This window comes from Onychostruthus taczanowskii, unplaced genomic scaffold (genome assembly GCF_017590055.1).
Source record: "Onychostruthus taczanowskii isolate IOZ18803 unplaced genomic scaffold, ASM1759005v1 scaffold76, whole genome shotgun sequence".
Lineage (NCBI taxonomy): Eukaryota > Metazoa > Chordata > Aves > Passeriformes > Passeridae > Onychostruthus > Onychostruthus taczanowskii.
In genome coordinates this window covers 1,792,037-2,080,394 of record NW_024505450.1, presented here as the reverse complement: position 1 = coordinate 2,080,394, position 288,358 = coordinate 1,792,037, and the positions used below count along the sequence as shown (strand labels likewise).

The 288,358-nt window shown below is 39.1% G+C and overlaps 1 protein-coding gene across 1 annotated transcript; it reads left to right on the top strand.

Annotated features, from left to right (window-relative positions):
• Positions 1-61,817: 61,817 nt before the first annotated feature.
• SPON1 (spondin 1) lies at positions 61,818-246,895 on the top strand. The gene is made up of 16 exons (XM_041423291.1): positions 61,818-62,105; positions 68,624-68,730; positions 96,019-96,152; positions 116,919-116,992; positions 117,639-117,761; positions 122,203-122,351; positions 214,770-214,834; positions 233,859-234,060; positions 235,259-235,399; positions 235,727-235,802; positions 236,212-236,394; positions 237,766-237,936; positions 238,984-239,151; positions 240,395-240,559; positions 241,809-242,072; positions 243,221-246,895. Exons 1-16 carry the CDS (start codon positions 61,883-61,885, stop codon positions 243,382-243,384), a joined length of 2,409 nt encoding a protein of 802 aa, XP_041279225.1. The 5' UTR covers positions 61,818-61,882; the 3' UTR covers positions 243,385-246,895.
• Positions 246,896-288,358: the final 41,463 nt, after the last annotated feature.

The following is a 288,358-nucleotide window of genomic DNA, read 5'->3' as shown; positions in this document are numbered from 1 at the left end:
AAAGGAAATTGTGCTCTTTTGTCACTGACTAGAGTTGGATGAGATATACAGATATTTAAACCTAGCTTCATCAAGGTTGATACAAATTTGTACTGAAACTGACTTGCTGGTATAAAAAAACACTGAAATCAGTGTTTCTCAAAGAAATTTAAGTCACTGGTAATGATTTTAAAAAACAAAGCAAAACAACTCTACATTGGAAAATGAGTAATTTTTAGCCAAGTGTGTTTTTTCAAATGTTTATAAAAGAAGGTTGTGTGAAGAAATTCCTATTTTTTGTGTTTCCTGGGTGGCTGGTGCAGCTGTGCATGAATGAAAGTTACTTCAAACCACTTCAACTAAGGAAAAGAAAGGCAGCAGTGTCTAAGTGGTGTAAAGCTCTGTGCTACTCTGAAAGCTATCTGTTAGGATATATGATGCTGCATGTTAGGTTGTACACTGGTGAAATTACTTTTTTATCTCTGTGCCTGTATCTTAGGGCTTTTTCAAAGACTTTTGACCAGTTTGTGATTTTTCCTCTTAAATAGCTATGGAATGACTGACCAAAAACTGCTGACGTCGCTGAAAAAACTTATTTAAATTTGTGCTCAAGTGAGCCAGGTCTTGTAAAATCTTGAGTTGAAGCTGATGTCATGGAGCTCAGAGATATTAAATAGTTCACAGAAAACTTTTCAAACTTCTTGCTTTTTAGAACTGTAATCTAGATACTAAACTCTTTTAAAAATAGGCTTTTTTATCCTTTTCCTCAAGGGCCCTTCATTGTGAAGTGTGCTCCACTGACTGATTTTAACACATTGAGGTATGAGAACCAATTCATTTTATCTCCGAAAGGTAATGATTACAAAAATAAAAGGAAAAAAAAAAAAAAAAGAGAAAATTATACCAGCTGCAATCACAACTCAAAAAGCAAAAAACCCTAATAGCAATCACATTAATCAAGATCTTAAGGAGAGAATATGATTGTCCCAAGAACTGCTTATAACTGGTATAAAATGTGGAAATATTTATCTAGTCTTTAGGTTTGCTTGTGTGTTGCCCTCAGTAGAACATTGTGTAAAATCTGTGGGCTTTTTAGATGTTTTATTAGTTCCTTTGTTGTGGGAGCAGCTCGGGAAAGCAGTGCCACTTGTGCCTCTCCCACAGCTGCATGAATGTCCCTCTCAGTAACACCTGCAGCAGCTCTGGCACCCAGACGTGTGTGTGACAACAACAAACAGGTGAGCCCCAAGTACTCCAGAGCAGCACTCTGCATTTGGGATGTCAGTGAGGAATGCTGGTTGCAGTTCTCCATGTTTGAATGGCTGCAGAAGTGTGATTTGCCCTTTCAAAAACAGCTGGGTGGGATTAGATACTTTGCTTATTGTCTAAGTGCTAAAGTTTTTTTGTAAACTCTTGTGACCCATCTTAAAATAAGAAAATTCCTGTAGAAGGAAAGTATGGTAATGTTTTCTGGAAAGGCAGATTTTACCAGGTTTTCTTCAGCTTTTGGTAGCTCTGACTGAGACTCTGCTGCTTTTTTAACCTATATGAACCTAGATGGCCAGGAAATAAGAATTCTTTAAAGATACTGGGTTAAATAGATCTTGCCTCTTGGATGCAAAATGGAACAAGGACGTGCTGTTTGTCTACCATGGTAACTCTTGGAACTGAAGCCTTGGCTTAACTTGTGTTATTTCACAGTTGGGTGGAAGAATGCATTAAGAAAGATTCAAAACAGGATTTGAAGCACTGTGGTGCTTCCAGGGTAGCACAGGTCTAGAGGACTGTGTGGGACACCAGTAAAAAAACCACTCTTGTCAAACTTGACTGTTTCCAGATTCTTAGCCATTATTGGTGGTGTTCAGCTCATGGTGGCTGTGTGTGTTTGTGCAACCAACGGCTTTGCACCAAAGCCAGCTCTGACTGAAGCAATAACTGGGTGGGGATTCACCCTGCTCTGCTGTTAGCAGTTCTAAACTATAATATAGATTTGGTCTGGGAACCTATAAGCTGCTGTAAAGCAAGGATAGGAGTGGATTGGAATGACAAGGTAGAAGATGTATCCTGCAAGGGATAGATAGCCATTATAAATCAGTTAATACTGGAAAAATCACAGTAGATGTTGTCTGAACTCTGCTTTGTTAAAATAAATGGAAATTTTGTGATCAGATCCAATGAAGAAAAAGAATAAACACTCCTGAAAGCCCTGTCCCTTGATGCCAGTTCCTTATCTACTTGGTATTGTTTAAATCTGTTGATGCACTTATGAATTGCCTCAGGAGCTGGCTCTTCTGTTTTAATCCAATACACAGTTGGACTGATGTTTTCAAAGCAGATCATTGATTAAAACTGATGAGAAAAAGGGTTTCTAAATTATCTGCATGTTTTGAAAATTTTAGCCTTTGGGGGTTAATGTGCAGCCTTTAATCTGTCCTTAATCAAGTAGAATTCTCACAGGGACTTTTGTTTGAGTGAAACTACATAGTTTGATCTTTTGGCAAGAAAGTTTTGCAGGAAACTGGTTGCTGTAAGAAGAATTTGTGGAAGAAAACTTCTAAAGTACATGAGAATGATATCTTTTCCCAATTATAAGTAGCTAAATTCCTTTTGCTGATTGTGGTGGTGGGGTTTTGGTAAGCAGGAATATACTAGCAGACAATCTGAAATGCAAACAAAATGGAAATAATTGCTTCACTTGACATTCTATGTGTTTCTAGATTACACTTTTTGTTTCACAAAAAAAAAATTATTTTGTATGTCATTATAATTCTAATTTTCAGTGACTGCTTCTTACAAAATAGAGACAATGTTTGCAGGGTGGTGAACATAACTGTGTGTGTTCTGCTTCTGCTTCTGAAGAGGCATTCTCACAAACATGAGTGCTGTGATCTCCTGTCTAAGCACCATCAGTAGTGATGTATTCATCTGAATCTAAACTCCAAAATTCTATGTGTCTATATATTTTTGCAAAGATATTTGTGACTCAAAGCAAAATGCAATTCTACTGTTAAGAAAATCCAATTTACAGGCTTGAAAGAAAGTGATGTTTTGCACTTTCTTTTTGGCAGTTCAAATGATCCCTTATTTATTTTGAAGTGAGGCATAGCTACTCTTCAGATTTATGTTATGCAAAACAGTAAGAAAATTACATATATCAAGGAAAAATAACCCAAGATGTTCTGCTGTGATTTAAATTCTGAAAGACAAGAATTTCCAATTTTTTTCTTTTTTTCAGTAAAATAGTGGTGATGGGGGCAACATCCCACCCTTGAAGTCTGGAGAAAGTGTATAGGGACACTGTCTTACATAATGCAATGTTTCATTTAAAGTAGCAGTAAAAATTAGCAGCTGCATTTAAAGTAACCTAAATCTTTTGTTATTTAAAGCACATGGAAATTGCAATCCTGTAAATTCCAATACCAAAAAATTCCAGCGATGCCCTTCTTTCCTTACAGCTCCTGTGCACCAGTTGGGTTTTTTTTTGTTTTTTTTTTTTTGCATCAATACTTCTGGAGCCAGGCTCTAATTTTGCAAAAGCTTTGAACTGTAGTTAACCTCATTTCTCTTATAGAAATGATTCTCAGTAAAAGATACTTCTGAGAAGTGTCCACTGCCCTTTTGGATTCCTTCACGACGCTGAATGAGGAAAATCTCAGAAAAGAAGTAAAAGAAGAGTGGAAAACACTTGATTAGACAATGAAGTCTGTGCATGTGTTGCTCCCTTACAAAACTGTCTTTCCTAACACCAGCATATCTTTTATTTCTGTAAGAGTTCCTTGGTTTGGTGGTGATTTATTTGGGGAACTACCCAAACAGATGTCTGGTGGGAAAGGGAAGAACCAGGTGGCATTTTTCATGAGATAGTTTTAAATTTTTCCTGCTGACAACAGTGGCAAAGGTCTGTATCACACTTAAAATTTCCAGGGTTCTCCTGACCTGTGGCATGATCCTGTCATACTTCTTGCTGTGCCTTAGCTGGCAAATCAATGATAAAATCCTGCCACAGGATGGGGGCTAGATTCAGTAGAATTCATCTCCGTTTTTCCCAAGCACCGAAGTTGAGTCTTGATCAAGAGGTATTGAGGAAATTCATGCATTATTTATGTCTGTCTGTGTGGAGAATGATTTTCACAATGTATTTGTGTACAGGAGTCAAAATGATTAATAGAAACAGAGCAGTCACTTTATAAGGAAGAGACAAGGCTGGGGGAAAAGGTAACTAGGAGATAATAAGGCTGAAAGTTGATACGATCAGTGTTCACAAAATCATGAAGGTCATGGGTAAAATGAATACAGAGTTGTTATTTCCGTGTCCTGCAATGTTTGAGCTGCAGTGTATTGATGGAACTATTAGGAGTTTGGTTTAAATCTTAGGAGAAAGCATTCAAAATTCTGAGATTTATTGCCAAAGGAGGATGAGGAGGCAGATTTGAATCCATGGCCAACAAGTCCATGCAAAGACACCAAGGGAATAGGCAGGGGTGTATTTCCAATATCTTTCACCTGATAAGTTGCCAGTGAAACATCCCAACAGGGATATCCTTGTGTTCCTGCATTTTTAATCTTCTGTATATTAAAAACTGTACCTGTATCCTAGGATTTGAAAGGAGATTTTCATTTCAGCTGGATTAACACTTCATTATTGCATGAGTAGAATAATAGGAAAGACTTTCAAGAGGGGTGGTTTCAATCTGAAATGTGCAGCAGAAATCCACCATTCAATAATCCTTCAGCATGTTGTATGTGGATCAATTCTGAGGTAAATTTTTGCTGAATCTAAATATGACAGTGTGTTGGCATGGTAATCCTACCGTCTTGCTACTTTACTCTTGCTCTCCCCAAAACAGGGCACTTGAAATACAAAGTACGTTGCAGCTGAGCTAGATGGGGTGTTTTGGTGGCTGGAGCAGGGGGTATTATTGTGGAACAGACATTTTTGCATAATCAAACAGGAGCTGGTGTGTGTCTGGCAGCAGAACAATCGTGGAGGAGACACCTCAGTGTCAACGTGAGCTTGTAACAAACACCTGCCTCTGTGGGACAACGGGCTGTTGTGTGACTGTAACAGAGAATTTTGGGGTTCTCACGTGCCAAGAGCCACTTCATACAAAAGGTTAATGTCTTACTGATGTCTCATAAAGGACATTTGTCTCTGGATCCCCTGAAATGGTGACAGCTCTGAAACAAGTGTCCTGGAGGGGGCTCTCAAGATATCAGAGATTAGATTCTCAAAAATGCTGTATGTTTTAATACTTATAGTTATTGTCTGATTTTATACATAGCCTACTTAGAGTTTGACAGGTCTTATCAAAGTTTCTGTGGTGTTTTCTTCTCTAACTTTAACCTTCCTTCCATAAAAGTGAGGGGCTGTCCAGTCTTGGAAAACTTCAAGTGAACCTGATCAGCTTGTCATACTCCTCTGCTTTTCTTTGCTGTGCTGTACTTTTATCTATCCCTAAGGCATCTTAATTTACAACTCCTTTTTTACTAGGCTATTAAAGAGATTTTGTGCAGTGACTTTGGTTTATTATCTGATGCTCTGAAACACTGGGTTAGATAGAACAGCACTGCATCAACTGAAAATGGATGTGAGGCAGGGTTTTTTGGGTTGTTTGTTTTAGGTTTGGTTTTTGGTGGTTTTTTTTCTGATTTGCAATCTGTCTGATAAATCAAGCAGTTGTTTTTTGTGACCTTGTCACATGGTAAAATGCGGATGAGGGGGAAACTGCAGCTTCCTGGGATTTACTGTATGTCACAGAGTTGGGTTTTCTTGTTGTTTCCTTTTATAACAAAAGAGGTGGCCCTCTGCCATTAAAAAGTGTATTAAGGATCAAAAATTCATGATGAAAGAAAAAGGTGATTGAATTGCTGTTGCAAATATTTTTTAATTAAATTGTTAGACTTTCAATAATGTGAGTAACAGAGATGATCCCTTGTTGTGGGAGATTTTAATGAACTTTATTTATGGAATGCATGAACAGCCTAAAGTTTTTTTTTCCTTTATCCACCATTTTCTCATTGGGCATAAGACTCCTGTTTCTCCAGTGGTGATCAGCTGCAGCTGGAATATTTTTCAGCCCTGACAGAAAGATTTCTGACCTTGAATCAGTGATTCTGGCTGCAAGTAAAACCTGAATGGATTGCTTAGACCAGAGAACAATTGACAGCTGTAGCACAAATCTGAGTCTGCTGAATGTTGAGACCTCAGGCTGCAAAAGGCAGACAGTCCATCTGAAGTTTCATATTTTTTTCTGGCAAAGGATTTCTGAGAATGAAGTGGGAAGTTTTTTAGAAAACACATTAAGAGGAACTAAATTCTGTAATGAAGTAATGGATAGGGTAATAAGGGGATAAATTTTTGGGTATTTGATTTCTTATAGGAAAAGTTCTGGTTTCTAACAAAGAATTTTGTAATAGTCAGAAACATAAGAGAATGCTTGAGCTCTCTCACAAAGCAGAGAAAGGGCATAAAATACTGTCCTGTCCACACTGGCAAAGATATCTATATGTCTTCTTAGAAGCATCCAAGAGTTTAAGAGTAAAAGAAGAAATGTTTAAGGCAAGAAAATCCACAATTGTGGCTGAAGATCTGTTCTTACAGCCCTGCATTGTTGAAGTCTTTAATGACATGGAATGAGGGTGTAATTTCTCTGACTATTCTGTAGCACATCTGCTAATAGCATTTTTTAATTTTCTGTAATTGCAGTCTGTTTTTTCAGCTGATACATGGCCCAGCTAAATAAGGGAGCTTGAATAGGTGGGTCACCATAAAAGAGGAGTAGTTAATGTGGAGTAGTTAATGTGTAAGTATGGAGAACTTTCTGACCTGTGGTAGCATGAGCATTGGACAGTGCTGGGTCCATCTTCCAGAGGCCATTCCTGAGCGACAAAGAAAACTTGTTTATTTAAAAGGAACGTGTTGTAAATGTCACTCATTTCTTAAATGAAAAAAAAAAAAAAAGTTGTTGACAACTTGGATTCTTCTGTGTTACAGTTATTTCCCACCAAGAAATGATGTTTCAAATAACCTGGTACTTCAGGCTAGAGTGCCTTGTAAAAGCAGAAATATTGCCTGTGGCTGCATTATGATGTTGAAAATTGTGTGGTTCTGTGACTGCCAGTCCCATTAGAGGCTCTGTAGAGATCAATAATTGTTATGAAAAATCATGTTTTTGTGCTGCAGAACAGATGCTTTATAGACAATTAAAAAATAAAAATGCCACACTTTTTCTAAATCAGAAAGATTTATAACAATAAATGTTTTTTGTTTTATACATTTGAATTAAATAATTCATTTACTTATGTTGAGATCTAAGTAGTCAAGTATTAACTGTGCTCTCTAGCCAATGTTCTTTTTTGTTCTTTGCACCTTTCATATTATTGGATTGAAGCATTCTGCTGACCAATGGCCTGCCAGCAAGGCTTTGTGTCAAAATTCCATTTGTGTTTTAAGGTAATCATTGCCTGGGAGGGATTTGTGACTGAAGGAGTCAGTGGGACTTCCTTTGTTTCATGTCCTGCTCTGCATGGACTAACAGGAGTATGAAAGGATTAAGCATGGCTCCAGTGGCAGGTGATTCCAGGACTTAGGTTGGGATTTCTTGCTTCAGCATTAATTTGGCATTTTATTAAATTGTGATTCATTCCAGCTGCTCAGAGTCACTGGAACCAGGAGGATGGCTGGGCCTGGGCTCTCATGGGAGTGCTGTGCTCAGCCCTTAGCCGAGAGCTCAGTAAAGCTTTAGTGATTACATGTACGTCAAAGATATTTTCAAGAGGATTAGGAGCACCTCTGTGGCTTCATGGGGAAAATGTGGATCTGAATCTGCCAGAGGCTTTTCCAAAGGAAGATGTAGGACCTCCTTCCTCGAGACACTCAAAATTCACAGAACCACAGGATAGTTGGGGTTGGAAGGGACCTCTAGTCTGACCCAAAATTTAGTGAGACAAGACTGTAATAAGCAAGCTGACTCATCCTTCATGTTATCCTTAACTTATTGTTGAAGTTATCCCTGCTCTGAGGAGGAGATAACAATAAGCAAAAGCATAAATTCTGCCAAGAATTTGTAATTTCACAATAATTTCAAAAATCTCATAAACATCTGTGAGGTTTCTGTTTGCTGCTTCTTGAGAATTCCCTCCATAGGAACAAAAATCCTTCCAGCCCCTGTGTTTGCAGTCTGAATGTTATTTTGCTGTTCCTGGGGGCAAGTACCAAAGTACTTTTGTGTATCCTAAATGCTTGAACATATGACTTTTAGAAGAGCAAACAATATTTATGTCCTTTCCTGACGTTTCAGAGGAATAGCTTGTATGATTAAAGAGAAATTCTGTAGCATGTGGACCTATTTTCAAAATTAAACAGATTTATGAATAAAAAGAAGAGTTTGGACACAGAAAAAATAAAGCCCTGAAGCAAAGCAATCCATTATGGAATCCTTCAGTAAAAATATTCCTTTGATGTTAATTTTTATGGAAATATTGGTTAAAGTTGCATGTACTTTCCAGAGAGGTAGGATATGATTTTATGCTAGTTGTTAAACAGATCATTAATATTCAGTGCCAGAGTCATTATTTTCCAGCAAGTAATGTAATTCCAAGCTGTCCAGAGAGAAGGAGATAGTCTGTGGTGCACATGCTGAGAAATGTGTGTATTTGTCAAGGTATTGGGTGTTCCTGGGCACTGGAAATCCGTCATCCTGAGAATGTTCTATTCTAGTGCATTTTAATGAGCACTGCTGAAGCTCTGAATGGTCTGTCAGCACTTTTATTAGGCATCTTATTATTAGGGAGTTCATAGCTTGGCTGTAAAGCCCTTGCTGCAGGCTAAAAGTAGTTAAATAATACTGTCAGAGTGCTGTTTTGTGCCAAATTTAATCCAGATAGCTTTAGGCATTTTTCCATGTTCATATCAGAAGGCAATATTCCAGTTCTGATTGAAATCTTTTGAAGGAGGGTGAGGCAAAATACAAATGGCCTAGACCTGCAGCTTCACTCATAGGAGGCAGTAAGACAGCCTAGTGCAGCAGAATGTATTTTTCATGGAATAACCATACACAGGGACTGCAGCAGTGGGACCCAGTGCTTCAGGCTGAATGATAAAGTCCTTATTGAAACAGAATCCTGGTTTGCCTGGGTAGGGTCTTCAGAACTGGAGTACCCTGAGGCAGTCTGTGAAAGCTCTAAAATGACTCCCTCTGACAGAAATAGATGACATTGTTTCAAATGAAAACTATTAGTCTGAGATGCTGTTGAAACGGCCTGTTACTTTTTTCCTGAGTAGTACCCAGAGAACAGCTCAGCAGAGTAGGGAGCTTGCAGGACTCTGCTTTCCCTTTGTTCATGGAACAAATGCTCTCATTTTGTGCACCAGCAATCACAGTTTGCTGGGGCTGTTTTGCCAAGTCAAAGCAAAGGATTGTCAGGAGGAGGTGACAAAAAGTACTGCGTCATTTTATTTTCACTTCAAGACCTTGGACATGGAAATTATTCCTCTTAAACTAAACAAAGATTGTTGTCAGAGAAGTTGCATAAGCCTGCTGCTAAAGAATCTAAGCTTAACAGATAAAAAAAAAAAGATAAAATATAATAAGTTCTGTGAAAACATACTGCATGCTTGTTTTATTTCAGTACAACATGAGGGGACAGATTGCCACATGGACTACATGTTACTTCAGTAATTCTCGCAAAGTCTTTCATCAGCTGACAGTCACAGGCAAGTTCCTGAGGGTGAAAAAATTTCCCCATGTTCTTGTCAGCGGTGCTATGTCTGGAGAAACTTTTCAGAGCTGATTGGCAGTGCCTTCCTCCCTAACCAGCCTGCTGTGGAAATGTCTGGTTGGTTAAAAAAGCTCTGTCATGTAGCAATATCACCCTGGCCACGAGTTCCAGTCTGTGCAGGCTCCTGGGTGTCAATGGACACAGCTGTGGAGCAAGTTGAAATAGAAATTGGTAGAGGTGGACAGATTTTATTAACATGTTGGTGGGTGTTTGGGTTTCTGTGGGTTTGGTTTTTTTGTGGTGTTGGGTTTTTTTTGGTTTTTTTTTCCCCAATAATATTTGGTCCCTGAAAGCATGGAATTCAAGGAAGGAAATCAGGACCAAAGGAGTTCTTTGTACACCTCTTCAATTTGCCTTTCATCGTTCTTGCTTCACCTGTGTCCCACCAAAGGCAGCTGCCAGTTCCAAGGCAAACCATCACCTGGTAAATAGTTTCAGGTAGCTTCTTTGAGAATCCAGCTGCAGTGGAACATGAATTATATAGAAATCCAACTTATGCAATTTTCGGCCAAAAGCTAATTGGTAAGTTTTTGCAGGTTAAAGAATTGTTTTTAAAATTAGCAGTGAGTGAATATTAAAAGTGAAACCCAAGCACCTCTGAACACAGTCAGAAATCTAATTCTGAAAATGTGGATGTGATTAATTGCATCAGGCTACTAAGTATTACAGCTGTGCTAAATGTTGGACAATGTGAGAATATCAACCTCTTCAGTTCTTCCACTTTATTACAGTGGAGAGTCCTCTCTGTGGTAGCTTTCAATTTGAACCACAGGTTATTCCTGTTGTTAAGTTTTCATCAAACCTATGGAAAAAGGAAAGAGATAAAGGGTTCTAAAAGGTTATTTAGTAGACTTTCTTCTCAATAAAAACTAGGTGGATGATGTTCAAAATCTCTCAGATTTTGAGAACACTTTCGAAGTAAAGGAACTGTCAGTTGCAATTTAAAATATACCCTTTCTCCCCTCCTTTCCTAAAGAAACTTGTTTTTCCAACATCCAAGGCAGCTGCACTTGCCTTCAAGTGTTTGCTTCAGTATATTCCTACACAGAAAATCTAATATGTGGTTGCTGAACTGCATGGTTTACAAGAGCTCATCTACAATGTGGAGAGTTTTTCACTCTATTGATTTGTGGAAACAGGACTGGGTTTTTTGTCCTTCAGTATTTAATTTCTTTTTCGTACTCTTTTCATGAAGGGTTATTTTTGCCATGCATAAAGTAGGTTGCTTTCTTCTGTACATGTTTACGGTTTCAATTAAATATCCAACAGAACAAATAAAAAGGTAGGAGCGGTATAGATACTTCAGGTGCAGACAGCTAGAGCTAACAGGATGTGATTCAGTCTACAGCATCAATCTCTGTTCTATACCTAGAAAACATTTTTTCAAACTTGAGGAAATACTGTTCTTTTTGAGCCTTTTCAATGCTTTCGTGTCTGTGAAGGAAACTGGTCAACAGTTTTGGAAACGGAAGGGCTGGTGGAGGGATACTGGCATAAAGGGTGGTCATGTTTTCTGTGCTTCCTTAGGCAATCAAGCTCCAAACGAGCAGGGGGATCTGTACTTACACTGAGTTTGATTATATATTTCAAAGCCCAACTTTGTGTGGAAGCTTTGATGAATTTTTAAACAGACTCATAGAAATTCCGGAAAAACATTTGTACTGCCTGTTACTTCAAAAAAGTAGTACTCAATTAAGGTACTTTTTCTTCAGTTAGTCATTTTTGCTTGGTTTTTTTTTTGTAAATCCAAATGATAACTTCTCATAATTACATCCTTGTTTCAGATTTGATGATTGAGCATAAGGAAATTAAAGTAAAGGTTTAAAGAATATGTATATTCATAGAATATGTATATAAAGTCCACTGGGATAAAAGAAATATGGCTGTAGTCTTAAATAAATTATTGAGGCACAGGATGAACACCTTATTTACATCACTGCAGATCCTTATCAAGTCTATCTCACTTTTATGAATGTGCAGAAACAAATTCTGTGCCTGAGAGACATTCTCCAGGTGGGGTGATGTGAGGACAGAAGGAAAAAACAACATTCTCTTGGATATATACTCTAGTGGCTGCTAAGGACTAGTCAGAGGAAATCAGGAAGAAAATTGATGAGATTACAAAAAGAAAATAAATATTCCAAAGAGAGGTTTTTTTAAAGTGCTGGTGTGACAATTAAAAAGGGAAAGAAGAGAGTGATTGACGAGCTATACACAGGTTTTCCTACTTTCAGGTAATGACAATCCTGCCAGCATCTGCACAGCCTGTTTGAAAGGGTCTAATATCCACTTGGACTTCTGAACTTGTCGTATTTATTGTTAGCTTATATCTTACCTTTAACATCTGTAACTTTTCCAGTAGTCTGAAATATGTCAAACTATTGTTATATAAGCCCTGTAAGCAGTGCTGATTATACAGTGCCTCTTTTTCTAGCTCAGAAGCAGAAAGAACCATTAGGTTTATCCAACGTGACTTTTTACATCTCACAGTCCATTACATTTCATCTGAATACCCTGTTTTACAGATGAAGACTGCAGTAAACAAGTAAATTAAGCCAATTAATCTGGGAGATATTACTTTGTGCAACACACTGAGTAGCAGGGATCAAGATGCATTTGCTGTCAAGTATCTGCAGCAGCCAAAAAAATGGAGTGAGATATGCCTAGGTGGTGTCAATTGCTGTTTGATAGATAATTCTGTTGCACCGCAGCTTCCCCTTAGTCTAGGATCTCTATTAAAGAAGCTACCTGACAGCTGGAGATGTTCTTATTTTTTTGTTTTCAACTAGGATTTCTTGAAACAATAATGGATGTCTCCAAAGGCGAGAGTAGTGATAATTCTTTGGATCTTTTTACTGGTCTTATGGTTTGGAGTCTGTGCTTGCCCCTTCCATTTGTAAATCAAGAATTTTAAAAATTTATTTTAAGTGGTTCTTTACCATTTTATTGTAAATCTCTTCTTCCTTTGGTCTTTAAAACAACTGCAATTGGTCTTTTACTTGGATTCACTTGAGTCAGATGGTGTTACAGCATTTAGCTGCATTCTCTTTTTCTCAACTTCTTGTTCTTTCAGCTTCCCAGACAACCCTCAAGGACCTGTCCTATGGTAAGGGATTTTCTGAGCTTCGTTTTGAGATATTAGTCTTAGAGGAAAAAGGCAAACTCCCCAAAAGAAAGAAAGAAAAAAAAAAGCTAAAAGTGAATGCAAAATGCATCCCAAACCCTTCCAAAGTGGTTGCAGGCACTATCAGCTGTAGTGTCAATGCCAGTGCAGGATGTGGCTATCCAGTGTAACCACAAGGAGGATCATCAGGAGAAAGGAAACATGCCCTCAAGCTGCAGGTTCACATTTGCATCTTTCACATTTGCTCAATCTGCATTTGATTTGCTGGCAATAAGGCAGATCCTTAGTTCTGTCTTTAAAATTTCATTGGTTGTTCTTCCTAAAGGTGAAATAGAAATTACAACATGCTTGTTGTTTATGAGCAGAAGAATTGCTTTTAGCAGAGGCAAGGAAACTGAGAGAAAACAGGAAATGTCAAATAATTGGGTTTATGAGAAATCTTACTTTCTATTTCTGCTGTTTTGCAAATGCTGATAGCTTGAGATGGTCTAATTCACAGGTAACTTGAGATGGTTAATTCAAAGGTTACACCACCCTCACACCTCCACAAGCTCTTGGATCTAGGGAGAAAGGGAATGTTGTGATAATGCAATCCATCTCTGTGGCTTTGCATACTTCATATTTCAGGAACTAGCTAAGTAGGGTGAACAGTGGTAACCTTAGTAAATAGAAGGTCTTGAGCCATTTCCCTGTACAAGAACAGCCATTTATTTATTTGACCATATTTTTCCCACTGGATCACAGCTTGTGGCACACTGAGTGAAATTTGGGAATGTGAAACTTTCTTAAACTATCTTAGGTTCATGACTTTAAATTTTCAAGACTTTAAAGTACTTTTGACAACTGGCAGATAGCTCTACAATTTACCAGAAAAAGACCATCACACTATGAGAAAACATTTAAGTGCATATTTCTTCATGCTAAAAATAAATCCAATTATCATTCTTTGTATCACAGCAGGCACTTTACAGAAAACTAATTTGTGAAAACAGAGAAAAGTATGTCCACCATGGAATATATTTTAAAAATCAATATGGCAAGTAGATGTGTATAACTTCACTGCATCTATTCTCTTTTGCTGTATGTTTTTATGTCCCCATTCTGTCAGTCTGCAGTTTTAAACAAACAGTTCCAAATGCTACTGATATTTTTGCTTAAAAGACAGAATCTGTAACCCTTCAGAGATTATATTAATAGCTGCAGCACTTTGCTGTACGTGATATTTCAGCATTTTCCTTACATGCACAATCTAGGAGCACTAAATCTGTAATCACTAACCTTTCTTTTCTTACTAAAAAGCACTCTTAAATTAAATGATGCATTATTAATAAGCATTCTTGAAAATGGAACCTAGGAAAGTTAATGCACTTTATATTCTATTACAAAGAATGAACTGCACTGAATTTCTCTGTCCACCTGTTCTGACACTACAGTGCTTCCCTGTTTATTGTTCACATGATTGATTATTGTAGCTTAATTTTTTGCTGTCTTATGGTTTATGCCTTTTTAAAAATATGCATATAGGAAAAGGAATTCAGGGCCAGGCTGGATGGAGCCCTGAGCAACCTGGTTTATTTTTATTTCATAAACATATCCAGTAGGTATCTTTAGTTTTCAATTAATACACTAAAACATAATAATCAAGTAAGATTATCATATCCAAAGACACTTTTCCAATCCTCTTTATTTTTGGGGGTGGGGAGTGTATTTTGAGGAAGGAGTGTTATGTAAACTTTCCACGTACTTCAGTATTACCTGGATCATTTAATGCCACTGCTGGAGCTTTGTGGTGCCAAGCCAGAGGGAACTTTGCATATTTTAAATAATTTTCTCAAAGTTTGGACACAAGTGATTTATCATCTAATCAGTTCCTTAATATGGCACTGATTGAGGGAATGTGGAAATCTGTTATGAGTTTTGCATCTACATTCTTCTTCTGATGTTATGAAAGCATTGGCATGCATGATTTTAGGTTAGTTTCTTTTCAGAGAGGAATAATGTTTCTCTAGTGAGCTGGTAATGAAAGGAGAACTGCTTGGAACATTTGCAATTTATGCAACCTCATGGGAATGTATTTTGTATTTTGTAGACCTATCTGGGCAAATAAAGTAATTGCTCACCAAGGCAAATGGCTCCTGAATTCCACAGCTCTCAGAAGCTACCAGTTTTTCATCTCAGATGGGTAACTGTCCTGAGTTTTGAAAAGTTTGCTTACCTGGACTTTAACTTACGTGTTCAGCTCTCACTTTGCAGAATATATATTGTGTAATATATACTATAGCTTGCATCTTGTGGGCTCATTCAGTGGCCATTGCACACAAAGAGGAGATCCAAGATATGGTAAGATAAAGTCAATTTATCTTGTAAATGAAGCACACTGATGCTTTTGGGGAGATAGAGGCATGAAGCATTTTAAAAATGTCTTAAAAAAGAAAACAGAAAATGAAAATGTTCTTTGAAAGGCTTTTGTTTTGTTAAAGAACACAAAGCTTGTGTTTGAAAAATCCACATATGCTTGGACAGCATTGAGATTGTCCTTGTGCCTGGATTTTTTGAAATGGTACCAAAGGAAATGTTACATAGCTAAAGTATCATAAAAATATTTTTTGTTTAACGATTCAGTGGAAACGTAAGATACGTTGCTGTACTCCTTGAGTCTTTTCTCTAATATAAAATTCTGAATCCACATTATACAGATTATCTTCCAGAAGCATTTATAAACAGAGCAGTGCTTGGTGGTAGAATGGATGATGTGGTGATTCAAGCTTCTCTTTAGAGCTGTGGCTGGAGGTAGTGGAAAATCCAGGTGTGCTAACAGTGCCAGAAAAGGTGGAGCAGATTTGCTGGAAGTTTTGTAGGCACTCCAAAACCCCTGCTGTATTCTAGGCACTGCCTTTGTTGATTGCTGAGTGGTGAGTCTGATTTGGAGGCATTACTTCCATAGGTCACTAAATAACTCCATTTCTTGGGCGAAGCTGTTAGGAATCTGCCTCTCTACTGAGGTTTATATTTTAAATTAGTTAACTTACTGGTGCCTGGGATGATGCATTTCTGCCTCCTGATTTCTAAATAAGCCTTTTCACATGCTTGTGTAATGTCTAGCAGCAGTAGCAGGTATTATCCATAAGCAAACACCAAGGAACAGACTGGTGCATTTGTATTAGGTTTTAGTTTGAGAATTTTTCTTCCGCTGTCACATCAGGAACTCTGGACCTGAAGAGAAATTTTTCTGTTTTGACCAAAAGACTGGTTTTTTTCAACCAAATAAGCAAATCTTGGCACACCTTCAGCCATTCATTTTTTAGGGCAGAATTTCAGATCAAAACAATGCACTTGTCATGCCACTTTCCCTGACCCCACAAAAGTTACAGTAGGCTGGGGGCTAATGCTCATATTCCCCAAGAGTTGGATATTCCAGTAAAAAAAGCTGGCCTCTTCCTATTCTAAACACAAATTTAAGTCCTTAAACCTCCATTTCCTGAGTACTCTAAACAAAATTATCTCCGTTTTGAGAATATAAGTGGGCATAGGCTTAACAGCTTTTAAAAGTCTCAACTTGGCTTTACTGTAACATCTGAGATGTTTGCATAAGGCAGGAAAACTGTTTATCTTTCCATCTCATCATGACTACCCCTGTATTATATCCAGCAGCATTTTGCTCTAGATGTCCAGCTGTGCAAATTTGTTGCCTGAAAGAGAAAACTTCATGTTTAATGATTCCACATTGAGCTTTTGGAAAGTAAATGATGTGATTGTTGTAGCACTAATCTTTTCAACTTATGTCAGTCGATTTCTTTGATTAAATGACAAAGAATTTTCTTTTGTACAAAGCTATACATAGAGCTTCCACTTTCTACTTCCACGCTATCTTTTGGAACCTTTTGGTGCAATAATTAAAGACCTGTTTTGGAGTGTTTTTGATGCCTTTTGACACCTTTCTCCTATTTCCTGTGGCTGTGCTATGCATTGCAATCTGTTAAGGATAAATACTTAGCTACAATAATAGTGGATTTTATATACATTATTCTGTAGGTGGTATAAAATATGTAAGCAATTTAAGGAAATCTTGAGGGGCAGTACCATTTAAAATTCCATGAAATGCGTCGCTCAAGTCAAAATTAAGTCCCTTTCATTTGCCATTCTAAAGAAAAAGTAAAAGAGTTGTCAGGCAAGATTTCCCAACTTAAAAAGCTCAGCAGAAATGGAAAGCGAGAAGTGAAAAGGGAGCAAACATCTTGGGAGACGTTGTCCAAACAGTGGGTGATTGGTGCCTCTCAGGGAGGAGTCTAAATACCACAGAATATTTGGGGTTGAAAAGGACCTCTAAAGACCATCTAGTCCAGCCCCCACTCCTCCTTTATCTCTTGGCTGTTTTCAGCTTTACTGCCTGAAGGTAAGAAGAACAAACAAATAAACCAAAGCATCAAAACCCAACAGTGATGTTTTTCTCTTTTATACAGGGAAAAAACAAGGCCTTCTGTGCATAGAAAATGGTCAGGAATATAGAGCACTAGCCATGTACCCATGACAAAATTCAATGCTCTGCTATATCCTCCTCAGAGAGAAGAAATATGCAGGGTGGACGGCTGCACACTCCTAGCTGTGTTTTGCACACAGGGTCTCTATTTTTATGGTGTTTGTATTTGGGCCTGTAAGAGGAGCGCGCGGTGCAAGGACAATGCCAGAGGCAAAGGAGAAGAGGAAGATGTGTGGTTGCAAGCAAACAACTCTATGCTTATTCCTTTCTTGACTTTATCTTAACAGAAGCCTAGTAAGTTCTAAATAACAACACAGTGACTATTTTTATCAATATGGAGAGTATAGCAATCAATATAGATTTTTGACGAGAATCACTGTAGAAACTATTTATAAGAATCAATACAGAGACGGTTTCTACCAATCAATACAGAGAATATAGGAATCAATACATACTATTTGTAAGAAAGAATAGAGAGACTACTGCAAACAATCAGTACAGACTATAAAATACTATACAGAGTATTTCTTATAATCAATACACAGACTATTTCTAGCAACCAATACAGAGTATTTCTAATGATCAAAACAAAGAATATAGGAATAGATATATGTTATTTAGAAGAATCATTACAGAAAGCATTGATCAGAATCCATACCGAGGCTATTTGGAAAGATCAAGAGTAAAAAAACCAATACAGAATATTTATAAAAGTCAATACAGATTATTTGTAAGGAACAACATAGAGACTATTTAATCAATACAGAGACTGCTTCTCAAACATCACTATGGACACCATAACAACAAGTACAGAGTAACTAATATGGAGACTATTTCTAACAATCACTAGGTATTAAACCTAAAAATCTATTCAGAGTCTAACAATCTATACAAAAAGGAAATATTTAACTTAGTAAAGCACACAGTCTTAGTTAGTGTAACTAAGTGATTTGAAGGGGAATCAGAGCAGACTACTTGCAGCTCCCCAAAGATATCCTGGAGTTCTGCCCATGGAGAAGGAAATGGCCCTGAGCAGCACGAAGGGCTTGGTCAGGAAGGCCAGTTCTTTCCAGGCTTTGCCCAGCAGCCCTGGGCTGGGGTGTCCCTGTCCTGAGGGCTCTGCTGTGGCTCCCTGCCAGTGCTGCCCACAGAGCACGAGCAGGGCAGGGATGGCCAAGCCGAGCACAGTGCCCGTGTGCCGCTGAATCTTCCTGTGCTGGTGCAGTGCAGGCTGGGCCAGAGCCTCCTGGGTGGCTTCCAGGGCTGCCATTTTCATATCCACTCGCAGCTGGTGATGCCAAAGTCTCACCTCACACACCTTCATCCTCTCCAGGGTTTCTTCCCTGCCCTCAGGAGCAATTTAGTTTTTTCCGAGGGCCTCAGCGGCTGTTGGCGCCCACCAAGGCCATCAGCACCAGGCACATCTGCAGGATTCCTGCGCCCGTGGCTGATCCTTCCTTGACAGAGAGAGAAAGGAGGGAAGAGCCAAGATTCAGACTGTGTTCCCTCAGGAAGAGAAAGGAAAGAGGCTCCTCCCCACTGGAAGGAAAGCTCTGGCATCCTTGCTAGCCCTGCAGAAAGGCTGGAGGCCAGAAGTGCTCCTCAGAGCATGCCTGGTGGTGCAAATTCCAAAAGCAGCTGCCCAAAGAGGCTCCATGAGCACGAGGTGAGGAGGAAGGGGAGGAAGATGCGAGACACAGGGACACAAACCCTGAAAAGCCAGGTTTGAGGAGAGAGCAGCTCAGCATGGAGGATAAGAGGAGAAAGCAAGCCCAGTCCCCCAAGAAGGGGGAGCGAAGATGCGAGACACAGGGACACAAACCCTGAAAAGCCAGGTTTGAGGAGAGAGCAAGCCCAGTCCCCCAAGCAGGGGGAGCAGAGGAAGGGCCACCCAAGCTGGCTGCAGGCAGGCAATGGCGACCTTGCCCAGATGTTCCCAGATGGGGAGAGGACCAAGAAGGGGGAGCAGAGGAAGGGCCCCCCAAGCTGGCTGCAGGCAGACAATGGAGACCTTGCCCAGATGCTCCCAGATGGGCTGGGGAGAGAGAATCCAGGGCCCAGCATTCCAGCTGCTCCCAGCACTTGTGACCCTGCCACTGTCTTGAGGCAAGGCCTGATGGAATCCTGCTCGGTGTGGGCTGAGCCAGAGCTGGCACTGGCTCCTTGAAGGGCTGGGTGTGAGGTCAAGGTCCCCTTGCCCTCCCAACACCCTTCCCTTGGCATGTTCTTGTTCCTGGTTTATTTGCATTAAAACCCTACAGACTTCCTTATGTTTAACACCTGCATTGGCAGAGAGATGGCCTCCCCTCCTCACCTCTGTGTAGCTAAGGTGAGCAAAATGTGAGAACAGTTTCTCTCTCTGCTGTGAAATAAAACAGGAAAGTGTGCAACCCAAATGAGCCGCTCCTCATCCTGCCCTGTCTGGGCTGTGGAGAGGCAGGCGAGGGGAAACTCCCCTGTGGGATCAGGGTGAGTAGTGCCTCCCTCCCACTGGCCTTTGCAGGCACATCTTAATATCTCAAGTTCCATTGCTTTGTATGGTGGTTCCACCCCAATCCAGCCCTCCTTCACCATATTTGTATATTCCCTGGAATGTTCTCCCCTCCCCTGACCCCCACTGATCCCAGTTTCCCGCAGTGTTCCACCCCTGCTGCCCCAGTGGTTCCCCAGCTTGGCTGCCCCTCCTCTGCACCACTTCCACCTGTTCCCGTTGTCCTTGTCCCTCAGACCTCCCCTTTTCCCCACAGAAAACCCTCTGGCCTCAAAGCTCATCTTTGTCCCTGCCCCCAAAGTTCATCTTTGTCCCTGGACCCCCTTAGAGGATCAATGAACTTTCCAATTTTTTCAGCAGTTGAGAGTGAATTAGAATAGCAAGAAGGAAATTACCTCTGCTCTTCAGCCTTGTCTCCAGTCTGTGTTTGTAATGATTGCTGTAGATTTCAAGAATGCAAGTTTTTTATTAATCACTGTTCTTTAACTGACTTACATTCAGAGATTAACGCAGTGACATTTGTTTTTCGCTGTTTGATACTTGACTGTTATCAATTATCTAATTAAATCTTCTGTATTTGTTCTTTGTGTTGCATTAGAGGAACTCATTCATTTGTGGTTTTTTGTTTGGTTTTGTTTGTTTATCAAATTGTAATAAAACTCTACAGACACATGGCACTGCAGCATTTTAGCAAGTTACATCCCCTGATATATATAGAAATTGTGTAATAATTACATTGTAGCAAAAAAGAAATGCAGAATTAAGAGTTGAATAAGGTAGGCACTCAAAATTTAGAAATACAGATTTGCTAATGATGGAAAGCCTCAACTGAAATTTCGGACAGGTTCTCTGGAAATGAGATCTAGCTTTAATTTTTTGAAGGAACCACTGTCAAATTTTCAATTTTAGGAACAAAATTTGTGATTTTATTCTGATGGTTTTTGTGGGAAAAAATTCTTACTGCAAATGTTTTATTTATTTAAAAATATTATTTATCATCAGAGGCTTTTTTTTTTTTTCTGGATCCTAAAATGTAGCATGGAAAACACATAGATATTTTTAAGGCAGTAATTAATCATACAATTGATATCAGGACCTGTCTAACATTTGTTCTCTTATTCTCTCCCTTCCAATAGCTGCTGCCCAAGCTCCATCTCAGGTGATGGAAACAACCATCATCAATGAGCTCTCCGTCACTAGGCTTAGTCCACATCCATTTCTTTAAACATTTAAAATATTTTTTTCTTTATTTTCTTGTGTATTTCATGTCTTTTTACTCCCACATCATTGCCTTAATGATTTTTTTTTAATTTCTGGGTGACTGTTAGGAATTGTCTGCCATTAGACAACATCACACTTTCAGTATTTAAAAACCACAAAAAACTTCTGATGTAAGTATTGTGAACTATTAATTAAAAATAAATCTATAGGTTGCTCATATTATTACTTTGTAATAAATGAAGTTGCTCGTTCCTTATGAAAGGAACAGCCAGGTAAATTCATTGTATTGCCTTACTCAAAGGCTACCGAACGCTAAAATTGGCCAAAAAAATTTTGGAAGCTGTGTACTAGGTTAATTTGTGTCAAAGCATGACAACTGAGACACATCATCTTGTAGGAGGTCTAGCACATCTTCTTTTGGAAATTTATGGATCCTGTGGAGGTGTTTTTGAGATTGGAATGAGGGAAGAAACAGGCGTAAAAATAAAACATTTTTAGCAGTTCCCAGTATATTGCTCTTGTCACTACTTGTTTTATTTATGAGCCTATTGGACCCAAATACATACCCACTCTTACCTGTGACAAACTGACAAGTGGGATATAAAAATGAAAAGTTTTTTCCCTTAGCTGGTGGCTAAGGAATCATTGATCTTCCCTAAACTAACATTAATCTTGGAAAGGCAGCAGGAGGCTTATAGGTCTTCCATGGAGTTTCAAAGTGGTAAATTGGAAAACAAACGAAAAAAGCTCTTTTGACCATATTCCTTATTGTTGGGAATATTTTATGAAACTGTGATTGCCAGCTGGTCATAACTTATAGTTCATTAAAGTTTTAGGCTTGGATCATAACTATACGCTCTTTAAAATAATTAACTTAGGCAGTGCTCTGCAACAGAATTGATTAGAAAACTAAACTTCCTTTGCTGCCTGTGTCATTAATAGAAACTCTCAGGTGATGAACTCTTAGACAATCCTCTGAAATGTTCCATCTAACAATCATTAGTGAGAAATTCCAAAATAGCAACAGACAGGATCTTATTTTCTTGGCAGATCAGGTAATTTAAAAGACCACTAATGTATATGGAGGCAATTATTTTCAGCTTCATGAAATCAAAATATCAGGGCTTGGGAGCATGATATGCAGACATTTGGGGGTGTAGGTTGTGTGTTTTGATTGTCATGTCATCTAAATTCTTCTTCTCTATTTCCCATCCTCAGTTCTGCAGGAAAATTTTATGTAACCTCTGATGGCTTTTTTGTTGATATGAAGAAGGACCTGAATTGGTAAAACTGAATTTGGATTCCAGCTAGGACACACAGTCTTTTTGAAGAAACTGTTAGTATTTTAAATTTTATAAAATGAGTTTGTACATGGTTGATACGTCCTTATTACACAGTAAACATGTGGACTTTGCTTTTAGCTCAAAACTCCCCTGGAACCTGGCAGCAGCAAATACAAGAATTTTGTATCTTCTTGCCTCTACAATAAAAACAAGCGCCCTCTCCCAGCCCCCCAGTCTATCACATTGCCATAAACAGACTTTGCAGTTTAGCAACTTTCTTTCTCTCTGATTAGTAAAATGTGTAGGAAGAAACAACTTGTTCTTGTGCAACTTGAGAACAATTTCTAAACTCTTATTTTTCTCTGACAGATCAATTAAATGTGTTTCTGCCATTTATCTGCTGTTTTCTGTCCACTAATGCTTGGGCTAGCTCATGCCTGTGCATGTAGAAGGGGTTATTCACCACATATCTGTTCTCTTCCATCTTTCTGGAGGTGTTCACTGGCCACCTCACAGGCTGTCATCATTACTACAACACATGGACAGCTCCTGAGGAAAATCCGGACATGCTAGCTGTGTGTCAGAAGAGTGGAAAACAGCTGACAGTGAATAAAATGTCTTTATGTCCATCCTTGGCCTTGCTTTTTGGAAATATGTCCATTTGGTTGTAGCTTCACCTCCATTACTGAATTCTTGCTGATCTTTAAAAAATATCCTTTTTTTTATATACTTTCAGGTTCTGAAATTCGCCATTAACGAAGACTTGGCTATTTTTGAGTACAGTTCAGATTGGGATTTGGCTTTCTTTGTGTGGCAGGCTCTGATTCAGATGGAGGGGGTGTCTCAGCCTGAAGCTGTGCTACATCGAGGTTCTGTGCTTGTTGATCCAAGGGAAACAAAGCCTGAACCATTCCTGAGTTTAGCTTTGCAAATGGAATCAAGCAGTTTTTGGAGAAGTTCAAGTTCCCCAGTTTACCCTGTTTTAGGCAGACACAGAACCCCACTGCTCTCTACAAATACATGAAGGGAGGTTGTGGCAAGGTGAAGCCTGGCCACCTCTCCTGGGTAGCGAAAAACTGGACAGGAGGAAATGGCTTCAGGCTGTGCCAGGGAAGGCTAAAATTGAGGGTTGGGAAAAATTTCCCCACTGAAAAAGTGGTCAGGCATTGGAATGGGCTGCGCAGGGAGGTGGAGGAGCCACTGTCCCTGGAGGGGTTTGTGACACATGTAGGTGTGACACCCGGGGACGTGGTTTCCTGGGATTTGGCAGTCCTGGCTTAATGAGTGGATTCAATGATGTTAGAGGAGTTTTCCAACCTATTTTTTCACATTTGAATTTTCCATTTTCCTTTTATACCAGGCTATTCTGGTGATTAAATCATACACTATGATGAGTTCAAACTAAGAATTTAAATGTTTTCAATGTTTGCATGATTATACAGCCAATTATAGATAAAACAATGCATATAATGTACGCTGTAAGGTACCAAGTCATCTAATCCTAATTATGAATGTAGTATATTTAGCCATATAGTAATGATATGATTGGATAAAGTTTATAATTACAGCATGCTTTTCCATGATGAACAGAAGCTCCAATATAACTCTGGAAATGTGCATACTCTTAGTTTCCATTGTTCATACATGAACAAAATATTTTATTGCCAGGGGAATTAAATTCTTTTGACTTACTAATTTGGAGGGAAATTTTGAGAGTTGATAGGATTTTCTTTCAATTATGAAGCACATATAATATTCCAAATGTGAACTGTGACTTCTATAGGGAAAGAAAGATGAAGAGATCAGTTTTGTACAGCTGGAAATTTACTTGGTACTAAAACTTAATGGATGAAGACACTTCTAACAGTATGATTTCACATCTTTTATTCATGTACAATTTTACCAAAGTATTCCCATCAGCCTGCTATTTTCATTTCCCATATATTTACATATACTTTCTCAAATAATGTAAAAATCTGTGGAAAAAAAAAGATTGCTAATTTTTTTTTTTTTTTGAGAGCAAGAAAATCAAAGCGAAAGAAAAGAGTGTCAGAAGTTATGCTCTGGCATAAAATATCGAGGAAATTTCTGGTATAAAATATCAAAGAAATTAAAAGCTGGGCAGGCTGCTAGGTTTTGACTGTATCTTTTATGTCTTTGTATTTCAGGTCACTCATCTTTGAGCACCTTTGATTCTCAGTGAGTTAAGAGCAGAACCTCGCTCCATACACCTCATTATGGGCACCTAGATTCCTATTTCTAAATATTTGAATATTTTGCACTCCTGGGACTATCTGCTAATGAATAGACTGTACAACAAGAGCAAACCAGCACCTCATGGCAACTCATTGGTCAAAGGAAAAGAATCGATTACATATTCTGTGCTGGGAAAGTCCCTTCATGGTGTTCTTTTGAAAGGGAGGAGGAGGCAAAGTTAATTCACTGAATAATATGTTGCAAGTGTGAGAAAACAGAAATAATAATTTTAAAAAAACCCAAATTTCATTCATGTGGTGGTCACTTTGAGGGCCTGAGAGGAGAGGGCAAAGCTTCACAGCAGATATTTGTCCTTGTGCAGAGACACAAACACACCTGGCAGAGAAAAACAATAACAGTGAGTGATCTTTGCCTTGGGGCACACAAGTACCTGCATGTCCATCACCTAGTGACTTCTGGTGGGGCAAGACGAGGCCAGGGGCTCAGAAAGAGCCCAGTAGATGGTTTTCTTCTCAGAAATAAAATACTTCTTTCTGCAGTCTGCCATGGACATCCGAAGAACATCCTAAGAATCCTTCACTGCCTGAAGAAGAAGGAGGTGTGCATTTCTGAGGTGCTAAATGAATGTTGGACCAGGGTTATTTTGAGTTCTATAAATAACTGGTGAAAGGCACAGGTGTTGGAGAGGAAGTTTGGTGTAATTAACAGATCAGCAAATGCCTGTATTCAAAAAGGAAGGGTGTTCTGTGGGAAAGGTTTGTTTTTTACAACCATTTTTACAACCATTTTTATACCCTGGGAAGGAGGTGGAGATGGGTGGAACAAGGTGCTTATGTATTAAAATAGGCCTGCAGTCCCATAGTGATCCCTTTGGTCCAGATTTTCTCAGCAAAAATAAGTGGAGAAAAGGAGGAAGCAGCTCAGTGTGCAAATATGAAATAAACCTGTGTCAGACATCCTTTCCAGTGACAATCATGAGTGGAACATGTATGGCATGATGATCCTTTCTTACTTCTAGCTTTTAGTTCGAGTACTTCTGGTGCACCACTTTTGACTTTTTGAAGAACAACAAAAAAATCTGATTGTTGATGAGCTGGACTTAGAGAAAGGTTAGTGTGTTACAGTGTTATACACTTTGAAATTGTTCAGTTATATATAAACCACACAACATAATAAGTGTGAGTGTTCATGCCACATGTCAATTCTCACTTCCCAGGCAGTGGCTGGAATTTTATATGAGTACAACTGGTTATTTTGAAATAATAATTGTCTATTTTGGAATATTGTGAAAAAGATTTTTGAGGGGAAAAAAAAGCACTCTTTAGTAGGTGAATTGCAAAACTTTTCCAGCTCCACCTGTGTTTCTTGGATGTTTTGGAAACATTTCTAATGATAAGAGGAATATTTGAGGGGTAGAATGTGTTGGAGTTCACCAATTGTATGTCAGTGTCATGGGCCCAAAACCTTACTTCCGGGTCAAACCATGACAGTCAGTGAGAACCAGAGAAGACAGAACAGGCCCCTAAGGTGACATTGGGTGAATCTGGAAGACAAAAGAGTTTGGCTGCCTCACTGTGTGATTGTTCTGTTCTCGTCATAGATGAGTTTCTAAAGTAACCTTGAGCTTATTGATGTTCTTTAAATGGTCCAGGTCATTAGAGCTCAACTGGTAGTCCCACTGTTGTTTGCATCAAGATCATTGTCTTGCTTTTATAAATAGAATTTTTTAAAGATAGATTTTAAGGCATTTATTTGTGGCCCTTTTTTTTACATGATCATTTTCCAGGCATGCTACTTACAAATTGGTACAAAGGTAGGTCAGATTTCGGCCTAACTAAACATGAGAGATTCTTTTACCAAGAATTTAAAAAGAAAAACGTCTTTTTAAATTGTAGAAAAACATTCCTGACATGATGTCATAATTTAAAAGAAAATGAGAAATTAATACTAATCATTACAATGTTCCATTCTGTGGGATTTCTAATTGCAAAAGTTTATGTTAAACATTTCCAAGAAATTCATGGAATGAACTGCCCTAGTTTGACTTGGCTTTCTGTAATATTTTTGCAGGAGATTTACACAGTAATCAAATCCAGATCTACTTTGTCTCAGGGAAAACAGCGATTTCTCTTCTAAACAATGCTAATAATTTTGAGATATTGTTTTCATAGCTGTAATATCATCTGAACCATGGGCCAGGCATTGTGCCATGTGCTGGACAGGCAGAACAAAGCTTTTACTCCAAACACAGAGAGCCTGAGGGTGGGTGGAGGAGAAATCCATATCAGCAGGTGTGTGTTGTGGTTTAACCCCAGCCACAGCCCAGCCCCGTGGAGCCACTGGCTCACCACCCCCCCCCCCCCCCCCCCAACCTGGGGAGAAAACTGGGAGGCTAAAAGCTACAGAACTTGTGGGTTGAGATAAGGACAGATTAACAGGGAAAGCAAAAGCCATGCACACAGAAGGAAAGGAAAAAAATTGAATTAATTCCCTGCTTCCCACGGGCAGGCAGGAGCTCAGCCTTCTCCAGGAGAGCAGGGCCCCATCACAGGGAACGGTGACTTGGGAAGGACAAACACCACCACCCCAAATGTTCCCCTTTTCCCCCTTCTTCCCCCCACTTTCCATGACACCGCATGGTCTGGAATGTCCCTTTGGTCAGTGGGGTCACCTGTCCTGGCTGTGTCCCCTGCCCCCTCCCAGGCACCCCCAGCTCCCTCAGCAGCAGAGCTCACAAAAAGCAGAGAAGCCTTGGCTCTGTGCAACAACAGCAACAAAAACATACATTATCAACCTTGTGTTCAGCACAAATCCAAACACAGCCCCACAGCAGCCACTGCAAAGAAAATTAACTCCACCCCAGCCCAAACCAGCACAGCCCAATACCACTAAACCAGTGCAGGAATTAGAGGAGAGCAGATGAGAGACCTTTCTGTGTTGTGTGGTAGAAGGAAAAGGTGGGAGATGGGAAAGAAGTTGAGCAGAAGCAAAGGAAACAGGACATTTAATCACTTCTTGTTTTGAAGAAACATGCAAAATTCTGTTTGAGAAGTGGAAGGTGCATTTGAAGAGGTGGTTTTGGAAGAGACTTTATGTATGTGGAGTCTGATTAAACCAGGTGAAGCAGAATGACTCAATTCAAGGAGCTGAGGGACGACCACACAGCCAACATTTGGTAGAGGCAGAGATGCTGAACCTTGATAAGTACAGGTTGTGATAACCTGGACTTGCTCTCTCCAGGGTCTTCTGGCTTCCTGCTAGCTTGAAGTATAAATTTTATGAACCACCACAATCTGCCCAGCTCATGGAATTCCTTCCTGTAAAGAGGAAGAATGATGGAGAGAGCTGAGTATGTAGTCACTGACAGCAATACACAAGAATAAGAGAATAAGAGCTACAGAGTTTCAGAAAATGTAGGACAAGTGGAAGAGGAATTAGAAACTGAAAATGACATCAGATTGTATAGAGAGCTACAGTCTGACCCCCTGGCATGAATCAAGAGGAAATTGCTGCAAATTATGAATTAAATGAGATAATAATGCCTGTCAACTAATGAACTTCATAAAGGTGGCTAAATTTATTTTAGAAATAGTTTTTAAAGTAGGTTATCAGATCTGAAATGTGCAGCTTTGTTTATTCACTTATTTTACACAGCTATTTTCCAGAAACCCCAGGTGTGAATTCCTTTTCTTGCTCTTTTTTTTCCCTTTTGGTTACAGAGCTGATTACAAAGGCTTTTGAAAAGTTTGCTTCCTCAACAAAATATTTCAAGTTCATTTCAATCCTTTTGAATACAAGATTAATTGTTTTCCTGCAGTAAGACATTATGTTGACTGTAATTGAATTCTTATAGCTTACTGCATGGCTTGCTTGTGAATGTTTACAAGTAACCAATTTTTCCTTCTACAAATTCATGCATAATAAAGAAGTTGTGATTTCTTTGGGTTTCTAGAGATGGAAATTTGCCCGTTTGCATGAACTGGGACCAAGATGCTCTGCAGCCTAAGAGCACAATCAGCAGTTATTGTGGGGAGTTCTCAGTGACTGAGTGTTTGAATTCAGCTGGCCAAGTGGGCACACACTGTACAGGGTTTGAAGCAGAAAGTTTTCAGAGTATTAATTTCTGTTTTTCCCTATGCTGACTTCCCAGTTCCATTCATGTGTCATGTGAGTTATACTGTTACTCATCCTTTCAGTAGGAAAATCGAGCTACTCTTACAAAGTCCAAAGACCACCCAGTCCAGCCCTCACTTCTCCTTTCTCTCTTGGCTGTTCTCAGCCTTACTGCCCCAAGGTAAGGAAAACAAACAAATACCAAAGCATCAGACCCCAATGATGGTATTTCTCTTTTTATCTTGGGGAAAAAGGGTTCCAGTACACCCTTTATCTTGGGAAAAAAGGGTTCCTGTACACTTATCCATGGATAATGGCCAGGAATATAAATAGGAATAAAATTCCAGGAATATAATTCCAGGAATATAATTCCATACTAGGGTGAAATACTCAAATAAAATGGCCTGAAGACATGGAGCTGCTCTGCTACATCCTTCCCAGAGAGCAGAAGTTTGCAGGGGTATTTTTGAAGGACAGAATGAGCCCTTTAAACTCCTGCTGGAAGACTCCTCAAGAAGGCTTTTCTTTATAACTGCAGATCCCTTTTGATTAATCTCCTTGTCTTGCACATGGCTTAATACTGCTTCCATAAGGATCTACTCCATAATCTTCACAGAAGTGAGGTCTAGATTTCCCCAGGTGTTTCTTTCTTCCCTTGGTAAAAACAGGATTTTCTGTCCTGTCTTGCCTGATCTCTTATGCATCAGGATGGAGAGTCCTTGTGCTCCTAAGAAAATTGATTCAAAAATGTGTCCAGCTCTGGTCAGCTCTGCTGGCTCTAAGGAGAGTTTCCCAGGAGATCTCATCCATTCATTCTTTGAACAACTACAAGTTCACTCTTCCAAAATTCAGGATCCTGACTTTGCTCTTTGCCAGACACGTGTTCCTTGAGATCAGGAACTCAGCCAGGGCATGGTCACAGTGCCCAGATTGCCTCCCGTCCTAATTCTAATTCTAATCCTAACTCTGATAAGCCTGTCCATACTGCTGGGCACCACATCCAGCCATGCTGCTACTCCATTTGGTTTGTCTCATACCTGAAAGGCTGTCTTATTCTCCTGGACAGCATTTATTTCTTTTCCAGGAGATATCTGTGTGGTTGAAATGCCACATCAGGATGAGAGCTTGGGAATGTGACACTTTCTGTGGCTGAAGCAAGACCTCATTGCCAGCTTGCCCTGATCCAGGTGTGCTGTGCCTGATCCTTCATTTTCACCCACAGGCTCTCAGCCTGTGTGTGGCTGCTCTTCCCAATCTATCCGTTCCTTAACACCACCTGCAACACCTCCACCCCTCCTTCCCAGCCTCTCCTAAAAACAGCAGGTTCAGAAGCAGAGTGTCATTTCAGCAGTTTCCAAAACAAGATTATGTAAACACACGGTGATGGGTTCACACCAGGCGACAGATAATTCAGTGGTTTTTTTCCCCTTGATCATATGCATTGTCTAAATATGAACTCCAGATTTGTTGTGGGCTGATGTGTTCTTGATAAACAAATATTGGCATTTAATGAGCAAGCATGGGTGTAGAATACCACAGGAGAAACAACACGTGAGTATCAAAATGTTTCTAATGGACAGTGAAGCCTTTGCACATAGATATAGTATCCTACACAAAGAGTCTCTGTAGGTAGCAGGATAAGTTTCTTTGCTGGTCTAACAGTTTCTCCTCCTCAGGGATACCTCTTTTACCTTGTAAAAGAATCTTTGAAATGTTTGCATCAACCTATTTTCATATCCCTTGTCAGTTTTAGATGGTTCTTTTCAGTTTAGTTAAATGAATTTCACTTTTGACATATACTCTGAAGTGTAGTTCTACTCCATAAAAATGACACTATTGAGTCCTATATTTACTTTACTTCAGCAACTAAATGTCAAGTATATTTACTGTTGAAAGTGTTGCTTGATAAATCCCATATCTGAAAACTCAGGCTAGATTGAAGTGCTGCACAGTTTTTGTTCTTTTTTTTTATCTACTTTCACTGATGCTGGAAAAGTTCTGCAAGAGAAATTGTGCTGCTGGGCTTGCAGAAGTACAGCTGGCCAGAACTCATAGGGTAACTGTTCTGCTGATGCCCAAGAAGGCAAATAAATCTATTTTCTTGTCCTTGTCTGGGAAAACACATAACATAACATAACATAACATAACATAACAACGTAACATAACGTAACATATCATAACATAACATTACATAACATAACATGAAATTAACACAATGTAATATTAACATAACATAACATTAACATAACATAACAACATAACATAATAAAACATAATATAGCATAGCATAGCATAACATAACATAACCATAACATAACATAACAACATAACATAATCATAATACAACGATTGCTAATAACATTGTCCTTGTCTGGGAAAACACATAACATAACCATAATATAGCATAGCATAGCATAACATAACATAACCATAACATAACATAACATAAACATAACATAATAACATAACATAACATAACATGACATAACATAAACATACCATAACATAACACAACATTAACATAACATAACATAACATAACACAATGGGTGCTGAGGCTGCTGGCCACAATTTGCTGCTGATGTTTGTGTTGCCTTGATTAAAGAATGAGACTAGTTACAATAATCAGTCACCTTTGCAGAAATTATATGTTCAAAGAAACATTTCTAAGCATGCTGCATCTGCTAATAATTAAACCAAAATATTTTCCTTAGTGGTTATTATAATGTGTTGTAATAAGAGCAGATGTTTTTTAATGAACATACTGTCTTTTAACGGGCTGGAAAAAAAAAAAAAAGCCATGCAAGAATTATTGGTACTTGATAGTTTTTTAAAAGGCTATCCTCATTGGGATTTTATAGCACACTTCCTACCGGCATGGATGATTTTTGTCTGAGTGAGCTGCACTGTTCATGGTTTCCCAAATTTCACTTAATTTCTCATAAACAAAGTGACTTTTTTAAGAATCTGAAATTTAGCCATTCCAGATCATTTCTCTTCCTATGTTTTAAAAGTCTGTGTCATCATAGAGCAGCTGCTATCTTGCTGGTGTCAATCTGAATTTTAGAGGGTATGACATTTTAATGCCTTAGTCTTCATCTGTCAGATTATTTTGGTTCTTTGTACAATGAAATATTCCTTTAAAATAATTCACTTTGTTAGGGACAATCTGTCTGGGAATGACTGGCTTTAAAAAAAATTGGCTCTTACCTAAGGAATAGCATATCTGAAAGCTGGAAATGTTTATCTGAAAGTAGGTAAACAAAGCTGCATGATGAAGTTTTAAATTAGCAACTTAATCTAAGAAGCTGATCTTGCTGCTTTTCTGGCAAAACTGTGTCCTGTGGCTTCCCCAAAAAATGCATTTCAGTGCATGGCTGATGAACATGCAGGAGTGGAATTTACTTTATCTCATAAACTTTCTGATTTCAGTGCTCCTCAAGTTAGGCTGACTGTGGAGGGAGCGATCCTGGTGTCTCCAAAACCTAGAAGTTGATGTATGTTTTTCCACATATCTGGAAGTTGTGCTGAAAGACAGGTTGAGTGTATCAGAAGGTGAACCTTGTAGATAAAAACAGGCTGTTTAGGTGAAGGTCTGCTTTGACCAAATAATCAGAAATATGGGAATGTGTCTGAGGGTTTGGTGGTTTTTAATTTGCTTTGATTATTCAAGTAAAATATTATGTATGGGTATTGATCTCTGTGTGATCCCTCGTGCAACTGGTTATTTGATATTTTGTATATTTATCCTTCTTGGGGTGCAAGGAAGAGATGGAAAATGTGTTCAGCAACTTGTGAAGTTCAATATAATTTCTGGTCCCATATCCCATATCCCCTTACCAAAAATCCTGAGAGAACAATTCATGTTCTGGCCAGGTAATATAACAAGCTATTCAAACAGAGGGTAGCAACTGACTGTGAGCAATCCTGGGTGGATTTTATCATTTAAGTGAAATGTTCACCCATAAATGGTGCTGGATTGTTGTATATATTTATTTCAAAATATCTAGAGTGATGTAACACTTGATGCTGTGAAGGAAGGCACCTACAGTGCTTGGCAGTGTATTCCCTCATTTTTGCTTCTGTATTCATTGGCTTTTTTTGTGTTGCATGTGGAAAATGGGCCTTGAAGGGAAGAGGGTTGGGATGGAAAATGTCACTCAATGACACAGGAAATACCAAGTGGTAGCCAGACAGACATGAAACACTTAATTCCTGTCTTAGGAATTGTTAGATAAGATTTATACAACCTATAAAAAAATGAGACTTTTTGTGTTAGGAGTGGATACTGTTTGCCACAGGACTGGAGGGATCACCAAGGTCACTGGGGAGAGGAGAGAGGGCTTTTCAGAACAGAGCATTCCCCTCAGTGGCTGAGGTTTCAGCTGCTATTTCCCACACAACTGCTGCCCCATTTTATTTTTTTTCCCCACCATTCAGTCTCAACTGATTGATTTCAGCCAAACTGAGAAAGACGCTGCTGTTGAAAATACTCAGAGAGAGGCAGCAAAATCCTCACAGCAGCTGATTTCTGTTGGACACTGATTCTTGTACTTGTGGGGGCTGAGTTCTGCCAGCACAGAAATGTGTCCTGAAAAGCCAGAATTTTGTGTAGTTTATGATCCTGGTCTTGACTTTTTTAGGTAGGAGTTTCTCTTCTTGCTTCTGTTGGTAGTTATGAATAAAGAATTGGTATTTTCCTACAGGTATGTAATAAAATATACAAGAAATGCTCTGCAGTGTGCCCAGTCAATGTTTTTGCAGAGGCTAGAGCCTTTGGCATTTTGCAGCTTTGCATGTCAGTTCATTAGAGATTAGAGCTCATTAGCACTTTTCACTTACTTAAAGCATGAAGGGGCATGAAAATGGAAATGCAGAGCAGACTGCGGATTGTTGTCATAATTCTTTTATCAGTGGGAGCCCTTTCTCCCAGATTCTCTGCTGTTCACAGTGAAACAGAAGTGGTTTCTCTCCTGTACAAGCTGCAAATTTCCTTCTGAATAAACATTTTGAAGATTTTATTTGACTGGTGTGTCTTCCTTTAGCTCTTCAGCATCATCAGCTGCTTCTCTGTTTACAATATTTTTGGCTACACTTCGGGTTTGAACCAGAATATCCATGTTTGGATATTCTGGTGTATATGGAGACTTTCCACAACGGTAACTTTTTCTCTGTATTTAGTACTTGGAAATCTTAAAGATTTTTCTGTTAGAACAGACTGTGAACAACCACAGGAGCCCATTCTCCAGTTGCCCTATATTTGTTCCTGTGCATACCTGGTTGGAAGGAGCCCTTGACAAAGCTACTCTACACAATCACTGTGTCATCAGTAAGCATTTGAGTTTTGGTTCTCTGCTTCCTTTTGGATGGTCCATCCAAAGAAATCTTTCTCTCAGTCTGCTCTATGTAAACAATCTGGTTTTTTCTCTGAATTATTTGGAATATTTTAAAGTGCCTACTGGAAAACTTTGTTCCATTTATAGGCAGTACTTACAAACCCAAAGGTTTTCCCTGAGATTTCTCACTGAGGGAAAACATGGACACAAGGCTTCATTACAAAATGAATGCATTTTTATTCAATGTAAACAGGCTCAGACTTAGAAGCCAGAATGAGGTTGCCCTATAATTGGAGCATGTGAAATTAATAAAATTGTCTTTAACTTTTTTCTTTCATGCCTTTCTCCATTTCTAATTTTCTGTCTGTTGCTGAAATACAGAGATTAAACTGTATACCCCATGTGAAAAATTATCTGATTTTCATGCAGGAATATTTTTAGGTAAACATTGGTGTAACTTCAGTGGGAAAGTTCCTCACAAATATGGCAAATGGAAGCAAACTTTTTTCTCTCATTCTTAAAATTAAATCAGCTTTAAGCTGATACTCAGCTTTTTTTTTCCTAAAGTCAATTTTCTCGATGTTGCTTTTTACTTACAGAATTTACAGAACTTACAGAACTTACAGAACTGCTTATTAAGGTTAAGAAGGCAAATCCTGCTATAATTTTAATTACTTCATATTGCAGGTCCTTCCCAGGAAACTTTACTGCAGTGAGTTGTGCTACATAGGATGTTAAACTACAGTTGGCACAGAAGAAAATAATGACCATTACACCACCCATGGTTTTAATGCCACCTAATAAATGACATTATGGGTCTCACAGAGTTTAGGAGGAGAGCAGCCAGTTGTTTTACAGCACCAAATCCTGATCCTGTTAAAACCACTGGGAGTCTTGCATGGGTCTGGTTCATTCCAAAATCTGAATTGTGAGATTTGGTAACTGTTCAACTACAGAACAATAGCAGAAGTATTTTCAGAGTGAACAAAATATCAAACAAAGCCCAAAACTATAAAATAATAACCCAATACCCAATAAAACACTCCCCTCCAAAAAAAAAAAATCACCCCCAAAAAGTCCTTCAGTCCTTCAAAGGCTTTTTAACAGATCAATGATCTTTATTTAAGGCAGAAAACAGAGCTACCTGTCTTCTCCTGCAAGCAAGGTGGGGATAACTTCATACAGCTGAAATACAGGTTCACCTAGGAAGGGGAGGAAAAGGTGCCATAAAAATTCTTTATGGCCTACACAGGTGAAGATCAAAGGCCCTGCCTTAACAAAAGCTTGAAATAAACACAAATTTCAACATATGAGCAGTTCTGAAAGTTAATAAATGGCAAATATTTATTTATGGTTGCATGCATAATGTAGCAAATTACTGTTCCCAATGCAAATATTTCTTGCAAAAAATCACTTAATATCTCATTTTCCCCTCTGATTTTATGTGTTTCTTATTATTTTACTCTTGTAAATTTGCAGTAGATTTAACTGAGCTCTCCTGCTTCAGTATCAGTAGACTGGCATCACTTGGAAAAGCTTCAAAAGCAAATTCTCAATTATTCTGAATGTGAATGTCCCCCATGTGATTTGGAAAACTAATTACATCGAAGTTTGTAAGGAAAAAAAAAATCTATTAATGATTTGAAACTTAGCAGAACTTTTCCACTGTGATGAACAACAGGAGTTATTTGGTTTTTTAATGTAGTAATTAATAGTGTCTATGAAATGTTCTTCTAACTCCAGATCAATATGCAAAAGTGCAGCATCAGGTCTTGTGTTATGAATTTACCCAAACACAAAATATTTTACAAGGGTTCAAATGTTTAATGAAGCTTTGTTTTTCTTTTTTCACAGCTGAGAGAGCTCTGCAGAAATATTTCTACAGTTCCCAAGGTTTCTAAGACTCCTCTAGTTTCTTAGGAAATTTAAGTCTTGAAGATTTCTAAACTTAAATTTCCAAGTTTTCTTTAGTCTTTTTGGGGACTCTTGCATAATATTATGTTATAGGATTTCTAGCAATTATAAACAAATGTAAAAATTGGAATTTTTGGGGGGCGATGTTTTTTGTTTTTTAAATTTTACCAAACTTATCACTGCAGTCATGATATTTCTTGCAGTGTTGGGAGGTGGAAAAGAGTTACTGGTATTGCTATGTTTTTTGCAATTTCTTTCTCTTTTAAGGCTGGAGTTTTCATAAACAGAAAAAAAATAATACTGGTTTCTGTGGAGTAAAAAGTAGAAAGAATCTTTCAGTGAGAAGTAAATTGCAGCCCATTAGAAGGATGAGATTCTATTTTATGCAGTTGTCAGAGACTGATGGTGAAATTTTTAGGGATATGGGAAAAAATAGTGAAGCCTGTATTAATTAATTTGGAGTAATTTAATGATAATTTGGAGTAATTTAATGATAATACAAGTTATGTTTGCTGTAGAATATGTAAACAGAATTTTGCTTTGGAAAAATGTTAGATATAACTTGATGATAGTAATTTAATTTTCAGAAAGTCCAATAAATATTATTTTTTTAAAATAAATTATTTCAGCAATTGTTTATAGTTTTGTTTACAGGCAAAAGCTGTTAAGTCTTTCACATGCATGGCATACAAGTATGGAAATTTATGATATTAATCCCTTTTGAAGAAGGAAGTGGTTTTAGTTCTTCTTGATTACCGTTTCCTAATTTTGTGGTTCTCCCTTTTTTTTTTTTTTTTTCTTTGCTGACTTATTTTTGTACAAAGATTATCTAAATTGGAGAAAAATACAAGAATTTGGGGCATTGTATCCATGGTGGTTATGAAAGTTTGAGCAGGCAACATGAGCTAAATATGCCTGGTTTATCTCTTTTATGTTTTAACATGAATTTTACATGTTGGCCTTGTAGATTGAATAATTCAGAAGCAGATATGGAAGTTTCTAGTATTGGCTATTTCAACTGTCAATAAAGTGCTAAATATTTTTTCTATTTAGGTGAGTACAAAGAGCAAAACCAGGAAAAATGGGTGTTAATTTTTAAATGAATAATTTTGTCTAGTATAATTTCTGTTTCATATGAATAGTTGAATAACTTGGGTTGTTTGAGCTGAAGTGCTTCAAAAAATGAATGTGAAACGTAACTGTGGTCTGAGAAGATACATAAAATTTCGGAAAGGAAGAAAAGAAGAAAAGAACTGGTTTGGATCTGCAGTACTTTTTCTGCATCATCTTATTTACAGCTGGCATCAGCCTCTCCAGAAAGGTAAATCCCCCGAGTGGAGGCTGTGATTAGTGATAAGCAAATGCCAGCAGGTGTTATGAACTCTATTATGAGTTGCTTCAACTCCTGAACCCTTTCCCAGCCTTCTGAGGCTTTTATCAAGCTGACAGGTTGCCTGAAAATTAGGAAATTTAGGAGGGCTTTTAATAGATGCTGGGCTAAAAAGAAGAAAAGGCTTCCAACAATGGTAACAAGGATGTATATGAGCATTTGTGGAGCAGCCTTGGCTAAAAACCATTTTGGGAAAGGGCATTGAAATGTAATAAAAAATGGGCAGTTCCCTTTCATGAGCACTTTTTCAATTTTTAACCACTGGAATAGGAAAAAAACTGAAGGCTTCACAGCACTTCTAGAAATGCCAGATTTTCCTGTTCTTTTTAAAAGATCTTATTTCTGCCTCTTCAATGTAAGAAAATACTGGAAATTGCATTCTTTCCCTTGAAAGACCTTTCTTGGAGAAGAATATGCTTTAAAGTCGTCATTTTTGGTAGTTATATTTGGTTTTTTAGAAAGGAAAACTATGATTTTTCACTTGTGCTGAGTGAATAGCACAAGAAAATAGCATACCCTTCTATAATGACCTTTCTTTTGCAATTTCCCTTTCTAGGCTGCATAGCTTTCTGACCCGTTGTGTTTCTAGACCAGACTGTTCTGTGTAAACTTTAATAAGAGATGTTTAGGTCTAGAGTTGATGTTTCCTTCTTAAAGAATAACTGAATAAAGCAAGGGAATGGCTCCAACATCATTTCTATGATCACATTTTAGTGCAAGCTTAAGCTATGCTGGTCAACTGCAACATTTTTTTTAATGACCAAGTGACTTTAATTTGGGTTGGCTTTTATTATCATTGTTAATGTCATAAGGCTGTGTGAGTGAAGTTGTACTGCTTTAAAGCTGATTTTAAAAAATAATAAAGTCTCTTCTGTTTCACAGAAAATGTGTTGCTCAGAGTAAATTATCTGAATGAACTCATATTAACAAAATGAGAATCAAATCAGCTCATTTGCTAAGCATCTCTAGGGAATAAACTAATTTTTGAGCTTTTAGGCCATGTAGACTTTTTCATGACTTTTTATTTTTTGGTACACACTACTACTTTCAAGTTTCAGTTTTAGCTGTCAGGATCAAAACAAGGTGAAAGTCTTTAGGATTTTGCTTCTATTTCAATTGGAAAGACCAAGGAATCTCTTGGATCCTGTTCGTGTCACAATCTAAGACCTTTTGTGCAAAACTTGTGAAGGATCTGAAGTGGTGTGTAGTGTTTCCATGTCTAGAATATCCAGTCTAAATTCACAAATGAATAAAAAAATAATCAATATAATGAAAACTGTCTCGTGTACCTTGTATTTCTCCCTGCGTGGCTCAAGGCCACCAGACCAGTCCTGACATTTACTGGTGAAACTTGCAGGGTTTTTCACTCCAGGTTGTTCCTGTGCTCTGTTCTGTCTGCAGGTCAGAAATGTGGCAATGGATTAAATGATCTTAGGTCATGCTAGGATTTTTCAACGCCATTCATACTTCTTCTTTAGCAATTAATCTTCTGACAATAGTCAAGCCAAGCAAGTAACATGGGCTTGGGTAGTCCATGGATATACTTGGATTAGCAGGAATTCAAAATTCTATAAAGGTAATTAACTGCATCCCACTAAGGATTTAATTGTGGTTCATCCTTTTAGACATGTTCATATTCTTGAACATTTTTGCTAATCTTGCTCATACCACCTAAAATTTATCTGAAGCCTAAGTGTCTTTTTGAGGTGGAAGCCAAGAATTTCTTAGCAACACAGAAGAACAGGAATAGTCTTGAGGGTGGAAAAGGAAAGGCTGGGTTTGGAAGTGGGATGGGATGGGATGGGATGGGAGCAGGTAGGAAGCTGATGACCTGCACAGGGTTGGGGCAGCGCTTCAGGACCTCTGGTTTTACCAGTTATGCAAAACTGGTTTTACAAGTTACTGGTGCTGCAGAGACAGTCTGGTTTGGTTCAGTTTCCTTCAGGAATTTCTCCTTTAATGGATAAATTAATGAAACTCAGGGATTGGTGGTAAAAAATTCTGATTGCTACAAACCTTGCCCGTCAATGGAGGAGAAGCTCGCCTCTCTTCACAATTAGGGAATTCATTGTTTCTGTACGCAAAGTCCCTTGAGGTTTGGAAACACCATGGCATCGTCAAGTATCGTCAACACCTTACATTCCCAAAGGCAGAAAACCAGGATCTGAGTGTTTCTTCCCCTCTTATCAGTGTCACTGCTTTTTATGAAGGGATGGGACTATTTTTGGGCTAAGAACAATTCATTGCTCAGATAAACACCAGTCTCAGAGGCTGTGAGATTTTAGAGGAGCAAGCAGTCGGCCATTGCTCAAGAGTAGTCACAAGTTCTTTGTTACAAGGCAATACAGAACCTTTTAACCCAATGGGCAAAATACGCAGGGTGTATTTTGCTTTTCTAACCTATCACCTTTACTTAATTCGGCTGCACTGTGGATACTTTTGCCCAATGGGCTTCTGTCTCATGTGCACACAGACACTTCTATGAAAACTTCTAAACTCTTAGTTTATTCTATACAACCACACCCCTACATCATAAACCCTTCACCATCCTATCAGTGCAGTTCCTTACTTACTTACTTAAGGCATATTCTTTCTTACAACTGTAGAAACATAACCTCATGATTTTTATGATTTTTCTGCTTAATGTCTGTGTATTTTATTTTAACATCAATCCAAACTTCTCCCAAGGCTGCAAATCAAACTGAAACTTCCGTGTCTGTGGAAGTTTTTTTTTTTTTGATTCCCCCCCCCCCTTTTTTTTTTTTTTTTTTTTTCCCAATTCCCCAACGAACGGGCTTTGTGTCCGGGTTTGTAGGAGCTGCGCTGCTGCAGGGGGGCAGTTTGTCGGTCTGTCTGTCGGTCTGTCTGTCCGTCCGTCCGTCTGTCCGTCCATCTGTCCGTCCGTCCGTCTGTCCGATCCCGGCTGTTCCCAGCTGCTGGAATGAAGGAGCGCTGGGAACGAGCAGCGCCACCTGCTGGCCAAACCCCGCCACTGCCGGCCTGGCCGCGCCTGGCCTTTCCCCAAATTCATCCCCAAATTCATCCCCAAATTCCCCGCTTGGTCAGCTGAGGGAAAACCGGCAAGAACAGCTCTGCCTCCTAAACATGCTTAATTAAGAAATGTTAATGAATATTTCTTCGTTTTTGTTTTCTCTTGGTTTGCTGCAGGTTTGAAAGCTGGCCTTGCGCCTCGCCGCCGGCGCCGTTGGTGGTGGGGGCTTGCGGAGCTGCTGGGGGATGTTTTGTGGAGCTGGGGACTGAGGGGGAGGAAACTGCTGTCGTGTGGGACATAAATGCATGTAAGGATGGCAGAAACCTTACCCTCCAGATCCTCAAAGGTATTCCTTTGCCTAATTAATATATTGGAAATAGATAACTTTGGGGAATTGGCCTCTGACTTTCATGGAGAGCTATGGCAATAAGGAGAAGAAGGTGAAAGTCTTTAAGATTTTGTTTCTCTTTCAATTGGAAAGACCAAGGAATCTCTTGGGTCCTCTTCTTGTCACAATCTAAGGCCTTTTGTAGGAGAAGAGACCTTTTTGAAGGAGAAGAGATTTGGATAAATGCTATCCATTCCCAGCCTCTTGGGATTACTCAACAAAACTGAGATGTCTGATCTGTGAGAATAGGTGGTCTGCTTTGGAAAGCCTTATTCTTTTGTGTGTGGACAACCACAAATTGAATCTTGTTAAAAAAAAAAAACAAACCTGAACTTATATAACTCATAAAAACATTAAATCATGTATGTTTGAGAGAAATAAATAATACATTTTTTTGGAGATGTGAAAATTTTGACTAAGTCTCCCAAATTAATTATATTTAGTCATGACCTCTAATTCTGGTTGTTTTTTTAAATCCAGATACCTGCCCTGAGAAATGTGTCAGAAGAATTAAGTGATATTTTAAAAACATGCCCAGATCTGGAGGCAAAGGATGAAAATGGCAATCAAACTGTTTGAAAACAAGATGAATTTTAATATCTTCCAGTTTTAATCTTGGTATGATGGACTTATTCAAATAATGCCATTTCCACATACTGCACCTGAACCGGAATTCAGCTTTCATTACTTTATGGGCAGATTTGTTGAAATAGTTCCCACTGAGCTGCTTATTTATCTGATTTCCTGGGTACAATGTGTTAAGACATCAAAGAGGGGAAAATTCCAAGAGCAAGTGACTGATTCCTGGTTGCTACGTCACTGAAATATTTTTAGTGTAGCAGATTCCTTTCATTTTTGTGTAGTAGACTTATCTCTGTTAAGCAGAATGCTGGAGCTTCTGGAGGCTGTCAGGTTCTGGCACAGAATTCTTTAGCCAGAAATAAAACTTGTTTTGGAAGCATAGAATCCCTCAAGCGTTGGTGGCCTTCATCCCTATCACCAGATTTGGGGCTGGTAGAAGTATCCCTCTTCACACCATAAGTGCTATCTTAAAATCTGAGAATCCTTTTCATGTTCTGTCAGGCCCTAAGTGATAAAAGAGAGATTAGAGAGACTTGGTGAGTCTCTAGAGAGCAAGTTCTTTTTTTTTTTTTTTCTTTTTTTTCTTTTTTTTTTTTTTCCTAAGCTCATTCTAAACTTTCAAAAAGAAAAATATTAAAACTGAAGTCTGAAATCAGGTGAAGATCAGGTTGAAGGAAGTCAGGTCAAATAATGGTAAATAAAACTATGGGGCTAAGGAAAAAAACAGTAACAGGTTGTTATTTGTGACCTGTCTAAATATCTTTGTGCTGTGATTGAAATAGAAATTTGCAAATATTATCAAATGTTCTGTCAGGTGTGTGTGTGCATGACTTGCTGGTATTGCCTAAATGTTGTTGTCTCCATACTTTGATATCTTTCAATCCCAGCTCCTCAATTCACAATAATTTTTCTAGTTCAATCTTAAGGAAGTGTGAAATTTGGCATCAGAATTTAGGGCAGAATTTATTCCTGTCCTAAATGTCTGCATCAGAATGTCTAGATTTTCAGTAATCCCTGGAGGATCTGTAATTATTCCTGAGGAAGCCTTAATGATGGAGATCATCTTCTCCCTGTGGGACAAGGGTACAGAACTCTGTTGGTGCTTCACAAACCTCCTGGAAACTTCAGGTACTAAGACTAATTGTTGTTAAAATGCCTTTCCTGACATTCACCTAAAAATGCAGATTTCCTGCTGCATCCCACTCCACAGAATTAGCTAAGACTGCCTTGTGTTAATTGAGGCCTGCATGTTAATTGAGGTCTATCTGATTTTGTAGGGTCTGAGTGGTTTTTTTTCATTAGAAGTTATTTTGGAGAGTTTGGTTTTGTTCAGCTGGCTTATAAATGCAATTAGAATTAGCATATATCCCTAAAGCTGTAATATTTCTTCAGGGAATTAAATTTTCAAGTAAATAGAAATGCTTTGATTGTGTTCAATATTTGCACATTTAAATCTGAGCTTGGCTTTTCATCTTGGGAATCTAAACAAAGCCCAGCATTTTTATGCTTTAGGAACATTTGTGCTCTAGAGCTGTACTCGGTCTCTAGAATAAGTTATTTGCAAACCCAAATACTGGAAGTTGAAATCCAAACATTTTCCTTGGTTTTTCTTTGCTCCTTATGCTTTCCTCTGAAAGTGCTAAATAGATTCAGACGTTTCTCAGGCTGCAGCCTAGTCTTTGTTGAAAGCTTTGGGGGATTTAACACACTTTTCAACAGACCAGCCTCCAGCTTTTGGTATGTAAATAAGCTGCTGCTTAGCTCTTGTGTTTCATAGTTTTGATATAACAATTAAGGAAAAATTACTTAATCAGCTCCTGAGTAAATGCCCTTTTCTAGGAACTGGGAAAGTCAAAGAAGTTAAATTCTAAGCCAGTAGGCAATTTGTGCTAAATCCTGAATCAAAAAACCACTGGAGGAGTTTGGGTCCCTCCTTGTTCCCTGATCAAAGGAAGAATAGTCAGAAGTTAAATGTAATTAGAAGAGTATTTGTTCCTTGTTCTTTCAGGATTACTGTGACAAGCAAAATAGAAGTAGTATGGTTGATAACATTGAATATTGAATTCTTTGAGTAATAACTCTCCCAAAACAATTTCCCTAAGAATTTTCTCAAAAAGTGACACAACATTTTAGTAGTCAATCCAGGACTGACCTGGATTTATTTCAATTTGTTTAAATACATCACACCTACCTCCTTTTTAGAGATAATCATGGGAAATGCAGTAGACTTAGAAAGACTTTACTGCTTTTTCTTGGATTGAACTAAACCCCTTGTTCTGCCATTTTCTGATTGATGTGCTGTAAAACATAAATCCTTGATCACTAGAAGTGATTATCAGGTAGAAGATTTGCTATCCATAAGAAATTACATTATTCATGTGACAAAATTAATCATTGCTAAGTACTGTGACAATACAGCAATGAAGGTCACTGTGAAGATGCTTTTAACAGTTCAGTGAGGAAAAATTTCTCGAGGTGCATGAGCTAAACATATAATTTAACATAAAATTAAAACACTTGTGTTTTTACCGTTATTCCTTTCCTGACAGTTGGTCACGTTCTGTGGTTCAGTCTGGCAATAGATTTATCTGAAAGAAACCTACAGAAATTAGTCTTTTCCCAGTGCAGGATGCCATTTCTGCAGCTTGAGCCATGTGGTCCTTGGCTCTAGGAACAGGGCTCTGCTTTTCTTGGGATCAAAGAATCCCAATCCACCATGTCAAAAACTCTGGGCAGTGGCTATTCTTGGAATGGAGTCACGTTGCATTTATGCCTAAATATTTTGGGCAAATCACGTCAGCAACAAGAAAAAATAAAGAGGATAAATGAAGTATCAACAAAATATGACTTAGTGGGAAAAATTTATTAAACATGTTTTATAGACAGAATTATTCAGTTATGTTTTTCAGCTTTTTACAAGGTCTTTTAAGGATAAACTCTAATTAAGAAAGGACACTTTTTTTTTTTTTTTTGGTTGTTTTTGGTTTTTTTTTTTTTGGTTTGGATTCAGATGTTTATTAGTTCTTATTTATGTTATAGTCTTACAAACTGTGAGTTCTACAGTACTTTGACAGACTAAGAATGGAGTTGTATCTCTTTTTACAAGGTCTTTTAAGGATAAACTCTAATTAAGAAATGACACCTAAATTACTTTTATTTTTAACCTAACAACTATTCGTGGCCCACAATGCAGACTTTTTTATCTAATTACACAATACTACTTAAACTCACGAAGAGGAAGGTGAAGAAGGATTAGCTTCCACCTTATAACTTCTATCTTGTTTTATTAATATTATTATATTCTAAAACCTTAAACTCTAAGTTTTCTACTGTGTGATATTACACACTTCTATTCAAAATCCACACCCACAATCCCAGTTCTATGATTTAATTTTGGAAGCCTTCTCCACAGCCTCAGGTCAGTGCAGTGTTCTCTTGGGGGTCAGTGCCTGCCAGCACAGAAAGTCTGAAATTCACAGCAAGCAGTGTTGCAACACAAATCCACACAAGTGGTGTGGCTAATTTTACAGGCTGCAGGGCGAGATGAGCCAGAGAATTGCTCTTTATTGCATCTCACTTCTCTCCCTTGGCATCCCTCCATTATCTTGTGTATCTACTTATTGCATTTTATATTCAGAATCTGAATGAGCCAAATAAAGCTCTTCTCCAGCATCTCCCTCTGAGCCCAGACACCTGAAACACCATGCTGCAAGCAGCACTTCACTGAGCACGCTTCTGTGATGGACAAATCAGTGTGCAGGGAGTCCTTGTTCTCCCTGTCGTGAGAAACAGAACCAGACCGAAGAGAAAACACCATGGTGACAATCTGTCACTTGAGTCTTGTTTGCCTTTGAGTTAAATGTTCATGCATGTGGCTCATACTCATGGTTGAAATGAGTGATTGTTGTCAAGGTATTTTTGAGGAGCAGGAAAACATAAATTATGTTGTTTGTGTAACATCACAAACCTACAAATTCTGGCATTGAGAACAAACGTAATTAAAAATAACAATAGAAGTGCAAAAAAAAAAAAAAAAGGAATTATTACTGTTATAACAGCTCATTTATTTGAAATTAGGCCCACAGTCTTTTGTGGAAATACTGACTTCTGAGGCAAATATATAATAAAATTGTCATAAAGTATTTCTAAACACTGTAAATTGGCTTCTTCATAGTATCTCGTCCTGCTGTTGAAAGAACTGAAACTCAAAGTCAGCCCAAGTGACATGTCCATGCTTAAACTGATACATTGGAAAAAAACTAATACTGTGTCCTGAGCAGGGGCTCAAAATTCCTTTCTATAGCCTAAGGTTTATACAGGAACTATGGGCTCTATCTTGGCAAAATTAATAATTTAGGCAATATGGAAGACCTTCATCTGAAAGGACCAAAGATTAGAGAGAAAGTTTGTTCTAGTTCCTAGAAATTAAAGCACAGCCTCAAACAAATCTTGTGTTTCTCATGCTAAGCACAAACTCCATCAGAGTGAAATAAAATCCCACTTTGCACATGACCTGGCTTGCCCCAGCACTGCTTTGAGCTGAGAAAATAAATTTGGGCTTGCCCAAAAAGAGATCACAGACTGAAGCTTACTGTGTCTTATTAAGGGATTCTCTGGAACGAGGTGAATTCTGGAACTGAAATGCAATTTCCAAACGATGTTTTGTGATCCCCATTTTTTCCTTGCTGTGTGTGTTTGTGTGTGTGACAAATAATCACATTTTATAAAGTGACTGTTTGACCCAGTCACTGAGGGTCCAAAGCTCAGTGAAGACTGGGGGAAGTTAGCATAAAGTTTTATCACTGCTCTAAATGTTGTTACTTCCAGCATCTTCCAGCTTTGCCTGGGAATTAAATGTTGGAGGATTTCTAAAAAAAATAAGAAAGGGACACAAAGCAAAATGCACAGATCTTGCAGAAGTGCATTTATGGAGCACATCCTTATTCACAAAGGTGAATATATTCTTCCACTTCAAAAACAATTTGTATTAGAAGGCAAAAAGCTGGTGGAGACCATTTTTAACCACATTCACGACCTTTTGTAAAACTGATGTGTATTAAAGATTCATGAGAGTTAAAAAAACACCAACACCCCCCTCAGACAGGCCCTGTGGTATCCACCGAGTGATGCTGCTTTTAATTCCCCCTCCTCGGACTGGTTTGTTTTAATTATGATATATTCCTGTCCATGCACCACCCAGCTAGGAGGCTGTTGCCATATGCACTTAACAGCACTAAACAGAAATATATTCTGGTGCAACTGAGATATTCCTGGTATCTAGTAACTGTGCAAAGCATGTGGCACACAAACTCCAAGCGGCTTGGGAGACAAGTGCCAGCCTTTTTGATTAGGAGCTCTCCTGCATGAATTCCTTCTGGAATTGCCCTGTTTTAAGAATCTGTTGTGATATTAAGGTTGTTTATTATTCTGTGTTGTTTGTCATAACTAGACATCTTTTCAGCATCTGGTGGGTGGGTGGCATTGACTGAGGATTTTGAGACTCTCTGTAATTCTGGCACCAAAGTTACCCTGTGGATTTAGCACTGTTTGTATAGGAGTCTGAAGTGACAGAACCCATAAATAATGTACAAAGCTGTACATGACAACAGAAGGACACGAAGTTATGCCTCCTGTTAGTATTTAAAAAAATAAATGAGAAAGAGACATCTGAAAAAGTGCAATTGTGAAATTAGAGATTGGCTCACAGATGCATGTGCATTTCTGCTTAGCTATGACCTAAGGTACACCTACCAAAGGGTGTAATTTGATATTTTTATTTAAAAATATGATGATAGAAGGTAGATTTTTAAAAGAACAGGTAAGATCCCTCTTAATCTGATGACAATATTCCCCTTTGGACTGGAAATGTTTCAGCTTTCTCTGATTAATCAGTCACTGCTGATGAACTTGTCAGACCATTTAAACATATCTTGACAAATTTCTCTTGCAGGTGCCATGCAAATCATGACTCTAACTTTGACTTACACTTCCCAAACCCTGCTGCCTCTGGCTGAAGTGGTGGACAGCTCTGGGCTCAAGTGTTTTCCAAGTCTTAGCTAGGCATGAAGGAGGCTTAAAACGCTGAGGAAATCCCATTTTTAGCATCGCTATGCACAACACTTTTATTCTGCCGTTTGGTATAAATCGTTTGATTGGTTTCTTGCACATACTTTTGGAATGAAAATATCCGATCCTTTCCAAAATTCTGTTGCCTCACTGTTTCTACAACATTCAGTGTTGTTTTCTGCCTTCACTAGACATTCAGTGTGCACTTCAAGTTCTCTTTGCAACAAGACTAATGTTTTAAGAACAAACTTATATAGTGGAGCATTTGCCTGCCATTACAACCCAAAATACAGCTTTTTTCATTTGGCAGGACATATGTTCTGGGGGAGGGACAATGGTGAAGACCTACAGAAATCTAAACATCTAAACAAGAAGTGAAACAAAGCAGCACAATTCATTAGTGGAAAACCACTTGAGGCACCAGTTAGTCTAATTCTCTACTGCTGCAGACAATTATAATCCCAGAGGAAGATTTCCCTGGCAGCATTTCAGGGGAAGGCTTATATTTTCATTATGAGGGAGTACTCTTGAAAAATATCCTTAATTAGGTCAGGACTGACTGAGGTTTCTTTAGCACAAGCTACAAGTGTCATCTTTTTTTTTTTATCTTTGCTGTTGTCAATCTGTTTGTTGAAATCTGTTACACAAAAATCAGAAGAAAGAAAATTATATGCAAAGAGTGATGATTTGGCCACTGCTCTGTTGCTCCACCATCTCTACTGAGGCACAGTCATTTTGTGACCTTCAATTCTCACCTTTTCTGAAAAATATTATTTTCCTTAGCTTTGGGAACAGTCAGTAGTGAGAGATGTCTTGATACCTTTTGTAGCTCAAAAATATGCAATTCTGCAACAGCTGAATCATCAGAACCTCTTAAAAAGTGAAGATAGGATTTTTACTGGGCTTATTTTACCACCTGAGCCTTATGCCTCCACAGACCCAGGCTCCTAAACGCAGTTCCTAAAAACATCCCCAGGTGTGTTTGGTTTGGTGTGGATTCACTGCCTTTGTGAAATGCTAACCAGTTTTCAGGGGGAGTTTACCCTCCTTCCATTTCCAGGGAAGCCTTCTGACCAAGCACAAAAACACATGAAAAAGCCTTAAAATCAGTCTGTCAGTTACAAGAATGGAATGAGATTCCTCATATTCATATGAAGATGGTTTGGCCAGAATCTTGGAATAATTTCTGGTTGCTCCACATCCCAGAACGGGATATACTCCAGCCACTCTTTCTTCATCATTTTCAGATTATTGCATATTATTAATCTGTTCTTTCTCTGAGAGGCTCTAAGACCACAATGACCTAAAAATTATCACAAAGTAACTTTGACACAAATCCTTCCTCTTTTCTGAGAATCTTTTACCTTCACACCTCTAATCACTGAAGCTGGATCTTGTAAAAACCCTGTCTTCCTTTATTCCACATCTGACTCACCCAAAAGACCACCAGAGACACTCAGGTACTGAAAATGAGTCCTGCAACTAAATATTCAGGGCTGCTATATTTTTTATTTGTTTTACTCCTATTGCCATTGGTTCCTCCAGTCTACACTGAACTTTGTTTGGCTTTGACAATCACTTTGTAGATCAGTTATAAATAAGGTTCATCAAGTTCTTATTCTGGGTTTGCCAGCTTCACTTGAGACTTTGAGAACCACACAGTACAATAAAGTGCTGCTTAAAAAACTTATTTCCCCAACTTGTAAGGGTTTCTAGTTTTTTTTTTTTTCCAGAGTGGTGTTTTTGGCTTTTGAATCTTTAAATGGTTTATGTGCACCTGCAGTGGTACCACCTTTTATTATTTAGTGTGCTATTTGTGGTAAAATCAAAGTGTGACATTTATTTCTGTCTTTGAAAAAAGATTGAAATGATGAAACAAACATTCAGACTGTTTCTAAATGCTAAATTTTCTTGGTAATAAGATGAATGTTTAGGCATTAATGACCAGTTCCTGCAATGTCCTGCACTTGCTGTAGTAAATGCTGATGCCTTTACAAAGGGAAGGTAAATGATGTTGTGTATTTTCACAAAGTGGTTGAGACTTTGTGTGTGAAAGAGTGCATAGTTTAGCAGCTGTGTCAGGTTGCACAAAGAAAACACTGAAGAAATGAGATTATAAAAAAAATGCAACACAGCTAGGTTCTTAATTCCCTCAGGAGATCCTGCAGCTTTAGGTCTATGCAGGTTTAGGTGCTCAAGTTTTATCTTAATACCTTTCATGACCAGGCTACTGTTGCTCTCCAAGTATCATTTGTAAATGGGCGTCAAAAAATTGTTACTCTTCTAATAATTCATTTAAAAAGTATTTTTAAACACCAGTTCACTTATGGCCACTAACTCCAGGTACACAGGGGGGTATTATTGACTCTTAGCTTAAAGTTCCTTATTTTTGATTGCATATTCCTCTAGAAATCGTGGAGTGCTGGGTTTTCTCTGTTTCTGGAAAATCCTACTCATATTTATCTTTTCCTCAGTATGTTTCAACAGTTGTAATTCAAGCCTATTTTGTGTTTCCTATGAGGCCTCACACACTGCATAAATTAAATTGTGAGGACCTGCATGTGACCATAAATTCTTGCAATCAGGAGAGCAAAGGAATACTCTAAGAATTTGCCACTCAGGCAGTAATTTTAAGTCTAATTTTCTCACAGAAAAGCATTTATGAGTGACCCATTTTGTCTCCAGCTGTTCCTCATGTTGCAAGGTGCTTTTCTTATATAAATTTTTCTAAATATTCCACAGTAATTTTTAAAAAATGTCCTATTTCATCAAGTATAATTTGGTTTTTTCCTGTGTGTGAGATATTCCTGCTTCAATAACTTGTTGTTCTTTTAGAGATATCTTCCCTGTTTCAGTGGGAGAGCTTGGAAGATACAGGAATTTTGTTGTACGTTCAGTTGGAGTGGAACAGGGCCAGACCAGGAAATCACAGGTTCTTTTTTTAATCTTTTCACTTCCCACCAGGTATTAAGATGTCCAAATGAAGGCACTGAATTTGCACAGTATGTGTGGCTCTGACCTTTCATCTGAAACTTGAGGGGAGCAGGACTGAGTGTCTAGGGAGAGCTCAGTCAGGCAGCATTTTGACCCAAAAAAGCTCTCCCTGCATTTTCAGGGTGTGGGACAGTTTTTGCTTCAGAGTTTGTGAGTGGCCTCCCTGTATGGTGATTTGTCCTTTAATAAAATGTCCGGGTCAAGAAGATAGCTTATTTCATTATTTTTCTCTCAATTTCAGTAATCTCAGGCTTTGGCTTGTTAAAAAAGGATATGGTTTCCATAGTTACAAGTTCAAATCACCTTTGATGCCATTACCTTTGTGCACGTGTCTTACAAAAGTATCTTGCTATGTTTTCAGACAGCTTCAATTTTCAAATAATTTCTGAGGACAAGCTAAAATGTATTTCCTTTTCTAAATGTTTTTTAGTCTTCAAAAACTCTTATCTAGAACTTGTAGGGAACAGAGTACCTGTATTTTTTCCCCTTATCAAACAGTGGAAAATAAAAATGCCCTGCTAGGCTGGGATTTAGTTAGTGACAAACCAAGAGAGGTGCTTCTGTGCATGTTATTGTAAACCTTAACACTGCTAAATAATCTGTTGAAAGTTTTATAGCCTGAGCAGTGCATTCTTTGCTCTGAGGTTTCATAGGATTGCTCCTGTGATCCAATCAATAGCCAATAGTTGTTGTTATGATTCATTTTTCATAAATGGCTCTCCTGTGGAACTGAGCGAGCAGTAACATGATCTATATCTCTGAGTGAAAGAACATAAAGACCTTCTTTTGATAAAATACCAAAAATTTCAATTTATAACTTCTGGATTGCTGTCTCAAGTCATTTGTGGTGTCCATTTTAATAATGGATCTAATGAGTGGACACAAAAGTAGGAAATATTTCTATATATATTTATGTATAGTTATGTACCTCTTAGAGAACTAACCAAACTTTTCTGTGTGAAAATAATTTTTTTTCACACATTTTACTAATGAAATCATTTAACTGTCAAGGAGGGGAGAAGGACACACCAACCCAACTGTAAATCTATTTCATCCCTGTGACAAAATCATAGTTTGTTAACCTTAAAGGCAGCTCAGGATTTTCAAGGTCTTCATTCGAATAGTTTGGGCAGCTGCCATGTTATGAGGATTATTTTTGCACAAATTTACTTAAATGGTAATTTTTAATCAGATTTCTGACAATTATAAGGACTTTTGAAGAGCAGTTTCTACAATAGTTGTTTTAGGCCCATTTCCCTTAAGTTTGTTCTGACCAAAATAATAAAATGAGCAAATTGAACCTCTGTCATTTTTTAGTCTGCAGTAATTTTAACTGCAGTAATTTTTTCTTTTTTTTTTTTTTTTGTAATTTTAACTGTTCTTATTAATATAATTTTCTAATTTTAACTGCAGTAATTATTAATAATTTAAAATTAACTATTAGCAATTAATTCTTTCAAATTAACTATTAGCAATAACTTAATAATAATTATACATTATTATATAATGTACACCTATAAAATATTCTTATATTACATAATGACCAATTATTTATTATTGACAATTATTACTTGTACATTTATTAATTTACAATTAATTTAATTTATTTATTAATTTTAATGTGGTTATTAATGTAATTTTAAAATTTTAACTGCAGTCATGCTGAAGACATCCAGGTGAATCTGTAAATTGTTTTTTTTGGTAGAGAGAAGTCTGTTTCATACTGGAAATTTTCAAAATGCTGCAATGCACCAATGTCATGCCATTTTTAATGGTTTGTTCTGCAGATCTCTGTAAAAATTGATGAGGTATAAAATAATAAATAATATCATTATTATTTTTGACTGCTAATGCTTTCAAAGGTTATGTCACAGTAGTCTCACAGAGAACACTTTCCTTGTAACTGCCAAGTATATTTGATAAGAAATGCAGTTGATCTGCTTTGGATCAAAAATGGCCCAAGAAAAAATCATTCAGTTGGAAAACTTCTGCCCCACTGTTACCCCACTGAAAGTGGTAACATTGAATGGAAGACAAGCTGAAGGTGAGGCTGGATTTAAAACGGAACAGAATTTGTACTGTTAAACACTATTTTGTCAGTGTGTTATGAATTTTTTGTGGAGACAGCTGGGCTTAGCTCAATTAGAGCGTGGTGCCAATAGCATCATGGTCAAGGTTTTGATCCCTGTATGGACCAATCCCTTCAGATTTGGACTCAATGATCCTTGTGATCCTTCCCAGTTCAGAATATTCTGTGATCTATAGGTCCATGTGCATCCATGCACACCTTTTTATCTTATTTTCATCTTATTTTCTATATACAGAATGCAATTACTACTGACTGTGTTTATGGAAATGCTATGTACTATATTAGAATAAGATATGATCAATGTTTAAATATTTCTTCTCATGCATAACGAAGTTTCCATACAGCACAAGTTTTTGACAGCCAGTAATGGACATTTGTTCATTTTTTTAAAATACATTTACATTGAATCAGCTGAAAAAAAAAATACTTTTGACTGTTGAGCTTGTTCTCAGTTCCACAATGCAATTTCTTCATATCTTTACATTTGAGAGTAAAGGACTACTTATTTCTCATAGACCCTTTCATCATAACCTTCTTCTGGAATTGTTTTACTGTAAGAAAACCTTGACTTTAACAAAAAAAAAAGAAAAAAAAATTAAAAGGTAGTTCTACTTGTTCTTAAGAGAGAATACAATGCTTATGAATTATATTAATTGACATTATTTGAGAGATTAGAAGTGAAATGAATCAGACTATTTTGAAAGAGAGATTAGAAGGGAAATGATACAACAATTTGAAAGATAAGAAGCAAATTGAGCTTATTTTACTAATAGCAGAAATTTTTAGTTTTCTGCATAAAAAAGAAAAGGTATTGGTATAAAACTTGGTTTTATGGACATGGTATTTTACACTTGACTTTCTTATGTGACAGTGCAAAATAATGAAAAATTTGAATGACTGAAGGGGACTGATGAAATGTGATATTATGTTATACTTTGGGCAGGAGAAGGCAGGTCACTTGGTAGTTTGAGAAATCCATGCCCTGTCATTGCTTCTGTGATTTAATTTTAAAAAGGGGAAAAAAAGCGACAGATATGTTTTGTAAATGTGTTGGATTCTAGACTTGTTTTGTACAGTGGGGTTAGAGCAGCACACATAATTCTGTGTCCACAATTTCCTTGATAGTTCTTCTGGTTCATCCAGAACCATTCTAAGTGAATTTCTGTCACGTTTCAACCCAAAATCTGGATGGAGCCTGGCAGACTTCATCTGTTCAGGGAAAAACATGACCTGGGAAACAGATACTGAAAGAAAAAAAAAAAGAAAAAATAGAAGTAATTTGGTGACAACTTGCCATTCCTGGCTGTGCTTGTGGTTACTGGTGGATTGTGTGACACCCCCTCCCAGTGAACATCTGGGGAGGTCCAGCAAGGACACCACTCCCAGCTGCCATTCCCAAGCATTTCCCAGCAAAGTGCAGCCCTGTCTCTCTGTTTGTACCACTAAGGAAAACTTGGGAAGTACTTTCCAAAGCTGAGCTTGCAAACTGAACTATAGCAGAATTTGGGACACCAAGACCCAGGGGCTTGCTGGAGACGTTGTTTTGTGGCATTCTCCAGGATTTCTCTCCCACACAAAGTTCCCTGTATTCTGCAGGCTATGAAATATCTCCCTTTCACCAGCTCGTCACTCCCTGGCACCTCCCTCCTTCATCCCCTTCAGCATCCTCTTTGCTTCATGGGTACCAATCACCTCACTCCTCAGAGATCTTCTGATGAATGTGTGGCCAGCTAAACTCTGAGAAATGGTTGTGAACGTGCACTTAGCTTTGTCAAATGGCTCAATTTCAGACCCTGCAGAAGGGCTGCTGTGTTTGAAAGCTTGGAGGTTTTTTTTCAGCCATACCAGCTGCTCTGGGAAAAGATATTTCCTCCTCCCACAAACCCTGTTCTGCATTACCAGCTTGCAATTTTAGCCTTGTGTGTTGGTGAAAATTAAAACATGTCTCCACAGAAAGCACAATGAAATACATTGTTAACATTACTTTGCCTGTTTGATCTCCCATTTCTTTACCAAGCAATAAATGATTACTTTTAATGTGTAGTAATTTTTTCCCACGTGTATGAATATCCATATTTGAAATGTCTTCATATATGTATATTTCACCCACTTGTTGTCAGACAGTTTAGATTCCTTTTTAAATTACAGACACAAAACTTCCTTTGATATAAAAATGATGTGGGTCTGCAAATCTTCAGAAGATTTCCCAAAGCTCCTTTAATATTTGAGCTGGAAAACTGAGATTTAAGAAACTTTCTTGTAGAATTATTGGGGTATTTTTCCAATATCCCCAACTGCAGAATCTCTCTGCAGGGATTCTCTGGGCAGTCACTTTGTCTGAGCTCCTGGTGAGCCACAGGAATATCTAGCAATACTTGGCATAATTTGAATTTCACAAATAAAATGAAACAAAACTTTCCAAAAACCTTTCATTGTGCAAAAGCTGCTTTGAAACCATGTTCTAATACTTGTAGAGCTTTAGCCATTGCAATAATAACAGGTATTGTCTGTTCTTAGGTGATGTTTTTACCTGGAGATGTTCTGCTACCCCGTCTGATAAGGAACTGAGCTACAGAGAGATGTGGTGAGCTCAGTGGCAGAATGATTTCTGGAATTCCAAGTCTCTTCTTAGTCCTGCATTCTCAGCTTGGCCATGCTCTCTCCTTGCTAGGACATTGTGCCAGATGAACACTTCCCCCTTTAGAATCCATTGTACTTCCAAATATTTAAATTTCCATCACGCTGGAGGTAGAAGTAGCTGATTTAGATTCCCAGGGACAATGGGTCTTGTAAGGGAAGTGTCAGCAGCCCATAAACCACAGGAGTGCTGCACTTGGCAGCCTGATCTTCAAATAAACCTGCCAGCTAATGATGAAAGAAGATGCAATGGTCTAGCATGGTACAGTAAATATTTCCTTTAAAAGGAATGGCTGCTGAATACAACAGGAGAACATGGGCAAAAAAAATTCTTAACACCTAGCAGGGAGACAATCCTATTCTGCAAATATCAGAGTGCTTGAAGTGCAGCCCCTGTTCCCAAATGTGTCAGTGATTCACTGATGGCATCACCTTATATTTATGATTTATTCTTCTTTTTGTCTGTCTTGATTTCATGGTCAGCACCAGAAATCCCAAAGAATCTCTCATCCTTCCCTTACCTGTTTGGCTGTGAGTTTTTGTTTGTTTTACTATCTGGAGTGGGGTTTTTTTTCTGTTTAGTTTTGGTTTTGAGGTTTTTTTGGTCTCTGAATATGATGTCACTCTTGCTTTTGGACCTGTTGTGTTTGTGGGATGTGTTACTGTACATTTTCCTTCCATATTTGCAGTGTAATTAAGACCTATTCTAACCAGAGTTGAATGAAGGTTTAATTACTTACTATATGACTATCAAAATGCTTTTTGAAAAAGAGGATGGATTAATTGAATAAATAATGGACGTGTGCAAAATTTGGTGAGTGTCTTTTTATAAATTATTTGTCTAGCTATAAACCATTGATTTTCTTAAACAGTGTAAGTTGGTTTTTTATGTTCTTCCTGGCAAAACATCCAGCCTGAAACTTGGTAAAAAAAAAGGTTTTCTTCTGTATGCAAGGTCTCATTTATATTCTGACTTGGAGAGCTCATCTACTGAGAAAATAGGAACTTTATCACATACCTCATGTCTTGGAGAAATACAAATAGAGGGTGAACAGGTGAAAGCAACAGCCAATCTCCAGGTGTTGAGCAATTCAAGGAGAAAAATATGGTGATAAGAAAACACTGAACAGCTGACTCTGAATAGTGAACATGCCAAAAAAAGCTGAATTCAGTTTGGTTATTGTTCATTAGTATTTTAGCCAGATAATCAAGATAGAGGCACTGAGGTCAAGGCAGATACAGAAGACCATGCAATCATATAAAATCAGTGACAGGTGATTCAATAAATTACCAAAATGCTGGATTTTAGGTTGGTATTGAGGTTTTAAATTAACACAAACTCCTGCAGAGGTATTGTGTGGCTTAGTTGGAAGGAGCAGAGATAAAGTTTTGGGAGGAGGTTTTATGGTATTTTCTGCCCTGTCCATAGAAACTGGGAAGTTCCTAAAGGCAGAGGCTGCTGAGGGAGAAAGTTGGGTGTAATTGGAGGGGATGTGACCTAGAAATGGCTGGTGCTCCAGGTCTGCAGCAGTGAATTTCCTCAGGGGTAAATGAAGCTCATGCTGGGCTTGGAGGAACCAGTTGTGTATTCTGCTCTTGGGAGTTTTCAGAGATTCCCAAGATAGATCTCAAGTAGCTGTGTGGGATAAAGGCAGAGATTGTTTTAAGAACATATTTACTTTCTGATATTGGAAGGAACCCTGAGTTAAATGTTCCAAGAAGCCTGGGTCTTTCCTTAGCACACTTCCTCCCCAAAATAGGCTCTGTGTGGAAGATAAGCTTCTGTCAGCTTCTGATCTTGAAAAATCCATTCAAGAGTGGCCTTAGTTTAAATCACATTCTGCCTTTGTTATCCAGAGTGCTGGGTAGACTTTTCTAGATCTTTTGCAGCCTCTGTGCTATTTCAAAACATGTGTTTTCTCCCACGGTTTTCCAGTTTCATTGAGGTTTTGCCCCATTCAAGCCCAGGAGGAACCTGCACAGAGCTGCTCTCTCCGCCTCTGTTTCTCTCAGCACTGCAGTGCCCCTCCAGTAATGAGCATGATGCTATTCTCACCGTGTCATGGACAAAATATTTCTATAAAATGCCCTGGAAATGAAAACTCTCTGCATTGTCAGTGTGAAAATATGCAGAAGGCAAGCATGACTGAACAGGCAAATATAACGAGCTGCTGGTAAGTTTAATTTTGGAGATGCATGGTATATTGACTGACAGTGGTGTAAATGGTGAACAGACCTCTGCAAACATTTACTATCATTACTTCTCACTGCTTGGATTCTTGAGAGAAAAGAAGTGGAGAACAGTGCTACAGAGAAGTAAGAAATCATTTTAAGCGTCTCCCAAGCTCTTTACTTTGTCTAATAGGACAGCAGCTATCTCTGGATCCCTTTCTAAACACGCTTCAGACAGCATGAACTGTATGAGAAAAGCCTCATTCTTGCTGAAGCTAGAGGGGGATTTTAATAGCAACAGGGTTATTATTCCATCTAAATCAATAGAGGGAGTTTCTGTCTTGTTTAAGAAAAACTGACTGTGACTGCTGGATCAGTGGGAAAGGAGAGAGATGCAAATTAGACTAATAGCTAAATCTATAGTAAGACACAAAGGTCTGAAAACGAGATAAGTGCCTTTGAAAGTGCAATCCTCAGATGCCCTTCTTGACCTCCCAGTCATGGAAGGTTTTATTGCAGATCGTGTTGCAGTGTTGTTTCCCAGTGTTGTTTCCCAGTGCTGTTTCCCAGCCATCCAGAGCCTCCTCCTTCCTTCCCAGCCAGCCAGACTCTTCCTTTGCCTGAGCAGCAGTGTCCTCTGCCCTGGCACCTGTGAGCAAGGGAATATCTAGCTCATGAGGAAAAGTTAAAAGTCACTTTTGGTCACTTTCCTCAGCTTACATCTCTTAATTTGGCAGAGGTGTTCAGAATGCACTTAGTGCAGACTTTTGATGGTAGGTGACCACCTGAACCCCTGGAGAGCTTTTGATCCCAATACAATTCCCAATGCAATTAATGTCTCAGGAGGAGGAGAAGGAAAAGGCACCCTGGGTCTGTCTCCAGAAAATCCATTCTAATTGATACAACACTCTCATCTCCTTTCTTTCACTTCAGCATCAGTTCAACTTTGGAAGTCTACAATTTCTATAAAGGACTGAGAGTGCTTTGACAAGATTTTAAATTTGCACAATGAGCAGCTGCCTGAGAGATGAGGATCTGAGGACTTGCAAAACAAGCAAGGAGCTGAAACCCATTTGTCTCTGACATTCTACAGAAATATTTTAATCATTAGCTCTTGTGCAAAAGGGGGTAACATTCCTGACATCTTGTGAAAGAGATGTATCCCCCTGTTAATATTATTATGTATTTGTTTATTTTAAAATACTAATGCTCCTGGGGTTAGGGAGGTGAATCCTACAGCCCAGTGAAGTTATCAAGCACCTGATGGTTGTGAGATTTAGAGCACCTGTCACCCTGATGTGTTATTTTGGCTGTGATTTTTTGGCCTCTGCTCTCAGAGATGGCTTTTTTAAGGGGTCTAATACTCATGTAATCAGTTTATATATTTACCTGAGGCACTGGTTTACTTTGAGGTCTGTGGTCTCTGAAATCAGGCATTGTGTAGGCAAGCATTGCATTGCACATTGCTGCTTTGTAGACAGTTCCCAAGACTTCAAATAACTAATTGAAAACATAGAAGCAGAAGGAAAAAAACCCCAAAACTATTAAGGGCCCCCTATCATATCTTCCAGTCAATGCAGGGTTATTCTGCAGCAGTTAGAGCAGTCTTCTAAAATGCCACTTGAAAAAATGGGCTCCTTTTCTGAGGAAGCAAAAAGTGAGAAAGACTGCTGACACTGTGGAGTGATTTCTGTTTGTTAGAAAAGCCCACTTTGTGGAGGCAAGGGGGTGGGGAGAGAGAGTTTCCTCCAACCACTACAGCTCCATCAGATGCAATATTATCCCAGTAATGATTGTTATGCCTAATAGTCATGGACAGCAACTTTATTCATCCTAGAAAGTGCACAAAGAAAAGCAGTCTCCCAGATACCAGGCTTCCTCTGTTAAATTTGCCATGGATGGTTGGGCTCATCAGTCTGCATGCATCTCTGACTGATACATCACGCTGGATGCTTTAGGCAAACACACACTAATTAGTAGAACAAATAGAAAACCCCGAGGATGCCCATGCTTAATGACATTGCCCATACTCTACACTGTCTCTACAAGAAATTACTCACTTCATGGCTGTAGGCAGTGCAGGTTAATTTGTCTATATCAGTTGCTAAGTTGAGGCATTCACTTTTAGCAAGACACTGTGCTATGCCTTTCTAGGAAACTTTACAATGCTTTTGAACAAAAAAGTACCAGAAGTAACAGCCCAAGCCATTTCAGGAATTAAAAACTAAGAGACATAAAATCTACTGGAAGCTAAGAGTCACTAGATGCTGATGAATTAGTTACCATAGAAAACCCCTAAAAATCTGAAAAGGGCTGAAAACACTTTGAGGAGTGTTGAGTTAGAACACAACACTGGCTCAAAACAAAGGTGGATTGTGCAGAAGCCTGTGCAGTTCCTGTCAGGAATGCTTTAGTCAGGTAATTGCTTTTCAATCAATCTCAGCAAAAGAAATGAGAAGTCAAATATCAAATTAATCAAATTCACAGGCATCTTTGACTGAGGAACCCACATAAAGCAAAGCTTGTTCTCATAAATGAATGAGGTGAAGATCATGGTCAAATGAGACCCAAGAGTTTATGACACTGCTGAACTGCAGTCACTTAATTACCCACATGAACATGGGTCTTTGGAAGCATGAAACTAAATATTCTGCATAACTGTGCCAACTCCAGGCTTCAGTAGCAAAAGCAGGCTGAATATTGTTGCCTTAAAGATGATGGATTGATTTGCCCTCGTGCTGCCAGGTTGGGTGGGACGCAAAGTGAAGAGAGCAGACTGAATGGAACCCGGTGTATTACACTGGAAAGTCAGGATTGCTCCTTCTCCTTCCTCCAGCAGGATGAGAGGAACAGAAAAAGCATCTTGTGCTGCAAAGACCTCTTCTCCTTCCCTAATCAAGCTCCTCAGCTGTGGAAGTCCCTGCAGTCAGCCCCAGCCACTGTAGCAGGTGTCTAAGCAGGCACATCCTCACAAACGGGATTTTGCCACTCAGTTTGGTACAAGAGCTTGACTGCCACCCTTCACAGACATAGAGGGACATTGCCAGTAGCTCTGTGCTTGCAGCAAAAGCTAAAATCTCACCCAACCAATCCCATCTTTGTTAACATAATCTTTAGTGAATGAAGAATTTGAGGCTGTGACAATTTATGTTCTTTATAAGAGTGTAACAGACTGAAATATAAACAAGCTTACAGTAGCAAATCACTTGGCAAGTAATCGTTCAGAAAATAAAGGTCCTGTATCCTCACAGACACCTACATAAACACCTTTATTTGACACACAACGTGAGGTTGTTGCTAATCAACTTCCAAAGGTAAGTTTGGAACCCCAAAATTTGCAAATCTGATGCTAACAAATGCCTTAGTGGGGTCCAGGAGGACTTCAAACTGCTTTCTGTTTCTCATACTTCTTGGAAGTTGTGCATAAACACAGTTGTATTCACCCATCTGCTACAGTCCTGTCCTGGAGAAAGGGGTTAGAAAGGGATTTGTGCCCTCTTGTGCATCTGTCACCCTGACAGCATTCAGGTCCTGCTTGAAGACCTTTCCTGCTTTCTCCTCCAAGTACAAAGCAGTGGAGGGAGGGAGAGAGGGAGGGAGAGAGAAGAAGAGCATTTTAGGATCAAAACCCTGGAGTTAGGGATCCCAGGGCTCTAGGTTCACTTTCTTTTTTCCCACCGTTGTAGCCCTCTTTTGTGGGTTTAGATAAGTCATTCAGAGCCGTTGCGCCTCAGTGTGCCTCGTGTGAAGGCAAAATAATGAGCCCCGCTTTCTGCTGCGTGCATCTGCCGGGATTTTCCCTTAGTGCTGGAGCAGAGCTCCCACGCTCCCGAGGGGAGCACACACACCCGCACAGCCCGCGGCTCTGCTGGGCCCCGCGCCAGGCTGGTGCGCACATGGACCTCGTGTTTGTGGCACAGCATCCCTCTGTCTCCCTCTGTCCCCTCCGCGGTACCCGAGGAGCGGCAGCCGATGCTCCTCGGGGCGGGCGAGGGCTGGCTGTCCGTCCGTCCGCGCTGTTTGGTTGGTAATGTTTACCACGTCTGCTGCTTCGCAGGAAGACGGGGGGCTGGAGGGGTGTGGGGAAATTCTTCGAGCCTTGTTATCCCTCCGGTAACTATAGACTTTGGCAGGAATGCGGGTGATTAATTTCAGGTCTGCGGGCTCAGCCCGAGCTCAGCCTCAGCTCCGCGCCGGTGTCTGGGAGACGGCGGCGGCCGCAGCGCCGCTCCTCCGGCAAAGCCCAAGCAAACACCGCCGAGCTGCTGATCACACTCCGAAACAAAACAGCACTTCACTTCGGGATCTGGGCAGGATCAGACCTCCCTCCCTCCCTCCTTCCCTCCCTCCCTCCCTCCCTCCTCGCTCGCTGCTCCCCTCCCCTCCCGCCGTCCCCTCCCTCTCTGCCCCCTCGCTGCTTTTCCCCTCCCTCTCTCCGGCAGAGGCCAGCCGGTCCCTCCGCTCCGACCTGGCAGCCTCACGCTGGGGCCGCTGCCGGCTGGGGCTGCCCGGAGCGCTCCGCCCGTCCTGCCGTGCCGTGCCGTGCCGTGCCGTGCCGTGCCGTGCCGTGCCGTGCCGTGCCGTGCCAGCCCCCCTGCCCCCCGGGCCGCTCCCCAAAAGTTGTGCGGAGCGCCGAGGATGGGAGCGCATCTGCAGCCGCTGGCCCTGCGGCTCCTGGCGCTGACTTTCCCCTTGGTGGCGAAGGGTTTTCCTGACGAAACCTTGGAGAAAGCCGCGAAATCCGAGGGATATTGCAGTCGGATCCTGCGAGCCCAAGGCACCAGGAGGGAAGGGTACAATGAATTCAGCCTCAGGGTGGAGGGCGATCCAGAATTTTACAAGCCTGGAAACAGTTACCGGGGTAAGTTGGACATCCTCCGCATCCCATCCTAGCGATAATGGTGAGGAGAAGTGGCTGTGGAGCTGCAGCGTGTCTCTGCCTGTCATCTCCGGATCCCTCTTGGCGTGTGCGTGTGTAACTGTGTGGGCTGAGGCAGGGTAATGCACCCCACGCATTGCTTTATTGGGGATGCTCCCGTGGCAAGTGAGAGGAGCTGGGTTTCAGTGTATCACTTTACTCCCAAGCGTTCCTCATTAAGAGGAATTTCCTCTCTTTTACGAGCCCTCTCGACAGGCTCGGCGCCCGCACAGGATCACAAGTTGCAGCGATGCAAAGCACACGCTTCCCCCGTTCACCCGCTTCCGTGGGATTCCTTCCTATCCCTTTGAATATAACCCAGGGCACGGGAGAAGCTTTAACGTTCCGCAGGAAGGAGAGGAAGCTCGGAGCTAATCGTTCCTGCCCTGAAATATGAATGTTAACATAATGAGTTAGCATATGGGCAAACATGATGCAGCACACTGCCAACTTCCCACATTTTCCACTTACGTTTATCCCACCCCATTTCTTCTTCTTCTTTTTTTTTTTTTTCTTTTTCTTTTTTTTTTTTTTTTTAATTTTTCTTCTGGGCGAATGAACAGATGGTTCAAACAGGAAAGAGGCAGAGACAGTGCTAACGACCACTGTAAATAAGAGATGGAGGCATTCGTTCTTCCCTGAGCATGGCACATACAGTCCTTGGAATGAACTTCCAAAGCACATTTGGGTGTATTTTACTAATTAATAGGCAAAGACAGGTTTGGGTCACTTTTTCTGCCTCACTGTATAATGCCTTCAGAAAGAAACCTTCTTGGAATGTACTGTTGATCTTGTATTTTAAAAGCACTTTAAAAAGAACTTGGACATTTTTAGGTATCATGACTAAAGTACTTTCAGGAAAAAAGATATTGGGAGAATCTTCTAAGTGTTTCTTAGGTCCAGGGTTAAGAGCAACGTTTTCCCATTGCTTGAACATGGGAATCTTAGTATATACAGGGAGAAAAAAGTGTGCATGTAGCATAATCATTCAAGGGCTGGGAAATAGATCTGCAGCAGTGGTTCACCTGTTTTGAGCACGAGTCTGTAACTTTGCATGCTGCTGATTTGATTTTTTTTTCCCAAACCTGTTTTATTTTAACATGATATGAGGAAATGCACACTATCCACAAGCTGGGTACCTGTTCCAGACATTAGGATTAGTGCCTCGAGTCTAGAAGATTTCATGTGGTGTCAGCTTGATACATCTACGGAGCAGGACAAACATGTGCCAAGTTTTTTTTTGATAGTGACAGATATGAATGTTCTTTAAAAGTTTTAGGATTCGTTTCTGTGAAAGCATTACTCGACACTTTCAGTCATCTACCAAAGAAGTTTCCATTGCATAGAAATGTAGAAAGAAACTCCCAGTTGAATTAGCAGAACTAATTTTCTGGAGATATTAGGTCTTGGCATTAGGAACTCAATTAATAAAATCATATTAGGCTATTATAGCTGCCTGGAAGTGAGAAAATTATAGCTAATAGCAAAAAGTTAAAATGTAGAACAGAATATATGCCTACATCTCTGATCCTTAGCACTGAAGCATTCAGGTGGCAGGTTGGGGTGCGTAGACTGTTCTTTAAGGACACATTCCTGAATGCTTGGGAGAACAGAAATAAATGTTGCTCTAATGTAGCAGTACTTAAAAGTGACAATATACTGAAAGTTTTGAGAGCTTGCTTTCAAAGCCATTTCTACAGTCCAGCTGGAACTTTACTACTATTTTATGCAAAGGATGGAAAATCCAAATAATGATTTTAAAAAATGAGATATCATGAGAGGTCTGTGGGGTTTCGTTTGTTTGTTTGTATTTATTTGTCTGCAAATTACTCTATATGCAACATGGCAGAAGACTTGCACAACCTCCTTAGCACTGGAGCCAGATATTCCTGTTTCCATGGCTCCTGCCTGAATTGATGCATCTGGATCCTTGGCACATTCCCTAGCGGGATCTTGGAATAAACTAGTATTTTCAAGGTGGATAACACAGGAATTATCTGTACATGCAAATGTGCTCCACAAAAGCCTCAGTGTAGGGACATCCATTTATCTTCATGCCATCAGTGGATGTGACACTTCAGACTCTCAAGGAGGAATATCTCATCACTCTTGCAGTGTGGGAACCAGGAGACCACAATTCACAGCCTGTTTGGGGGGTTTTATGGCTCCCCTGCAGTTATTCACCTTTAGATCAATCAGAATCTATTTGCCCCGAGGGGGAAACCCTGGGGGGATCTGTGTGTAAAGATCTGTGAAGCCTTGGTTTTCCACCTCTGGAGCTGTGATGGAGAACAGTGGCCCTGGTCACTGAACAACTTCTCTGGGTGGGTATTCACCTCCTCTGCCTGGCAGCAGTGAATAAGGGCACGTTCTCCTGTCAGACAATTAAAAATATCTCCCTGTAGGACCAGGTTTGTGGGCACACCATCCTCGGGTCCAGGTCCTCTCCTCCCTGCTGGGTACCTTCGACCTTGATGGAGCTGCTCTCTCTTCCACTGAAGGTCGGGGTTCTCAGAGGCACAAATGAGCCTGAAGTTTGGATGGTGAGACAGGGTAATGATCCTTGAAAATACTCAGTCCTGGCTTTATTGATTGTAGAGTTAGATTAATGATTGCATGAGATTTCCACGAAAAAATGAGGTAAGTTTCGTGCTATCAAAATGTAAATAAACTTGCTTCTACAAAAAGGCAGTAGTGTGCCCATTTCACATGCTAACATGCAGTAGACATACTTTCTGCTATGACATCATGAAGTTATTATTCTGAAGAAGAAAAGGAGTACTAGACTAATTATAACCCTTACATATACCTTCTGTGTGGATGCTGTTTCTTGTTTTAATGAAATTTCCACTTGTGGGTCAGTTCACTTTCTCGGTTTTTGAGGAAGGGCACATTCAAGGTGTTGTGCTCCATTGCATTGCTTTGGGGACTTCTAAGCAATGTTGAGTCTTTTTCTTTCCATTTCTTTCTTCCCTCCTCAGTGTGCAAGCACTTTTCAAGCAAGCACTCATCCTGCAACTACATTAGCCATTCCCACGTTTCACAAAATATGGGTGAAATCTGGGACGTGTATTTGTTGGTACTTGTGCAATGTACAACACAGGATGTGCAGTTGTGTAGGATGAGAATAATCAGATTTCCTGCCTGAAACCAAAGGAACAACTGCTTTGATCACCCCATCTTCACCTTGGGACTCTGGGGAAAGAGGAGCACGTTGGAGGCGTGTGCCAAAGTGCAACTTGTAAAGTAATTAGAGATTTGCCAGAGGGATGGAAGCAGACAAAAGTAACTGCTGATTTGTAATCTTCCCTTTAAAGTGAAATCCTTAACTCTGAGGCTTGCGCTGCGATTTAACTGAACCTTGCAGGAAGTTCGTATCATCCAGTGAAAGTTAATTAGTGTGAAGGCGGTGTGAGCAGGACACAGCTGTTGTTTAAAACGGCGGAGCTTAGCCCAAGAGCTCTCTGCTCTTATGCAACAAAGAGCCGCTCCCTTGTGAAAAACAGATGTGCTCTGACAGCTTCCCAGGGCTGCCCGTGCAGAGGGCGAGCCTCTGCCGAGTGGAACCCCCAGTGCCGAGGCCGAGATTCCAGAAGCAGCTCCGGCTGGGACAAGCCCCGAGCTGCGGTGCCACCCGAGCGCACGGACGGCTCCGCACCAGCAGAAACCCTCCCGGCTCAGCTGCTCCCCGGCATGCTGGCCTAGCACACATCCCACCAAAGCACACATCCCTAGAGGTGTAAATCCCAAAGCACAGAGCCTAAATCCCCACGAGCCTGCTGCGCCCGGGCCGCTCCCGCTCCCCGCCGCCGGCACCGCGCTCCGGAGCAGCCGCGCCGGGACGGAGCCGGCTGAACCCCGGGGCTGGGGCTGATTGTTTGGCTTTGGGGCTGGATCCGGGCTGGGGTTGGTTTGTTTGGCTTGGGGCTGGATGAGATCCCGAGCCCAGCTGCTGGATGCGGCTGCTGAGTGAGCAGCACAGGCTGGGGGAGGGCGGCATCCCTCCCCTCGGAGGGAGCGCGGATTTATTCGGGGCTAAAATGACTGCAGCCGCAGCGGGGGCACTGCTAACCCCGGGCATGCAAAAACTATGAGTCAGGCTTTGGAATTGCCTTCCTTTCTGATGTTTCTGTAGCATTTCAGGTCTTCTCTCTTGTATAGGTAGGTGTTTAGGATTTTGAAAACTGTTTGTAACTTTGCGAGGGGAAATGAAAACTGTTGAGTCAACTCGCAGCTGGGTTCTCTGCTTGCTTGCACACTTATTTAAGTATTTCTGCTGTAACCTTTAACTCACAGTGATTCAGAGTCTTTAACTGCATATGATATGGAAAAATTTGTTGCATGTGAAAGGCCTTTATGGCAGTTAATTTCTAAGAATCACTGCTCAAGCAGGAGTAATGTGCTCATCTCTGTTGAGTTCAGCAGTGTGCTGTTCTCAGTTATTGCAACTGAGAGGTTGCCTGTGGGTTTTCATTTAGCCAGAGCTGCAGAAGTTTACAAAACTGGACTAATCATGCTAATTATTGGGCAGAAAATGAATTAAGGATTTGGAGCAATATTTAGTAAAGTCAGCAGAAATTTTAATGGCATTATGCTGCTATCCCATTTTGGAATATAATATGTGAAATTTTCTTTATCCCCCAAAATCACAACATTTAAGCTTATCATAAGGTTCCATGGAATGAAAAGTATGGTGAAAATCTTAAGAGTTGGGGGACTTGCTTTTGTGCCCATCACTACCCCAGATTTGTACAGGTGTTTGCAGGTTTCCAGATCACTTACAAAGTGGCACTTACACAAAAGTTTGAAAATCCTCCAATCCTTTCTTTTTTCCACATATAGTCAGAAAACATATAGATATTTGTATAAGCACTGAGAGTTTAAGACCCAAATACAGCTGAATAATGCTATATATTTTCAATTAGCCTATTTTATATTTTCCTGCTACTGAATTTCTAGATCAAAGAGCTCTCCATATGTTCCAAATGAACTCTGGGGCATATTTTGAAATCATATCTTTTAAGGGCAATCTGTAATTTCTGGCAGCATGATTCAACCCCTTGCAGCCTATTTGTGTGAGAGGGAGTCTCTTGTGGATACTCTTCTATGGAGCAGCCTTAGTATTTGTAATTTGCTCTGAAAACTGTGGGTGGTCTTCAGTTTTTATTGTGCCTGTCAGGGTTGGAGTGTGTGACAATATAGTACTATGAGTGACTCTGCAATTTATGCTTAAAGTAAAAGCTACTTAAAACATTAAGAGTTCAACTTTCTGTCTCTTTTAGAATAACTAGAATAACTTTTTTTCCCCTAAAATTGACCCCTGTTTCAGGAAAGGATTGCTATAAATTGTCGAAGAGAGTTTGGTAATTTCAAAAGCTGTGCCTCAAAATTCTGCCTCATTCTCTCTTTCTGATAGTGTTCAAAAGAGCCTCAGCTGCTGACCCTGAGATTATCTCAGCTGGTTAGAGCCTGCTGCTAAAATCTGGCTTCAATGCCTGTAGGGGCCATTCACTTCAGAGCTGGACTGAAGATCCTTGTGGGTCCTTTCCAACCCAGAATATTCTGTAATTCTGTGAACTCAGGTGTTGCTGGTGGTGAACAGACAGATCGCACAAAGCTATCTTGCACTGGCATCAAATCAGGGATTTAATCCTGCTGCTGAGCATGGTGAAATCAGATTAGCCAGCATCACATTACCTGTGCTCTGCTGGTGGATCCAGCGCTGCCCTCCTGGCAGGACAGGTGTGTGAAGAAGGAGGGTGTTTGCTGCTCTGTGGGATCGGTTTGGCAATCAGAGCTGGCAGCACAACCTTTAGGGGTCAGCTTCAGCCAGGAGTTTAATTTTGTGTCCTGTTTTGCCCTGAGGATGAAGCAGAGGAAGGATATTTTGAGATTCCCCATTTGCAGAAACTGGAGTGCTGCGCTGGGTGTAGCAGAGCTGGAGCAGGCAATGTGGTCATTTGGCATTACAGACAGAGACTTTCTGTGCACTCAAATACTTTGTCTGTGCTCAGAACTGGACAAAAACCAAAATCAAATGTTTAGGGATGCTTCTGTACATCTAACACCCCCACCATCCCCCCCAAAACAAACCAAAAACCCCCTCCCAAAGAAAAAACCCCAAAATAGAAAAACCCCTTGCACGTGCGTCCCCACCCCCAAACCACCACCAAAACAACCCTCCTGTAGATCTGAGCAGATTTTCAATCTGGTTTTTAAAAAAAGTTGGGGGGAACAGAGAAAAAAGCCGAGGTACTTCATGCCAGTGTTTCTCAGTTGATGTGGAAACTGGGACTGAACATTTTGTATTCTGGCTGGCTCGGCTCCCTGTTGTCAGTGCTCTAACTTTGGTTACTGCCAACTCAACGCACACCTTTCAAGCTGCGAAAAGAAATGCAGGTGGCTGATTTCACAGCTAATGGTTTGTTGTTTTCGTTGTTTCTCTGTTCATCACACCCCAGTGACGCTGTCTGCTGCCACTCCCGCCTACTTCCGAGGCTTCACCTTGATCGCCCTTAAGGAAGGAAAAGAAGGAGACAAAGAAGAAGACCATGCAGGATCTTTCCAGGTGAGAGAACTTCCCCTGACCTACACCCCTGGGAGTCTTCTTTACTGCTTGCCTGCCTCAAAGGGAGATTTTGCAGGCACAGCAGAGTGCAGACTGTGTTTTGCATAAATGTTTGTGGGCGTTGACACGAGGACAGCATAGCATGTTTTATGTTCCATGCGTGTTCAAGGCATGTACCTGGACTGCAGCTTGCCTTCCCTCATTCCTACAGCTAAAAATGAGCAGCAGTTGTTTGAACTAGAGCCTAAGACACCTGAACCTTTTATCCAAAGTGAATATTGAAATCGTTCTATTAATACTTTGGCTTTTGTGTTTCTCTGCCTTAATATTTTTGTCCGCTGAGATGTAGAATATGACACTGAGAAGTGTTTACCATGGCTGTAATGACTGTTTTATCATTCATAAATTAGATTCTGCTGTTTTATTTATGCTCAGTAGTACTTTACTTAATGAACACATTCAGTGGGATGAAATGTTTGTTATTAAAAGGATTAGAATCCAGAAGGATGATTCATAAGCTGGTATTTTCAGCTACTCCAAGCAGGGAATTCTGGAAACGGAGAGTATATATAATGTTTATGAAAGAAGGTAGAATTGATGTATGTAGGTTTGAGTCTCACATGAGGTCTTGTTTGATGTTTGACTTTCCAGGCTTAGAAATATTGCTGAATTGCATTGATTACAGTTCACAGGATGTGTAATAATATTGCTAGTAATTTTAATAGTGATTTCTAGGTGAAGATTTCACTTGCCTTGGGTTTCAAGATTTTCAAAAGAAATACTCAAGTTTCAGTTTTGGTGATCTGCAAGGTGACAGAAATTAACATCTCTTCCTATATTTCTTCTGTATTTTTGTATGTAGCAAATATGATGTACAAACTCAATAAGTAATTGCCCAGTTTTCTTACTGAGTTTGCTTAGAGGCCTCTGTTTGGATTTCATACATTCTGTAAGAAAATCTAGATTAAGTGCGAACTTCTTTGAGGTTAAAATAACTCCATCTTCCTTAAAATGAAACAAATTCCTATTTGAGAGAAATCTTTTTAATATGTACTTTTAATATTGTTGGGTTTTTAAGTAATAAGCTAGTATTGATGGATCAGCAACTGCTAAGAAGTAGAAATAGTGATGCTTAATCTATTTTAAAAGAAGCTTGTCACCATTAATTTCTTCATTTCAGCTGTTGGTATCTCTGTGGCTGTGGCTAATGGAAAAAATTTGGCCTGAGTTTTGTCTTTGTTTCTAATTCTCTGTGAGAAACTCACTAAGCTTTGCTGAAGTACAGAGGCATTTTGAAGTTAGCAGAGTTGGAAGCAAATGGAAATTCTATATGGGTGGATTAAAAAAAATCCCAATGGATCTCAGTTGAGGGAAGATTGTTTAATTAAGTGCATTATATGGGTTGCAATCTGAACTTGGTGTTCTTATGGGCAGGTGGGAGTTTCAAAGGTTATCCATAACTAAATTTGTGTATCTGTGGTTTAAACAATACTCACCATGCTCACCCCGCGTTAGTACGACTCCCTGAAGTTTATTCAGATGGTGTCTGCCTGTTCTGCCTCTCTGGATACAGATTCTCATTTAAGAATTCAAAGAATGCTTGCAGTGGTAAATACAGACGTCCCTTGCACCATGGCTGGGTGGTAGCAACCGGGAGAAAAAAGATGTTTGTTTCAAGTGTTTGCACTGTGTTTTTATTAGAAAGTGAAGATGCCAAGGGTGGCTGAACAGCTGTGCAGAGTAAGAAAAAGCTGTGTGTGTACAGTAACGTGGATGCCACTTGCAGCTCTGTTTTCCCTGCGTTCAGATGGAGCATATGTCATCCAACGATTCACACAGAGCAACAGAACTGGGGGAAAATTCCTCAACAGCGGCGTGAGATTGAATGCTGCTTTTGGGCTGCACCTCTGCCTCCATGAGGAGCCACATCCACTGCTCAGAGCCTGGGCAGGACAAAGCACTGCTTGAAGCAAGCGCTTCATTGGCGTTGGAAAACTTCCTGGTATAACCAAAGAATGGGATGAAATGGGAGCTGGCCAAATTACACTTTCCTTCCATGACTTAGAGCCCGTCAAACACTTGATTTGCATGCCTCAAAGTGTGTGTCACAGTGGGTTTCCTGGAGAAAACCTGGCTGCACTCTGTGCTCACTCAGGACTGAGCAGCAGAGCAGTGCCTCCAAGCTCTGTAAAGGAGCATGTGGTGGGAAAGCAGGGCCAACATGGAGCTTTTGACATGGATGTGGTACACCTAGGAGGGGAAAGCACTGTTCCCAGGGTCACAGTGCCCTGTAGCAGGGGGAATGGAATGCAATAAGCAGCTGCTGAAACCCCCTCATGGCTCATTTGCTCCAGTGTCACTCTGCAGGTCACCAGGTATGGTCAGTCTTCATTAATCATCAAGCTGCACGGTTGTGATCCTACAAATAGCACAGCTGTTAAAATTCTTGGTTGGACAGGTATTTTTTCCTCTACACTTTCTGGTTATCCCTATACTTGAGACCTTTACAGATGTGTGGTGTGGACTCCACCATCCTACATCTGTTCTCCTCTGAGAAAACTGAGACTTTAAAATCTGATTTTACTGTTTACTCAATGCAGTCAAACTTCCTTAGTTTTTTGTCCTTGTAGTGCACACAAGACACAATCCAGCCTTAAAATAAATCGCTTTGTCTCCCAAAACCACATGTTAATTAGCTAAATTAAATATGGGTAGGGAATCCAAGATGCCAATTCAGCCATAGAAATTTGGGGTTATGGAATAGGGCTCTTCCTTCTGCCAGTAGTAATTGTACAGCTCAGTGAGGCCCTCTGATAGCTTTGGGTATCTGTCCCACTGGCCTCTTTACACAAACCATTCCCAGCTCTTGTCATGCAGACTGCTGATCCTTCTCTTTTGTAATGTTTAGCAACAGTCTGCAAATCGTTTGGAAGGCAAATTAAACCCCAGGGCAGCAATCACCACTGGCTGACTGCAGAAGAGTGTCTGTATAGGCCATTTGAACCAACATATGCATGCAATGTAACAGATTCGGTCTGATAAATAATGTACAATATCAGAAATGTAGCGCTGAACCTCATCTATCTTCCTTGTTCTCTGAGGAAGGATAAATATTCCAAGGAAATTTTTGGTGGATGTTTTGTCAGTCTGTTCTGAAATGTTCAACAAGAAGAACAAATTCATCTTTCCAAGTTTAAACACTTCAATATATTAGAAAATTTAAGGAGAACTTTGTAGATCTTTTACTAACATCTAAACTGAGTCTTCACTAATAGTGGTTAAATTGCTCTCTTGCTAAATTGTCTTCCTAAATTAAGAATTTTCTTGATACATTGTGAGGAAGATAGTCTGAAGTTTCCTTTATCCCCCCTCTAATTCCAAACACACTCTACCTGTTCCTTACTCAAATATTCATATTTTCATTGTAGGCCATCTCCTTCCAGCTTTGCTTTTCCTGCAGTCGAGTTGAGATTCCAGTCTCACGCTCCTCAGAATTGTACACAGGAGCTGATCTGGGCTCTCACAATAAAATCACAGTATTTAGATACAGTAATCCCTGGAGTGGCACAGCTTTGGAGTCCCTGGTGTTCAGGAAGGATCTTCTCAGTCTGTGTTTTTTTTTTTTTTTTTTTTTTTTTTTAATGTAGAGCTTCATCCAATTTATCAAGGAAGTACTGAGCGGAATCCTGTCCTTCAAGATGCCACTCCAAAAGATGGTACTATTTGTGAACATACCTGATAATTAAACATTCAATATAAAACATATATAAAAATATTAAAATTATAACATATTAATTGTAAATATTAATAAAGATAGTATATATAATATAAATATATATAATATAAATATATATTATAAATACATATATAATATATATGCATATTAAAAATGGCATGCAAACATGATCTGTTTCTCTCACATACAGCGATAAACTGAATCACAAAGACCCAAAATTAAGCACTTCCTTGTACTGCTTTGGCATAATCACTTGTTAGATTTGTATCTTAAACCTGCGTTTTGGTGATAGTTTAGTGTTAAATGCCTTCATCGTAGCAGTTCTCCCTTAGCCTATTTTTTTGCTCTAGAGTGCACCAGAAAATTCTTAGTTTAGGCTGTTGAATGTAACGACTCACCTGTGCAAAAGCAATGTAAGGAAGTGAGCAGGCACAGCAGCAGCCAAAATGAAGGTTTCATTACAGCTGTGGCATTTATCAGAGCTTGAGGCTGTCCTGAAGAAGAAAGCATTTAAGGAAAATTGGAGCAGTCAGCTAAGTAAGGTGGTCCTTTAACTTGAGTCCCTGCACCAACAGCCCAGACATATCCTTTGTTTTTGGTCACCCCATTCTTTTGATGCTGTTTAGTTGACTGATGTGCTCAGCAAGGCATTTAGATGAAAAGGTATTTTTACAACCCCTTAGAAAAGCAGCTCCTCTAATGCTCTGTTCCAGCATTTTATAGGAATCTTACATCTTCTTGTTACAGTGCATTTGGAAAGAAGCAGTCTTAAAAGGCTTTTTGCCATTTCAAATGATTTATTCTTGTATTTATAAGCAAAGGTTGTTTTATGTTTTAATGACTGCAGTTACTTTTTAAGCCTTTAATATTAAAATTCAGGTATACTTATGTCATCTTGATGTTCTTTCAGGCTTGTAAGTTTGGGTTTTTAAAGCTTGTATCCCAATATAAACTCTTCGGGCTGCTTTGTAAATAGCTTATTCTGAGGTGCATGAATTGGTGTAGTTTTCTTCCACAAGCGCCCAGAATTTCCAAGTATTTTGCTCATGTTTGCATTCTCTACATTCCCTGTCCCAGCATCTCATCAGTGAGACAGAGTCTGTCATCTTACTGCTTAAAAACATGTGGAGGTAATGAGCCAAAGCTGTAATTACAGGCGTATTTTAAGAAGAATATGCCAGGTATAGGATTTGCAGACTAAGGAGGTAGACATGAATTCTGAGTCTGTAAAATTTAAATATCTTCTTCTTTTGCATTTGCAAGAGTATTCCCAAATTTTGTTTCTCTAAGAGTCTCTACAAATATTATTCTAGGCATAAACCCCCTGTATGTTATGATGGAAAACCAAACTCCAGTTCACCTTTCTGTGTAGGGTGGAATCGTTTAACCTTGAGGAACACTTTCACACATTTTTCTAGAACTCCAAATTCCATATCTTGATATTCAGGGATTAAAAATGAGTTTAAAAATAAAAAAAAAAAAATCCCCAAAAAAGTATCGGCCACTGCCAGTTTTAGCACTGACTGGAAAGTGTGAACATTTGCTTGAGATTAAATATAAATATCTCTGGTACACTGGGAAAACCTCAACCTGAACCACTTATAAACAAGATTTTGGTTAAGAATTTGCCTCAGAAGGGAGTTATGCCTCGCTTAGAGCAGTAAAAGGTGATGTAAGAGAGTGAGAAGCACCAGGAGCTTGCAGAACAGAAGCAGCTTTGAAAGTCATTATTTGCTGCTGATGAGGCTGGAGAAAACCAAACTGTGATTCCAACTTTGCTTCCTTCCTTTACATTTTTATTTGAGTTTCAGCATGTGCTATGAATGAAACAAACAAAAAAAAATCTTTACATGGTAATGTTTTTCAGGTTTTGCATGGCCCAGCACTGGTTTATTAGACCTTGGGCCCTCCCCCAGTGGATTGTGTACAGAGCTGCTGTGTCTTTTAGAATAAATGACTCAAACCATAAAATTTCACAGCCAAAATCAGAAAATATAAGAGATTTCTGAATACTGTTTTCGTATGTATTTTATTACAGTGGATCTTTGAACTACTAACACAGGTACAAAGAGGAAATAAAAATTAAATTGGACTTGCAATGTAACTTAGTTCACTGGTGAACAAAAATGGGATTCAGTCTCTCAGGCTGGGCTCACTCTTCTGTTGTCAGCTTGCTTATATCAGCTTTGCTGGAGTCCCTTTCCGGAGGGTTTTCTTGCTACATCACTACCATCACTTTAAAAAACAACTTTTTAAGTTAATTTGGCTTTGGTTTGTCTTCTGACATTTCTTTTTCTTTACCTTTTCCCTATCTTCCTGTTTGGCTGTGGAAAAAAACATCTAACTTCTGGCCACATAACATTTAGTCCTCTTTCTTTAATCTAATCTTTCCTCTTTTCTTTTTCTCTTTTTTTTTTTTTTTTTTTTTTTTTTTTTTTGTCTGCTGGAGATATGCTTTTTCTTGAGAATTACTTCAAATGATGATTGTGCCTCAGCAAGAGCTTATGTTTTTTGGAAAGGCTTAAGCCTAAACAAATATTTAATTTGTGATGATTCAAGTTCTGTTTTGGAAGAATACCAGCCAAAACACAAACCAAAGAAACCCTCTAAAAACAGTAGAACCAAAAACAGGAAGCATGTTTTTTTGAGATTGGTTAGCTGAAACTCCAGGCTCTTCTTCAGATCCAAGGCTTATCAGAGCTGGATTATTTCAAGTGTAACTTCTGCCCTGCCTTGCACACTGCCAATGCAGCAGAGCCAGACTATGTCATGGCAAAATATCAGAATTGCCTAATTAAATCCCCTGTTCAAGAAAAATATGTATTGGTCTTTTGTGTTTGGATTAGCATTAAATTGCAAGACTTCCTGGTTCTAAGAGGCTTCTAAAGAGACTCATTAAAGAATTGTTTCCTAGAATTTGGCACTGGCACTTAGCAAATCAATCCTCAAGAGAGGGAATTACACTGGAAGCACTGTTCCCTTCTGCCTTGGAGATCCCAACCTGCTCCTCAGACACATCAGTGTTTGGAGTTCCATTCTGGGCCTCGGGGGGTTTGGGATTATTTGATGCCTGAAGAGGGTTCTCTGTTCAGGTCCTGCTTCCAGTCCAGAGGCCAGTTTTGCATTTACAATTGTCTCATCCTGAGACAAAGTTTGGATCCCTCTAACTCTGTTTCGTCAATCAGTAAGAGCTGTGTGTTCTTCCCCAGGCGGTATTTAAGTGGACATATCTGTCTCGGTGACTTAAGGGGATTTACTTCAAATATCCATTTATTTCCAGCCCAGCTAAACTGCCTAACTCATTGTTATTCCCCTCTCAGATAATCTTTCTTCAGATGATGACACCCGGGTCATGTGAAATTTTAGTAAAGACATTTAACCCCTCTGGCAACAGTCAGTTGCTCTGCAGGTGCCATATGGCAGCTGTCATGGGTTATAACTCCAGATGTATGTAGGCTCCAGGTTCATTGGAACATCTATTCAGCAGCTCTTCCTTCATTTATAACGTTGCCATTATGTTTCCCTCCTAGATTTCCCTTTTTGTCACCCATAACTCACCAGCTTCATCTAAGGCAGTCATCAGTTACTCTGCTTTGTTTCTCTGCTGAGAGAGATCAGCACTCTTAACTCTCGGCTCCCGTGCCCTCCTGAAATGCTCCAAGAATTACCTCTGATGTAGTTTGCTTTTCTGCTGAAACCTTCAGCAAGTCACTTCCAATCGATGGGACCTTAGAGCAAGTGTTTGTTCTTTGCATCAGGTTAGAAAGCATTTATCAGGCATTCCCTGCTGACCTGGCCTGTCTGAGCTACCACTGCCTGTAATCCTCACCCTGATAATGTGGACCTGGACACCTGTGCTACCCCCAGAATGGCACAGGGCTTTAAAGGGGAGGGTTATTCTGGGAAAATGGGTTTATTCCTCCACTACTCTCCAGGTCAGCACTGTCATCTTCCAGCCTGCAATGACAGGCTATGGAATTATGCCTGTGCCTGAGAGTCTTTTCTCATGATGTGTTTTCTTTTCCCATCATGTGAATTGGGACAGTGGGGATAGAGGGGAGAAGGGTGAGTGAAAGTGATGATAAAGGCTGAGGCTCATCTTGACAGTTTCTCCAGGTTATATGGACTATAAGAAAATCCTGTTGTCAGTCCTCTGGACTTCTGAAGGCACACAGATGCCAGTAGAAAGTCTCCCAATTAAATTTAAATTGTGGTCCTTCTTTTATTTTTTCTTTTTGTTGTTGTTGTTTGTGGTGTGGTTTGCTTTGTTTTGGTTTTTTCTTTTTTTTTTTTTTCTCCTTTTTTCCACTGAGTTGAGACATTTTGATGACTTATAAGCAGAATGGCTGTTTTAAATTCAGCAGTTTACCTACCTGTCTCATTTAGGAATGGCTGCTGTAGGCAAAATCCTTCCTCCAGGCTTCATGGTCAATTCTCAGTGCAGTTCACTGCTGAATTAATTGCTGCTAGACTAAAAGTACTGCTTGCTATGCCTGTTGTCTTGAGAACTGCTTCCTGAATTGAGAAGGCACTGTTGCATTATTCAAGTGACAATATTTTTAGCTTCCATTATTCTTGACTGCACATGTAGCCTGCTCAGACCTAGCTGTGGACTGCCCTGAGTCTTTCTTCTCAACTCTTCCCTTTCTAATGATGGAAGCGACCCCTCAGTGTTTGCCAAGGATATTGTTTCAGCTTCCACTGCTGCCCTGAGCAGTTGTAATTGATTCTTGTCTTTGCTGTGATGGCTCTCTCTCATGACCTAACAACCCAGCTCGTTACTCATCTGATCACTGTGTATTTATTTATCCTGCCTCAGAATGGTACAAGGCCTGCCCAGGAGACGAGCATATCTTTGGATTCTGGCGCATTCAACATGTTTGCCTTTTGGTGCTTTGTCTTCACGTACCTTCAGAGATGGTTTTGGTCATTTCATTTCGTGCAGTGATGAATGGAAATCTGTAATGGTGTCCTCAGAATGATGTACAGGGGCTCACACAACTGAGAAATATGCCCTCTCATCCTAACCTCATCAGATGTTTTACTTCAGTGCTAGTCTTTACTCAAGAGACTCTGCAGACGTGTTTCTCATCAGGATGCTTTGTTTTCCTTTGGTCTGTTTTTTCTCAAAACTGTGCAATAAAGATTGGATGTAGCTTTAAGAAGTTTTTTCCCCTGACCAGGTTGAGGCTGTTTGGAGTCCCAGACCAAAATATCCACATAATGTTGCTCTTTCTTTCACACTTTGGCAGAACTTGTCTCTTCTAGCACAATGCTGGACCACTTCAAGGTGAAGGGACCTTGTTCATCTCCGTGAAGTCTGGGATTGTAAGGATGTCTCTAGCAGAAAGTACTTACACAAAAGGTTCTCTTTGGACATACAGACCAAATTCAGTCATCAGAATTTCTCCTGGTTTGTCGTCTCCCATCCTGATCTCCATCAATCTTTGCTGTCCACTTCAACCAACCTCTGCTTAATTATCACCTGAATGAGGTGTCCTTCCCTTACAGCAAAGAGTTCAGGAAGCATTTGGACAATGCTCTGGGCACCTGGTGGGGCTCCTGGGGATGGTCATGGACTCAGTGATCCTTGAGGATCCCTTCCATGTCAGCACATTCTGTGATTCTGTGACCTTTCCTCTGATCACTGGCTCTGATCCCAGCCTGTCCCCCGAATCTTGCTCTGTGGGGGTTTCCCAGCTGCGGTCATTGCTGCTGTAAGAATAATGCTTTCATGGATGCTTTCTCACCTGGGAAGATGAGAATGTTGTTCTGACAGCCCTGCTGCCTGTGCAGGACTGACATCTTAATCAGCAGGCAAAGCCAGGAGATGTGGCTTTCACTCCAAGCCAGGGATAAAATTGTCTCTGCCTTCCCCCTTTGCTCCTTTTGTTCTGACCTCCCTCAACACAAGGCTTGCCTTCTAAACTGGCTGAGGCAGGTGCTTTGCTCAATCTCTCGTTTTTGTGTGTCCCTAGCAGGGAATCAGCCGTGAGCAGAAGTGGCCTGTCCACAGACCCTTCTGAGCCAGGCTGTGTCTCAAGCCATGGTCTGGATGTGCCCATTCCAGACACCGCCAGGACTGACTTACAGGAGCTTGACTTACTAGTCAAGCTATAAATATTCAAGGATTTATCTGGAAATAATGTAGCACTTGCCACTATAATTACATCGTTCTGTTTTCTCTAATGATTCTTGACTCCTACTCCAAGCAATTGTGCCTCTGGAAGGACCTGTTATTGGGAGTTGCCCAGAGTGGAAATCTACATGTGAACAATCATTGAAAGGGGACAATGAAACTTTCTTGTGAGGAACTGTGTTCCTCAGAAGAGGGTTGTATTTTTTTTTTTTTGCTTATTTATCTCAAACCATCCCCCTTCTGCTCTGTTTTGTCTCCTTTTTCACTTGCTGTGAGAAAAATTGAAAGTCAGATATTCAGCTTCACTTTTCTCATGGTTGCATAAGAGGCAGGATGTGAATATACACAACATGTTCTGCAAAACCAGAATTTTCTGAATTAGGTACTTTTGGTTTCAATGGATATAGCCAAGTGACTATATAATGAATACTGATATAGACAAGATATTTAAACTAGCCATAATTACTGATAATCTCTTGAACTTTTGGCACAAAAATTCATTATTTTACCAAACAAATTCTCGAGCAATATTTGCCAGAAGATACTTTGTATATTTTATGCATAGTTACTTTTGATTCTTAAAACACCATTAAAATTAATTTTCGGACAAGAATAAATCAAGAATAATGAAGAAATTCCCGAGCCAGTTGCACAAAAGCTGATGTTTGGCTCTTGAGAATGCTTTTCATAGCAGTCAGTAATTAGAAAGGGAAATTCCCTGCTGGTGTAGAGCTACCATTTTGTTCCCTGTTCCCTGCATTGTTGCTGGGGGTAGGGTTATTATGCAATCCCTCCCGAGCTCATCCTACCAGACTGCTCACTAATTTGTAGGCTGTAGGTGTAAATTGAAAAGCCTTCATCCTGCTTCTGTTTACTTCACAGATTGAACCGGGCTCCAATTATTCTCATCTGTGTGAATTGAGGCACTGTTGCTGCTCTTGCCTCTTTTTTCTCCTTGTGGGTGGGCACAGCTCATTTGAACCTGCTTTTCTTTTCCAAAGAAACGTATAAAAGAATGAGCCTGTAAGAGGTAGCTTTGGTACTTAGTGTTCTATAACTTTTTGAATTATATATCTTGATACAGTCGATAGTGTAGTAGAGGTTCCTTAGAGCATTGCCAGTGTTTATTCATTACTTGTCAGGCATACATCAGGGTTTTGTTCTCCTAGAACCCATTTAATCTTTTTTTATTTTTATTATTTTTTTCCTCCTAATTTCAGCTGGATGAGTAAAGTTGACTCTGCTTGTATGGGAGACTTAATTATACCTGTTATTGCTCTCTTTAGCCTGTTTGTCACAAACTTATTTCAGCTAACAGACTGCTTTTAAATCAGAAGAATACAGAGTAGAGGAGAGAGGGGACATAAAGTAGCAAACAAATTATGAAAATGGAAAAAATACTTTTCACTACAATCTCTCTTGAGCAACAGGTACTTTCCTAGGAAAATTAACTTCCTATTTTATATGATTACATGAGGAATGCCTTCTGGAAGCTTCAGGGAGGTATTTTAAATGGTTGCTAAGGCAGCAGCTTGCCTCTTATTGCTGTCCTTTCGCTCTGTCCTTACTCTCTTTACTGTGGGAACCCCACATGTAGGAGTAAATGAAAAACCTCCACTCAGTAAATCACCCACCACCCCCCCACTAATCCTTCCTGTTAAGCAAATCTGCCCACACATTGTGGTAAATCCCAGATTAAGATAATCATAAATGTTTTCTGTATTAGCTGCAGTGAGGTTTTTGACTGTGCAAAGTTTCTTGGCTTCCTTTAGAATCTTTCAGTAACCTAGTTTTGTTGTCCATAAAGATTATACAAAGTGTTTGTATGAATTAGAAATTAGAATTGGGTTATGATATATTTATATAATGGCCTTATATAATGGCCTTAGCTTCAATACCATGTGTTCCAGACAATAATTTCTTAGACATTGTGTAAGATTTCCCCAAAAGATGAAAAAGACCCATATGGTAGCTTCTCAAAACTCTCTCTTTTTGTTTTTTTTTTTTTTTTTTTTTCCTTTTAGTTCATCTGATGTTCCACTGATTACTTTACTTGCAGAATGAATTAAACCCACGTTCTGAACAGCCAGCTTTGTGTGTGGTGCAGATGTTATTCAACTGGCAGCTTTCACAGGAAGAACATTGTGTACATGGCAGTGTGTTCTTAGGCTTCTGAACCCATTTGCACTCTCTCTGCTGACTATGAGAGAGATTTGGGATTTCCTCTTGGGAGGAGCAAACCTGATACAACCTGTGGAAAAGCTGGTCCTGGAGTTTCACCATTTCTGGTCATGTTTTTAATAACTATACACATCACGTCCCGTAAAAACTTGGGATATGCCTGAGCCTTATAAGCTAAACTTATATAAATATGGAAAGGAATACTGCAGGATTAAAAACATGATGAACATATAAAGGCAGATAAAATGCTAAGCTCATTAAGATACTTGAAAAATTCTCTTGAATTTTGAGGAATCCTAGCTAAATATTTTCCCAGTTAAATTTACTTAGTCTTGTCCTAATGATTTTCCCTTGTCAGTGCTCCACATTTGCATATTTATGGATATAATACAGCTCTCAAATGTTATTTTATATTGTCTTTCTGATTAAGACTTCAAAGTTTTTTACATGAACTAAATTCCATAACCATTTTTCTTCCTGGAATGTGAATTTATGATATCCATTTTGCAGAAGATGAAGTATTGAAGGAACTTGCTCAAGATTACATATCACACTTGAGCCATGAATAAACTTCAGGGGTTCTGCTCTTCACAGGCAGTGTTCACCTCCCAAGTCAGGAATGTTTCAATAATCATCCCTCTCCCTGAATATAACTATTGTCCATGCATAAAATAACAAATGTTTGTTAAACGTGTAACCTTCAAATCATGAATGTGAAATATAATATAGAGATTTTTAAAATAGGGGAGCACTGTCTAATTTGATATATTTGGGGTAGGAACTGTAAAAACTATTCCAATAATGATAGCTGTTGTCCTGGTATGTATCAAAAAGATAAGCAAATCTTTTCTACAGGATTAAAGTGATGAAACCCCTCCAAATACTCTCTTAGCACTCTAGGCTTAGTCACTTAAACAAGTAAATGTGTTTGGATTCATACTATGTTTTAGCTCTTCCTGTTGTTTGGCACAGAATCAGAAACAGCAACGTTTACATGTATTTTGGATCACTAAACTGGATGGTGTAATGCCAACTGTGCTTTGTTTAACATGGAAGTGTTTTTTTTTTTTTTAAGTGAAAATAAGAAATAATAAGAATCTCATCTAATTAAATATGATTCCTTGCCTTTAATTTTAATACTTCTCTAATTAGTTCATATTCTGGAGATTAGCTGTCATTTATCAAGGGTTGGTATCTCCTGCTAATTAATTTTTCTTTTAGATGCGTTTGAGTTTCTGACCATCACAGGAGCTGTTTTTCCCTTTCTGAACCAGGTTTTGTTTTTATCCTTTTTGCTCAAGTTGTTTTACAGTTGCATTCCTTATAGAATTATTTTCTCAAGTACCTGTGCAAAGTGTGTATGAATAGTCTCAAAAGATGGAAAAGCACAGAAAAAGAACAGATCCAGGGTGCTGACTTTGAGCTTTATACAGCTTTTCATTGAAATTTATTGAGAATAATTCAGAATAATATTGAGCCTATCAAATGCCTCTGAACAAACACTGGTGTGATTGATCATCCCTAACACCTGAGACTGATTTCCTGCATCACCAAAATTCAGCTTTAGGAGTGAGAGATGGCTTCAGACTCCTCATGACTTAGAGCTGACCTTAGAGCAGGGCAATATTCAGTTTCTGCAATGAAAATACGAGTTATTTCTTGCTCTTCCATATTCATGTGCTGCAGATGCTTAGATAGATGGGTTAAATTGTTCCTGCCCCTTATGGTGAAATTCTCAGATAAAAATTTTCACAGTTACACACTTCAGATCCTCACATAGGAGTCAAGAAGAAAGGGACAGCTGTTTATATTCCTACACAGCAACACTTCATCTTTTTGAGAAGGTGGTTTTGTCTGGACTCATATTTGGTGCTGCACTGTGTAAGTGTTTTGGAGAGTGAGAAAATGAAGTAATCTGGCTGAAAGAAGCTTTGTTCCAGGTTGGAAAAACTACCTGTAGCAGATCAAATATAGGAAAAAAAGACAAGGAACTGCAAAGATACAATGTGTAATGCAGATGAAAAATGAGAGCAGAAATTCATTGAATGCCTACTTCAGAAAATCATGCAGCAGTGTAGGTTGTAAGGGACCTTGAAAGAGCATCTGATCCAACCATTCATGTGAAAAGGAGTCTGGATTAATTTATTTTGACCCTTGTCCAGGCACTTGAAAACCTCCAGAGATGGAGGCTCTACCATGTTCCTGTGGAGGCTGTTCAATTTATTGATTATTCTCACTGTGAATTTTTTTTTTCTAGAATCATGGAAGATGCTGAGTTGCAAGGGGCTCCCAAAAAAGAATTTATTTACCACCCTCTCAGTCTATAATTACATATATTGAATTTCCACTCATCCTAATGAGATTTCAAATAAAACAACTTTATAATCTGGAAAAACATAATCATCAGAATTAAATCCCTTTGAGATTGAGATAAATTTGTGGGTTTTTCTAATTTGTTGTTGTTGTTGTTGCCATTTGTATGATGAGAGTACAATTTTTTAATTGGGAAGTCTATTCACAACCACGAAATTGACACACATAAAGAAAACTGTTATTTCAAAACAAAAAGTGCCAAACAGCAGGAGCTGAAAACTTAGTCTGATGCTTTTATATAAGGCTCCTCTGGAGCTTCAGTAATCAGCTGTCCCTTATGCAGCTTGTCTTGGAAATTCATTTAGAACATGTAAAAATTGTCAGAAGCAGATTTAACAAAATCACTGCCTTTTATTATTTGGTTTTAAAAAATTGTTTTATGCCAAGGTCTTGACAAAATTCATGGCCCATGTGTAATATAGAAATACCAGTAAGTGAACATTTCATTCAGTGTATGGCCCTGAGATTAGCTCTGTTATTACAGTGTTGATCTGTGTGGAAGTAGAATTTGAGACACTGCCATTTCATTTTACAGCTCTGTTTTTAGAATAGTTCAATTTGCAGAGAGATTAAGAATTTTATTAGAAACCTTTACCAAATTTCCTTGTTATCCTACTTTTTTCAGAATCCCTTTTTACTTGATTATTTCCTCAAGAAGATCTTAGACCATGGGGAAATACACTGCTGCATTGAAGAAAATAGGAAACCTCCTTGGGAAAAAAAACTACAAAAAGCTCTGAAATCAAACAAAGCCACTGACACACAACCTCACACGCAGGCTCATGCAACCACCGAAGCTTTCAGTTATTTTCCTATTACTCATGTATCTGTTAGGTTCCAATAATGAACTTTTAGTGCAAGACACTGTTCCAAAAATTGTCTAAACCCTGTTTAATGGGAGCTTTTCTTTTAGTCTCAGCACTTAACTGACTTGGACTTTAGTCAGTATTTGAGGAGAGCTTACCAAACTCTTGAAAAAAACCTGTCCTGCCCACAAGAGTCTCCTTTTTGCCAAACTATGCCTTTGCAGTTGTCTGAATGCAGTGTGTCTTTCTGAATTAGAATCCTCACATTCTGCAAGGGAGAAAGCAGAACTTTTTGATTTCTTGGAAACTCTTGGCCTGCAGGTTTAATTTACTCAAGGTAACATGAAATTTGGCTTTATAAAGCAGAAGGCAGGGGAATTGGTGGTGAATAGAGGATATAATCTGTCATGTCCTCTAAAGAAGAGAGCAATTGGAAAAGCTGTGCATTAAGTTCATCAGCATATCAAAAGTACAAGGAGCCAGAGCCTGGATTATTATCTCTTGACTCTGTCTGATGTTCAGGCACACATTCACATGCACACAAAAATCTTGGGGGCTTTACAATTGCTCACAGCTCCTGTCAGTGCTGCCAGAAACCTCTCCTCAGTTCCTGAGGCTCTTCTGCACCAGCAGCATTCCTGACCCGGCAGTGGGTGCGAATTGTTCAGCAAAAGATTTGAGAGCTTTTTTAAGGAGGCAAATGCCTTCTTAAGTTTATCTGCACGAAGCCTGTAGTTCCAGATCACCGGAGTTTCTTCTGTAAATGTGGTTTTAGCAGTGGATTAAGTCTCTCAGAAGTAGATTATGTTCTGAACGCAGTCATCCAAAGGCTGCGAGAATTTGTGTGGCATGGGCTTGAGCTCGGTTGGGATGTATATTTTGGCACTGAGACACTCAGGAGGAGCATGAATTGCACATGTGCCAGAGCTGCTGATGCTTTAAAGCTGCAACACTGAGCAGGACAATAATGCTATTAAAAATATGTATTTTCTGTAATCCTTAAATCCCTTCTTAAGCGAGGAGCTCCAAGTGAGGTAGCTATTCTTGGCACTACAGCCATAGTGCTGAGCAGTGTAATATTTTCTAAAATGAAGGTTAAATGAAAAGCCTGAACAAACTAAGAGACTGAGAAATGCTGATCCAGTAAAATGTGCAGACTCACATTTTACTACGTACTTCAAATGACCTTCATCAATTCTGGTGTTCCTAAGAGCAGAAGAGGCAATTCCTTTGTGCTTTGCTGCCCGCTGTTACACTCTGTTGCAGAGAAGTGTCATCGCTACAATAATGCTGTTATTGATTATATTAGTAAAGAAGCTCCCTCTACCCCTAAGCTCATGTTGCACTTTATACTCCATAAAGTATTAGAAAGTAATTAGAAAGGCCTCCTTTGGCTGGCTATTAATGCTCTGAAAAATGGAAAAGAGAGAATATTTGGGGAGGAAAGCAGTCCCTTATCATCCCTCTGCAGGAAAGGGAGCACCTGACGCACACAGAAAGGTGCTTCCAGTGCTCAAGCTATGTATGTTGTCTGACCAGCCACTATAAATTTTCTTCCTTATCAGATCTTTTATGTGCCTCCTGAAATTTAACATTCCTTTTTCTTTGATTGACTGGTGGTGCAACTACGTTCTTATCTGGGATTTTGTTCCTGAAATAAAAATGGCAGTTCCTGAGTTTTAAATTGAGTTGACAACAAGCCTGGATTTCCTTGCCACAGAAATGTAAATAGGAAGTGCCAATGTGAGCAGAGGACAAGGTCCATGTCTTCTTCTGTGTGAGTCCACAGCAAATATTTCTCTGGCACCCAGATTATTCAGGCATTGCTCATTATGGGGCTAGAGATATTGGTAACATACAACAGCACAAGAAAGATAATCTTATCAAAAGATAAGAGTGTAATTAATTTCAAATGGCAGAGACACCTCATCAGTATCATTTAACACCAACTTTAAGAAAGCTACTGTACTGCAGTAATTAGTCAGTAATGACTCTCCCCAGCCCATGTGGTTTGTTCTGATAGGAGGGTCACGTTTCCTTGACTGCCCTTACCAAGCTTTCTAGAGCTGATAATAAGAATAGCGGATTTAGGATTGGATCATGCTTTCTCTCAAGTATTGTTGCATTATGAACATGAGAGCATCTTTTTTTCCTTATTTAAATTTCTTAACTCTTTGAGTGCTTGAAGCTTATTTTCAGTGTGAACAGAAGTTCTGGACCACTGAATTTAAAATACCTTATTGACTGGCCTTGAATGGTGACTGGAGGTCCTTACTAATGAAATATCTATTAGCCATAGTGGAGGCATGTTCCTTCAAGCATTCATAAATGGAATTTTTGTGCAAAAAAATTCTGTGCATTGACAGAGGCAAGGACACATGGGCTCAGGCAGATAAAGACAGGCGCTGCAGAAATTGACTAAAATCCTGGTACTCGTATGAAAAGTTTCACATTGTTTTGATGAATAAAGAATGTGCTGACAAGGTCTAAATTTGCATTTAGCAAAAATGAAAATGCTGAATTTTGCTCACAGCAATTAGGGAGTCCTTTAGCATTCCACACTCTTGTCCATAAACATAATTCTTCTTTATTCTGCATTCAGTTGTGCCAGATACTGAGCACTCTGCATCAAACTTTTTAATTACCTTAAATTGTATGCTTCGCATAAGACCTGGAAGTTGATTAAGGTTCATATTTCTAAATCTTTGGTTTGTGCTGAGACCAAAAGAATCTGAATGACTTCTTCACCATGTGGATTTGGAAAATGTGTTTGAAATAAGCATGTATTGCTAGAGTTTGGCTTAAATGCATGTGTCCTGGTTTAAGACAACACAGAAGGCCAGGTCTGGGGAGGAAGCTCAGAGCCTGATTTGTCCCTTTTCAAAGAAGGGTGATCAGAAATAAATGCAAAAAGGAGTTCTGTGATTTGTTTTTTGATTGAACATTTTAAAAACATTAGCACTCCTGGAACTGATGCAATTGCAGTCCTGAACTAGCAAGCCAGTGCTAGAAGGAATTCTTAATATTTTGGGGAAACATTTTGGTCCCTTGTCTCCCCAGAAATAAACACCCATATATTAGCCTTTTTAATGGATTATGTAGATTTTCACAATTTTTTGGTGGCAGGAAAGCTTCTCATCCAGATATAATTTCCAGGCTGAAGGAGACATTCAGCACAAATTGGAAAAGGATTCATACCTGGATGGGGAGGAGAAGGTTCAGGTGTCTGAGCCATTAGAACATAGATTGCACCAGAGAGGTTTCTACCCTAAAAGACGCTCTCCACACAGCACCAGTCTCCTTCAGGACAGATTTCACTCAGCCTCTTTTGTTGCTTCCCTCTGCTTTGTCAAATGAGTGTAAAACACTTCACTAGACCAGCAGGGATGAAGCTGGCTCTGTAACTTGAGGGGAAAGTCATCAAAATAAACAGAGCAGAGAGCTGAAGACACATCAGTGCTTTCCATCAGCTGAGTGCCAAGCCAGTGTTTCCCCTTGGTTCAGGACCTGTGTGAGGTAGAACAGCTCAGAAAAGAGACTGGCTGAAGGTGTAAAACCTTTCAGTGACAGTGAACTGTTGTATTTGCAGGGACCCTCGTGGCAGGGAGGAATGATGAATCTGACTTCATGTTCTCAGAAGGCTAATTTATTATTTTATGATACTATATTATATTAAAGAATACTAAACTATACTATACTAAAGAATGCAGAAAGGATACTTACAGAAGGCTAAAAAGATAACAATGAAACTCGTGACTCTCTCCAGAGTCTGACACAGCTTGGCCCTGATTGGCCAAAGAGTGAAAACAGCTCACAGCAGAATCCAATGAAACAATCACCTGTGGGTAAACAATCTCCAAACAGATTCCAAAGGAGCAAAACACAGGAGAAGCAAATGAGATAGTTATTGTTTTACTTTTTTTTCTGAGACTTCTCAGCTTCCCATGAGAAAAATCCTAGGCAAAGGGATTTTTCAGAAAATATGAATGCAACAGCCTAATTCAGAATGGATTTGTGAACTTACACCTTCCATCTCACAAGCAGAGTCTTCAATGCTGGTCCCAGAGCACACTCTCATAGAACGTCTCAGCTTTTTGCAGGATAAATAAGAGAAATAACTAAATAAGTTTTGTCTTCTGATCCCATTGTGCAGCCAAATGAAAATATAACAAATTCTTCACAAACTAAAGATCTTAGTTTTTTGGGGTTTTTTTTCACTGTTTAAATTTCCTTTTAAATTAATCGCGCCACAATCACTGGAAACACTGAAAAAGTGCTCTGATGTAGAAGATGCAGTCCTCAAACTCCAGCAGCTCTGCCAGATTTGGTTTTGTTCTGCTTCCTGGGTTCTATGAGCATCAATGCCCTGAGCTAGGAGATCTTTGATAGAATTTGGCTGTTCTTTCCATGAAAGCGAGACAAAGGCTTGATACACAGGGGGCCACTCCAACTTTATGTCTTCCATGGATTTCCCTGGCTTAAATTCCAGTTGACTCTCTGAGCTACTTTTCCATTTGAGCACTTGGTGCATGACAGAGGCTGAAGGTCTGGAATCTCAGATTTATTCTCTTCCCAAAGAACTCCTGTTTATGAAGCCTGAGAACAACTGGAGGTGTGACAAACTGTTAAGGATAATAAGTAAGTTATCATAGAGCATTTGATATACTGGTTTGAAAAAGGAGCTCAGTGTCTGTATCCCTGCTTCCCAGGCTACTCTGAAGTGGTTTGGGAAGGGTTGCTCAGCAATCCAAGTCACGTCTCACTCCCAGTCGAGGGTTGTGTGCACATTGCCTTGCTTTATATCACTTTCTTTTATGAGGCTGCAAAAGCATTTTGTTCTTTAAACAACTTCCCAAATCTTTTTTTTATCTGTCTAAAAATCAGATTAGAAGGCTCTCTTTAATGTGAGGTAGCTAATTGTGCTACATATATCTGGATACAGGGGTGGGAAATACATTTAGGAATTAACAGCGGTTTTCTCACTTTCCAGAAAAATATGTGTATTATAGACTTGAACAAAACTGTACAGACTGAACAAGAAATATACAAAATCCTCAAACTTTTACTTCTTTCAAGTGATTTTTATCTAAAATTTGTTGATTTCTATACAGTATTCCCTTCAGCAAGCAAAGTTTCTCCCAGCCTAAAGCACTTGAGACATCATCTATCAAAAGCTATTTTTTACCAGATTGGAGTAGTGGCTATTTTTTTGCCAAATAAATAATGTTCACACTGAAATAGTTTGACAACGGAACACTGAGCGTAAATAATGTCCCTGTGGAACTATTCCACACAGAGAAGCCTGCATGGATCTTTGTTGAGGTTTATTGTGGTTATACTCTCATCTGAAATGAGTGTGTTAGTTTTATCATATTGGAAGGACTGTTGGCACTCTGATCTCTCCATTACATGAAAGACAGAAATAAGAAATCTGTAAGAGCCCTAAGTGGCTGTGCTCCATTTTTTTAAATTTTTCAGTATTGGATTTAATTCTCTATAGCTGCTATTTTGGGTTGGCCAGAGGACTGCTCTGACTAATGCTGACTCTGTTCCCAGGGGACTGCTAAGGGTCATCACAGCACAGCCTTCATCAGTGTCCCCATCATCCTCACTGGTTATGAATCTGTTTTAAGGCTGCAGTGGGACAGCTCTGCTTCCTAATCTTGGAACAGAGTTTCGGTAGTAAAATATCTTCATTTTCATTTTACAATCATAAAATTTACTCTTTTTTTCATCTGCTATTTCATGCTTCCTTATTTAAACTATGTTTAGACCATAAAACCCCCTCTCATTTAATAGAAAAGCAAATCCATTTCTTTAGCTACTGCCTGAATATAATGAAAAAAACCTGTAACCCACAAATGAATGTGTTTGAATTGGTCAGCACAGAGTCTGACCTCAGTAAATTTACTCTAAATTTAGGTCTAACTTGATTAAATTGTACATCAAAGTGGGTCAAAATTCCCTTTCCTTTGAACTAAAACTTTCAGTCTTTCCCAGAATCCATACACATAATTTCAAATACTCTAAATCTGCTGTGTGGACTGGACAGCAGACATGGGAATGAAGTTAAGCCATTTGTCATGCAAGGCACAGAATGACTCGTTGCTTTTGTACAGAATGTCACACAGAGTTCCTTTGCACAATTTCCTGGTGCTGGTGCCCCTGGTGCTGTGAGTAATTTGTATGCTCTGGTGCTGGTGCCAGGGTACTCTCTTTGGCAAGAGCCAGCTGGGGCACTTTGGGTCTTTGTGTGCCAAGGTGTGAAAAGCAAGTTCAGTGTTCAAAATAATTCCCAGTTTCTGGTGAGCATTGCTGGAGAGCACTGGATGTGCTAAGAAGCTAGAATATTTGAAAGGATTTCAAAAGATGGTAGAATTTGTAAAGATTTTGTCCTTCCCCTGCTGGAAATTAGTGTTTGCAAATTGCTTTTAAAACATGAAATGAAAGATTTTTCCTTAGTCGGAATAACTACTTAAAGAAAATTATCAATAGAACCCAATGTGATTTCTAGCTATGAGAATAATGACAGCTCTCTGTGCCTGGTATGGTTTCTCTGTTGGAGATGATAAAAATAATGTTATCTGGGAAAAGCTGGATTATCTGCCAGCTTCCCTCCCCAGTAATGCAGTCTGATAAAGTCAATTTACCAAACTGTCTTCATAGAGATGTTAGTGTTGTAGTCAAGGGGGAAACTTGATGGGAAACAAGGATGGAACTTTGCACCTTCAGTCCCCTCTTAGTGACTACTTAGATGAAAACTGCCTCAACTCACAACAGCCTGTGCTCATTCATCTCTCGAGTTGTACTGACAGCATCAACTCAATTGGCTATTTTAATTTTACAAGCATAAGCCTTCAGTGCAAGCTTTATAATTCAGCATGTTAGAACTTTAAGTTAACTAAGAGTGGTTCTGAAGCAAGAAAAATATACAGTATAGCATTTTACATTTACTAAATCCTGTCAAGCTGCTGTCACCTCTTTCTGGCAATACACATAATCTCTTTACTCTTTTCATGCATATTAAGGAAAGAGGAAATAGCTATTTTGTTAGCTTCCCATAGCCAGGCTTGGGCAGGAGAACCTGTTTGGTGTGAAAGCTGGTGGTGTGTAGTGCTGCATCTTTACTGCACTTCAGGCTCTCGTCACCCTGAACTGCTTTATTTCTCATTTTGTTTGAGTTACACCTTGAAACAGACCCCGCAGCAGCCCTGCAGACCCTGCCTGCCCTGCGGGAATAAAAGACCTCAGGTTTGTTTGGACTGCAGAGAAAAACACAGCAGATTCTTGATAGCAAAAATATTTTTCCTCAGGTAATGATTACAGAACTAAATTTGATTTCTAATTGCAACGTTGTGAAAGATCTACGTAAAGTTTGTGCTAGAAGTTATCAGAATGTGGTGATAATCTACAGGTGTATTTTAGCAATGCCTTTCTTCAATAAATCTGCACTTTTCTCAGTGCTTCAGAGTAACCCCAACCCTTATCAGAACCAAATCCTAACCCCAACCCTTATCAGACCCTAACCCTTAACAAATCGTAGCCCTAATCCTTATCAGGCAGCCTCAGCCTTGTGATGCACTGCTAAGGATGGCCAGAGAGCCCAGCAGGGCTCAGGGGTTCTGTACAACCTTGAGCCACAGTCTGCACCAAGACTGGCTACTGACACTATATAAAACATCCCAGTTCTGGTTCTTCTGATTCTGAGCACAGACTCTGAGAGAAATGCTGTGTCCTTTAGTAAGACAATGTGGCTGTGTGAAGCACATCCTTGAGGTAGGGTTTTTAAACTGACTTTGTATGTCGTTAATTTTACGTTCTGTATAATAAGCTTTGTACTAGATTAATCCCTAAAGGCCAAATATTATTGCTGTTACATAGACCCAATGTTCTTTTTTATAATTGGAAAGTTTCCTCAAGGAGAAGACAGTTTTGCAACATTAATATTAGCTCTTCCAAGGAAGAAATCTGCCCACAAAGATGCTTATCTTGTGAACTTTTAGCTGTGTTCTTTTTTTTTTTTCTTTCCTGTAATTCCATTGTTCCAGTAGAATGCAGCTGTTTCAGTGAGTGGAAAGTGATGATGTGCCCACAGAACAAGGAATGGTGCTGAAGGTCCTAGCCAGTGGTTCCAGCTAAGGAAGTGGACACAAGCCAGTAGAGGGTTTATGTAACTTCATCTCCTTTTGTACTCAGCACTAATCCCTTTCTTTGTGATGTATGGTATTTTGAAATTTTTTAAACTTTTTTTTTTCAATACTGATATAAATTTAAGGATAGAGAGTATAACTGCGTGGTTTATTTGACTCATAGTTTACAGGAACCAGAAACAGCAAGCTTTGTCAGTCAGCATGAAATGCTCCAATTCTGAGAAAACCAATTTTCCCCTTTCTTTTAAACAACTAAGCAGTTATCCAGTCCTGCTTTTCAGGAACACCAATAACTTGATCTCAACCGCATCAGTTTTTGGAATAAGCAAAGAATGCCTGGAGCTGGTAAATTTTCCCATGTAGTATCCTTACTTTCATGTTTGTAGATTTACCCAAGTCCAGCCAAGTTCTACCTGTTGTGACATTCATTCAAATCCCATTTAACTCCAAAAATCTTGTTCAGGATTTATGCTAGTTTTCCTGAAAGAATAAATTGGTCCAACAATACCCCAATCATAATGGGGAAAAAAAACACCCCAAAATAAACCACCAAAACACACACACACAAAAAAAAAACCCAAAAACCAAAAACCAACCCCAAACAAACAAAAAAACCACCACCCCAGAACCTAACTAGAATATTAAAATCTAATGTCATTTTATTTGAGAATTCAAAAGGAGAACTCACATAGAGATCCCTCCCTCTGAAGGTTCAGATTCTTTTGCCAAGTGTTTATCTTTTGGTTTTAGGATTTTTGTCAAACATGTGGGTAATTTGCTGGCTCATTCTTGAAAATGTAAGGCTTCCCATTACAGATAACCTGGGGTTTAGGAGCTATAATTCTGCAAATGCTATGTTTTAATCTGCGTGCCTTTTCCCTGCCAAATCTTTCCTTCACGCCTATGTGGTCTGATTTGATTCCAGAAAAAAAATCAGGATTGTATTACATGTCTCTTTTTTCCCCCAAAGCTTGCCAGGATGCTATTGCTTTTCTCCTGCATGGGAGTGGAATAATATCATCCACCGCCCTAAAATATCATGTCATTTGCCATCCTGGAGTATAAATCAGGATTCCCTTCTTATCACTCGTAAGAAACTTTTTATAAATAATTGAACCTCCATGGATACAGAAAGAACACAAAAGAACCCCCCCCCCCCCCCCCCCCATCATTTTAACAAATAGATTTGAGATGGTTTATCTGAAATCCTAGAATTTAGAAAATTCTTGTGTTTATTATATATCGTAAAATGATGTTCTTTAATCATCTCAAATCAAGTGGCATTTGGGCCTTTCCAACTAATTTAGGAGTTTTGTACTGCATTCTGTCAATGTCAGGAGCCTTTACTGAGAAAGCTTCTGTCCAATTTTTCTTCAAAGGAATGCTTTTTGGGAGAGATTATGATTTTGTGCTCAGTGTTTTCCAGTAGACACTCATTGCATAAGCCTCCCGCTTTGATGGTTAGTGATGCAGGAAATCGTGATGTAGCCTGGGGGCTCAGCCACTTCCTGTTCTTCCAGGGTTATGGTCTAAAATGCAAACAGAACTTTCGAATTAGTTTATTACAGAAATACTTGAGAAAACTCTTTACTTGCTAATTTGAAGGAATTAGATATGCAATAGAAGTGCAAAAACCATTTCTGTGTTCACTTGCTGCAACTGGAACAAAGATGTGCTTCAATGTAATGGCTGTCTAAAATCCAAGCACATATTTCAGCTTCTGCTTTTGCAGGCACGTCGTAAATTTGGCTTGTAATAACTACTCACAACTCCTTCCTTTGGTTGTTGGATTTGGTTTTGGGGTTCCTTGCGATTCCATTCACTGTTGGGGAAAAAGCAGGATGGGTTCAACTGGAATAAGAATTTATTTGACATGCAAATGCACATGGGTAGGTCTACAGTGATGACTGCTGGAAGAATGAACTTTAGGTCTTGTTAACTGAAAATAGTGGATTTATACTTGGAGAGCACCAGTTCATTTCAGTTAGGCTTCTCAAGAAACATTCATTGGTGGAACATGTGCCAGGCAAGATCTCAACCAGATTGGGAACAAGTTTCATTGGTCATTGTGGAATAGCTTGTATCTGATCAGTCCTATTCATACTTATGTGTAATTACATAATCTTGACCTGGATTTAACATATTCTTAAAGTTTTTACCCAAGACTTTGCATCTGGCATGGGAGCCAGTGTAATTTGTACAGTAATTTGTAATATTTCCATTTTTTAGAAAAGCTGTTCTTTTAAAGAATATTCTGATGACCTCCTAAGAGCCTTTTCAATGGGAATTACCATGCTTTTGTATAACGTGCAATAGTGTTTTATTGTGTATGAGATGGTATAAAATCACTCATTCTTCTCTCAGAGCTGCCACCAAAATTGGGTTTTGATTGCGAATGCATTGCTGTGAGATAGGGATAAAAGGTCAATTGATATGGTCCTGGAATAATTGAGACAACCTTTCTGAGAGATGAGTAGGGAGTTTTATTTCTTTATTTCACTGATGCAGGAAAAAGGCAGATGGAATAAGTACAGTTGGTGGCCAAAACGGAATTGTTGGTCCGGGATTTCTTGGTGCTCCACTTACACATATTAAATTGTATCCAGCAGAAGTAGAAACTCTGCAGTCAGCTTAAGTCTCCACTGGATCCCACACTTCCCACTGCTTCCTGTTAATTAAAACCCTGCAAATGTGCACATTGTGTTTGCTTATTGATTCTACAAAGTGTTCAAAAACTTGAGGCGTACTAATGGCTTTAAATTTAAAACTCATTAGCCACTGCCCTATTGACCAGCTAAAGAGAGTTTCTCAGCGCTCCTCTGGGCCAGCACCACTTCATTCTGCCATGGAAATACAGAAATGTTTGTTGGCTTAGCTAAAAATGTTTGGGAATGCTGGCAGTATCCTTGGGTGAGATAGCAAGGATGCCCTCTTACTAAAGCAGATCTGGCCCAATTAAAGATATTGCCTCTCTTTTTTTAGAATGCAAAGGAGTATTTTTTTTTTTTTGTCAAAACACTTGTTTAATCTTACGTTTGCTGCCAGAAGATTGGATTCTTTTTTACAGTTTAATTGGAAAAATTGTATGGTTTTTTGTGTGTGTGGTGTTAGAACCAGGATTCTGAAAAGCCCCTTCAGAGCTCAATCTTGCCATAAATTGATAAATACAACTTTTTTCTCAAAATTGTAAGGTTTGCAATTCATTTTCTGAATGCTGACCCAATGTTTTGTGAATTGTGGCTTCATCAAATGAAACAGGACCACTGAGCATTTTGAAGAGAAATTTTGCAATATCAGTGCATTGTCTGTTTCCAGAAAAAACTTAACAGTTTCTATGAAATGTCTTTGAGATCTGATGAACAGAAGGTTTAAAGTACAATCCATGAAACACATATGCAGTGAGAAAGCTATTTTGACATGACACCTTTGAGTAAAATCCTTGGAACACCAGTTCCAAATCTGCCTCTCTGGCTTTTGACTTGTACCATTTTAACTTTTCTGTTAACCATCAATCAATCAAAAAAGCAAAAATAGCTGCAGTTTGGACTAAATAATGGACTCTCAATCATCTGAAATTATTAATATTTTATTATTTTCAGTTCATTAATATTTACAGAGAGCTAGAGTAATCAGGATCCACAAAAAAAGGTTATTTCCAACGGTGCTTCAAAAGGTCTGAATTCTCTTTACCCAGAGCTGACTTATTCTTCTGTCTTTATTTTGTGAGCTTTCGGTCTTCAATTCAGTCTGCATGTTCTCCATAAATTCTCAGAAGTAGTGCTGAGCTAAGCAGAATTATAAATATTCCACTCAAAGAGAACATGAACTGACAAAACACACATGAAAGGCGTTGGCCATGCACGTCCTTATCTTTTTCCTGTTCCTCTCCTTATGTTTCCCTAGATCATAGATGAAGAAGAAACCCAGTTCATGAGCAATTGTCCTGTTGCTGTGACTGAGAGCACACCCAGAAGGAGGACACGCATCCAGGTGTTTTGGACAGCTCCTCCCGCCGGGACAGGCTGTGTCATCCTCAAGTAAGTGTTTTAAGGCATATCAAGGTAAAATTCAGTTAATAAATTGAATATTTATTGGAAACAATGGAGTTCTTAATTATTTTTTCTCTTTGGACACGTTTTACTAAGTTTAGTTCTACTTGCAGAGTGAAACATTAGCAATTTAAAGCCTAAATATATTGTATTTGCAGGGTGACTCGTGGCAGGAAGGAATGATGACTCTTACTCCGTGTTCTCAGAAGGCTATTTTATTATTTTATGATACTATATTATATTAAAGAATAGTGTACTATACTACACTAAAGAATACTACACTAAGAAAGGATACTTACAGAAGGCTAAAAAGATAATAATGAAACTCGTGACTCTCTCCAGAGTCCAACACAGCTTGGCACTGATTGGCCAAAGAGTGAAAACAGCTCACAGCAGAATCCAATGAAACAATCACCTGTGGGTAAACAATCTCCAAACACATTCCAAAGGAGCAAAACACAGGAGAAGCAAATGAGATAATTATTGTTTTCCTTTTCTCTGAGGCTTCTCAGCTTCCCAGGAGAAAAATCCTGGGTGAAGGGATTTTTCAGAAAATATGAATGTGACACCTAAATATTCAAAAGAACCCCAAGCCTTCAATAACCATTGAGTCAGCAACTTTAATTGAGCTTATTAGCCTTTAGTTTCACATTAAAAAATATAAAAATTTTTAAGATCAAAATTGCCTTCCTCTGATGGGTAAAAAACATGCTCTTTGTTGAGATGAATAATAAAAACGTTCTGCAAAGTCATGATTGTCTAAACAGACTTTTATCAGAAAAAAACAGATCTATTTGTTTAGAGGTGAGTTCTTTCGTTTTAGACCTAGTGATCATTTACTGATATTTTGCTATTATTACACACTCTTATGTGGAATCATGCTATTCAAGTAGTAAATAAAGATAAATCTATGTATGCTCACTTTGATTTAGGGTTGCTCATTGGCCTGCAGAACTAGAGCGCCAGAGAAATACTGTCCTGTCTCTTAGGACTTTGTTTGCTGTATTTAATTGGACAGATTGGTCAAACATTCATGGGCCATTGGGATTTCTTTGCTTGTTTTGAATCCATGTCTGGCAGAAGCCTTACAAATTGCTAAGATGTGCCGTGCGGCAGACCAAAGTATTTCAAAGAATCTTTTCAGTGCTGGGCATAGTGACTTTTAGGCTTTTAAGGAAATGGTGTCACAAACAAAGGTTGTGCTGAAGATAGTTCAGACCTATTCAGGAAAATGTTTTATTAGAATTGCAACTGATTTCTGGACAGGCTGTGAAATTGCCACCAGCAAAAGTTGTCTGTGGCTGTTTTCCTTTCACCCCGTGCTTCACTTCTCCTCCTGCTGATGGGCACGAGAAAATCACCGTCCTCTTCCACATCTCTGAGGGTTCTCTAGTCTCAACTCTGGCTGTGGAACAGTCTCAGATCTGTGGCAGTGTGCTTTTACTTGCTGCTTCTTAGTTTCAGTGTGATAATATTAAGAATCCTCTGTTTAGTGTGTACTAAAGCAGCTCAAGAATACACTTATTTTCTTAAGCTCAGTACAGACAAGTGTACATTAGGCTGTAATAAAACCTGGAAATAACTTCCGTTATGTTTAGAGATGGAATTTTTTGAGTGTTCCTTTGGCAATCTAGAAGATTCCTTGAGTGTTCCTGAGCTTTTTATCAGTAAAGCTTCTTGGTCTTCCCCCCAGGACTGACCCCCTCTTAGCTGCATAACCAATATTGCTTGAGGCACTTACTATTTAAGTAAATTAATAATAATGTGATGATGCTTTATATGGCTTTTTAAAGCGACAAGATTTAAAGTTTAATCCACTAATGATATTCAACAACAGAAGTTGATGAATTTATTTTTTTTCATTACTATCCTAAATAGAATTACCATTACCAAAAAAACCCCAACAACCTAAGATCTGTATTTTTCTTGCTGAAACTTAAGACAACTGTGGCTGAAGTCAGTTCAGGTCTTGTCAGAGAAGGAATGCAGTAAAGTACCACCAACTGCAGGATCTTGATAAGCGTTTCTTCTCTCTCCTTGCTGCTAGTCAGGTCATGCTGGATGTTCAACTAAACTATATTATACTAAAGAATGCAGAAAGGATACTTACAGAAGGCTATTTTTTTTTCTGTGAAGTACTCGAATTCTTGCAGAAAAGTCATGACAGGCTACAAAATGTAACAGTCAGAGCTGCAGTTCTGATGTCCTGCACATGGAAGTAGGAAATTGCCACTGCCTCAAAGAGTGTGCAGAGGGAACCAGTGGACACAACCTTCTCAGGCTGCTGGATGTGCATCAGTGAAGACTGAAACACTGGAGTGCCAGTGAAGAGCTAGATTAGCTGACTGGTACCAGCCCCCATAGCCCATTGGGGAAAACAAAAGAGCAGCTTGGAAATGCAGGCTCCAGGAAAAGGAAAAATTTTGGTGTTATGACCACCTATTTACAGAGTGCTGTGGGTGCCTTTGGTGTGTGTGTGCTGCTGAAAAGTGAAAGGAAGTTGTTGAGTATCTTTCAGGAAAAACTGAATAAGAAATAGGAGCTTCCTCCTGATGAATGTTGTGTTGCCCTCAGAAGGTAAGGAACAGCTCCATGCCCAGGACTGTTTAAAGAAAGAATGACCATTATTGAGAGTGGCTGATGCCAGAAATGAACCTCATCATGTGTGTGGCATTTGTTTGTGCTGCACTGCAGCCCTCCATGGGCCCATGCATAACAATCACTCCTGGCATCAACAACATTTACATTTTCTCTTTTGCATGTAAAGATTTGATGGCATCTGAATTAGAGTTTGTAGCCAGCCTTCTTCACAAACCTTCTTTATGGTCTGCTCCCATGGAATAGAATGGAAATTTTGGAAATGATTTGGAAATAATTATTGGAACATTAGCATTAGAAATAATTACTTTTTAATTATTCTAGATGATAAAAGAAAAAATTAAGAGTTAAGTCCAAACTCATAATGGAAAAATTCTGAAGCCTTGAACTTTAAGGGAAACAAACCCTCTGTAATTTTCTTTCTTCTGTATGTGATGGGAGTGAAAATATTTTTTAAATTGTCAATACATACCTGTTTCAATCCTTGCAGACTATGATAACTTTGTTTTAGAATTTCCAAAATAGAATGGCAGCATTTTGGAGCATGTTCTGGATCACGAGGATTTACTTTTTCCCTATGCTCTGATCTGCTGACTTCAATATATTGAAAAGTTAAACATAGTCACAAATTAAATGTAACTGATCCATAAAAACTTATTACAGTTTAAGTGCCAAATAATGCCTTTTTTTTTTTTTTTTTTTTTTTTTTTAGTGGTATAACTAAGTAGAGAGTAGCTTTTTCCAGGAAGCTTTTCCTGAACTAGTAGTGAGGTTTGGGAACAGCTGTTCTTCTGCAATGTGTGTGTGGAGTCTGGTAGCTTTGGTGCAAAGACTTGCTCAGATCTGGGTGGTACCTCCCCAGTGCTTTCTAGGCATAGTGCATGTGGTCAGTGTGGCTGTGACAAGCACAAAATGACACAGACAAATGGGAACCTGTAGCTGTAGGGTTCAGTAAGGGATCCTAAATAATTTCACATGTGCACACCTGTAACTGTAATGCTAAATTTCTGGGTGACAGCAAAATTCAAAGTTTAGTGGAAAAAACACATTTGAATTTGACTTATTGTCGCTACCTTGTTTTCTAAAACATCTCTTTCTGTGTGAAGATTTAGAATTGTGAGGAGAAAAAGAGGAAAATGGATTAACATATGATATTATAGTGTAATTGTTTAGTTGAGAATAATTAATGCATTTTTTTCATTCCCAACAAGAGATGACAGTGAAATACCCTAAAGGTTTGAATCCTTCTGGACTCTGCTGAAACTGAAAGCACTCAATGTGCTTTTGGGATGCAAAAATAGCTCAGGCTGTATTTATCCACACACTTAGGCCTGTGCTTGAGTCTCACTGAAGATAAAAGATAAAAGACTTATTTTACACACTGCTTGGGAGACCCTCGAGCTTTGAGCCCTCTTTCTTATTTGTCTACTTGGACTGTCCAAGTTGTCATGCTGTGCACAGCCTACTTGTTTCCATGTTCACAGTGCAAATTTCCATGTTCATAGTGCAGCCTCTTTCTCTCCCTTATTTTTTTCCCCTTGTTTCTCGTGATTGATTGCACATCAACATGTCACTCGTCAAGATGGGAGGGCCAGGTTATTCCTACATCTTCTGATAAAAGTTTCTGGTTTAAACTTCACTTACTAAGTTTCTGAGCTCTTCAGAATGCATTTGCTTTCTAGGATCTTTGAAAACCTACTGTTAAAACTTTCTTGAGAAAAGTTTATGTCTGTTTTTGCTATGTGCAATTATACAGAAAGTAATTACATAAACGCTAGAGTAGTGGCAGAGCCTAGTGGTGTTTGTATCATCACATGGAAGTAGAGAAATTTTCAGGGTTTTGAACCCTGTCTTGGTCAATCTGTTTTAGTATTTTGTTGAAGTGAATGAAAATTGTTTTAAGAAACACCTTCTTTTTATTAATATAAACTTAACATGCTTGGTTTAGCATATTCTACTTTTCATAAAAAGTAGAACAGTAAACATGCACTTTTTTTAAAATCTGACAGCTAATATACAGAGGCTGTGCTTAATTCTATTAAAAACCTCCAAGTAATGGAAATTTATCTTGTTAAACAAGGAAAATCTAAAGTATGGATTTCAAATAGTGATTTGTCCCATTGACCAATAAAAGGACAATAAATGTTTATTGAAAGCTTCTTAGCAGTGATGGAAAATCACCTCTTTTAGGTTGCTTTGGGCCCTAGATTCAGCTGGTTTGTTCTGTTCCTCAAGGCAGTGTCTCAGCTGAGCCTGGTACTGAGCAGCTGGGTAAAGGTCTGACCCAGGTAATTGGTGGGAAATACAGAACAGTCTGCAAGTCCTTTAGAATTCTGTGATAGAACAAAAGAGTGAAGAAAATTTGGTCAAGTCCTTAGCTCGTCACATATTAAAATTTCATGGTAGGGAGGATCTTGTTAATATCCAAACTGAGCAAATCTGTCAGCTGGCGTAGATCTCATGAAGAGTCAAGTACTGTGAGGTGGTAATTATCTTCTCCTCCTTCAGCATTTGCTGCTGAGGCTGAGATTAATAGTTAAATGCAGTAAATGATGGTCACATGCAGATAAGTTATATTCAATTTACCATTTAGAGAAGAAACCACAGTTTACCGTTGGCTCTTGAACTAATTGGGTTCTCAGACAACTCATGTGACTTGTATGGCAAATGCAGCAAAAGTTCCTGCAGACAAGTTATTTATTTCTGCTATACATATCGTGCTTAAAACACCAACAAATTAAAATCTGCTATCTGTAAATAGTGTTCATTACCATCATCACTTGCAGAAATGTGCTGGGTTCATCGTGGCATCTCTGCTGTTTGTTTCTGGGAATGTGTTCTGACCTATCTCTAGGGAAATGTTTTATAGTTCTTGAGGAAAAGTGTGGAGCTTCTTGTTTTCCTGAATATGTAATTATCATCATGATTTTAATTACACTGGCTCTTGTTAGCATGTAATGAGAGAGCAGAGACATTTTAAAGAATTGCAGCCTTCTAAATAACAAGTATGACATATTTAGTGTGTATCAAGCAAAATCTTTCAGATGGCTGTGCTACTGGAGCAAAGCTGTCATATCCACGAGGACAAATTCAGTTCCAGTCCCTGGGTCTGGGCCTTGGATGTAACACTCAGTTTCCAACCTCCTTGTGGGTTCTGACCATCCTCTTCCTCTCAAGCTGCAAAGCTCTGAGGGTGAAGGAACTCCAGTTTTTGAACATTTACCTTTTGATTTCTTGTAACTTCAAGCATTCTGTTCGTTCAGGTCACTTGGCCTGTCACTCCGAGTAAACACTGTGCTGAAATGTGTTGTAGGAGAGACTAAAAAAAGAACCAAATGTCATAAAACCTCAGGAGTTCATAACTGCATCTACATCCTGAAACTGTCTTGGTGTGCAGCCAAATCTCTTCTCTGCACTCAAAACTCAAGATGAGATCCCTGGGCCAGAAACAGAGCATGAGGCACCTGGATAACAAGGCCCAAAATTCACAAGAACAGCTCTGTGGTGTGTAAATTAATATGTGATCAAACCATTAACCCTGTGTTAACAGGAGTGTTTATGAAGAAGGCAAACTGAGGTGCATATAAGTCTTTCAGAATTAATCTCTCTTCCTAAAGGTGTTGTTACTATGATTCCCACAAAGCCAATATTGCATAAATTTGCCTCTAACAAGAAGTTCCAGTTGCCAGACTGCTTTATATGAGTGCAAGCTGCAGTGCTTCTGAAACTATTGCCAGTCATGTAAAAACATCTGATAGATGATCACAGGGTTGAATTTAAAAAACAATAAAGAATGAAGAGTTATGTACTGTTGCAGTTGAAAGATTTGCTTGCTGCTTTTCATGCTTGTCCTAAATCCCTTATCAGTATCAATGAGCTGGCACAGGGAAGAGAAGTTGGGCATGGTTTGAATTTATTCAGCTTACTTGACTAAGGTGATGAAATTCTCTTTTGGAATCCAGAATGCAAGGAACTCTCAGAACTTTGGGCCTGTAAGCCAAAGCTTAGAATTAAACACAAGATTTGATCTGAAACTTTGGAAAAGTCTCCCAAGCTCAGGTGCTAGAAGCGAGAATGTGGATTTATAGCTCAAAGCAGAGACAAGCCTTACTTTTCCTTTACTTAAGCTAAGTAAAGGAAAGTTTAAAGTTTAGAGTTTTAGAAATAAAGGTAGCTACAAAGGTAGACAAGGAGTTTAGAATGCAGTGCTGTAGGTTTGTATATCATGACATGATTGGCTAAGAAAGCTTACGCTGTAGTATGGGTCTAAAAGATGCAATATTTAAGGATTGGGTCAAAACCACAATTATCTTTGTTGGCAGTGTTTTATTGGTTAATAAATCCTTCAAATGTCTTGAACCTGAGGGTCTTGTGACCTTCTGAGCCATGCAGTGAAGATGTGAGCTGACCTCACCCTTCCTGCCTATGCAGAAGATAAGAAAATAAATCACAAAATAAATCACATGTTCAAAAATAACCCAGAGGTCCCGTCTCTAACTCATTCAAAACTCCTTCAAAAATCCCCATACTGATGGGAAAAAAAAATCCCATAGTGATGACAATATCTCTGATGTTTTCAATACTAAACCTTTTTTTTTTTTTTTTTTTTTTTGCTAAGGCCTACTTACCCCAGTACATAGGATTTTTCTTGATTTGTTGGGATACTTTTTGAAGCAGATGAGTACACAGTTGATGAGCTATGAGAAATTCACTATAAAATTGTGCCTCTAAATGCTCCAAATGTAAAAACCAGCAACACAGAAACCCTGCTTGCTTGAATCAGGTATTAAATTTGTTATCCTGTCTTTTCCATTAATCCTCTCAGATTGTGCAGACACTTCATGTCAACAGTTTTACCTGTTTATTAGAGTGCTAACAGTGGAGCAATTGAGCACAGCTGTAAAGCATTTACTGACAGCTTGCCATTATGAGTAAATACAACAGCCAAGGAAAAAAAGAGACCAACCTGCCCTCCTTGCCTAGAAAGAGCCCTGTTTGTGGAACAACAGAAAAGTTTTCAGGTTATAAATAACTTTATTCTTTCTCCCAGTAGAATCAATGGGCCTTCTGCATGCAGAGAAATTTTTAATTTCTTTACTACTGTTTTTTAAAAAATCAAAATATTTATCATCCAGTTAACTACCACTTAACAGCACCTTCTGAACTTCCTTTTTGATATAGTAGCAGTATAGCCTCATATTTCATAGCTTAAATTGAATATTATATATATTTTAGTTATTTCTACCCAAGTAAGATGGCAAAAAAAAAAAAAAAATATCTGTGCATCCTAACAGTCCAGAGAACAAATGCAACCTTTGATAGAAAATGTGCAATTTTCCATATGAGATCCTTTGGGTGTGCCTTCATTTTTCCCATTGTTCCCTTTTAGGAGACGTAACAGAAATGTGCCCAGCTTTAAATGGCCAGGGGCATGGATTGGGAATGAATAGATTTGGGTCAACGTTGGGTTATGGTGTACTGCTCAACTCATTTTTCAATTTTTTTTTGTTTTCTCAAGAGCAGCTAGTGGCCAGTGAGTCTTTATAAATCACTGCAGGATAAAAAAATCTTGTATTGCTATCCTGGTTCCTTAAAAATGAATGAAATATTGTCTTCATCCAGCAATCTTTTTTTTTTAACAAATAGGACAAAAGGTTTAAACTTTTAAATGAAATTAACTCAGAAACCTATATTTTATTTCATAGATGACACACCTACGGAGAGTTTGTGTTAGGAAGAAAGAGAAAAAACCTGCATTTTTAGATGGCTTCTAATTTATATCAGCTCTACTATTAGATGTAAAAAGGCATATTTTATCTCGATATATATGGTAGCAGCCCCCTGGATCTATTGACACATCTACATTTAAAACCAAAAACCATTTCACTTTCATTTTCTCACAGATTTAATATTGTTCCTTTAACTTCACAGTGGGAGCATGTGTATTTGGAAAGTGTCAAAAATGGATTTTCTTATAATTTTGTGTTCTTCTGGATAATCTATTTTATGGTGCAATAATTAAAGTAACCCTATAAAATCTAGTTATGTTCATTTTTATGGTGTTTTGTTTGTAAAGATGTAATGCTGCAAAACAACTTAATGGTTTTGTTACTCAAGGATGGCTTTATTCCTTGAGGATAGCAAAACAACAGAAAAACACTGAGAAAAGCAGAGTAAGGAGAAGGGTGGTGGTCTTTCTCTAGCAGCAGAGGGAATGCAATTATGGCTATATTATGAAAGATAATATTTTAGAACTTTTTTACACTCTACCTTGAAAATGCCTACAATAATTTCATATTTAAAAAAAAACCCGCCAGTGTAATGGCACAATTTGTGGTAAACTGAAACCATGTGCATTGGTCCATATAGTGTTTGTTTTTTTCACAAATGTCCTTTTGTAAAACAAGCTGTTTTGTAAGAAAGAAAAAGATTGTGCTTTGATGTGCAGTGGGGTAGGAATTCAGGCATTAGAAAAGTTCAACATGCCTTATGACAAGGCAGTGATACCAGCGACATCTTTGATCATCATTGTGTTTTCTCCAGACTTTGTGGGGAAATACTTCAATAAAACATTAATTAATTAATAAGGTTAACAGTGGACACAAACACAGAACCAGTCAGAATTCACCTGCACCTTAATTTGGCATTTTACAAAACCATGCAGGACATTTAAAGCTTTCACTTTTATTTCCTAACCATTATCCACGCTGAGTTCCTTTGTCCTTCCAGGTTCTCAACACTCTTCTAAGGGCACATGTGTGTTTAAAGTGTGCACTTCAAAAAGTCATGTGAAGTGGAAATGAGGTGCAGGGCTTTCTAATGCTCCTACTTTCTGATCCCAAACCTGAAGATAAATAAGGAAGCCATACAAAGTGATGTTTAATGACGTGCCTATGCCTTTTCTTTCTGACTTTACTGGGTGATTGTAGTGTGTACTATGATCAAGCTTCCCCTGCACCTCTGTATTTACAAATCCAAATAGATGTAGGAAAAATCAAGAAAATGTTTTTTCAATACTTTTTCTTATTGACAGAATTTGCATCAGAGAAAGGTAAATCCTCAAGTAATTATTAATTCTATTTACATATCCTAGAGGAAAATGCAGAAAAGGATTTAAGACATGTCAAGAGGGATGTTCTGTGAAGTATCTTACACTGAAATCTGATTTTCTCTGACTTTTTGCTCCCTGCGAGTGGGGAAATAAAACAGTAAGCTGTGATTTCTTTCTGGCTGAGGCTCTAGGAGAGTCTGCATTTTCATAAATTTGAAATAGTGGGATGGAGGAAAAAAAATCAGCTCTGTAATTCTCTTGTTGTTTGCTGTTTGTAATGAAAATCATTGTTAATTTAGGAGCCCGACAGCTGTAGGACATTTGCCATTCGGCAGCAGCTGTCAGTAGCACTCTGGTTTATTTTGCAAACAGATGTTTAATTTGACTTCAAGGCCATTGTCATTTTCTGAGGGGAAACAAAGAGAGAAAAGGAATAGAAATAATAATGATAGTCATAATTTGATTTCCTTTCAAAACACACAGAGTGTCACTATTGATGGCATCAGAAGTGTTGTCATTTTTTTTTACTGAATGTTTGAAATTGGTTTTTTTAATAACTGCCTGAAGTTATGCATGATAATTCATGTTGAGGAATTGATTTGTCTTGTGTCAGGAGCTGAAGGCTTTATTTTAATGTAATGTGATACATTTTTAAAATATGCATTTTATTCATGAATCAAAATGTCATACAGTTTCTGAGGTCACAGATAAAGAGATTTTGGTCTCTGTATTGAAACCAGCATTCCAGTGGGCTCAAATATGTTTTGCTTACTGTAGTATGGTGGTGTTCTCATTGCACATCAGTGAATGTGAAGGGCAAATTGAGTGCAGCAATGATGAAAGGAGGTAATTAAAAAGATAAGTAGTGTAATTTTTAGTTTTGGTAACAAATGATTTTATCCAGTCTGTGCCGAGTGATTGAGGCTTTAATTAAACCTGCTGTTATAAAATTTTGGCAAGATCCTCCATTATTCAAAATGTCTCTTGACCCAGATAAAAGAATGTAGATGAGCAGTGAATGTTCTCAATCCTACAGCACACTGGTAATTCCTAGATAATACAAAGTCTAAGTTAGTCACAAATGTGGCAGAAATGGTCACCTGCTCCTTTATAATACAATCAGTATTTCAAGATTGTATTCTGTGAGGGCATGTAGGTAATCCCGCAGTTAAACCTAAGAGGATACACTGCATGTATGGGATGAAATTTCCATTAGAAGAACTTTTCTGGCAGGCTGATGTAAGAATTTGGTGAGGTGCCTGCATGCCTGCAGAAATCTAGAGCAGCTCTGCAGAGCTCTACGTTTTGCAGTTACAATTTCTAGCACAGCTCTATCACAATATGAAAGGCAAATGCATGAATTAACAGGGTGCTGGATTCTGGCCATCCTTCCTTGGAGTGAACAGTCTCTCAAGTCTTGTGTGAGTTTACATTTGTTAGCTGGAGAGTCCCCACGAGCTCAGTAAGTGTCTCAGAACCTGAACACTGTATTTATCTTGATTCTTTGCTTCATGTAAAACACCACGAAATCAATTCTGATTTTGTTCCCTTAAAGGAGCAGCTGTTAGTATTATAGCAGCTCTTTAGAAATTCTGAAAGGCAGAAAAACCACCCAGAAAAGGAATTTTTTCTTTGCATGAACCGGCTGTGGAATTGATTGCTTTTGTCTTTCTCCTTACCTGGGTTGACAATTTTAAGGCTATTGTGAAAGGATTGAAACACTAAATTCAACCAATAATTGGGTGGGCCATTCCTTTCTTTTCCTTGCAGTAATTAGGTGCCCACTTTTCCATCTTTTCTACATCATTAGACATGCATTAAGTATCTTTGCTGTCTGAACAGCAGCAGCCTGAACACTTTTTCCCTGCTTTCCCCAAGAAATGGATTTGTTGCTCCATCAGTTCACTGCTCCAGCAGAATGTAGTTTGAAGCCTTGCAATGCACCAGAAAGCACATTTGATTTTTTTTTAATGGTTTCTGGGTTTCATTTGCTGCAGAAAGGTCTGGGTTACAGGCCTGTGTCTAGGGAGGGACTGAGCTCTGCTCGTTATGTGGATAATGAGCTTGATGCTCCCTCACTGCTGTGTGTGGACCCCCATGATAACCTTAACATGAACCAACTCATTTCAGTTTTACAGATTACCTGTCATATGGATTCTTGCCATAGATTTCTCTGGAAATGGAATATACACTAGTTTTATATATAGAGAAATAAATTTGTGCTCTCTTACGATGCAACTGCCTGGCAATGGTGGCTGAAGTAGATGTATGATCATACAAGAAGCTCATATAAAAAATATGTTCCACATGCAGAGGTATCGAGGCACCACCATCTCATGACTGCGCATAAAGAAGTTGTCTTGGTCATCAGGTTTAATTTAGACAGCAAAATATTAAGGAAAGCCATTTATTTAATTTTTTGGAATTAATTGTGGCCAAAACATTGTCTTCAATATGGCAAAGAAACACAAATAGTTATCATTCTTCCTGCTTTTATAATAGTAGTCTGTATTTCTGCCCCACTATTCTACTCCCAAAATGCTAAATATGTTCGGGCAAGTAAGTAAAAGGAAGATAAACTGAAGAGGAGGCAAATTTGACAGGTACTTGGATATGTGTTGTCTCCATTGTCTTTTTCAGTAAGCACCTTGGCTCAGTGAGAATAAAGTTCCAAGTGCTGTCCTTATAATTTTCTGGTTTTCCAGTGGCCACTCACGCCTCATAAGAAATTCAGGCTGCAAGTCCCTTCTGATGAAGTGAAAGTGAAGTTGGTAATTGATTTCAGGAGAAGGTCAGTCAGGTGTCACTGGAGTGTCACCTAACAAGACTGTGGGACACATCTGGGTTTTCTAAACATCCTCCACATCAGAATATCTGGAAAATTTATGTTTTTAGTGTTCAAAGTATGCAATTCTTTTCTGCCTCTTTTTCAGTTTGAATTGTTGGGTGGGAACAAAAAGCTCCCCACTATAATAAACAAAATCACCTTATATTTTTGTCTAGAAGATCAGGAAATTTGTTTTCCTTGTTGCTTCAGTTTCAAAGCCTAGACCAACATTTGGAAATGTTTAGGTGGCACTGCTTGGTTGTCAATCTCAAACCCATAATGGATTCACCTGTTTCCCATACAGAGGCCTGAAGGAACATCCTGGCTTTTCTCCACAAATTCTGAACAATGAAATCTCTATTTCCTCCTGTAACTAATCACACTTGGTGTATCTCAATTATCCACACTAAAACATCTCCTTCTTGGAGCTTCTAATGAAGTTAAGAATCTCATTAAGTGCACTTTTGTTCCATAAAATGTGGTAGGGATGAATTCCAGTACCTTGTCTATGCCTGCTTCTCAATATAGAGGGTGATTTATCACTCTAATCCCTGTCATTAATGCTTGCTACTGTTCACAATGCTCCTTTAATAGTCTTATTCATGTGCTCTCCTTGTCCCAGTGATTGAGGGAGATACAGACCCTGGATCTTTTGCTTAATCCCTGCTCCTGTGAGCACACTTGTAATCACTTCCTCTGTAAAAAGCTGACCTTTATCCGGATCAACGAGACCTCAGGAACCCCACTGAGGCAAAAAGCTTCTTGAGACTGTAGGGTTTGTTTCCTCCCCCTGCTGCTGCATGTTGTTGTGTAGAAAATGCATAAAATCACCGTGAAAAGGAACCACAATCTTCCAAGGAGTTTCATTACCCCAGAGTGATTTGGGGGGTTAATATTTATAATTTCAATATAATCACACCCACAGTCTGACAATCCACTGCTGCAGAAAGGAGATATGCCTAGGCTTGGTTCTCACCCTTCCTATGCATGTTTCGGACAATTTTTGATCCATTTCGTAATCTGTTCCTTCAACACTGCTGTTTCCTTATCCCTGAGAGTATTTTTCTGATTTTTCATGTGTTTAGCAATTCTTCTTTCTCCATCATTTGCTTGCTCTGCTGCAGCCAAAGTGCAATCAGTGCCACTGGTGCTGGCAGCTAATCAGACATGAGAAGGTTGTATGATTTTGGCATTTTTAGGGCTGAAGTGGGAAGACCAAAGACCCTGATGTACAAGTTCCCTGCCATTGCATTCTCCAAAAACCTGTGTACCAAATTTTGGCAGCAATGTTTGCTAGAAATGCCTACTGCAAGGAATTTTGGCAAGGAGAAATTTGTGTGAGCTCAAGGCAGTGCTCTAACACCGTTCTTAGCCATGAGCAGGTGTTAAACAAAGGAGAAGCTTGCTGAAAACAACAACAACAATAATAATAATATGGATTTTTAATGGATTAATTTGATCTGTCTTTCATAATTACGTGTTTCATAAGCAGGGTGGTCTTTCAGCTCTTTCTTGGGTACAATTTGAATTTTTCTTTTTCCCAGTATAGTGCCCCTTCAGGATGAGGGAAATGGAAGAGCTGCCAATAACAACTCTGTTGTTGATCCTTTATTTTCTTTCATTTCCCTGCACTCCTGTCTTTCAGCACGAACACCCAGCATCTCCTGGCACTATGTGGCTGAATGTTCAGCAGGCTGTGCAGTCCCAGCTGTCAGAGAGAGCTCTCAGAGCAGCTCAGGGAGAGGAGATTCAGTTATTTCAGGTATTAATCCTTGACAGATGAGATCTGTGTCTGGGCTGCACTAAAGGACTGACAAGTCTCTTCTGATGGCTCCACTCAACCTCGAGTACTAAAGGCACTGCATCAAAAACTTCCTCAGGGAAATACATTCATAGCAGTAAGGTCTCTTTTAAGAAGCAGTATTAAGCATTTTAACATTAAATTAAGTTATCTTTGTTTCAGTGGGTGTTAATTCGTTCCATTAATTGCGGAGCTCACCTTTAGGCTCCTGTCAACTCAAATGAAATGAGGATTTTTTTAGGATTTGAAAACATCAAATACTTTATTCCAATCTAGATTCCTGCTGCTGACTATCCACTAATCAGTATTTGATGAATGGGTGGGCTTTGTTAGGATATTGCTTTAGACAAATAAATTATTTTCTGTGCAAGCAAATAATTTACTCATTTAAACATAATTTCAATATATTGCTACTTGACAGCTTTTTTTAAAAATAGTAGGAGAATGACAGCTCTGTTATTTTTTGTTTTATCTTGAAAGTCTTTTACTTCATGCTTTATAAATATTAAAAATTTAGAATAATTTTTCTAAACTTTTTGGGGAATTTTTTTTGGCGTATTAACTGGGCACTCATGGCCATGCTTAAATTTTGCTTTTGGGTTTGGTTTTTTTAATATATAAAAAAGTGGTAGTTATTTTTTTACTGCCCCAACCCTGGAGCAGCAGAAGGTGATTCAAGTGGGGAGGAGATTATGAGTGGAATATAAAGATTAAAAGCAATGCTGTAAAAGGGAAAATATGCTTTTGCTGTGTCTCAGCTGGCCACGTGGGCTGTGCAATCATGGCAAAAAAAAAAAAAAGAAAAGTAAAAAAGGTTGTTATTATTATTACTATTATTGTTATTTTTACTATTATTATTATTATTATTATTATTATTATTATTATTATTATAAGAGGATGAGCAGTGACTTCCAGTCAGGTAGGGAAGTTGGGGACAGGTGAAGGAACGTATGTGAGGGTTTGAGATGAGCCTTTACCTGTGAGGTTGGATTTCTTCCCCACCCTGCCACATCAGGTAAAACAGGCTGGCAAAAGGGGCATGGTTTGGACACCCCAAGATATGAAGTATTTAAGTTCCCTGTGCAAGTGGGTGAGTATTTTATGTGTTGCAGAGACCTTAGACAGAAATAAATTGCAGCTCGATAAGGGTTTTCTATTTTGCTTTATTTTTCATTTTGTTTTCAGTATTTGTTAGCACACAGGTGCTTTGCATTGGTTTTTATCACAGGTCAGCTGAGTTAGCAGGTAATAGGACTTTGGGCTTACTAGCTTGAAAAAAACCCCATAGTCACACCTTTGGTCGATTGTTTCCATCCGTTCTACAAAAGCACTTCTTAAGATGACAAGATAAATCCATCCTCCAAACACTCAGTCCTATCCAATCTGCTATAATTACATCCTATAATGCTTAGCTAGGAAATTCAAAGAGATTGCTGCAAAAAGTGGGGACTACCAGAATCCCTGGTGAAGATACAGCCCATGAACAGCAATGGGCTTTGAGTGATGTTGCTTTTTTGTTTTAGTTTCTTTTGGTTTTGGGTTTTTTTTTTGTGGTTTTTTTTTTTGTTGTTGTTGTTTGGTTGGTTGGTTGGGGTTTTTTTTTTGTTTGTTTGCGGTTTTTTTTATTATTTTTGGGGTTTTTTGGGGTTTTTTGGGGTTTTTTTGCAAGTTAACAGGTGTAGCATCCCTGTCAGAAATTATCGCGTCAGTACGACTTCTTATCCTGAAGATTTTCGTTTCATATTTATGTCCTGTGGCCATTCAAGCAAAGAACAGAGAGATCTTCTGAGGGAGAGCATAAGACAGCAGCATGTACAGCCGTGGTTTCCCCCAGAGCTTTTTGTTGTGTTTTATTCACATATTGACTATGATGGCAAAATTAGCCCTGAAGTCAGCCAGCTCCCGTGTGGGTGTGTGGTGGCAGCCCTGAGTGTGACATGAAGATACCAAAAGGGTTTGGGAGCAAGAGGAAATTTGTAAGAAAACCTTCAGAGCACTCTGCCCTTGCTGTGATGCTTCTCTGAGTTGCATTTTCTGGCAGTACACATGAACTGTTGAAAAAATAAAACCGAAGAAGGATACCCTGGTGTGGAGTTATGTACTGAAGTTTCTAGAAGCCAACATGTTTGATTGTTTTGCATGATCAATTGGAGTAAAGATACTCATCCTGTGTAGAGATGTAAAATGTGGAATTATGGCAGCACTGGTAAACTTCATGTTAATATTACTGTGTTTTATTCAACAGCAAATATCAAGTCTGGTTGGTTTGTTTAAACTGTTTTTAACAACACACTTAAAAACAAACTAACGAACCCCACAAGATGACAACAGAATTTGCATCTTTTGTTGTAGCTTCTAAGTTATGCATTAAATAAGAAATCTTTTGCTGCAAATTTTTAGAATGTTGACCCTTGTCAGTGATGGCAGCTGACAGATCCTGGTGTAGATGGAGCCTCTCCTGGCTAAGCCACTTTCCTAATTGAAAATTGTTTTGAAGAATGTGGTTGTCAAATGTACTATCAGTGTGAAAATTGCTGGACATCTATTGGTTAAAGGGTTGTATAGGCTTTCAGATGAATTTGAATTTATTTTTAATAAAAGTCTTCTAAATATTAGAAAAAGAAGTAAATATTGTTGGCAAACTTCTGGGAGTTTGTGCTGTCCTTGACCTTGTAAGAGCTTGTCAGAAACACAGGGTTGGCTTTTTTTTTTTTTTAATATAGAAGGAAATAAAATGAGAACATCCTAAATAATGCATTAGAATGACAAAACCAAGTAGCATCAACAAAATTACAGTAGCTGTAAATTCATGGTTTTCACATAATTTTCTAGTGTTCATATAAATGGTATATGTAGAAATTCTTTCTCTGCAAAAATAACCAACAAAGAAAAAAGAAAAACAAACTTAACATCCTGTTAATTGTTCTCAGTAGCTTTCTGGGTAGGAAACAACTTATCATACTGTAATTAAATCAGTGAGGCATGGAATAATTAAAGCAAATAATTTTGATAGCTAGAAGGGTAGGACAAGGTTAACTCACAAGTAATATAGAGCAGGAAAAGTGTCTTATCTGCAACTCAGTAGATTATTATTATTATTTCTCAACATCCAAGTAAAACTTGGAGTATCCTCACCAGCTCTGACAAAACCTTTTTATTCAAATGTAACTCTAATATTGTACTTAATGGTTTTGATGTAAGCTTTAAAAGTGTCATAGGAACAATTCTTACAAATCCTCTTCCTTACTTCCTTTGTCACATCACTACACCCACAGAGGTAATTTAAAATAAGACTATTTCTTTTCATGCTAGGATTTGAAAAAAGGAGTGAGGAAAACAATATAAAGCTGTTTCTATGGAGAAAAAAAAATTAAAAAAAAAATAAAAAAGAAAGAAAAAACCCCAAACTGACTCTGACTCTGGTATGAACTGGAGCGTTCCCAAGGCTGGCCTGAATTTTTATGGTTTTCGACATTTCCTGTTTCATAATATCCCAAATGCAATTTCTGTGTCTTTGGCAGAGCTTTTCCCAGCAGGATGGTACAATTGTTGTGGAGCTGGGCTGCAGAGGGAATTTCTTATCCCACAGAAGTCCTTCAAGACACTTTTTTCCCACTGCCCTCAGACGTAGTCTGACCAAACAAAGCCAGGACAGGGACATTCCAAAGTGGCATTGCCAAAGCAAATATTACAGAAGTAACCAGATATTCTTTCCTTTTCGAGTGAGAACTAAAATACAGAAATAATGACACTTTTTGGACAATTCATTTGGTTGGTTTTCTTTAATAAAGCAGGTGCTGGCAGGTGTAGAAATGCCTGTACCTGACAGTTTTGCTCCTTATTTTGGTGATGGAAAAGCTTTAGCAAAAATCCAGAAGCCTTGCCTTGAAGAAAAAGAGAAAACAGGTTTCTTTTAGTCAAATTTATTTCCTTTTTCCTTTATCCATCATTTTCTGATAGTCAGAGAGAAAAAAGTCAACAAGAAAACCAAGAAATTGAAGATCCACTGATATGTATTAATATGGGAGGGGAAAGCAATTGGATTGCTCCTTTCCCATGAAGTTCAGACAGCACTGGACATTTGAAGTGGTGGGAAGGGTTTATGTAAATTAAACAGATGTGTATCTTGTGTAAATTCTTTAAAGCTTTCTTGCCTCTCTCTAGAAGTTCACCATTCCATTTTTAGCTGTTTTCTGTAAGCCTCAAAACCAAAGGAAAGAATCCTTAGTCCCAAGATCAGAACTTTTATGGAATAATAAAAATTATTGAAAAAAAAAATAAACAGGGGAACAAAAGTAGCTATAAAAGGCAGCAAATACACTGAGCAGATGTTTTGGTCGATGTTCAGTCTAGAAGCTGATTATTAAAACAGTTAATATTTTAAAATTATTTATGATTGAGTATTTGCAGAGTTCTGTGCCTGCTTTTGATATTTATGCAGCCATATAATGTGCCCTTCCTGATGCACTTGGAATCAGTGCAAAACCTCCCATTTAAATTACTGGCTCACCATATAGTTTCAAATCCAGCTGAAGAGACAATGGTTTAGAAAGCCGTGAAGCTTTTGTTATTAGAAAAGGAACTGTTCCCTTGACATTTTACAGTGACAAGCTAACTGCAGCAAAAAGAATAATACAAGTACACTTCAGGCTTCAAACAATCTTTCTCTATTTTCTTTTTTTTTCTTAAATAACTGCTTCTCAAAAAGCCATAATACCTTTGTTACCTGCAGAATTGAGATCTTTATCAAACGGCTGATTTTGTATTTGTGTGAATTAAGATAATAGAATAATTTAGATTGGAAGGGACTTCTGGAAGTCATTTAGTCCAGTCTCCTGCTTGAAGTAGGTGTTGAACATCAGTTTGCTTGTTCCCTCAGTGGGTTGCCAAGGCATGGATCTGATCAAGTTTTGAATATTTACAGAGATGGGTGTCCCACAAACTGTCTAGGCAACACATTCCAGGGTTAAGTCTTTGACTATTCTCATGGTGAGAGAGGTTTTCCTTGTACCTGCACAGCATTTCCAAGTACAGATTGTGCCTCCACATTCTGTCTCCTTGCAGTGCAGCATCCAAAACATCTTTCAATTTGTCTTTGGCTTTCAGTTTGAAGGCTGGGAATGTTAAAGACCATGCCACTGTCACAGGGTGGCCACTGGGCTCTTGTTCTTCCTAGCAGTAGCTCTGCTAGTTGTGTTTGTTTCTTTTTTTTGCCATTTATTTTTTCTTAGAAACCCTTAAAGAGATTCCTTCAGGAAGGATTAAGATTAATTTTGCACCCTTTTCAGGTTGATGTAGCTTTAAGATGTTTGCAAAACCCGGTTTTTCTCCCGGGTGCTTTGTAAGGTGAAAAGAAGGATTCCTTCCTCTCCTGCGCTGGCCTTGCATTTGGCAAAGAAAGGACAGCAAAACTGCATCTTATTTTTGATCATTTTATGGGTGGGATGTTGTCTAAGGAGGGTTACATGACTGCAACAACACATCTAAGCACATACAGTCTCACTTTTCCTCTCACTTTTTCATTCCTCGCCTGTCATGAGTAAGGAGTAGTTCTAGAAAGATTAAGGTAATTATTTGGCTAATAGTTAAGGAAGACAAGGAATTGGCCCTTGCTGTTTAGAGTGTTAAATACAAGTGATGGTACAAAATGTTGCTGGAAGAATGTGTACTTGTGCTGGTAAACAAGGAAGAGTGCCAGCTCCCAAAGTGTGCTGTCCTCAGGAGGCTCTCTGTCCATAGATTGGATTTGAATTGAACCAAAATCTGTTTTTCTTATGGAAAGAAGAGAAAGTTTGCATGTGAATTAAATTGATATAGTTAGAAATGGGCAAAGAAGGTAGTTAAAGTTTATTTGGCACTAAATATATCCAGCCACCTCAACTGAGGAACTGAGGCACCGAGGCTTAGTAATTTACATTTGTTTTGAACTATAAGCCTCAATAAAATATTCCAGATTTAATTAATTTTAAAGCAGCTTGTCTTTTGGAACCTGTGAATTGCTTTCCAAGACTTTACCTTATGCCAGCTTTTTTCCTAACTTCTGTTTTATGTGATATTTGCACTGAGTTGCTGTCATATATCAGAAGTACTTATCTCTTTAGAATGTCATGCAATTTCCTATGAACAGCTGCTCACTATAGCTGTGCTATTTTTTGACTGAAATTGAATACAACTTCAGTATTTTAATATAAGATTTGATTGAAATATTGAATGCTCAGTTTTCTGTCATGGATTTCAAGAGCACAGGTCCTCTTTATATGCCTATGACCACTTCTTTAGAGGTAAATATATTTCAGGTTTCTGTAAAATGTGATGAAATTAAAATGCGAGTTGAAATAAAAATATCTTATCTGTAATCCCATATTGTATTGTCAGTACAGGGAAGTATAACCATGTCTTAGCAGTCATTTATCACTCATTTTCTTTTTTCTTTGAGAAATAAACTTATTTCAAACTTTTTTTTTCTCCCCTTTGTAGAGCCAGTATTGTGCAGAAGCGCATAATTTATTTTCAAGATGAAGGCTCTCTCACCAAAAAAATTTGTGAACAAGGTAAGGTAAAGCAAAATATCTCTTTGACCTCCCCATTGTGTTTTGCATTTTTCTCTTAACAAATGGTCTCAAACTAAAATTTGGAGGTCTTGGATAGTTTGGAGTTCAGATTTAGGATCTTCCATTCAGTTATGTTCTTTATTATTACATATATTCCAGCTCAGAAAATTCTCCTTGCCTCCCCCTAAATGTGCTACTTGCAATTTTTTACCTGATCTTTGCGTGATACCCATGGGTTTCCAGGGCACTCTGCTGTTGAATCCTGGGCTAAACCTAAATGTTGCACTTGGTTATTGCATCCCACTGGAGAATTAATTTACTTTGTCTGTTCAGAAATTTCAATTTTGAGATCAGGTTTGTCCTTATCAGATAGAAACCAGAAACAAACCCCTTCTGAATCTGAAAATAACTGAAGTATTAATGCCTTCTAATTGAAAATTGTGGATTTAAGTAATTCCATCCACTTATAAATATGGTGCAGATATTTCAGGCTTGTCATTTAGACTAACAGCAAACTTTAAATTTTAAAATACAAACCCATATTTAACTCAGATTTATTTCCTGGAGTATTTATTACGGCAGCTTCACTGTCCTCACTGGTTTGGAGTTGTAGCCATTTTCAACGGGTGCTTTGATGCTTTTTCAGACTCAGCCTCGGAAGGTGTGACTGACAAACCAATTTTAGACTGTTGTGCCTGTGGCACCGCCAAGTACAGGCTGACTTTTTATGGAAACTGGTCAGAAAAAACACATCCCAAAGATTTTCCACGTGAGTATCACCCTTCTGCTTGTACCACACCGGGGCCCTGAGGAGGGCTGGAGCAGGCTGTGTGACACAGCATCACTTATTTACAGCTCAGCAGTGTAAATTATGGCGTATATGGAATCCTGCTGGCACTCAGCACTGAAAATCAATGGATCTTTCTGCACTGTACATTACCTGCACATTCTATTGATTTGCCTGACATTTTGAGCAAAGATGTGTGTGAGGTTGTATTTGCAAGATGTCTTTGTGGGGAGGAAGGTTCCCTTCTTTTTTTCTGATTGAAAGCTTAAAATGGTTTATAATGTAGAGGTAGGGAATGAGATTTTAAGAAAAAGTCAACAAAGGACAGGCAGCCCACTAATATTTTGATTGTTCAGCCATGCAAATCTACCTAGCTTGTTTTACTTCAAAGTATTTTGCATTATTTCAGTTAAGTTTGGTGAGTTTTGAATCTTGATACCCAAGGATATTAATTGTGTGTGTGTATGTATACAAAATATATATCTATAAAAATATATCATTATATACTATTATAGAAATATATTAATTCTATCTATCTATCTGTCTGTCTATCTATCTATCTATCTATCTATCTATCTATCTATCTATCTATCTATCCATCCATCCATGCATCTAAGAATACTCTGTCTTCTTTGTCTTTGTTGGTTGAATACCCAGATAAAAAAACACCTTTTGAACTTGGCCTCTCTGGGCTTTTAAGTGTCTGAACTACAGTATCAGTATTTTTCTTGCAAGTTTGCTTGCTGCAGTTACCCAAGTATCTGCAAAAAGCTGAAGTTACAAAATTGTGTGTTATGCATGTGGTCTTGCATTACTGACTCCACACTCTGTGGGAAAAAAAGACCAGGAAAGTGTTTAAGAAAATGAGCAATATTTACAGGTCTTTACACTCTGTTATGTTTTCTATGGCTGATCTTTATTACAAAGGCTTTTTATGTTGATTGAAAAATAGTACTATTATTGCCACAGCATCAGAATATCCTCATATAACTCAAATATGGTTTGTATCAGCTCAAATTTTAAAAGCCTAAGCAATGTTGCTTGTGTTGAGCTTGAAGCACAGCATTGTTCAAATCCTATTGGTCAGCATAACATGGGGGAGATAAAATAAGCAGAGCCAGTAATTGCAGGAATGCTCTTTTAGGCTATTGGATGATTTAAATAAGTGCTGAGTGTGAACTTTATGTGCACTGTTTGCATGGATTCAGCTGGTGGTTAGAAATAGGCCATGAGAAAAGGACTGAAAGCTAAGAAGCTACTGTGGCTTTTTCTTTTTCTTTTTCTTTTTCTTTTTTTCTTTTTCTTTTCCTTTTTCTTTTTTTCCTTTTCCCTTTCCTTTTTTTCCATTTTTTTTCCTTCCAAGTTGGTGAACTCATGAAAGGTATGGCTGCATGATGGAAAATAAGCAAGTTGCAATAGTTTGCCTGCTATCTCTCCCCAGTTACAAAGTGATGAATTAAATCAATATTTTACTTAAACTGGAAAAGTGAAAAAATAACCATTTGGTACTTACACAATTAATCACAGCAATAACAGATAAAAAGATTAAAATTTCTGAAAGTTGAAGAAAAGACCTCATCCAAATATAGTGGTATAAAAAAGGAAATCTAGTCATTGGCATTATTCTTAAATATCTTGTGTGGTAATTAAAATAAAATGATATTCATTGTAGACTGTGGCAAATCACTAATTATTTGCCAAGCCACCACACAAAAAATTTTGCTCTATTCTTGTACCACCAGTAAGGTCGGAATAGAAAGCAGACAATAAACTTTGTATTTCACAACTGTTCTTTCTCTTCCAATTTGCTTTAAAAAACCCTAAAGAGCATGCACTTTGTGCAAAGCATTTATTTTCTCTGGGTATCACCCATTTTTGATAACAGAAATCCATATGCTCACCATCATGGTATGGTATGGGCACATCTATGAGATGTGCCACAGGATAAATTCTCATGTTGTGATGTCACCTTGATTTTCCTGGAAAAAAAAAATACACATGTAAGTGTATTGAGAAATTGAGGAACTACTCAGAACTACAAGAATGAAGTGAAACAACAGCACTGGAAAGCTGTCAGCTTTCTGCTTGCTGTCTTAAGACCTGGAGAGTGTCATTGGATGCAGAACAGCTCTGACCTCATGCTGCTCAGATTGTGTCATGCAGAGGAGATTTTTGATGGTGAGAAGAGAAAGCTTAGGAAATATCAAGTTTTCTCCTTCTTCTCACAAGAAATGGACAGTTTGAGGTGAGGAATTAAACATTTGCAAATGTAGCAGAGTTTGGTGACAAGTTTTGGGTGGGTTTGGTAGGACTTTGAGCAGCTCATTGGGCAGGTGGGTGGGTTAGGGTTTCTCAGGAGCTTTCTCTGCAGAGTCAGGGTCTTTGCTGTTGGGTGGAACAGGCTGTGCCATCATTGCACAGGCATCAGGTGTTCCTGTCCTGGTCAGGACAGGGAGGGAGAGAAGCTTTGGAACACAGGGAGCAATCCCTTCTCCTTTTGACCGAAGACTTCCAGGTGCTCAGGTTCCGCTCTGTAGTGACACATTTTTGTTCTGTAGGGACAATTCTCTTTCAAAAAACTTCAGTGTCACTGGCTGTGATGGCTGTGATGGCTGTAACAGAAGCTAGATGGAGTTAAGAGGAAAAAAGTGGATATTTATTGAAGGGTCTTCAAAGCCCACACCATGGCTCTAGATGGAAGCAAAAGAGGGCTTGGTCACAAGATCTTACATTTTTATAAGTTTTAGTCCATTGGCATATTGGAGCTAATTGTCCAATTCCAGCTGCAGCCCCTGCAGTCCCATCCTGCTTGTTTTTCTCTCTCCAGCCCACGCTGTTTGTGCTCTTGGGGCTGAGATTTGGATCATTTGTCCTTGGTGCCCAGCTGGAGCAGGAATTGTTTTGTCTCCCTGCTCTGTGCACAGAGCTCACCATCCCCTCATGTGAAGCCCAGACCCACAAACTGAAGCAGCACAGAATGTGAAAAATAGAAAAGCCAAACCTGAGGCATCAGCTGTGTTTCAGGGTGAGCTGCTGGTGCCTGGTGGGGCAGCCAGATACCTGTGCCAGGAGCAGATGATGGAGTTCCCATCACTGGTGCTGAGGGACAGCATCTCCCTGGGCTTTGGCACATGCCACTGTGGATTTAAGGAACAACTGCTAGATCTTAGATCAAAAAACCAGCTCCTGACATTGCAGTCTCTTTGGCTGTGGAGGAGAGAAGGTTTAGTTTTGGTTTTTTCCACACATCTTACTTATTCATTGTAGTTGATTCTGAAGACATCAGAACTGCTACATTCAGAGCTCTATAAGTGTATTTTGGTCCAGGTTTAGGACTAGGGAAGAAAGGAAGGCTCTGTTTGCTGCTCTGTTTGCCATCTCTCTCATCTATCTATTCTGCTTCCTACATTTTTCTGTCTTTTTTCCCCTGCTGTTGGTGTTCATTTTTTATTTCTAATCTATTTTCTACTCTCCCATGATTAGGTTCCTGCATCTGACTTTATACAATTCTCTGCACTGTCCTTTTCAATTTCATTGTGCCACCTCTCACATCTTAAATTTGCATTCCTTTTATTTACTTCATTATTCATTTTTCATTCATTTATTCAGTTTGCAGCTGTTTTTACTGCTGCTCTCTACCTTTTGCATTGTGAAGAAAAACGTTAAATATTGTCTCACTCCATCATTCTGACTCCCTCCTCTCCTATAGTCTTTGTCTTGTTACCAGGCTGTCTGCTTATGTTAGCAGTTCATTTTCTCACCCTTTTCCTTTAAGCCCATATATCTGCAGAAGGTTACTTGACACTTAAGTGAATTCATTTCTATTTCCAGGTGTGTGGGACTTCTGTGACTCCTTATTTCTGCTCAATTCTCTTTTCAATTCCACCATACTTCCCTGACGTCTTTTTCTTTATACTTTTTTTTTTTTATTGTTCAACAAGACAAGAAACAAGAATGGGAATCCTTTTGCTTAGCTCTATTATGAGAAATCTGAGCAAGAAAACTCAGTGAATATAGAAGTGAATACAGAAAAATTTACTTTGTCACTGCCTTCAGTAAGGAAAAAACTTCCTTTTACAACTGAGTGTGACCACTGAAGTCTTCCCTCGCAGGCTTCCTTCTCAAAAATATTTGACATAGAAACTTGAAATTAAAGGTTGCTTAAACTTCCTGAAGTGAGATTTTTGGTGAGGAAAAACTATTCTGAGCCTATTTGTTTTGAGAGGCTACTTAAGCTCGATTTCTGTCAGTCACTGGCTTGTTCTCACTGCTCTGAAGATGCGTGTTGGTGTCGTGAGAGGTGGCAGCATGCAAAAATCTCAGCAATGGGGACTCCAAAACTTCATTAGAAGTCAGGAATTATTGTTTGAGGCTGTCTCAAGGGTTGTTTGATTTACTCTGTTTTGTTTTTCCTCCCGAAAAGGACGCACTAACCACTGGTCTGCCATCATTGGTAGCTCCCACTCCAAGAACTACATCCTGTGGGAGTATGGAGGATATGCCAGCGAAGGGGTCAAGCAAGTTGCAGAGCTGGGGTCCCCAGTGAAGATGGAAGAAGAAATTCGACAGCAGGTGGGTGCATTTTGGTGCATAATTCAAAACCAGGATCCTCCCTTGGCCTGTGAACAATTTGTCATTGGCAATGCCTGGGAATGTAATTTTGCTGATTAATTCTCAGTTCGGTGGAGAAGGAGTTCTCTGTGCCCTTCTTGATTCATTCTTACCCTGCCAAGGGTTTTTGTCTAGGAAAGGACAAGTAAGTCGCAGCATTCTGGACTTAGAAAATCTGTGTGCCATGTAAAGCAGAAATCAGAGGTGGCCAAGTGAAAATCACCTTTTCAGGCTTAGTTGTGAAGACACTTTTTTAAATGAAAACTTTGAAGACAGCAAGCGATACCCGTGCCTTACAATAGCGAATTATTATTTATCATTTAGATTCACTTTGCAGAGTGCTACATTTTGCTTCTTGATGAATCACCTCAATTTGTGTTATACAAATATCTAAAATGCTGTGTTTCCCTCTTCATCATTATTTATGTGGCACAAGCATTCTTTCCTTAATAATCCCTTTTACAAAGAAAATAATCTCTTAATGTTGAACACGTGCATGAAACCCTTTGTACTTTTCTTTACTTTTTCTACATTTGTGTGGATCTTTCCTGTATTTGACACTTCTGAAGATGAAGTCAGCAAAAATAAAAGCAGAGTTCAGGATGATATTAGGATTAATAATTCTCTCTTTTGGTAACTGCTGCATGTTAAAAACACAGTATTTTGAGACCTCCAGGGTAGGTTGTATACAGGGTTACACTGAGAGATACAAAAAAATTTCACTTATGTTTATATAAACAGCATAAAACAACCTCAAAGACTGTTTTGACAAAACTTGTATAGCAAAAGGCTTTGTGTGCTAAATTTAATTTGCTTTCTTGTGATGCTTAAGTGTATATAATCATGGTACAAGAACATCTGGTGTATTTGACAAGAAACTCCTAAAGCCAAGAAAAATAAAAGAAAACCAGCTTATAACTTAATATATAAAAAGGATAAAAAAGGAATATGAAGGGGAAAAAACAATCTCAATGTGGGGTGAAATGTGATCATGGATACATTACCTCTTTAAACCATAATAAACCTTGGTATACCTGCAAATAGAAAGTAGGCCTTGATCCTATGCAGAAAAGTGGCTGGGTTTTATCCCTGCAATAAAATATAAATCCAGATGGATTAAAATTGTAGCAGAATATTACATATACCACATGTAACTTATCATTTTTGCTGCTTACTTGGGAAATCAATATTTTCTTGTAGTAAATCCACGTGGAATGAAGAAAATAAGCAATTCTGTATTGAAGAAGATAATTTCTGTTGCAGTCTTGGTGAATGCTTTGTAAATAGGGGTTTGGCACTTTGATTTGGGACTACACAAAGACTGGGTCTTCTCCTGAAGCAGCAGGAGCAAGAGGAGGGTGTTGGGTGAGGAGCAAGCAGAGGTGCACTTGGGAAAGGTCACACTGAGGACTCGGAGAAGGACAGAGAATTTGAAGGGAATATGGAAAAAAAAAAAAAGAAAATCATTCCTCCGCTTTCCAAATCTGGTTTCTTTGTCATTATGTGCCATATATTTGCAAAGAGGGGATGTGTTTGTACACTGGATTCAAATCAGAGGAGATTGTGACTTTTAGTGTACCAGAAACAGGTAAATGGCTACAACTTCAGGGGCTGCTGAGATTGAACATGGAATTAGTGAACATCACAGTGAATTCCAGCATTGGGATGTCTGATTGGGCCAGCCCTGCTTCTCCTGGGTCAGTTTATCCAAGTAATCAGCTGGTATTCTACCTGGATCTTAACTAGAACAGTGCAGCATGTCATCAAATGCCACAACTTTTTCTTGAGTTTATTTGACTTTTTTTCTTTTTAGCATGTGCTTCAGCTGCACTAAAATTTTTGAGAGATTTTGAGGTAAAATTCTGCAACCAAAAGAGCAGAGCAATGCCAGGAGCTCATTTGCTGACATTTAAGTTAGACAGGTATTTTTCTCTTTTTTTAAATTGCATTTTGTTCTTTGCAATATCCCCACCTGCCTTGAAATTTCATAATGTTCCCTTCCCCACATGTTGCAATCTACCTCAGGATCTATTTGCTCCTTTTCCATTTCTTATTTTACCTTTCTTTCCACTCTCTGCTGTCCTACCAGCCTTGTGTTGATGGGAGGATGCAATTCATTAAAATCACTCTCCACGCAGCTTTGATGTTTTTGAAAACACAGGAAAGGCAATTTTTGTTTAATTCTGGTGCCTGGACACAGAGCTCCCTCACTGAAGCTGACGCACTTCTTCCAGGGCCACACTTGGATTTGGGAATTTGCTGTGTCTGCTGAGTTTTGTAGGCAGTTTCTTAGGTGAGCACATAGACGTATATTTTGTCTAATCAGAAAAACAGAAGCTTTCACAAGCACTAAAAGATTTGATCTGCAGCCTTAGAAGACACTTAAATTGATATGAAAACATAATACACAGACATTAAGCAGAAAAATCACAAATGTTTCTATAGTTATAAGTAAGAATATACCTTAAGTAAGTAAAACTGTTTTAGGTAAGGTAATAAAGAGTTTATAATGTAGGGGTGTGGTTGTATAGAATAAGATAAAAGCTTAGAAATTATAATAAAAACATATATATAGTTGTGAGACAGAATTCCATTAGATAAAAATAGCCACAGTACAGCAGAAGTAAGTAAAGGTAATAAGTTAGAAAAGCAAAATAAACCCTGTGGCAACTGTCTATTAGTTTAAAAAGTTATATATTGCCTTGTAACAAAAAAACTATGACCAAAAGCTTACTCCTTTAAAATCTCACAACCTCTAAAACGAATGTTATCTAAACAATAAATAATTCTTAACCCAAAAATATCCCATCCCTCATTTCTAGCAACAACAACGATAATATTTATGTAACCAGCAATTGTCACTGACATTACCCAAGGTTTTATTAAAGAAAAAAAATCGAATTATTTTTGGGGTTTATCACCAAAATTTACATTGTATAAAACAAGCAAACAAAAAAAAAAGGTCTTTCTTTCAAGGAGCTTTTTAAAAAGTGTCTTAATAATTATGTGTCATTAAATGAAAGATCCTCAAGCATGAACATTTTGCATTCTCTATTTACCAGCTTCAGACAGGAAAATCTAACGACATTCTTCTGTGGAAGAATACAGCACTGCCTTACAAAAAGGCCATAAAATGATAACTATTCATCTGAAATACTGAAATTACTTTTTAAAAAATCAATCAATCAAGATGAATCCAATGATGAATTTACTTTCATTTTTACTCTTTCTTTTTTAATTAAAAAAATCCAAATCAGGACTATTTTGTAAAGATAAATGTTTGCATGGATCCATAGCAATTACATATTTTTTTCTATAGAAATTTTTTGCTGTTTCAGGTTTCACCTCCAACTCACACACACAATTTAAATTATCCTGTGTCTAAAACTTTGCAAGCATCTTCCTGGAAAACAGAACTTGCTATTCTGAAAGGTATGGAGGCACACTCAGCTTTCATCTGATGATGCTGAAGACAATCTAAAAAGTCATCCCAAATGCAGAATGCTGCACCCTCAGCAGCTTTCCCCCTGCCTGGCACCTTGGGCTGCTCTGGTTTGTAAAAAGCCCTGTGACATTCACATTTTCTGAAAAATCCCTTCACCCAGGATTCTTCTCCTGGGAAGCTGAGAAGCCTCAGAGAAAAAGTAAAACAATTTTAACAATTTTATTTTACGTGCTTCTCCTGTGTTTTGCTCCTTTGGAATGTGTTTGGAGATTGTTTACCCACAGGTGATTGTTTCATTGGATTCTGCTGTGAGTTGTTTTCACTCTTTGGCCAATTGGGGCCGAGCTGTGTCAGACTCTGGAGAGAGTCACGAGTTTCATTATTATCTTTTTAGCCTTCTGTAAGTATCCTTTCTGTATTCTTTAGTATAGTATAGTTTAGTATTCTTTAATATAATATAGTATCATAAAATAATAAATTAGCCTTCTGAGAACATGGAGTCAGATTCATCACTCCTCCCTTCATCGGGGCACCCTGCAAATGCAACAGAGTCCGTGTGGGGTTTTTGCATGGATGGTCCTGGGCACTGTAAACTTGCTCTGCAGTTTGTTTATCTGGGAGAACTTCAAGGCACTAATCAGCCCTTTTGGTAAACTGTTCCTGGCAGCCTGGAAGGAAAGCCAGGGCATGTCAGAGTTTTGCTAAAACAATCTGTCAAGTGGTTGATGTGTACAATGGGATAATTCAAGCGTTGGACTTCAGGGGTTATAAATGAACAAACAAAGCTGGAAGAGGAATTATGTGAGGGGGAGAATGTGCACTGACCTCACATCCCTCTGAGATATATTCACACTTCCACTTTGTTTTGAGAAATTCTGGTTTCTCCCAAACCCTTTATTTGATAAACTGGCTGGTAGGAAATGAATGCAGAATTTGAAAGGAAATTCTGCATTCAAGTTGGGATTGCTCTGTTTAAACAAATGAACAAACAAACAAGATGGTTAAAGCATGAATCAGAAGGAGTAAAGTGTAATTCTAAATCTCATACCCTAGGATGATGAATAAAGGACTAAAATAGAAACATTGTTTTAAATATCTCACCTTAAGAGAAATAATTTAGTTTTGCCTAATTATTTCTGAATAAATACTCAGTCATTTTGCCACCAGTTCTTTTTTAAACCCAGAAAAGTAATATTCTGCAGCTTGCATCTTTTTCCAGAAAATGCAGTGTGCATTCTCTGCTCCCTGTGGACCCACAGGTGACATTCTTGCAGGTTGAGTTTAATGCCCTCTGAAATGTCAGTCAGTGGAATGACTTTTTAGATTGTCTTCAGCATCATCAGATGAAAGCTGAGTGTGCCTCCATACCTTTCAGAATAGCAAGTTCTGTTTTCCAGGAAGATGCTTGCAAAGTTTTAGACACAGGATAATTTAAATTGTGTGTGTGAGTTGGAGGTGAAACCTGAAACAGCAAAAAATTTCTATAGAAAAGAAAAATGCAATTGTTACGACTCCATGCAAACATTTATCTTTACAAAATAGTCCTGATTTGGATTTTTTTAATTAAAAAAGAAAGAGTAAAAATGAAAGTAAATTCATCATTGGATTCATCTTGATTGATTGATTTTTTAAAAAGTAATTTCAGTATTTCAGATGAATAGTTATCATTTTATGGCCTTTTTGTAAGGCAGTGCTGTATTCTTCCACAGAAGAATGAGGTCGTTAGATTTTCCTGTCTGAAGGTGGTAAATCACCTGAATTACAAAGAGGAACCTGCAGGATATTGATCACTTTTTTATTATAGCACTGGGCAAATTATTGTGTTTACTGAAACAAGCTCAAAAGTTTATTTTTTGAATCAGCTGTTACTGTGTGCTTAGGGAGGTTAAAATCAGCCAGCCTGGGAGGTTCAACTCAGGTGATTTGTGCTTGACAGAAGAGCTGAAAATTCTCCGTGAACTCTTCACCTCAGAGACCAGGAAACCCCTGACAATCCCTGGCAATTAGGCTGGGAATTGCGCTGGGAAAACTGATTTTTGTAGAAATAGTTCAGTCTGTGTTTTGCTTAAAGGAACTAAATAATTAGTGACCACATGGGTGGCTTGGCCTTCCTTGGAGGAGGACACTGAGACAAGTGAAGAGGTTCAGATTATTTTGCCATGAACTGAAGTTAATATTCCTGCTGCTGTTGTTACTCAGAGGAGCCAGAAGGAATTGGCCACCTGGGATGTTTCACCTTTGCCTAATCAAACCTTCATCCCCACAGAGCCCCTTTCTCCTCAGTCCTCAGGGAGAACATTTTTGTTCCCACCCAGGTTTCAGAGGCACCTCCCTGTTGAAAAGACAGGAAAGTTCTTGTGGCCATAAATCCTGCCCTGAAAAGCACGGCTGCTGCTCTTCCAGAGCCCTTCAGGTTTCTGTGCAAAGCCCACAGAAATTGTCAGTGCTTTTGGACTTGGTGTAGCAGTGAAGTAGCAGAACTCTGTCCCAGCGTGCTTTCAACTTTAGTTACAGCCTGACAGCATGGTTTTAATGGGGCATTTATTCTAATTCTGGACAGATCAAGCTGCTTGGTTGTAAATTGGCTTCTAGGCTTCTGTTTGCTCAGTCAGACTCCTCTGCACTCTGTGCATGCACCTCTGCTGTGAATTATGATCCTTTTTAATGCCTTTTGAAAAGGCTAGATGGTAGATTTATCATGCTTTCCTTTTGGAAGATGTACCTTATATAATGATTCAAAATCTCTGGCATTTTGGTAATTAGAAATTTTGAAACTCTTGTATAGTGTGCTAAATTTCATAAAGTATTTCTGCCAGAAAGAAATAGTTGTCTACTTATGTCATAAAGAGAAGCTTTGTGTGCCAATAAATAACTCATACAATAGGATTCAGAACACCTCTTCCAAGGGGGCTTCCATCTTTTAATAAATTTCTGTTGGAAACTGTGATTAGAATGATTCAGTTGGTGCTGTTTTCTTAAAAAAAACAAAAACAAAAACAAAACAAAAAAAAAACCAACAACAAAAAATGTTAGTCCCAGCTCCATTCTTTTTTAGTATCTCATGATAATAAAGATGAAGTTCCTTAATAAGAAATGAATTGATGCTGCATTCTGTGCCACAAAACTTTTGCTAGTCTAAAAACCATTGAAGATAACGACTCTTTCAAAAAATTAGGTTCTGACAACCATTTTTAAGTGGTGTATTATTTTCTAGGCCAAAACATGAAAGATTCAACTAGCCCAGCCAATAAAAACTGAATAGAAAAATTTGTGTTTGAGCCCTCTGAATATGACATTTTGCTGCAGATAAACGCTCAGTCATTAGGGCACGGTCCTTGTGCCACAGTTGCTCCATGTGTGGTTCTTCTGTCTGTAGGGTTGCGAGAGCTGGCAGATGTTGAACACATTTTGGAAAAAATGTCTTTTAAAATATCTTTTTTATTATTGTGGTTATCTCCCTGGTTTGGAACACCAGGCAAAATATAATTTCGAACTTTTATTTAGCCTTTGGTCAAAACTTTAGCAAAATAGTGGCTTAGTTAATAGTGCCTTTTTGTCTTCATTTCTTCCTGCCTTCCCTCATCCCTTTCAGCTGAAGGCTTTCTTTCTGATAATAAAAAGGGAGAGATAATAATTGGCAACTAAAACTTTTTTTTTTTGCTTTAATTTTCTGTGCTTTTAACAACCATTGCTATTTGATTAATCAATAAGGCACCTTGATTTTTAAGGCACCTTGATTTTTAAAACTCTGCCTTCTGAGCTCTCATCTTGCTTAATGAATTCCGGAGGTTTCACACCTCTAACTTTTATGGGAGTCTTTGAGTTTTTGCCCTCTGAATAATTATCCAGTAATTGATATTGAATGATTTGCATAACCAAACAATGAGTTATGGTGTTAAGTTAGATCAACATTTAATTTCTCCTTCATTTTTTACCTCAATTTGCCTTGCTGCTTATTTTCTTCTAATCATCACAGACCCTCCATTTCTGGTAAAACAGGGAGAAACACACCTTTTCAGTAAAATCCACTAATCAGGTTCTCTTTGAATAAAAGATCTTCAAACCTTTTTTTTTTTGTTGCAGAAGACAGACCCTTCAAGAATAAAAAAGTAGAATTTACTCAAAGACCTGTCTTCTCAGTGAATTCTGATACTAAATTGTGTGGAAATGGGGCCTATCAAAATTCCTACCATTTTTTCAATCTCTGTAATAGCAAGGCCCACCAAGTCTTGTGAAAATTTTCTCTGGCTCTTTGATATCTGGATTGCAGCAAAACAACACTAGGTGAGGATACACTTGCTCCTGGTGGATCCATGCCTTTGGGTGGCATGCACTAATTTCAGTTCTCCAGACACAGAAGTCATAAGGAAATGTCACCTGTTTGGGACAATATGATTGGATTGCTGAGCATCATTTGCTAATTTTAGTATTTTAAATTATCTTGCCTTTTCATTTCTTGCAATTAGGTCTTATCATGCTCTTCTGCTGAACAAAATTATTACCTGTAGCAGATTCATCCAGTGGAAAGACGTGATTAAATGACTTTCAAATTATTTTCCTTCAGTCTATCACTATTTGTAAACTATGAGAATTTCAAATGATCCTTCCTGTGCTGCTGATACTGAGGGACAAACTCCACCCGACACCAGAAGTTCAGTACTCCAAAGCCAGACTTTGTTTAGGGAAATTTGTTGTGTTAACTGCAACTATCCTGCTTTGGAATAGCAGCTCTAAATCCTGACATTTGGGTGACTCTGAGGCACTCAGGAGCCGCCTTGCAGCAGCACAAGCAGAATGTTAAGTAACACAAACCGGAGAAGAGGCAACACTGATAAAATTGAGTTGTTTGTCAGGCGTGCAGAGCAGATGGTTGGGCTCCTTCTGCGGGAGACTCTGCCCAGGCTCCTGTGGACTTCAGCAGAGGCTGCTTTTAAAGGGTCAGAGTAGCACCAAAAATTAAATTAGGGACAAGTCGATTTCTCTCTGAGTGCTTTCCTCTGCAGTGGCTGGAGCTGTAATTAAAATGCAGTGGCTGAGGAGCTGGTGGCATTCAGCTGCCTCTTAAGGAGATGCTGCAAAGGCTAAACAAGGGTCTGAACCCTCATTAGCAGCATTTGTCAGGAACCACAGGATCTTCCTTGTTTTCTCTCTTGTTGCATGGTAAATATTGTTCAAAGGAACAGCATGCAATAACAGCTGAGGCTCAAGAGTCCTACAGCTCATTTGCCTTGCAAATGCTTAATTATTCAGACAAATTTTCAACATAAACAAAAACTAAGGAAATAACCCACAATGCAAAGACTGTCATTCTGGGATTAACTTTTCTGGGTGGTTGTTTGCTTAGGAACCTCAGTTCACAACTCCCACTCTATCAAATCCTTATTTTCACCTAAAATTCAGCAGAACATTTAGAAAAATACCATGTACAAACATCACACATATGAACATTTCTTAGTGTGTCCATTTCCTGTGTCCTTATCTAGGACAGCTCTTCTCACATGTCTAGATCCCAGAGTCTGATTTAAAATTTATTTACTGCATTTAATGTTCAGAGAGCAGAAATGTTCAGGTATCATTTTACATCTGTATTAATATGTAATGGATCAGCTGGTTCAAGACACAGAATAGGGGGAATATTCATAAGTATTTAAGTGAAGTTTTAACTTTGTTCTCCTAGATTGCTTTTCTAGCCTGAATCCAAAAGGACTCTAATGTGTTGTAGCTTCTGTCAGTCAAAACCAGAAGCAGGAATACTTATTTTTAGTAGGGGGGGAGGTTAATGTTGTTGACTAGTCTTTAGCTCAGGAAAGAGTGAGCTACTTGCAGATTTTGTGTTTCTTTGAAGTTCACCAGTCAAATATGGATGGAAAATAACATATGCATGAATTTAGGGACTGGAATGTCTGCTGCAACCTGAAACAGCTTCAAGGGTTAACCCAGGGCTGAGATGAAAATGTCTGATTTTGTAATTACTGCTGGTTACAAACTCTCTAGATCCCTTTTAAGATGATGTTTCTGGATTCTTCCTCAGCTCTCTCCTTGGAACTCAACTCAGCTTATTATGTTCTTGCTTCAGCCAGTGATATCTTCAAATAAATGCCCTCACTTAGGGCATGGGGTGTACCCTGCTGTTCCAGGAACACTCTGTGGAAAAGAGGCCATGCAGAAGTTACTGCAAAGGAGACAAGAGTAGAGAGGGTCCTGTGCAAGCTGTTCCTTGCACTGACACACATCCCTGTTTGATGCCAATATTTAAAAAATTATATAAAACGTTGGGCTCAAAAGTAGGTATAATCATAACTAGGCATATTCCATGGAAAATTTGTTTTCAAACAAAGATGTGGAAATTTAAGGGAGATATTCAGCTGTAGCACAACAAGGAAGTTGATTCCCTGCCTGGATAAACACCTGACATGTTTATTTTCTTTCTGAGTGAGAAGAGGCCACCACTTTATCTGGAGTTGTCTCAGGGGTGTTTAAACATCTTAGACCTTACCAATACAGGAAGTCATCAAGCCCAGACAAATCAGTTTATACCTCTTAACCCAGTTTCTTCTATAAAATACTCCTCAATCTTAGGGAAGGACAAAAAATTTAGCTAAGAGACTGCATAAATTAGTCTATATACAGAAATGCAATGTATCTTAAAATTGTTGCCTGTGCTATATTCCCCTGTAAGTTGGCAATAGTAATTTAGATGTTGAGAATGCAATGATTCTCTCCTTTTATAACTGAATTTTTGAATACTTTCAATACTTTTAGTGCATTCAATGCTTTAAAAATATCTTTTTTAAGAATAAGTATAAACAGAGAGCATAGATTTTTTTAAAATTCTATTTTTGAATTCTGTTGAAATATAGAAAGAAGAAAGAGTTCATTAAGCATTTTTAAATTATGGACTAAAAGAACATTTGGGCTTCACAATTAAATGATGTTATTTTAATTCACAAACCAGATCAATTATTGATATTATTTGCAGGTTTGGGCATTGCTTACTGAATATCTGACAGATGCACGTGTAAAGCAAGCAGGAATTCAGAAAGAGTGAGTGCATTTGTGCCTTAGGATAGTTGAAATTGAATGTTATGAGATGGGATTTTAGTGCTCTTGTTTGGAGATATATTCCTACATTAGTTGACAGTGGAGGGATAGGGGAAGAGAATGGATGATTTCTTGAAGAATTTAATTTTCAGCATACCTTGATCAGAACTGCCAATTTTCTGTGAGAGTAAGAGGAATGAAGACAGGGAGAATGGGCAGTCATAGGTTTGCAGGAGGTGGAAGACAAACCCTTGTACATCTGATCCAGTTTGCCTCATATCCACAGACTCTTTGCAGTGCACTGTTTTTTGTTCCTTACATCTATGCTTCAGGACATGAAAACACAGCATTTTAGTGTTCTTCCAAAGCAATTAATCCAGTTTAAACACTCAGCTGTATCCTTGCTGTTACTCCACACTCACAGGTTTTGTTTCTCACAGCACTTTTCAGAACATGTGGATTATTTTGCTTTAGTTCCTCCAGAACTGTGTGCAGTGCGTTCTGCTGAAAACTTCACTATGTGATTCATGCTTTTAAAATAAAAACCAAAGGAAGAAATAGATCTCTGTCATCATCAGCTAAAAGCTATATACACAAAGTGGAATGTGTGTGTACACAAATGTGTATAATTTATAAAGGCCTACTTGGCCATTTAATATACGTAGTTTAATGTTTAGTCATGAAGAAACTGTTTATAATAATTTTCTTATCCGTGTAAACTACATCAAAAGTCTGTAGCTAGACTTCAAAAATGTGACCAGATCCACTATCTAAAATCTGCTTGAGCATCACTAACTTTTCCACTTTTATCAATCACTTGTCATTGACCAATATACAGCCATTAATAGTTTGCTTTCTCAAACCCAAGATCTCCGCAGCCTTTAGGTTAAGAAAGTCATCCAGGAATTGAAAAAAATTATTTGCCATTGAGGTTTATTGTCGTAGCTCCATTTCTCCTTGGCTTAAAAAAAATCCATAATGCTGCAAAGAAATAAAAGCTCTTGGTTATTTAAACTATGTGACAAGACTTTGTGCTGAAATACTCAGGAAACAGCTTGTGTTGATGGAAAAGTGAAAAGAGATTTTTTTTTTTTTTTTTTAATGCATAGGAATGTGAATCCCCCACACAGACCTTCTTAGAACTGTAGTAGGGAGGCTTTTTCATTTTGCAAATGGAAATGCAATTTCTCTACATCCCATATAATAATCACTTTAATAATCACTCCCTAAAATTAAGGTTTGCTATGTTATTAGTCAAATAAAAAGGTTTCATTTGAGTTATATAGGCAAAGAACTATACCCACGGTAGACAACTATTCATAAGATTAAAAAACCTGTCAGTAAATTATCTGTCAACTGCCACTTTTGATATTTCCTGTTTCTTTTTCTCTCTTCATGAAATGTGGGTAGAATTAGTGCACAGCACATCCATGTTGATGATATTCCTGTTTCTTAATTCAGTCGGGAGCCTCACAGGGTGGGAGAAAGATGGGGAGAGACTCTTTAAAAGGACATTTATTGACAGGACAAGGGGGAAAAGTGAAAGTGAGTAGGTTTGGATTTGATATCAGGAAAAATTCTCTATTGTGAGGGTGGTGAGACCCTGGCACAGGTTGCCCAGAGAAGCTGTGGCTGCTCCTTACATCCCTGGAAGTGTCCAAGGCCAGGTTGCATGGGGCTCTGAGCAACCTGGGATAGTAGAGGATGTCCCTGCCTGTTGGAACCCTGGTTACTGAGAATTTCAGACTTTCTGTGCTGGCAGGCACTGACCCCCAAGAGAACACTGCATTGACCTGAGGCCATGGAGAAGGCTTCCAAATGGAATGACAGAACTGGGATTGTGGGTGTGGAGTTTGAATAGAAGTGTGTGATATCATGTGGTGGGAAACTCAGTTGAAGGGTTTAAAATACAGTAATAGATATAAAGGAAGATGGAGGTTTTAGGGTGGAGGCTGGTCCTTCTTCTCCTCCTTTTCCTCCTCCTTCTTCACCACCTCCTTCTCCTCCTCCTCCTCCTCCTCCAGTTTTGTGTAATTGGATTAAAAATTCCACACTGGGGGCACGGGTGGTTGGTCACTGGGTTAAAAGTAAAAATAATTTAGGTGTCATGTCTTAATTGGACAGTTTATCCTTAAAAGGCCTTGCAGAGGGAGAGAAATGGGGCTCCATTTTTAGTTTGTTAGAGTGAAGTGCTGTAGAACTCAGGGTTTGTGAGACCGTAGAATAAGAACTAATAAACATCTGAGTCCAAACAAGAAATACCATCTCACACATTTAATCCCAACCCTGGAGAAAAAAAGAAGATAAAACTCGACACCTGCCCATGGGAATGAGATGATTTTTACCGTTCCTTCTGAGTGACACCATTCCATGGAGATCAGAATCCAGAGTTCTCTGTCCTGAGAGCTCCTGGAGAGGCATCTTTCCCTGAATTACTTTATGGAGTATCAGTGCTCTCTAGATTCAGCTGAGAGGCTCCTCTTCACTTTAATCACTTGAATCAGTTCTTCACATTTTCACAGCAGGCCCTGGGATTTTACTTGGAAAGTTCTGTAATTTTTTTCCTTGGACCTGGTGTGTGGGTTTGGGGTGTACAGATCTTTTGGGTTGGGTCATCTCATGTCCCCTGACAGGACAGAGGTCTAAACCAAAATTACTGAAGTAGCTAAAACCTTCCCTTGTCAAATTCAGGTCATCATTTCAGGGTGAAATTCCAGGGGAAACAAGTATCCACATTTGTATGGGATAATGTGGTTTCAGTTAAGCAGGATCAGAGTTTATTTATTTTTTTAACCTGTTCTTTTGACCAAAAGTTAGTGTCTGGTTGTTTTGTGGAATAGTATTTATTCTTTTGCAGTACCTTCAGGAGAAATGCCACTCTGTCTCAGCCCTTTTGCAGCACTGCTAAGGAAAGTAGATGGAAAAGTTCATTTTCAGTGAGCAAAATATGGAGAAAGCCTGCAGTGTTCCATAGATACAAGTTGTTTTAAGTGCTTCTCTTTTCAAAAGTTAATTATGTGATTGCTGCACTGCTTAAGAGCTGAGAAGAACATATCTGTAATGAGCAGGATCTGAGTAGATTTTTAATGCATCTCTTTCAGCTCTCCCTGTGGCTAGGAGTGCTTATTGAGATGTTCATTTACAATAGATTACTGGCACTTTTTTAAAGTACTTTCCCACTCTCCATAATTGATGTATTAGTATATCCCCTAAGCATATTTTCCTGCTCATCTTTACTCCATTAAGATTAAACAGAATGGTCATTAGATCATAAAGCAATAAAATATTCACTTTGCTACTCGCTGCAAAAAAGCCGTCAAATATAAAGATTGACTTTGCCTTCAGGTACATTTTTAATGGTCCCTTAAATATAGCCCTGAACCACTGTAACACACAGTAACAGATGAAGAACTTTCTTCATCAGGGGAATGTTTGTCTTAATTTGGTGTCAGGCCCAGAATATTTTGCTCAGCCCATGCTCTTCTTTTTGAGAGATTTTTATCTGTGGTTATATGAATGCATGACACAGTTGCAATGCAGGTTAAAATGAGGGAGACAATTTAGCCTTTATTGCTTGCCAGAGACTTCTTAATAGGCTTTAATTAAAATGTCAAAGATCATATTTATATATATTTCTTATTCAAATAGCAGTGGAGAATATGCAAAAATATGAAATAACCTAATTTTCAGTGTACAGGCATTAATTGCATTTGCAAAAGAGGTGTTCAATCATGAAACAAACCCCAGATTTTATGTTTGGAAATTTAGGCTTGCAGAGTGGTGTGTGTTTCCCTTACTCATGGTAGTTCCTCATTACTTTCCTCCAACACTCTCTTCTTCTAAGGGAGAAAAAGAGAATGTTATAAATGGTAAAAGCAATTTTCAAAGGTCATCAAGGAAGATGTAAGATACTTCTATTTTGTAATTGAATGCTAACAGGTATAAAATACATAAAATACATGCAGCAGCATAACTGCAAAGCTGTTCTTGTCAGTAAGGGTCATATTTACTACCCACCAAGCTAGGTAGTTGGAAAAGGAAGTATGGTATTAGTGACTGAGTAATTATTATCAGGAGAAATTGCAGCCAGATTTATTTTATTGATTATCTCTTTATTAATACTGTCATGGCTCCAAAGTCACAGTGTTACCATACATTCTGAGAAGTATCAATATTCTCTACTTTTGATTGTTACTGAGTGGGAGATCTCTCAGTCAGTTCTGGTTCTGGGCATTTTTTTGCCTGCCCTGAGATTACTGAAGTAATTAACAATTTGATAACACTCAGAATTATAATGAAAAGCTTTGGGATATTCCAGTTTATGTTTACTGTTTTTTTTAAATGATGGTGCTAATGTCTGTAATACTTGAGGTCTTCCAAGGGAAAAGCCCTTTTCCCCAGAAGTCTGGTGTGCTATAAAGGCATTCTGTGATTTTATTTTGTTGGAGATTGTCTTGGGAGTGGTGATTATGAAATTTGATGTTTGATCCTTGAAGTAAGGAGCGGTGTCCAAATGGCGGCCTTGGACTTGTGAAGGACAGATCTTGGCCTGTTTAGGAGGCTGCTTAAAAGAGCCCTTTTGGAGGAATTCCTGAAGGGCCAAGGAGCCCAGGAAGGCTGGATATCCTTCAAGGAGGAAATCTCAACAGGCACAAGAGCAGGCCATCCCCTGTGCTGAAAGATGAGCTGGTGGGGAGCACCAGCCTGGCTGAACAGAGAACTTTGGCTGCAACTCAGGAAAAAGAGGAGAGCTTGAGACTTTTGGAAGAAGGGGCAGGCAGTCTGGCAGGACTACAAGGACGCTGTGAAGTTATGCAGGCCTAATTAACCTTTAAGATAACAATTCTTTGCCATCAAAGCAACCACTTCCTTCCATCAGTGCTCCAGTTTTGTCACTGCAGAACCCTTCCTGAGCGCTCCCAGATGCCCAGGGCTGGAGATCCAGCCACCCACAGTGTCACCTCAGGGTTCTGAGCCCTGATCTCAGCACTGCTGCCTCTCCCAGCCCAGGGTGGCAGTGCTCTTCTCTCCCCGACTCGGTGTTTGGGCACATCTCTCTGAAGTCTGCTCTGCCTTGTGACTGATGGGAAGCACAGCCCCTCTGATGCTTATGGCAAATGTTATTTCTCCCTTTTAGCAGTTTTCCTTGGGTGAAAGCACGTCCCTGGCTCATTATGTAAAACAGATAATTAGCTGATTACTTGTGCTGCACTTAGCGGTATGATTGGATGTGTGTCACTCTTGTCAATGGTGTGGAATGATCTTCAGAAGAGGGCAGCTTGCCCTGAAGATGCTCTTCAGTGTCACCATCAGTATCCTGGAGGCCCTGCTCGCTCTCTGCTGCATTCCTTATGTTGGTCCCACTGTCTTTTTATGGCATTGGACAACTTTTTATGGCATTTTATGGCTTCTTTTTATGGCACTGGACAAGTGCAGCCACCTGACCCAAGCCCATCTCTGTGCCCCAGTCCCCTCCTACCAAAGGCTCTGACAGAACTGCAGTAAGTGCCTTGATCCCCTCAGTGGAACTCCACTGGAGACAAGGGCTGGAATTATATTCACAATAAATAATCAAGATAATTTGATCCTTTGATACTTATTATTGCCATTTTCAGCAACGGCACTGCCATTTCTTATGTTTTTGTTGTGCAAACTAGAGGAAATTAGTTCTTTACCTGTTCAGTCCCACCTTTACTTTCAATCTCCTCTCACTTTCTAATCTTTCTATATTTGCACTAAAAAGCATTTTAGTAAACAGGTATGAACTTCTGAAATTGTATTCCGGGGTTGTCTCAAAGAGCACCTACGATTCAACCTGTCCCAGAGTGTGTCCCAGTATTTGGCCAATTCTTTTGTACTTAACTGTAGAACTTCACAGAGTTTGAAAGGTATATATCCTTTTCTTTAAATGGATGTTCAAATCAAATGAAAGAATTCAGTTGCAAGCCATTCATTGATGCATAATATTACAGGACAAAAATTTTCACCTTGTTTGTTTTTTTTTTTTTCTGTGGAAGGTATAATAAACTAGCTTGCAAGTCCCTCATCAGTTTTTATTTTTGCCTTTATGTCTTTACAACATCTGTTCCAGAAACAGCAGGCTTTGTTTCTGTTCCAGTTTGTTTTGGCAAGTGTATGCTGAAAAAAAGATACTATTAAATTTACAAGTAAATTATACAAATTTCTATATACTTCTAATAGGTTTTGACTGTCCAGATGGCAACTAAAACCTCTAACTTTTTTCATGTACAGGTGACTTTAAAAGAAGCAAAAACAACACAAACACCATCCCCCTCCAAAAAATGACAGTTAAATTAATGGCTTTTCTTACCTCTGTGCCACAGGTCTGGTTGATAAAGCAGCAAAAATATCTTGTCATTTAAAGAATACAATAGATTTTTGTGATCCTGTAAAATTTAATTTTTAATAGCAGATGAGGTTGGGTCTTGTCCACCTAACAGAGCCCTGCCTTTGTGCCTGAAGCACCTGCAGCCAAACTTCCACCTAAGAACAAAATCTCTGGTCTGTGGGGGACTGAGAGGAATAATCAACTCTCAATATCTCGATGGCTACAGCTGAAGACCTTTTTGTTTTTCTAGCCTGCTGCTGCTGGCATGAAATAAGCTCAATTCTGGTGGATATTTTGAGCTGGACACCAGTCTTGATGGCTACCTGTTGTTTTCCTCTTAGATTGGCTCACTGCTTTTCCTTTTGACCTCATGTAGACCCAAGTTATTTCAAGGGATTAAGAAGAAAGACCTTAAAATATAGAAAAATAGAGGGATATTCAGTTTGGAGTTAGGCAATAGTCTCAGATTTTACTGTGTCACCACCATGCTTGACATTGTTTTTTGTCTTGGGATAGTCACTTTACTCCTCTGATTTTTATTTTTTTAAGGGATTTTTCATCCCCTTCTTCTCACCATGTTGGGAGAATAAATTAAAATATATTCATTTAGTGCATGTTGGTGAAGCATATCAAAATGCAGGGGGAGGGGCTGGATTACAATTTTTTATACATTTTGTTTAACTGATGACATAATTCCTGGATGGCACCTTTAAAACAAGAATTCTTTTCCCACAGAGATATTCAGTAATATATTCTATTCACACAAGGTTCATCTAACGGTTTCAGAGCATGTTAAAACATTTAAGAAAATAAATTTCCTAATACTCAGGCAACTTGGTTTTTATTGGTGTAGAGTGGTTAAGTGCCTTGCATATGTTATAATTCAGAGAGTAAAGTGGAAATTAAATTTTGGCCAATTTAGGGACAAATAAATTGGTAAAGATTTTCCTGGTTGCTCTGCAGAAATAGTTCATTACCTCCATCAATAAGTATTTTTCATGTGGATGTCTCTCCACTGTGTGTTATCTCTAAGACTGAATTGTGAAAGAGGAGCATTGTGTGCCAGTTTTAAGTAAAAACTAAGTCAAAGGGGCTTTTCTTTGCCCACTGCCTTTGAATAGTGTTTTTGACTGGTCATGGCTTTGGGGGTGGCTTGAGACTAAACTCCAATTATGAGGTGAAAGAGCAAGTTTAATTTGCATAGGAAGTTGTTGTTTAGGAGTCAGTGAGAATATTGACTAGTTAAACAGGATGGGTAATGTAGAATATATTTTCATATTTATTTTTTTGCCTGAGGACGCAGGAAGCTGTCCTGACTTTTGTCTGAGGCAGAAAACAGTCGGATACAGAGAAAACTCTGGCCACACCATTGCTTCCCTCCACTCTGGGCTCTGCAGTTTTCCTCTGTGAATTCCCTGTGGGGCCAGGAAGGACAGGGATCTCCTGTGACAGCCACTGGTGTCTGTGCTCCTGCAAAGCCTTGTAGGGCATTGCAAAGTGATTTTCTTCTTCAAGAAGGGAAATGTGGACAGCTCCTCTTGATTATCCCATGCAGGAATGGAAGGCAGATGGATCACTCCAATATTTTTAAGGCAAAAGGAAAACGACTCCATTGCCTTTTGAGAAGAGGGAGATTCTGTAGGAGTTAATTTAAATCCTGTTAAAAATTTTGCTCATCTGCAAATGTGAATGAAAAGATTTTCACCTGTCCTTTCCATGGTAGCTCACACTTGATGATGCCGCCTTCATTTCTCCCAGTTTGTGAGGCATGAGAAAATAAGATGGGTTCCAAGAAGAAGGATAATTCTATTTTCTTCACAGTGTGTGAGGAGAGAAAGGCTGCCATGTGTTGATGAGATCATCACTTTAATAGCAGCCATTTATCTCTGAATGCTCTCTGGTGGTAAACACAACAATCACTTTTAAAGTTAAAAGCATAATTCAGCCTGGTTATTTTCCTAATCCTGTTCTTATTGAGGTGGATTTTTTCACCTGGTCTATTTAAATGGTGTTGAATGCAGAATATTTTTTTGAAGAATGACTTTTATATTTGTTTCACCTTGATTTAGGATTCAAGAGCAAATTTAAAAAAACCCAAAAACCAAAAAACAAGCCAAAAAAACCATACAACTCCCCATCTTTTGAAGTAAAAATCTGATTGGACCAAGTGGAAATACACAGGAAAAGAAAAAGCATTCCTCTTTATGCTGCACTTGGGAGGTGCAAGACTGGCGAAAAGTTGTTTTGCAAATGACAAAAAAAATCCTAAGTTCTCCTCAGGAACGACAGATCACTGCAGCCAGTTTGGAGTCTAGAAATAGTGCTGCTTTATACCCAGAGTAAACTGGTTGCTAAGGAATAGGTAGATTGAGCCTTTTCACATTAAAGCAAGGACTCATACCTCTGGGGGATTTTCATCAAAAGGTGGCTGTAGATTCAGTTAGTTTAGAGATAAAATGGTTAGAAAAAGACATTATCCTCAAATCAAGAATATAGTGGTCATGTAAGAACTTCATCCAGTGTGATGTGAGACCTGATAATAAACTTTTCTGCAGATATTTTGGTTGCTGGTAGAAGGGAACCACCAGTTTTTGCACCCATACCTTCCATTTTGTACTTGTCAGGGTTTAATACTCCAGCTTTTTTTTTTTTTTCCCATTCCAATGAGATTATTTTGTAGAGAACCAGCAGGAAGTCCATCTTGTTTCTTTCCTTTCCAGCTAAGGAATTGAGCTGTTGTTCCCTTTCTTTTCCTTTTTTTCTGGAACTCTGCTTATACAGAGTGAGACCATAAAAAGAGAATTGTGGTGTGTTGCTGTGAGTTTTGTGGATGTTGGTCTTTGGGTGCTGATTCACACTCACAATTTCATCCACACAATTAAACCAGGATCTTCTCAGTAGTAAATCAAAGAGTTTCTCTCTTCAGATATATTTGTAAATAAATAACTTTTTAAAAGGGTATTTGTCTCCTAAAGAAGACACTTTCACAGTCATGTAGGACAATTTCTTGTCTAAATTCGGATAAAATTTCCAGGATGTCCATCAAAACATTGACCTGGTGGCAGTTTGGGTTTTCTTATACACATTTCCCAAAATTCCACCTGTAAATTTTGCAAACAAGATGAAGTGTCTAAATTTATCATATTATTTCCATAATTATTTATTCCCTACTGTCCTCCTTCTTAATAAACAGCTCTAGAAGTTTGAGCTGTTAAAGTTTTCTCTTCAAAATAAAAACACTGTTTAAAAATAGCAAAATCCCCCAACTTTGTACGTAATTGTCTACTTATCATAGGTTTTTCCTTTAAGTTTTCATATTTACTTGACTTGAATTACGGAGTTTAATAGTGGTCAAGATGCAAGTATAGACTTAAAAAAAAAAAAAGGGATACTTAACATTGAGGAGAAATGTATTGATTTAATTAAATTCCTGTCATATGCCCTTGAAAGAAATGTCAAATTAAAGCCAGCTATATTGGTTAGATATTTCAGATGTGACACAAATGAAGGTTTTATTAATTCCTAAGTTCCTAATTGTTTTATTTGCATCCCCGCACACCATAGCTCTTGGATATGGTTCTGCTCTTGAAAAAACCAAACCTGTCTCTTTAATTGCTTGGTTTCTTATAATAGTCATACATTACCTGCAGGATTTATTTCTTGATCACTGCTTCTGCTGTTTCCTGCAGTCCCAGTTCAAAATGTCTTTTGTCTTATGGTAAATCTTGAGGGCCAGGACATGCTCTTATCCCCAGTGTAGATATGAAGAATTGGGCACAGATAAAGTGGTTTGTTGAAAGGGTGTGTGTGAGATCTTTGGTTCTTTTGCTCATTCATCCTAAGATATTCACAAGATTTCATACTGGTAAAATAGACTGCTTTTTTCTGGTCTTTTTTGGTTTTTTGGGGGGGGTTTTGTTTGTTTGTTTGTGATTTAATTTTTTTTTTTTATCTATTTCCCCAGTTTTGCTGCTGTATTGTACTTTATACACATGGTTCTCAAAGGAGCATCTGAGAATGTTCCATCACTAATGCCATCACAGACTTAGTGACTTCAAGCAAACCCACACACTTCAAATTAAGAACATAAATATTTTATTTTAAAGATTAGTACTTCAAACAAGTTTCTATTTTCTTCCTAAATCTATTTTATTTTTTTGCTAAACTGGTTTTTTAGTAGAAAATCTATTTCATGCATTGAAATGACCAACACAAATAATATAAATGAAAAATGTCACACCCACCCTATACAAACCACACTGGGAATCCAAAGATTTTATGTGGGGTAGAAGAGGAGCCAAAACAATTTGGCTTCTAGAACCAAATTTATGTTGAGGAAGATGAGGTCCCTGTGAGAGTTAAGGACAAGTCTTGTTCTGCTAAAGCAGTAAACTGCTAGATTTGTGTCACATTAATGAGAATTATACTGGCAAACAGCAGATTTCCCGACTTTGTAGAGGGAACTCACATGGATTCTTGATAGGCAGGATCCCCCCAAACAAATATCCTGAATCACAGTCACATATCTGCCCTTGTCTACAGTGCTGATACTCCAAAATCAACATTTCTCTCTTAACTCGAAAGCCATTCTTTATCCAATGCACACATTATTCCCAAATAGCAGTGGGAAGCCTGGGAGAAAACAGAATGAAAAGAGCTTTGGTTAGTCAAGCAATTTTGGTTTTGTCTTGTTTGGTTTTTTTGATTTTTTTTTTTAAGACAAGAAACAACTTCTACAGTGCCAGACACAATTTCAGATTAGGATCTCTGCAAATGTCAATAGATTTTCGTTTGAATCTCCCACGAGAGCATTTCAGACCTGATAGCCCTGACAATTCTAAGACAATAAAATTTTAAAAGAGCTGTATATATTGGAAGAATTTTTTTTTTAATTTCTTAGGCTGTGAGAATTTTATTGTGCTTAGCTGCAACTATGGCACAAGAAAGTCTTCTCTGCATTTTCTTCCTCATCATCAAGGTTTTTTATCTTCTGTGTTGACCTTGCAGTGGTGCCACTCTTGCCACCCTCAATCAAACAAATAAGTGAGGCCAGCACTGAGCCCTGATTTTCCTTGGCATGAAAGGAAACTGAGGGGAGTAGTTCTGTAGATCCCACCTTGGTTTTGTGCTGGTCCTAGACCTGTATCCTCTCTCATCACAGGCAAAAAAGGGTTTTACTTTTCCATGGAAAAGCTGTTACTGCATATATGCCTACCTACTAGCACTGATTCTGACCCTCAGAACCTTTGGCTTCCTGTGAAATTAAGACTTTTGTTTAAATGTTAATAACTTTTGAGTGTCTTCGTGCCACTGGTCGCCGCTTTCAAATGCAAAATTGTGTCAAAAAGGTGGAATAAATTTAATTGGCTTAATGGTGCCTGTAGAATAAAGCAGCTTGTCTGTGACCTCCTCATTAAGGTGTTTGCTGACAATGCAGACTAACAGCAGTAGGACATTAATACTACTGTGTGAGGAATTACTTTATTTTAAAAGACTTCAGCAAATTTTCAGGCCTATATCCGTCCCCATTCTGTCTGGCTGTTAGAACCTGTCAGTACTTCAAATACCTTATCTTCCTCCTTGACAGGGAATCTCTAAACATACATAAATCTGTGGACCTAATTGCTGTTGAATATTTTTTTCAAACATGTTTCCCAGGAAACAGTCTGAACCATAAAAATGCTGAACCATAAAAGTGCCACCACTGTGAAGGTATTTATGCCATCTATACCTTCACTCTTTTCTTTAGATTTTGCTATACCCATCTTCTTTTGCAAACAATTAGCATTTTGAATGTAAAACTAGTGAGCAGTTAGACTGAAGTTTAATCACCTGTTTCTTCTGAGTCAGCTCTGGCTTTATCTAAAATCAGAGTGTGCCTTGATGCAGCTCTGATTGTTTGTGCAGAAATGTTGTGTTTTGCATTATTCATGTGCAACACAACATTTCTTCCACCCCTAAATAGTTAAATAAATGTAATTTTGAGGTCCTGTAGTGCTTTGGGTGTGTCAGGACTGTGTGTGAATGAATTTGAAAAGTGTGAGCCTGGTTTAAAGCACAAAGGGGCCACAGTGGTTTTCCAAATGGGACCTCTTGGTGCATATCAGCTTTTGCACTGGTGTCATGTTGGAATGGTGGGAAATGCACTTAATGCAATAATTTGACAGAGAGAATTGCAAAATTGACTGAGAGTGAGCAACTTCCAGGGAGTGATACTCTCATCATGTCACACAAGCCGTATCAACAGATGATGGTAATTGCAGCAAGAAATAGTCTAAGGTGAACCTTAATATTTATGAATTTTGTCAAAAGTGAAAAAAGCCCCAATTACAAGAAAAAACTAGAACAGGATAATAAACCTTTGAGTTATACATAGCTCCTCCTGATTTAACAAAATCCACTAAGAAAGTTTAAAAAATACAAGTAGCTCTAACAGTGTGCTATTTGAAATTCATATATTATAGATTGAGCAGGATTATGGTCAGCGTTATTCAGAGAAATGCCTGTTGCCTTTTGTTTTCCTCAAGAGCTGCTTCTTTTATTTCAAAAAGAGTTCTCAGGTGCTTTAAGAAATCAGTTTTTTCTGCTGTTACAGGTAATTGTCTGTTTTTGTATCACTGATTCTTCATTTTGGCAAATCATGACACAACTGTTAACACTGACTGTAAGGTGAAACGTGAGGGCTCATTTTAAAATACAAACATTACAATAAATTTTTTGAAAGTATACAATGAAGTTGCTTTTTCTTCAGAAATCTTTATACTTTTCAAATTCTTAAAATACTTCTTCCGAGTAATTCACAGGGAAACAATGAGAAGTCTTTGGTCATGGAACTTCATTGTGCCATGTAATTTAGGGGTACAACACCTTTATTCCTTTATTATCTTCAGCCATTGTAGGTTTTTCTGGTTTTATCTGATCATATATTATGGAAAAATTGTTAATGGTTTGGAATAGAACTGCTTGGAATAAATAGAATCTTCTTTATGGTTATCGAATACCTGAACTCTATTTTCATAATGTTACTATCTCTCAAACCTATTTATTGCTTTGTATATTCCACAACAAATTAGTGTTGTTCTTAAACATACAGTTCTAATATAATACACAGTTTTAACCAGAAGAAAAAAAAAAAGGAAGAAATCAATCATTCCATTTGATGAAAATAATTTTAAAATCAATTTGTAAGAATAGGGGAAAAGAAGGTTTAGAAAAACTAGAAACTTCCTCTTTCTGTAAATGTTCAATTTTTTCATTATACATTCATGTTTCCAGTAATTGGGCTACAAATAAAAGAAGTGGATTTTTCTTTTACAAAAAGAAAATTTTGAAAGTCACCCAACTCTTTGAGATTTTGAGTAAGACCTTGAAGCCTGCAGTAGCTTTCATACAACTGCAAGAATTTCAACTGTGTATTACCTCCCATCTCTCCATATTTTACACACTTCTTTACTCTTTAAACAAGTCACTAAACCCAAGACTAATCCCTACATTCTTCCCAAGGTATTTTAGGGTAAAATATGACTAGGAAGCAGCTTGCCTCCTGCTGGCTCCAATATTATATATATAGATATATATTTCAGTGCACTGTGGCCCCTTCCTTAAGCTGTTGAATTTTAAATTCCTCACAGCATGTACTGTGTTCTGCACCTATCAATTTCAGAGGCCAGGCCACGGCAGCACAAATGAGACCTCAGCTTCTCAAAGGACTCGAATGCTTGTTTTCCTTTGTCACACTTCTTCAGCATGGATCTTGAACTGTAACACTGTGGTTAAAATATCTGAAAAGCCTCGATGTTCATTTTTAGATTGGTTTCCTAAGAAACTGCAGTTTGTGTGATGGTGCTGTTCATCTGTCAGCTGCAAATCTGAAAACTACTGAGCAAACCTGAACAAAGGGTAGAAAGTGAAAACAAATTTGTGTTAGATGGAGATAATTAGGGAAGATTGTCAGGGGGTTAGAGGAGGAAGATGCTGATGAATTACCTTCCTCTGAGAGAAGGGCACGACCCTGGGAGATGCTCCCTTTCAGGCTCTCTGCTTCGTGAAGCCAACCTGGAGCTTGCCTTCTTGCTCTAGTCACGTTCAGCCACTTCTTATGTTAATATTTCCTATCAGAACAATATAAAACACTTTCTTGAAGTGTTAGTGAAGGATTCCTGCTTCATCCCCCTCATATTTCTAAGTGGAGCTGGAGCCATTAGAACACCTCAATTTTCTGTATAAATAAAGGCAGAATCTCATTTTGAACTTTGCTGAGAGGCAGAAGCAGCTGCTGCCCCTGCAGTCAGAGGTCTGTCAGCTCAGGATGAATGCCCCCCATGGAATTGGTTTGGAAAGAGGGACTGAGATAAAATAAATCCATCTTCCAGCCATACCAAAGGGCTCTCAGACTTTTATTCAGGTCGTAAAACTCAAATCTTTAAAAGGCAAAATGCTTTTTTTGGTTTCTGTCCTTATGCTGAAGGATGGACCTGGTTCAGATGATCTCAACCATGTCATGAAATGGGTATTGTCAGGTTTCTGTCAGAGAGACTGTTAGTTTGACATGTGGATTCCTCAACTGCCTCAAAAGCAATAAAGCAGATTAGTGACTCTCTGGCTTCATTAATTCTCCATGCATCACCAACAAAAGTTTTCCCATTTTCCTTGCGTATTCTGAAGAATTATGGAACATTGCTCTTTATCTCCAAAAGTGCAGAATGGCAAAATTATGGACCCCAGATCTTAATGTCACAGCTCAGCTTTTATTATGCTTCTTGTGCGTCAGATAACAACTTTAAGTTTTTTTAGTAAGCATGTTTGGGTCAATTTGTAATTCACAGATACACCAGTAATATTTCTCAAGATTTAGGTCTCCTCAGTGACTGGATTGTGGCTGTCCTAAATGGTGGGGTTTAGGGAGTGCAAAAATATGACTGTAGTGAGCTACTGATTTAAACCAGTCCATGATTTGCTTCAGTGGCTAAATCTAAAATGTTGCTGGTCATTAGAATATGCCTGTTCATTTCTTTATTAAAATCTCATTTTCTCAGCTTTTAAAATTTTCCTCTTTTGGTCATTAATGTAGAACCTCAGGTTTGCTACTGTTTTCTATCCTATATGCTGAGTATACTTAAAATTATGTCACTTTTCATGTTGAGTCTTTTCTTCTTCATTTATGATTAAATAAACAAACACATATCTTGTCCTGCCATCCTTATTGCCAGCATTCCAATCAGAGATTCTTGGAAAATGTATGTGAAATATTTTATTTTCCTAGCATCATCATGTTGGACAAGGCTTAAAATGTTGGTTTTAAGTGTTCATTTCATAATCTAATCATGCCCTAGAGAGTCCCTGACACTTTCAAACACCAGGCTTCCCTGTGCAGCATTTAATATTCATGAGGTCTCTACCAATCCTATTTATTTTCCTATTCTATCCTTTAATAAATATTATTTTCTCCTTCATCCTTTTACCCACTCCAGTATACACAGGAATAGTAACTGTCTTGTTCCTGGTTTTATCTATTGTATTTTGTATTAATTGCCCCATTTTTTTTTGTATCACACTGAAACTTTATTTTTTTGTGAAATAATTGACAATAGTTCTATTGCTATCTTCATAATTCTCCTCTTGGAATACATCCTATGGTGTATACATGTGTGGGTGTGTGTGTGTATATATATGTGGCAATAATATGATGTTTAATTTTATCAAAGGCCATAAATTCGGGGTGTCCTGTATACCAGAATAAAGATGTTTTTTCTCTGGGTGCTTTACTGAAGGTGAGAGTCACCCTGTTTCTTCAGAAGAGACAGCACAGACTTGTTCTAATAGGATTATTGACTACCTGTAAATGCAGCTTTTATGCACATTTATTCCTTTCCAAAACACTTATTTAGCACAGACACTTTTTATATTCTAGATAGAACATTTGTTTTGTTATTTGAACACCGGATAGGATTAACCCAAGTGCCAGAAATTGCTTGTTTTTCTGTAAGGGTGCTGTGGACTGCCAGGCTGATGCTGAGTGCACTGAGCATTCACAATTTTACTCAGGGTTCCTGCAAAACCACTCATGCAAATAAATATTCACAGCCTGCCTTGCTTTCTCAGTGACCTCCAAGCAGGTTTGAGCAGGAAATCTGAAAAAACAAGGATAATCTGGTGCCCTGAGGGTGGGAAAGAGAACATGGGGCAGCAGGGCTAAGAAACCCCAAGTTTGCCTTCTCTGCTTTATCTTGTGGACAAAAATTTCAGGTTTTGTTTCCCTTCTGTAAGGTGGTGACTGTAGAAATCATGCAGATCAATTAATTGAAGACCTTAATGCAGTCATAAATGGTATTATTGCAGCCACACACGGCAAGAAATAATCAAAATTAGCAATGTGATAAATTTGGCATAGTGGGAATCCTTGTAGCATTTCTTTCTCTTTTTTTTTTTTTTTTTTTTTTTTTTTTTTTTAAATTAATATAGCCTGAAATTTTGTCATGTATATCTTGTTTTCTTGCTTTATATAGAATCAAAGAATCATTTAGATTGGAAAAAACTTTAAGGATGAGTCCAACCTTGTGGTCTCTTATTTCTTCATTTATCATTAATCGATCTGGTCAATTAAATAATTGTAAAAAAAAAGTAGTAAAAACTCCTTTAAGGCTTAAATTATATTTCTAAGAGTACCAGTACATAGAAATCACCAAATTAATAAAATTTAAAGATTCAATTGCAATAAACTGGAGGAAAAAAGCTGCTAATAATGCTGGGTTTGGATGCTTGTTGCATGCTGAGGAATCCACTGATCAGTAAAAAAATGGTGTAAAATATCCTTAATTAATTATTAGGAAAACAGTAAAGTTGGATGCTACTGGTAGATGAGGCTTTCTGGTAAAATAATTAATATATTAAGATATAATTAGGAAAAACTTAAACATGCCAAATATTTGGTTTGGTAATTCCTAAGAACTTAAAACCCATTGGATTAATTAGTATTAATTACATTTTTACAATGCAGGGAATTAACTGTGATTTTACTACCAAATAATAAACATGGAATCAATGAAATTTTACAATATCCTTCGGGCGATGCTCTAGGGAAACAAGAATTTGTTTTCTTTTTGGAATAAAAGGAAGGGAATTCTGATCAAATTTTACAAGCATAAGACAAACCCTGAATCTAATCTAGTGAAAAACCAAATTTCTCATAGCAAAGATGCTTAGTTCTGCAGGCTAAATAAGCTGTAAAGATGGTGTTTTATTATTTTAGTACTAGTGCTGCTTTATTTTAGCACTGAAACAAAAGTAAAAGGAATACATTCTCATTATTCCCCAACTCATATGCAGTATTTTTACCTATCATGAGGAAAAGGGAAAAGGAAAATCTCTTGAAAATAAAAGAGAAGAAAATCTGGCAGGAGTAGATCTGACAGTTTAGACCATTTCATCTTGTCACACAATTACAATGTTTAAATTAACAAAAGCACATCAAAAGAAATCTACAGTTTTACTATAGGGGACATCAGGGACAATTATCCTAAGTACAAAACTTTTATTGTTAAGGTTTTAATCAAAGATTTACTGGGCTTTTAATTTGAATAAAGGCATAGTTTCTTGTTTTTAAAATTAAAAACCAGCCCAGTGACCCAAGGGTCTGTTGGTAACTCAGTGAAAAGTTCATTTTCAGATCAGAGCAAGAAGAGTGTCATACACCACCAACAGCTGCCTTTCAGTGAATGATAGCCCTGATCTGTGCATTTTTTGGGGTTTTTTTTGGTTAGGGTTGGGATTAAATGTGTGAGATAGTATTTTTTGTTTGGATTTAGATGTTTATTAGTTTTTATTTTTATTATAGTTTTATAAGATGTGAGTTTTATAGTATTTTATTAATAAAAGTTTCACATTTTACTATTTATTATATTTATTATCATATAGAAATATATATTATATATAATGTAATGTATTGAACAATATATAATAATATAATATATAATTATGTATGATAATATAATAACACATTTATTATAATATATATTATTATTTATTATAAAATAGTTTTGTATTTTTATTAGGTTTTTTAAAGATAAATTGTCTAGTTAAGAAATGATATTTAAATTATTTTTATTTTTAACTTAATAACTAATTATTTGATTTGTAATATGGATTTTTTTATTTAGTTATATAATATTATTTAAATTTATGAAGAAGGGGAAGATAGATTAGTTATTGTTTTAAAATTTTTGTTTTGTTTTAGATATATATTAATATATTTTAAAATTATATTTTATTAGTATATTTTAAAATTTTAAACTTGAAGGTTTTTATTATGTGATATTATGTACTTTTATTTCAATTATATATTTATAATTTTAGTTTTAATATTTAATTTTGGTGTGAGATAGTATTTTTTGTTTGGATTTAGATGTTTATTAGTTTTTATTTTTATTATAGTTTTATAAGATGTGAGTTTTATAGTATTTTATTAATAAAAGTTTCACATTTTACTATTTATTATATTTATTATCATATAGAAATATATATTATATATAATGTAATGTATTGAACAATATATAATAATATAATATATAATTATGTATGATAATATAATAACACATTTATTATAATATATATTATTATTTATTATAAAATAGTTTTGTATTTTTATTAGGTTTTTTAAAGATAAATTGTCTAGTTAAGAAATGATATTTAAATTATTTTTATTTTTAACTTAATAACTAATTATTTGATTTGTAATATGGATTTTTTTATTTAGTTATATAATATTATTTAAATTTATGAAGAAGGGGAAGATAGATTAGTTATTGTTTTAAAATTTTTGTTTTGTTTTAGATATATATTAATATATTTTAAAATTATATTTTATTAGTATATTTTAAAATTTTAAACTTGAAGGTTTTTATTATGTGATATTATGTACTTTTATTTCAATTATATATTTATAATTTTAGTTTTAATATTTAATTTTGGAAGGTTTTTTAATGGTTTTAGGTCAAATGCAGTGTTCTGTTGGGGGTCAGTGCCTGTCAGCACAGAAAGTCTGAAATTCTCAGCAGCCAGGGTTCCAACACTAATCCTTGGGGTAAAGAAGATTTCTCTTCAGCCTGGGTGCAGGAAGCTTATTTGGAGAGCTTTATCCCATCAGAGGTACCTCAGCTGAGCTCTTTTTCTCCTGTATCCCATTGTTGTGTATGAGCACCAAGGAAGCCTCTCCAGATTTTTGTGAGGAAATGGCAGCAGTGGCATAAGGCAGCTCCAGTTGTGCCTAAGGCATAAATATTTAAGAAATATTAAATGCGGCATGCTGATGAATATATGGCGGCCCTAGAGGGCATCTGGGGGGCCTAGGGCCTTGTTCAGGGAGACTCCCACACCTCTTCCTTAGTCTGTTCTCATCTCAGTCCGTTCTGCCTGCCAAGATCTTAGCAATTAATTTTAATTCTTATTCATTTAATCCTCCTATCTGCTCCTGAGCAGATCACCTCTCTTCCTAGAGCAGCTCAGCCCGGATATTGTGCTAATCCTCACTCTGGGGAGCAGATCCGGCACGATCATCCCAACGAGGATTACTCCACAAGGAACAAAAGGGAAGAGGACAAATGGGACCAGAATGGCACAGAACAGCAACTGCTTGGGTGCATGTAACCCCCTGGCTCCCCGTGTGCCCCTCCAGGGTGGGGAACCCAGCAGAGTCAATTTTCCAGCAGAGAAGGCTGATTCACAAGGGCTCTGGGCAGAGCTGGGAGTGCTGGCTCTGGCCCCTCTCCCCATTTCCTCAGCTATCAGCAAGGGAGGGAGACTGTGAGGTGCTCAAAAGAATCTAAATTTATTGTGGAATACCTGTGCTTATAGATTATTTTAGGAAGACTAGTAGTGTTTTACTACAATGATCGGGTTAATCATCACATAAACAAACTTACACATATTACAACAACTCTTGCTTGCAGAGTTTGATTTAATTTTCTTTTTCTGGTAAGTCAGTCTGATTGAATCTTCTTGCAATCTTGATTTAATCCTCAGAGTCTTGGTTTGCTCTTGCCAAGGCATCCTGTCATCAAATCTCTTATGCTAACCAGGTCTTAAGTCCATCATCTGTCTTGTGTCCCAATATCTCGCCCTTCTCTTTTCAACGAAAAAAACCCCTCCTTTAATGGCCTTACTAATTAATCTCTGCACACGTTGAAACAAGCAAAGTATCATGATTAATACAATTATTATCAAAAATCATCGCATACATACCCATCTTATAAAGAATCTTTTAGCTAAGAACTCCAGCCACTAAAGGCTCAGGCTTGATCTTTATAAACTAAAACATTCCTGATTGCAGCTGCAGGGGTGAGGGGGCATTACTGGATTTAGAAAGATTGCCAGAAGTGTAATTGTACCAAAAAGCTTGATTCTTATATATGGGGTGATAAGGAGAAACATCCCAACCTTTAGACTGATTTCTTCCTATGTATTTAAAATTAACACAAGAATCCAATTTCACAGAACCTAGGAGCTCTGATTCTTGGGGTTCCAAGGGTGTTTCAGGAGGGTAAGGGGTCAAATTTGATTTGATTTGACTTGCTTTCAAAATTTTTAGTGTTAAGTTCTGGAGGAGCTATACTCAATGAGGAATTTTTCCTGGTGGTTGGTCTCTAAAGCCAGTTCTGATAGGCTGTCCAAATTTCCTGCTTCCTGCCCAACATAAGGAAAAAAAAAAAAATACTTGTGATTTTTGTGATTTTTTTTTTTTTTGAGGACATTTTAGGAGAACTCTGCATGTGGCATGCAGCAGCTCCCATCAGGAATGGAGGGGTATGAGTGGGTGGGGTTTCATCTGCACCAAGAGGAGTTAAAATCCATATACAGTAAAACATGCCACCTTAGGATCCTGTGTAGAGTGGCCATAGAGGTCATTGCCTATTGCTGCCTGTGTCCCCAAATAGAAGTATAAAGCAAAATCTTGTTTCATCCTCATGTGAGGCAGCAATCTTGCAGTTTTATTCCGTCACAATTAATTTCTGCTCAAGCCCAAGTCTTGATGTTTTACAAGGCAGCATGATAAAGTATGAAAATCTGATGTTTCTGTGTGACAGGTTCTTTGAGGTCTGCTTGTTTCAGAAGACAGGGCTACAGCCTGTGCCAGGTTGTAGATGGCACTAAGAGATTTTACTGAGCCAGCCTGCAAAGTTCTCCCAGGGACCCACTGGAATTTTCTGTGAGTGTGGTTTTGTGAGTGGATCTGCCCACCTGAGACCCAGCTGCAGCTGGGGATAACCAAATAATGTTTCACCTTCAAATGAGCTTTGAAAATACCTTCTTTCTCATTCTTTTTAAACAGGGCAATCTACACAGAGCAGCCCTGCACAGCTTTATGTGAGCAAACCGTGCAAAACATTAAAATCAGACAGCACATCTTCATAAAGAGAAAAGTTTCCTGATGACATCTAATCCACTAGACATAATTAGTGAGCACAAACACCCACATCTGAAACTCTTCAAAAGGGCTGCATGCTGCTGCAGTTCTGCCCAAACCCATCCTGTTTGCACTGCTGTGTGGGTTTTAGCTCCAGCTGCAGAGTGTTTTACAGTCACAAAGGTTAATGTAGATTTTCTTGATGACTCTTCATGTTTTGTCACATTTTCTCACGCTGCTCCCAAGAAGACAATGCATCTTCATTCCTGTGACAGGGCAGGTGCCAGCTGAATGGGAATAGAGCTTGTGCTTATCTGCTGATACCTCGGTGGGAATAGAGCATTTGTGAAATTCTTCTTGGCTGTCAGAGGAGTGGAGGAATTTTCCTCCTCTCCTCTCAATTCACTTTTCAATCTCAATAGCTTATTGGAATGACAGGGTATCAAAACGTCTGGAAAGCTAAAACCATACATCAAGCACCTGTGTATTGCAGAGGTCTGACAGTGCCAACAGAATAGATGGATCTTATATAATCTCTGTCTCCTGAAAAGAATAAAAAGAAAATTTTATAGGCTTGACCTGTGATCTCACAGAAATAGTCTGAGTTTTGTCTGGGTGGCTTAGCAGAATTGGGTGCACTGAATTCTGTTCCACTTGGTATTTAATAGGTAGAAATGCCCCATGTAGAGGAGTAGTTGTGAAGATTCAGCAAAACATGAAGGAAATCTTCAGAGCAATGGTCCCATTTCTTACAGCCAGATTTCATTCCAGTTGCTGATCTTGTTTCAGGAATTTGAGTTTCATTACCACACTGCTTCTGACATGTTGATAAGCTGGGCATCTGAAAGAATCAAGATAACTTCCCTCACTTCTTTGTTTTCTCTGAGACTCAGGAAAGCTTCCCTTGTTTCCTATTTTCTCTTTTCAACTGAAGTGAATTATTTGCTGCTTCTTTAACTCCATCCACCAGCTCCAAACCTCCAGTGGACACAACAGACTGTAATATACCTGCAGCCCACTGAATTCCTAGGATGATGCCCAGAAGTCCCCTCAGAGAAGGAAAACAGTTGGGAAAATGGATCCCAGCATCCATGGACTCACAGGAACTTACTGTCTCTGCTGCCTGCCTCTTCTCTACCACTTTCTGCAGTGAATGCAATGACAGAAGGAATCCTGAGCTTGCACTCCGGGGATAAGAGGGATTTTAGGAGGACCAAGTTGTTCAAACAGATCTTTATCTCACAGAGCACAGCTTCTCCTGCTGGGGAACCACCAGCTCCATGTGAAAATCATTTCAGTCTTGGTTCAGTGTCAGGGTAGCTGGGAATTCAGAGCTGCAAGTGGTAAGAACAGATCACCCAAATAAAAACATCCTAGGAGAAGTGAGTGCTGAAAATGTGTATTAGATCTGTGTGTGTGTGTGTGTGTAAATTTGCAGGAGTAACACGCCTGTCTATCAAAGATCCTCATGGTGTTGAATTGAGGCAGAAACATATGTAATGTGCCTGTGAACAAGGAGGTTTGGGGAGCTGCTGAATTATGCATTCTCTGGTTAAATTGCTACTTAGTGCTAGAGCTTGGCTTATGGAAGATGCAAATATGCAGCATCTATGTAAACTTTACCATGGAGGAAGAATGATGTAATGTGCAGGGTGTGTTGGAAATCAATATTTCCTCGTGCAGTGTAAAAATTAAACTGAGTCAGTTTATCAAAATAGATTTTTCTACTTACTGCTGAGAGTGCTTGTTGCTAAGTTTGTTGTAGAGCCATATTTAGGAAATAAGATCATGAGTGGGTTGAGCAAAATTATGCTATAAGGAGAATGCAGAGTCCCAGTCTCTAATAGATGGAAAAAGCTATTAGTAAAAAATGTTTGTTAATTACTTCACCACAGAGCATAAAAGCATTATTTTTGAAAGAATAAGCCTGGGAGAATTTTTCTGTCTGATCTTTTGCCCTGGAGATGTTTTGTGCAGCCTGGCTCTGTTTCTTATCTGACTGCTGCTCACCACCTACTCTGGGGGTACAGCAGCAGTTCTGGTAAACTACCCTCAGTAGTTATCTTTTCCTCAAGTTATATTTTTCTTTACCAGCATTGCTGCTGAAATAGTATTTGGAAAGTCAGGAACAAATTAAGGGTGTGTAGTAAAATCAACAGTAACAATTTCTCCTCACAGACAATTAAAATATCGTAAAAAAAGTCATGAGAGGATTTACTTAGGCTGGAAAATACTGGCATCTCATCATAATCTGTTTGTTTGCTCCAGTTGCCACAAGCATTCAAGGACTGGTATTAATTAAAGTACTTTTAAATGAGATATTACTTCTGAGTTCAGTACTAATAGGCTTATTTTTGTGCATTGCTGTTCCATTCATCTTATATTTGCCTTGCCTTTTACAAGCTAATTTGATGTATATTACTCCTTTACTATATATAACTCCTTCAGTGATTTGCAGAGCAGTGTAAACAATTTATGCTCATTGTGTGTGTGCTGCCTTAAAGTATGCTACATAAACCTATTAGGAAGATGGAAGCAGAGTATCCTTTATAGGAATATATCAAGACTTAATGGGGTTCCTTGAGATCTTAGAATTCAGTTTGCAACGTTTTTTATTAAAGAAAAATTTAAAAAAAATTAAAAAAGAAAAGAGAAGTTTTCTTCAGAAGTTGCCATATTGATAAATACAGGTTTTTCTTTTATCCCACCAAATTCATAAATGATCTGTCCTGAGCTTAAGGAGTCCCTGAGCTCCCAGTTAAGCTGAGCTCTTTCCTAATGCTAAAAAAATGCTGTTCTTGACTGCTCCATGCCTCTGGGAGAACAATGAGAAATGAGGAAGAGAATGGGAGAGGCTTTAAATGTTGTCTTCTGCAGAGCCACATGCTGATTCACTAATATTTTAAATAGCTGCTCGCCTAAGCAGCTATTGTTTTCAAGTAGTTCTCATTCTTGTTGTGCACTCTCAGTTATTCAGTCTTTGTTTCCACTTTGCAGAGGGGAGGTCGGGGGGAGGTTCTGCTTGTGGAGCTATCTCAGTAAGTGACTTGAAGAGTGCCGGTATAAAATGAGCTGCTTGTAAGCAGGCAGTAGTCTCAGAGCCAGGGATGAATTTCTGTGGTTTCTAAACAAGCAAAGTGTGTTCCAGCAGACAGAGCATCGTGGCTCCCCCGCGGAGGCAGACTGCAGGATTTTCCTACAGCACAGGAGAAACTTCTCTGTCCACACAAACACACCACACATAGAGAAGCAAAAAACCTCTCCTTTGCCTGGAATTTATGGCTTCCTAATTACAGCTGAGGAGACACTGTGATTTACTGCTTTCTCACTCCATGGCACACTAAGTTGTGATTATAGAGTGTTTGGATGGTGAGCTCCAAGCTCTCAGCAAAAATTGTGGTGGAGCAGCTGAACTAACATATGCTGGGAAGACTCAAAGCCATAGTGCTTTACTGATCTTTTTTTTTCCAGTATTGGAAAGATTTAAAGAAGCAGGAGAAGATTTGTAATAATATTTTACATATTTTCAATTCAGAAGTATCCTCCTTTGTAACGGGAATTTCCTTCATCTGTGTACTTTTAGAATTAGAGAAAATAAACTTTGATCCTATAAAACAAAGCGATTTTTACACTTAATTAATGTTATTCAGTGATAAGTTTCTGTTCCTACCATCTTAAAGGGAATAATGCAGAATTTTCTAGGAAGTTATGTTCATGGTTTGAAAAAGATCTACTTGTGGATCAATATTTAAGGATCAGGATCTTGTGTGTCTGGCAGGCTTTCTGGTTCACATCTTCAGCTTAACATTTGAAGTCAAGGGAGGAAACATCCATCTCTAATGAGCAATCTAATGGTGATTTAGGAAGGTTTTGAAAGGACTTTGAAATGAAAAAAGAACCTGTACTAGACAAGTGACTGAGTTAAAGGAATACTAAATCTTTAAATCCTTTACAACAAGATTTAAAGGAAAAAAATGTGTGTTGGGCTTTTTTTCTCAGTGTTTTATGATTATGACTATCATTTTGGAGGCAAATTATTTTTTCCCCGAGAGACTTATGAAACACAATGTAAAGAGACACTACAAAAGATGTTGTCAAAATAGCAGTCTAAGATTTTGGATTTTGGCTTTACCTGTGAAAAATTAAATACCTCATAACAAAACTGGATGAAAAGCTGAGTAGGTCATGTAGCAGGCACACAGCTTTTATTAGCAAATAAATGTAGGTTTGTCTAGAAAGATGCATTCCCATGGTGTTCTAAACTTCCAATTTTGAAAAATGGTACCAAGACCAAAATATTGCTTGAGGCTTATTCAGACTGTTGGCGTCATCACTTCATGTCATCGTGTGCAAAAATGGCAGCAATAGTAGAGTTTACTAAGAATTGTGTTACTATGTGAGATAAAATAAAATATTTCTCATTTTCTGGAGTAGCGCTGCAGTGCTAACAGCAAGGAGAGGTAATAAAAAGTAATTTATTGCACAAATGCCACTCTAAACACACCCAGTAGAACTGCAGATGAAAAATGGACCTTGTTTTTATATATATTAAAAAAATTCTCATCATAACTGCACATAAAAAGTTATATTGGCTCACATGGCCCTTACTGTTTCCTAGTAAAACCTTAACTTTCTGGTCACTCTAGACTCAATAGTTGCTCTCTCAACTGCTCTTTTGTTTCTTGACATAAAATCTTCAAAACAGAAAAATCAACTGCACCAATCTCCTTTTCTTCCCCTTCTTAATTTTTTTTCAGTATTCCTTGAGCCCTCCCATATTGATTCAATGTTAGTGACAAACTAAAGAATGAAGAGAAAAACTGTTGGAATAGCCAGTATCTTCGCAGAGTCAGGGTTGTTTCCTTTAACATTTATTAAGATTTGCATAATCTTGCATTATTTAGAACTGTATTACACATAATTTTCTTAAAATAAGCAATGAGATGATTGCTCCATACACAGCTAGACCTAAATATTTATTTTGATTCCCAAACCTGAGGATACACTTGTGTTGTTTAGTTAAAAATTCTGGTTTTAGCTTTCAATTTGCATAGAAGTGTTTCCAGAGCTGGCAGAGCCTGCCTGTGCTAGGTATCTTTCTTCTACTCTCTGTTTTATATGCCTACTGAGATTCTGCACTGCAATTACTGCCATATGGGAAAGAAAGTTTAATTTTACAGTGGAAATCCAGAGCTGGGTAATCACATTGCCTGTCTAGGAGCAGATACACACTACGAGTAAAATCATCCTATTAGATCTATCAAGCCAATCTCAGATAAGTAGCAGAGGCTGTGATTTTTTTGAGATTATCTCTAGAAACACTAATGTTATCCCTGAGATTCTCTCATGTGGATATGTTGTTTGGAATTCACAATCCTTCTCTGGCTTGCCACCAAGGAATTGGAAGAAAAAGGGGAAGGGGAGTATGGTGGGCATTGTAGACCTTCCTGTCTATCCAATCTATTTAGTTTTAACTTTCCAATTCTGAAATTGGGTGAAACAGGGATCAGGTCTGGTGCAAATGGGAGGTGGCCAGTTTCAAGCTTGGCTCTTGGTTTGGAGAAGGAACAGCCCTGCTCTGGCTGCCAGGCCCTGGGAGAACGCAAGCTGCTGTGTCCCCAGGTCCTGCTGGCTCCCAGCAGATGGAGCAGGGCATGGCTCTCGGGTCACAGGATGTGACACACAATCAGGTTGCAGGATGTGCAGGACATGCAGGGAATGCTCCCTGCAGGATTCAGCCGAGGGTTGCTCACAGCCAGCGCGGCAGCTGGTGACAGGCACAGCCCAACAGCCAAATGTTTCTTGCCTAATTACAGGAAAAATGCCCACGTGCCTAAAGTTAGTCAGAGGAATCACGGGGGTGCTGAGCAGCACAGGAGGGAGATGGTGGTGGAGCAGGGACAGCAGTGCTTTAATTGGTGCTGCATGGATTGCATGAGTACTGTCAGCCAGGAAGGGCTGCAGAGCCCCTCTTCTGCAGAGCTGAGGAGCTTGTGGTGCCTGTGGGGCTGACCTAGAGCAGGGACTAGGCTCTAGTTTAAGAAGAAAGCAGGGATTTATTAAAAGACTTTGGGCAGCACAAGAGCCCAGCCAGGAATGCACCCAAGATAACCAAAATGGTCCCGAAATGCACGAGCGCTCACGGGGTCTCTCATTCATAAGTTCTGGTTCGTTTGCGTATTGGAGTTAATTGTCCAATTACAGCTTCAGGTTATGAAATCCCATCCTTCTTGTTTTCTCTCTTCAGTTCCTGCTGCTTTTTCGGCCTGAAGCTTGGTTTCAAGCTGGAAAAGAATTGTTTTATCTGCCTGGCCTGTGAGGAGGACTTACTGACACTTGATAGGCAGCTCAGAGCTGCACACCTAGGCAGCACAGAATCTGAAAAACATGAGTGCTAAAGCTTAGGGCATCACTTGTCCATGGGAGTTTCCTCTCTGACTTGCCTTCACACCCACTGTGTCTGCTCTTCCCACGTGGCTGAGGGGAAGCCAGCTCCACAGCTGAAAGCAGAGGGAGCATCCCCAGAGCCACTCCAGCCCTTAGGCTCACTGGATAATGCATACCACTGATCCAAGGAGATCAGCTATTGAACAGACACCAACATCTTAAAGCAATCCCTCTTAGCCAAGCTCCTACCCAGTGCAGGCAGTCATTCACAGAGCCTTTAAAACAGTCTTTTTTTATATATATATAATTATACATATAACTGTAAACTTTCTTATATAATTGCAAGAAGTGTTGTGCATCTTTCCGTTTGCCAAAGTTTTACACGCACAGGCAAGCAGCAGGTCTTACATGTGTAAGAATTTAGAATTATTTCTTTTTCTTTTAAAAGCGTTAATTATTTGACTGATGTTATGACCATTGATGTTGGCAGCACAGAGGATATCAAGAGAGGCCTGAGGTCCTCTGCAGACATCAGCTTTGCTTTACCACAGACAAAACTGGAGAGCAAATCTCTGCACTGGAGAGCAGCTCCGAGCAGGAGCTGTTTGGGCAGTGAAGGATTTCACTGAACTTTTCACTCCAAAGCCACAAGACCCAAATCTCTGTCAAGCCAGGAGTGATCTTAACTTGGAGGAGTTTTAAAACAGCTGCCTTTTGGTCAAATTGGCAGCTTCTCTGCAGGGCTGGGGCTGCAGACAGCAGTGTTGGGGGGATGTCTTGCAGGGCAGCTCAGCATCAGCCTTTGGTTTTAAGGACATTCATAGTGGGTTTTTTTTTAAATAAAAAGATATTGTAGGCTGTGATACAGAAGACATCTCGTGTAACTTGAAAAACAAGCTTTAAATGTTCTTAGTGCAACTCAGAAAAGTGGTTTTGTGTCTGTTTAATGTATTTATTCAAACCTATAGAGAAGTAAAGGTAAGGGTGAGAGAGGTTTATTTAAGACTCTCAGACACCTGAAGGACATAATCAATGCTGGATAATGAGGGGGTTTTTGCATTATTGCAGAAAATAAATATTTTTTTCCTAGTTTTGAAAAGATGTGTCCCATGCCTGTATGGTACCACCACATAACAGGCTCCTTCAAAGGATTCATTCATGTTTGAAAGGTGCAAGGACATATTGGAAAAATATACAGTTAGAATGTTTTCCTCTCATTGTAAGAAAGTCAAGACAGATCGTGGAAAACTGAGGGGAATAGCTTTTCTGTGAGGAAAGCTCTTAAGGTTTTAAAGGATTTTGTGTCATCTGAGAGGAAAAAAAACATTGTAGCTTGGTTCTTAGAGATTCTCATCTTCCTTTTCTTGAATTTTCTGCTTCATGTAGGTATATGACCACTCAACACACACAAAGACAGCTATATGAACATGGAACACTGCAATTTGAATGAATTTTATTACTTAACAGGACAGATGCCAAAAAAGCTCACCAACTTTCCTAAGTTAAAGTTGTGCAATTTCCAATAGACAAAGATGGCACAGAAAACGTTTTTATCACCAGAAAATAATAGAAAAATCTAGAATCTGCTACTATTGTGCAAACATTTTGTTTTTTAATAAAATATCTAACTTGCCAGCCCTAAGCTACCTACCAGCAGTTAATTTCCACACAAATGAAAATCAGTTCTCTTCATTCCTATCCTCAGAGTATGTTTCCCCTGTTTGTGATTTAAACTTCTGGATCGGTGTTTACATATTGCAGCCCAATTCTTTTGGAAATCATTAAAAACTGCTACAACCTGTAAATATGTTGAATTGTAGACATACGAAGTCGAGTGGGAGAGCTGCAAAGTACTTGCTGAATAAAGACAGTATTTCAGTAATATTTTCATTGAAAATTGGACAGTTTTATGCCATATCTGATTGTGATGCCTCCCGTTTCTAAATTATTTTGAGCTTATTTTTTTCCCATTTCAAAATTGATTTTGTGAATGGCACTGAGGCTATTAGGATCTTGGATTTGGGACAAAGTGCTGCAGGTTGGAGCTGCTTGTGCATTGAGATGAAGAGGTCTCTCCTGGCCTTTGCGGAGGAGGATTCTGTGATCCACCGCAGGATTGCCCAGGTTTATTCTGCTGGGAGCGTGGGCTGGACTGGGAGGGAGCACTGAAGTCAAAATTGTGAGTTTGAGAGTCGAGCTGGGTGACACCTGCAATGTTGAGGGGCCATTCCTCTACAGACCCAAGTGTATCCGAGCCTCCTACATTTAGAATTGTAACATACAGGAAATTAAAAACTTTGGTGCCAAAGCTACAACACTGCCAGGGATCATACATTTCAAAAATACTTGTGTTCGTGCTGTACTCAAGTTTTCCCTGTTGCTTGTTTTGAAAGTAGCTGGGTATTTTTTTCCATACTGCATTGGGTAATGCTCTGTGTGAATAGCAAGGGTAAAGTGTGGTCTTTAAAGTTTTAGGACTCATTTTCCCGCACTATTTTTGCTCTTTATTACAGTTTAGCTCTAGAGATTTATGCTACAGACTAAAAAGCCCTACAGGAGACTGAATCATGCATGAACTTTATACAACTTTCTGTTTGAACCTGATAGTTTTTTTCATCTTTCTCATCAGAATGATCAGTGTTTTACTGAAATGTTGGCAGGCAGGGAGCAAAAATCGTGCCAACTGATGCTAACATTTCAACAACAGCAGGAGGGGGAAAAAAAAGACAATAAAAGAAAGAATAGCTGTTTTTTTCTAGAATTATGTCTTTTCTCAGAGTGCTCAGTTCTCCTTGAGCTGAGGCTGCTTCCAGTCAGTTCTTAATGTGTGAACACAGCCAGGCTTGAAACTGTTTTAGGCTTCAGCTTCCAACTGCTCCATTTATCTCCAGCCTGACAAGGTAGCATGGTAACCATTGTATTAAGCCACAAGAGGAAAACTCATGAGATAAATGGTGGCTTTTCCCTCAGTTCTTTATTCTTGTTTCTCTGTGACCATGTAGAGCAGGCACTGTAACGTGTTTCATGGAGTTTGTTGTTCCCAGAGCATGGGGATGATGAAGTGATGTTGGTTACAGCTTGTTGTGACAAATATTTATATTAGTGCAGCTTTAGCATTTGTCCCTGCAGCTCATAAAAAGCAATAATACAAATATTAATATGATGTTCATGACTTGAAGACCTATGGTTCAGCCCATGGAGGGCTATGCAGAGGCTGAGGATTTTTCTAGTGATGCTGATTCCCTCACCAAGCTAAGAATATAATCCCTGTGTGCCTTTCCCCTTGATAAAACCTCTCTGCTTTTTGTTTCCTTTATTTGCCATGCAGTCTGTTACTTCCTGAGCATGTTCAGAGCTACATATTTTGAAATAAGATCTCTCAAAAAAAGCCCAACCTGCTTAAAAGAAGAAAGTGCTAGCTGGTGGTATTTGACAAAGATAATTCCTGCCTTGTCTGTTACAGCAATATATCTTCATGAGTGGTCCTGAGTCATAGTGCAGCATTTCTCAGTCATTGAATTTCTGGTCTCCAGATAGATAAAGTTATTATTTTTGGTTTGCTGTTGCCCTGATGTGTAATTCTGTGCTATCCCAAGTAAATCTGACCCATTCATATTTAACTGGTGCAGACTAAAGCCTGAAGTTGTTATGGATATTGGACTGACTTTTATAATTGGGGATATTTGTATTTGTTCTTGCTGTTAATTGTTCCTTTCAAAATTTAAAATCCATCAGTCAAAATTTTGCATTCTAAATTGAGATTTCCATCAGCTTTGTAATTAGAAGCTAACCAAGTACTTATGTAATAAGCAAATAGAACCTGTTAAATCAGTGTGTACTTTACAAAAAAAAAAAAAAGGAGTATTCTTTATTCCTCATTGATTTATGCCAAGGGAGATATGAAGATTTAAAGATTTGGTCTTCTATAGGAACATTCAGGAAATCTCTGTCTTCTGGAGCAGCTGCTTGATACCAAGGACAACGTCAGAGCCAGATTTACAGTGTCAGATTTTATCTAAAGCTGTTTAGAATTCACCACATATTCCCACTGATGTTTCAACAGGTTTAGTTTGAAAAAAAATGGATTGTAACATCTAAAATTTTCTCATGCTCTATCTGAAATGTTTTTCTCGCAAAATCATTTTGAGAATACATGTCTGAGCTCTAACGTTTTCTTTCAACAAGAACTAAATAAACCACTGGCAGAATGGAAGTGAAAAGCCAGGATGACACATTTGGATAATTAATAAAATGCATTTCTCAGAGAGTTAAAGTGAACCAAAATGAAATCTGAATGAAAGAAAAAAGAATGGCTGTCCATGGAAACATTAACTGAGGTAAATGAAATGTACAGCATACTAAGGGGAGTCATTTGGAATTTTACAAACAAGTAAAGTGCATGGGGAAAAAAAAGGTAAATAAATGTTTCTGTAAGAGACACCTCTGAATATTACTAGACAGTTAAGCTGAAATGGATCCAAGTTTCTTCATTGGTTTTCACTGCAGGCAGGATAAAGACAATGTATTCTTGGCAAGTATTTTATGGGAAACTTTATTATAGTAGGTATTATATCCTGGAGATTAGACTGATTGAGATGTCTAAATGACAATAAGGCATTGACCCTGATTTATAACTGAGAAAGGTTATGAATGGAGTCACAAGGATGCTAAAAAGATGGGTGTGAGTTGTTATTGTCAGTGGTCTTTCTGGAAGAAAAGCACTGAAAGGGTCAGATTTATACATAATGTAAGAGTTCATTTGTTTATTTGTTAGTTTGCTTTTTTTTTTTTTATTATTTGAGAAATTAATCAGTTAATACATAATATGTAAGAAAGCCCACAAGCAAGGTTAGAAATAAATCACAGGATTTGGCAAACATTGCATCCCTCTGGTGGAAATGTGGAATTCACTGTCGTGATCGCTCCTAAGTCCCATTTGTCTTGGTTTGAAAAGACAGAAGCCTTCCTTGAAATGGAAAATGCAAACCCCCTCCCTCTGAATTATCATAATTTTGAAATTAAGGGGCTCTTAGACAAAGATATGGGAGTAGTTCTTTTTAGGGAAAAAATAAAAATAAAATAAAAATGCAGTAATACAGAACAACCCTGCCAGAGTCAGAGCAGGAGCTGAGCCCTGTGTGTCAGGGCGGTGGCACAGTCCCATCCCATGGGGGCTCAGCCCTCCTGCAGTGCCAGCTGTGCTTCTGCTGGAGCAGGGATCCTGCACAAGGATGGAGTTTTCCTCTGAAGCTCCAGGGCTGCTGGAGATGGGCCTGCTCTCCCTCTGGGAATGCAGGGCAGAAGAAAGCTGCTCCTCTGGGAATGCAGTGGGCAAAGGCTGCTGTGCTGTTCCAGGCTCAGATTGTATCCAGGTAGGAATGCTTGGCTCCTGCCCTGGGCGGAGCATCTCCCCATGGGATGCTGGAATTTGATTAGCCCTGCAGGGACACTCCCTGGCCATGGACAGCAGAGATCTCCTGGAGGGAGGATTGGCTGTGGGAGAGATAAAGAAAAAACTGCCCCATGAACAGCAGAGAGCTGCCCAGCTCTGACAGAGGGGACAGAACACATAGCCCCATTTCCAGACTAAGACACTGCTCTAAAAATTATATCCAAACCTGTGATGCATGTTTATTTTTATATACCCATTTGGCACAACTAAGCAGTATAGAAAAAAGAAGCATACTGAGATTTGAACCCTAATTGCCTGGGTTTATGAAGAAAAATTGTCTCAGAGAAGCTTCATAATTATCCTCCCTGGGTTTATTATAGTTTTTGTGAAGGACCAGGCTCTCATCACACAGGGCTGGATCTATTGGAATGTCTGTTTCAGTGATCTTGGCAGTAATTACTCAGAGACACTGCAAGACCTCCTTGCCATTAGCTCTGGTGGAAATTGGTGACAAGTCAAATGACTGAAATTTCTCTGCTTTTTTGGGATCAGCAGGAAACTGCTGCAACATAGGCAGTCTCTCCTTCTTTTCTGAAGCCATATCTAACACACAAGAGCTGCTTATCTGTGCACACTTACTGTCTTTTTTTCTCTTGCTACATTTCAGCTTTATGGCTTATGTCCACCTTTTCCGTGAGACTCCGACAATTTTCAACTTCATTTTGAATATCTTTATTCAAATGCAGATTTTGTCTTTGTAGCCAGGACCAAGTTGAAGGCATCTTTGAAGAAATGCTAATAAGAGTGCTGTGGTAATGCACTGCTTCTTAGACATACCTTCCTTCTTAAGAACATTTCTTTGAAACCTACACTAAAAAAAAAATAAACCATTTTGCTCTTATCAACACTGCTTTAATGTGCTCAGAATAAGATGCCTGCATAAACCAGAAAATTGATAGGTGATAGTGAGCTACTCCTTTACTGTGCTGAATGTGGGTGGGTCTGCTTTAGTGCAGTCCAGAAGGGGATTTTGAAAGAAACAACTTTATGTTCCTTTTCTCCTTTATAGTTTAGCTGCTTAGCAACCTGCATTTCCTGAAGTGGCACGCCAGCCCTGAGCATGAGATAAACAGTGCTAAAACTTGGTTGATCATCTCCAAGGTAGAGGTTACGATACTGCACCAAAAGAATTACTTGGCTGGGAAATGCTATCAGGGTGGCTTGAAATCCAATACACAGAAATTTCTTTATTCAGAAAAAGGAAAAGAGAATGAAAAACCTGTCAATGACACCATTGGGTAGAATTGGAGAGAACCTAAAAAATTGCAGATCCTGAAAGATTCTGTCTCTTACAAGATGGAGAGGAAACTTTTCTCAGTGAGAAAAGATCAGCTGAAAAGAAAAATGTCACACACAAGTCTGCTCATGAGTTACTGTGATTTGCTGCATTTGCCAAGTTACACAAGCATTCTCAATTGCCAGACAGCTTTAAGGTTACAGAAAATCCCTAATAACTTTATTATTCTCTCTTAAAAGCAGAAAAAGTCCTTTTAACTGCATTTGGTATCATTTTTCATGAGGATCCACTAGAGTTAAATTAATATATTTCTAGAGATAGCTCAGTCATCCCAAATCATTTCTGTCTGATGTTCAAGCCTTTGATAGCATACTTTGAGTTTGAATTGAATTCTGGAGAGACACTTAGAATGTTAATTAGATTCTCTTTGTGCTCTAGGAGGAAGGAAAAGCAGAAGGGACAACTTTTAATGTTTCACTTGAGCAGTGTTTGCAGTGCACATTCCTCTTTCCTACAGTATTACATGGAATTAGAGGTAGAAATTTCTAGAATTTGCATGTTCACTGTGCTATCTGAATTTGCTTAGGGGCTATGTGGCCTTTGGATAACACGCATTGAGTACACAGTAGTTTTTTTAAACTAATTTTTTTAAAAATATATTACCCTGAGTGTCTTATTTAAATGTTAATATATCTGGGTGCTACACCACTGCTTTATACCTCTGGAACTGCACAGGAATTTGGGTGAGACAAAAGCACTGAACACATCAGCCAAACAGGGGGAAAATATTTGTGTGAGCTGATTCTTGTTTGCACAGCCACGACACTTTCTCCCAAATCCCTTTATACAACTGGGGCAACAACAGCATCAGCAGGGATGAGGAGGGGAGGCAGAGAGAGGGCTTTGTCTGCCTTTCCCATGGGCATCGGAGCCTGGGGCAGGGCTGAGTGCCAGGGGGAATGCCCAAAGTGCCCTGGGATTGGCGTTGCTGGGATTGGCACTGCTGGGATTGGCACTGCTAGGATTGGTGCTCCTGGGATTGGCATTGCTGGGATTGGCGCTGCTGGGATTGGTGCTCCTGGGATTGGCAGTGTTGGGATTGTTGCAGCTGGGATTGGTGCTGCTGGGATTGGCACTGCTGGGATTGGCACTGCTAGGATTGGCACTGCTGGGATTGGCACTGCTGGGATAGCACTGCTGGGATTGGCACTGCTGGGATTGGCGCTCCTGGGATTGGCGCTACTGGGATTGGTGCTGCTGGGATTGGCCCTGTTGGGATTGGCACTGCTGGGATAGGCGCTGCTGGGATTGGCGCTGTTGGGATTGGCGCTGCTGGGATTGGCGCTGCTGGGATTGGCACTGTTGGGATTGGCACTGCTGGGATTGGCACTGTTGGGATTGGCGCTGCTAGGATTGGCGCTGCTGGGATTGGCACTGTTGGGATTGGCGCTGCTGGGATTGGCACTGCTGGGATTGGCACTGTTGGGATTGGCGCTGCTGGGATTGGCGCTGCTGGGATTGGCAGCAGCACTGGGTGCATCAACAGATGCACTTGAAGAGATGAGGACAAATTCTTCCTTCTGCAAACATTTGAGACAAAAGCCAGAGAGAAAAGACCTTCCTGCATCTTCCTGCTCATGCTCCTAATTCTGGAAATTTGACAAACAAAATTGAAACAAACCCTACATCATAGTTAGACAACTTGTTTGAAAAATAGAGTTTTACACCTTAGCTAAAAGAGCTTTACAAAATAGGTTTACATACATTAATTGTTGTTGTAACAATGTTAGTCATAGTATCTTGTGTACTTCAGTGTACACAACAAAAAATGAACAAAGCCATCAAACAAGTTTTTTTCTGCCCAGGTGAGAGGGGGAATTGTGAGAAATGGATTTGGAGAGAGTTCTCAGGGTCTGACAGAAGGCGCACACAGTGTGCATCCATATGCAAACTTTGAGAGAGATGGTGACTTGGAAATGCCATGGAATAGGACAGACATTGCTGAGAGAGAAATGGAGGTAGAAAAATGTTTCAAAGGATGGCCTTGCACATAAGACTGGATACTTTGGAGAAATAGAACAGTGAAAGATGCATTGTAGTGGGACCCACCAGGGGTAGTTTTAGATGATTGGCTTTAAGGCATCTACAGCATGGCATGGCAAAAAGCTGATAGGCCAAGAAACACTTACAGTGTATTGTAATTAGGAAATAGTTGGCTTCTGATTGTGATGGTGTGAATTATAACATCTGTATTGTCTCACCCTTCTCATGAGACTGAAAATGGAATAAAAGTTTTAAAATGCCCCTCAGTTGCCCCATCTCTAGGTCAGAAAATGTTGTAGTGAAACATTTTCCTTCTGCAAACGCTGCTGTGGCTGAGATGAAAGCCAGAGAGTAAAGAGCTTCCTGCATCTTCCTGCTCATGCTCCCAATTCTGCTGCCAAGAGGAGAAATGAGGTAGAACAAAACAAATTCCCTCATTACTGATCCAAAGAAAAATGAAATACAGCCTGTGAAAGGAACAGAAGTGGTATTTATTGTCATGCATGCGAACAAGCTCAATTGGCAGTGGTTGGTAACATACTGAGGTATCAGAAAAGCACAAAAGAAGTGCAGGGAGAAAAGAGAGAGCAAGTTGTAATCTCTGGAACTGCCCACACTGGCAGTGCTGGGAGCTGGAGGAAGGAGGTGAGCCTGGGCTCTCTGCAGAGCTGCCTTCCCCTCCCAGCCCAAGGGGAGTTCAGGCACTTGCCACCAAGAGAAACATTATGGATCTGCAAGAAAAAGGGGATCTGACAGCTGTGAGAAGAGCTGGCAGTAGGAAGACTTGGAAAAAATTAAGCCCCAGATGAAAGAGAATTGAGGTCAAAACAGGAACAGATGTGCACTAAAAATAGAAGGACAAGAAAAAGATAGATGCAAAGGTCCTTGCATGTAGGCAGATATTTACCAGGAGGGAGAGACATCTTATTAAAGGAGAGATGGAAAAGCAGTGCTAATACAAAGGGGGAAAATTGCAGCACAAATTAAGAAGCCTCTTCTTTTAATTGAAGTTGTTCTTATTTAGCTCTAACTAAATCACCCCTTGAATCCTCAACCTCCATTATTACTCAGAAAAGCAATGAACCTTATGCAAGGGGCAGCAGTGTAGATGCTGCTGAGCACCTCTGCAGACTTGAGATAATGACATTAAGGGAATTAATAGAGTTAAAGTACAGCCTACGTTTAGTTCTAATTAGACAAAAGACAGCAGCCAAATTGCCACTAAAATTTAGATAGAGAATTCAAACAAGTCGTGGAAGCTGTGTCAATATATAACTTCTGGGTTTAGTACAATTCTCTGATATCTCCCTGTTTTTGCTGTTTGTCCCCAGTAATTTCATATAGTCTGGGGAACCAGACCTCAGGCACAGCTGCATCTGAACCCTCAGCAGGATGAGTTTTCATGTGGAGCTTCTGGAAGTAGGAAGTTGTTTCTGGAAAAGGGACAGGGAATGGAAGTGAAGTTTCCTTCCAAGAGCAGGAGAAAGAAAGAACCAAAACCAACCCTGTCAAACTCCCTTAGCCTTTCCCTCCCACAAACACAAAAACATGTAGCAGGAAAAGGATCAATTCCAGACATTTCCCTTTGGGTTCCCAAGTGGAGTAAGTGAACTCACCAAGTATTCCTGTGCAGTAACCAGTCACTATCAAGCAATATTTATCTTGGCATTTCCAATTAATTCCTCAAAAACTGCCCTGTGGTTCCCAAATATCTAATTTTCTTGTTTCACTCCAGCTGTTTTTTAACAGTTAAAACAGCCCCAAGAGCAGTGGGACATGAGGGCAGCAAACTGACCTTGGGAATAGGTGGTGGTTGCTTGGTGAGGAAGAGCAGTTTGAAATTGTATTCTGCACATAAGCTTTGCACAGATAAATATTCTCTAATAGCAGGAAGAACAAATCTTTTTTTTCCTCTGTCTTAATGATCATTAATGAACAAAAAATTAATTTTCTTGTTCCTGTCACTATCATTATTATTTCTATGCCATGCTCGATTTTCTAAGAACCAGGTGACAGTAGTCTTACATGATTTTTTATACTTTCTTTCCATTATATTCTCATGTTTACAGCAGACTTTATCCTGTTCTTCCCTCTAGCAGTTTTGTTATTATTTTGCCTTTAAATTCCTTCAAGTGATTTTCAATAAGCTGGTTGTATGGTCTTTCATCGGGTACAAAGAGAACCCTTGGCAGTTTCTCTGCAAGTAAAAATAACGTTTTGGATTTTATGGCAGTGCTCTAAAAAAAAATAGTACATTTGTCCCATTTAACAAAATTACTTTGGTAATTATCTCACCCAAATTGCTGGTCTAGATATATGTTCTTCACTTTACATGGGAAGGTTTTCCTTATTAATTTCTCTTTATTTGTGGCAATTCATTAGCAGACAATCCAGAAGCAGCCCCATCCATTACATGGACCCCATTTCAAGGGAAGGGGTAGATCATAGAAAAGGCTGTTTATGACTGACCTCTGTCCTCCTGCCTGAATTACTAATCCCCTTTTTACTTGTCTCTGAGCTTATATCTCATTTTCCCTGTATTAATGATTCCACAGCTTTTTTTAGCTGCTGTTGTGTTGTTTATATGGAAAAAATATGTGTGGGTGTAATTATAGGCAGTCCTGAAAAGTACCTAGTGTAAAAATTTGGGTTCTTGGGGGTTTTTCCAGGTTTTTTATTTCTGTAAGAGGCCAAACCTGTCCATAAACAATGCCTTGATCACAGAGAGGGAAGGCAGGAGACAACATGTAAATTTGAGTCTGTGACAGAGGGAGGGTAAAGACAATTAACTTCCAGAAAAGGGCAAGATATAAGTACAGCCTTGGTGCTTCCCACTTCTGCTTTGCAAGGCAGTGTGATAGAGGACAAACAAATATAAGGTGTGGTTTTGGGCAGAGGAGGGTGTGATGGAGCTGGTAAGGAGAGGCAGAGAGCAGAGCCTTCAGCAGTTTTGACACAAAGGTAAAGATAGTACCAAGGTTGAAAGAAGAAACTTTGATAAGTTTTTAGTAACAGCAGAACAGATGCCTTTGCTAAGGAGTTGTTCAAAAGGATGTTAAACATCGGTAAGAAAAACTCAAAAGTAAATAACCCTGGTAGAGCACTCATGTGCAGGGGAGGGATGGAAGGGACCAAGAAATGATTCCTAGGTGTCAAAAGGATGCTGAGGGCATTACAGAGCATGGCAACATGTGTGTAAGTGTTTGTACACACACTAAAATTCCTGTATTTACCCCTTGATCAAATATCCAAAGGTAAACAGATAAAGCACACACCCACAGAGTATCCCTGAGTTGAAGGCTGCATTATGGTCACATTACTAATTCACAGAAGTGACTCTTTTCCAATATTTCACTGACAAAACTTTCTGTGATCGTATTTGTAGCTTATGAGTCCAGGACTTTTTATTTATATAGTCATAATATATATAACATAACATAACATTATAATATAATATAATATAATATAATATAATATAATATAATATAATATATTTATTTGGGGGAAGTCACTGACTTGGGACTCTTTCTGCCTCTGTTCCCTCACCAATTCTATCCTAATTAAACAAATTTCTGAAAGAGCTGCTTGATGAGTGAGTCATTTAAAAAAAAACCAAGTAAAGATGTCAGAAGTTGTTCTTTAAACTTGTAACTTATGGTTAGGTATGTGAAGTGAAACATAATGCCTGTGATGGTGTCGAGTTTTGATATTTAATTTGCCACCAGTGCTGCCCAGGTCTCTCAGCCACTTCTGGGAGCTGCCTTGCAGGACTCATCCAGTCCTGTTTGGGCCACTGAGCTGGGAGCATTTTCTGCCTGGTGCCTACACCCAACTGCAGGGGCAGCAGCAGTCTTTAATTTATTACACATTTTCAGTGTAGCTCTGGCTGGACTGAAGAGGAAGTGTGATCCCACTTCCAGAAAAGTAGAGCCCTGGATTGCATTTTGCAGCAAGAACCTCCTGCCTCAGGGCTGGCTAAACATTCTGGCACTCAGCTGACCCCCTCTTCGGGACAGAAACAAAAGCTATTGATTGGGAACAAACATCTGCTGAGTTGGTTTAACTCTCTTCTCCTCCCTGAGTTTTGGGCCCTAAACTCTGTGATGGAAATGACCCAGTGCTGGGCCAACCTCTGTGCAAGCCCAAAATTCCTCAGGGAAGGACTGTACCTAGAATTATTTATATTCATGTTTTTGTTCAGTTGGGCTATAATTAATATTTTCAGTATATCTAGCCAGTGTAGTTCTTCACATGAAGGGTGTGTGTGCTTACCTATTCCTTAAAACACCAGTTTTAGCCTTTGGAGAAAAGTCACTGCTGAAGATTCCTTGTGCAAGTTTTAATCATATTTTTTGGTACTGGATTTATCCTGCAGGCACTCTGAGAGCAGCCTCTGGAGAGCTCTATGTACTTCATTTGCAGTGAGTGTTAGGAGAAAATTTCAATGGATTTCAGTGGAAATTTTCAATGGATTTCAGGAACATCTGAAGTGTAAGGAAAGGGAGTTTAAAACTGGCATGCCATACATATGACCCAAAGCTTTTATGACAGCTGTGAGCAGAGAATATCTAGGTGAAAAAACTCATCTTAAAAGAGAGTTAATTTGTAGAGTAGCATCAGAGATTCATAATTCACACAATATATTTCTACAACAGTTTTCACAGATGTATTTGTAGTTTTCAGTCTCTTGGTTTTGCCAACGTGCAAGTTTTCATAAAAAATTCTTTTGAAATTAAATTGTGTTCTGAAATATGGGTGGAGTTCTGGACTCATTCTCAATTCTTGATTTCCATGTTAATAGGTGTTAACTGTAGAGACAAGGCCTTTTCTTTCCATTTGCCTACCTGCAATTTGCATGTAGTCTCACATGTCTTTAATATCTATATTTCTCTGCACTAAATAAAACTGCCCTTGACACTGAGCAATCTGATTTTTTTCCTAGATTATGGCCCTGATTTCACTGACCTGTAGTCCTTGTTAGTTTAGCTAACTCAATATCTGACAAGAAATTTGTGAATGTTTTTGTTAATAAGAAGCAGACAGGCACAAGTTTGCTCAGATCTTTAACTGAGAGAAGAGGAATTATGAGAAAGATGCATTCTTAATTCTTCAATCAGAAGATTGGACTCTGGGCTCCCCAGGGAAGCAGACTCACTGAGTGAAGCTGTCAGATGTTTACAGCTCAGACTTTGAGAGCAGAGGCATATATAATTGAAATTATGTTTCAAGGGAATCTGTCAAAGTATTTTTGGCATATGGAATAACATTCACTTAGTGAACAATTTGGAACCACTGTCTCTTTCGTCCCATTAAGCATCCAGATGTTCCACATGTTTATGTTCTTATTTGCAAGGCAGAGAAACATCATTGCCACTGCAGAATAAGCATGGAAATGGAAATTAGGCAGATATTTGCTGCCTGTGTGCTGATTATTTGCTGCCTATTTGGGGTGAGATGGCAATGCAAATATTTGCAAGGGAGATGCACTTTCTATAAAATTTTTAAAATTTTGTATATTAAATTCTCATAATGATCTGGCTTGCCATAAAATGTTACTTCCATATAAGAAGTATAATGGTGTGTGTGAAGCGGACAGAAATGATACAAAATGCTACATGTGACTTGTAATTAAATGACAACTCTGTTATTAGGGTGATGGATATCTGAGGAAACTGAAATAAACCAGCAAATGCCACTGATAGGCCTGGATCCAAATGGAATTCGGCCAAGGCAGCAGTGCTGGGAAATGGTGCATCAGCTGGGAGATGATGGCTACTTGAGAAACGAGCTTTGCATCCTCAAATTCCTAACTCATCTCCACCGCTTTACAGCTAATGCTCGGGGCAGCCTTCCAGAGGAGATGCCAATGTGTAAAAACTCTGGTGATACACTATTCTCTGCCTTGTGAAAGTCATCCTGCTTCTGGAAAGTTAAGATGGAAAAACTGAATTGCACAAGGAAAACATAAAATCCCCAGCTCAGCTGGCCAGCCTCTGAGAATGGTGTTAGTGGGCAGAGGAACAGTGAGACTCAAACTTTAGACTGGAAGGTCTCCACCTTTCACATGCAAAAAAATTAGAATTCATAATAATGCAATATGATATAATACATAATAACATTATAATGCAATATAGTATGATGTAATAGCTGCTGAATGTATTTTATATTTAGGTCTAGAAATGTCAGTAACTTGGATCTGTAGAGGGAAGAGTTGCTGGAGTCAGAATTCTGTCTCTGGTTTTTCCAAGGCTCAGTGGAGCACAGGGCTTAGAGGGTTTTGGCACACAGATGGCAACAGAAGGTTTGATGCAAGGGAGTTTTAAATACATGGAATAAATACAGCTGAAGTCATCTAACAGTGAAGTAGGAGGCCCTAATTCCATATCTGTTGTTTTTATCTCACCTGAAGAATCTCTTCACTGCACAGTTCCTACCATCACAAATAACTTGACCTTTGATATCCTTAGAGGCTGCGACCTGACAATACCAAAGCTGTTTTCCTGTTTAATATCTGTTTTCACAGCCCATAGAATCTTCCAAACCTTCAATTTTGAACAAAAAGAATCATACCCTAAATACTTCAAGCCCCAGCAAAACTGTCCTGTCAGAGATATTCGCATATTTAATAGCCTTCCTGGTAGAAATTTGCACCTTAATTCAGAGCTGAATTTCTCCCCCAACAGCTTTTTTTTTTTTTTTTTTTTTTCCCCATATTGGATAATCCACGTTTTTGGACTTTCTTTCATGTCCCACTATCTGCACCATGCCATGATGTTAAACCAGCTGCTCCCAGCTCCAAGGAAACTGTTCCATTTGTCAGGATGTACAAAGCACAGGGGGAAATTTCCATCAGTCTCCTGCTCCTCCCATGGAATCCTGTGGGAGCCTGAGGGTGCCTCCAGAGGCTTTGTCCATGGGCACCTGCTGGGAACAGGCATGCCAGTGCTTTCCTAGAGACAAGAATAGCTCTGCCAGGAGGATTTCCAGGGGGTTGTGTCCTGGAACAGCCCCAGATGTACCCAAACACGCTCCTTGTATGAAGGAGGAGTGCTGCTGCCATCCTGTCTCTGTTGCTGGTAAGGACCTGCAGTTTCCAGTTTCTCCTCAGGTCCAGTTCCAGGATCTTGCTGGTCCCAGAGGGAATGTGTCTGTCTGGGGCCAGGGCTGGCCAGGCCAAGAGCAGGCAGGTGGAGGAGTCTGTTCCTGCAGGGCAGTGACTCGTTCAGGGCTTGGCACAAATCCCTGCCAGACAGGAAAGCAGGTCTGTGCTGTGCTGGATCTCAGCCATTCCTGGGATGCTGCAGGAAGGTCGAGGAAAGAGCCAGGATGTTGCTGGGACTGCAGCTGGCCACAGTAATTTTGGATGCTTTACAACTGGAAACAACCCAGAGTAGCTCCTTCTCCTCCTCCTCCTTTAATTTTCTGGTCAAAGCTATTTAACACACTTGTATTTGATCAGAATTTCTTAGAGGATTAGGACAATCAAACCAGTATATCCAGTATTACCAATTTAAAAAGGTGATTGTCAGTTGAAGAAGTAAATTAGTTTTCTAAGGGAAGTTCTCTTTCTCAAAGGAAAATGTCAATGTCAATCCCTGTAGTCCTCATGAATTTAGAAATAACAATACTAATGGGAAAATAGTGTTTTCTCCTTGTTGCTACTGAGCAGATGTAATATACAAATCTGACTAATATTTCAGTTTGTATTAGTTGTATAAAAACAAGGACTAAGACAAAGAGCAAACTTTCTAGTCCTTACTAATTAAATTTCATCACCAAGAAGTGATGAAAATTTACCCAGTGAATTTTTTCCGCCTGGAAAGCAAGGGCAATATATCCTGTCAGAACTGAGCTCCAAACTCAGCTTATGTCAGCTTAAGACAGTCTGGCAAGGAAAATATTTCAGGTGCTGCTTTTCTTTCATGCCAATGATTACATAGGGCAGCAGTCTTGTTTTAAACTTTGAATCACCTAAGTGAAAGTGCAGGACTTCTAAATAAATAAATAAATAAATAAATAAATAAATAAATATATGCAGGACTTGTGTGTAACTAGAAAACAGAAAATAATATAAGAAATGGTTTTTAGAATTGTCAGATACAGTGCTGGGCACACCTAAGATGGAAGTAGCACAAAATGAAAGCTACTCATTTCACTCTATGCTAGAATAATTTTTACCAAATTTCTGCAGAAGGGTTTTACTGTAGCCAGTTATGCCAGGAACTCAGAAACTCTAACTTATTGTAACTCAGCTATTTCATGTTCCAGTGGTTCCTGGAACAGCAGGGAGATTTTTATAAATACATGGTGGGGCAGATACCGTACTGATATCTGCCCAGTGGAAATGGATTCCCTGTTTGGCTCCCCACCTCTGCCTGTTTGAGATAATCACAGGAAAAGTGAGTGGTAGTGAAATGCCATCAAGTCTGGTGCTGCCACGCTCTGGGGATCTTTATCTCTTGCTACATTTTTTAACTCTGTAAACTCAGAATAAAATCAGGAGTGCACTGTCTACAAGAGTTTGGAAATAATCTGTATTTCCCCGTTGCTCTCGTGCTCAATAAGGAAATGTGGCAGTGGTCCATGGCAGATGCTGTTGTCAGAATAATGGTGTGATACAGCCTGTTTGGTTGTGCTTAAGCACTGACAAATAAACATATCCTTTTTGTTCCGTCTGCTTTCCCACCCCTGCTATGAGGTTCAGGATTCAGGGCACTCACATACCCAGCTTTATATATTACGTGTCTAAAATGTTGGCATAAAGCTGTACAAAAGTGAATGTGGAAAACCAGCAAAAAATAAGACTCCTCTGAGTCTTAATTTTATGGTTTTTTCCTCTTTTTTGGACACCTAGAAAAGATTAATGCCTCTGAGATGCTCTTGCTGCAAGTCAGCTTTTCATTCCTCCTCTCCTTCCATTCCTTCCATTCACCTCTTCTTTTTTTTTCTCTCTTTTGAAAAGATGGGAGAAGTAAAAGTCCCTTTGGAGAGTTTAAAATACTTGGGGAGACAAAACAGAAAAAAAAATTGAAGCAGGCAAATCTTTCTTAGTCTTTGAGTAAGTGGAGAAAAAAGCAATACAGCTCCTGTTCCACAGTTTTGCCATGTGGCTGGCAGGGCATCTCTCCAAACCTCTAGCACAGGTCTTCATGTCAGAGAGCACTTTGGGGACTGGAAAGGTGGGCACTACAGACTGGGACATGTGGATTTTGTCTGATTGTCATCTCTTCCTTGCTTCCAAGTTGCTTTCAAAAAGATTCTTGTTTAGAAGTTGTCTTAAAGCAAATTAATGAAGGTAGTAAAAAGCCTTACTGCTGCAGAAGATTAATTACTTAAACGTATTTCAAATAAATTTGTGTCAAATGCCAGTGTCGTTGATAGCTCTTTACAACATATAAATAAAATTTGGGAATTTTTTTTGGCTTAAGAACTGACATGGTTTGTTACTTTGAGATTTTTTGGTTAACGTATCTATGAGTGTGGTAGGTTTAGTGTTGGCTAATTACAAGTGTACTTATTAGAATGTATTTATTTGGTTTTTGTGAGGTAGGATTAGAAGAATGGTAAAGTAGGTTTAAAACTTCAAAAGGTATAAAGAAAAATTTATTAATAGCAATTAAAAGAAAGAGTAGTAAGAATTAGGATAAAATTTTTAGGATGATTTTTCTTTTTATAACTTTTTGAAATTGATAATGTAAAGAAATAAAACTTAAAATTTTATTAGTTTCCTATTTTTTAAATAGTTTTTTTAAGTTTCTTTAGGGAGACAAGTTATTTTTGTTAATGTTACGGACACTTTTTTATAAGAAAATAGTGTTTTTGTGGTTTTTAAAATTTTATGAATAGTGGTTGTTTGGGGAAATTTGGGGAAATTGGGGAAATTTTGAGTTAATATCTCGCCAGGGGGCTGCAGATGGTTACTTGATTTTGGCTGGGCTTAATAGATTGCAGGAGGAACTGTGGCTGGGGGGGTTGCTGGCCTCTCCTCTCCTCTCCTCTCCTCTCCTCTCCTCTCCCTTGCCTGTTGGTTGTGGGTGAGTTTTAACAGTGGTAGAATTTTGGCTGGGCTGGTCTGGTTTTGCTTTGGCTTTGTGGCCACCCCTCTTTTTGTCCAGTAGCCAGTGGGGGGTGGCCTGGCAGGTTCCTCAGGAAGGAGGGCTTGGGCTTGTGGCAGGAGTCACCTGGGCTTTCTTATTTTTTGTTGGTTGGAAAGGAAAGAGGAAGTTTTTGGGAGGTTTTTTTTTTGTCTTTTACCTGTGTTTTTCACAGAGGTGTGTATAGCTTTTCAGTGGTTGGAAGTTTTGCATTATTTCTGTGAATGCCTCCCGTGCAAAACTACCACAGGTGCTTTGGTTGGTAAGTAGAGAGTGGCTCACCTGCTTAACTCCACCTTAACTCCATAAATAGCTATGACTCAAACCTGATTACCCTGACACACACAACTTCCCCTGCTAGTTGCTTTTGTGTGCTAACGTGAGCACCAAGTCTTGCAGTTCCATCTTTCTGCCCTGATATTGCCACTGTCAATATTCTGCCCGATCCCCTGATCCTCCGATTCTTAATGAGCCAACAATAATCTTGCTTAAACAAAACAGTTGCTTAAAATGCTCGTAAAGATGGGTTTGTGATAAGGTTGCAAACAAAGAATTTGGGCTCTGAGGAGAAGGGATGTATTGCCACCTGCTCCCAGGGCCACGCTCTCGAAAAACTGAATAAAACTTTCAGGACTAGGTCACAAGTTGAAAAGTTCAGCAGTGCTGGCAGAAAAATCCTATTTTTGTTTATGTCAGTGACAACCAGAGAATGTGTTTGGCCTTTTAAATAGATTTTAGCTTCTTGAATCACAGAAATAGCACTTGATGAGACAGGAACAGAAATAAAGAAGATAAGGTCAAAAAGGATTGTACTTTATTCTTTCAGAGTGAAGTAATTTAATGGTTTTAATTTACAAAAAGATGCAACAACACTTTGTTCATTTAGGTAATGAAATTAAAACTCCTAATGAAAATCTTGAACATATTTGCTGAACATGTTTCATATTTTCCTAGCAGAAATGACAGGAATTTCCAAATGTTTCTTTAAATGTATTTTTGATAGGTCTATTTTCCCCAGTTCATGTAGTATTTTATTGTTAACTCTTCCCTTTTTTTTTTTTTTTCCTTTTGTGTAATTCTTCAGATGGTGGGTGCAGAGATCTTCCTAAAAGAAAGAAGAGTTTTTAATGCTCTTGGTTATGAACTTAAACTGTCAGAAAAGTTCTTTTCCTTTCAAATGCATTGGAAAAAGGCAGAGCATAACTCCCACCCCACCTTTAAAAAGCTTTTATCAAGCTTTTATTTTCAGCTCTTCTCCATTTTGTAAGCTTTTAGGTGGTGCATTTAGGAAGGAATTGTGACTGGTATTGGCCTAAACCTTTGAATTTTGTTTTGAAAATCACACTGCCATTAAATAACAAAAACTAATAAAACTGTGTCTTCACTGTCAAAACAATTAAAAAAATACTTAACAGTATTAAGGCCCCAAAGAGCTGACAGCAATCAAGATTTGTCTGCATTATAATAATTTGTCTGCATTAATAACTAATGCTATAAAAATCATTCCTTGGAAAACAGGAAAGAAGTAGCCCAAATGAGCAATTAGAAGGCCAATAAAAAAAGTATGTTTCCTTCATATCTTTATGGGCTCATTTTCAAGCCATTAGGCTGCAGATACACTTATTTGGCTGGTGAACATTTCACGTTAAATTTCTGAACTTGACGAGCTATTTATTAAACTCATTCTTTCTAACTGGCAGTATAATTATGCAAGGGATTTATTGTATTTTAATTTATTTTTCTGGAATGATTAGCTTGTGATGCCATAAAACTCATTTATGAGAATGACTGATATTTATAATGTTTTAATTAAATTTGGATTGGGAAGCAAATGGGAAAATTTACATTCAACATATACGGTTGTGTCAGACATGTTTGACAGCACTTGTATTTTTATTAGCTTAGAATAATTAGTTGGGGTATTTATGTACTAATATTACCTAATTAACTCAGCAGTGAGGTAATTAATTTAGTTAATGGCTGTCCAAGAAAAAAAATAGTGTTGTAGTATAGCGAGATGCTTTAATCTCACTATATTCTTCTTGGTTACATGATTCTTCAAATAGGTATTGTTTCTTAGAAGGATTCAGAGAATATATTTTTTTTATTGCAGAGGGCAATTTTTGCATTTTACCCATGATAAAACAAGGTCCAGTGTAACTCATGCAGGGAGAGAGCAGAGGGCTCGGATGCTCTTCCTTTTCTAAGGAGCTGTTAGGTAAGGTGTGCTCCATCCATCAGCATCAATTGCAGTTATTCCATTGCTTTTAAATTCCAAATGCATTTATAAAAAAAAAATATCCCTTATTGCAACATTGCAACATCAGTTAATAAATAACATATTGGATGAGAATGTTGGGCACTGAGCAGATATTTAAGCAAAACAAACAAAGAGAAAATATTCAACAGAATGACTTCCCATTAATTCCTTTTCTATTGACTTGGCCTATCTCCCCCTGAATGATTTAATGTCTTTTGTGGAGTCCTGTGACTGCAACCACAAGTTTAAAAGTCAGTCAGGTGTCATAGCTGGTCTTTCTGTCAGTTTTGAACCTGAGCACCATGAGCTTTTTGTCCTTTAATTCTTTGAAAAGGTGATTTCCATCCAGCGGCTGGAGTTAAGGCCTGGTCTGTGTATGCCATAAGCCTTGCAGGATGGTTTGGAGTGGAGGTTCTCCCACGTCATTTGCTCCTGCTTAAAGAGCATTAGTTTATTTTCCTCTGCTAAAAAAAATTTGAATATTCATGTCAGATCAGTTCCTAAGAGTTCTGTGCACTAAGATTATTTGAGTAGTAGTGGTGGTGAAGAGATTTTTGCATCAAATGCGATGCAAAAAAAAGGAAAGGTTGGGAAAAGCAGCACAGCCAAATGCCCAAAGGACTTAAATCAACAGCTGTCACTGAACTCTGAGAATGGTTCTGTGAAAAGGATATGGGCATCTCTGGCTCCCAAGGACATCTGGTCAGTTTGGGGGAGGGAAGAAATACCCACTCAAATGGCTTATTGACTTTACAGGCCAAAAGGTCAGGCCAGAAAGCTGCAGACTGCCCAATTAGACCTAAGCTTCTCCTTACAGATCTCTACAGAGCTTTAAAAGAATAGTTCTTCTGTCTTTTCTAGCGCCAGCTTTGGTAGCCCTGACATTGGGAAAGTTGTTGTCCTAAAGGAGCTCTCAGCTCCACACTTTTAATCACTCACATAACCTCTCTTTACCTTCCCTCACAGATGTTTTATTTTTATTTACCCTGGTGAATGATCCACAGCAGAGACAGTCTGGCTCTCTGCAGCTGTTTTAAACACCATCCTGTGAGCAAATTGTGTGCTAATGTTGATCTTTGATAGTTCATCATTATCAGAAAATGTTGCCCTGCCTTTTTATTTGTAGCCAGCCAGTTCCAAATGATATGCATACATCACACTAACTCATGCACCATCACGTCTCAGTGCCTAATTAAAAAACTGATGACTTCAATTCATCAGTGTTTCTGCCAGCCCCTGAAATACCCTCTTACTTTTGTCATTACTTCACCCCGGATCTCCTTGGTTGACTCATAAGCCCACTGCTAATCTAAAGACCTGCAAGAGAGAAAGTTGCATCTCTGATGTATTTAGAGGTGGAGAGGTTGTTCCAGAATGGCAGGGTCAATAACTAGGCTTTTCTTACTTGAGCCATTGGGATCTTGTTCGTTTTTGTGGGGTTTTGGTGGCATCTGGTGCATACCAGATTTGAGAATTAGCTGCTATCTGAAGTATTTTCACTGTTAAAAAACAGCAACCAATTAATTGCATAACATTTCTGCATAGAAATTTGATAAACCTAGTCTCCTAAATCTTTCATTTAGAGGGTCTTTCTTACCTTATCTGGATATTTTTGCATTTTAAAAAAAAATTCTCCCTCACACTTTTTTTCACTTGTAATTTTTTTTTTTTTTTTTGGTGTCAGTACTAGCATTTGTCCACCTAACGAGATGAAAAATACTGTAATTTCCCTTTTCCTGCTTGTTATTCACCAGATTATACGCAAAAGTCTGAATTAGTAGTCTTCATGGGTCATCTTAGTTAATAAGTTGCAGTTTCCTAAGCCATTTCCAGAATTATTTTTCTGGGGTCCTGTTCTTTGGTCTGTATATTCTACAAGCTTTGTTCTTAAAATCCAGGTATGATATTTCAAAACATATATAACATGTATTATATATCTATATTATATATAGATATATATATCAGTACGAATATAGATTACATAATATATATAATATTTATATAAATATATCTATAAAATATAATATATATAAAAGATATTTATAAACATCTGCAATGAATGAATCAAACTAAACAAGTGATCCTTTCAGTACAGCTGATCTGTTCTTGACTTTCTGCAGCATGCTGCCAAATTTTGCATCATACAAAAATTTTGATCAAAATTTCCATATATTTTTTTTGCCAAATTGCTTCTGTGGTTATATACAGCTGTGTGCTGAGGCCTCGTTCTTAGCTGGGAAGAGGGAAAGGAGGGAATCTGCAGATCAGAGCATGTTCTCTGTGTCAGCAAATTAAAATCTGCCCTAGTACTGGGTTTGAGAACACAAAATTTTTATGTATCAATTTTAATAATAACATGATCAAGGACACCATGTATTATTTATGATCTTCTAAAATGCAAGTGTCTCTTGTACCAATTTTTAATAAATTTCCATATTCTCTTGTTACTAGGGAAATACCATTTCGCCTTCTTTATTATGTGAAAAATATGATGTTTATTACATAACAATATAAAACAACAAACAATATAAATTATGAAAAATAATATAAATTAAATTATATAACAATAATTATTATATAATTTTAAAATTAAATAAATATGTCAGTAACGTAGTGCATGTTTTGCACTGCCACTGAATTAGAGATTGTAGGATCCTCCATAAGTGCCAGCTCCAGGCAGGGGTTGAGTCTCAAAACCTTTTTATTTTTCCATGCACACATTTCAGAAGTCTTCATCAGTGAAGTCACTGATTGTTTAGGAAGAATGATAAACCTTAAAAATAAATTCTTCAGCATCAGAAATGCTAGAAATAAGAATGATGGGGAGTAATAGAAATTGTACTGAAGTAAAATGAAGAATTCCAAATATTTTATTGACTTGAGCTCTGGTAAATCCAATACCAGTTTCATTTCAAGGAGTTTTCTGGCCCATTGGAGCTGTAGTTCATTAAGTGTGATTAATATTCTTCCACTAATCATTTTTATACAAGAGCAAACATATATTAAATTGAACTAAAAATTCATAATTAACTAAAAATTATTTAGATATCCACATACAGAATAGTTCTTCTATCTCTTTGTAGCCCTTAAAAAATGCTTTTCTTCAGTGCCCCATCCCCAATGTGTATCTGGCTGTGCCAGGGGAGCATCGTTCTGCACGTTCCAAAAATCAGAAGCTGATTTTTGGGAGCAGTGTCCCTCCCTCCCAGTGCTGCTGCAGAGCACAGGCCCCAGTGTGGAGCAGCCTGAAGGTTTTTCTGCCTCTTGTTGTGCTGGCACTGGGCTGGAGGCTGCAGTAATCAAAGTGACTCCAGCCAGGGGAGAGAAATGATGAGTCTGACTCCACGTTCTCAGAAGGCTAATTTATTATTTTATGATGCTATATTATATTAAAGAATACTAAACTATACTATACTAAAGAATGCAGAAAGGATACTTACAGAAGGCTAAAAAGATAATAATGAAACTCATGACTCTCTCCGTAGTCTTGACACAGCTTGGCCATTGAGTCAAAAAGCTCACAGCAGAATCCAATGAAACAATCACCTGTGGGTAAACAATCTCCAAACACATTCCAAAGGAGCAAAACACAGGAGAAGCACATGAGATAAGAATTGGTTTCCTTTTTCTCTGAGGCTTCTCAGCTTCCCAGGAGAAGAATCCTGGGCGAAGGGATTTTTTCAGAGAATGTGAATGCCACAGGGGGCGGCTGCAGCGGGGGCTGCAATTTTAGACAGCCATGGTTGACACCTCTTTTAAATGCTTCCAGTAGCACCAGCGCACGAACACAGTGACTAAGAGCTCCTGACAATTTCAGTTTTGCTGCACTTACTGCTTTGACAGGCCTTGACTTTCTGCCAATTCATTTGGAAACAGGTTTTATATCCTTTTTGCCCCCCTGGCTTTCCAGATTCTTTTTTTTTTTTTTTTTTTTATTCCCTAACCACACATTTCTTTCTCTCACAACTCTTATTTCTCTGGGGTAGTGGCCACAATCCCCCCTTCCCCACAACTTATAGCCACCTGTGCTGTCTCTGCAGTGAAATCATTAAGATATATTCTGAGAAAAACAGAAGAGAAAGATTTAAAAACATTAAATGATCTTTTGCCTTGGTAATTTTTAGATAAAAACGTCTGACTTGAACCTTACATGTAATTGTTTGGTACTTCTAAATATTAAGAGTGAAGTTACCCTGTCCATTAACAGCCTCCAGTGTGACCCTGTCCCCCTGTCTGGTGCCATGAATTTGGTATTTCTGTGTTCCCTCAGCCTGTTTGGATGACAGAGGAGCTCCCAGAGACGACCAGTCGGGATTTATACTTTTACTGATCCCAGGCATGGTGTGGGCATAAAACAGGCAAAACTCACAACTTATTTGTTGAAGAAATTCACATTTTATCAAGAAAATAAAGCGCAAGTTGAGGACCAAGGCTGAATTTCTCACTAATTCATCATCTCTCCTTTTCAAGTTTAAGCCCATGAGTGTCTGTAAATATTTCTAATTGTTACTGGGAGGAAATAAGGTTTCTGAAATGGGTCAGTGCACTTGAGCTCCTGGGTCCCAGCTCAAATGGGCAGCTAGCAGGAATTGTAGCTCTTCACAAGCTGCACTAAACGGAGTTGCTGATGCCAAGTTATTTTTAAATAGTCGAGTGTGCACAATGCAAATCTCATTATCTCTTCTGTTCTGCTTTCTGGGGCTACAAAGACTCCCCTGGCACTGGGGGTTGAATTATTTCTTTGCTCTGAATGGTGCTGCCAGGTCTGGGCTGGTGATGGACTGGGTGTTAGAGAAATGATGCCACCTTTTCATGTTCTCCAGCTTGTTGATGGCCTTTTTATCTCCTTATTGTTGTCTTACAGTCACCCATTGGCAGAATATTTGTGAGAAATATAGATGTGCTATTTCCCCGGGTAAATTGATAGCTCAGGGTTATTTGGGGTTTTTTTGTGAGTTGTTTTTTGGTGGTTTTTGTGGGTTTTTTTTTTGTTTTTTTTTTTTTTTTTTTGTGTGGGTTTTTTTTTGTTTTTTTGGTGGTTTTTTTGGTTTTTTTTTTTTTGGTTTTTTTTGTTTTTTTTTTTTTTTTTTTGTATATGTAGAGTTTTTTTTATTGTTTGGTTCGTTTTTTTAGATTTTTTTTGTTTGTTTTGGTGTGGGTTTTTTTTTGTTTTTTTGGTGGTTTTTTTGGTCAACATGCATCAGTACTTCGTTGTTAAGGAGCAGCTAAAGACTTAGGATAGTAGGAAAAATATCAAAGGAACCAACATGAGCTCCCCCTCCCCACAGATTGCACCAATTTCTGAGCTTTCATGGTTTCTTTTAAATCAACAGAATGACCTTTACTTTTGTCAGAGGCACAGTTCTCAATATGGATATTTTCTAGAGGAAGGTTTTGAAGGGAGAGCAGAGTCCTCAACAGCTGACCACAGCATGAGGGGTCAGTTGCTAAAACTAATTTTCCTTTGACAACCAAATACCTTCTCAGGTCTCCTGTAATGAAAGAGTGAAAGGACAGAGAATACCGGAGAGAGCATTGTGGAACCTATAGAAAGCATGGCTGCTTACTGGGGAAAAAACAATTTTAGAGTAAAAATGTCAGAACTATTGGTACTCCATAATCATTATGTTGTGCAATAGCCTACAAACTGCCATCTGGCACAGAGAATAATGAATACAAATGTGATGTTCTTAGTGAGGAAATTTGTTAGCATCACTCTGGTGAAATGGCTGGATGTGGCTTCCCATTTGCTATGGCTTTTTAAAATTATCTACTTTCTAGTAGCAGTGATAAAAGGGCATGAAAACAAACTAATAGGAGTTTTAAGAGGATTTTTATAATATTTGTAATTTGTAATTCCTCAGAAGAAATCTGCTGGGAGTGCCAAGATAATTTGGGCGACACACTCAAAGCAGCTGTCTAGATTCTCTTTTAGGATTTCCCATCCCTGAGGGACACCTACACCAATTCTGTGCTCAGTCCCTCACTACTGTCAGCAGATTTTCATCCCCACAGGACATTCTCCAAAGGATGGATGCAGGATGAGAATTTCTTTGGATATGCAGAAGAGAGACTCAGACAACATTCCTTTATGTGGAGATCTGCAATCTAAGTCAGCCTTTAATCATATATTGACTTGAGCATCTCCCCTCTATTAATAAACATTCAAACCTTCAGGACAGTCTGGCCTTCAAACACATCAAAACTGAACAGGAATTTCACATATTTACGTACATTTTTCTCTGGTGTTGCAGCTGTGCCCCAGTTTGGAAGGTAGTTTTCCATGTTACCTTGGATCAGTACAGAATTGTGCTTTACAGCTCTTTGATTGTGAAATCTAAGACTTTTCTGAGAGATATATATTGGATCCTCGTTCCCATTAAAGTTCAACCAGAGTTTTATGGGGAGTAATAACAGAAATTGTATTGAAGTAGAAGAAAGAATTCCAAATATTTTATTGACCTGAGCTCTGGTAAATTCCATGCCAATTTCATTTCAATGAGTTTTCTGGCCCATTTTTTGGAGTTGTAGTTCATTAAGCATGATTAATACACTTCTATTGATAATTTTTATACAAGAGCAAACTTATATTAAATTGAACTAAAAATTCATCATTAACTGCACTAAAATGTCAGCTCAAAACCTCTGATTATAAAACAAAGCCTGTATCTCTTGTTGTTAAATTTATATGAACAGAAACAGCTGTACTGGGGTACCTACAATTTATGTCTTATTCTCAAAATGACAAATTTTTATATAATTTAATTTAGTTTGCTAGAAATATTTGATCTTTCAGGGTTTTTTTCAGTGTAAATAAATTCAGATAAAAGCCAGCTGATGCTGGCCATTCTTGGATTCTTGGAACTCATTCCAGTAAGAAACATTGCAGTATTGAAGCTGTTAAAAAACCATAAATTTTTCTGTGCAAACCTCTGCCTGTATCTGGAGCAACAGTTAATTCTGATTAAAGATAATTAAAGAAAGAGTTACACTTGCTTGATTTTTCCAGCTGTTTTTTGTATTTGGGTAGTCTGAGGACCAGAGGAACAAAGCTCATTCACACATCTTCAACATATTGAAAATATTCTCAAATTGCACACCAAATTAAACCAGATTGTTGCTGAAGGTTCCTCCATGCAATGCTCCTGAGATCAAATGAAGATTTTTTGGTAGTGGCAGAGGAGAACGAAGATGCCTAGTTATAACTGCACGGTAAATAACAACAACAACAACAACAACAACAACAACAACAATAATAAGAATAATAAGAATAATAAGAATAATACTTGTGCTCTGTATCCATCCTGCCTATTCATGTGGCTTGGGAATAAGGCATTCAGAAACACTAGAGCTGAAAAAATACCAGAAGAATTCTTTTCAGTCACATACAAGGCAAAATGTTCTCTTCACTAGAACGGAAATAGATTTTTTGATGGTAATGTTTTGCATGCTAAATGGAATCCTAGAGGAGGCTGACAGAAACATATTCTAGTTAACATTTGATAATAACTGTAAATGAAATATTTAATTATGAGCATAAGACAACAGCTATGTCTGTAACCTTTTTGCAGCTGGGTTGATATCACTTTTCCTGTCCTTGATAAGAAAATTAATTGTGTTGCTGAAGTGTGAATTTAAAGCTGTTGAGTGTCCTTTGTTTTTCGGCAGCACTAGTTTATGTTCAACCGTTGAATACAACTGGATGAAATTTGCTGCAATGCCAAGCAATGCTTTCCATTATTTCTTCTTGTGTCACAAAATTAAGGTTTTAGTTTAAGTTTTAGAATATAGTCATATATATAAAGCAAGGTGGATGTTTTAAGACAGTGGATGGTCCTTCTTCTTCACCTTCTTCTCCATGGATTTGGGTGGTTTTGTGTAATTGGATAAAAAAAAGTCTGCATTGCAGGACATAAGGCATTAGCTATTGGGTTAAAAGTGAAAATAAATCAGGTGTAATTTAAAAATTGGATAGTTTTTCCTTAAAAGACATTCTAGGGATAGATATGGGGCCATTTTGTAGCTTGTGAGTGAAATGCTGCAGAACTCAGTCTTTGTAAGTCTGTGATATAGATAAGAAAAAATAAACATCCGAATCCAAACATGAAATATCATCTCTGCGCTTCCAATCCCGACCTTGACAGATGCAGAAGAGAAGCCAAGAACTGGCAGGTGGGGCTGTTTCTCCCAGGGTACAGGACTTTGTATTTCCATTTTTTGAACTTCACAAAGCCCATTTCTTCAGCCTGTCCTTGGAGCCACGTGCTGTGCCTCCCTGTCCTTCCCATTGCGCGGCAGCAGAGATGGGCCAGCCACTCCTCTGCCTCCAAGGATTGTGTTTTCCAAGCACCTAATATTCTTTTTCCAAGCATATAATGGTCTTGGATTACAAAAGATTTCTAAAGGATGGAAAAGGATTACTCTTACCTTTTAGAAACTTAGAAAAAAATCATCTAAAGGCCTTTACTAATACTGCTGCAGTTTGAACAAGGTAATGCTCTGATGGCAGCTTTGTAGCTCAGATTCAGAATTAACTGTCAGCTACATCTTCCTTCACTAAAATGTCATTGTTTTGGTCATGACTGCCTTATTTTTCATAGTCTTAGGCTGTTTGTACCTCAAAACCCAAAAGCTGTTAAAAATATGATTCAAAATCATCAATTTTTAAATCAGTTAGCAGTCTGAAAATACTTCAGGTGAAAGTCTTTGATTTCCTTGTTGAAGATTTTTTTTTTATTGCATTTTTTAATTTTTCCACTTTCACCTCACACTCTCCAGAGTACCAAAAAGAGGCCATTCTGGTTTTATTGCTCATTCCACAATGAAAGACATTTAAAGCAAACATGTTTGCAGTTTATGAAGGTCATCCTTAGTTCCCAGGAAGAGAGGGGCTGTTCACACACGAGAACAGTTTGCATTTACAAGAGAACTACTTCAAAAACACTCGTGTCCTCCTCTGGTACAAGAAACCAGGCGCTTCCAGAAGTACTGCTGTGCAGAAGATAGTTTTGGGTTTTTGGACGTGCATTTCAGATGCATTCAGTGGCTGATTTGAGGATGTGTCCTTTAAAAGTTTTTTACCTGTGCTACATGGTGAAGCTTTTTGCTCTCCTGGTGTGTCATTATGTGAGGCAAAAAATGATCCTCAACCCTTCTGCTTCCTGCAGCTGGAATTTACTCAACTGATCAGCACAATGGGAAAAAAAAAAAACAAAAAAAACCAAAAAAACAAAAAGAGGGCCATCAAAATCCCCAAGGCCCAATTACTCCATCTATCCAGTGTCTCTGAGGTGAACTAATGGAAGTTGTTAGTGACAAAGAGATGAGAAATCAGCAATAACTCCAGGCAAAAACTGTCAAACCTGGTCACTCTTTGAGGTTCCTAAAGGAGCTCTGGCATCCTCAGGGTGGAAAGAGCCTTGTGGGGGCTTAGGAGAGTGTAGCAACCCCTAGATTTTAGCAGATAACGTAATTCCACCTGCAGAACGGAATAAAGGGAAAACCTCTCACACCAGCCAGCCTTTCTGCAGCAGCTGGAAAATTTTTTGCCATTACTTTGGTTTAGAAATATTTTTCAGAGTGCTGTCTGTGAGTGGTGGCTCAGTCCATATGGATGCACAGCATCTTCCTGCAGCTTTTTTTATTGTTGGAAAGCAGCCTTAGTTCATTGGGGTGTTTCTGGAATGCTGTAGCAAACAATAAGGGATTGTAATAGAGCAGTCTAATAGAATGTAACACAATAAACACTATAAAAATCAACATCACAGTTAAGTGACTGCTGCACTTAAACCCAGCAATAACTGAAATCTAGGGTCATGGCAATTCTGAAGAAAAATGCCCTTAAATGAAGCAATGACTAAAAATAACCTTTAAAAATCCCTGTAAAACCTAATTTGGGTTGAATACAATTCAAATCAACCTTAAAACCTTCCTACTCTTTCAGTGTTTGGTTACAATTTTGAGCGTGCAGGCAAAGAACATTCCACACAGAAAGAAGAATAAATGTGGTAAAAAAAAGACTTTGGGGGATGTTTGCACTCTTTGAGTCTTAGACTGAAAGAACATTCCACACAGAAAGAAGAATAAATGTGGTAAAAAGGACTTTGGGGGATGTTTGCAGTCTTTGAGTCTTAGACCTACCAGGGCTCAGTGTCCCTGAGCTGTGTTATGGGCAGAGGAATTATGCAAAGTCACAGGAGCTGCCAACAAGTCAGATATTTTCTAACTCAGCATATGGCTGATGGTTTATTTTTTCCACTCCTTTGGGTTTTTTATTATGTTTGTTTTTCTACTTTTTTTTTTTTTTTAATTGGGAAGTTTATTTTGTTTATATGTATGGCTCATCACTAATGCATTTTAATCTTTGCTGCATCATCCAGGAAAAATAGAATATGAAAAGCTATGCAAATCTGTTTATAAACATGTTACTGAGCACAGCTCTTTGCCAAGGGGGAAGCATCCAAGATGTTTTAATTGACAGCCCAGTTCAAGCACACACATCTCATTTGTGGAGATCTCTGTGTGTGAACAGCACTGCCATTTATCCTCACTCTCCACTGAAGCCATTTTCATCATTATAGGTTGGGACACACAGGGATGGTAGGCACAGTGAGCTGAGCAGGGAAAGTATGCTCAGAAGAACAGTGCACAGCAATAATCAATGTTCATTTCCACGAGCCAGGTACAACCTAATCAGTCACAGAGCAGAACAAAGAGCAGGCTGTGTTCTCTTACTCAGGGAATGACCAGCTGGGGAAAAAAAAGAATCTTCAGTGGATTTTAAAAAGGTCAGAATAAAGAAGTATCAAGTTGAAGAGTTTAGCTATTTTTTTTTTCTCAGACTAAAAGATTTGAAAGCTTTTTACCTTTCTTCAGAGAGCAGAATGATTTGGAGTCAAATGAGGGAACTGAATATTTAAAAACTGTCAACAAAACACACCATTGAGCATGCACACATTTGTTAGGATCTATGAATGTAACTCATTGCCTATTCAACATTCAACCTGATTTTTTTTTTTTTTTTTTTGAGGCAATTTTGCATTTAAATGTGATAAATGTTGGTGTCTGGGCTGACAGGGTAAAACAGTTTTATTTGTTCATGGCAGAGGGATGCAGTACAAAATTTTCCAATATGAAAATTGTGAAATACTGGTTTTGGTAAGATTTGTACTCATAGGAAATCTGTGCTTCCAACTGCAGAGTTCACACATCTTTTTATTTAACTAGCTCATTCTCTAAGGGACTGATTTTCAGGTAGATTTCCATATGCTTACATATAACCTGACCATACAAATAACATTATTTACATGTGTATAAACTCCCCATTACTGCAAACAATTCAAGAAAATTGACTCTGTGGGGTTAAGTACTGAAAGTATTATCTCCCATCAGCAGAAATCAGGAGCATTTTTCTTTTTTAAGAAAGGGGTTATTTCTTTTTTAAGTAGGGGTTATTAAAAAAACCCAGTCAGAAATGTGCTTGGCATCACTTGGATATGGACATATGAAATTTGTCTGGGGACATATGAAACTTGGCTTGGTTGGCCGGGTGCACTCTCCAGGCAAGGCAGAGCCACGTGCTTCTCAAAAACCCCACAGAGCTTCCAAAGCAAGGCCAATCTCACACCTTCTCCTTGTGCATCATTCTAACTGTGTGTCTCCACACTATTTAAATGCACAAAGAGACAGAAACGGAGCTTGCTTTTCAGTCATGCATAATATAGATAATCATCCTGCCTCCCACATCTCTTTTGCATGCTATTTAAATGAGACTATTGCCTAATTTTTAGTCAATTTTAAGCCAAAATATCTAGTGGCTTAATAACAGCTGTTTCTCTTTAAAATGCACTTAGAAATCCTGTTTAGGGTGCTAATTTGCTTAAGGATGGAGCCAAACTACATTTTCTGTTTAATAAGAGCTCTTTTTGCATTTTAATCTCCTCATCAACAGTAATAAGCTATGGATCTATAGAGGCAGGGTAGTGTTTTTAAAGAGGGGGCATTCCTAAGTACTTTTTTTGCACCATTTTGTAAAATGTGTGAAGCATTTTAAGATGTTCCTTCAGCATCTCAAGTATTTTAGCTGACCCAGTCAAAAAAGCCTGACTCTCTGTGACATCCATGGGCCATTGGAATAGTGACTGAACTCAGAGTGGCCTAAAATAAACAGGCAGCCCAAGACAGCCACATCAATGTTCAGCAGCACAATATTTGCATTTCCAGTGAACTGGAATATTCATTCCACTTCTGTGGGGCTGTTCTGTGGTGGGGTTTTTTTGTTTGCATGTTTGTTTCCCAAAAAAGTGAGACAGTGAATGGCTGTCTCCAACTCCTGGAAAATTGGTCAGGGAAATGGAAGAGCCCCAAATTCAGGCAAGGCTCCCAGCGTTGCAAGAAGCCCACAATTCCTCAGGCTGCTTATCTGGGCAGCTGCCTGTGGTGGTTTTGTATGGGAGATATTTATAGAAATAATGTAAAGATTTTAATTATTAGAAAGTTGTATATGTTTTTGTGAAAAAATATACATTAAAGATTAAAATAATCTGAAAATTTTATTCTAATTCTTATTACTCTTGCTTACTATTAGTAATTGTTTCTTTATACTCTTTTAAAATTTTGAACCTACTTTACCTTTCCCGTAATCCTATTCCACAACAAAAAATAAATGCATTCAAATAAATACACTAATAATTACCCTACACTAAACCCACCACACTCATTGATACATTAACCAAAAAATCTCAAACTGACAAACCAAAACCACTGCACTGCCACAGCCAGCAGGCAGCTTGGAGAGCCAGAGGACCAAGCTCATTTCAGCTCCATGGCAGGGAGCCAAACAATCCTAAAAGTCATGGCTGGAGTGAGGAGCTGAGTCCCTGTTAGGAGCCTATGCAGTGTGCTCCTGGGCTTGTCAGGACTTTAAGTAGCAGCCCTGAGGAAATTAAATGAGGTCCCAGGTTCCCAAGAAGCTTTCTGGATGGGAAATCGAGTGAATTTCCAGCAGAAAGCTGAGTTTGGAAGGAATTCATCAAAACAAATATGTGTTTCTACAATCTCTTTTGATTTCAGCAAGTTAGCATTGTTTCACTGGAAAACTGTCACCCAGCTGTATTGATATTAACCCTTGATTTACCCAGTGTCTTGGACATTTTCCCACATTTCCTGTTCTGCTGTGAACATCACTTAACAAGGGATAACAGGCTGCGCTACGAAAGGATAATATAACATATTGCCTTAACACGCTTTGATGTACTGCCTTAACCAAAATGTGCTCCTCTTCCCCCTCCTCTCCTTGTGCTCCTGTCTCCCTCGGTGTCCATGGTTCTGGGACAGGAACTTGTCACTCCTGACAGCAGCTGGGGTTGTGGCTTGGATGACACGGCCAGATCTTGTGTTCATTGTGCAAGCAACTCACCCTTCCTGCCAGCCCCAGTTTCTGCTGTTTGACACCACAAGGTCTGCTTTGATGGGCTAGGCTGGCTGAAAATCCCTCTGTCCACACAGGGAACTGCTGCCCGGTGACTGAGGAATGTGGTGGGGGAATGGGGCGCGTCGAGAAGCTTCCTCTGCAGGAGCAGCGGTTTGGGCACACCGCGGGCTGCCTGCAGCGACCTGAGATGACTCCAAACCCGCAGGAGTTTAACCAGGGACATAGTCAGGGACGAAGGATGATCAAAGCCAGGTTCTGTGAAGCCAAACACACACTGTGTGTGTCTCTCCTGTTGTTTGGTGGTCGCAGCCTAGTGCATGAATCCCCAAACTTGGCTGCCTCTGGCAGCAAAGAGATGTGCACAAACTAATTTATCCTGCAGAAAGAAACCATCACCTGCCCCTCAGCTTAAATCCTGTTGGACAATCAACAGGGACAAAGCAAGGGAATTAGGAAGGAACTCTGTTGCCATACCTACAAAGCCATTAATTCCTAGATGGTTTCACATATAGAAACTTTCTTTCATTTCTGCAATACCCAGCATTTATTGATTTTTGCTGTTGCAGCAGTGCCTTAAAGACCTGACCAGGGCCTCTAGGTATAGATGTGTTATGGTTTTATAGGCATGCAAGACAGAGATAATCCATGCCCTAGGCAGCTATCAAGTGAAAAAGCAACAGGATGTTAAAAATAAATGGGGAGAAAAGGGGAGTAATGAAACAGGTAAACCTGCACATGAACCAGTAGACAAGAAAAATACTGAAACAGGAAGATGAACCTGCTATTTCTCTCATACCGTGTGTGAAAATTAATTAATGTTAATCACTGCAGTATTATGGGATAAAGCAGTGATTTTAGTGCTTAGGATGTGAATATTTCAGTAACAAAAGACCCGCTTGCTCCTGCATCAGGCATACAACAGGTCGCTGTAGACCAAATACCATCTTGTTAATGTACCCACATTGGGGTGTTTTCATCATGTTTTGGGATATTAATTAACTCAGGCAAGGTAGCAGGGATAGCATTTTTTATGCTATTGGAAGTGTCTAAAACAAAAGGCAGGAAGTCCCATTTTATTCTGCACTGCAGTACGTACCCAAAACTGAAAAGCCTGCTAATAGGAATGAGGCTCCACAGATAAAGGCAGTGCAATTTATCAGGGTTAATTCCAGCTAACAATATTGTTTTGATAACCACTACATGTGGCATGTTTATCCAAGCCTCCCAGGTCAGATCCACTCCTCCTGGAAATCCCTGTTGCAGTTGTCTTTGTTCAGCAGCAGAGAGAGATCTGCACCCTTTAAACTCTGTTCCTGCTCTGCCTTAGAGCACTGGCATATTGATTTTCATTTGTGGACCTCTTTTATTCAATTAGTGTAATAGCATATGAATATTTCGTCTTTGTCTTCCTTGCCTTGTGTGAACATTTCTTCTTTTTCCTGCAGTGTTGTCACGACTTGGGAGCTCTGGGGGTGCCTGAGCCTGAGCTCCATGACAGCACAACCTGAGAGGGGTCAGGGCAATCAGAGAGTTGGATCAGTGGTGGCATCCTCCTGCCTTGGAGTGCCATCCCAGAAAAATGCTACCAAGAGTGATAAGAGCCCATTTCTAAGGCTCAGTTATCAGTCTTGTCCCTAGTGTGAGTATATCTTTGCACCTCTGTTTGAGGCACAGATTATCTGTGGATTTAGGATATGCAGGAACTAGACAAGGACTTGCAGATCTGAAGTGTGGATACACAAGCTGCATCTTCATATTTTAGAGTAGAAAAATCTTGATGTTTACTGATTCAGTGTGTTCATTGAATACCTATATTTTTTATTATATCTTTAAGAATCATACCTGCACCTTCTTCTGTCTCACTTGATGTAAAATCTTCCAGTTCTCATGCATGCTGTTTTCCATGCTCCCATAGCAAAAGAAGGAATTTCTTATAAATGTTCAATTTGCAAAAAAAAAAACTAACTTGTTATAATATATAAAGAAAGTCAAATACTTGAATGAAGACATGTATGCAGTGCTTATGTGAAGTATAGTAGAAAGGAAGCCAGCCATTTTCTATTCATTATTCTTTGAAATACCATCACGTGTGTGTAAACAGAGCCCTATTTATACAAACAATTCAATAAAAGCACTCACATATGCTGTAATTCCTGATAAAATTACGTGTTTATGCTGCACAGCAGATTGGCTGAATGCATGTTGGAAATTACAGCACTTTAACTGCAGGTTAAAATGTGTTATTGAAAAGTTTATTTTATGTTTTATAGATGAAATAGCCAAATTATATCAGTAGCACTAACTTTTTAAATACTATTAACGGCTAGTGCTCTGTTATGTCATTAAACAGAGATCTGATTCTTCTAAAATCATCTCTCAAGCTGTTGGGATGGTTATTTTCTTTTTAAGGCACTGTGTTAGAAATACTATACTGCACATTATTCTGCACAAGAGCAGCTGTAATTCAAGAGTCACTTCTCCATCCCCCAGACAATAAGAACTTTATGACAAGAACTTTGCCTCACAGATATGTGAGTATAATGAATAAATGACAAGTTCTTACCAGATAACAATATTGTATTCTTTATTGTGCTTGGGCCCTCACTTACAAAACAACCAAGAAATGTCAAACACTTAGATAAATCAGCTCCTACTGCATTTTAGTTCTCTGGAATCCTGCACACACTGATGAGAACAAGTCCTTTACCTCCATGAGATAAAATCCAGCTTGCCCCCGAGGCAGAGGTTGCAGAAGCAATGTGTGGATGAGAAGATATGCCTGCAGAAGGTGTTAACCAGTGCCATGCTAATTGATTAGCTGGCATTGCTGAGAGGAGATTGTCCTACAGACCCCCAGCCATCAGCTGCCTGCTGAGCTAGATGGAAATCAGTGGGGTGAATTCATTATTTCAGGATTATTCAGGATTATTTCAGGAGTTTTGTTTAACAAAATGACTCCTGAAGTTATAATGTATTCCAGAAGAAATTGTGTTCCAAAGATGAAAAAGCAATTGATTATTTTCACTGAAGTTATTTTAAGAAAAGCTATCTCCCACTAAAATGGAAAATCCCACCTTCCTGCACTGCAAGCTAATAATGATCTTGGACTTCCTTCAATCTCACCTTGTTAATAGCAGCAATGGCTTGTGGTGATTTTAAGAGGTGGGTTTTCCAAGGCCAAATTCCTTGTAAGGCATTTCAGTTTCACAGCCTGGAATAAAAGACCAAGTTTTTGGGAAAACACAATAAATACTGGAGGTTCTACAAAGATGGGCTTCTTGCTTCTTAAGAAGCAGAGGTGCATTCATGGGCCTTATGGGCTTGGCCCCTTACATGGGCTTGTGTTAAAACACAAGCAAATGTAAATTTCTAAGTGAATATAAAAGTGATTCCTGTTAGATGTGTCTTCTGAGAGTTTGTTTGTCTTCTGTGAGATCTGGAAGTTGGACTAATAGATGGCAGCATGTCCCACTTCACCTGCTCTCCAGCTGGGAGGCTGAAGACTGACTATTGTGCCTTTTTCCCAATCTCTTTCTTGAATGGTCCTTTTTTGACTCAGAGGAATCCATAGCAATATGTTTCCCAGGTATCACTTTGAACTAAATGGATCCACTATTTCTCCCCCATTTAAAATTTTCTGAGACAGATGTCAGAAATAACCACAATAATTCTCTGAATTTTTCCTTTTTCTTCTTTTCTTCTCTAAATGAATCGAGGTGAAATCATTTTTGCAGCTGTTCAGAACATCCAGATGTGGCCTAATAAAAGGGAGAATAGGATGTGATATTTAAGAATCTGTTCTTTTAACCTTCTGGTTACAAATCTATTTCCATTTCACACATCTACCTAGATGGTTCTTTGATCTTGAAATACCATGGGTGACCATGATGTGGAACCTGACCATCAAAAAAGCACAAAAGTTCCAAACATTTGTGAGCTGCTTAACACATCCATTTTATTTTGTTAGGCTCAGAGCCCAAAATGCTCCAGGAGCTTTCCAAGCACAGAGATGGATCCTGCCTTTAACTTTGTGACATTACTAACAAAAAATTCCATGGCATTTTGTTGATGTGTTTGTCTCACTTAACGCAACGCCTCATTAAGGTATTCATCATAAACCCATGTGACTGAAATTCTGTATTCACTGCAATGCACACAAAGCTCTTTTTTTCACCTTCAATATGTTGTGCTGGCATAAAAATCTGTGAACATGGCCATGAAAACTTGCTGAATGTCCTTTACTCCCCCCCCCCCCCCCCCCCCCCAGCATCTTAATGGATTAGAATGAGAAATCATGATGTTCAAATTTATTTTTTTAATGATTATGCTTCTGATAATTAATTCATAAGTCATTTCTAGGCCCTAGAGGCTCCCGTGACACATCAGAGCTAATGTTGTTGTTAAGATAATGGAATTGAGTGGAATGTAGGTGGAAGAGATTCTGAAATGTTGGCACTGTGCACTCATGAAGCCTTCTGTGGGCTGCAGAATGATGGAAGCCCTAAATATCTCTCCCCTTGTTTGCCTAGATAAGCAAACAGATGCAAACCCAAAACATGCAGGATTGGAATTCTGAAAGACTGAATTCTTTAAGAACTCCCTGATCAAGACTAGTGAGGGATCACAGCAAGAACAAATGCTTGACCTCTTGTCTTTAATAACAAAAGTAAGATTCTGTCCTCAGAAATGCAGATAAGTATTTAAATCTGAAAGGAAGGGTTTGACCCAAAACAGAGGGGAGTACCTGGTTAGCATTTATCTGAGGCTCGTTTCTCACTGCCAGTCCATGGCTGGAGAATGGAAGTGGTCAGGAAACTCTGACAGCCAGATCCTTGCTGTTCTGAACGTGGCTACGGGGGAGCACCTCCACAAGAGTGAGGAGATGTCCCAGCTCAGCTCCAGCTGCAGACACACCTGGCTAATGGGTACATGCAGACACTGGTGGGTAATGTCTTCTTCAGGTGGCCTCTCAAGGGTCACCACTGCCTTGGTTTGAAAAGACAGGGGTCTTCTAAGAAGGTTTCATTTTCCTGAAATGGAAAATGTAAACCCCCCCTCCCCCTCATAATTCCACCTGCAGAATTGTTATGATTTTGAAATTAAAAGGCTCTCAGGCAAAGATATGGGAATAGGAATAACAGTTCTTTACTAGGAAAATTAAAAAACTATACAAATAAAATAGTAACAAAAAAATAAACTGCCAGAGTCAGTTTAGGAGCTGAGCCCTGTGTGTCAGGGTGGGGGCACAGTCCCATCCCATGGGGGCTCAGCCCTCCTGCAGTGCCAGCTGTGCTTCTGCTGGAGCAGGGATCCTGCACAAGGATGGAGTTTTCCTCTGAAGCTCCAGGGCTGCTGGAGATGGGCCTGCTCTCCCTCTGGGAATGCAGTGGGCAAAGGCTGCTGTGCTGTTCCAGGCTCAGATTGTATCCAGGTAGGAATGCTTGGCTCCTGCCCTGGGCGGAGCATCTCCCCATGGGACGCTGGAATTTGATCAGCCCTGCAGGGACACTGGCTGGCCATGGACAGCAGAGATCTGCTGGAGGGAGGATTGGCTGTGGGAGAGGTAAAGAAAAAACTGCCCCAAGAACAGCAGAGAACTGCCCCAGCTCTGACAGAGGGGACAGAGCACATAGCCCCATTTCCAGCCTAAAACAACCACTTTGGGTTCTTCCTGGCCCTTCCTTCAGAGTCCAGCCATGTAGGAGGACAAAGGTTGAAAATGCTCCTTGGAAAATGGTTTTGACTGATCCTAACACATTTTTCCACCACCAAACACATTTCTAGTGCTGAATCAACAAGGCTCAGATTCAAAGTCATGTCAAGACCCTCGCGACAGCTATTTTGTTGTTGTTTGCTCATTAGCCTAAAACTTCTCCTCCTTCCCTTTGTCATCTCCTCTCTGTTCTTTTCAAGATGAATGCTGTGGGGAACAGAAAAAGACTTTCAGAATGACAAAAGTAGTTGGAAAAAATAGCAAAAAAATAATTACAGCCCATTATGAAGTCGCATTTGCGCTGCACTGTGTTTTTTTTGGCAGACACGCAGAATCAGAAGAAACACCAATTTTATTTGGCTGCTTTTCAATTCTGCACATTCAATTAAAAAAGAAAAAGTTACAAAAAGGCACAATACCTTATTCTCTGTTCGTCCAGGCTAACAGTGGCCAGTAGCTCAGAAGCTGAAAGCAATTTCCTGCTCTGGAACTGGTGGACAATTTTATCATTTGTGGTCAAAAAGTTTCCATGTCATGAAAGTCCATCAAATGTTTAATAGAATTACATAAACATTTTTAATATCTGATGCTTTATGTACATGTGAAAGAAAAATATACAGTGCATTCTCAGGATATTTTTTCATGAAGTATTTCCTAAAATCACCTCAACAGAACATGGATAAACCTGAACTTTCCACATTCACCAATGTATTCCTGCTTCTCCCTTCCATTGCCTAGAGTGCATCTTTGCAATGGATTGTGATGTTTTTGTTTTTACTGATTATAACTCTCTCTGGAGAAATACCAGCTTACCTGTATGCTCAATATTTCCCCAGATGCAGCATAAATGTGCTGCTGCAGACAAATTGCATACATATATCAGAGGCCAAAAAAGGACCTTCTCCTAAGAACCAATCCCTAGTCTTTTATTTAGGTGAGCATTTGATTCAGGACTTGTCTTTGCAGCTGAAATGAAAAACCAATAAAGCAGTCTCTCAGGCTTTTGGAAAAGAGACAAAAATAATCTTATCTTTGTACAGTCCCTGCTGGTCTTTTTAGCAAGAATCTCCCAAGAATGCTCAGCCAGGACCCACTTCAAGGAAATTATGCCCTTTATCATCACACTGAAATGTAAAACATTTGGGAAGTGTGCTGATACTTTCATCAAGAATGTTATTGTAGGAGATTCTTTCATTAAGGAATTGTGAATTAGCTTGTTTTCCTTGCTCACATGCTGAAGTTTCATTTATTTGAACACTGCCTTTAAAGCAGCTATTAGGAAAACAATAGGACCACTCATCTAAAATAAAATAATTAAAAAGTAAATCACTGCTGACACCAAAGTGTATTTAAAAGCAGCTGCAGTCAATAAGATGGTTGGGTTTTAGTTCCCAAAAATGAAAGGCATGCACCCACATGGGAACAATAATGCTGGGTGATTTATTGTAGAAGACTTGTGCAGAACAAAGCAGCAGAAATGTGTACCTGAAAGTAGAAAAAGAAACTGTAAATGTTAAGGCTTTTTGTAATTTCTTGTGGAGCCATAGGAAGCAGTGATTAAGAGAAGTCTTTGAGGAGGATTGGTACAATTGGGACTGGTCAGGAAGAGAGAGGCATTCAGAGCAGTTTAGAGATCCCTGCCCCTGGAAAATGTACAAAGAACTACATGTAAAACAGGTGGAAAGTAAAAAATCCTAATTACTGCAGATGTCTGATCATATCTTATAAAGTGTTAAATTCAGATTCACCTGGTCATGCTTATAGCAAGCAATACCTTCTTCAAAAAGAGTCATAACTTTTGTATAATCCAATTATTTCAGAACTAAACTAACATTATTCATGAACAATATCTGGCTTTTCAAATGTTCTTGCCTGTTGTACAGAGCAATTCTGACTCAGAATATGAATAATTGATAAGGTGTAAGCCTGGGAGCAATTGGTATCTTTTCAGATCTTTGAGCGAGAAGGAGATTTTCTTTCATTTCTAAAATGAGCAGAACATTTTGGAGAAATTGAAGCTGGGTGGTTCAGAGCGTTAAACCTTGGCTCAGTGGAAGTGGGTTTTGTTCCCAGAGTTTTCACAAATGTTTGTCTGACAGGAGGAAAGTCTACAGGAAGAGATAATGCTTAAAATTTCAGGTAATTCTAAAGTTTGAACACTGACTGTTTAATTAATTAATCAGCTGGGTGGTGAGGGAGAAGGACCAGGGGTGAGACAGCAGGAACTGTTCATCAGCAGAGAGTACTGGATCTAAGGTCCCAGACTTTGAAGAAATTTTGTAGATTTTCCTGACCATCACAGTAGATCTTACTGGAGATTGGATTTTTTTTCCTCCTGACTGTAGGATTTCTTTCTAGATCATATTCTGTCTTCTCTCTTATTTCATTTACAGAGTTCATTTGAAATGTTGTGTCCTCTGTTTGGATTTTATAAGAGCAAACAGCACTGTAGGAAGTCTACTGGTGTGCAGAAAACTTTGTTTTGACATTAGGACTGTCAAGGCTGAATGGAGTGGCAAAAGGTCACTTGTTTTCTGACTGGGGTAGAGATGGATTAGGGTGAATTAATAGCTGGAAAGGATTTTTTTTTTTTGAACGCTGATTTTTTTTTTTTTTTTCAAGCATAGATTATAATGCAATGAACCAAGAATAGGATGAGATAGCAGGTGTCCAACTTTTTGGATGGTACTAGAGGAAAGGAATTGTTTAAAATTTTCATGTCCCTTCCTGGTTTCTAAGCCAGTTCTAGCCAGGTGCATATCAAAGGAGATCCACTTTCTCTTCAAAGCTGTGCCTGCTCAGGGTCGGCTTCGCAGTGTGCCTTTTAGCTTGCTTTTGCATGGATTTTGGCTTTGTAAAAAAGTGTGGTTTGACCCATAAATTACCCTTAGCTGTTTGTTAGTTTACACAAAATTAATGTAGTTAATGGGTTTTTCAGACAACTTGATTGTGCTCACTGGATTAATCAATGTTTTAACCACAAATTCAGATTGATTGTGGATGGTGCCATGCTTGCATGTAGCTGCTTTGGCTTTCAGAAAGTGGAGCAACAAGTCATTCAGTGTAGGAGGGAAAGTTTGGTGTCCCTGCCTTTACCTCTGGATCACCTGGTGATCACTTCTTCAGATTTTTTACATCAGAACAGGGACAGTGTCAATGTCAGGCTTATTCTGGCAAGGCCTGCGGTGTCGTCATGGTGCTGAGGTTAGTGCTGTGGCTTTGGCAGTCAGACAGAAAAACATTTGTCAGGGTGCTTGGAAAAATTCTTCCTGAACTGTAGTTTGTGTATTTGTTCTGCCAACTTTTCTGTAGTATGTGTTCACAATGGTGCAAACAGGAGAACTCCAGAACTCTGTCATTTAAAAGCATTTTAATATTTTTTGAGGCAAGGTGCCATGAAAATACAAAGTGCTATGAATTGGCTCGTAAGTCTTGAGAGAATGAGGCAGTGATTGATATTTAATAGACTTCCACCATTTACTGTGGTGCAACAACTCAGCAACTCTGTTGTGAGCGAGCGTTTCCATCAGTTTCAGTGTGCAAAACTGCAGTGTCAGGAGAAGGCAGGAAGGGACAACACTGTGAATTTTGGGTGCTTTTGCATTAGAAACATAGATGCTGAAAACATTCATTCTGATTAGCCACAGGGTGACGTGTTCTTAAAGCCACTCCAGTGGAGAGAGTCCAAGCACTGCCTTGGAAATAAGATGTGGCATTTACCAGGCTTTGCTGCTGCAATTATTAACCCCTTTGGAAGTTTGCCCTTCCATAAGGTGGCTGTTCTAATCTCTTTAGAGCATAATTAAAAGAAAACAACCTAATTTTATTGCAAAGGATAGCAAAATATTTTAATAAAGTGGCCTAACACCTGGAAGTAGGACTTCAGTGGGGAGCAGTCTGGCCTGGTGCTTTTTTGTACAATTAAAATGGTGAATGATGGTGGTGTTCAGTGTTCTTCTGGAAATCCCTCAGCAGGAGCCTGGAATGAGGGAGGATTTGAGGTAGAGAAAGTAAAAGATGAAGGAAAATAAATGTCTCTACATGGTATACCTGATTTAAGAGAACTGAGATCAGTTCTAACACTGGACAATCCTGATCACAGAGTTACTAGAAAAGAGTTTATTAGAGACCTGAAGGAATACAAATGAGATGATCACAACAGAGCTATGTACTTTGCTATGGGAATGGGAACTACCAAGGTTTATTGAACATGCAATTACTGTGGCTTTTTTGGGACTGAATAAGCCATGCAATATTTAAAATGCCTGTTTCATGGCAAAAGAATGCATTGTGTCATTTCATGATAGCATGCTAACAGCTAAGCTCTGAAATTTAAACCTAATTTCAGAACATCAGCTTTAGAAATAAGCATACAAACAGGTCAGTATACACAAGATTTCAAAACAACCACGTGAAAGAACAAAGGTTGCACCTCACAATAAGCATTTTTAGCTGAGGTAACAGCCTTGGGGCGTGCCCCTACCAGTCTTTGGAATCTCCCAGCTAAAACTGAAATACTTGTGTTTATCCTGACCTCACTGCAATGATGGTTTCTCACTAATTTCTTAGAGTTAACCTTGTGAGTACATTGCAATATCTGCTTTTAGAGGGCAAGCCCCTGTTCGTGGCCTTTCACTTAGGACTATTCTAATACTAAAATAACTACGTGAGTGCTGGACTCGGCAATTTGATGTGCATGGGCTTTTCCAGAGCATTTTAGAGATGTTCCTTAAGACAAACACCTTTCTTCATGTCTGGCTTATAACAGAGACAACATCATCCATTTTTATCTGGTTACTGCAGGGTGACATAGAGCATTGTGGCTCCAGGGTTTAACTCCCAGGTTTCTCTTCTGTTTTGGCATTTCTAAATAAGCAAATAGGAACCCAAACAGTACTTTCTACAGTGGAATTAGTAGTTCTTCCCTAGTATGTTAATTATATCGAGTGCAGATATCACTCTAGTAGCATCTCCTACAGTATTTAATGCTGAATTACGTAATTCCTCTTCTAATATTAATTCTGCTCAGTGGCACATGGAAAGTGTGGTCATATTAACTGATGTGAAGACACTTGGAGCTCTGTAAGCAACAGGTAGGGAGATAACCTTCATCTCACTTGCTACACTACTCTGGGGGAAAGGTTAGTGCTAAATAGCTCACAAAAACAAGCAAACAAATCCTCAACAAAATGCCATTTCCCTTCTGTTTAACTGCTGGAAAGCAAGAGTGAACCTCCACAGATGGACGACAACATTACCCACGCTCAGACCACTGAAATTTCTAAATAGGAAGGAACTTTTCAGGGCCAGTTTCTCAGTTTCTGGATTTGCCCCTGTTGTTGTGGATGGGGAGATGCACTTCTTGCAAGAGAGAGGCAGCAATAATAACAATGTTCAATGATAAATTGCTCCAGTGGTTTAACAAGGTCCACCTGAGTATTTACTGCACCAGGACGGGCTCAGACAAAACTGTCAGGGAGAGGATCCCACTGAGCCACAGGCTCCAGAACAGACCCCCTTGCTGGAAAACAGGACAGGAGAGTTCCTTGTCAGAGAAAACAAAAAGCTCCCCACTGCCCTAAAGGCCTGCCCTGCCTGCAGGTCGGGCAGTGCAGTCTCCTCTGTCTGTCTGTCTGTCTGTCTGTCCCCACTTACAGGGGTGCAGAAGCAAAGCTGAGGCAGAGTTAAAGTCCACCAGCAGAATCAGGGTGCTCAGACTGGAGCTGCTCTCTGTGGAGGAATGCAGAGACAGTCCTTGGAGTCACACAGGGCACAGAGAGCTGCTTTTCAAGGGGAAAGGAGCTGCAAGGGTAGGTGGTGGTAAAGGCAGCCCCTGACGGGAAAAATGGCAACGTCTCCACTTCTTGGAGAAATCCCTGACATTCCTCTTAAAACCCTGCTCTCCTGAGTCCTGGCAGAGATGTAGATGACTTTATCCCAAATCCCAGGCCCAGGTGTTCAGGTCATTAAACCCTGAAGCAGGTTAATGCCAAAGCATGAACCGTGAGGCTGTGCCAGAGGAAGGGCTCACGTGGCAGCGCCCTGTCACAGCACTGCTGGACATGATGGGGGCTGGCAAGGGATGGAAAGATGATTTCCCTAAAGAATATTAATTTCCAGACTACAGAAAATATGGATCTTCAATTCCTTAACTTGATAAAAAGCTATATTTATTCTGGGCTTTTTGGTAAGTTTTGGTTTGGGGGTTTTTTTTTTTTTTTTTTTTTTGATAAAAGCTTTTTTTTTTTTGGGTTTTTTGGTAAGTTTTGGTTTGGGGATTTTTATTTTTTTTTTTAAGAAATGGTGAAGTGTGGCTTAGACATGTTATCTTGACTGAAGGGAAATTAAGCTGTTGTGATTGCCTCTGAACAGCAGCTGAAGCACATTTAGAAAATTTTATTGTACATCCTGAATGGAATAAAACCCCTACATTGATTTGTCAAAGTGCTATCAAGGGTCAGGAAAGCTCACCTCCTGAGCTAATTTGCTGGTCCTGTTTAAACCCCCTTGGTATTAGCCAAATAATTATTTCTCCTCTGCTCAGGCTCCTACATTTGGCTAATGTGTGAGCAAAGCATCAGGAAGAATAATTGTGACACCTGGAGTCTCACTTCCAGCATTCAGCAGATGACAGAATTGTTCTGTGCCCACATTCCCTGGGCTGCTCCTCAGAGCAGACCCAGTCTTCTCCTGGGGTTTCCTGCTGATGTTTGAGCAGTTGGGTTTCACTTATTCCTGCCCAAGAGCCTCAATGCTTTCATCCCTGACTGTTTTGAAACTATTTCAAGGAGCCTGAGCAAAAAAAATGCTGTAGTTACCTGGATATGAATCTGATGAGTGAACCTAGTGATTTAAACCAGTTTTATCTTTATCTCCAGTGAATGCTGGTTTTGTCTTGCCACTCAGTTGCATACAGCTGCTTTATTGCACACAGAATGTGTTGGATTGGTGTCAAGGGCTTTTTCCCCCCCCATTTCTCTTCTGGTGTCCAATCTTTTGAGAGTTTAAAATAGCAGTAGCTTTACAGCACTTAGGTTTAAAGGCTAGGTTAGCCTAAAGGATCGATGGAATTGGGAAAGTTAAGACAGGAGGAGGTCAAAAGGGTGTGTGTTGGATAAACCTATTAAGCAGAGGGTGGGAGTTGCACCACTTAAGGTCAGCTCCAAAATCTAGTTTGATCCCCTGCTTTGAAAAGTAGGATTGTGAACTATAGTAAAAAGAATTACTTTGCCTTGGGTTTGGCAAAGTAATTTAGGATCCCAGAATGTTTCTGTGGTGCTAGAGACAGCAAAGCATTCGGTGTAGAACAAAGCGAAGTGTGCAGTAGAAAATCAACATGCAATCAAGAGCTGGATTCCTGAGGGAGACTCTTCTAAGGAATCTACTCAGGCAGAGAAAATGAGAGCTCAGAGCATACCTAGGGCTCATTAACACACACTGCTAAGCTTTATACTGTGCAAAACACGAATTATTGCTTTATTGGGAGCACCCCAGATTATGTAACTGCACCTTCATGGAAATAAACCAGCACATCTGATTTTCAATGTTGCCATTAGCAACAGCTCTGTTATCAATTTCAGCCCACATTCACCTCCCAAAACCTCCACCCCAGTGAAAGGAAACCCTGTGGGACAGCTAATGCAGAAGTTGTTAATGCAAAGTGAGCCCGTGCTTTTGGGATATAAACCCAGATTAACAATGAGCACACTTCTTTTTGCATCCCAACCCGGTATTTTTTCAAAAAGTCAGGAGTTATAATTCCTGTGACACCCTCACAGAGCTTATTTTAAAACACACAATGTCAGCTGACATCTGTGCAATCACCACCCTGAAAAGGCGAAGCTTTGACACACATTTCCTTATTTTCTGCGAAATACGGACAATGCCCACATTTGGGGGAAATTCTCAGCCTGATTATCTGACAGAGAGGTTTTTCTTTGTAAAAGTGCATACAAAATTGCCAAGTATCCGGTTCAGGAAAGCTTTCCTGTACAGCACAGCAGTTAAGCTGGGACTGTCTGAGGTGCTGGGTTATTTGCTCTCCTGAAGCAGGGACATTTTCAGGCAGTAACAGTTCAGAAATGGATTTAAATGTTCAGCTTTCCTTCTGTTTTTATTCTGTTTCACCCCAGCAGTATTTCTTTATCTACCTCGAGCCCAAAATTGTGGTTTTAGTAATTGACTGGTTATTATTAAAAGCCTGGAAACTCCCCCAGACTTTAATAATTGGTGAACTGAAAAACTCAGATTTTGTATTGCCTGAAATGACATTACCTGTTTTTCAAAGAAAATAAGCAAGACTTTTTAATTAAAGAAACAGCTATTTGTAAAGGGAAATATTGAATTTGTAGGTACTGTGATCAAAAATTAATTACATTCAGGCATGTTTATGTATCTTATAATATGTGTGGTTTTCTCAGCTGCCACAAAATTGCTGTCATAAACATAGAGAAGTCAAAGTAAAATGGGCAAACACAATCCTGGTATAATTCCACTGTCTCAAGTGCATTTTTGCTCTTGCTTATGATAACTCCAAACCTGTACTACTGGCTTTAAGTATAATCTGCTTGAATTTAAGTCAGTCATAGGTTTAAACAGAATTTAGTCATCATCAAATTATGAAAATAAGTATTTGTCTTTAATTATGGGTATTTTTCCCTCTCAGATGAAGCAATTTGTGACTAAAAGCTTAACCTTTTCAAAAATGCTCTTTTTTAAGAACTGGAAAAAACATGCTTTTCTAGGAACATCTCTGCATGTTGAACTGCATCTCAGCACTGCTTTTATCACAGAAATATTTTGTTATCACACAAAAGACACCTACTTCCTTTTTCTTTGGAAGTTTTTACAAATTTCAGAAATGAGCCTACATCAGTGTCCCTTTTCATTCAAATACATATGCAAAACTGAGGTAGGAAAGTTTTCTACTGGTTTTATCAACAGAAGAAAACATGCCATACTTTGAGTATTATGCCATGGAAGTCCTTAATTTGTTAGGCATTAATTAACCAGGTATTTTGCATTAGATAATACTTGAAAAGCAAGATTGGGTTTTTAATCTTCTCTGTTATTTCTGTGTGTTTGCACACAGTGGAGGTGGAATAAGGACAGTTTATACCAATCACAGAAGACTGATCAGATTTTAAGAGCACCCAACAATCCCTCCAAAGCACTACATCATTCTCATTTTTATGGCATTTGGTTCCCCACAGAACTGTGCAATACACTTTTTCATGCTCCCTTTATCTCTTTCTCCTTTAATAACAAATTATTTTTGAGGGGAAGGATGATCCTGCAGGGGAAGATGCTATCTTAGAACTCAGATATGTAGGTTTGTTTCCAGAAGCCATTCAATTCATCATCTGGGAGCTGAAGATAATGTTTCCTTTTTCTACTTTTTGAGAGTCTTGTGAAAATGAATTCACTGTGGATACAAAGGCATTCAGATAGTGTGAGGAGCGTTGTGGAAGGAATTAAATGCTCTCTGGTCTAAAACAATGGAATGAATGCCAAGCAGCAGCAGTATGAGATGAGTGAAATCGAGCTCTGGCCCAAACCAGGTGTTTTCCATTCCCACAGTTCATTGGCTCTGACTCTGATTCTGATGTCAGATAAAACATTAATTTGTTTAGCTGAACCAAATCATATCATTATTGCAAACTGCTAAGTGATCTGCACATTGATAGCTTCTAATATTATTAGGCAGACCTAAAATAAAAATAGTAATAAAAATTAAAAATAAAAAATAAAAATAAAAATAAAAATAAAAATAAAAATAAAAATAAAAATAAAAATAAAAATAGCTTGGAAATAGTATGGAATAGATGCTATTCCATGCTGGTTACCAAAAAGTAGCAGGAGCACATGGAATAACTTACAGGGCTTTCTAAATCCTACTAATCTCTTCTTTCACTCCAAAGGTATTCAGATCACACTTAAAACTTCTGCTGAAAGCTTTCATTACTTTTTAAATGGATTTTACCCTTCAAAAGTATTAAGTCCCCTTGGCTGGGAAAGACTTCAAATCAAGTTTTATCTTTAATGCTGACTTTTTGAGCAATGTCCCACTTTCTGTTCTTGAAGTGAGGAAATGCTTTTAATCTTTTGTAGGTGCACAGTAAAAGGTTTTAACTTAGCAGTGGTTTTATACCACAGATTTCTGTGTGTTGCCATTTAATTACTTTATTCTGCATGAGCATTCATTTATACATTGCAGGAACAGATGGATGGAATGCAAAGGATTAATTTTTTACCAACTTCAGAGTAACAGTAAGGCTGTCAGCATCAGAATGACATTATCAACCTTTTAAAATCTTGCCATTAGGACTTTTTGGAGAGCAGTGCTTTCACAGGGGACAGCTATTGAGTCAAACACTCAGCCCCAGCTTGAACACCAGTGTAGAAAGTGGATGTGGAGAAAAGGAGAGTTATTTGCAATTTTTTGCATGTTTTAATTTAGGCCACAATCCAAATTAAATTGAAGTCAATCTGGAAACCACTTTGGGTCCACTGGACTTCTTGACCAATCTTGAAGCCTGTAGAGAAGGAGCCATTCTACTTCAAATGGAAACTGGAGTCTTATAATTGTAGTATCACTGAAATTGCTGAAGCAGCTTTGGGAGAAAAAACAAGTTTTGTCAGTGATTGTGTCCAACCACACTTGAGGGATTTTCATCAGCTCCAAGCAGGAGTGTTGGTGTCCTGCCCTTTAACTTCTGACAATGAAACATTTTGGCACTCCATCATTTTGCAAACAATCTTGTTTTCTTTGCCAAAATGCAAAAGTTTCATTACTTTGAATCATTTCTTCCAAGACAAATATAAAATTGATGACAACTTGCAACATACCGTGGTGAAAAAATCCCAGTTCCCTTTTCCATATTTTGGTGGAAATTTGAGACTTTGTTTACTTAAATTACTTTAATTAAAGCAAAACTTTGGGATATGAAGAGTAAAATGGGCACAAATGTAGGACAGCAAGCACTAAGAAAATGTTAATAAAATTATATTTTTCTTATATTTAAAAAATGTGGTGGTTTTTGCCTCTACTGTAAAGTCAGTGCAGTTGGTTTTTCAAGGCAGTTGGGTTGCATCAGTTGGTTTTTTATTACTAATTTGTGGGTTTCTCATGAGGCTTTTCATATCCTCTCAGCTTCTACCATCTGCCAATAATTATAGCTAAAGAGACTGGCCAGCAAATCCAAACACAGCATCTTTCCCATAGACTGCTCTCCATCCATGGATTGTTCACAGGGCTGTGAATTCCTGCATAACATCATTTGTCCTGGGCTGCTTAAATTTGTCATGTTTGTCCTCAAAAATGTGGGGGTCAGCTGGAGGGTCTGAAGCAGAGGAAGAGGAAGGTCATTGCTTTTGGAGGAGCTCCCCAGCCTGGGGATCCCTGCAGGAGTTTGGGGAGATGCAGGACAGTGGCCACACATGGGGCAAGTGGGGCTGCCATCCCCAAGCCTGGCAGCCAGACCTCCCCAGAAATGCTGGGAATGTGCATGGCAGAGACACCTGCATAATCAGAATATCAGTCTGGAATTGTATCAAGTTGTATCTTAATTCCATGTAGTTCTCTAGGAGCTCTAGGTTTGAAAAAAATGTGTATTTTCATTCCAGGAACAACAGAATACCAGATTCTACTTTTTTTTTTTAATTTTTATTTTTTAATTTTTGATTCAGGTGTCCCTGAACTCAGTGTTTGCATCTGAATTTTTCACCTCCCTTAAAATTTCAGGGTTGTCTGAATGCACCATGCACTGCTCCTTATTTCCTTCCCTCTGCACTTAGTACTGAGCTGTTGGTCATTGCTCATCTGCTCCTGGTGTTAATTTTTAATTCGAGCAGCACGTGCTGAAATGCTTTCAGACATGACTGATTTTGATACTAGTGACATAATTACTGCCTGCTAATTAGATAAGCAGGGCATGACTTTAATAAATGTAACCACCTATGCTCATGACAGACTTTTGTTGGGATGCAAAATGCAGAGTTAATTATTTTGAATGCAATTTTGAATGCAAGTAAAGGAAGATGTGCCTGGTTGGAAAGTTTTAGGATATTGAAACAAGGAAAATTAAAAATTAAGGAAAATTTTATTGTCAGAGACAGACAATGTCTTTTAACTTCAAACCTTCAACTCAATTCATTTCATTTCTTTTTAAACAACTTTGTGTGCAAAACTGTCTCTCTGCTTCTGAAAGCATGGAGGTGAGAAGAAAGCTGCCCTAGATGAACCTGGATGTGCTGAATCTCTCCTGCATGGAGAGTGTTGGGCTGGTGCTGCTCACGCAGGGTGTGCCAGCCCCAGAGGATCTGCCTGCTGTTTGATTGCTCCCTGCCAGCACAAAATTCTCTTTTTCTACCTGAATCAGTAGTGTGGGAGCTTGGTAAAATGTCTTTCTACTTACTTGCCTTTGTAGAGTTGGATTTTCAGCTGTCATAGCTCAGGACACTTCATGTAGGATTTTTCCAGGCATCTGCATTTATAAAAGTGATTTCCAAAAAGTGGCTTTTCCATCCTCTCAGGCTAAGGGAGAGGCCACGTCACATTTATATTCCTGAGGCTGAAAGCCTCCTGTGTCACAGGGAGGGTCCATCACCTCTGCAATGCCCTTGCTTTGGTGAAAAGAGGGATATTTCCTCAGAAAATATAGAGAGTGGTAGAGACACCAAGGAGCTGGGGTGTGGATGGACTAGGTCTAGTCTGTGGTGTCAGAACTGTTGCCATCAAGCAAGAAATGGCACTGTTATCACAAAACTGAAAGGTCAGCTCTGCTGGAAGTGCCAATTACTGGGAATATATGAAGTGGGTTTCTTGGTCTAATTGGGAAATATTTTTAAAAGACAGTAGAAGTCATGGGAGTGAACTGTGAACTTTGTGTCCCTCCAGGTGAATTGCTGGTGTGGATTCCTAAGGGAGATGGGGAAAATGCTTCTGAAGAAGTGTGATAGATGTCTTTGGGGCACCTGAGCCTTGTTAATGCTCTCCTGCCTTTGTCCAGAGTTTATTGTAGCAATATAAAGTTTAAAAGTGCTGATGCAAGGATTACAGCAGACTTATTAGGAAATAATCTTTATACAGTGCTTTGTGGGCACCCACAGATGGCTGCTATGTTTCACCTTGTGATTTTCACATGCATGAACGGAGAGCAAAGAGCTCTCCAAAGTGTTACCACTGCAGTGCATCCACCATGGAACCTTTCCATCCTTCCACACATCCTTCCACACACCAGAATAATAAAAAACACATCACACATGCTCACAGGGTGTTGAGGCTGCCCATACCAGCAGCCTCCAGTTTTTATCTGTACATCTGTCATGTATTGAGAGCAATCTTTCTGTCCTTGCTTTCTATCAAGCTTGGGAATTCCTGGTGGAAACTTTCCCTCAGGTGATGATGCCAAACCACTGCTGCTGGTGTTCAAAGCTCGTAGTCACAATTTGATCTTGTGCCCTGCACTATTTTCTGCTGTAAAACATTTTGCTCTCAGTGTAAAAATGTCCTTTGTCTCTTTTCACAGAGTGATGAGGTTCTAACAGTCATCAAGGCCAAGGCACAGTGGCCAGCCTGGCAACCTCTGAATGTGTAAGTAAGTAGGGAATTGTCTGTCTCAAGAGCTTTGTGTTGAGTAAAGAAATTACTTAAAATTTGTTGATATATGAGTTTGATGAGGTTTTCAACTTTTTTTTTTTGTTGATTTTTTTTGTTTTGTTTTGGTGTTCTGTGTTTGATTAGTTTGTTGTTTTGTTTTGTTGGGTTTCTTCCCCCACAGCTGCTTCTTTCTTTCCTCTTTAGCATCTCTCCATTTTTCACATGCTTTTGTTGGTTAGCTGTAGCAGCAGGACAATCCCATGGAGTTTGTGGCTCCCACACATAAACAGTAATGTTTATCCATTGCTTTCTCAAATATCTCACACTGTTCTGCATGTAGTAGCAGCATTTTCTGGTGTCCTGCCTCACACTCTGTGCAATGCACTGTTACAACATTAAACCCTGATGCACCAACAGAAAACTCTCAAATTGCCAATCTGAAACACTCCATGATGGCAGAGCATCCACCACGGAGCCTTTCCACCCTTCCATACATCCTTGCGTGCATCAGGATAATAAACAACACATCACAGATGTTCTTAGGGTGTGCTAGGCTGCCCAGCCTCCAGTTTTTATCTGTACATCTGCCATGTATTAAGAGCAATTTTTCTGTCCTTGCTTTGTATCAAGCACCAACAAAAAAACTCTCAAAGGACTAATTTTTCAAAATGCCAGTGTGAAACACCCTGTGATGGCCTCCTGATCCTGGTGGTGCTGTAACACAACCGTGGAAAGTGAGGCAGGAATCTCCTTCCCAGGATCCTGGCTCTGGGCTCTCCAGCACTCAGCAGAAAAGAGGAGAAAACTCCTCTTTCAGGATGCTCTGGAGTTTCCTGGTGGCCCTTCAGGGCAGATGTCAGAGCAGGGCTGGTGGTTCCTGGATAATTTATCTACACTTGGCCCAAAGTTCATGCTCATTATCCAAGCCCAAAGGAGTGAGACCTACAAGGAGTGACTGAAGATGTGGACACAGTAAAAGGGATCTGAGCTGACAGGCAATTAAATCCCTGGAGGAGCAGGGCAATTAGTTTACTGCAAGGCTGTACACAAATATAGCCCTGTTTTCTATTTCCTGGCAGCAGTTAGTGAAGCACTGTGTCTGATTTTGTCACCTGTATTTGAGAAAGTATGTGAAAACTTGAAGGTTAGTTTAAAAAAAAACAAAAAAACTCCCAAAAAACTCCAACAAAAACAAACCTGCAAAAGAGTTCAGTTTTCAGAAAACATCCCCTACCCTAAAGGGGCTTAGAAACTCTTAAGCAGCTTAGGACTTAAGCTATTCACTTTATCCTTTTCCCCTCTGCAAAAAAAAAAAAAAAAAAAAAAAAAGAAAAAGATGTTAGGAGGTGAACTCAGCTTAAATAGTGAAAAGATTTCTGATAGCTGATCCCACTTTAATCTAGAAAAAAACACAACCCAACAAACAAATGAAAAAAAGAAAGCCAATACCAACGTACCAAAGTATGAAATCCCTCCTAGCATGGAAGCTAAGGAAATTCCTGACAAGGAAATGGTGTGGGAAAAGACTTGACCACTGTGACTAACCTTGAGAGCAGCTTACCTGAGCATAATATGGGTTTTCCATCACTGGAAATATTTGAACCCTGAGACAGGGCTGTAGGCTCTGCACAGGAGCTGCAGGTTAGGCTTTTTTGGCCTGTGTAATGCAAGAGGTCCCAGCAATGGCATTCCTGATTTATGGTCTAATCCTGAAGTCCAGGATGTGGATTTGGTAGTGTTTGCCATGGAGCAGCTGTGGATAGCACTTTTTGCCTTGCTGCCTTCTTTCCATTCCCTCTAAATTAAGACTTTAAAATGGAAACTTTTCTATTGTCGGGCGAGTTCTCGATCTCAAAAAAGCCATTTATTTTTTCACTCCAACTTTGGTCCTAAAGCAACAGCTCTGTCTGATGTTTCTGCTGCCAAAGTGAATCATTCCACCTGGAACTGGCTGCTGTGGCTGCCTGGCAGGCTTTGGCATAGACCAGGTTTGTATCTTGTTCACAGAAAGATGGAGAGAGGCTCTCCAGCTCCAAAGTCTCAATACACCAACTCGAATATATTACATCACAAAATTTAAGGCTAATTAAGGTGTGTTGCTCTAATCATTATTGCTAATTTTATACAGCCCCAAGAAACTTCATGAATATCTGAGTGTGAACAACTTAAGGAGCTTTCTAAGGCAGATTCTTTCAGAGATGCCTGCGAGTGTTTTTGCAACATCCTCCACATGTTTTTCCAGTCAATTCTTACCATTTCTCTATAGTAGTTCTCACCTTTCAGTAACATCAAAAAGAATAAATCTTGGTATTTTTGCTTTCAAATGCTCTGCAGGGGTTCCCCTAACCCTTCACTTCACAGGTAGTGTTTGATTTTTGGCTTTTTATACAATATTTTTTTATCATATTTTGACATGGTGTCCTGCTTTTTGATTCCACTTAAAAATACGATCTAAGCTTCACAAGAAGACAACATTTGCAATATCCTTTAACTGTGGTTAACTTCACATTTTCTATAGTGGCTTGTCCTTCTTGGAATTTAGATTAGAGCTGTGCAAGTGTTGGATAATGATTCCTCAGGATAAACATTTTTCTATTATTATATGCAGCACAACCATCTTGCTAATCAAGACTCGACTAAAAGTCATGAATATTTTATTTTTTGCCTAGTCTTTGGTTATGTATGTAATGGATAACAGGGTGTGATTGTAGTGCCAAAGTGGCATTACAATGTACCATGGTAAGCACATTATAAATACCTTCCTGAACGTGCTGCACAGCAATTATAAAATACATGAGTAGTTTTTTATGGAGGTCTGTAGTGTCAAAAGTTGCAAAATTCAGGCTGCTCTCACTTCAAAGCTTACCTCATGATTCCATGTCATCTTCCAGTGTGATATAATGTGGAAAAAACATCCTGCCAAACTTCACTGTCTGTTTTTTGTGGATCCTCTCCTCAATGTGCCTACTCTTTGGCACTGTTTTCCATTTTTATTTTTCTTCCTATCACTCCTCTTCATTGTCCTTACTTCAGTTTCCTAATTCAGGGCACCAGCGTGCAGAAAACTCTCCTGGGTTTTTCCATATGGGAGACAGCTTTGGGTGATATTTGTAAATATGGTTTTATGGTTGCCTGACTGAAAGAGCATCACTGGTGGCATGAGAAGGATGAGTGCCAGACCGAGTAATAAAACATTTTTGCTGTTGCTTATATCTGAATCACCAAGTCATGTGTCTGAAATTCTGACTTTAAAATACTTCCTTGAGCACACTGGTATCAGTCTCCAGCACGCTGTCAAATCAAAGTAATTTTTCTTATCTTCCTTGTATAAACAAGTGCACAGCCCATTGCTCCCCTTCCTCACGGCCGTGTTTCAGGCAGAGTCAAAATGTTATTTTCATACCCAGCTGCAATTCGTTGGCCTTTGGCGGTGTGGAGGATAAAATACATCAAAACCAGATAGTGCCACTGGTATCCAAATCTGCATATCTGGCACCTGTGAAATAAACAAGCCATGACAGAAAAATGTGGGATAAAGAAGGCAGGACTTTTAAAGTTAGTATGCATCAAATTCACTGGGAGTGAATATAAATTCCCTATCCCAAAATATATGTCTTTTTTTTTTTTTTTTTTTTTTTTTTGGCTGCACTTGTTATTCCTTTATTCCTTTCATTTCAAATCTGGACATCACCATTGAGTCACAAAAGGAGAAGTATTTGAATTGGAATTCTTCTTGGGTCTAATCACTCTTTTGTATTCCCTGTAAACCAGGGTAGCATGTAGCCCTGTGCAACACTGTGGAATCTGAAATTCCATGTACAGCCTACCACTGATAAGTACAAACATGGATCCCATACAGGATGAAAATTATTCTCCAGTATGTAAATTTAAAGTTTAGTAGGTCAGCCTATAGAGAACATATTTCAATGCAAAAATTCAAGGTATTTTATCTTGGTAAACAGCATGATGAGAGTATCTGACATATAAAGAGTTTAGCAGTTATGAAGTGTGCACAAGAATTTTCTTACTTCTCTTTCACTTTTTTTTTTTTCTTTGATGCAAAACCTCTTTTTCTCTCCAACCTTTTTATTGCCTCAGTCCATTCTTAGTTACAACCAACGGACCTTGAAGTGAAAGGTGTTTTTCCTCACTTTCATTCTGAACCCTCTGAAGTTGAGAAAACTCTCCTTTCCTTCCTTGTTGTCCCTCCTGTTTCCATTTCCCCTCTCCCTGCTGTTTGTGTGAGCAGCCATAGTCCTGTGGTTTCCCAGAGCCTCGGGGCTGGGCCCAGATCTGACTCTTTTCCTCACCCATTTAAGGAGCTCTTTTCCATTTATTTCAAAATTACCTGACAACGCTCCAGTAAGCACTTGTGGAGGCAAGCAGAAAAGGAGGTCTAGTCTTTTAAAATTCCAATGGATGGAAGTATTGATACATTATTTATATATTTATGTGTTTATATATTTATATATAATATATAACATCTATATTTATATATTTTCATATTTAAGTATTTATACATTTATGAGTTATCACAGTTACCTCATCATCTCCTACAATGATCCCATCCACCTCTTTCCATTTCAAGTTTTGCATAGCTCTGATGTCTTTTCTCTGACTATGCTGGGGCTGTTTTTCCCGGCTGGCATGGAGGATATCAGGAAATGGGACAGCATGTTCCTTACTGTGGGTTCTTAGCCTTGTTGTAGGCAATGTGACTTGAACTGTTCCAGAAATCAAAGAGTAACCTATAGAGAGCTGATGGAAAAAAGAAAAATTGCTCTGATCAAAAATAAGTTTGAGTTGACAGATCATACGAGGTAGAGGGAAAAATGCTGACATACTCAGCAGCATTTTCCTTCCTTTATTCTTGAATAAAAGCTCTTTCAATCTTCCAGAATTCTTCTGTCACCATTTGACAAAAAATATTTGGCGTAGGTTTTGATCCTGCACTGGATTTGCTCTGATCAATAAATTTTTATTACAGCATTTGGCAACTGGAAGCCAAGCCACAGATGTGTATATTTGGGCTTTCTGTGTTGCTTTGCTTCTCTCTTTACTTTTATTTTTAAATAATTTTTTTAAATTATTTACTTATTTATTCTCACTTTTTTATTTTAAAACTTCTTTTATTTTTTACTCTTAGTTTTTCATTGAAATTTTTAACTTTTGCTGGATTTTTTTTATTACTTCACTGTAATTTAGTGCTGGTCCTACTCCCATAATTTTTTTTCCCTAAAACAGCTTCCACACTGAGATCACTGAATGATGAGATGTTCTTAGATGTTGTTAGATAGACAATGTCCCAAGTCAGAGCTGCAATTCCTTAATGTCTTCTGAAATGAAATGAAATAACTCCTTCTCCTCATGTTATTCTTCTTTGTTAAAAAGCTGCATTTATTTTCCTGTAAACTCCTAATTCAATTCCTGAGCTGTTTGCATACTAAAATAACTATTAGTAACACTACCATATGCATAAAAATTAAAACCAAAACCCCACGTTCTGCTCCTGGAGAACAGAAATGTCTTGCTCTATTTCCACCTTCTTTTTTCTTCTAAACTCCTTTGCAGTACTTAAAACAGAGTGCATGAATTAGGTAAATTTGTAAAGAAAATACTGAGATTTGTCTCCTTCGTTTGACTGTTATTTACTGAATTCAACTTAAAAACCACAAAGTTGCTGTTCAACCAAAGATGCAGTTTTAAAGTAAATTATAATTTACTTACATCTAGTTGAAATTGATTTTCTATTACTTGCTTCATTTTTCTCCACTGAAAACAGTAGAAAATTACAACATTTGCATTAAATTAAAAATAATGGAGTAGTTTTTTGAATCCAAGTTTCAAGTAGATATTTCTTTTGGTGCTGTCCTGCAAAGTATGTGATTTGAGGAATTTTTTTAAGATTTTTTGGAAAATCTGATAGAATTAGTCTTATTTTTCAGGATTTGGGTGATTGATCTGTCTGTCAGTCTGAAGAATTAGACAAATTAATTTTTCCAGTTCATCCATGTGAATTATCTATTTCTCTCTAAGCTGCATGTGTGGATAAAAAACTTGCATATAAATCACAACAAAAACTGGCATTTTTCTTTTAATAAGACCTATATTAAAAAATATATTTGTAAGCTGAATTAAAAATCAGTACCTTGTTGTTTTACCTACATTGGGAGTGATTTGTTTTGGAGAAATTAATGTGGACACTGTTGGAGGGAGGGGAAAGAAACAGATGTACAGAGGGGATTTGTGATCTTGATTAGTGATTTTACTGGAGGAAAGAAAGATTTCTCTATCTCCCTGTTTAATTGTTGCCTCAGATTTTGGTAAAAGCAAGCTGCTTATTCCCTTGTATTGTATTTTAATTTTGAGACAGTCCACTGCAGTTACTTATTTTAAATGCCCAGGCTGAAATAATTAAGCAGTTTATGCCAGTTACATTTTTAAGGCATGTCAGATGGTGCTGATGTGTGCTGAAAAGTACCTTAAATGGCCTTCCCACAGAGCTGCTTTCACTCTCTGCAGGGAATGCTGCACTTTTTGTAGGGCCAGAAGGTGTTAGTTCAGAGCTTTTACTATAAACAAAGGTCACACAACTGACAAATTACTCCCAATATACCATAAAATAATTAATACCTTTACACGTTTTACTAAATCCTCCCCTTTCTCAACTACATCCAGTCCACTCCCAGACTCCCAAACTAATTCCCCAAAACCTCCCTCACCTTCTGCCATAACCCAAAATCAGTTGACTTCTCATTGTGATGAATTATAACATCTGTGATGGTGTGAATTATAACTTCTGTATTGTCTCACCCTTCACATGAGAGTGAAAATGGAATAAAAGGTTTTTAAATGCCTCTCAGTTGCCCCATCTCTGGGTCAGAAAAAGGGCTTAATCCCACAGTGGTGGGTCTTTTTGGGTTTTTAGGGGATCCACACATTCTATTTGGTTGTGTCAGCAGGGCCTGAACCCACCCAGGGGTGCTCCTCTCCCATTCCCTGCCTCGGTGTGGATACACAAAATCAAATAAAAATCCTCCCTCTGTTTTCCCCTGGAACCAGATGTTTCCAGTGCCTGCCTCAGAATCCCAGAGGCAGGGCTCAGTGCTGGTCTCTACTAAATTTTAATCAGCATTGAGAGGGGAAGATACAAATCAATGCATCTCTCAGCTTTGATAACAGAGAGGTTTTAGATGAAAAATAATGAAATACCCAGAGCCCTGCAGACTGGAGACCTGGCAATGCCTGATAGTTAATTCTGGCAATTTGTTTTCCTAGAACATCTTATTGAGGGTTGATAGAACTATTCACAAGCACCACACCAAATTCCTGAGGGCTTGCAAACTAAAATTCATTGGAAAATTTCTACCAGTTCCTATCCATCCACTTAAAATATTTGAAATTGGGCCTTTATTTATTCTAAAATACTATGAAGTCACAAAAGTTTAGTTTTGCATTAGGGGAGTAAATTTTGAGGTTGGTTGCTCATTTTCAGTTGATTTAACCCTTGTGCTGTCCCATTAGGAGTGATGAAATTACTTCCTGGCTTGCCATGCAAAAAATAAATAGCTGCTCATAAATAAAGGTGATATTGGTATCAGAATGTAATTTATAAAAATGTACAATAGCAATGAGTAAATTATTGAGTTGCTCAATTAATCAGGTCTTCAGACTACCCAACTGAGATTAAAAAAAACAACAAAACCCCACATTAGAGCATGCACACTTGTGTTTGTGTTTAAATGGCATTCAGAAAGGCAAAATACAGATGAATTGCAATTAACCAGCTGTAACGGGTATTGTCTAAATTGTCTAAATAATTATATTTGTTGTTGTCTCCAAAGGGTTGAGGAAAGCTCATATCATGGTCCTTTAATCATCTCTGCACTGGATGTCATTAATATTTGGTTATACAAATTGATTGTAAACATTGTTCCACCTAATGAGTTGAAAAATAAATCACGTGGATAAATTTTTCTTGTCTGACTAAGAGTCAACAGAGGGTTATACAAAAATAAGGAAGATTATTATTTATTATTATTGTTTATTGTTCCTTCTTATATTCCTTTAATGCTTTTTTTTCATGCTACTTTTTAGACATTTTCTCCTAGGTGAATACTGCATTAATCTGGTTTCCACTTCCTCTGTGCTTTTAAAATGGTAAAGCTGGTGCATTTTCTTGCCTTCCAAGTTTTTATATCTTTCCATAGCTGCATTTAAGCCATGGAACACCTTATTTGTGCCTGTGGTTGCATTACCTTTAAGGTTTTTTTTTTTTTTTAGTTAAAAGAAAGAGTGTTAACTCTGGTTATAAAGTTAGCAGCATCACGCCCTAGAGTAAAGTGGACAGCGTGAACAGCTCAAAAAGAATAGCTGATTTAAAACTAAAATATAATACAGTGCTAAGGTAGAATCCAACTATTGCCTGAAGCAAACTTTGATGAACTTTGAGGGATTCTCGGGGCCAAAAATATCTCATGCTCTTAATTGCAGTGAATAGGTTGCAGCAGCAATAGGTCTCTGACCACATTTGGCACGTGGCTGGAAAGCCAGCCAAAAACCCCAGACCAATCTTTGCCAATCATCACTGTGCCTGAGCTGCTCTGAATTCACAAGAACATCTTTCCCATCAACAGCAGCTGCATCCAGGGAAGCAAAACTTCCAGCAGAGAAATAATGACATTTGCACAAGCCCATCTCGTTGATAACAAGCCATCGTGAACAACGAAAAATAAAAGGAAATAAAACTGCTGGCAGCTAAGGCATGAAGAATTGAAACCAGGAGTAGGCTGATGAATTGTCTGAGCTGCAAATTCATTCTCAGAGGCTCGCCATTGTAATGAGTGAAATGTGGTTGTATTTGACACCTCATTGGATTTATGTTATCCTAAAAGAAAATACCTTTTCTTTTTCCTGAAGAGTTATGATGTGCTTTTCTCTTGACAGATGAGTTGATTTGGATTTTGAGATGCTTGAAAGTATTTTTTAAATTCCCTAAGTGGCTCTCTCCTACTCCAGCTACGCTGTTATAAGAATAAAAGTTGTAATTTTGTATTGTATGGGCCATATTTTCACTTCAACAGGCACCCTGGGAATATTATAAAAAGATTTTGTGTGAGGTATGTCTTGTCTAAACTTAAACCCCTGCATGCTAACTATGCAGATTGAAATTTTCATGCCAAGCTGGAGGAAAAAGAATGTTTCACTTGTGTTTAGAATGTTCTAATAACTGTTTATTGATCGAGGTTTTGTGTTGCCATCCTTTGGAAAAATGACTTGACAATCAATGAGCTGAAAAACTCCTCCAAATCTGACCAAGCTTATGAATGCACAGAAATCTCAGTGTTCCTGTGATTGCTTGGTGACATCTGGTAGCTCATTATTCCTTCAGAAACTGACTTTATCTGAGATGCCATAAATGGATGGGCACAAATTCTGCAGAGGCCACAGGGAAATCCAAAGAATTGCAGAGAGAACTAGATCAGAATGCAGAGCTCAGGCTGATGTGGGAGACATTTCCGGATTGAAGTTTTCAGGAATGAAAAGCAATTTCTAACAGTTTAAAGTGAGCTGCTTTGGTGAACTGCAGGAAGAAGTGGAGGAAAGCAGCACACGTGAATTGGCATTTGAACCCTTTATCACAGCTGGCAGAAATACTCTTGCAAAACATAATCAGGACCTGAATTTATGTAATGCACAAACAGATGTAAATGTGAAAACCTCATTCTTTATCACAATAATGATATTTTCCTTACATCAGTTACAAGTTAAAAAAAAAAATCTTGAAGTCCTTAAACTTAAAAAAATGTTAAATTCTAGCTGATTTCCTTAGGAACTACCTTCTTTAAATTAAAAGCATTTTCAGAAAATATAACAAAGGCATAAAGAAGCCCTTTATCAGAGGAAAAATACATTCTGTATAAAAGAGAAAGAAAGCACTTCAACTAAAACATAAGTCTAGTTCAGATTTATCTACTCAATTTTTGGATGAGAACTTTTGTCATAGTTGTGTAGCAAAAACATTATGCAGTAATCCTGAAAATGCTTTGTCTTTTAAAAACTCAGGTTTCATAGTCAACTCCTCAGAAGGGAACAGGAGTGCAGTCTTTAAAAAATAATGTTTCTGGCTTTGGATTTTCCATAGATCTAGTTAGACATAAGCTCTGGAAGCAACAATTAGTACTCCCAGAATTTTCTAGTCACCCTATGGTACCCACTCCCACAAAAAGAAATATCAAGAAAAAAATGAAAATATGATGTTCTGGTAGCTCTGATCTTTCTAAAGTAACTTTTTATGAATGTGGATGTACAATTGGAGCATTAAAAGACATATTAACTTTAGTTATCTCATGATATGCATCCCATGAATTTAATATAATGAGGGCCTGCAATGATTCTGCTAGTTTCTCCCAGATATGTTGTCCTACAAAGCAGCTATTTTTTATTCTTTCAAGGCAACCTTTTGTTTCAGTGGTGCCACTACAGCCTGTGTTTTTACATTTTATTTCTGTAAATCTCTGGAGGGTCTTTTTTTCCCCCAGGGATCCTTATCCCCCTGGTCATCCCCCACTGTCACATTGTGCTGCCTACCCTAAAATGGGGTAAGAGCCAATATCTGCCAATCCTGCTGGAAATAAGGTTCCCTCCTCCAAAATGACAGTATGGTACCAGGAAACATTTTCAAAGTTTGGAGGTTTTGTGTACAAAATGACACGAATGAGGAGGCCAGACAGAGTCTCTTGTTTCTATGGCAACACAATGATGTGTCTGGCTCAGCTATTTTCTCCTTTTATGATTTTATAGATAACTGGGATTCATCCAGTGAAGTTTAATATTGTCAAAAATAGAATCCTAACCGCCAATCTAATCAGAAACAGTAATGCAGAAAGGACAATCCAATATAAAAGAAACCAAAATACAGGGGGAAAGTCAGCTGTGACTTTGGATAACATGAAGAAAAATACATAAATTTCTCCAGAGCTGTGAAATAGTTCGAGTGCTCCAGCTCTGCATTTGGCTAATGGTAAAAATGTATTTTATGTCAGAAAATTTCCTGTGCTGCATCCTTCCTTCCGCTGCATCTTATTCCTTCACACTGTTGGTGTCCTGTCCTACAGACCCCAAACCCTCAGGTGATCCCCACCTGTCTGACTTTGGAAGGTTTGGTGCCCCTGGGCTCCTGACAGCTGGATGCAGGAGGGGTTTTTGTTGAATGAACAGATCAGCAAACCTAATCAAAGCACCTTTGTTAAAAGGCTTTGACTTCAAAATGGAAACTTTCATGTAAGAATTGGACTTAAATGGAAAATTTCTTTCATTTTGAAAAAGTAAATTGTATTTAGGGTTTCTTTAAACATAAATTCTATTTTTTTCCTACAAAGTAGATATATTTGTCACACCAAACCCAAAAATCTCAGAAGATGTATCTCAGCAATAATACATATTTCAAAAATCCATCTAGAATAACAGGCATTTTTATTTGATACAGGGTGAGACTGGGCTCAAAGTGCATGTATATATTTGGATAATATAAATCTTTAATCATATGAATTTCCATTTTATTGTTATTTTATTGCTACTTTAGGAACTTAGAAGGAATGACTGAACCCAAGAACATACCCTGCCCTCACAACTTGGTTGCTCTATTTTAATGCTCTCTACAAAGTCCCATTTAAATGAGAAAATAACCCAGCCTCTTGTTTTTTCCCAGACATCAGGACAAAACACTGCTGAGTTGTGTTTTAGCAGCTCAAGGCAACAAATTTCTGCCTCTCTTGGCATCCATTCCCAGGCTATTGTGAAATACCCTGTTACCCGAATCCATGTCAGCTGAGTGCCATTTAGAGTTGTATACATTTATATAACTTCTGTACATTTATACAACTTTATATACATTCGTTGACTAAAAAATCCAAAAACTACATCACGTAAAAAAGAATTTTCTTAAGTGTCATTACTTAAGGGTATTACTGAGACCTAGGGAAACTTCATTTTCTGACAGATGGTCTGACACACCTACGTTAAGAAATTCATAATCCAATCTCAAGGAAAAAAGAGTTCTAGGTAAAAACATATGTGTTTGTTGGAAAAGAAAAAAATGTATAGATTTTTTTTTTTTTGTCAGAGCAAGCACATATGGAGCTCCATTTTCTGTCACCATTTACTTTCTACTTAAAATTCAAATGTCACTAGGCAAGGAAAAAAGTTGAGTATTAAAACATAGAAAAGAATTAACTAAGAACAATCCTTGCAAGAACTTTATACTCATTGTTCGTGGAAATTAAAGGCCATCCAGTTAAATCAAACTTCCACATCCCATTCTGCAAACATCTCATCCTTCGCATTTTTTCTTTCTCTACATGTTCCTCCCATTGGTAGTTACAGTTTTATGATTATTTCCCAACCATCTGCTGTCTTTCCTTGAGCCAAATAATTTCCCTTTATAATATGGTGAGTAATCACGTCAGCATCATTTCCATGCAATTACTCGTGTACTCACTGATCCTGTCTCCTCATTCCTGTGTAAATACTCACTGAGTAACTGGGATGATTTGCCACTTCAATTTCTAGTGAGCACAACTCTGTTTGCAAAATTTCAACCTGCTAATCATTACCCCTTTGCATTTTGTTATTTATGAAATGATAATTAAATATTTTCTCTAGTTCCCATCTCCAGACACCAAAAGGGATGTGAACGTTGGATGGAGAGGGATGCTGGATGAGTTGGAATGTACATTTATTAATCAAGGTGCTGGGCATCTTCAGAGGTTACACTGGGACTGGAGAAGTGCAAAATGCAATTCTCATCTTGGGATATTTGCAAGTCAAATTATTTTGGGAAGCAGGACAGTATTACTTTAAAATTCTTTAAAGGATTTTGAAGGAGTATCCACATTTTTAGGTATTCCAGTCAATGCTATTGATGGTGCCATTTGTTAAAGACACCATCAATGCTATTGATTGGAAGGGTATCTTTTGTTAAAAGGAGATCTTTGCTGTCATCTCGTACTCAGAATGAGTTAAGCTGGTAGCAAATCAGAGTTCATTGCTAACCAGATCATAAAGAGGTCTGAGCTGTTTGTCTGATACTGTTAAGGAGAGTGGAGAGGACCAGATCAGGCTGGGATGATTTCAGGCCAGGCTGAGGAGCTGCTCTGCCTCTGCTGCTTCTCCAAGCAGGGTCTGCAGAGCAGCCAGGGGAGAAAGGAGACAGACACACAGATAGAGAGGGCTCTTACAACACCCCTGGGATTTCCTGGCTAAACACAGCTGTAATTACTCCAGGCCGACAATTTGTAGCCCCAAAACTCCTGGGAAACAAAGAGAAATTTCTTGAATCCATCCAGAGACTCCTGAAACATGGTTTGATTGTAAATGCACAGTAAATAATCAAAGGGGTACAAAGCTCTTCTAAGCGGGAGTAAATATTGCCAGCACCATAACACACCTTGTTTGTGACAAACTGCAAAGAATAAACCAAAAACCTGCAGTTTCAGAAGCTGCAGTCCTAACTTGAGGTACCTGAGGTTTTCTTGCAGTGTAGAAAACCTGCTCACATTTGTTAATCACATAATCAAGGTATGCCCATCAATGAATGAAGATATTAAATCAAATAGCTGATGTATTAAAGAATAAATATATCACTATTATCTACAGTAGCAATCCAGGCAGGCTTATAGGAAAATATGAAAATGCCTGAAATGTGTGCACAAAGTCCCTTCCTTTTGTAATGCTTTCTAAAAAACGCTCAGATAATTGATATTTTAGAGCAGCATTTGCTCTGATGCGTGGTTTAAATGGCACTGGTAATGATATAATCCCCTAGCTCAAATGCAATACCATATCCACCCCTTTTAACTGGTTACAGCAACATTCTCAGTTTAAAAGCTGACACTCAGCAAGGTAAGAGGTTGTTATGTAGGGGGTTTTGTATGCTAGATGTGTAAGAAGTTTTCTGTCTTTCTTCATTCTTTCCCTATGAAATAAAATAGCCAAACTCCTCCTCTCACCTCCTCTGTTTTGGTGCTCAGAGAAACCAACAGCATTAATGTGCTTTGCAGCTCTTTATGTGGATGTCAATCAAATTTCATTGGTTCAGTGCTCATGTTACCGTATCTTTCCTTTCCCTAGCCCTTTTGGAACATACACATGTACAAATTACTCACCAGCTAAAGTGCTCACCTGCCCTGCATTTAATCAGAACTAAAGATTCTCCTCCTCCTTCTGTGCAGCATTGTCCTGGGGTGACAGGACAAACCTGAAACACCTGAAATTCAGGTGTTGGTATCTCTGCATAGAACTTTGTGTCCATGCAGTGACAGTAATTTCCATCACTTCAGAAATGGTTTTCTCAGTGATACAACACCTAAATATCTCATCTAATTTGCTCTGTTGGTTGCAGACTTTTAAGGGTATTTTACATTCAGTTTGGAAGCTTAATTCTCTTCCTTTCTTTGAAGCTACTTCACTTTTCAAGATGTTCTGGCTTTAAATTGCATTCAATAGAAGAGATGTTGTGTAAGTGCTGCTGGTAGGAAGTTCAAGGGTGGGAAGTCTGTTTCCATGCTCACACTGTTATTTGTATCAATAGCAAAAGGCTCTAAAGATGAATACATAGGAATGTTCATTCTGGAAATTGTAGATATGGTGCAGTGCAAGTCTCTAAAAAAAAGAAGGATGCTGCTTTTGTTTTCTAGAGGTAGAATGGAAAGCTCATTTAGTATTTCTGAAACTATTCAGTTTTCATGGTCCTCTAATCAGCTAAACTCTTAATTAAAAAAAATAAAAATGTACTGTTTCCTGATCATCAGGACCACTGAGATGAAAGCAGTGGCAATGTGGTCCACAGGGCTTTCACCCCTCTGCCTCTGATCAGACTTAGAACAGTTTCTGTCTTTCCACTTTTGTCTTCCTATTTGAAAAGGCTACTTTGATATGAAATCAGATCCTGGTACATTCAAATAAATTTAAATAAATTTAAGAATGGTTTTATAAACCCCTAAGAATGGGATTAGGGTGATTATATCTTAATAACAACCTGTGAAAAAATCTGGAGAGGCGCAAGCTATTTCCAACAACCTTCCTCTCCATATACTTATTCAGTGCATGGTAGATATCAGATTTTTTCCCCCTGCATAAAATCTATAATACTGCCTGAATTACAATTTAATTCCAAAAGGGGGTAAAATCTCAACCCTATAAATGGTCTTATTACCTAAAAAAAAAAAAAAAAAAAAAGTATATGCTTAGGCTACCTTTTCCTTCTTCTTTTACTTGCTTCTTTTATTTTGCTAATCAAATATCAAACCAAAAGTAATCACAAAGTTTTATTCTGCCAAATATTGGTTTTGCTATTTTTATTCAGCAGCTCTACAAAACCACCTTCCTGCATGCTCTCTTCCGTTTCTCATGGACCTCAGGTAGAACACACCAATATTGATTCAACACTCAAAAACGTGTCTTGCAGCAAGCTGAATTTTCTGATGGTTTGTCAAAGACTTCCTTAACACCCACCCCCAGCAGTGATAGCAACTAAGTTGTCACTTGGGAGAAAACTTGTGAAGCAAAATCATGTTTGTGCTCTTTCAGCCTTAAAAGAGGAAAAAATATATTAAAAAGCAAAAACAAAAAAACCCCAAAACCCCACAGTCTAAAATACAAACACAAAAATGGGGAGGAAAAAAAGGACCATTTTCCTACACTGCTCAGTATATGGCATCCCTGTAGCTGGAGATCCTAATCCTGCTAACAAAAATAAAATTGGCTAGAAATAAAGGAAATGGAAAACATTAGGATGCAGGATGCTGCCTGGGACTCGCCTCGCTCTGTGCTGTGTGACAGGAATTGACAGCAGGCTGCTCACAGTGGAAAATCACTGTCTGCTCCAGCCAGGGAAAGCAGGGCTCCCCTGCCCCCTGGGGCTCTCAGGGCTCTCACCTGGCACTTTCCTAATGGTCAGGATTTGCTCTGCAACTCCCACTTGCCACTGGTTTTAGGCATTTATTTGTGCAGGGGAAGGAAAAGGGGCACATTTTTCTCTTGCAGAAAACTGACAAGTTATTTACACTTTAGGCTTTCCTGTGGGCTTTACCAGACATGCTCAACTTGTTGCAGAAGAACACCTTCTAAAATTTTGAAAGAGAAAAAAGGATGATCCAAATTCCTATTTTATCCAAGGTGCTGATGACACAAAAATGAAAAAGTTGGGTTTGGGGTGTACTGAATAAATTTTTGCATTGGTTTCCTTCATGGAGATCCACAGTGCAGTCTTAGGGCATCTGAGCCAGACGTGTGGCTGAGGGATGCAGGAAGAATTTAGGTTCCTGCCAGCTTCATAAATCTGTCATTCATGTGGATACTGGAAAGAGCTGAATATGTCAGATTATTAAAAAGCTAACAAAAGCCCCCAGAGTTTTCTCTTGTATAAGTCTGTGCCTATCCCTACACCTGGGTAGAAGTTACGGGTGGTGCCTTAAATCAGTCTATTTCCCTTAAATTACAGCAACTCAGGAAGGGCTCTAGATTTCGGGCTACATTAAACAACTGTTGTTCAAGTCAGTATCCATACACCTTATAAAAATTTGTCAAATTTGCATTTGTGAGAGGGAGAGGAGAGGAGAGGAGAGGAGAGGAGAGGAGAGAGCCTCCATTTGTCCTCCGTGAATTTTTACTTTTCTTTCTTAACTTGCTACAGGATAAAAAACAGTAAAATGGCCATAACATTTTCTACCTGCCCTAACAAAGGAGCAGAAGATAGGTGATTTTTGTCAAAGTGCTCTGAATTGGAAAATTATGGCGGGCTCAAGTTTCCTGGTATTTAACAAATCCAAAGTCTTGGAGGTAGAGTGAATCTTACACTGAAGTGTTCCTTAACAGGGTTTCAACACTGATATAGTTATAATTTAAATACAGATATAATTTAAATACAAACATATTTTTATTTAAATTAATATCATGATGAATATGTTGTTCTGCCATGTCCATGTTAGACATATTCTCCATCTAAAGACCAGCTACACAAACTCACATCTCTCTGATATTTTTACAGTGTATTGCTTACCCTGTTTGAAATATAGAATTCCTGTAGGGAATTCATAGAAACCCTTATAATGCAGTAAATCCTTTAGCTACTTGAAGTCAGTTAATAGGCTTTTTAAGACTAATCACAGCTCTGTGCCTGACAAATATATCAGGATACTGCATTCACTGAGGGAAGTTGATACTGTCATCATTATTTTATGACTTTGCATTAGACAAACTGAAATCAGGCTTCTATCTCTAATGAGAAAAAAAAAAAAGCAATTTGCATTTCTTTCTGGGAAAGGCAGGATTAATGACATCAAATACTTAGCAACTCTTCTGCTCAGAGTCTTTAATTCAGCATAAGATAATTTACACTGTAAGATACCACTTCTAAAGACTCTGTAAGAGAAGTGGCCAGAACATTTTACACATTAGCAAATTCTTCTTAACTTGCCTATTAAAGGGGAACTAAACATGCTAACTTTTTGAAACTTCATGATAGCTACTGAAAAATCATTGTCTTTTAGCTGTTCTGGTTTTCTTAATGTACTGAGAGTGCTTTGAGCCAGAAAAAAACCCCACAAATAAATACCACATTTTTATAAGCATTTGTAGGAAGAATAAACTCCTTATGACTACAGTAGAGCAGTGTCTGTGCAGTCTTAAGCATGCATGGGCATTATTACTGGTTACCTAGCTAAAAAAGGAAGCACAAATAAGACTGTAAAAACGTCTCACATTTAAAATAAATGTGGTCTTTAGATACTCTGAACCAGTGTATTTTGGCATAAAACTGAAAAAAAAAAAACCAACAAAACCTCAACTTGACTCTATTAACCCAAGTCCTGTAACTGGGGAAAATTTGCATTGACATCAGAATGTAGAACAGAATTAGCAAAATAATATTTTAAATAATTCTGCATTTGTTGTTGCTCACAAGAAAAACACCATGAAGGGTTCCAACTCCTCTTCTGCAGGGAGAAGCCTCCAGCCAGGGCTGGTTTTTTTGTCATTTTCACTGGAATGTGGGAGCTGCTGCCAGCAGGGCAGAGCCCAGGGTGATGCAGCAGATTCCCTCCCCAGGGAGCGCCCAACAAAGGCAGGATGAGCAGAGGAGCTCTCACACCCACCCTCAGGATCTGCCAAATCTTGGCTGAGCCCTCCAGGACTGGCAGTGACCACTCATCTCTCACTCACAGGAGCGTTAAAACTCTATTCATCAGCTCTTTTCTGCACACACTGTAGCACTTCCAAGAACTTTTGGCATTGAAGCTCACATTGGCTTTGGGGGTGGGGGTAAAAAGTAACCCAGCAATCAAGGTATTTCTCTGCTGTTTTAGCCCTAATTTTTGCAAGTGTTTTAACAGATGTTTTTATTATTATTATCCCACTAATGCATAAGCACACTGCTGCAGCTCTGTACTTCTATATTGTCAGATTAAGTTATTTTCTGACCCAGAGATGGGGCAACTGAGAGGCGTTTTAAAAACTTGTATTCTATTTTTAGTCTTATGTGAAGGGTAAGACAATACAAATATTATAATTCACACTATCACAGTCAAAAACTATTTCCTAATTACATTATAAATGTTTCTTAACCTATCAATTTTTACCACACCATACTATAAATTCCTTAAAACTAATCATCTAAAATTACCCCTCATAAATACTATAATATCTTTCATAATTCTATTTATCTAAAGTACCTAATCTTATTTACAAAACCATCCTTTAAAACTTCTTTCTAGTTCCATTTCTCTCTCAACAATGCCTATCCTCTTCCATAACATTTCCAAATCAACGTTTCTTACCTCAAGGTTTGCATACAGATACATATTATGTAAACCTTCTATCAAACTTTAAAAGTTCTCTGCAAAATTCTCTACATTATATATCTTTTGCCTATTGAAGTGCAAACCTCCTTGGATGATGCTGCAGGTTTCTGGGCTCATTTCCCCCTGGCTGTGGCATTCACGCTCTTCCTCTGGATTTGCAGGAGAGCTGCTCCCTCTGCTGAGTTTTCCGTGGATCGCCACCGGCACCTGATGTCCTTCCTGACCATGCTGGGCCCCAGCCCCGACTGGAACGTGGGGCTCTCTGCCGAGGATCTGTGCACCAAGGACTGCGGCTGGGTCCAGAAAGTCGTGCAGGATCTGATCCCCTGGGATGCCGGCACCGACAGCGGCGTCACCTACGAGGTACAGGCACACTCTGTAGTTTATCCAAATTATCCCCTCACAGCAGTGAGGCAGGAAAGCAGTTTGATCTATGGGGATGCCTTTATTCTTTTTACTCTACTGATTATTTTTTTTTTTTAATGAAATACAATTCATTTAAAGAGATGTTAACTACGCTTTACTGTCCATGGTTTTGCCTGAGTTCCCTCAGCATTGGCACTGACAATGTGACATCCAGCTGCAGTGTTTTCACCACAGAAGGACACAATGGGTAAGGTTGGAAGGAAGCACACGAGTTATTGATGTAGGGTGTCCCCAGCCAGGGAATAATGTGCAATGACTCCATGATAGAGAAGGCTGAATAAATGCTTTATTAAGCTATATTATATTACACTACACTATACTAATACTATATCATACTACTTACATACTAAAGAAAAACCTGTGACCCCTTTTGGATAGTCATGACACAGCTTTTGACCCAATTGGTCCATCAGGCCAAACAACCATCACCAGTGCCCAATTAACAAATCACTCCTCAGTAAACAATCTTCATAACACATTCCACATGTGCCAAACAACAGGGGCAACAAATAGAGCTAAGAATTGTTTGTTTTCTCTTCTCTCTCTGAGCTTTCTCACTGCCTTCCCCAGGAAGAATCCTGGGAGAGAGAATTATGTCCCTCTCTGTTCAAAGAGTATGTGAATACCACAGCGAGTCATCTGGTCCAATCTGTACAGCTCTTGAATGCCCCCAGTAAGGGAGGCTCTGCACCCACTCTGGGCTTGGTCACAACAAAGTAAAGAATTTCTCATTTATGTTCACCTGTTATATTCACCTGTTGGATAAACAGATGGCTTTGGTCACAACCAAGCCTTTGGGTGCCCTTTTGTACAGAGCAAAGCAGTGCCATCAGCAGCTACATCAACTCCAGTTTGGGGCTCTTTCAACCCAATGCCAGCTCTTCTGTTTGGCACTGGAAACTTCAACTGTTTCTCACAGCAAAGCAGAGCAAAACCACCACCAATAAAACCCCCAAACGAACAAAAAAAACCCCATTAAAAAAAAAAACAAAACAAATCCCCATACCACTAAGTATGAGTGTAAAGAGGTCACCTCACACTGGAATTTTGCAGTTTAGTATTTCAGTGAAGTTTTAATTTCTGCAGATTAACTATTAGTTTCTTTTATAACACTTTTTTTTTCTTTTGATTGCAGTCTCCTAACAAACCTACAGTGCCTCAGGAGAAGATCAGACCTCTTACAAGCTTAGATCATCCTCAAAGCCCATTTTATGATCCAGAAGGAGGATCTATCAAGCTGGTGGCCAGAGTTGTCATTGAGAGAATTGCACGAAAGGTAGAATATATATAAGTCAAATTCTCAAGCAAGTAAAAATCCACTTTGTAAACCAAAAAACCAATCCATTCTTTTTCCACATTCCCTCCAAATCTACACTCCTTAACCTACCCACAGCAAAGATAATGGCAGAAAAAAATTAAACTGTCTTAAGCTCTCCTAATTCTGGCAATTATTCCATCTGCTTAATTGGTGATTTTCTTTATGTACACCTAGGAATTCAAAGAGAAAAAGGTGCTGCAGACACAGCAGTGTCTCACAATGTATTGGTTTAACCCTTCATGGATGAGTTTCCTCTCTTCAGTGTTCACAATCATTGTTTTGCAGGGGGAGCAGTGCAATATTGTTCCTGATAACATAGATGATATTGTGGCAGATCTAGCACCAGAGGAAAAAGAAGAAGGTACGTTTGAAATTAGTTTCTGCACTACTAATAATTTATATTTGGTTCCATTCTCTGCTGTCACTAAGACAAAACTGACTTAGGAGCAAAAATTCCAATCAGTGTCAAAGAGGCTTTCATGTCTTCTGATCTCTTCTATTAGCTTTCTTCTGTACAGAAAAGAAATTACATGTATACCTAGGAGATGACAATAACAACACAGGAAATAAAAGACAGAAGACTTTTGGGGTTCAAATAATTTTTTTTAAAGAAAGTTGGCAATATTTTTTTTCTTCTGGGCTAAAATGGAGAGGATGGAATGCAAAAGGAAATCATGTATATTATTGGAATCTAAAGTAATCATCAGCACAGAAAAAGGAAGAAAGTGGAAGACTGTTTTTAACATTCAATGCCTTTCCTCTCTTTTCAGATGACACCCCTGAGACTTGCATATACTCAAACTGGTCCCCATGGTCAGCCTGCAGCTCCTCTACCTGTGAGAAGGGCAAGAGGATGAGGCAGAGAATGCTCAAAGCTCAGCTGGACCTCAGCGTGCCCTGCCCAGACACCCAAGACTTCCAGCCCTGCATGGGCCCAGGCTGCAGCGATGAAGGTAACCAGGAATGGAAGGTGGAGGAGAAGAATGCCCTGTGGAGTTTGCTTCTGCTTTAAAGTTCTCAAGGATGTCAGTTGCTGTAGCATGGCTTGAGTGGTGGCCAAGAGAAAATTGCTGAAGGACATGAATGGCAGCTGTCTGTGGTGAACTCTGCACCCCAGCTGTATCAGGGCATGAGGTGCACAGAAGTATAAAGGAGGAGTGAGGGATGCTCTGGAGGTGTCATGGGTCTTGGGTCTTCAAAGAGACAGGAGCAGTTTTTGGGTGTAGTCAAGTTGTTTATTGCACGAATATATCAGTCTCGAAGGTGAGGAGTTCAGAGTAACACAGAGCTCTGTGCTACAAGTTTTCTGGCATAAAGTCCAGAGCAGAAGCAGCAGCAGCTCCCATCTTTTTTCTTCTTCCTTCCTTTTATCTTCCCTCTTTGCACCCCAGTAGAGGGGTTTTATTAATAAATCGTCCAATCAGCTAAAAACACGATTCTAAAACACGAATTCTAATGTGTGAAAGTAGCATCAGTTCTTACCCAAAATCTACCTACATAATTTTATTTATTTACATGGATAGTTCCATCAATTCTATCTAGAAATGCAAGCAATGTTCTGCTATGTTTTTGTTATGTCTGGAGCTAAGTTACTGAACTTTAAACTAGGTTTTAGGGCCTTTTACTAGCTAACACAGTCTCTTAAGGCACTTAAGATATATTTCTACTTACTTAAAATTAAAACTTATACTTCTATTTCATGTCTGTGTGGCTTAATATATTTCAGCATCTCTAGAGGTTCTGATTCAAACCCTGCATTTCTTTTTCTCTCTGAGAGAGGCTTCTATTTCATGCATTCCAAAAGGATGCAGCAGAGGAGAGGACAGTGGGAAAGGCAGCATAGAAGGGATGCTGCACACAACTGGGCAGCAGCTCTGTCAATCCCTGTGGCTGCAGCTCTCTTCACAGAGAGCAGCAGGCATAACTCTCTCCCAGGATTTTTCCTGGGGAAGGCAGGGAGAAGTTCGAAGAAGAGAAAACAATTCTTATCTCTATTCACTGCCCCTGGTTTTTTGACATATGTGGAATGTGTTATGGAGATCGTTTACCCCAAGTGATTTGTTAATTGGACTCTGCTGAGGGTTGTTTGGATTGATTGGCCAATTGGGTCAAAGCTGTCTCCAGACAGTCAGGGGATTTTCTTTAGTATTCTTTAGTATAGCATGTCTTTAGTATGTCATTTAGTATAGTATTAGTGTAATACAGCATAGCTTAATAAAGCATTTGTTCAGCCTCCTGAATTATGGAGTGAGAGCACGTTATTCCCTGGCTGGGGGCACCCTGCACTGATAAATCCCCACACCTGAACGCTCTGTGTGTTTCAGATGGCTCCACCTGCATGATGTCTGACTGGATTACGTGGTCCCCCTGCAGCGTCTCCTGCGGGATGGGGACGAGGTCCAGGGAGAGATACGTAAAGCAGTTCCCCGAGGATGGCTCCATGTGCAAAGTGCCCACTGAGGAGACTGAGAAGTGTATTGTAAATGAGGAATGCTGTAAGTATTTCCTTCAGCTTCAAAAAATCCAGCTAATAGCAGGAGGACTGCCCCAAAAAAATTTTTTATATGAGTCTTACTGGGGTCCCACAGAGCTCCACCTTAGGTCCTGTGCTCTTCAGTACCTTAATAAATGACTTGGATGCAAGATTAGAAGGCATACAAAGCAAATTCCCAGATGATTGAAAACTGGGAGGAGCTGCTGACTCCCTCATAAGCAGGAAGGCCCTGCTGAGAGACCTCAAGAAATTAAAGAACTGTGCAATCACCAACCACATGAAGTTCAACAAGGGAAAGTTCTGGATTCTGCACCCGGGATGGGGCAGCCCTGGATGTACAAACAGAGTGGGGAATGGGATGCTGGAAAGCAGTGCCAGGGAAAGGGACCTGGGGTTCCCTGGCAAGCTGAATGTGAGCCAGCAGTGCCCTGGAGCCAGAGGGGACATCCCTGTGCTGGGGACATCCCTGTCCTGGCACAGCAACACCAGCTGGGCAAGGGAGGGGACTGTCCCTCTGCTCTGAGCTGGGGCAGCCCCACCTTGAGTGCTGGGGGCAGGTTTGGGTGCCACAATGGAAACAAGATATAAAGCCATTAGAGAGTGTCCAAAGGAGGCCACTAGGATAGTAAAGGTTCCAGAGGAGAAGCTGTGTGAGGAGCTGCTGAGGGCACTGGGTCTGTTTAGCCTGGAGGAGACTGATGGGAGTCCTCAGTGCAGGAACAAATTCCTCATGAAGGATGAGGAGGGGCAGGCACTGATCTCTGCTCTGTATGGCAGTGACAGAAGCCAATGGAAGGGCCTGAAGTTGTGTCAGGGGAGGTTTAGTTTGGATATCAGAAAAAATTTGGGCACTGAAACAGAGTCCCCAGGGAAGTGGTCACAGCACCAACCTCATGGAGTTTGAGAAGGGTTTGGGCAGCACTCCCAGGGACACTGCGTGACCCTCTGTGCAGGGCCAGCAGCTGGACTCCATTATCCTTGGGGGTCCCTTCCACCTCAGCTGATGCTGTGACACTGATGAACAATTTTCTCTGCCCACTCTGAACAGCTCCCAGCAGCTGCCTTGTCACGGAGTGGGGTGAATGGGACGAGTGCAGTGCCAGCTGTGGCACGGGGATGAAGAGAAGGCACAGGATGATCAAGATGACTCCTGCTGATGGATCCATGTGCAAGGCAGAAACCACCGAGGCAGAGAAATGCATGATGCCCGAATGCCGTGAGTGAAAGGAGTTCCTCTCCCCTGTCACCATGATATTTTATGAAAATCCTTTGCTAGGATTTTTCTCGTCTTCTGGCTGAGAAGCTTTAGAAAAGAAATGCAAATAATAATTATATGATGGCTGTGGAATGTGGTCTGGACATTGTTCACCAACAGGTGCATCTTGGATTGGTCCATGTTGGTTGTTTCTAATTAATGAATCAATAAAAGATGCAGCTGCATCAGACTCTGAGAGTCACGAGATTTTGTTATCATTCCTTTCCAGCTCTCTGATGGATCTTTTCTCTCTATTCTTTTTAGTATAGTTTTAGTGTAGCATTTTAATATAATATAATAAACCAGCCTTCTGAAACATGGAGTCAAGATTCTCATCTTGACCCTTGAACACAACCATACTCCCCTGCTCTGGAAAGAAATATCATTTCTGACACATTGCCCCAGCACACAAAGAACACAGCTGAACCCAGGAGCAATGCTGCGTTTCCTTGTCCTCCTTCAAACTGGGAGAAAAATCTTAGGGATTGTACGTTAATAGCACATTCACTGTCAGGATGAGAGCTTCAATAAAAAGTGTTCAGTGGTGTCCTCTTGCTGTACGACCCACACAGTGGTGCGTGTACCAGCAAGCCATGCCTAAACAACTTTAAGTTATAAATACGAGGGATATTTGACCATAAGGCTAGAATAAAACACATAAAACCCTCCCTAAAATTTTAACCCCTGAAAATTTCAGAAATTGAGGTGTTTCTTTTGTGCAATCAGCCAGACACACCCTTACTGTCACTATTAATTTCTTATGAAATGCTACATTTTCATCAGAGATATTTTTAAAATATTTTTGGTAGATAAAATATGGAAGTTTCACTTGTTAGACTAAATTAAGTTGACTTTTGGTTCTATTCACTGCAACAATCTGTCTTTTTTTTTTACAGGAGTTATGATTGAAACATAGCTCCTTAAACTATTTATTCCCCAGGTGCACTGAGACCCCAGCAGATATGACTTAGATACAGGAAAAGATAGCAAAGGCATTTAAATCAAGCAAGCCTTTCAATTTAATATAAAGTTTTCTGAGCTTTTCAGCAGCACCATTCAGCTTGTGACAAGAAAGTATAATGGGCTGATGACAGATAAAACACATTTTCCACCTGTATTATTTCCAAAATGTATACCTCCATACTTTATTCATAGGAAGAAATCATTAATAACAAGAATTCATTACCTTTTTATTTCCTACCAGATACCATCCCCTGCCTGCTGTCTCCCTGGTCTGAGTGGAGTGACTGCAGTGTAACCTGCGGGAAGGGAATGAGAACCAGGCAGAGGATGCTGAAATCTGCTGCTGAGCTGGGAGACTGCAACGAGGAGCTGGAGCAAGCAGAGAAATGCATGCTGCCAGAATGCCGTAAGTTTGGAGAATTCCCTGAGAAGAAGAGGCTAATTATGTTTCAAAATCTATGTATCACACCTCCATCACCATCTTAGCATCACTTCTTAGATGGAGGGGTATCAAGTGTGCATTGTTTAAAAAAAAATTATTATTATTATCATTTTCATACACTTTCAGCAACTGAGAGCTGAAATACGACTGGGTCTTAAGTTCAGCTTGCCCTACATTGCCCTATGCAATGCCCAGTATTTCCATGGGAATACAGCTCTCCATGTTTAACACACTGCAGCTCCAGGCAACTCCCCAGTAGAAAAGGAGTCAGAATTACAAAACTTGGTTTATCACTTCAGTGCAGACAGTGTGCCAGGAAAGAAAGAAAGAAGAGTTGAAATCACCTGTGTGATTCTTTTAGCTCAGAAAGAGGACAAAAGGGGCTTTCTCCTCCTTTGATACACCTCTGAATGGTATTGCTTTGCAGCCTGCTACTGGATGGTGTGGAGGCAGCTGCAGAGATTTTTTTTTTACCTTGCTCCATTAAAATCCCCCACTTCTTTGGTAGACCAAATTTCTGGTTGTTTTTCAGTCTTTGTGAAGTGTGAGAGCCTAAGGCACTGCTGAATGAATGAGATATGATTGCTTTTAGCATCCTGTTTCCAACTGGTTTGTGAGGTTGTATCATAAATTACATTCTTTTTCACAGAAATTATCGGTTAAAAAGGGTTTTACACTGTAATTGCTCATTCAGCTTTTCTTAAATAATGTGAAATATCATTTTGATTTTTATTCACTGGGGCTGTAAGTGTTAAGCAGTGTTGAAAGATGAAGACTTTTAAGACATAATGGTATTAGTGAATATGGCTTATTGCGTAACACTGCCAGCAAAGCAAGGCTCAGATCTCAGAGGCAGCAAATTATTTTTAAATATAACTCAATTTTCAGAAGCTTTGCATTACAAAACAGACAGATGGGTGGGAAAATTGAAGAAGGCACAGGAGAATTATTTATATGTTCTTTGTAATTTTAGCGATCTGCCAGCACCACTCTTGAAGAAGAAATCGAAGAGCGTGTCAAATAAAACTTCTGCTAGAAATGGACTCAGAAAATTCTGACATGCAGCCTCCAAACAATTGCTGAGAAGACTGGAGGCTTAAGTGGAGTCTGTGTAGTTGGGGGTGCAAAGATTCATCAGGCACATCTGCGTGTTTCTGTGTTTAGACCTCACGGATTTTCTGTCATTTTTTTTTGTGTTTCCTATTCCCTGCAGCCATCCACTGTGAGCTGACGGAGTGGTCCCAGTGGTCTGAGTGCAACACCTCCTGTGGCAAGGGCCACATGATCAGGACGAGGATGATTAAAATAGAGCCCCAGTTTGGGGGGGCAGCCTGCCCTGAGACCGTCCAGCGTACCAAATGCAGAGTGAGGAAGTGCCTGAGGGGAGCAGGGATGGAAAAAAGGCGTTGGAAGGAGGCCCGGGAGAAAAGGAGAAGCGAGCAAGCAAAGAAGAATTTAGAGAGTGAGCAATATCCAGGTGAGTGTGGAACCACTTTTGGTGGTTTTCTGCATGACGGTGATGCCTCTTGAAGGCTGACGTGGAACAGAGACTAGACAGAGCTAAAGAATAAAGTAAGGATTTATTAAGAGGCCTCAGTGGATCCACCTTGGGCAGCACAAACCAAAACGGCCCCAAAAATGGACAACTGCTCACAGGGTACCACACTTTTATAAATGTTGGTCCATTTGCATATTGGAGTTAATTGTTCAATTCCAGCTGCAGCCCCTGCACTCCCATCCTGCTTGTTTTTCTCTCTCCAGCTCACGCTGTTTGTGCTCTTGGGGCTGAGATTTGGATCATTTGTCCTTGGTGCCCAGCTGGAGCAGGAATTGTTTTGTCTCCCTGCTCTGTGCACAGAGCTCACCATGCCCTCATGTGAAGCCCAGACCCACACACTAAAGCACCACAGAATGTGAAAAATAGAAAAGCCAAAACCTGAGGCATCAACAGAGTTTGTGAGCAGCTCCACCACATTCTGTGAGAGCATCTTCAGCAATTCAGTCAGTAAAACACAGCCACTTGCAGTGCTTGCCCATCACCAAAATCACCCAGCCTAAGCTCAGGGCACCATGGAGAAAAGCCCACACCTGTCCACATCCCAGCACTAAAAATATTTTAGCTACTCCGCACAAAAGTGTGAAGAAGTTTAAACTTTACACCTGGCAAAGGACTGACTGCAGTTTCTGCAGATCTGGGTGGCAATCTTTACATCCTGTTAGCTTCAAGCATTTAAAATATTTTTTCCTGGATCCGATGCTGAACTTCAAAACTGAACTCATTTCCACCTCAGCAGTCTGATTCAGACTCGGGCTGCTCCAGGAGATCTGCTCAAACTGCTTTTCCAGTGGGGAAACCAAGTGTCATCAAGTACTGATTCCTGAAATCAACAGAACATATCTTGTGGTGTATTTAACATTATCTGGGTAGGAATTACTGCTAAGTTGTGGCTTATGCTTATCTGACATTTAACAGTTTCATCATTTTTTCTGTCTTTTGTAATGTAAATAATAAATTGCTTTTTATTTTTTCCAGTGTTTGTCAAATGCAACTGGGTTATAGTTAGCAGGGCTTTCTACTACTAAAAACTTCACCAAGTCACTTTTTTTTTTTTTTTTTTTTTCCAGTTTGTAGGATGAAACCATGGACTGCTTGGACAGAATGTTCTACTCTGTGTGGAGGTGGAATTCAGGAGCGCTACATGATGGTAAAGAAGAGGTCCAAAAGCACTCAGTTTACCAGCTGCAAAGACAAAAAGGAGCTAAGAGCATGTAATGTCCATCCCTGTTAACAAAACACAGGGTTCCAAGTGATGCACTCTGAGCTAAATGGAAAGTCAACCTTGGTTTGTTTTTTTAGAACAACAACAACAAAATATAAAGTGTATATTAGTTTTCATTTTTGCAGTGTGGTTTGCTTTTTAGTCTTGCTGGTGCAAGAAAAATATTTTATAAATATTTCCTCATGGATTTATGCTGAGAGTAAGTCTTTGGTACTCCAGCCAGCCCTTAATGCATAAAAATAGTGAAGTCATGGTGAGTTATTTAACTAAAATACAGACACATCTGTGGACATGGAATAGCCATATAGAAATACCACTTGTAAAGACATGGGATGCATGCATATTAACAAAACTAAGTTAAAGTGACAGGAAGTTTCATCTGTGGGAGGATTTCTCTCTAGATTTGATTTTGAAAATCCAAAGCAGTGCCTCTCTGATTACACAACTATGCCAAGGAGTAATGTCAGTAATGCTGGTTCAATAATATTAAAGGTGCATGTTTATCTTTTTACACTATTGGGTTAAGCTGATAGTTATTGTTATTATTATAATAATCCTAAACACTTCTCTTCACATAGAGAAAGTCTTTTTTTTCTTCAGAACTTAAAAAGGAAATAATTTTTGTGGTTCAACAGTGATGTCTGACCACCACACAATCACAGTCAGGACGGCGCATAAAGAAAACATGCAAATATCATAATATGTGTACAGTCCATTGCCTTTCAAAATGGACACAGAACTAGTGGAAATTGGTCCAGAGGGTTGCAACAGCTGTGCCACAGGATGTCTTCCACATGAGGGACACTAAAAAATTAGATTCAGTTTCACAAGGATCTTATTCACAGGAGAATAGGGAGACAGGTTTATAATAAAACAAGAATGGTAGAGAAAAGGTCAGCCAGCTCTCATGCATCCCTTGAAACTGAAATGAGCCTCTGAAAGGAAACAATGACAGTCTTGAAAAAAAAAAACCTGATTGTAGATTGGCACAAGAATACATTTACAGCAGTGCCATTTATGCCTTTTTTTACTCAGAGCATAGGGTAATCTAAAAATTGCTAAATTTGTGAGAATTACCCATTTTGGATATCCTAGCCAGGGTAAATGCCCTCCCTGACTACTTAAGTGATTAAAAAACTGCCTGAGATTAGAAAATACCTCCTCACTCTTCTATTTGCTACTTTACCCCATCTCCTGCAGAGTTTAGCTCTCATCCCTACACAGTCTGGTGTCATCAGGGAGACCCTTGGACCCCACTCACTACTGGAACACAACCTTTTCCTGTAATTTGATTTTCCTGCAATAATCTAACATTAAGGGGGGAAGGTGATGGGTTACCTCTTGGTCCAGGCAAGGCAGCACACCCCTGTGTCTCTTCTGAAGTAAGAACAGTGCACTGAAAATAAAGATTGTTGATGCCAACAATTAAGCTTGAGAGAAATGAATGGAGAGATTTTTTTTTTTTAATGATCTCTAAGCCAGCTTTAAGTAATTTACTCACTTCCTTAACACTTGGTCACTACCCTGAGGACCTGACAGGGTTTTAAATATTGCTGTGCACAACCCTCTGAGCTGTTCATCTTCCCCACCACCACCCTGGGGATCCCCTGTACCTGAACAGCTCGTTGGGTGGTGGCATTAATTGTGGGGATGTTCATCAGCATTTCCCCAGTGAGCACTCCAAGGGCTGCTCAGGACTTCCACAGCCATCACATCCCACCCCCTCTCAAGATCTTTTACTGCTTTCTGCAGATTTGGAGTGAGGGAAAGGCCAGGGGAAAAAATGGAACCAAGGGCAGTGTCAACCACCTCCTGCTGCTGCTAAATGAAATGGGTGCACACCCACGGCCAACCAAACCAGGAGAAAAAAGAATGCAGCAAGGTTTCATGCTAAAACCAAACATTTCACTTTTTGCACAGCTTGGCTCACTTAATAATATGAATTCAGATAGCTTGCCTTCTTGTGCCTGTTCAAAAATTGTGCAGTTTATGTCTCTACAGCACTGCAATTACAGCAAAGCAGCAAGACTGTCCCTCAGTAGTGCATTTAGGACCTCACATTTCACTTTTGTGACCAAAAATTAAGAAAACCCTATAAAAAAAAAAAAACAAACAGTGGAGGGATCTAGGTACTGGAGGAGTGACCAGCTGAGCATATTTTGGGTGAAGAAACTGCAAAGAGCCACAAAGATCAATGCCAGGGGCTCAGCCAGGGCAGAGCCTCATCTCTGGCTGAGCTGACAGAGGATGTCCCAGCTGAGGCCATTCACTCAGAAAAGTAATCTTTGGCCATAAAATGTGTGGCAGAGTGCTTTTAAAGGCTTTGATGGATCTGTGAGCCTGAGGCAGAGGGAACAGAAGTTTCTCATGAATGGAAAAAATTTGCTGAGTTCAGGAACTAAATTTATCTCATCAACCACTTGTCCAAGCTTATCTTGCAAAGCCATGCCTGTTTCAGCAAATAATCAACGAAACCCAGTGTTGTATTTTCATTTTCACATTGGTTCCAGTTCATCAAGCTGTTTTGTCTGCTAAATACTTCCTTTGCCAAAGGCCACATAGTCCAAATACACTTATAGAAAACTTACAACACCTTTCTGAACAAGCCCACAAAATTGCCCATTAAAACAATCTGGCATTCCTTTCTCTGTACTTCTTACTAATTTGATTCTCCAGATAATTTTTTTCTATCTCTTTTAGAAGGCTGTTCAGTGTGATTTCCAGTCATTTCTCATAGGCTTATTTAAGTTCTGAATGTTGCAAATCGCTTTTTTCCCCGCCTTGTTAACAGATGAAATGACAAGGCAATTGCACCGGGTCTGGAATGTGTGACCACTCCTGCTTCTGTTCAGCTCTTCACACTTGTTTTTCTGTTGAAACGTTTTACAGATCTCGTCTTTCTTCTAACTTGATATGTGAGAAACATTTAGGCTTGTTACATTTTGTATTAAAAAAAAAAAAAAAAAAAAACAAACAAAAACAAAGAAGGGAAAAAAAAGAAAAGAGGTTGATTTTCTATTCAGAACAAAAAAGAAAGAGCTCTGATATACAATATGTAGAAATTTTGCATTGTTACTGTAAATTTTCTAGTAGTGTAATAGGCACTGGTTATCAGTCAATAAAAATAAGAACTGTTATTGTTCTGATGTCCTGAATTATCCTGCTGAACTCAAAGCACAGATGTCACACCAGTTTTGTAGACCTCAACTACCAGATCTTAGCATTGTGAGTACCTTTTTTTTTCTAATATACAAAGGATAAAATCCTTACACACAATAAAAAGTTAGGGGCTTAACAAATGTACAGTAGAACTCTGTGAGACATATGAGTTAAACAAAATTTTGTTTTATTGCATTTTTAGATTTCCTTTATTGTTTTTGTTTGCTGTGGAATTATGAAAAAGCTACCATGGACATTTCTTACCAAAGTCTTGTGTAGATGTTTTGTAGCTGTCTGCCTAACACATTATTATTATTATTATTATTATTATTATTATTTTGGAATAAAGACATCTTTACTATGAATTTTACATTTGTATGAGATTCTGTTCAATTAATATGATTATGTACACCAAAAAAACATTTATTAATATGAGTCATGGTTTTACTTACATTTTACTCCTGTTCAAGGTCCCAGGATATCAGGAGTGAGTGGATTTTATTAGAACCGGTTGTTCTTTCTACTTGGAAGTTGTTTGCATCAAGGTCTTTGTCAAATGCTTTGTTGTTCTTTTGAAATCACAGGGTAACTTAGGAACATTACAATGTATTTGTGTATTACTCTCATGTGGGTTTTGTTGCTGTTGTCAGTTTTTAATAAAAGAGAAACTATTTAAAAGAACACATTTTAAAGCCTGGTGGTACATGAAAGGAAAAATCATTACAAATAAGCTCTCAAAAAGCCTGAGATTTTGTGAAACTTTCGACTGGTCTTTTGTGCTACTGGAAAACAGTTTTGGGACCCTGTGGGTCTGAGTGTGTCACTGATAATTACCCAGAAATGATGGAGGTGAGGGGGGCCACACAGCAATGCTGCTGCTCTAGAAATCCAATTGTCTGTAACACTTGCAGCCAGCTAAAAGCAACCAGTCTGTTCACAAAAAAAGCCCTCTAGCCCAAAACTGAAGAGTAACCAGGCTGGGGGGAGGCTGGAGGTAGTAAATGAAATATGCTAAAATCCCTAAACTCCTCACTACCACGTTTAAGGCACTTTAGTGTTCTTTGCTCCATGTGCAAACCCATTTAATATTTTTATTGCAACACTTTTAACCCTGGGACTCAGCCACTTCATGTAGTGTTGTGCAAAAACAAAGCAATTCTGTTGAGCTGAGTGACCAAGTTCCGTCTCCCCTGCTTTCCAAAAGACAGAACAATTTGTGCCATAACTTGTGGGCTCTCTGCTTCCTTTTTTTACCTCTCTCAGGGTTGGGATTGAAGGCACTTGAATTGATAGCTCATATTCAGACTCAGGTATTTATTGTTTCTTATCAATGTTACAGCCTCACAGCAGTGAGTTCTGCAGCCTTTCATTAGCAAAGCACAAAATGGCCAACAATCTCTTGTTACAATGTCTTTTAAGACTAAACTATCCAATTAAGAGCTGACACCTAAATTCTTTTCCCTTTTAACCCAATAACTGATCCCTGGAAGCCCACAATGTGGACTTTTCTGCCCAATTACAAAACATCACCCAAACCCATGAAGATGAAGGAAGAAGAAAGTAAAGAAGAAGAACCTGCCTCTACCCTAAAACCTCCATCTTGCTTCATATTTATTTCTGTATTCTAAAATCCCAAACTCTAAGTCTTCCACCCTGTGATATTACACACTTCTAACCAACTACACACCCATAATCCCAGTGCTCTCAATCAATTTTGGAGGCTTTCTCTACAGCCTCAGGTCAAATGCAGTGTCCTCTTGTGGGTCCGTGCCTTTCAGCATCCAGGGTTCCACAATAACTGATGGGCACATGAACTGCTCAGCAGGCAGTGGCAGTTCTCACACGTGGTCTAGGTGTCTTAATGCACCTGAAATGTTAATGCTGGGAGCTCTGCCTCCTCATCTTCCTCACTGAAGCCCTCAGGAGCCCCAGCTCCTCTGCCATCAGTAATAAACTTGCAAGCACTGAGACAGGAGAGCCCTCCCTCTCTATGTATACACCACATTTACACAGGGAGCAGAAGTGAAGCCTCTCACAACTCACAGTTTGCTTCCTTTTCATGGCAGGGTATTTTGAGATAGGTCTTTTAAATTATATGTTTTATATACACTTCAGAGAAAGACCAAGAGCCTTAAACCCTCACCCACCATGGCCCAAGTGCAAAAAGCACCCCAAAGCTGCTTGGTGTGCACCAAAGCAGCTGTACCTAAAGTGCCTTTTTATCTGAAAAAGAGAGAGAGCACGTGCATACAAAGGAAAAGAGCAAAGATGGCTCAGCCACAGAACCTTTCCAGGCAATGCTCTCCTTCCCATTGATGCTGCCAAAAATATTGTGATATTACAAGGCGAATACAAAGGAGTAGCCAGTGGCACTTCAACAAAGCCTCCTCCAGTAACATTTCCAGACACAACTAATGAGGCTGGGGTTAGTATTTATACTTCTTCATAAGCCTTGAGCCAAGGGAGCTGGGCTAACAGCTGATAAAAACATAAAGAACAGATCCCATACTTTATATGGTATCACATATTACTTTATCCATATAAGTTAGAAGTTAAAAGGGGAAAAAAAGAGGTTTTTTTCACTTAGAGTATCCTTAAGACCATTTGGGCAGTGAAGGAACCAAATGAGTGTCTAGAAAACACGGAGTTAGATTATAAGTAAAAAAATTTGAAAATTGTCTACATCATGATTTCAAAGTGCATTAAACGTTATCAATGGTAAATTAATTTTATAGTACTTACATTAAAAGATACACAGAAAACAAGGTGCAGAAGTATAGGAACAGTGCTCCCAGAGCAAACAAGCAGCTGTACTATTTAAAAAATAAAAATATTTGCACTCATTCTCATATGTCTTCACTGAAGGAAAAGAAACTTTTTTCAATCAATCTACTTGCAAACACACAATACTATACTTTTTTGCTATGTTTATATACATATACACTATATATATATATATATGGGGTTTTGCTACATTTCAACTTCCAGTTAACAGCACCTTAAATGTCAGAAATGAGGATAAATCTCTCCAAATGGTTTATTCCTGGAGGACACAGCGTGCAGAGCAAAATCAATGCATTCACACACAAAAAGGCCTGAAATGTCTTTTCTGGAGAAACAAAATTACATCCACTAGATGGCAGTGGAAGACAACACAGCTGTGTGTGGGTTTAAAAAAAAAAGAAAAAAAACACACAAAAACCCAAAAAAATAACCCTAAAAACCTAACAAATTATAAACCCCAAGTAAGCAGAGTATCACTGTGGCAAGGGACTCTCGGGCCCTAAATCAGCATTGGGCATCACTGCTGCTGGAATCCTGTCCCAACCTTCCTTAATTCACTCAGGAATGCTCAGGGTGCAAATCAGCTGGGAAGGGATAACAGTGGGCAGGGAAAGGAGCCACAGTAACACTCTAGTATTCTCTGCCACGCCTGTCCCCTGCTCTTCCAGCCAGGCATCCTTACCTTCCCTTCCAGGAAAAAAAGTGGTTTTATTGATCTTTAGAAGCAGAAATCTTCCAGCCCAGGCAGAGGGAGAGAAGAGGCCCAGGATTTCCCTGCGAGGGAGGTCAGGGACAGAAGGGTTGAAGCCAGGCATCCCTGAGTTTTGTGCCAGGGTGAAGGTGATGCCTCAGGTTTGGCTTTTCTATTTTTCACATTCTGTGCTGCTTTAGTGTACACTTCTGAGCTTCATATTAGGGGATGGTGAGCTCTGTGCACAGAGCAGGGAGACAAAACAGTTCCTGCTCCAGCTGGGCACCAAGGACAAATGATCCCAATCTCAGCCCCAAGAGCACAAACCCCGTGGGCTGGAGAGAGAAAAACAAGCAGGATGGGAGTGCAGGGGCTGAGCTGGAATTGGACACTGAACTGCAATGTGCACATGGAGCAGAGCTGATCCCAGGGAGAGACCCCGTGAGCGCTCGTGCATTTTGGGACCATTTGGGTTCATCTTGTGCTGCCCAAGGTGGATCCATGGAGGAGATCCTTGGAATGAATTCCTGCTTTATTCTGTAGCTCTGTCCAACCTCTGCTCTCGGGCAGCCTGCACAAGGCATCAAAGGCAATGGTGACTATCTTAAGTTAGAAGTAGGGGTGTGTGTTCTGTCCCCTCTGTCAGAGCTGGGCAGCTCTCTGCTGTTCTTGGGGCAGTTTTTTCTTTATCTCTCCCACAGCCAATCCTCCCTCCAGCAGATCTCTGCTGTCCATGGCCAGGGAGTGTCCCTGCAGGGCTGATCAAATTCCAGCGTCCCATGGGGAGATGCTCCGCCCAGGGGAGGAGCCAAGCATTCCTACCTGGATACAATCTGAGCCTGGAACAGCACAGCAGCCTTTGCCCACTGCATTCCCAGAGGAGCAGCTTTCTCCTGCCCTGCATTCCCAGAGGAAGAGCAGGCCCATCTCCAGCAGCCCTGGAGCTCCAGAGGAAAACTCCAGCCTTGTGCAGGATCCCTGCTCCAGCAGAAGCACAGCTGGCACTGCAGGAGGGCTGAGCCCCCATGGGATGGGACTGTGCCACCACCCTGACACACAGGGCTCAGCTTCTAAACTGACTCTGGCAGTGGTTTGTTTTCTTTTTTTGTACTGTTGCATTTGTATTCTTAATTTTCCTAGTAAAGAACTGTTTTTCCTACTCCTATATCTTTGTCTGAGAGCCCCTTAGTTTCAAAATTGAAATTCAGAAGGAGGGGGTTTATATTTTCCATTTCATGGAAGGCTCCTGCATTGCTTAGCAGACACCTGGCTTTTCAAACCAACACAAATACCCAGGGGAGTGGGGGGCTGGAGCCAGGATTCCCAAGGACTGGAAAGGAGGAAAACCTTTACTGAGCCCAGGGTTGGAGTTACAGATGGGATTTTTAGGCCACTGTGGCTCAGAAGTCACTCTGGTGCCTGGTTTTTTCTTGGGCAAGGTTTACAGTACTGAGACAGTAAAGCACCTTTTATAGTTGTGGTGAATTATTTTACTCCGTGATATTGTATAAAGATAAGCTTTTTTGAGGTGGAAACCATTTAGAACTGCCAAAAAAGCTGAACAACTTGCTACAGAAATGCAGCCCCAGTCTTCTTCTGCTTATTTTGGGTGCAATGGACAGCTTCATCACACAGTTCTCCCACCTGCACAAAGTATCTTCTGTGCTCAGATAAAGCAGAGCTTACAGCTCTGGAAAGTTTGGTGGGTTTCTTTTAATTTTTTGTTTGTTTGTTTGTTTGCTTGTTTTTGTTTGTTTGTTTGGTTTGGTTTTTTGGGTTTTTTTTCTTTTTTCTTAAAAAGCCTGTGGGAAGTGCTGTCTTTGTAGAGAGCCCTTGTATTTGCGGGGTTCCCAGACAAAGGAAGGAAATGATGAATCTGACTCCATGTTCTTAGAAGGCTAATTTATTATTTTGTGATCTATATTATATTAAAGAATACTATATTAAACTATACTAAAGAATACAGAAAGGATACAGACAGAAGGCTAAAATATACTAATGAAAAACTCATGACTCTCTCTTCAGAGTCCAGCACAGCTTGGCTCTGATTGGCCAATAAGTAAAAACAGTTCACATGTTGGATAAACAATCTCCAAACACATTCCAAAGAAGCAAAACGCAGGAGAAGCAAATGAGATAAAATTGTTTTCCTTTTTCTCTGAGGCTTCTCAGCTTCCCAGGAGAAAAATCCTGAGCAAAGGCTTTTTCCAGAAAATGTGACGGTGACAGAGAGCCACCCAAGAAGAATTACTGTGTCACCTGTAATGACCCCCACACCACTGAAAAATGGCAAAGTACCGTTTGCCACTTATCATAAATAACGCAAAAATAAGAAAAACTGCAATACTTATTTCATCCAGCTCATGTCCAGAGCCATTTCCCAAGTGATTCAGGCAGCATCAATTCCCTGCCCTCCTGTGAGCAGGACTCACAGCACATGCTAGGATCCACTCCATCAAAAACATGCCAGCTGGCAGCAAACCAGGATGGACCAAAGGCTGGGCTCTGTCCCAGCAGGGATTCCAGGCTTAGGACAGTACTTGTTCAGTGTTCCCTGAAAGTTTTTTTGTAGCTCTGAATCAGAGAAGGGAAAGTGAACCTTAAAAAATTAATCTTTTTGGAGGTTAAACAAAACTTTAGAAAAACTTAATATGGGAGTACCAATTAAAAAACATTCTTGCTGCAGCTGAAATTAAAAAGTTTAAATGTATGATTTCATTTCAAATGAGCTAACTGTTTCAAAACTGCTTTTTCTCTTTATTCACACTAAAGTGCATTTTAAAATTAGAGTAATCTTACAAGTCAAAAAGACAAGGGCCTTGTCTATTTTGATGTAATTTTAAAAAGGTTTCAGCATGAGTCACCTAACAAAGCAGAACTTTTCAAGCTCTTTATCAAAAGATCAATTATTAAATATTATTTTTTTCTATTTTTGTCAATCAAGAAAAAAATCATAGTTTCAATTTTGAATAAGAGCAACGGGTACTCATATTATTCCAAGTACCTGTTGACGAACTAATTCTAATCTATAAAAGACACTGCTCTGCTAATTAAGATACAAATTTTCACTGGTGATTACAACACATAGTAATCAAAGAATACTCCTCTAACAATTTTATTTTAAGTACTTTTAAAAAGCTGATTTTCTTATTTTAGAATTTAAAATGTAAAATATAACTTCTGGCCAACTCAATATTCCTTTAAAATAATAGATTTCTCACCAAGATTTCTTTTTTCAGTTTATATTTAGACCATTAACTGAAAATTTAATTAAAATTTTATGGTATGCACTGGCTTACAGACAGCATCCTGCCTACCACATTTCAAGAAGGGCAAAGTTGTTGAAGCAGTAATTCATGAGCAGAGCTGTACTTACATAAATTCTTTTGTGGCTGTAGGGATAACAGGACACCTGGGAAATTGGTTTGAATCACAGACAGAATTTGCTTCCTTTTCTATTGCTAGGGAAAAAAGTGCTGCATTTATTCTAAGGCTGAGGCTTCTCAGCTTAAAAAAACAAAAAAAAAAAAAAAAAAAAAAACCCCCCCCAAAGCAAAAAAAAAACCCCAGAAAAACCAAAACCAGTCTGGAGCTTGACATTTCTATTTTCTATAATTTTAAATACATTCAAAATTAATAGTTTGCCTTCCTGAAGAAGTTTGCTCTCAGAATAATTTTTTGGAGCTTTGCATTTCTGCATGGGCTGACCAAACCCAGAACACCTTCTCTAAGTGCTCCAAGTGGGCGCAACTCAGCTATACCTGTCCAGATGCACCATTGTTGTGTTTAATTCATTCCAGGAAAAAATAATTACAATTAATACCTGGAATTCCTTCAAGTGCCAGCTTGAATCTGCTTCCAGGAGGGATGTGCAGACAAGCCCCATCCCCTGAGTGTCCAGCCAGGCTGGAGCCTCTGAGCTGCTGCAGCGCGGCTGCAGGCGGCAGCATCAGAGCAGCTTTCCAGCGCAGGCTGCTCCGCTTTTCCCCAGCCTCCCACGCTCCACCGGAGCTCAGGCGGTGCTGGGAGATGAACAGCAGCAGGCAGAGCTCCCTGTGAAACAGCAGAGCCCTTTTGGCGTCGATGATTTTGGGCTCAGCCACGCAGAGCCGGGCGCAGCGAGCGGATGGGATGGTGCCGAAGCTGACGGGGCCCTACAGAGTGCTGCTGACCATGGCTCTGGCCTGGAACTGACTCCTTACACGTTATTCTAAAGTGTCACCATCCCTCGAGAGTGAGGTTTCTCTTTTAATTAAGGCAGAGCTCTGCAGCAAATCACTTTGGTGTAGATCTGATAATGAACCCGAACTGTTAAAACCATCGGTATTGTCACGCTTAAGCTGTAGGTGTGTGGCCCACAGAACATCCCTATAACAGTTCAGGCATCTGAAACCTCTTGCTGAGTATTTTGGAATATCCCTCTTGGAAGGGATCCCATAAATAACAGCAGGAAATTGATTGCTCAGCCCTCAGTTTTGAAATGCTCCTTTAGGTCTTTTGCCTTCCCTGAGCTACTCCTGCTGGCATGAAGGGATTATGGTGGTGGAGCTGGGTGGCAGAACTACAGAAAAGCTAGAGCAAAGCACAGTGTCAGCAGAGCAAACTTTGCTTGTGATACAGCAAAAGCTGTTCCCTCTTCCCTCCCCTCAAACCCAGTAAACCCAGAATGCTACAAACGCAAGAACTAGGTTGCTATGACTACTATAAATTAACATCAACACTTTCTCCTTAACACTTTCTCCTTCTTCAAAATCTAGTTTCTGATCATAGGAGCATTAATCTAAAATTTTATGTCATGGTACCAATTTAAAACATGTGGGATTGTTAAGGCATTTCAATAATTCATTTAAGAGAATATAGAAACATAGAATTGTTTATGTTGGAGAAGGCCTCTCAGGTCATCAGGTATTGCTCGAGTCACAATTAATTTTTACACCCCACCATGCATTGTAGCAGAGACTTAGGATTTAGCAGGGAGAATATATTTGTAAAGGATTGTCAGCAATTTCTTTTCCCACTTTTTTTGCCTGTCAGGGAGTGGGTTGGATCAGGCATTGTTTTCTGGTATGTAGATTGTGTAATGGGTCTTTACACCTTTCTTGTTCACTATGTATTTCTTCAGTGTAATAATAATACTAATAATATCTGAAAACCTCTGCAGAAAAGGATCCTTCCCTGTAGAAAAGAGGACTGACAAACTGAACTGGTCATACTTTCTTCCCAAAATAGGGTTAAGGTTATGCATGTTTGGAATCCTGTTAGTAAATTGCATTACATTATCTCTGTTTGGTACAGTGAAATTGCAAATTAACCCCCTTTAAAAGTGGGTCAGCTCCCATCACCTAAAAGATCAGCACTGTATGATCAATCTTAATATGGTTATCAAGTAATCTGCAGAAAAGTGCTTGGCAGGCACTGCACTCTGACTCCCTGCCCAGGGCTCCTGCTCTGTGATTAATGGTTCTGCTATTCCCCATTTGAGCCCTGAGAAGTTACACCTGTCCACCACTTAGGCTGCCTTCATCTGGAATTCATGGAAGCACTAAAAATCACCAAAAGCCAAGAGAAAAAAAAAAAAAAAAAAAGAAAAAAAAAAAAGGGAAAAATGTTCTCAGTACTTACAGGAAAAGTTGCTGGAAGTTCACATTTCAGACTCACTCTCTGACACTCATATCCTTCCAGTGTAACACTTTCCAGATATGCACAATCCTTTTTACATGTGAAACTCTGAATTTATTTTACTCTGTATCATGAAAGGTGATTTTTGCTATTGTATTATTATCCAATTTGCCAAAACAACCAAAATCTACTGTCTAAAGATCAGACTAAGTTAGGCTGCAGTCATCCAAGTAGCAACTGGTAAATCTGTGTAATGTGTGGACAGTGGATATTTGTGTGATACTATTTACTTAAACCATGGATTTTTGCCCCATAATATTTTCTGGAGAGGTTTCTGGCTGAATCCTTGTTGATTTACTGCCATATGTGAGCCATCTCTTTTGACTGCTGCCAGTGCTGCAGTTCCTCTTGACACACAAGGCCAGCAGCAGGCTCTCAGCTGCTCAACATCCAGTCTGCCCCTTCAGTGGGGCTTACACATGACAGTGGCTTCATTTTGAATTAAATGCAGCTGTGAATTTTGCTAATGATCAACATAATTATGAAATAGTTCCTTCAGCTTGTTGTTTCACATCATGAAATGCTGGGTGGATAAAAAGGCTCAATGGCCTTGACACCTCCTTGTTTTTGACTGACTAACAGTCCACCCCACCTGGCACAGCATTTTTTGGGGTTTAAACTGGGTTCTGGGCACCACTCTGGTATAAAATGGAAGCAAAAACTGAGGGGCTGCATGTTACTGCCCCGGATCAGAGAGGAACTGGGGCAGTACCAATATCCTTGAGCTGATATTGCCACAGAACACCTTGCTGTGCCTTCAACAACACCAGGTAGACAGCACCCATCATGCAGAGGAAGAATCATAAAAATGCAAAACATAACTTCCATACAGAATATGAAAGATAGAAATATACAAAACTTCCATATACAATATAACTTCCATATTAACACAAACCCAGAGCTTGGCAATGAAGAGCACAAGGACAGGAACAGGGAGGAGTTTTACCTCATAATTAAATTCTGAGGCATTATACTGTTATGTACAGCTGCAATTTGTTTTATTTTCCTGACAGAGATTATTTCCTGATTGTTTTTTTTTCCCAAACAGCTCACTGGCTGCTGGTACCAAATGCTGGCATTTTACAGCTATAGCCACACAGAGGGCACAAGAGCCTACACATTCCCTGTCCTCCAAAAACCCCTTTTAGAATCAAGAATATGATGGTTTAGCACTGGAGAAATATTTCCTCCAAAATCTTAGCAAACAAAATAATGGCTGGGTGCTTTCAAGGTAATTTTGGTGTTTTGTCAGGCCCCACTTTGGTGAATTCTCATGTCCATAAGTCTATGGAAGCCAAACTGCTTCGTGTCTTCAGCAAGATTTCACTAAGGGGAAATAAAGACCATTCCTTGCACTTTCTTTGCTCTTTCAGAAACTCTTCAGGGTCCTCTCTTATTGTTTTTGGTTTTAAGACTTAAAGAAATGTTAATCAATCTCCCTGGAAGCCCTATAAAACTGAGTGTATGTCTGGCTGCAAAAAAAAGCCAGCAGAAAATGTCTAAAAACATAATATTCACATGGCTGATACTTAACTTTTCAACAATTTCATAATTCCTTATCTCTCCAAGTTACACATTTCCCGCAGCCAAGAGATGACTAAAATGATTTAGCTAAATTTCACAACTTTGCAGATAATAACTCAGAACAGCAGGCAAAATTGCAGCACAAAAATCCCCTAAAATTTTTCTTCCCCTCCTCAACAGAACTTTATCTCAGCAGCTTGCCACACAAAGTAAACAAACCTTCCCAGTACAAAAAAAAACCAGCGTGAATCTCGTGATTTGTAAATTAAGGTATGTGAGGGTTTCGTTTTGCTTATCTAAATCCACTTCCATGGTTTCTGTGAAACACGAGTGCCCTGTGAGAAGTTCTCCCTGGATCCCTGGAGGGACTTTGCCTCGGAAAAGGGGGTTCTGAATGCAGACAGCATGTCCTGCAGGAGTGATTCACAGGAATTTGGAGGTAAAACATGTGGAAGAGGTTTTACTGTGAGTGACTTCTGTGAGCCAGAGAGAAGTTTGATAAGAGGATCCATGTTTACCCCAAAAGAATTTCCTACCAAGGTCATTGACATAGAAACCAAGGAAGAAAGAAGGATAAATAAGAGAAACCTGAAACTGCCAATTCCAATGAGCACTTTGTCTCTCGTGACCAAAGTGTAAACTTAGGATTTTTGTAAGAATGTATAAAAAGCATGCATGCCAGAATAAAAACGGGTTTGAAGCCTTCTGAAAATGGAGACTTGCTTTGTATTGTGTCATCTCAAATACAACAAAAACATGCAGAGGCACAGTCCCCACCCTTCCCCTGCCATCAGGTGGTGGTTCCCATCAGAACCAAGCAAGTTCTTTGGAAGGAGGCAGGGGAAGGATTGCAGGTTGTGCTGGCAGAAGGGAGGAGGCAGGAAATCCAAGGAGGAATCACATGGAGCAGGCTCAGCCTCCCAAGCTGCTTTCCCCATGACTGAGGGAAAGGGCTGGGATTGCACATTCCAGATGGAGGAGGGAGAAGCTTCCATGGAGTGGTGTCACATTCACATTTTCTGGAAAATCCCTTCACCCAGGATTTTTGTCCTGGGAAGCTGAGAAGCCTCAGAGAAAAAGGAAAACAATTCTTATCTCATTTGCTTCTCCTATGTTTTGCTCCTTTGGAATGTGTTTGGAGATTGTTTACCCACAGGTGATTGTTTCATTGGATTCTGCTGTGAGTTGTTTTGACTCAATGGCCAATTGGGGCCGAGCTGTGTCAGACTCTGGAGAAGTCATGAGTTTCATTATTATCTTTTTAGCCTTCTGTAAGTATCCTTTCTGTTTCTCTAGTATAGTATAGTTTAGTATTCCTTACTACAATATAGATCACAAAATAATCAATTAGCCTTCTGAGAACATGGAGTCAGATGCATCATCCCTCCCTTCATCGGGGCACCCAGCAAATACAACAGAGTGGCTCAGGAAACACCAAGACTCCCTCTTCCCAGCCTTCTCCACAGCCCTCTGCTGAGCCCAGGATTTGAACCATCTGTGCTGGATCCCCACAGCAATAATCTAATATTTTAGTTGGCCATAAAGTTGGAAACAAACAGCAAAAAAGGGATAAAGTGTAGCAAAAGCCAAAGACGTGAGAAAACAAATTTAAATGGCTGGGAGAAACAGAGTAAGTGCATAATAAATATCATTTTAATATCTCAATGCACCAGTGATTTGACAGGCAAAACCAAGGATGACTCAGATATTTTTCAAAAAATTTTAAAAATGGAGATGTTACTCACAAATCACTTGATTTTATTTTTCAAGAGATCCTTTGGTTTTCTGTTATGCTGTGCACACACTTCATACAGGGATGGCTTTATTTTATACAGAAGCACAACGAAGTGCAGAGCCTTCCCATGATCTGCTTCTATACTATGACCAGTTTTGGTGGCTACAAAAAGAGTTTTCATAATCTGTATGTAATTTGTAATTTAATTTGTAGCCACTTTTTTTTTTTTTTTTTTTTTTTTTTTTTTTTTAGGGGAGAAGGATTATTTCTTTAACATTTTTCCAAGAGAAGGTAGGCCAGGAGATCTTATTGCTCTTCTATATTCCCATCCCCCTCCCACCCCAGGACATTTCATTGTCAATGTTGGACATTTTTTTGTTGGAGTTTTTTGTTTTAGTTTTTGCTTATTTGTTTATTTTTATTTTGTTGTTGTTTGTTTGTTTTTGTTTGACAGTTTAAAGGCTCCTTAACTTGAACATCCCAATGAGGTAAAATAAAGTTTTGGCCTCATGGCATAACTTCACTGGCTCCAGTGGAAGACCAGCAAAGATCAACCTCTTCTACAGCATTCTTTAAAAAAAATTAAAATAAAATATCACATAACTTTCATATGAGTTGTAAATCCAAGGTATTAGATCCCACAAAAACCAAAGTGAATTTTAAGGTCCCTTCTAATCCAAGTCATTCTATGATCCTACTAAGAGTTAGAGAATTGATTTGTTACATCTATTTCTGTCTTTTGCCAGCTCTGCTCAGTCTATATTTTGACCCAGTATATTTTGTAAACATGTTAAATTGTGAGCAAACATGAAGGATTTAACGATCCAATACTACAAAATCAGCCATTCCAAGGAAAATGGTAAGTGGAAAGAAGAAGGGAGGACTGGAGAGGGGAGAACCTGCAGAAGGGGATGTTCTGCTTTAACAAAAAGTCAACGTTTCAGGCCACCCACTCCCTGGCTCTGACCTCTCCTGTCTAACATCAACCTACATCTGTGACAGGATATATTTTTAAGCTGTCCTAGAATGATATCATGCAATCACCAAACCCCTGTAAATTTGGTTCTTGTCATCACCAATGAAACAAAATTAGATTTTATGCCAGACAAGAGCTTTTAACCCAGCCAGTGATGTGATCAGAGGGAAAGGGAGAGAATAAATCTTGGGCTCTTCAAATGCAACACATGTTTAAGTATAAATCTTGAGTGCCTTAAAATCAGAACAACAATTTACACTTTACTAGAAAAAAGTGGGGAGAAGGGAAAAATCTTTTCACAAAACAATATTAACAAGGAGACAATATAATCCTGGAAAAGGTAATGGGGAAGCACTGAAGGAGTAGCTCATAGTTCTACCACAAAAAAGGCAAAATTCTTCTGGAGTCTTAAGTCCTAGATAAAAATATATTCCATCCATTTGTCTCCTGGCATATTCAAGCAGCAGTGGGTTCATCTACTTCAGTTTCCATCACTTACAGCAAAATTTTCTCCTCTTGCAAAGAATTCAGGTGCTGCAAGGGCAGGGGAAGAGAAGGGAAGGGTTATTCTAAAGAGAATATACAAAGTTGTAAAGGTTTTATTTTCATATCCGTATAAGAGCATAAAACAAGCTCTGGAAAATAACAGAATCTGAACCACAACTGCTTTATGTACATCGTGGTGTTGTTTCTCCTGTGAGAGTGGTCCTGATGAATTCCTCATCTGCTCCAGAGATCATTTTAATTAAAGCATTAATAGATTTCAGACTGTCAAAGCCAGAGTATCTACATCCAGCCTCTGTCCAAGTCTGTATCTTCACACACACACACTCCCATATGTTTTGTTCAGCCTCTTACTGAATTAATCAAACACTGCTCCTAATGGCTTGTGTTAATCAGCTGCATCCTTCAGGGTGCTCCCCAGCCCTGCCACAGCCACACGTGCTGAGCTCAGCTGGGCCACGTCCCCCTGTCCCCACGTGCAGCTCACATCCTGCAGGAGATACAGCTGCAAGGCTAAGGCACTGAGCTGCCAGCTTTGGTGTGATAGTGGCAGAAATGTCACCTTTGCCAAATCCAGAAAAGTGGATTTTGTAGCTGTCAAAAAGTACCCAACTACTCTGTCATGTTTCCCCAGCTGCCATTCCAAGGAAGTTGTGTTTTCTCTCTAACCCTGAAATGTCTCTTGCAGTGCTGCAGAAAAACATGCTCAGATGATAAATTTCATATTTCTAAGTACATGGGAATCCTCACATTCTACACGCTTGCCCCATTTCCAACACAATTGGATTTTGGTGGGTGACTCATACAACAGTGGCTTCAGCTTAACCCCTTTGAATGAATCCATCATTTTGGGCAGGATCATAAGTAATGGTGCCTCTGAAAACCTAAATAACATACTTGAGTGAAACACTCATCTGTTATGTACATGTTTTGCATCCAAATAACTTCACCTAATAACTCATGGAAGCCTTTATTAGAGGAAAATGATGAGATTAAACATGATGCTTTTTGATACACTTGCTCCCTTCCATCTCAGGAGAACAGTATTAGCTAAAGCCATTCATTTTGTCTAAAGGGATCTCTATAATGCTTCATCTGCTAAACAATTACATTAAATTCTCCATCCCTGGGAGAAATGAGGTGCAATTTAAAGCAGCCAGGGATTTTAGCTGCCCTTATCACTACAGGGGTGCAGCAAATCCGTATTCATTCAGTCTAACATCTGTGATATGATCTCTATGTTACAGAACCTCCCAGGATGTGACTCATGAGGCTGAACTGGTGAAGAACAAGGTGCTGTCCTCTCACCACTGCCATTTGTCACAGCATTGGCAAAATGCTTGTACCAGACAAGTGCTGGCCAACAATAATTACAGCTGCATAAACAAGGTCCATGTCACCACCGAGTCTCAAGCCCCATAACATGCTTTGCTCTTTTACAGACACTGGTTTCAGAAGGCTGGAGAAGAGACGAGGCAGCTTTCATCACACCAAGCAAATTAGGGAATACTTTTCCTGCCAAACTGACAGCGCGGAGGTGGGAATCTCTCTGCCGTGGTACGAACATCCAGAATTCTGGCATTACCAACATTTTCAGAGGTTGGCTTGCTTTGAAAAAGCAGGTTATAATGTTGTGTAAGGAAGGTTCAGGAGGTACTTGCTGATGGTTTTGAAGACAGTGTTAAATATTGTGATGGTGTGTTGTGCATACATCAGAAGTTCAATCATACTTGACTGTGGAAATACTGCATCCTTCAGCTCATAAGGCAGCAGGAAATAAACTGTTCTAGAAAAAATATTTGTTGGAAACCCAACTGTCTCCTTGCACAGAGTGGGTTCAACACACATGGGTGTTGGTTTACGAGTGTCAAGGGCAGGATTGCACAAACCAGAGGCGTTTTGGAGCCAGGAGAGTTCACACTCCCCCCGTAGCACCCAGTCACTCATCCAGCCCTTCTACCCAGCAGAGGGATCAGCTCCCCATGAGGAGACTACTGGATAGGAAAACCTCTGCTGCAGCAGAGCAGCTGTGGATCAGAGGAGGGAAAAAAGAACTCTGCTCCCAAGTTATAATCCCCTGCAGGGTCTAGGGCTGTTCAAATATTCTCATGCCGTTGCTGCAGGACCTGTTTTGTGGTTTGTTTTTGTTTTTGTTTTTTTATTTTTCCTTTCTCTCTGTAAATCAATTGCATGGTTTCCTCTTTGCTTCCAGTTTGAAGCACACAGAAAGTTTTCATGATGCCCACACAAACGTATCCATACTGAATATTTAAATACAGCAGCACTATCCACATCAGTCATTGCAGCAAATCATGCCCTCGTGAGGATGCACAGCACTTTGGAACCCAGCAAACAAAGTATCAGCCAAGTTTTATAAAGGATGGAAATGCCACACCAGAACAAAATGTAATTTTATTGTAATGAGTGCCCTTGGCAGTAGGATTTAACCAACTCCTGCATCACTCAGAGCTGCCCCAAGGAGAGCACCCACATCTTCAGCAGCACTCTGAACTGAAGCAACCCTCTCCCACCCACCCACAGACAAAGGGCTCTTTGATTTCAAATGCAATGTGGCTGCACCACTGAGCTTTAACGACCCCAGAAAGCTTTTGAAGGGGCTAAAGATAAATAATTCCAAACGGGGATTAGCAATGGAAGTTTTTGCGTGTTTCTCAGTAGCTGAATACAGCTGGTAAAAAGTAGGTTTGGGGGAGGGGGTGTTACTCCTGAAATAACAGAATAAGGAAGTCTTTAGAAAAGCTGAAGACACAACGACTGAAAAAGATTCTGAAAATACTGAAAATAACAGAGTTCAAGGAAAGGGGAAGAACAAGAGAGGTGATGTGCATTTGCACACACATTTTCTTTTTTGAACCCCTCAATCTGAGGAGAAAAAACTATTCTCAAGAAATAGTGTCCACCACTCCCCTGCCCTGATTTTTAAGATGCTGGCTGGAGGTCAGCATTAAGCAGAGCACTGTGACACCCAGAGCTCCAGCCAGAGGACATTCCCACTGCAACTCAGTGGAATCCATTTTTTAGGTTTCATGTGTAATATATTATGATACAATTTTCTATCTGCAACACTTCTGAAACATGATTTGACATAGTACTCCTGTATTTATTATCTGTCTAGGATCACTCTCTCTTTCCTCATACACATCATCTTGCAGAACGAGTTTCAGAATCAAATTCTGCTCTCAGTATGGGTGTGTGATTACTCTATACAGAACAGTCATGCTGTTTGACGACACAAGAGAGGCTCATACTGTCATTGTACAAGCTCCTTCATATCCATGTCCTTCGATCAGAAAAATGAAAGAACTTTTCTTATCCAGGTGCTCTTCAGCTGCTGACACCCTGACAAACATTGAACAGCACACCTATTTCCCAGATCCCATATGGGATCCCAGATCCAGTATCCTGAACCTGTACCTGAGGTCTGGCCCTGCTAACACACACCTCTGTCACAAGGATGAGCCCCCAAAAACAGGGGATCTCCAACCCAGGTACACATTCCTGGTCCTACGTCATGGAATAAAGGCCACACAAAGCTCTTTCACTCAGCAGCACTTTCTCTCTTGCTTCTGAAAGATTTCAGACCCAAATTCATCCTCCCCCCAGCAGGCACCACAAGTTACCTACCTTGGAAGGCACAGCTGTGGGAACAGCGAGCTGGGGAGCACAGGACTGTCCAGGCATGAAACAGATCATATTTGGAAATCAGCTCGTTCACATTCAGAAATCCCCAGGCGTAGCTGAAGCTGTCCTGCAATGAGAAATGTCCTGCCAGAGCCACCAGAGATACCCTTGTGCAGCAGCCTCTGTGCCTGCATCCCTGTGTCCAGCTCCTCACTGGATCTCATTTCTGCTCTTCTTATTTTTAACCTCTTCTTGCCTTTGACCATTTTCTACTTTATTCCATGTCCCATTCCCCGTGGTTTCTGCCTCCAGCTGAAGGATGGAAACACCCCTAAAACATCAGGATCTTACACTGTAAATCAGGACAACCTGTTCTTCTGTCTTCCAAGTTGTGTGGTGTATTTTCCTGTGGCAGATTTAGTTTCATATATAAAATTGTTACGCATGTCCAGTGTAATACGCTAATGAAACTCCTGTCTCCTTCAGTAATGTCCCTTCCATTCAGTCTTACTGCTTTGCTTCCTACTCTGTGTTCCCTCTAGGTGGAGGAAGGAAACAGTTTTGGGGATTGTTTTTCCTCCTAGAGAAATCCAGGTTCCACCTGCATAATGTTTCTGTCATTTTTTGACAGATACTTAAGGTAGCAGAATTTATATCAGTCAAAGTTTAACAAGAATTCAAATTTTCGTGTGTGAAAGAATCCCATATAAATGGAAACCTATCATGTAAATCTTCACTGCAGTAGGGTTCCCACATTTAAAACACTGAATATTTTCTGAAGGGGAGAAAGCTTTTCTCTCCTTGATCAGAACTCACAGAAATTGTTGAAGAGACAGAAACAAAGCACAGAGCCACTAAAACACTTCATTATTCCTTCTGAGCACTGTTCAAATACCAGTATTTACCTCTGAGGCCGTAACAAAATTGCATGTTTCTGCCCTGGCAGGAGGAACTTTCCAGAGTCAATATTCATATTGCCGCTTCCAGAGTCAACATTCATATTGTGGGGAAACACATTTAATCTCCACGTAAGCTCTCCATAATTTTATTATTATTTGTAAGACAATACGTTGGGTAAATAGCAGCAGCTCCATCTATGTGCAGGAAGCTGCTTGCAGAGAGCAGCAGTTTGCAAATCAGCCTTTTGGAAATGAAGGTGAGAGCAGAGGAGCATCCCACTGCACTGAGCAGGTCTGCAGAGCCCCTGGAATCACCCCCTGGGCCTCTGCCCTGAGCCCCACACCAACCAGGTGTGGGCTTGGCTCCAAGCTGTGCCTTCTCTCCAGTTCATACACAGCATTTTCACAGAATTAAATAATATCTCCAAGCAAGGATGGGAGGGGTTTTAATTTAGGCACTGCACAAACACAGAGCGGGAAGGAAAGACACTTTTCAGAGGAGTATAATTATCCAAACCAAGAAACCTGGGAAAGAACTGGAGGGAAGAGTGGTGCCACCCAATTCATTCACACAAATGTACAGAGGTGAAGAGTGCTAATGGCTCTACAGACTGCTTTGGAGACAACACTGACTTATTGGCTATTCCTGATGGTGATATCATATTATTCATATCCTTTTCCTCCAATTATAGGTTTTATATTGCAATAAAACTGTAATCACAAGTAAAAAGGAGAAAAAAGGGATAGAAAATTAAAGCCAGCCTGCTTGGAATGTACAAGAAGATAAGCACTTATTATATCAATTTTATATAGTGGGAGTTATTAATTTGGCAATTCAATTGCTCAGGGGCTGTGTCATTAATAATCAGGTGATTATAATGAAACAAATACTCTCACTTGTGGAGTTAGACAATGAAACAGCCCTAAAGTGGAAAAACAGAATTATGATGTTGATATTTTCCTCAAATTTCTGTGTTAAAGTCAGTGCATGGACTAAATTTTGGTAGCAATTTCTTCTTTTGTAACTGTACCGCATGTGCCTGCCTTCCTTTTTTATTATTACTGTTAAAACTACATTATAAAAAGGACAGAGGAGAAATAAAGCTGGAAAATTTGATGAAGTACAAATTATATATTTTTGCTTTCAATATCATGTCCTCTTTAAAATTAAGCTCTTCCATTAAACTAGCAGTGCCCTGTTACCACACTGCCTTAGAATAATAAAAATATGCAGAGGAGCCATATCTGCTTAATTATCCCACTTGGCAAAAAGCGACCATGCTGAATTTAAAGAGCAGTAAAACTTCAGCAGGCTTGGTCCCTGCCCTTAGATGGATGAGGGATTTTTTCCTGCTGTGCTGTCTCAGCCTCTCTGTTTTGGAGACTCTTCTTTCTTTTCAGATGTGACAAAAAATAAAAATTAGAAAGCCCCACAGCTTCAGTGCACTTTCTGAATATACCAGGTGGTGTAATAAAATAAAGAATCCTTCACAAAATCACTTAGGTTGGAAAAGATCCTCAAATCCTCAAGTCAAACCATAAATCTGACCCATCCCTACAGCCTTCCCTGCTCCTGGATCCTTTGACAACATTACAAAAGAAATATGTCCAAGTTTTGATATCCCACAGTTTTATTCTCTACTGATACAGTGAAGGAACAGGAAATACTCTTTTAAATTCCAGGTTAAAATGAAAGAAATCTTAAACAAACAGTTGTTTTTCCTCACATATACAAGGGATTTAAAAAAAACCTTAATGAAGAAGCTGGAAGAGCAGTGCCCTGGGAAAAAGGCAAGAACTGTCTGTGAAAGTTTGAGAAAGATAGATCTCAATACAGGTATTTTTTCATGGCTCTCTCCTTAAAATGGTACAGGAACTCTGAGAAGTTATCTGCTGGACAGAACCAGACAGAATCTGGTTCAAATTCTTCTAGCAGTAGACCATTATTTAAATTCACTGTGCTATTCTGTTACGATATGGCAGGCAACTGAGGATATAGTGTAATAAAAATAAAAATAAAAAGGGAGTTTCCCATGAAAACTTGAAAGAGAATATCAGAACCAATGAGAAAACCCATTATATTTTAAATTATCTGTATATTTTATAATATTATAATCTTAATCTAGCTAAGATTTGAACACAACTAATATAAAAAGCAAACACTTTTTTGAGCCTTTACGATCTGCTGCCTTTTTTTTTTTTTTTTTTTTTTTTTTTTTTATGGAATAGGGACATATTCATCCAGTTTCCAAAAGCAAAACTTCCAGGGAAACCACTTTAAGAGCAAAGAGTAAATCTCCTGGATTCTTGACTTAATTCAGCCCTTGTCTGCTGGGAAAAGGGCAAACAGAGGGTGTCCCTCTAGTAAAATAACAACACTGCTATAAAGTAGCAGCCATCTGTTTTAGGTTGTTACCTCTCTTTATGAATAAATCTAGCAAAAATGGAACAGCTCAGCAGAAATTACAATCTTGTGTGAACAAAAACTATTTGGATTGTGCCTCCAGACTTTTGCCAGAGGACAAATGAACCAGTTTCTGAAGGCTGGAGGAGCAGAGGGAAATCTGAACAATCTCTGAGACAAAGGAAGCTAAACTCAGATCACTTCAATTTTCCGAAAGGTTTCAGCAAAGGTTACACAGGATTTCAAATACAGGGAGCAAACAGGACAAGAACTGGCAATATTGCTGGCATTTCCAGCATTTACTAATTTGGGTGTGTAAACACTGGGAAATCTCTGCATAGTTTCACTATTTAAATCCATTGATGGAAGGTGAATTGACATTTTTGGTCAGTCAATTTGCTTTTTGTTCAGAAATAAGATTTACTCAAATTCTGCTAAGAACTGCAAGGGAAAAATATAGAGGAAGAACAGATGATTTGTGATTCTGCCTTCTGTTGAAGATGGGTGATTTTTTTCCCCTACTCTGTCAAAGAAAAGAGAAGAAGATAAAGCTTAGAGCACACAGCAGTGACACAGTGCTGAGATCCTTTTTCTAGTTCTTTTTTGTTTGCTTTTTTTGGGATTTTTTTTTTTTTAGGATTTTTTAGATCTTACTTTAGGATCTTGTGTTTTAGATCTACTGGCATGGAAAACTGAGCCATGCAATGGCTGGTAAGAACAGTTTTAACCCTGGTCTTTTATGCTACATATTGGTTTTCTGTTTAGGATTTTTAGGATTTTTTGTTTGTTTTTTGGGGGTTTTTTTTGGGCATTTTCTTTGTTTGCTTGTCTTTTTTTGGGTTTTGGGGTTTTTTTTTTTTTTTGGTGTGGGGCCTTGAAGAGGTCACCATTGTGGTAGTTCAGATATTCTTCATTCCCTTCATTTGGGAGGTCTTAAGTAGGACACCCAAATACAAGAGAACTCTTGGAAGAAGAGCTCCAAAACCCCAAAATATATTTGTTTGTTACAATATTTGTAAAGGCAATAGCTCACAATACATGAAAACAAAGTGGAACTAAAATTCCCTTGATGCTAAGGCAAACCAGGCAATGTTCTACTCATTTATTTTAAAAAAAAAAACAAAAAACAACCAAACAACAACAACAACAAAAAAAAAACCCTACAAAACCAAAATTCTGCCAAAACCTATTACTTATACAGAATGAGAGCAAATTTTGTGAGGTTTGGAGATCAGCTATGTCAGTAATGCAGAGTTCATTGTCTTTCCAGCTCACAATTTAAAAAGGTCATTTTTTATGATTTTCTTTGATCTCTGTACATTGGCCCTCTTTCTGTCCGAGCATGCTGGAAATTTCGCTGATGAGATAATTGTAGAATTAACAGATTCAACATGAAACTTGATTAAAAACTGCCCACTGGATTTCAAGAGCAGAAACACGAGAAATACTCAATTGTCTAGCTGGAATTCATCTAATTTGAGGAGAAATACCTTGTATAAATACTGTATCAACAGGACTCAGGAAATTCTGTTAGGTTCACAGAAGGAAATTTCCTTTCAAGGAAACCATATGAGTTTGGGCTGGAGGAAAAGCCCAAAAGAGACAGGGAATCTGGAAAAATAAAATTTTCAGAGTTTTTGTTACCACCCAGATCACCATATTTGCTTTTTATATCAGTTTTGTTCAAATCTTAGCTAGATCAAGGTTACAAATTTTATAAAATGCATCGATAATTTAAAATATAATGGTTTTTGACATTGGTTATATGATCTGATATTCTCTTTCAAATTTTCGTGTGCATTTTCAGGACATGGAAGAAATGGTGCATTTTTGTTTCTGGACAGAAAAAAAAAAATCTAAAAATTGAACTAATCCCCAACACTTTCAGTTCTAATTTGTCAGATTATCTTGGCACAAAGTGGATAATATATCACGACCCAGAAGTTCTTTTCCACTCAAGATGCCTCTTCTGCAGGGTTCTTTTCCTTCTGATTAGAGATCTGAATCTCTAAATTGCCCTGATTATGAACAACTCAGGGCACCAAAAGAAGTTCATCAGCACAGCCCCAACCCTGCAGGGACTGAAGGACGTGACGAAGGCAGGGGACAGGGGTGGCTGCCAGCCAAACCCAGACCAGGCAGTGCCCATTCTCCCTCCCTTCAGCTAGAAGAGCATTTGAGTTCATTCATCTTCAGCTGTAAATCACAAAAACCTCTTCTTTTCTGAGGGAAATTCATCCTGTGTGCTCTGTGCAAGGTGTATTTTGTGAGGCAGGTCTGACACAAAGACAAGAAATCCATCTTTCTTCAAAGAGCATTTTTGGAAAAATTAAGAGAGGCTGTTTCTGCTGGGTGAAGGCTCCTGTCCATGAGCCTGAGCTCTCCCCTTCTGCTGGCTCTTTAGCAGCAGGAATGCAAGCAGGGATCATACTGGGAACAGTCTGACTGCTGCAAGCCTGCTCTGTGCATTTATATAAAAAATACAAATTAGCATGTGATTCTTCTATATATAATGGAAGCAAATTGCCTGGAAGAAATCCTGCAGCTACCCACTTTACAATTTACTTAAGACAAACATTAATTTTCAGGCAGAAACAACAAAGTGATTTTTTGACAAAGGTGACTGTGGAACTGCTGGAGTCTGTGCAAGAAAAACTGGTAGCAAGGAAAACAAACACACATTTACAGAAGGAACCCTCATTTTAGAGCTATATAAATTATGGAGTCTCAGTGTCTGGGGTAAACCGTGGTAATACTTCTGACATCACTATAACAATTGAAGAAGCCTTCTTTTATTAAGGAAAGAACCAAAATCATTTTAGTCCCTGAAACAAAATTAAAATCCTTTTCCAAGCAAAGTTTCCTTTGAACAAAAAAGGAGAACAAAGATTCTGTTTCTGCCAGCCTGGCTTGCAGGAAAGGCCTTCAGACACATCAGCCGGGCACAGACAGCAGAGGGGAAGCAAAGCAAGGATTAAGAACGTCCTGGTGAGTTTGCTTCCAGATCCCAGCAGGAAAACCACAGCACAGTCAGGGCATTGTGTGTGCACAGCCACAAAGCCTTGCACAGCTCCTTTTTGATCAAGTAAGTTCATTCTGAGTTTAGACCATTTGAGCCACACTTGTAAGACTAGGAAGAAAACAAGCAAAATATATTTTTTGAAAGGCCAACAAAAACCCCACAAAACATACCAACAAACCCTAAAAAAATCCCACTCAAGCTCATTTCATATTTTCACATATGACTCTCCTACTAATAAATACATTTTTAAAGGGACAGTTAGAGTAAATATTACCAACTTTAATCTCTCTATCTGCTGAATCATATACTCCATTTTTTACATTTAATTTCAGTGCAGATCTATAGAAGAAAATTGATAAACACAATTTATTATGCAGAAACAAAGAGGAAAAGTGATTGTAGTTTGCTGTCACATTAGCAACCATCTGAGCACAAGCACACCAGAAAAACTCAATTCCATTAGATCCTAAACCCATCTCTTCCTGTCTCCAGCCCCCAGGAATGGGAAAAATGTTCAGGCTGTGCTACTTTCTCCAGCACACCCTGCCAGCCTTGCCTGAGCAACAAGGAAAAGAATAATGACATAACTGTGCTTTCTCTGCCCTGACAAGTGACAGCTTTTGTTTAAAATGCTGCAGAATGTTATCCCCAGCCTTTAAGAGTCCCTGGTTTTTGCATTTCACACACCTAACTTCCCACACATGCACTAGGAGCAGGACCCCAAAGAGATGTGAGCTGTGAGTTGTCCAAACAGGACCTAATTTTTGGGTGAAGGTCAGTATCTCCTTACAGGCTGTGTTTCAGCTGGAGATACAAAGCTGTTTAAAACAAAGAGCTGATCAGCAAGTCAGGCCAGGCTTGCGTCAGTCTCAGTCTCATTTACTAAATTTAAAGTTTCAGTTTACTAAATGTAAAGTTTATTATGTTAACAGGGGCCAATGACAGCACAGTAAAGATGGAATCACCCCCGCCCAAAAAAAGCAACATCAGTTTCACTAAACCAGCAGAAACCTCTGTCTTTTCCATTTGCCTGACTCTCTTTGGTTTCTTTCTAGTTTTAAGACACTGTCACTGAAGTTCATACATCGTGTCACATCACTTCATCTCAGGGAAGCTGAGAGGAAGAGTGAACATTAGGAAGTTTATGCATTTACTCCTGCATCTGTAAAGCACTGAAAAGCTGCACAATTATTTCGATTCACACAGGCAAAGGGGTTCATTTTTACCTTTTTTCTCCTGTGCACTAATGTGGCATTCACATTCTCTGAAAAATCCCTTCGCCCAGGATTTTTCTCCTGGGAAGCTGAGAAGCCTCAGAGGAAAAGGAAAACAATTCTTATGTGCTTCGCCTGTGTTTTGCTCATGTGGAATGTGTTTGGAGATTGTTTACCCACAGGTGATTGTTTCACTGGATTCTGCTGTGAGCTGTTTTGACTCAATGGCCAACTGGGACCAAGCTGTGTCAGGACTCTGGAGAGAGTCACGAGTTTCATTATTATCTTTTTAGCCTTCTGTAAGTATCCTTTCTGCATTCTTTAGTATAGTATAGTTCAGTATTCTTTAATATAATACCATAAATATATTAATATATTTATCATATAAATCATATAAACATAAATTAATATAGTATCATAAAACAATAAATTAGCCTTCTGAGGACGTGGAGTCACATTCATCATTCCTCCCTTTGTCGGGGCACCCAGCAAATACAATACACTAATCCCATGGAAGTCTCCAGTAAGTTACAGGCATGGGCATGGGCACACACCAGCAAGCAAAAGGCTGAAACCTCAGAAATCAGAAACCTTTTTAGTGTAAACCAGCAGTTTCTGAACAGAGCTGTCAGCACCAAGAGCCAGAGGTGTGGGCCAGCTGCAGACTTGTGGCTTTGGAGAGAGCATTTTGCACAGGCTGCAAGGGTTTCTACCAACAGCCTGGCCAGGGCTGCTGCTGACACTTCTCAGCAGTAAAAGTAGCTGTTAAATCCTGAATTAGTTTGAAGTCAGGCTCATTAAATTCGGAAATGAGCTACAAAGATATTTTCAAAGAGGATGAGCAAGTGAGTCAATTTTTAATTACTTATCAAGGAGGGGTTCTCAGTAGAGGCTGTCTTTGCAACTATGCAAAGCAATAAATATAACAGATTTAGAGCTGGTTTTGTTTTCATTACAAACATCCAGGATTTGATGGGAGTACAGAGATCAGAAATGGCTTGCCTTGACCAGTATTTATGTAATATTCTGTCTTCCAGCATACAGACAGAAAAAACATGAACATAACATTCTTTTCTTATTAAAGGAAATAATTCACATATTTACATTCAAACAAAAATAATGATGACTTCTGTTCAAGTCATCTTAAAACTTCCCTGTGCTCCAATCATACAAAGACAGGATTTGATCAAATTCTGGCACTGGTACAGTGAGTTCAGCTGCTGGAAGGTTCTGTAGGTCACTCCTTGTAGCTCTGCTCATTCATTCTCACGTTCAATCTGCCTGCATCGACCCAACCAGCATCAATCAATAGTGACAAAGTGATGGACTGAAATTATCATTCAGTGTTTTGTGGCACTCAGTTCTGTAGGTTCTGGCTTGCCCTGGCCCTGCAGTTTCCCCTTGGAGCTGGAGTTTGCCCTGCTGTGGTCTCTAAGCAGAAGTCATCACTGCCTGGCAGGAGCAGCAGGGCTGGATGGGGCAGAAGCCCACACCACTTGCAGTGAATTTTGGGATAGGAATTCCTTCCCCCACCACCAGGCAATTCCTCATTTTATGCCATGGGTAATCCAGGAATTCTTTACCCAGAGCCTGCCACCAGTTGTCTCTGTGATCAGGAGACTTTAACACACTCTGAAATGTAAATAACGCACACCACACAAATGCCTTCTCTCAAAATCTTGGGTCTGGCTTTACCAAGGGTCTCCATGACACCACAAACAGCTTTTAATGGATTTTAGTGTGGCCAGAGGACATCCCTGCAGCCACTAAGCCCTTCACTCAGCCACCGCCACAGGACCAGATGGCTCTTGACCTCCACCACACCACCAGCCCCAGACTGCCACAACCTGCCAGCACCAGAGTGCTCTGCACAAGGCAGCACAACAAATCAGACCCACCACAGAGCAGCACTGGGTGGTTGCTTTCAGCAGCTGACAGGATATTTTTATTTCCAGAACAACAGAAAATGGAGATTTTGAGGCTAAGAGAAAGCATGTCAAAAAATGAGAACTTTTTGCTTCTGAATAACTCTTTTTGCTAAAGCTAGATCAGCTTCAATAACAAATAACTGGTGAAAAGAGACTTCCAGCAAACCTAGGAAAGATGTGACATGACACCCCAGCAGAGAAGAAGCAGTGATCTGTGAGAGAATGGAGAAGGGAACACTTTACATCACTCCATGTTATTATATTACACATATTACACACAATTCTTATTCTATTACACAGCTGAGCTCCCTGATTATGCCAAAGTGGAGTTTAACCCCGATTTCAATCCTCCCCTCTTCTGAACATGCAAAGCATTGGTATCCTTACTCCAGAGCATGAAATCTGGGTGTAGGAGTTCATACTCAGCAGAGAGATTTCAGAACATGTCAGCACCAAGAACGTTGTCTGCCACCTTGGTGAAACATCCCCACAAACTTTGAGATGCACTCCCATGACAGACTGGCTTCACAAGGCCAAAACCAGTTTAGTTGATTATTTTCAGTACAAATCCCCCCAGCACTCAAAAGATTTCAAAACCTGACAACCTATTACTGAGAAGTATATCCTTTCTGATGAGAAGATCTAAGACTCTGAATTCGGAATTCTTTTCTGCGTTACTAAAATTAAAAACATTGAGGATGGAAAGTTTCAGTTAAGTCAATCCTCAATTTAACATTTCACATTGTCAATTTTTGTACTCAAAAAATGTGACAAAATCAGTGTAAAGAAAATAAGAAATAGCTAACAGTTAGCAGAACTTAGCTGTAAATACCACAACAATATGCAATGCTCCTGTGGTTTGGCAAATATAATCTGTTGATAAAATTCTCCCTTATGAAGTAGTCTGCCTGAAAAAAAAATCATGGGGTGATTAATTAAAAATTATATCAATAAATAACTTAAAATATATTCTAATTTGAAAACTAAGTACTGATCATATTGCTTCTCACAGCTAGAAAATCTGAAGAAGCTGCCAGAAATCAAATACACTTTTACACTTTTCTGCCATAAAGAAAAGCATTCAGGAGGAATCTTTTCTAATTTCACTTAAATATTTTTAATATAAAGCCTCAAACTTGGATTATTTAACATTTCATTCTAAGTGCTTACTGGGACTCTGAGATTTTTGAGATCAGCTTCAAAGACCAGCACCAGCTCTCAAAGCTTTTTAAAGTGTCACGAAGCAGGAAGCTGCAGGATTTAGGTGGGTGAGTGAAAAACCAGTAACAAACCATCAGCTTTCAAGTAACACTGGGAAGAATCGACTCCCAGTTTAAATTTCAAATTCTCCAGGTATCTGTTGCAGCCTTCTCCCAACATTCCCAGCACTGCTTTTTGCTTTTTTGGGAAACCAACTTGACTATTTCTTGGGAAGCACACAAGCAGGGAGCTGGAGACTGCTGTGGCATAGGAGTTGCTCGGTCTGGAGGGATGCCTTGAGCAAAACTCTCTCTCTGTTGGGTACATTTTCCCACCTGAGGTCTTCTGATCCTGCCTTGCCATGAGGACAGAGCCCCAAGAGCTGTGACACGAAGTGCCTGGCCAGCCCCTTCATCCCCCCCTGCTCACACTCGCGCAGGTGGAGCAGGGAGGGTGAATTCTCTCCAGAGGCTCCTGCTGCTCTTTCCGTGCCTAAAGTGCAGCTCAAACCACCGAGCTGCTACATCAAAGGCCATTCCACTGCCTTCACTTCCAGTCAATTTAGGATGAGTGCACTCTGTGCACTTTTCTGAGGCAGACCAAAGGTACCAAGCCCCAGCAGATGGCACAGGAATGTGCGCACAGAGCCAGGCTCCTGGGGCTCCGATTCCATGGCAATGAGTTCATTTTCATCCCTGCTCTCTCTCAACTCATTCAAAGTAGGTGCTCCCAGACTGCTCTGCACTCCTGCTGCCTTGAAATGCTCTTCAGATGTGCCGCACGTTATTCTGATGTGCCTCACCTTATTCTGCAGCCCCTCTTCTGCCACAATTTCAGTTCATGCAGAAACCATCTTATAGACTGTGCTCTAAATCTGGGTTCTGGATACTGTGCTTCTGCAATCAATGCCAAAAAGCATTGTAACACTTAAATTCAAGAAAATCTGGATTTTTATTTTGCTCATTTTGCAGTCAGCTATTAATCCATATATATATTTATCCATCTATTATTATTATTGCACACATATATATATGGATATCCCTATTATTATTTGTTTCAATATAAAATTCTTAATTCAAAGTAAAAAAAAATCTCGGTTAAAAATAAAATAGTTTACCTATGTTTATTAGGTAATTAATAAATAACTAATAAATAATGTATGTTGACTAAACAAATAAATAAATAAATGATGTTGATGTATTTTTTTTAAACATATCCAGGAACCCGGCAATTCAATTTCTAATCCCAAATCCACCAAGATATTTAAAGAGCTGTACTCCAGTGCTACAGAGCGCTCTGGATACAGGAGCATCTGCGCAGAGATTATTTATTAAGTTCTGGCTTGGAAGACTTACTACGGAGAAAAGCAAAGTCATGCCAGGATGTGGCTGGTTTGATAAATAATGGAAGGAGATTTTGTAATACAGAGCTCTATTCTTCCTTTAGCATAAAGTGCAAGAGAGGAGAAAAGCTAAAAACACAGAGGCACAAGTTTATCCTAACGGAGGGACAGGCAGGCTGGTTCCTCAAAGGGGACAGGGCTGGGGTTTGTACCAGGGCTCACAGTGCCCTGGGCAGCCCTGCAGGATTTAGAAATGATACAGAATTGGATAATTGGATAATTTGAGCAATGATACAGTGCTGGATAATATTTTAAAGCAACTAAAAACATTTTAAAAGCTTTTATTTTCTTTTTGTTCTTACTAAAAAAATAAAACAATACATATATTATAATTCACGCTATCATAATCAGAAGCTATTTCTTACTATAAACATTTCTTAACCTATCAACTTTTTACCACACCATACTATATATACTTTAAAATGAATCATCTAAAACTACCCCTCATAAATCTCACTACAATACATCTTTCATCATTCTGTTTCTCCAAAATATCTAGTCATATTTACAAAAACATCCTTTGAAACTTTTTTTATCTCTATTTCTCTCTCAACATCTATCCTGTCCCACAACATCTCTAAATCAACACTTCTTCTCTCAAAATTTACATACAAATACGTACTATATAAACCTTCTTTCACACCCTAAAAGCTCCTACATACCCATTTCACAGAATACAGCACGAAGGTTGTTGTGATTTCATCTGAAAACAAACCAGTAAATAAAACTGCATTGCTGTTCTGGAGGGTCGAGAAGTGCCCCAAGGTTTAGCTGCTTTCAGAGCACCATGCTGCCAGGCAAGGAGCTGGAAAAAATACAGGAATTTTTGATTAAAATGAAGTGCATTTAAGACCTTTACAAACTTTCCTTTGCTCAGTCTGCAGTTCTGTTTTTGTAAACCCCCAGGGTTCAGCCACCCAGTATTTTGGCAGTTCTACCTCTCCAGCCATCTACCACTGTCACCAGCTCCATTTCTGATGGGGAACGTGGGGGTGTGATGGAATCATGGGGTAGATCTATTTGAACGATCCTGTGCTGTCCGGGTATCCCTTTGCCATCTATCATCCAGAAATTTATGCTGCTTTTCAGATCAATCAAAGGAATTAAAGCTCTTCAGGACATCATTCCCTGCAATTTCTTTTCCTGGCAAAACAAAAAAAAGAAATTCAATCTGTTTTCACTGAAAGTCCAAAGAAGTATTACACTACAAGCTCATGCTCAGACAGTTGAACATAAAGGTGTCTGGCTCTATATATCTTAATTTTCCTCTCCTGGAATCAAGAACAATCATTGTATGGAGAGGGTGTAAAAGCACGTTCAAAGCCAGCTGGGGCAGAGATCATTTCCTTTTGATGCAGCACAATGCCATCAACATCTGCAGGAAACAAAAGCCTCTCGTAAGGGCTTACAGAGCACAAACAAAAGAGGGGCCCGAGGGGCAGATAATCAGTTTACACACACAGCACCCGTGTTATCGAGATGGAAAACAGCAGCAGGATTTAGGCTGAAGAGAAATTCTGTTTTAGGATGGCTGAGTGTGTGATCCAAGAGGGCACACTGCACCCAGAGCAATGTGGGCAGGCAAAGGGCAGGGCAGGCACTGCCAGGTCCCTCTCCTGTTCCCAGGGACAGGCAGAGCCCTTGACCTGTCACAGAATCCCCCAGGAGAATCCTGTAGCAGCTAGAAGCACCTGGAGGATGGAGCACTTTGGAAACCGCCTGCAAACTGTAATTTGAAACACTCCCCACTCCCATCTCCTGCCACCAGCAGCACCTGTGTCTGTCGCCAACAGAAAGATCTGCTCCATCTGAAATGCAGAATCTGTTTCTGGAAATCTCATTTCGTTTAATCAGTGCCTCTTTTCACCTTTAAAGCCTGATTTTGGGAGTTCTAAAATGAAGCACAACTCAAAAGGGAAAAAAAAAATTGCATCTTTGACCTCCATTTATAAAAAATTTTGGTTTAATAACAATAGCTTTTTGGTGATGACCTAATCATACCTTGTTTAATTAACTATTTATCCAAAATAAATGGGAATTTTTAATATATTTTATATATATATATATATATATATATATATATATATATATAGCCATGGTCCCAGGGCACTTCTGTGCTATGTAAAGCTCTAAAGTACCATCCTCTGCCTGTCCCAGTAAAATCACATCATAAAAATACAAAACTTTCTACTGTATTTTCAGTACTTAGCCATTTTTCTAAACCATCCTGTGCCATAACATGAAACCTCTATTATTGCACCAGTCATGAAAGACCTCAGAGATTTGTGATAGATCGAATGTTACTAACCCAGTCTGACATCAGAGGACTGAGGTCTGAAATGTTTCCTCAGAGGAACAAACGTCTGTAAATAACTCTATTGTGTTAAAAGGTCTGAGAGCAGCCACTTTGTGACCTGTCCAGTGCCTGCTTTGAATGTGCTTCCCTGCAGAGACAACAACAGTGTTTTATATATTTAACAGTTACTATGGAAAGAGATTTTAATCCACAGTAACTATGTCTGGAGGAATTTGCTTGGAATATACCAAATTAAAAAAAAAAAAAAAAAGAAAAGAAAAAAAAAAGAAAAAAGCCTTAGGAGAAATAGTTCCATTATATTCCAAAACCTTTATTATTATTATTTCTGTCATAATTTTGCTGATACTTTACCACAGGTTGCCATTTCACCATGACAGAATCCTCACTCTCCACACTCCATATTCTCTATTGCTATCACCAAAATAATGAACCATCTGAGATGAAAAACAGTGAAAAATTCAGTATCACCACTCTGAATTCTTCTGTTCCAGCTGCTTTGCTTCTCACTTCAAATTACAACCCTCTGCATAGCTACAATATCCTAAGCAATTGCATCAGAAGTGATTAAGATATTGCACAAAAATGAAGGATTATCAAACCGAGGGAATCCTGGATGGAGTACAGAGATGAACAGATGAGTAACTCTGATCCTGCATGGAAAATAAAGAAGTAAAATACAAGTTCAATGAAATAAACAACCAGCCGTGACACAAATTAGTATTCCTCTCTTGACTCTCCTGGAGCTATGCAGATTTACATCAGGCAAAGATCTGTTCCATGGTTTAGCCTTGTCATGTAGCATCAGTAACTCCTTTGCAAATCATTAACTGTGCGCTGGAGGCCAGTGGCCTGCTGGGGTGCTCCAGGGAGAGCATTGCCAGCAGGTCAGGGAGTGACCCTGCTCAGCCCTGGCAGGCACATCTGGGGTGCTGTGCCCTGCTCGGGGCTCTCAGGACCAGAGAGCTGAGCAGGAGTGAGTCCAGGAGAGGGTGACCAAGAGGATGAAGGGACAGGATAATCTTTTATCAGGAAAAGTTGAGGGAGCTGTTCAGCCTGCAAAAGAGACAACAGAGAGGAGGCATCATCCCTGCAGGGAGGGATCAGAGGGTGGAGCAGGCTCTGCTGGGTGGTGCCCAGCAGTGGGACAAGAGGCAATGAGCAAAAACTGATCCACAGCAGTTCCACCTGAACCCGAGGAAGAACTTCTTCACTGTGCAGTGACCACACACTGAACAGCTTGCCCAGAGAGGCTGTGGAGTCTCCCTCACTGAGATATTCCAGACCCTTCTGGCCACAATCCTGTGCCATGTGCTCTGGGATGGCCCTGCTTGGGCACAGAGGCTGGACCAGGTGTCCACTGTGTGTCCTTCCAGCCGGACCCACCCTGTGAACATTTTCTATTTTGTTTCAGTTTTCTCTTCACTGCTTCATCAGCAACACTCTTCAACATAAACATGGCCTCCTCCCTGACATCCTCAATTTCAGCCTTATTCCAGTGACTGTCACATTAGACAGTCCTTCTTGAAAAATGAAACACTTCTAAAACAGAAGTTATTTAGAGCTATACCAGTCATTCACTGAGGATCTGACACATTTGCTTTAAATAACCATTCTCCCTCTTCGAAACCATTTCAGGGTTTACCATATTTAGTAAGCAATACTTTTTCCAAATTCATAGACTCCACTTCCAGCCCTTTTACCTTCCTGTGTCTACCAGTTCATGCTTCCATATAAAGAGGCTGTGTTCTCACTGAAAATGCTTTGAACAGCAAATGACAGCCTTTCATCTCTCTCATGTGGCTATCAGGCTTCAGTTTGCTAGCCAAAAAATGACTGCACATCTCATTTACCACACACATTGAACCTATGCCTTTGTGTTTTTCTCTCCAGGTTGACTGGAGAAACCACAAGGCAGAGGACAGCTGAAAGGTAATAAACAGAAAGGATTTACTTCAATCTTTGAGACCAATGTCACCCTTTTTAATTCACATGTTCAATATTCTAATCTCCTAATTAGCTGCATGTATACACCACCTTTTCAGGAGATCATGCTGCTCAAAGTCAGCTTGCACATGCTAGGGGGACAAATTTCAATACCTTGAAATTTTATACATATTTATATGTATAAAATGTGAACGGCACCAAATCATTTTGGTTGTCTACCATCTGGAATTGCTTCATGTAGACTTATGAAAACATGCTTCCTATGCTGCACACTTTAGACTAAATTTTTGCCACAGTAAAGAAAATAAATGAAATAAATAAAAGTGAAAGAAACTCCCTTGCTCCCTCGTATGACTCTGTATGGAAGGTGTGAGAGGATGAGAAGGGATAACAAAGGGCATCACTTGTGTGCAGACAGACTGGATTGAGTTTCTGTAGATTCAAAAAGTATGAGACGATGCTTGGATTGTTTTTTTCAAGCATGCTGACATATGCTGAGCTTTATTGCTTCTGAAAGCACCCTTGCAGCCATTCCATGACACTTTCCAGCCTCCCAGCGACTCAATACTCACTGCACATTAGCTGCTCTTGGAATCTCTCACGAGTACTTTGGCCTGGCTTGAGCAATGTTAAATGTAGCTAAAAAAATGTTGCTGTGCTGCTGGAGACATTCTTCACATCACAGCTGTACCCAGAGACCCTGCCAGGCTGAGCTGGACACTCCTGCCTGGCCTCAGATCACACCACACTAATGGAGTAAGAGGAAGAAACAGAAGAGGAAAAAAATGAAATTCCAAAGCCTTGCTTTAAGCTCAAGACACATCTTTTGATTCATGAGCCAGTACCTTTTACCAAACCTGGTCCTTCAGCCTGCATGTGTCCTGAGCAATGAGACACAGCATAAAGCTGCTTTAAATCACATCTCAAAGATTTCTCCAGTGCTTGAGGCCCCTCAGAGCCATTGTCTTGGTGCTGCATCCACCACTTTTACCTCTCACCAGTGACAGCTTCTGAAGGTGGGAAAAACCTATGGTGCAACTACTCTCAGAGTGCCTCTGGGAACAGAAGTCTGGAGCCTGCCAAATCCTCCCTGCTTGATGCCTCAGGTTTAGCTTTTCTATTTCTCACATTCTGTGCTGCTTTAATGTGTGGGTCTGGGCTTCACATGAGGGCATGGTGAGCTCTGTGCACAGAGCAGGGAGACAAAACAATTCCTGCTCCAGCTGGGCACCAAGGACAAATGATCCAAATCTCAGCCCAAGAGCACAAACAGCGTGGGCTGGAGAGAGAAAAACAAGCAGGATGGGAGTGCAGGGGCTGCAGCTGGAATTGGACACTGAACTGCAATGTGCACATGGAGCAGAGCTGATCCCAGGGAGAGACCCAGTGAGCGCTCGTGCATTTTGGGACCATTTGGGTTCATCTTGGCTGCAGCCCTGGCTGGGCTCTTGGGCTGCCCAAGGTGGATCAATGGAGGAGATCCTTGGAATGAATCCCTGCTTTATTCTGTAGCTCTGTCCAGCCTCTGCTGTAGGGCAGCCTGCACAAGGCATCAAGCTCCCTCTTGTTTCAGACCCCAAGTGGCAGTTTGGGGAAACTGAAGGTCCATGCTTATTTTCTTTTTCCATTCCTCAGGACCTGAGGAAGTTAAACCACTTCCACTGGGTTAAAACCATTCACTCAATTGTATCGTGGGATATTTCATCCACATTTCTGTTTTTAAGGGCAGCAAAATCTCGCAATGGAAAAAATGAATGATTTCACCCATCCTTTTCATCCCACTGGACACAGAGGCTGACTGAAACAAATGCAATGCAAATTGCCTATATATTATCAGACAAAGCTGCATCCCACAACAAACAAGCATTAAATCTGCTTTCTTGCTGCCTAAACCTCAGAACCTCTGAGAAAGAAATAACAAAAAAATGTAAAGGCATGCTGAATTACAACCTACTTAGAGGCCTACTGTGCAAGAGACTACCACACAAATAAATATGATGAAACCTACTAAGAAAACAGTTTTTTCTCTCTTTACAAAATGAGGTAAATGAGACAGGTTTATCTCATTCTGAGCTGAACTGACCCATCCCAACAGTTCCTTCAGAAGTGTCTTGCTTTTGTCTACTACCTTCACCTGTAGCAGAGCTGCCCTCCCACTCATACATGTTTGCAAGTGAAATTAGGCATGTTACTGTGGTTAAAAAATGACACAACTCTTGCAACAATATCATCACTGATTCAAGCTTTGAGAAATTTCTGCTTTCCCCACCACTGAGCACGCTGCTCAGTTGTGTGCTGTGTGTGCATGTCAGTGCTGCCATCTCAAACTGAATATTTACAGTGCTTTTATATCCCACTTCGGCTGTGTCTCCAGCTCCCCACTCATTCACTTCTCAGCATCTGAGTAGGCAAACACATCACAGTTCTTCTGGATCATCACTTAAATCTCCAATTCACTGACCAGCTCCTCCTGCTGATTTACAGGCTTAAACCTCAGCAACTACCACTGGGTTTGCAATTTCTGAAGAAATCTAATATCAAAGGGAGTCATTACATGAAAAGAACTGTTCTTCCTACAAATAAAACCCAAGAATTTAGAAGTACATAAATACAAATTTGCTCCTGGAGGAGGCAGAAAATTAATTTCTGATACACTCACAGTTTACCTAAGCTGCAGGATGACAATTTACACTCGTACAAGATTGGACATTCACCCATTATTGCTGTTGCTTCCAGTATCTGATAATTTCGTCCTCAGCTTGTGCTGCTGGTATCCATGGCAGCTGGGCATCCCACCGGGGGCCTGCTGGAAACACCCTCCCAGAAGGGACATACACAGACAGAGGGGAGAGGAAACAAAATAACACAGGGTTTGGAAGACAAAAGGGCTGCACTTTGATATTTAATAAAAAAAAAAAAAGAAAAGAAAAAAAGCATGTTAATTAGAGATTTTCAAAAGTGAAATAAGTCAGAATACATAAAGATAACTAATAATTAATGTATCATTAAAGGAAATGTTATAAGGCAAAACTGAAGCAACCCCCAAATAATAATTCTGTCAATAATGACTAAATAGTGAATTCTCCATACTTTTTATGTCCTTTTCTCCTTCCTTACAGGCAATTGCATGTGATGCCTTGTGCAGGCTACCCGAGAGCAGAGGCTGGACAGAGCTAAAGAATGTTTTGTCTCCCTGCTCTGTGCACAGAGCTCACCATCCCCTCATGTGAAGCTCAGAAGTGCACATTAAGCAGCACAGAATGTAAAAAATAAAAAAGCTGAAACCTGAGGCATCAATCATGAAGAGCCAGTCCAAAAGATGTGTTGCCACTGGTACCCAGAGAGTTGTGCAGAAGCAAGAAAATCCCAGGTGTTTTTTCCAGGGAGTCCTTCCTTTATTCTAGACACGACCAGCTGAACATAATTCAGTCATACAGAGGAAATACTAAATTTTGCAGAAATGTCATATCAAGATCCTGTAGTGAAGACAATAATTTAAAAGTCAATATCTCATGTAGCAGGACTGAAGTTGCACGAGGGTCAGGGCTGGCTGGGAGCACAGGGACAAAGACAGACTTCAAGCATCACAAATTTGAGGATTTGTCAAGGCTAGGAAATTGCTACTATGTCCAAGCAAAACATTTACCAATAGCATGTAAATCTCCCAGAAGCATTTCTAGTACAAATCAAAGCAAGGCATTCCTCAGTGCTGCACCACCTGAACATCTGTGCTATTTATGTTCAGGGATAAAAATCTTTCCCCTCAAATGTATCATGAAACCCAAATACTATCTTTCTGAAGCTCTTCTTGCATCAAAATCAAGTGGAAGATGTGGAAATAAATATTTGACAAAACAGCCGTTTAAAAGAGGCCATTTAAAACCCTGCCTCATTCAGAGAAAGAGACCTATTGATTAGAGTACGTGATTGATCAAGGCCTAAACCAAAGCCTCGTAGGGTTATTTCTGCCAGACATTTCTTTTTAAATCTTCCACTAGATTAAACTGCAACAGGAAAATTCAACTTCTGTATTTCATATATGAGGTGATTGAGGAGTTCCAATCAACAAAATCCCTGAAAAACACTGAAAACTCGTCACTAACTGTGAACTTTTGAGAAAATGAAACTGGCTACAGCAATTACTGGTGCCACTACTGAGATGTAAAGCAGGAATTTCATGGAGAGGATTAATAACAAAAAAAAGCAAACATGTTATCACAATGTTTGAGGGAGTGAATTTCTCTCCACTGTATTATTTCTGTTAATAAACAAGACTAGAGAAAATACACTGAGAAAATATACCAATCATCCAGCTACTTTTAAACTCTGAAGAAAAATGCCCCTGCAGTACTTCCCATGAATGCTAATTAATTTTCTGTAGCAAATCTCAATAGATCTACTGGATCCAGGAGCAGCTTGAACCTTTTGGCTGAGGCAGACTGTAAACCCTGTTAAATTCTTCTTCTGGAGACCCCCACATCTACCCAGGGATGGGATCTGGTGCAGTCCCAAGGTCCAGGAGTCCTTGAGTCATGATCTTCCTTCCAAGGTGCTCATTAGAAAATGCTAATCCTTTTTATGGGGAGGCAGCAAAGCAAAAGGAGGACTATTACTTTGCTGCTTCCAACAGCTTTACTACTAATTTTTGCATTCCACTTTCTCCTATTTTATTTTTGTGTTTTGAATTGACCATGATTAAAGCAGTGAGATTTAAAAAAAACCCCAAACCACCAAAAACTTACTTGAGTTACAGAAAACAAACAAAAAAATCCACAGCTCAAGCAAACAAATAAACAAACCCAAAAAATATTACAAAACCCTTGCCTGAGAGGAAAATTAGAATTTTTTATTTCTGCTTGGTAACTCATGGAGTACAATAGATGATTAGCCATTAATTATCCATTAAAACCAGAACTTTTTTATCATCTTAAATGGTGTGGGTGCTTAAACTTGGGAAAAGCCTTTTGGGAACAGTATCTTATCAACAGAAAGTTTGGGTTTGCAATTTATAGTCTATTAAACTAAGGCTAGCATTTTCTGCCCTCAAAATAAGAGAAAATAGATTTTTTTTCTCCCCCTGTTATTTCAGATTCTGAGATTGTATAGCATCTCTTTTATCTAAAGCTCTCCCTTCAATATTTGAATGGGCAGGGCTTTGGCCTGGTTGGACTATAAACCAATCAATAGCAATGTTTCTGCACCTGAGCTAGAAAAGAAGAAATTCCACAGTGAAGTCCCTAGGGCAAATGCCAGTATAAAGCAAATTTAAAAGCCACTCCCATCAGGGCTGAATGTACAAGCCAAAAAAGTTACTTTTCTATGAGCTTTTCTGACAGTGAAGTGTTCAATAAGTGCCAACACATAAGAATATGTTGAAACAAACTAATTTCCAATTCAACTAGCTGAACAAAACACTGCACCTTATGTGGGTTTTTCCCACTTGCTTTTATGGCACAACAAGTTCAAGCGTCCTGGGCTACTGTTATGTTATGTATTAAATACAATACAATTGTTGTGTTGTGCATTAAATCCATAGAAAAATGGGGCTTACACTCTCTCATTCAAATGGAAAAAAATGGTGGAAGTCTAAGCCTTACATTTCAAATCTTCTGGCCTTCCCCTTGAAGCTGGAGGAGAGCTGGGATCACCCTGAAGGGCTCACAGAAGGGAAAGCACTTCAGGCTGGGAGCCTTTGGGCAGCTGCTCCTGGAGCTGCTCCCCAGCTCCTCCGTGCCACCTGGACCTGCTGCATCAGCTCTCTGCCACCCTTCCTCCTAAAAATAAAAGACATTTCCCAACAGCCCTCCTTCCTCTTCTTACAGCAAAACACCAGGTCCTCCTGATGTTCTCCGCACTGGAAACTCAGGAGCTGTGGCTGTGGCAAAACCTGAATGCCAGAGGCTGTGGTTGAATTTGAGGATCTATCTCACGCCATTTCCTAAGCCTGGGCTTCCAGTGCTGCTTTTTCCTGCTTGCAGAAACAGCAAAATAGTTCCCAAATCTTTGGAAGCTAAATCCATTAAGCTTGAGTAATTCATGGCTTTAAAACATCTCGAGATTATTGTACAACAAATGAAGCTGCATCGGTAGGTTAAGTTACTTGGATTATATTTTAAGAGATGTGTGAAAGTATTAAATAAACAACACCACAGTTTCATACTAAAAAGCAGCACAGCTAGAGTTATTGCAGCCTGAGGTAACAGATAATCAGTATTTCACCTAAACAGATATACTCTAGTAGAATTACTGAAATTACAATACCCAATGCTGTTCTTTGGAGAGAACTTTAATGCTAGGAAAAGCTCATTTTTACACAAGCACTGCCTTGTCTATAAAGTTCGCACAAGCACCCTGCTCAAATACATCACCAATTATTTTAATCAGATTCTCCAGCAAACCGCCCCCTCAGCCAGAGACAGCACTGATATATATTATACCCAGAGACAGCACTGATAAGTGCTCATCACAAAATGCTAATTGCATTCCATTAAAAATACTCAAACAGCCTATATGATTTCAAATATTGCATGCCATTTCTGTCTAATTGGTCTAAAAGGAATAATTTCCTTTACCTTTGGTTTCCATGTGAACTTCAAAATTGTTCTGGAACTTGACAAAGACAAACACTTTGATGTTTCTTTGCGTTAGGAAAATCTTTACCCAATAAATTACAATTATGTAAATACCAGCTCCCCTGGGGTAGAAGTTCCTCTTTGAGGCATAAGATGATTAGAGCAGAAAAATTATTAGATTTGTCCATGGCCACGCTATACTTTCCTTCCTCAGGAAATTCTGTTATCAAAGACTTTAATCCTATTCCCACTAAAGCAAGTAAATTTGGCCACGGAGTTAAATGGAAAAAGAATTCATTTCACCCATTCAGGCAGTCCCCTAAAAGCCTGGATGATAGTAACATTCCCAGCATGAATATTCAGTTCCAGTTTTTAACACTGTGCTTTCACAGCCGTGAATGATTTCACTTTACCCTTCCTTACTGCCTTTTCTCCTCTCCCTTGCCTGCTGAGGGATTCAGCTGCATCAGGATCTCAGGACACTGGAGCAGTGGCAGGATCTGAAGTGTCAGAGTGTGGTATTCACATTCTCTGAACAGAGAGAAACATAATTCTTTCTCCCAGGACTTTTCCTAGGGAAGGCAGTGAGAACCCCAGAGAAGAACAGAAAACAATTCTTATCTCTATTCACTGCTCCTGTTGTTTGGCACATGTGGAATGTGTTATGGAGATTGTTTACCCAAAGTGATTTGGTTAATTAGACACTGGTGAAAGTTGTTTCAATGGCGTGGCTATCTCAGAGAATCACGAGTTTTTCTTTAATATTCTTTAGTACTCTTTAGTATCTCTATAGTATACCAGTTCTTTAGTATGTAATTTAATATAGCATTAGTGTAATGTAGTATAGTTTTAATAAAACAATTCTTCAGCCTTCTGAATCATGGAGGCAGAGCACATTTCTCCCTGTTCTGGGGGTGCCTGCACTGACAATGGCCTCATCTGATGCCTGCAGGGATACATGCTGGTTCCTGCAGCCCGGGTTTCATCACCCAGCCCTTTCTGTCCCCTCTGCACAAGGCACAGCTTGTACCCTGCTCCTGGAGCCTTTATGCTGAGCTTAGGAGTCTGTTCAGGCAGCAGGCAGTTTTCTCTGTTCCATCCTGGCTTGTGTGATTAGGAAAGGCTCCAACAGGGCTTAACCTCCTGTCCCTTGGAGCAGCCAGCTGGTTTGGGATTCGGTGTAGCTGTTTCCCTACGGGTTTCCTCATTGCTGAAGGCCATAAGACAGTCAGTCCCCAGAAGTGCACAGGACAGAACCTCTTACCAGAAAGCACAGTGGATTTGAGTTGGTTTGCAGACATGCCAGGCTCCAGTGAGGGAAAGGAAGGAGGAAGCATTATCTGATATTTAAGGGTTTATCTTCAAAATCTGAGGCCAGAGAATGTAT

Excerpts from the sequence above, each read along its gene's own strand:
- SPON1 (XM_041423291.1), top strand. The coding sequence starts at position 61,883 with ATGGGAGCGCATCTGCAGCCGCTGGCCCTGCGGCTCCTGGCGCTGACT. Across the intron at positions 214,835-233,858 it reads GCCTGGCAACCTCTGAATGT|GAGAGCTGCTCCCTCTGCTG; the intron begins GTAAGTAAGTAG and ends CTGGATTTGCAG. Across the intron at positions 240,560-241,808 it reads ATGCATGCTGCCAGAATGCC|CCATCCACTGTGAGCTGACG; the intron begins GTAAGTTTGGAG and ends TATTCCCTGCAG.